We start from the raw sequence: 277,627 nt of genomic DNA, 5'->3' as shown, positions 1-277,627 counted from the left end.
GCAAAAATTACAATGTCAAGATCTGCTGTCAGTTTGCTTACAAAGAGACATCAATGTTTGCCGTCTAACTTGAGATATCTATCGTTACCGTCCAGTTTGCTGTCAATCGGCATGCAGTTTGCTGGCAAATGTTGCATTGCAATTTTTGCAGCCAATCTGACACCAATCTGCGCCCCAAATTGGTATCAAATTGCGTTAATGGGTTCTGACCTCACGTGGTTATTGGCGACGATAAATACTCTCGTCACGAAGAGAGATAACAGTGGAATATACTGACACAATTAAGAAGCAATGAGCCATTTTCCCACACGTCTAGTCAATTAAAGTCCCGGTCTTGTTTTTTTCTAATTCAGATGTGTTATTTTGTACTTTAATCAAGAAGACTTTAATATTAAAAATTTTTTAATCTGATAAGTTATTCCTTCTTGACCGATTGTAATTTCAAAGCTTTGGTGTTTACCAAATTTTGTTCCGTAAAATAAATAGATCGAAATTTATGGCCTGATTATTTGTTGATTAAGAAGACTTTTGTGACTCATGGTTATTATAATTTATATATTTTATAAACATTATATACGGTAATTTGTGAGTATTTTACTCATTTGTACCTACGACGCATGTATAACGGATGAACAAGGTGAGAATGCAACTACCTTGAAAAAGTATCTGCCTCCGTTTTGCTGTGCCGAGTGCCTGAACGAAAGAGTAAATAAACCAGACACTGCAGACATGCGCAGATCGCGCGCTAGCTCTATCTCTCTTACTCCACTACAGAGGATCTGTAAAAGAATTTATCAATCCTGGCGGTCATAATAAGGATAATGGGAATCTGTCCACAAATAATTGCATTGTCATCGGTCCTTGATACGTATGCAAAGTTTAAAATTAATCAGACTTCTAGAAACCGGTGAAAATTAAGCTCAAAGATTCCGTTACATACATACATGGATACATAGATACAGGCCAAGCTAATAAAAGCGTGTTAATAAAATTATAATAAAATTTAAGTTGTTAACAGAATAATTTAATTCAGAGTAAAAAGCGTGGGGTGCTTTATGTTGAACGTTACAATCATTCTATTGGCAACTATCTGAGAGGAAAGATATGAAATGTAGTCAAATGCACCCCATGTTTTTACTCTTAATTATATTATTCTGTTAATAACTTAAATTTTATTACAATTTTATTTTGAGGTGCTTAACTATAAATGATTGTTTGACCTTCTACTACTGTTATATAAACTCCTTTTAATTGAAATTTATTTTCTATTTTTTAGTTCGGTTAGCTATAAAAGCGTGTTTTTTTTAGTTTTTTTAAACTATTATTTATTATTATGAGATGAAGATATGGTTTCTGGGTATTCGTATCCAGTTTGATTTTATTCAAGGATCACCCAGCTCAGTTTTCCAATTGCCTGCCAAAACTTCGAGAAATTGAAAAATGTCTTTTAGGGTCAGTTAGGCATAATATCGATTTCACTTTAGGACTATATCTGGACAAATTTGAGACCATTTCGCGAATATTTTAGATTTCACACCGATCTCTTCCATTTCAGTATGAAGATGTATTGTACTCCTCCTCATCTCTCCCTTCTGAAGAACTTTACAACACCCGCCTCATCTGTTCTTTGAATCCAAGACGAACAACCGCTTAGTGACTGCGAAGACGGAAGCCTAACGATTTTCCATTTTCTTCGTTCAGGGAAATGTCCTTTTTTTTGGTAAATTTTCGTGTTAAGAGAAATTTTTCTATGAATTGTCCCTTGGGTGTGTTACTGTTGCTACTATATTAACTAATTCCATCCAATTGGGGAGCTTTTATCTAGGAATGGTCATCAAAATCCTCTAATGGGAGTGCAAGAAAGCTGTCTATGTCAACAGGCTTTGACCATCGGAGTGGATCATTGTTCACTCAGCGGATGTTAGGTGGTCGTTACCTCAGTGGAAGAACCTCGCTTACCCAGCATGAAGGTTGTTTTGCAACCACATAATGTGACTCAATTTTTCCACCTCATCATACTCCACGCGTCGGGAGACGTACTGCACAGACCAAGAACAAATATGTCTTGAAGATATATCGATTTTTGCTCAAGTTATCGTATTAACGGACGAGCGGAAAGACAGACGGTCGACTGTGTATAAAAACTGGGCGTGGCTTCAACCGATTTCGCCCTTTTTCACAGAAATAAGTTATCGTCCCAGAATCTAAGCCCCTACCAAATTTCACAAGGATTGGTAAATTTTTGTTCGACTTATGGCATTAAAAGTATTCTAGAGAAATTAAGTTAAAAATGGCTGAGCCACGCCCATTTTGAAATTTTCATTTATTTTTGTATTTTGTTGCACCACATCATTACTGGAGTTGAATGTTGACATAATTTACTTATATACTGTAAAGATATTAAATTTTTTGTTAAAATTTTACATACAATTTTTTTTTTTTAAGTGGGCGTGTTCGTCTTCCTCTCTTGCTAGTTTTTATAGGAGTAACGTTCCTGTCAAATTTCATCATGATATCTTCAACGACTGCCAAATTACAGCTTGCAAAACTTTTATATTACCTTCTTTTAGAAGTGGGCGTTGTCACGTCTATTGCCCAAAAGTTTACTAATTTTCTATTCTGCGTCATAAAGTCAACCCACCTACCGAGTTTCATCGCTTTATCCGCCTTTGGTAATGAATTATCGCACTTTTTCGGTTTTTCGAAATTTTCGATATCGAAAAAGTGGGCGTGGTTATAGTCCGACTTCGTTCATTTTAAATAGCGATCTGAGATGAGTGCCCAGGAAGTTACGTACCTAATTTCATTAAGATACCTCAAAATTTGCTCAGGTTATCGTGTTTACGGACGGACGGACGGACATGGCTAAATGAATTTCTTTTTTCGCCTAATCATTTTGATATATAGAAGTCTATATCTGTCTCGATTACTTTATGCCATTACAAGGTACCGTCATGCGAACAAAGCTCAGCTGAGTATAAACATAATTTTTTATTCATCAATCAGAAAATTTAAAATGATCAATAATTTTTTATTTTTTATTTTGATTTGTTTCATTTCAAAATGACTCAACCCTGATCCGAAAATTTTAAATAAAACCAATTTTCAATCTCGTTGACGCTGTAATCATTTAAATTTGATGTTGTGTGTATTTCATATGGTCATAACGACCCCGATTAGAAAAACCTTTTTCTAACTGAAAAAACTAGTTTCTAAATTTTTGATGATACTTTGTGGTGTTGAACTCAGGACCTTCGGTGTGGCAGGCGGAGCACCCTTCCACCACACCACGATGTTCAGATACCTTTAACTTTTTATCTCCAAACATGGCGCCGGCAAACAGCTTTAATGCATTACTTGTGGCTTCGTTTTGCATATATTATTCCCATATCGGGCCGTTCATGTCGCCAAGAACGTCTAATATAGCAGCATCTGTAGAGCTTGTTCATTCACATCCGGTGGTGACGTATCTGACCCGATTTCCTTTGCTCCGTCTATCGCATACACCTATTGAATGACGATGCTATCAGCGTATTCTTGCTGAACACATTTACCAGCTGGGCAGAAAATTTCATGTTCATGACCTCAAATCGCAAGGGTTTAAAGTTTTGCCATTGTCAGCTCCAAAAGTGGCAGTAGCGCAGACTTTCCTGGTTGTTTGGTTGGTGGCTATGCTGCCCGGTGGGAGAGACCTCCCCCGCTCTATCGCCATTTTGGTGCACATTGTATTCCCTTGGAACCAATTACGTACTATACGCTGTGCTTGTATTACTCAAACCATTTGGCTAAATCAAAATGTCTCCTAATGTCTTTAATAGAGAATTTTGATACAGCCATTAAATCGGGTAGTACAAAACAGACTTTAGTTCGACCTAATGTCTGATCGATCGGTTGTGGGGACATATGCCATATATACGACCGATCTAATCCATTTTTTCAGACCACATTATGTGCAATATACGAAAGCATATGGTGAAGTTTGAAGTTTCAATCTGATCAATTGAGTAAGATATGACAAAAGCCCTCTGTTTTGAAAAATCGGTTGTATGCGGGATATATGCTAAAGTCGTCCGATCCCGCCGGTTCCGACAAATGTCTAATCGGACACCCAATACCCGCTCACCAAATTTCGTCAAGATATCTCAAAGATTTAGGGACAGACGGAAATGACTAAATCAAATCAGCTCTTCGTCCTGATCATTTGGGTATACTTATTGGTGGGTCTATCCATTTTCCTTTAAGGACTTAGAATTTCGAGATTCCTAACAAAGTTAATATACCATTTCATTTTCATGATAGTTATTAATATCTCACAAGCCTACCAGTACCCTTAAAAACATATTTAACAGAACCAAGTCAAAAATACCGGAAATGGACAAAAGTAATGTCATTTATAAAATCCCATATAATTGAAACCAGAAAGAGCTCTGCAACAAGATATACGTTGGTACAACCAAATCAAATAATGCCCAAATTCATTTACACATAAAACACCGCTTACGGCACACTGTGCATTGAGCGGACACTCCCCAAATTTCTTTAAAGCATCCATCTTACAGCAAGAAACAATTACTCCAAGCATTTCTCGCTGAAAATATTATAATGCAACGAATTTACTGCAACTCCACCCATTTGCAATCCTCTGCCAACGTTCGCATCGCCAAACTGTTGAATAAATAAATCTAATACTGAATAATGGAAAAATGGCCTTTATTAAAGTACTTCACAATAACACTTATACTTTGCAACGAATAGCTTGCTTAATAACCAAACTGATTGATAGCTCAAAAGAAACCGACTTCCAGCGCTTCAACATTTGCTGCTTTTTATACTCTCTGATTTCCTCGTTCGCATCTTCTAGGCGCTTCCATTTCCAGAATCTACTAGTTGGCCATCAGCTCTCAAATTTCTCAGCTGTAACTACAATTGCACGATTTTATATCTTCTCTCATTGTATACTTTCAGGAGTATCTCAGATATATGCATGTGGTTGTGCCTTGCTTCTCAGCTGCGTGTACCTACATATGTGTAGACATAATGATTGATTCGTTTATGTAGATACAAGTGACTGTCTGCTTTATTGTTGTTGTGACTTCATTTACTTAGCATCAGACTAGGGATGTGAGTATCACTCAAATTCGTCACAATATATTATAAACATTCCGCCAAATATACGATTAAACTATAACGCTGACACGGACAACATCGCGCACCTTTACTGACATTTAATTATAAATAAATGAGGACAAAACTCCACAACTAAGTAAGAGGACGTGTTAATTGATGTACGTCATTTATTATTACTTGTTTTTATCAATATTTTGTTTATAGAACGTTATTTGTTTATATAAATTTTTAAGTTTATATCCCTCAGGAATGTTACCGCTGAGTAACCGTAATATATCAGAATTTTTTCCAAAAAAAATGGTGGCTTTATTTTATTTTAATTGAACTCGAGCCGGCAAAACAAATATAAATATATTGATTCCTCATATTTAAAACGTTGATTTTGTTTCTCAGATTCTTCAAATAACTTATTCTCAACAAGAGTCATTCTGAGATCTTTTTCATCTCGCGGTTCTAGCGCCGTGATGAATGTATCATATGCTCGGTAAACTGCAAGACAGACCAATCATCCTTTGCATACTTACAGCTGCTTATCCGCACCATCTGCGTATCTTCAACCGCCGGTTCAATAATAATTGAAGCATCCGTACCTCTCTGCTTCCATGAGGCATCTCGACATGCAGGAACAGGACATTCAATGACATCCCAAACCTTTTGCTTCTTCATAATAAGCTGCATTCTATATTTCCACAGCTCGTAGTTATCGCGATAAAATTTCGTAATCGCCAACCTTAGATCAGTAATATCGTAAAGTATGAATAGAATTACCGATACACATTTAAAAAATTCCACAAAAAGTATTAACTTGTAACAAAAAAATTCTATATTTTGTGTTCAGATCCAATTACAAGAATGAGAAGAAATTTCAGTATTATAATAAAATTACTTACAATTACAAATGCTAACTAGATGTTTTTAATATACAACAAGTATGTATATGCAAATGTAAATTAGATATTAATCAAAAATATTTAACACTTAACACCTTCCGCCTTTTTCGCCTGTTTCTCCCGTTCTTTAAGCAGCTTCTTCAGCTGCTTTGTGACTGACTCTCCATAACCTCCGCAATCCTTATGAAGGGCCGGTACGAGTTCCTTCGTGGAAATACCTTTGTCTTTTAAAGCATTCAAGTAAACTTTTTTAACTTTATTGGACGGTTTAAGGTCTCGTGTATATATCGAAATGTATTCTAAATTTTGGAAACGAAACTAATGTTATAAATATGTTTATATGTGATTTTTGAACGACATGTAAAATTGTGATTACGTTCTTCCATTTGTCCTTCATTTTTCGAAATTTATTAAAGGTATAAATGGATTGTTGAACTCCATGAATGAATCCATTACGTAGACTTTTGGTTCAGGGAATATGTTAAAGATATGTGTGGGAATATTCGAATTTGGTATGTTAGCGAAATTATTACGATGTTGGGCCATCTTCAGTATCATTGTTTTTTCTGCTTTCCATCATATTGTTGAAAAAATAGCAAAAACCTATTGCAAATACAACTACACCAAGCCCAACAAAACAGCTGTATTTTGCTTAATGTTTGACGTATCTCAATTTGAGAGTTGGTGAAAATCCCATATTCAAAATATGCGATTCTTTCTAGAGCTAACGTTGTGAACAAGGCTAACGTTAATTTGGGATTTTCAATTAGAGTTCTCAAACTCATCACAAACATGGAATAGTCTGGAATCAAAGCAATTTTCTTACATGTTTCTTAAGTTGTAGTGAAGTTTGAAAATTTTTTAAAAGCGTCTTTGCTTTCAAAAGTTGAACAATGCAGAAAATCAAATTGGGAGCTAAATTTTTCTACAAGTTTTGAGAATTTTTGTTCTGTTGCTTGCTCGGAAAAATCCGCAAAATAAATTTATTCTTTATTACCTATCAATTTGATCATTGATTGCATTGAAAAATAGTTAGTAGTTTGAAAAATGTTTAAAAATGTATTAGATAAAAATAAGTAGACATATTGTTTGAAAAAAAAAAAAAAAAAAAATAACAAAAATATTTTATAAAAAAAATAGTTAAACAAATGAATTTAATTAAATTATTAAAATAAATAACAGGAAAAGTTTTGTATAAAAATTAGTAATTCAAAAAATTGTATTAAAAAAATAATACAAAATAAATTATTTAAATAAAATTCAAAAATTTGTAAAAATTTTAGCAAATAAATTAACAAATTATTTTTTATATGTTTGTATCTTTAATGGTGTATTCAATTTTACTTAAGATTCTTTATGAATTAATGAGCTTAAAGTCGATAAATGACAATTGTTATTCAATTATTATTTTTGGTTTTATTAGGAAAAACTGAAAAGAAGTTTTCGAAATGGTACCATCGCAATATACCAGTAAATGTTTCCTTCTTTTCAGTTTTTCCCAATAAAACCAAAAATAATAATTGAATAATAATTGACATTTATCGACTTTAAGCTCATTAATACTTAAAAAACTTAAGTAAATTATTTTTCTATAAAAGTTTTTAATGTAAAAAAGAATTTATGAGACAATTGGTAAAGAAGTAAAAAAAAAAAATAATAAAATTTGTTCATACCAAGTAAAGGTGTCTAAGTTCGGGTGTAACCGAAATTTATATACTCAACGTGAGCTTCAATTGTACATTTCATTTCACATAAATTACTTTTCTACATAACATGTGGCACCGCCAGTTTAAAAGAAAAATGTTTCCCCATTTACTCTTACAGTAAAACTTGATAAGTGAAATATCATTGATTCAAAACTATCTTTTGCTAAATTATAACCTATTGCTCTAGTCTACGACCCTTTTAAACTTGTTTTATATCTGAGTTGTCGTGGTCTATAACCGATCCCGTCCATTTTTACTAGAAATATTTTCTGCTATAAGGAAAATATGTGTACACAATTTCATTACGATATGTAAATTTTTCTTTGAGTTATGGCTCCCGAAATATAAAAAATTGCTTAGTCATAAAAGGGGCGGTGCACCGCCCATTTTTTTAAATTTTAAGTTTTCCCTATTTATTGTTCTAAATCCACATGGCAAATGAAATACCATAGATATAAAGCTCTTTTTTGCAAAGACATAGCATATTTTATTCGTCCACGACCATTTTAAAAATCTTTTATATAAAAGTGGGCGTGGTTTTTAACCGATGTCGTTAATTTTTCTTCAAAGCATTCCTTATAATAAGGCAATTTTGTTACGGTAGGTTTAACGATTTTTGATTTATGATTAATAATATTTGTAAAATTGATTTTATCATAAGTGGGCGTTGCCACGCCCATTTAAAAAAATTTTTCCAAATTTTTGTCAAGAGTCTCAATGTCAAATTTCAACATTCTAGGCGTATTATTTACTAAATAATCAGATTTTTTGTGTTTTACAAAATGTTATATATATAAAAAGCGGGCGTGGTTATCATCCGATTTCGCTCATTTTCAATACCAATCTATTCTGGGTCCAGATAAGCTCGTGTACCAAATTTGGTGAAGGTATCTCAATATTTACTCAAGTTATCGTGTTTACGGACAGACGGACGGACGGACATGGCTCAATCAATTTTTTTCGATACTGATGATTTTGATATATGGGAGTCTATATCTATCTCGATTCCTTTATACCTGTACAACCAACCGTTATCCAATCAAAGTTAATATACTCTGTGTGCAAAGCACGCTGAGTATAAATACGAAGAACGTTTCTTAAATAAAACTAAAACAAAAATAAGTAAACAAGTTTTTTTACTCCTTACATTGCACGAAACTATGGACTCATTCATCCTATGTGAGGTCATAACGGACCGGCCAGATCAACTATACATTGCAATACATTTTAAAATATATGTCCTGTATGTGAGAGAATCGTGCTAGCGTGTACTCCTATATATTCTTTACTGCCTTTATCGCGTAGAGAATGAGAATAAGTCGGCTGAAATAACTTTAAGTAAAATAAGACATTGTCCAAAAAACTTTAGATTTGAAAAGGTTTTCACTAGCACTGATTTTCCACCAATCAGAAAACCGCTTCTATTTATACTTATATCGCTCAAAAGATCTAGCAGACCATTCGCTTTCGGTGACGAACATGCTTAATAGGGACCTGGTTTGGCGGCGTTCGGACATAGACACAAATCGAAATGCTTATTCAAAACAAAAAGTACTAACCGGAGTATCTACGCGAAAATTCATGGCAGTAATAGAAGATGACATATTTTTCGTAATCAACATTTAGAATTTTGTGATTAACAGGCCAAGCTGCAAAATATAAATAAAATTTATAGTTTAGATTTCTTAGAAATACATGATTATAATAACATACCGTCTCCATCATATTCAAATTGAACTTGTCCCTCCGAAACTAATATAAGTGTCCTGGTTCTATGATCTACGGTCCCGCTAATAGATGTGAAAAATGCATGTTAAACTGTTGTGTATATTTTCAAAGTAAACAACAAGAAGAATATGTGAACGCTACTGCGATTTTAAAGAGAAAGCGAGACGCCTTTGCAGGAGGATAAAAGCATAGGCAGAAAGGCGTGAGTGCGAGGAGCATGAGGTTTTTATCCCATGTTCAGAGAGTATTATATTGGGAATATTTCTCTGACCATCCAAATGGAGACAGCGATGTACCTATCGCCCAAGGAAGATGATTTTCTTGAGCCCGCAATCGATGAATTTATGGATGTATGTTCCTCCACCCGACTATAACGAAATCAGAATACCAATAACCAGATTAAAAAACAACCAGACCGCGGGTGCTGATGGATTTCTTGCAGAGCTATTCGAATACGGCGACGAGGAGTTGATATAAGGTGCATGTATAAGCCTTTGTGCGAAATACCATCGGATGCGTGAAATATGATCGGACGAGTGCATGTCTGACGCTTGAAATTCAAGTGTTCTTTGCCCAGTCTACACAAATCTGGTAAATCCCCAATCGACCAGATTTTCACTATACGCCAAATCTTGGAAAAAAGTCGCGAAAAAAGAATTGACACACATTACCCTTCGTCAAGTTTAAAACCGTCTTGGACAGAACGAAAACGAGCAGCCCATATGCATTATGCCTGCATTTGGTTTATACGGCTGTGCAAAATGACGTTGAGCAACACCTTCAGCCTAGCTGGAATCGGGAAGGACAGCGGCTCAAAACTAAACGAAATTTCAGACAGGGCGGCCCTCTCCGCTGGAAAGACCAGATAAAGAACTATCTGAATTCCTTTTGTAATACCAATTGGCACCCGTCAGTCAAATGAAAAATCGACTGGAGCAACTTTTTGGATGGCCAAAGCAGTTAAATCGGTTGAACAGGAATTATGTAAGTAACACCTCGAGTAAATGAATTCAACATGGAGAACTCATTCGTAGCGACGATGTGTTTTCAAATACCACTAAATTAGACCATGTACCAAGGGGTTGTGTAGCGCAATATATAGCTTCTCCAACCCAATTGTCAACCTCACCTTCGAGCGGCGAATCCCGTTTCACTAACAGACGAGGCTCTGGGGGTGGGGAGGGAGGGAGTGGTTCAATGTGGCCATGTAAATCGTTCCCGAGATGGTCGGGCTAGCACCTTAATGGTGCTGTGTTACCGGAGCGTATCGGATCCGACAAAGGACCATCACATTGATAACACTCCCCAGGGAGTAACCTAATCGCTACAACAACAACAACCATGTACCACCACCAATAACCTAGTGCCGAAAAAAGTTCTGAACACTTAAAGCATGTAGGGACAACATGATTTAATCTCATCGTCCTCAATACGGCTTCAACACGAAGCGGTTTTGAGTATTCGTAAGATCCCTAATCAATATTTTCGGAACCCTAATCACCAGGACTGCATGAGCCTTGTTGAGAGCAATCAATTCGGCAGATCAGCTCTCCAGTCAAGTGTTTGCTTGGCTGATTTGAGGCTTAATTTTTTACTTTACAAGAAATGTATCTCTAACCAGCATGTCTAAGTCATCTATGCAGGCAAACACTTGGCAGCAATTGTTTTCGAGGTCCCAGCGTAGAGCATACTGTACACTGCTTTGGCGTGACTCTGCTCTCACCTCTTTCCGCTGCGATAATTGTCTGCATCGAAAATTATTGGTTCGAATTCGGGCCGTATCTATAATATAAAGACAAGTGTAGTCGTGTGGGTTGAAAGAAATTTTTTTTTAAATCAAATTGTGGATTTAAAATCTTTTTCTTCCTTCGTTCTCAATAAATTGCACTAAAGATAGCACACGGCTGAGGCTTATTGACCTTGCCGGTTGTGATAAGCGGACGGCATGCCTCCAGTGTATTAGATGCGCGCACGATCCGAGGACCTAGCATCGACTCGCACCATAATCTCGTCGCAACCAAAATACGCACCCGCCTCTGCGCGGCTAAAACCAAGGAACAAAAAACACAAAGAATGTTAGACGTCGAAAGGCTGCAATCGCAACAGACTGCCAATGATTTCTCAACTCGACTCTCACGCCTGCTCGCTCAGAGCACAACTCAGCCTGACGGAATGCAGAAGCAGTGGGAGCATATCTCCAAAGCAATTCGTACTGCCGCCGAGAAAAAAATTGGTTACCGGCGGCCACGGAAAACAACTGGTACGATGAAAAATGCCGCGTTGCAACCACAACAAAAGACGCTGCCTATAGGGCTACGTAAAAGCGAGTGCAACAAGAGGAGTGGGTGAACGGTATCGCGACTTAAAAAGGGCGATACGCCTTTTCAGGAAGAAAAAAGCAGGGGCAGAAAGCCGTGAGTGCGAGGAGCTTGAGCTGCTAGCCACCAGGAATAACGCCCGAAAAATTTACCAAAAATTCCGCGACAGACGGAAGGTTTTAAGACCGGGGCAAACTCCAGTAAGAACGAAAACGGCAAGTTTGTAACTGATATCCAGAGAATACTTGGATTATGGAGGAAACACTTCTCTGCTCTCCTAAATGAAGCTAATATCTTTGTTAAATATCACTATTATTTTATAAGATTAATATGATATGTGTGTTTAATCGTGCCCTTTTTATTTAGTTGATTTATGGAAAAACGGTGTAACTCGACTTATACCATTATTCCACACATCCCCTCAATTGTACCAGCTGCAGAACTTAACCGCTCTGGAACAATATTGTTACGAATATTAGCAACACTAAGGGGTACTGCCATCTCTAGGCCGATGCTAAGCAGTGACGTGAATTCACATCAATAATTCAATCATTATGTATCTACATAAACGAATCAATAATTGCGTCTGCACATATGTACGCATACGAGCAGCGGAGAAGCAATGCACAAACACATGCATATATCTTATCTGAGTTGTCACAAGAGAGGGCTATAACTTGTGCAAGTATTACTCAAATGAGAAATTATACATCTGTAGTTGTAGCTGAGAAATTTATAACTAAGTAAAATTCTGGAAGTGCCTAGAAGATGCCACGAAGAAATCACAGTGTATAAAAGGATCAGAGGTAGAGGCGCTATGGGCAGTTTCGAATAAGACGCTATCTAGCGAGCAATAGCAGTATTATTTTGAAAGTCAGTTTCATTTGGGCTATCAATCAGTTTGGTATTAAGCAAGCTATTCGTTGCAAAGTATAAGTGTTATTGTGAGGTACTTTAATAAAGCCCATTTTTCCATTATTCAATATTGGAGTTATTTATTCAACAGTTTAGCGATACGAACGTTGGCAGATGATTGCAAATAAGGGGAATTGCAGTAAATTAGTTACAATTGGTGTCAGAAGAGGAATTGTTGAATAAATTCCAGAGTTGCAGAGCACAACAAGGACATGGCGAATTTAAGTGAATTAAGGATCCAGCAACTGAAAAAGGAGTTGGAAGCCCGTGGATTGTATACAACCGGCAATAAACTCGAACTTCAGGCAAGACTACGAGAGGCAATGGAATCAGAAGGAATTAACGTGGAAGAGTATGTCTTTCATCTTAATGGCGACGAGACAACAACAAAAATTGGGGAGAAGAACGATACACCGCAGACAATGGCGAACACAGACTTGAACACAATATTAGATGCAATATCTGCACAAATGTCGACAGTAACATCCAAGATGGAAACTCAACTGGAAGAACAGAAGACATATATGGCATCCAAGATGGAATCACAGGAGACACGTATTGCAGAAATGTCATCTGAAATAACAGCCAAGATTGAAGCACAAGAAGCACGAATATCCGAAATGTCGGCGCAAATTTCAGCACAGATATCATCGCAGGTCTCTGCTCAACTGGAAGAGCAAGAAGGACGTATTTCCTCGAAGTTGGAGGCACAAGATACAAAAATTTTAAAGTTTGAAGAAAAAATCGAGGCCGAGGTGAATGCTTTGAGAGGACGTATCGAGCAGTTGCAACTAAATCGCCTAGCAGTTTCAACGAGTAATCCAAAGGTAAAAACATCATCCTTTGACGGTTCTGTTCCTTTCCAGGTCTTTAAGCTACAGTTTGAGAAGACCGCAGCAGTGAACAACTGGAATGCTGAAGATAAAGTTGCTGCACTGTTCATGGCGTTGAAAGGGCCTGCAGCTGAGATTTTACAAACCATTCCAGAGGGCGAACGGAACTGTTATGAAGCATTGATGGGCGCTCTAGATAGACGATACGAGACAGATATACACTTCAGCGCAAGTTGAGACAAATGCCAACAGTAAAAACTGATCGGTTGCACACCCTAATCGATCTCGCTCTGGCCGTTCAAAATTATAGGGCAACGATGCAGGCGTTGGGTCTTAGCGACTAGTCGCATCGTTGCCCTATAATTTTGAACGGCCAGAGCGAGATCGATTAGGGTGTGCAACCGATCAGTTTTTACTGTTGGCATTTGTCTCAACTTGCGCTGAAGTGTATCGTGGATTACATCGGGTCGCCCGAAAAGCATGCGCAATGTAGCAATGGCAAGGTGAACGGTGGAGGGCATCATTAGTTTCCCTCTCACAGCTTCTAGAGCCGCCCCGCGTAGTGACTTTTGAAGTCGAATTAGATTTTCCTGTTCAGTGAACCCACAACGTTCAGTTGATTGCTCGTAGTTCGTGATGAAGAGCGGCCACTCCTCTGCTTTTCCAGAGAAGAGTGGCAGATCTTTACTAAGCACGTGTCGTGCTGCCGCTTGCGATGGTGTCAGGCTTACGTCCAGATTGTACCGAGGCTGCGTGTATAGACCACCCCACGTGCTGTCGCTGACGGGCGCTAAACCTCCATGTGGTTGCCCGGAACAGCCGTGCACTGGTGAGACGGGTTGGTATGGTGCGGCAGCGCCATATGTTCCTATATATGCAGTGCCCACGTTAGCCTGTGATGTATCGAATGGCAATTGCGATGCATGCTGGTCGTTACCCCTTTGAATGGATGTGAAAATGGTACTATTCGGTCCGTGACGGCTCTGACCGTACACGCATCCAGATGGGTGAGCAAACGTTGAGTTTAGCTGAGGTTTACCAATATAAGAGGGTACACCATTATAAAGATATTGGTTATGCAACATATGTGTGCTAGTATAACATGGCTGTTGACTTATGGGTACACCCAGGCCTCCGAGCCCGGCATGTAGCGATGTGTATGGTGACATTTGGTAAGCACTATTCGTGGAAAATATTGCGGACACACTCCCTGGCATTGTGGTAGCAGGTGTTCCAATTGATAAATTACCCGCCGAAACATGTGATTGTGGATTACTGCTGCATGCACCAATAAGCGGAGGTGCATCACTAACAAGGGAAACTTCGGAATTTTGCAAGTCATTCATGGCGTGTTAGCAAATGGCGGATGCGTAGAAACAATATATTTTCCACAACGTGCTTTCGTTTGTCGTTTTCCACAAGTATTTTAGACAGATATACCAAATGGAGTTGCTGAACCGCTTCCAGAGGCCTGGTGAAACATTGCAAGAGTTTGTGTCGGATATTGGAAGGCTAGCACATTTAGCGAATGCGGACGCACCCGTGGAATACACTGAAAATGTAAAGATTCAGAGCTTTATAAATGGCGTACGGAACGTTGAAACAAAGCGAGCTACAAGTTAAGGTAACCGCTTACCAAGCTGACCCTTACCAACGGCCTGCACGCGCAACTTCATTAAATGCTTCATCATCGGTTTAATTGTAACAAACAACAGTCAGCAATAACCACAGTAAACAACAGTCAGCAACGATCGCAGTAAACAACAATCAGCAATAGTTCGATTTTGGGCAATAACAAGAAATAGGGCACACATGCAAATGCAACGTGACGTATGGCCAATGATAGGTGTAATTTTAAGTTAAGACATTCATTGTAATTATTCTTAAGTTGAATCACAACCAATAAATATGAAAGCGGACGCAAGTCCGCTTCCTTTTTTAAAAATATAAAACGTACCATAACACGTTAATTTACTTAAGCAAACCCAAAGCCAACATTCGCAGAAACGGTGTCATGTCATCTGATTGAGGAAACAGCGTCGCTTCTGTTAAGCGAGTTTTCAAAGCACGCCGTGTGGAAGTAGAAAGGCCAGAGTGGGTAGACGCAATATTGAAGCCGCTGAAAGGATCGCAAAAGCGGAGTGATAAAGTTATCAATTGCTTCCAATGCGGGAAGTCCGGTCACATTGCACGTCATTGCGATCTTGGTCCTAATAGTTCCAACAATGTGGGTGGGCGTAAACGCAAAGCTGGAGGAGATGAGCAAGAGCGAGTAAGAGGTAGAGATCGAGAGCTAGATCCAGCTATTAAATATCCTGTGATAACTGTGTTGCAAACTGGTAGAAAATCGAGCAGTCTTACCGTCAGAGGGAATGTGGATGGTAAAGAACATATACTGACTGTAGATACGGGCGCATCTCATTCCTTGATTCGATCTGATTTGGTCTACAGGAGAGTAAAGTTATTACCTGGAGCGAGGTTGCGTACGGTCACATGCGAGTAGAACCAAGTCCTGGGAGAAGTGATCTGTGAAGTCTTAATTGGGAAGGTCATGGTTTTACACAAATTCGTTGTGGCGGAGGTTGTTGATGAATTTATATTGGGAGTTGATTTCTTGGTTGACCATGACATCAAGATCTATATTCAGAGAAGGGTGATGCGTTATGAGAACCAAAATGTGCCACTTAACTTCAGTTTGGAAAAAGGGTTCAGCAATAAGCGAGTGCTGGTGGAGGAGATTCGACAGAGACCACGAAAGTCAAGGAAAGTAGATCGAGCAAAGGTTGATGGATCGAATGGGCCAAATAAAGCGAAATCAAAAGTACCTGCGAGAAAAACACTGGCATTGACCGACCCTAATGGACGCACTAAAACGACTGAAAGAATTTTCCAGAAAGAATGCAAGGGTGGTTTCAAGGCAGCGCGCACTACTGTTGTGAAACGACAAGACGATACTGAAGATGCAAAGTCAATCCGTCAAGATCAAGCTTTGCGAAGTAGTTCTTCATTGGCCAGCAACAGAGTGCGAGGGAACGATCCAGGATAATGAGTAGTAAGATGAAACACAGGTACGACAAGGAAAATAATTAGGAAGGTTTCCGGGAGGGAGATTTGGAACTAGTATACAACCCTCACTGGCGGAAAGGTGTTCCATCCAATTATCGGTGCAGTTGGGAAGGCCCGTACAGAGTTGTGAAGACGATCAGTAATGTCATCTACCGCATACAAGCAATTGGGAAATCGCGAAATAGAAGAATGGTACATTTGGCGATGCTAGCAGCGTTTAGATCGAGAGATTTGTCTGATCGGGACGATCAGACTTAAGTGGAGGGCAGTGTTACGAATATTAGCAACACTAAGGGGTACTGCCATCTCTAGGCCTATGCTAAGCAGTGACTTGAATTCACATCAATAATTCAATCATTATGTATCTACATAAACGAATCAATAATAAGTATACGAGCAGCGGAGAAGCAATGTACAAACATATGCATATATCTTACCTGAGTTGTCAAAAGAGAGGGCAATAATTTGTGCAAGTATTACTCAAATGAGAAATTATACAAATTAAAGTTTAAGTAGGGTAAATTGGCTTTTTAAAAAACTCTTGCACTTTATTTCAATGCCGCTCAAAAAACTGACTAACTACATTTTACTATTATTTGTAACTTCCAAATACTTTACAATAGGCATATTGAATAAGATGTTTATCTTAATACGATACCTTAGTAATTTTACTCCTGGCATTGCATCAGCTGGCTAACGCAATGTCAGTATGTGGGAATGCAATGTTACAACGGATTTCGTAAATAAATCAAATAGCAACGTTTAAAGATTTTTGTTTATATTTGCTTCCTCATTTGAGTGGAGTCATGTTCCTTAACTCCCCCTTTCATCAGATGAAGCGTCCCGTCAATTTGAGAACTTAAATTTTTAAATCTCTTTTCATTAATTTCAGTTTGTTTTCTTTGCTTAAATATTTTGTATTGATTAGCAGCTTTGACTAGAACTATTATCATAAATATAACTGTTACTATTATTAAACCTATCCAAAATATGTGTTTTGATTTTATTTCACCTTTTATGACATCAATAAAGTTTATATTTTCAAATTTTAAATTTAAGTCTTCAGATTCTATATATTTGACAATTTCAAAGCTACTGAATTTATTATTTTTTACATATTTCCATATTTTTGCATCTGTGTTCTCATAATTTACGTTGTCAATCTTTGACTGATTTTTAAAAGTTACGAGATAAACTCCATATACAATATGATTGTCAGCAGTATGATTTCCTGAAACTAAAATAACTCCATCTTTTATTACATCAATTTCTTTATTCCTTTCTTTAATTTTTATACATCTAGTCATTTTTCCTAACAAAATATCCACTGAACAAGAATTTGAAGATTTTATTTCACAATATACATTCACTATTTCTTTCTTACAATTTTTAACATTAACATATTGATTCTCACATTTTTCAATCTCTTTTTCCATAAATAACTTACTATCTTACTTAGCAAATGCTCTTACTTCGTAAAATTTACAATCTAAAAAAATTGTTGGATACCTAATATAAATAACTATTAAATATTTATTCTGTAATATTTTAAAACTAGAAATATCTATTAAATCTGTCACACTCAATCGTCCATGCTCGTTTGCAATAATGTCTATAATTTCATCTAAATGTAAAATTGCTGAATTCAAAATTTATAATATATATATATATATAATAATATTCTGTAATTCATTTATTTCTTTATTTCTTTATTTATGAGTCTTTGGAATACAATCCTTACAGACTATGTACTTAACTAATTTATAGGTTACATACTAATTTTGTCTATAAATCGAACCACTTATAGGGCTGAGTTAAGCATCACGAGAAAAGCATTAATTGGCATCGAAAAATCCAAAGTGATAGCATCACTTAGTGAATTAAACTCCCTTAAAGCACGATTTACGGGAGCATTACGAGCATATAGCGTTCTCGTATTAACCCCATAGAAAGGAGACATATTACGAAGAAACCGTTGAGGGACATTAAACCGAATCCTTTCTAATAAGTATGGACCGTTAATTAGGCCCTTGGCAATTTTGAAAGTAAAGGACAAGGAGAGTATAGATCTTCGACTCTCCAAGGATTTGAGACGTAATGTAAGACGAGCAGTATAAGATGGTATTGGCTCCTCAAAATTTAACGTCCAAAGAGCATACTTAAGAAAGCGTTTTTGTATTCTCTCTAGTCTATTTATAGCTGTCATAGTACTAGGTCTCCAAATAAAGACAGCATATTCTAAATGAGACCTTACAAAAGAAGTATAGAGAGCTTTAAAAGTATAAGGGTCACAGAACTTCGCGGAATTGCGCCTAACAAAACCCAGCATTGAGTAAGATTTAGAGGCAACGTGGCTAATATGATTATTGAAGGAAAACTTGCTATCAAATATAACCCCAAGGTCCTTAATCTCACTAAGACATTGAAGTTCACAATTAGAAATACTATATTTTGAGCTAAGTATATTGGATGACTTAGAATAGGTCACATGAAAGCATTTAGATGCATTTAAGGACAGATGAGACCTGAGACACCACAGATGTAGCTTGGTAATGTCATAAAGCTATTGCTAATGTCATTAATAAAAAGATTAAATAATAATGGACCTAGTATACTCCCCTGTGGTACCCGAGAAGAGGCAATAAAGGGAATAGAAGACTCCCCATCAACAGTAACAACACTCCGCCTGCTGGATAAATATGAACTTAACCATAGTAGTAAAAGTTTATTCCTACGTTTCCTTAGTTGTGTAGCATAATAATTTTTATTTGCGTTTTTTATTGTCTCTGATAATTGAGAAATAACTTTAAATACTTCTGAATTTGTCATAAATTGTTTGTTGTTATTTAAAATTAACTCGTTTAATTTATTATTTACCAAAACTAAATCGTCGTGATCCGGGGTACCGGCTATCCACTTCCATAAAGTCCCTAATTCATTAATTCCCTTTTTAAACGTCTCTCCGTTTTTTTAATTGCCCTAACAACGTCTGTATTAGCTCTATTTCTGGGTCCATATTGATATGAAACTCGTCACGTATGTCAATTTCCCTAACATTATCATAACCTAAATTTTTGTTGTAATCCTCCTCATCTAGTAGTAATATTTCGGAAAAATAAGCTAAATTTGTAACATGGAAAAGGTCACCAAAGTCGTTGTATAATGCTACGTCTCCATCTTCTATTAATACATAATCTTCTCTTGTATAATCGATTATATCCGTCCCTACTATAGTAAGTAATGCCAGAAATATGATAAACTCCATTCCCTGCAATTAAAGTTAAGATTTAATGTTATCTTTATGTACTATTCTATTCCTATAATTGATTCTAACTTTATTTCCTAAATCTTCCTTTACCACTTGCTTTTTAAATCTAGGTTTTAGCTTATTTCTCTCCCCTATAATTTTTTCATATATAACATCGCCACGTTGGTATGTTTTACTAGCCCTGTTTCTATTTTCCCTATCTAACATTTTATTTTGCGCAGTCAAAAGCTTTGACCGAACTGCATCAAGTGGCACTTTATTAAAAAATATTTGAAATTGTTTTTCTTCTATTACTGAGTGAATCGTTTTATTGTATTGATGCACAGCACGATATATCGACTCAGCAAAACTTATTAAATTATATTCGTGTTTAATGCAACGCGCGATTTCTATTACTGTCGAATGCACTCTTTCAACTTGTCCATTAGTTGTGCTATGACCTGGAATACAAAAAATAATTCTTATTCCTAATCTTTGCATTAAAGATTTAAATTGCATTGTAATACACCCAGGTTCATCATCAACCGTTATTTCCTTTAACTCAGGAAAACTTTGGATAACTTCCATTACTTTTTCCTCCAAATTAATTTTATCTTCAATTTGCTTTACTACCAAATATTTAGAATATGCATCAATGCAAGTAATAAATTTCAAATGTTGAGCATAAAAAATATCAATATGTACTTGTTCTCCCTCTCTTTCCGGTATTGGAACTTCCCCAATTGGAATCTTTTTCGGATGCCTGTCGTATTTATTCTTGTTACATACTTCGCAATTTCTTGAATATTGTTTAAATTGCTTGTACATTTCGGGCCAATAGTACTGATCTTTGATTTGTTTTAAGTTTTCTCTATAATTGCGGTGTGCGCGATTATGAGTTTGTTCTATAATAGCCGCTTGGTCCTCCCAATTAGTAATATCATTAGGGAAAGATCTAGAATGCATAAATTTTGTCGATGTGTAAGTTTCTCTTAAGACATGTTTAATTCCATAAAGCAACTCTGGTGTGCAGTAAATTGCGGTAACCAATTTTGGATTCAAATATTCTGTCAAAACCGAAGGAATATTTTCAGGTTGATCATATTCGATCAAAAAGCGTTTGTTATTAAATGGAAAGATGGCTTCCAAGGCTGTAATTCTAGCACCCTTATCAATAAGGATTTGCTGTTTGAAATAATTTAATGGTTTTTTTGTTGCAGCAATTTGATATTCATCACTACTTTCTGCAGAATGTTGTATATTAGTTAAAGAGTCGCTTGAGTTACTTTCATCATTTTCCGACTCTGTTACATTATTTAAAATTTGCCGGGATAAAGCATCTGTAACCACATTTATTGCACCTGGTTTATAAATAATTTTTGGGGAAAACTCCTCAATAAATGCCCTCCATCTTTTCATTTTGATATTTGGATTTCTTTCAGAAATTGTAAATGATAATGGTTGATGGTCGGTGTGAATCTCCAAATCTCTCACCGAATAAAGGTAATTTCGTAAATTCTTCAATGCCCACACAATGGCAAATAATTCCTTTTCATTTGTCGCATAGTTTTTTTCAGTCGTGGTTAATGTTTTTGAAATAAAAGTCACTGGTCTCCCCTATTGAGATAACACAGTTCCTACGGCTACATTTGATGCATCCGTTGTTACAACAAATTTTTTTGTAAAATCTGGTTTTATCAATTCTATCTGCTGACACAACAATCACTTTAGTTTTTCGCAAGCAGCTATTGCCTCTTGGTCTAGATTTACAATAGTTTTTTTTTATTTATATTGGGAGATTTTACCATTTTCCCCTTGTAAATATTTTGTAATTGGTTTTGCTATTTTAGCATAACCTTCTATAAATTTCCTATAATATCCCGTTAAACCTAAAAATCCTCTAACCTGACGTAGAGTTCTTGGTATTGGATAATTTTTTATTGCTTCTATTTTCTTCGGATCGGTTTTAATGACCTTATGAGATACAATGTATCCCAGAAACTCAACTTCTTGCTCGATAAACCTAGACTTTTCTAGAGATATTTTCATATGGGCCGTTTTCAGTACTCCTATTACCAATTCTAGATGTTTCAAGTGATCCTCCAAATTACGTGAATATACTATAATGTCATCAATGTAGACATGACATAACTTCCCCATATATTCATGCAAAATATTATTCATAGTCCGTTGGAATATGCTGGGAGCGTTGCGAAGGCCAAAGGGCATCCGCACGTACTCATACTTCCCGTTATTAACGGAGAACGCCGTTTTTTCAATATCCTCTTTTCTCATTAATATTTGATGAAATCCAGATTCGAGATCTATCGTTGAAAAATATTTTGATTCCCCCAAATTTGAAAGTATGATCTCTGGATTCGGCATCGGATATCTATCCGGAATAGTTTTTTCGCTTATTTTTTTAAAATCAATCACTAAGCGTAACTTAGGACTTCCATCCTTATTAATTCCCTTTTTTGGAACTACACAACATGGAGAGTTATATGGACTCTTACTTTCCCTTATAATCCTCTTCTGCAATAGACTTTGGACTTCTTCATTAACAAAACCATTAACAGACATTGGATATGGATATTGCTTGGACCAAAGGGTCTTTCCACATCCATGCGAATTTCTGCTCTGACATCTGTGTTGAGTGGTAAATCCAAATCCAAAACAGTTGAATTTCGTGGTAAAATCTTATTATTGTATAACCATTAATGGTTTTTATCCTCTTATAAATATCCAATTCTTTTGGATTCCTATAAATTCCCTTCCTAATGTAACAGGATCTTGCACCTGTATCTACTAAAATTTCAAAATCTTTTTTTATAGCTTGGTCATACAGATATATATATGGCAAGCTTACTTTTGGCCGAAAAAATGGCCTTCATTAATATTATTTACTCGTTGTACTTTTTCCTGTGGTTGCGCACTGACTTGCGCACCTCCAACTCTTTTATTAAAATTGTTGTTTTGCGAATTGTTTCCAACTCCCTGTGGCATATATCTATTACTAGGCCTATTCTCAATTTGCAGGGATGGATCTACATCCATTGGCTCTGGACGGGTTTTTTTATCGTCGCCGAATATTGGACTATTTTTCTGCGGGTACCTCAAATTATTCTGAACCCCTGATTTCTCCGATTATTATAAGGTAGTCTGTGGGGAGATGAATTAAAAGTTTTCTGCGGGTGGCTTGGCGAATATTGCAAAGCAAATTGTGACCTCATTTGATTGGCATTTAACTCTTGAGCCTTGGCAAGGGCATTTGGCAAATCCTTCGGTGCCAAGGTAAACAATATTTGATCTAATGGGTGATAAAGCCCAGTTATAAAGGTCCGCAGAGCGGTGGCTCTGTTTTTAGAGTTTAGCTCTTTAGTTATGGGTGAGCTTGTCCCATGAGTCATTATGGTCTTATTTATGAGAAGCGTCAACTTCTCGTTAACCTTATTATAGAAACCTATCAGGGATTTCGATCCCTGTCTCAGGACACTCATCTCCTGTTCGATTATATGACTTGGCCTTTTGTCAGCAAAGGCAAAGTCCAGACGACTTAAAATTGCGTAGAAATTCAAAACTGTTCCGTGATTGGTCAGTATATCATTGGCCTCACGGGTAATTTTATTCCTTAAAATTGTTAACGCCGCGAAATATTTCCTACTTCCCCTTGTGTACAAGGACATGGATTTATTGGCTGCTTCGCGCTAACTTACATAATTATTTATCTTACCCCCAAACTCAGGCAAAGATTTGATAACGTCTAAAGGTTCGTCACAATTTATATTTGAATCTATTTGTTCGGGTACAAACTCGGTCACAGCATCACTGGTGTTGATGGCCTGTATCTGTCACCTCATTTGCTCTACATCCGTTCGTAATGATGCCGTACTGGCGGCAATCAATCTAGATATTACATCCATATTAGTGGCACTATTATTACTATTTAACGACATTTTTGTCAAATCTTCTATTAAAGAATCCAGATCTATATACCCTTTTCAAATCTTCTTTCACAATCTTTCAGCACTTCATATAAATTTTATTTTTTAATTTTGCTTTATCTCTTCTTGTTTTGCTTTCACTTTTATAATCTTCTAATTTATATATACATACATATAATTATTTATACATACTATATATTAACATATACCTTAACTATTTTATTCATTAGCTTACGCTTCTTCGTCTTCGGATTCTCGTCCTTCTATTGGATCCTTGTTCGCTTTGTGGATGAATGCTGCTGTTCATATGTTGGTGGTCCTTTCACTTTCTGGAGTTACGTACTTCGGGTTTTTAGGGTTCTTGTAAGCTGACAAATATTTTTGTTTGCTTTAATTTTAGAGTGTTTTTTTTTTCCTCTTCTCTCCTTTTTTGAGATACTTGTTTTATTTTAATTTTTACAGTGTTTTTTCTTTTTGTTTTCTTTTCTCTCCTTTTAAGAGATACTCGTTTTATTTTAATTTTTACAGTGTTTTTTTTTTCACTCCGGAGGACACGCAACCTTTTTACAGGCTATCACTGCGTGTCTCCTGGCAGGATCACCAATTAAAGTTTAATTTGGGTAAATTGAGTTTTTAAAAAACTCTTGCACTTTATTTCAATGCCGCTCAAAAAACTGACTAACTACATTTTACTCTTATTTATAACTTACAAATAGTTTACAATAGGCATATTGAATAAGATGTTTATCTTAATACGATACCTTAGTAATTTTAATCCTGGCATTGCATCAGCTGGCTAACGCAATGTCAGTATGTGAGAATGGAATGTTACAACGGATTTCGTAAATAAATCAAATAGCAACGTTTAAAGATTTTTGTGTATATTTGCCACCTGATTTGAGTGGAGTCATGTTCCTTAACTTACATCTGTAGTTGTAGCTGAGAAATTTATAGCTAACTAAGTAAAATTCTGGAAGCGCCTAGAAGATGCCACGAGGAAATCACAGAGTATAAAAGCATCAGCGGTAGAGGCGCTATGGGCAGTTTCGATTAAGATGCTATCTAGCGAGCAATAGCAGTATTATTTTGAAAGTCAGTTTCATTTGAGCTATCAATCAGTTTGGTTATTAAGCAAGCTATTCGTTGCAAAGTATAAGTGTTATTGTGAAGTACTTTAATAAAGGCCATTTTTCCATTATTCAATATTGGAGTTATTTATTCAACAGTTTAGCGATTCGAACGTTGGCAGAAGATTGCAAATAAGGGGAATTGCAGTAAATTCGTTACAATATTATATAAAAGCGTGCAACTACTCGCATGCGCTGATGACATTTATACCATCGGCCTAAACAGCCGCGCCGCGCCGTTAGTTCTGCTTACTCCAAACTGGAAAAAGAAGCGATAAAGATGGTTTTGATGGTGAATGAAGACAAAACGAAGTACCTGCTTTCATCGAGCATAGAGTCAGCGCATATGCGCCTTGGCAACCACGCTGCTGTTGGCAGCCATAATTTAGAAATAGTAAAATACTTCGTTTATTTGGGAACCAGCATCAACACTAGCAAAAACATCAGCTCTGAAATCCAGGGAAGAATCACTCTTGCCAATAAAGCTACTTTGGGCTAGGTAGGCAATTGAAAAGTAAGGTCCTCTCTAGGCAAACGATAACCATACTCTACAAGTCAGTTATCGTACCTGTCCTGCTATATGGTGCAGAAGCATGGACAATGCCAACTTAAGATGAAGCGGCTCTGGGGTTGGTTGAGAGGAAAGATCTTCCACAGATTTATGGATCTCTACGCGTTGGTGATGGCGAGTACCGAAGAAGATTTAACGATGAGCTGTACGAGCTCCACGCAGACATCAACATAATCCAGCGAATTAAAACGCAGCAGCTGCGCTGGCTAGGCCATGTTATGCGAATGAAAGATGACGCTCCGGCCAAGAAAGTGTTTATATCGGAACCCGCCTATGGAAGCAGAGGTAGAAGGCGGCCCCCATTCCGCTGAAAGGACTAGGTGGAAAACGAGTTAAAATCCTTTGGTGTGACCAATTGGCGCCGGTTGGCAAAGAGAAGGAGCGGCTGGCGCGTCTTGTTGGACGGCCATAACCGTTTAAACGCTTAAGCGCCAATTAAGTAAGTAAGTAAAGATAGCACAACGCCGAAACCGGTTTGTTTCCAAACCAAACTTGCGAGGAATGGCGGAAATGGTTCCAATTCAAGTAATTGATGTATATTGGAGCAATTTTCCAACATTCCTTGTCAAATTTGATTTTAGTACAAACCGGCTTCGGTAATGTGCCATCTTCAGTGTTAGTTTTTGAGAACGAAAAGGGAAACAAATATTTTACCTATGCACTTGGAATTTGAAAAAAATGTCTTTTGACACAAAAGTCTTCACTTCACAGGGTGTAAACCTGTCGTAAAATCAACACCATAAAAGCAACGTAACTTTCAACTAAAACCAAAAGCTTTGCCTGCAATTAAAAATACTTACTCTTCATTACTTATTTGGAAGTCTTTTACTTCAGGGTTATCGCTATTTCCAAGAATGTAATCACTTTTTTGGCAGCGGTAAAGTACAAGCTTCTCGGGAGGAAATACACTTTGCAAATACCAGGTACCTTTGAACTGTAAATAATTGAAACATAAGCTTTTAAAATTGTGTTAAAGTCTATGCATAGAACTATAAAATTGGCCTAGCTTTATAGAGCTGGCACTTAATTTATTTAAGTATATAGAACTTAATACTCACCCCTTTTAAGTTCACGCTTCTTTCATATGCTATATCTGGACACGAACCTCGTTTTGAAATTCCGGCCACCAAACATGATGATGTCAAAAAAATTAAAATTGAAAAAGGGACACTGAAAAACAAGGGAAATTAATTTAAAAAAAGTGATATTGTTAAAAGAAACTTGGTGGGCTGAGTATATTTTTTTATTACAGTTTATTATATTTTGCTTTTGATTTTATAATTTTTGTTAATTTAGTTTGATACTTTTTATTTAATTTTATATATTTTTATATCCTTTTATTTTGAATTTTGAATGAACACACAGCACATACACATAACTAAATATACACAAGCATCAATTTTGACAATACCCTCTCATGTACGTACGAACTATAAATACAGGACAAACGACAACAACAGATCAGAACGAAAATCGACACTGATGATGGCACATAGCCGAAACCGGTTTGTCTCAAAACCAAATTTGACAAGGGATGACGGAAAATCGTTCCAATATACATCATTTATCCATCCTGTCGGAAAATCGACAAAACAATATAAGTCAGTTATTGCTTGTCAGGCTTTTAACTTGAACGCGAACGGACTACTAAAAATTTACAAGCGACGCCTACTGAAAATATATAAAGCAAAGGCGATCAATGCCTGGAATTTAATGTTACTCCAAAATTCGCTAAAATAACAATAAAGTCAAATACCAAATCTAGCAGAAAAACATTTAGAAAAGCGGAAAGGATTTTTTAAAATATGAGTTGGAAAGCTTATACTCGAAAAAGGATGAGATAAATGCCGAGTTATTATCTATCCATTTAAGATTGGCAGAACAACTACCTAAGACTGAATTAATGGAATGTTTCGACCGCATTAAGACAGAGATCGATCAGGAACTACAACAAAAATACAGGTCGCTGAACCGAAAATTGGAGAAGCTGGCAGGACGACGAGAGGGTAACCAAAACCAAAAGACTCACCAGTTTCATGACAAGTTCGTTAACCTCACAACAGTGGTACAACTTCTCGAAAAGGGCCTGAGGCACAATATTATGGACCGGAATACAGTAAGAAAAACGGAGCAAGCGACTGTAGATGCGGAGATGGCAATATCATTGATACCACAGGAAGAACAGGAGCACGCAAGACACATGCGCAGGGAAATCATAAAAAAGGGAGTGAAAGCACAGGATGGACAAAAATCGAATACAGAGGAGAAAACAATAAAGAATCTACGGCATAAACTAAGGAAAAACAATATTGTCACAACGAAAGCGGACAAAGGAAACACCACTGTGCTAATCGAAAAAGAGCAATATATATCCAAAACCGAAAATCTCATAGAGGAAACGAAATGTCCTAGAATGAGAGAGGATCCCACAGATGAATACCAAAAACACATCAAAGTTGCTATAAAAAATGCAACAAATATAGTAGATTCTAACATGGCACATAGATTGGTCCAAATGAACCCTTCGCCTCCTCCACTGATTGCGCTACCAAAAATCCACAAGCCGGACACGCCAATGAGGCCCATCATTAATTTTAAATCGGCACCATGTTACAAACTGTCCAAATATTTAAAAACGATATTGAAAGCTACTCTGGAGCTAAGGAACAAATATGCATTAGCTAACACAACAGAACTAATAGAGAGACTTGAGACCGTAGAGCTAACATGGAACAGCAAATTGGTATCTTTCGACATAAAATATTTATACCCATCAATACCACTATCGGATACTTTGGACATAGTTAGCTCAACAATAGTTCATAATACAAAAAACAAAGTGAAAAGTATGCAAATCACAAATACGCTAAAAACCACTTTACGTCAAAACTATTTCCAATTCAACAATAAAATATATAGACAAACAAACGGTCTTGAAATGGGAAGCCCCAAATCAGCAATTCTTATGGAAGTGTTCATGCAAGATCTGGAAGAAACGTCCATACAGGAGCTGAAGTCCAAATTAGGCGTGTCATTTTATGCTAGATACGTGGATGACATAATATGCGTTTTAACTACTAATAACGAAGAGCTTGTACTGGAGTACCTCAACAAGCAGCACGGAAATATAAACTATATATATGTCGGATCTGTCAATTAGTTTACAGTATTGGGACATACTTTAATGAAGTGACGCGTACTGTTTCATAAAACACTTGCTGTAAGTTTACATACTAAAAATTAGTAGGCGAGAAAAACAATAATGAAAATATTGGAGTAGTAAAAAAATGTGAGGCAGAGTAAAATTATTATTGGTTGAAAGTGCGTGCGCGTCAATTCCTCTTAGACTTTTGATTTAACAAAGATATTAGCTTCATTTATGGAAAAACGGTATTACTCTCTAATAAAACTTTACAGTAGTGAAGCATCGAAATGGTGTGAAAATATATTCAATGTCGTAGACCAGAAAGAACTGAAAAATAAAAGAATTGAAGTGGTTTCAAAAACGACTAAGCAGACAGAGAACTCCATTGTTAAAAATAGAAAATTTTTAAAAATGATAAAAGTAGTAAAAACAAGTAAGGAAGGCTATGTTCGGGTGTAACGGAACATTACATACTCAGTTGAGAGCTGTGGAGACAAAATAAGGGAAAATCACCATGTAGTAAAAAGAACCTATGGTAACCCTGGAATATGTTTGTATGACATGTGTATCAAATGGAAGGTATTAAAGAGTATCCTAAGAGGGAGTGGGCCATAGTTCTATAGATGGACGCCATTTAGGGATATCGCGATAAAGGTGGACCAGGGTGACTCTAGAATTTGTTTGTACGATATGGGTATCAAATTAAAGGTATTAATGAGTATTTTAAAAGGGAGTGGGCCTTACTTGTATGGGTGGACGCCTTTTCGAGATATCGCCATAAAGGTGGACCAGGGCTGACTCTAGAATTTGTTTGTACGATATGGGTATCAAACGAAATGTGATAATGAGTATTTTAAAAGGGAGTGGGCCTTAGTTCTATAGGTGGACGCCTTTTCGAGATATCGTCATAAAGGTGGACCAGGGGTGACTCTAGGATGCGTTTGTACAATATGGGTATTAAATGAAAGGTGTTAGTGAGTATTTTAAAAGGGAGTGGGCCTTACTTCTATAGGTGGACGCCTTTTCGAGATATCGCCATAGAGGTGGACCAGGGGTGACTCTAGAATGCGTTTGTACAATATGGGTATCAAACGAAAGGTGTTAATGAGTATTTTAAAAGGGAGTGTGCCTTACTTCTATGGGTGGACGCCTTTTCGAGATATCTCCATAAAGGTGGACCAAGGATGACTCTAGAATTTGTTTGTACGATATGGGTATCAAATGAAAGGTGTTAATGAGTGTTTTAGAAGGGAGTGGGCCTTACTTCTATGGGTGGACGCCTTTTCGAGATAGCGCCATAAAGGTGGACCAGGGCTGACTTTAGAATTTGTTTGTACGATATGGGCATCAAACGAAAGGTGTTAATGAGTATTTTAAAAGGTAGTGGGCCTTAGTTCAATGGGTGGACGCCTTTTCGAGATATCGCCATAAAGGTGGACCAGGGCTGATTCTAGAATTTGTTTGTACGATATGGGTATCAAACGAAATGTGATAATGAGTATTTTAAAAGGGAGTGGGCCTTAGTTCTATAGGTGGACGCCTTTTCGAGATATCACCATAAAGGTGGACCAGGGGTGACTCTATAATGTGTTTGTACGATATGGGTATCAAATTAAAGGTATTAATGATTTCGAGATATCGACCAAAATGTGGACCAGGGTGACCGAGAACATCATCTGTCGGGTACCGCTAATTTATTTATATATGTAATACCACGAACCGTATTCCTGCCATGATTCCAAGGGCTTTTGATTTCGCCCTGCAAAACTTTTTCATTTTCTTCTACTTATTATGGTAGGTGTCACACCTATTTTACAAAGTTTTTTTCTAAAGTTATATTTTGCGTCAACAAACCAATCCAATTACCATGTTTCATCCCTTTTTTCGTATTTGGTGTATTTTTATGGCATTTTTTTCATTTTTAGTAATTTTCGATATCGAAAAAGTGTGCGTGGTCATATTCGGATTTCGGTCATTTTTTACACCAATATAAAGTGAGTTCAGATAAGTACGTGAACTGAGTTTAGTAAAGATATATCGATTTTTGCTCAAGTTATCGTGTTAACGGCCGAGCGGAAGGACAGACGGTTGACTGTGTATAAAAACTGGGCGTGGATTCAACCGATTTAGCCCTTTTTCACAGAAAACAGTTATCGTCCTAGAATCTAAGCCTCTGCCAAATTTCACAAGGATTGGTAATGTTTTGTTCGACATATGGCATTAAAAGTATCCTAGACAAACTAAATGAAAAAGGTTGGAGCCACGCCCATTTTGAAAATTTCTTTTATTTTTGTATTTTGTTGCACCATATCATTACTGGAGTTGAATGTTGACATAATTTACTTATATACTGTAAAGATATTAACTTTTCTTTTAAAATTTGACTTTAAAAACATTTTTTTTTAAAAAGTGGGCGTTGTCGTTCTCCGATTTTGCTAATTTTTATTAAGCATACATACAGTAATAAGGTAACGTTCCTGCCAAATTTCATCATGATATCTTTAACGACTGCCAAATTAGAGCTTGAAAACTTCTAAATTACCTTCTTTTAAAAGTGGGCGGTGCCACGCCCATTGTCCAAAATTTTACTGTTGTTGTTGTTGTTGTTGTAGCAGTGCTTCGCCCCACCTAACAGACGCGACCGATCACAAACTGTCATCAATATCCTCTAACGGGAGTCCAAGGAAACTTGCTGTTTCAACAGGGGTGGACCATAGGGAAAGGGGTGTTAGAGGCGTTGGATCCACATTACAATTAAAGAGATGGTTGGTGTCATGTGGGGACACATTGCAAGCGGGGAATACATTTTGTATGTCGGGGTTGATTCTGGATAGGTAAGAGTTTAACCTGTTACAGTATCCAGAACGAAGTTGAGCCAGAGTGACACGCGTTTCCCTGGGGAGTATGCGTTCCTCTTCCGCAAGTTTTGGATACTTTACTTTGAGTACTGGGTTCACCGGGCAATTCCCGGCATAAAGGTCCGACGCCTGTTTGTGGAGTTCACCAAGGACCTGCTTATGTTTTATCGCTTCATACGGCTGTGTTCTCAGATGCCGTATTTCCTCAAAATGCTTACGGAGATGACTCCTTAAGCCCCTAGGCGGTGCTGGCTCGTCAATCAGATGTCTGTTGGGATGCCCAGGTTTCTGGGTATTCAACAGGAACTGTTTGGTCAGCATCTCGTTTCTTTCCCTGATGGGGAGTATTCTCGCCTCATTATGTAGATGGTGTTCTGCGGACATAAGAAGACAGTCCGTGGCAATTCTGAGAGCAGTATTTTGGCAGGCCTGTAGCTTTTTCCAGTGGGTAATTTTTAGGCTTGGCGACCATATGGGTGACGCGTAGCACGTAATCGGCTGGCTAATTGCTTTGTATGTAGTCATGAGCGTTTCTTTATCTTTTCCCCAGGTACTGCCAGCAAGGGATTTGAGGATTTTGTTATGGCTCTGAATTCTCGGAACAATTGCGGCTGCGTGCTCACCAAAATGTAGATCCTGATCAAACGTCACACCCAAGATTTTGGGGTGTAGGACAGTCGGTAGCGTAGAGCCATCGACGTGGATGTTCAAAATGGTCGACATTTGGGACGTCCATGTTGTAAATAAGGTCGCGGAAGATTTAGTCGGTGATAATGCCAGGTTTCGCTGGCGAAAAAACTGGAGAGATCAGGGAGGTAGCCGTTTATTTTATTGCATAGCTCATCGATCTGTGGGCCTGGGCCTGTGGCCATTACTGTGCAGTCATCGGCGTAGGAAACGATTGTGACTCCTTCCGGTGGTGAAGGTAGCTTAGATATGTAGAAATTAAACAAAAGTGGGGATAGGACACCACCCTGTGGCACCCCTTGTTTAATTCTCCTTGGCTTTGATGTTTCGTTTCTAAATAGCACCGATGCCTGCCGACCACCCAGATAATTTGCGGTCCACCTTTTAAGACATGGGGGAAGGGTAGACCCTTCCAGGTCTTGCAGTAACGAGCCATGGTTGACCGTATCAAAAGCTTTTGATAGGTCTAGCGCTACGAGTACTGTTCTATGGTGGGGGTTTTGATTTAAACCGCAATTTATCTGGGTGCTGATGGCATTTAGCGCGGAGGTAGTGCTATGGAGTTTTCTGAAGCCATGCTGATGGGAGGCTAGTTGCAAATTTGCTTGGAAATAAGGGAGCAAAATGGCTTCGAGCGTCTTTGCTACTGGCGATAGGAGAGATAACGGACGATACGACTCTCCTATGTTAGCTGGTTTACCAGGCTTTAGTAGCGGGACCACCTTGGCCATTCTCCATTTCTCGGGTATGACAAAGGTGGAAAGAGACAGGTTGAAGACCTGCGCTAAATATTTGAAACCCTCTTTCCCTAGGCTTTTAAGCATCGGCATGGCTATGCCGTCTGGGCCCACTGCTTTGGATGGTTTAGCGCGACCAATGGCGTCCTCAACCTCTTTAGCGGTGATGGTGATTGGTGACGCGCTGAATTTGTGTTTATGTGCGTGTCTGTTGGCCCTCCGTCTAACTTTGTCGACCGTAGAATGCATTATATATTGTCGGCAGAAAGCGCTCGCGCATTTTTTCGCATCCGACAGCACTTTGTCGCCAAAGGCGATGGAAACTTTGTCTTTGTGCTTAGTCGGATTCGATAGGGACTTTACGGTGGACCAAAGTTTACCCACACCGGTAGAGAGGTTACAACCTCTTAGGTGCTCCTCCCATTTCGCCCGCTTGTGTTCATCCACAAGCAATCTGATGCGTTGGTTTATATCCCTTATTTGGGGGTCGCCTGGATCAAGCTGCCTTATAAGGTCACGTTCTCTCGCTAAGTTTGCGGCCTCCGCCGGGAAGTGGGCTGGATTTCGGGAATTCTCTCGGCGGGAATGAAACGTGCCGAGGCGGATTCAATGACCTTGCGGAAGGCACGCTCCCCTTGGCGGGCATCAGTCGGGATAGGGAGGGCAGCAAAGAGGTTGTCTGTAAAGGATTTATATTCTTCCCACTTTCCTTTTTTAAAGTTTATGAAAGTGCGTTTTTCGGTGACGATGAAGTCGGCGGTACGCTCAAGCGAAACAAGTATAGGCAGGTGGTCGGATGCCAATGATACCATCGGCTGCCAGTTGACGCAGTTTACGAGTTCTGCGCTCACGATTGAGATATCTGGCGAACTGTGACAGCTTCCTACCATACGTGTGGGGGCGTCTCCGTTTATTGTGCAGAACGTCGTTTCTTCTATTTGATCCGCCAACATCTCGCCCCTACTGTCCGCCCGCAAATTTGAATGCCATAGATCATGATGGGCATTGAAGTCGCCTAAAATAATGCGATTGTTTCCAGTGAGTAAGGCTCTGATATTAGGGCGGTATCCACCGGGGCAACAGGTGGCAGGGGGGATGTAGATGTTGATGATTTCTAGGTTTGCATCGCCTGACCGGACAGATAGGCCTTGACGTTCTAAGACGTTGTCCCTGCGGTCGATGCCAGGATCAAATATGTGATACTGCACAGAGTGGTGTATTATAAACGCGAGGCCGCCTCCATTTCCGCTCTCGCGATCTTTTCTGTGGACATTATACCCAGAGCAGGTCTGCAATGCAGATCGTGCTGTGAGTTTAGTCTCTTGAATCGCAGCAATGCGGATGTTGTGCCGCTTCATGAAATTGACTATCTCCGTAATCTTCCCAGTTAGTCCATTACAGTTTAACTGCAGAATTCTGAAGTGCATGAGGGGAGACGTCGCCACTCTGGGGGTAAATGACGGGTGACTACGCCTGGGTTGAGGAAGGCCAGGACGCAATTGCTGTTGTGGCCCTGGGACTGGGCGTCCTTGGGCAAGCATTGGGGTACCCGGATGATTTGGGTTTGCGACCTGGCAACATGGCGCGATGAAACCCGTCGAGGGGTTGCCGTCGCGGAGACCAGAACATCTAGGAAAGTGGCACCACCCAAGGCAGGAGCTGCATTGGGCGGATGTCGCAAACATATATATTCTGTGCTGGCAAACGGTGCAAACGGAGGTAGAGACTAAGAGTCTGGTTCCCTGACCTACACGATTGCTGCCGGAAAAGAGGGGGGGAGAAGACGGGGGCAGGGGCTGTTGCTCAGCATTGCTTCCGACTCTACTACGAAGATTGTAGTTATGAGTGGTAGCAGCTGTTTGAGTTGTTGGCGCCGTAAGGCGCGAGCAGCAGCGGGTACTTGTTGTGGCTTGCTGAGCAGCGGGGCTGCTGGAAGGTAATGGGGGGGGGGGGCTTAGACGTAGACTACGAGGCGCCCTTGGGCGTGAACAGCAAGGAGCCACAAAAGATTTATAAAAGTTACGTGGACGTCGGGTTTTGGGATCAAGCCCAGAACAACCTGTCCGATGCAACCATCCCTTACACGAGACACACTGAACAGAGTATGACCGTCCTAAAAAGATTCTTTTCCGGCAGATGCAGCAAAACCATTTCTCAGGACCGGGGTCAGGAGACGGACCCGGATTGGATTTGATACCTTCCCGGAGCAAGAGAATATGGAGCAGTCCTGCTGCAAGGAGCTGCTGGGAGGATGACAATTTGTGGGAGGGACGAAACAAATTAAATGGGGTTACACTGAAATGACAGTCCTTGGTCGGGAAAAATCCCGAGTCGCTCCGGTACATAGAACCGACTGCCTTGGGAAGCGCCAAAATTTTACTCGTTTTCTATTCTGCGTCATAAGTTCAACTCACCTACCAAGTTTCATTGCTTAATCCGTATTTGGTAATGAATTATCGCACTTTTTCGATTTTTCGAAATTTTCGATATCGAAAAAGTGGGCGTGGTTATAGTCCGATATCGTTCATTTTAAATATTTATTTATTTATATAAAGAGGAGTTTTCTTGAAGAATAAAAGGTAAAGTAGATAATAACATTTAAAAAAGAAAATCTATTAATTTTTATAAGCACATTGTGTGAAAGGAGCATCCTTGGCCCAATAGTTGAATAATCAATGATAGAATTATATAATTTAAAGTAAGTTGATAGCATTATATAATTAAGATAAGTTATGGATTAAGGAAGGATATTACTGCTAGTTTGAAACATCTGGCTTTTCTGATTGCTTTCGTCTTGGAGGGTAGTGAGTTCCAAAGACGGATTGTACTGACAAAGAACATTCTGGAGGATGTCACGTACTTAAAGTTAGGGATCAATAGATTCAGAGTCCGAGTAGACTGACACAAAGTTAGTTTATTAAATAAGTAAGGCGGATATTGAAAATGTAGTAGTTTGTGTAAGAAACATAAATTTCTAATATTTAGGAAAGTACAAACGTCGCTTCCGAGAATTTGGGCAGCGTACGAAGATATATGGTCAAATTTCCTCTTAGAAAATACGAACCGAGCAGTATTGTTTATGGCTAGCTGCAATTTATTAAGCGACAGCGAATCAAGGCTACCATAAATAAGTTCTCCATAAGAAATGTGAGGTATTATAAGAGCTTTGACTAGTTTCATTTTAGCGTCTCGCGGTAATAAATAGGCAGTTCTGTATAAGTTACGAAGGATATTATAGAATTTAGCAACCACAAAGTTGATATGGTCAGTGCAGATCAGATTTGAATTGATTTTGAATCCAAAATTGGTGACAGCATCGTGAAAAAATATTTTATCGCCATTAAGCATAACTTCAGGAAGGCTGCTTAAATCATATGTTATGTTCGATATTGCCATCGCCTTAGATTTTGTAGCATTCAGAGACAAGTTATTTAAAAGAGCCCAGCCAATATCGATCTGAGATGTGTGCCCAGGAACCTACATACCAAATTTCATCAAGATACCTCAAAATATACTCAAGTTATCGTGTTAACGGACAGACGGACGGACGGAAGGACATGGCTCAATCGAATTTTTTTCGATACTGATGATTTTGATATATGGAAGTCTATATCTATCTCGATTCCTTTATACCTGTACAACCAACCGTTATCCAATCAAAGTTAATATACTCTGTGAGCTCTCCTCAACTGAGTATAAAAAAAATTGCTAAAAATAACAAACGGAAATAACAAATTGTTATAAGCACATCTAAGTAATAGAATATAATGTATTTAACAATGGTTATTAATGTATCTACTAAATAAATAAATTAAAAAAAATTTATGTTTACCTGCATTGTTAAGTTTTTTCACTTTTCTCAAAAGGTTGATTCTTGAGTTATACCGTTATTCCACACATCCCCTCATATATAAAAATGAATGTTTGTATGTATCTCATCGATTAACTCAAAAACTACTGGACCGATTATTATGAAAATTGGTGTATATATATGTATTTTTCCACGGGGAAGGTTTGTATAATGAGTACTTTGATACCGGGTGACTAGGGTCTCGAGATTTAGGCCAACACATGGACCCGAGTAACTCCAGGAAGTGTTTGTACAATATGGGTATCAAATGGAAGCTGTTGATTAATGCTTTAGTACAGAGTGAGCTAATGTGAGAAAGCGACAACCTGGCTAGGCCACTCTGACGTAATCGGTTTAAGGGCTAGCCGGGGGAGATCTCATCGGCAGCATTTGTACACCTCTATGTGCGGCTGCAAGCGGGCGTCTGTCTTGGAGCAAGCGGCTCGCTATATAAACGTGCCAAGTAATATTTTCACCCCCGCTGAGCGGGTTCTGCGCTGGGCTTGGGACCCGCCACGTAAAACCATACTCCAATGAAATATAACAACAAGCCTCGGATAAATACACTCTCTATTGATGACGACCATGGCAAACGTTTGAAGGACAATGAATTGAGGGCATGCACCTGTAACGTCCGCTCCCTGAATGGGATTGGTGTAGATGCCCGGCTGGTTGATGTCCTCGTCAAAGCCAAATCTGACATCGCCGCCATCCAAGAAATGCGTTGGACGAAGCAAGGAAGAAAGAAGATCAAAAATTGTGACATATATTGGAGTGCCCATACGAATAAGCGCAGTTTCGGCGTCGGATTCGTGGTGGGAGAGAGACTTTGTCGCCATGTGCTGGCGTTCACGCCTGCATCTGCGCCCATGCGCCGACAGAGGAGAAAGACGATGAGGTGAAAGCCACTTTTTATGAGCAATTAGAACGCACATACGAGCGCTGTCCCCGTCATGATATAAAAGTCGTGATTGGCGACTTTAACGCCAGGGTGGGCAAAAAAGGTGTTTTTGGCCCTACAGTCGGAAAGTTCAGCCTACACAATGAAACTTCTCCTAACGGACTGAGGCTGATTGACTTTGCCGGTGCTCGAAACATGGTCATATCCAGCACGAGGTTCATGCATAAAAAGATACATCAAGCTACTTGGCTGTCTCCTGATTGAAATACTCGTAATCAGATCGATCACGTTGTGATAGACGGACGGCATGCCTCCAGTGTTTTAGATGTGCGCACGATCCGAGGACCTAACATCGATTCGTTGCAGCCAAAATACGCACCCGCCTCAACGCGGCTAAAACCAAGGAACAAAAAACACAAGGAAAGCTAGACGTCGAAAAGCTTCAATCACAACAGACTGCCAATGATATCGCAACTCGACTCTCACACCTGCTCTCTGAGAGCCAACTCATCCTGAAGGAATACTGGAGCAGTGGAAGCATATCTCCAAAGCACTTCGTACTGCCGCCGAGGAAAAAATTGGTTACCGGCGGCCACGAAAAAACAACTGGTACGATGAAGAAACCCGCGTTGCAACCGAAAGAAAAGACGCTGCCTACAGGGCTACGTTAAAAGCGAGCGCGACAAGAGGAGTGTGTGAACGCTATCGTGAGTTGAAAAGGGAAGCGAGACGCCTTTTCAAGAAGAAAAAAGCAGAAGCAGAAAGGCGTGAGTGCGAGGAGCTTGAGCTGCTAGCCACCAGGAATAACGCCCGAAAATTCTACCAAAAAATACGGCGACAGACGGAAGGTTTTAAGACCGGGGCAAACTCCTGTAGGAATGAAAACGACGAACTTGTAACTGATGTCCAGAGAGTGCTTAGATTATGGAGGGAATATTTCTCTGCTCTCCTAAATGGAGGCAGCAATTCACCGCGCAGAGATGAAGTACCCGATCCCGCAATCGATGATGATGGAATATATGTCCCCCCGCCCGATTATGACGAAGTTAGAATATCAATAACCAAATTGAAAAACAACAAGGCCGTGGGCGCTGATGGATTGCCTGCGGAGCTATTCAAGTTCGGCGGCGAGGAGTTGGTAAGGCGCATGCAGCAGCTTCTTAGCAAAATATGGGCGGACGAAAGCATGACCGACGGTTGGAATCTAAGTGTTCTTTGCCCAGTCCACAAGAAGGGGGATACTGCAAAATGCACCATCTATCGTGGAATCAGTCTTCTTAATATCGCATATAAGGTCCTTTCAAGTGTATTGTGCGAAAGATTGATTGGATCTTATCAGCGCGGCTTCAGACCTGGTAAATCTACCATCGACCAGATTTTCACAATGCGCCAAATCTTGAAAAAAACCCGTGAAAAGAGAATCGACACACATCACCTCTTCGTCGACTTTAAAGCCGCCTTCGACAGCACGAAAAGGAGCTGCCTATATGCCGCTATGTCTGAATTTGGTTTCCCCGGAAAACTTATACTGCTGTGCAAAATGACGTTGAGCAACACTATTAGCTCAGTCAGAATTGGAAAGGACCTCTCCGAGCCGTTCGAAACTAAATGAGGTTTCAGACAGGGTGACCCCCTATCGTGCGATTTCTTTAATTTGATGCTGGAGAAAATTATACTAGCTGCAGAACTTAACCGCACTGGAACAATATACTATAATGGCATATGCTGATGACATTGATATCATCGTCCTAAACACCCGCGCTGTTAGTTCTGCTTACTCCAAACTGGAAAAAGAAGCGGAAGACGCATATGCGCCTTGGCAACCACGCTATTGTTGGTAGCCATAATTTCGAAATAGTAAAAGACTTCGTTTATTTGGGAACCAGCATCAACACTAGCAACAACATCAGCACTGAAATCCAGGGAAGAATCAATCTTGCCAATAAATGCTACTTTGGAATAGGTGGCAATTGAAAAGTAAAGTCCTCTCTCGGCCAACGAAAATCATACTCTACAAGTCACTTATCGTACCCGTCCTGCTATATGGGGCAGAAGCATGGACCGTGACAACAGCAGATGAAGCGGCTTTGGGAGTGTTCGAGAGAAAAGTTCTTCGAAAGATTTATGGACCTCTATGCGTTGACGATGGCATCAACATAGTTCAGCGAATTAAAACGCAGCGGCAGCGCTGGCTAGGCCATGTTACGCGAATGAAGGATGATGCTCCGGCCAAGAAAGTGTTTCTATCGGAACCCGCCTATGGAAGCAGAGGTAGAGGGCGGCCCCCACTTCGTTGGAAGGACCAGGTAGAAAACGATTTAAACTCCCTTGGTGTGACCAATTGGCGCCGGTTGGCGGAGCGAAGGACCGACTGGCGCACCTTGTTGGACGGCCATAACCGTTTAGATGGTTAAGCGCCAATTAAGTAAGTAAATAAGTGTGGCTAGGGTCTCGAGATATAGACCAAAACATGGACTCGAGTAACTCCAGGATGTGTTTGTACAATATGGATATCAAATGGAAGCTGTTGATGAGTACTTTAGAACAGGCTAATTTTTATAACTATTTGTGATTTCTGATTGTTATCTGTGACTATGGTATTAAGATATAGTACAAAACGTGGATCCGGGTACCTCTAGAATGTGTTTATACAATACAGATATGAAATAAAAGCTGCTGATGAGTACTTTAGTACAGGACAATTTTCATACCTATTGGCGACTAGGGTCTCGAAAATATGTGTTTATACAAGGGGAGTGTATTTCGAATTATTTTGTGCATTTCATCGTACACTGAAAATAAATTTTCGTAAAAGTGGTATGAAAGACTTTCGTGGTCTTATCTTTCGTACAATGTACGAAAATTTCGTGCATATCACGAAAGAGTTTGAACAATGAAAAAAGATTTTACGAACCTTTCGTAAATATTACGAAAAGGCTTTCGTAAGACATTTCTTTCGTACATGTTACGAAATATTTCGTGTACTTTACTAAATACATTCGTAGATTTCTCCCTACGAAAAATTTCGTACATTGTAGTGTCACACGATCTGGCAACTACTCATACCTCATAATACAACGCTGCAGTTAACACAAGAGTGAGAGTTTCAAATCGCATCCTGACAAAGTCGTACGTGTCGTGAATATAAGAAATAAAAAAGCTTATTTAAATTAATTGAATAAATCTACCGTGTTATTAAAACTAAATCGTTTATCGTTCATTTATTTATAATGGTTTAGTTTCCGTCGTTAATTGTCAAATCGTAAGTAAATGACAATTTCAGGAGGGTTTGGTGAATTTACGCTTGAGACTCCGCTGAAAAGTGCCGTTATAAGTGGTAGCAGCCGCTGTAGTTGCCACAAACACATACGTAAGACGTTCTTCTTGGATAGCCGAACACATAGTACAGGCAGAGAATTTAAACACAATGAGAAGGCGTTATTTTGGCATCCACTGCTTACGATCCATTTGCATGTGTCACCACTATTCCCCAAATTCATGTTAACTTAACAGGGTGCAAGACGTAACAGAAAATTCTCTTAACGATTTCCTCTGTTCGTCTGTTACCAAAAAATCTCTGATCAGAGCAAATATATTGGAAATTTGAATTCTCTGATTTTTTGTAAATAAATTATGATGGTTGGAAGGTTGAAGTCTTCGGCACAGCCGAAGACAGTCCTGTCCTTACTTGTTTTTTTTTTTATATTCAAAGTGTGAATTTGAATCTGTGCCTATGATTCAGGGCAAAACAAAAACAAAAGTGCTACAAGTCTATAGGGGTTGCGCAGCTCCGATGTAAAGAAATATTTTGACAAGTATAAAATGCATTATTCAGTCAACAAATATAGTCAAAAAAGATTCAGAAAGCTGAATTAAAAATTATTATAAATTTTTGATATCCTAAAGTAAACACATTTGATTCAAATCTGATTCCAAAATGTGGTTGAAAAAATATATTCAGTGTTTGATCATCTAAAGTATTCATATTTGATTATTTCTTTTGTTCAATTGTATGGTAACTCATTATTTTGTCAGAAAGAATAATCAAATTATATTGATATGTAGGGAAATTGAAAATTTAATCACCTAAATGGTGAGTGGGTATAAACAAACCTAGATTGGTATATATGTACACACATATATTCCTAAACTAAAGATCAGCCTACACCCCCATTTCCCACACACTTCATTGATATCAATATATCCATGCATAAGCTAACAAATGTTTGTACATACACATGTTCAAATAAAAGACAAACTGTTCAATCAACCACTTCCTACAAAAACTATTCTTACGCACAAGCATATGTACAAATCTATGTTCATATGTAAGCTAAGAAATATTTTTATATTCGCATGTTGACAAACAAAACAAAATTCACTTCAACCATCCAACCATACGCACAAGCACACATACATATGTACATATGTATGCTCATGTTTTGTATGTAAATCGCAAAATCCTGAAAACTAGCTTCCTCTTGATTTTTCATTCATAAATGCTTCTTCTTAAGTTGTCCGAATTGGTGATAGAATTCGGCAACATAGCATTTTGCAATTCGGCAACATGGCATTTGATAAAATCGTCAGAAGACAAATTTTTGCGATTTTATAAATTCCAACTTCGATGCATATTGGGGGTATTCATTATGACGAGCATAACTACTTTCATAACCCCGCACTTTTCCTTTGAAATAATACCAAACTATTTATAAGCCTGTATGAAAGTACTAATATGGTAGTAAAAAATGCAAATAAAGATGCACAGATATTGCCTAGTAAATGTCCACTAACATATTAGCAATATAATCTAAAAATTTCCATCCATTGTTCATATAAATTATTGCAAATAATTTTCTCATATCCTGAATTGCCGAGTTGTCACAGCTTATGGACATTTTTATTTGCTATTTGAAGCCCCCTATCATATTCTGCCGAAAAATTGTTCGCGCAGTCACGCAGCCAAATTTGCAGCAACTGTGATGCAGTTGCTACATGAGAGTGGTGTTTTACCCGTTTCTGGCCCGGATTCGCACTGTGACGTCATACTGTATATGCTGACTTGTTTATCACATGTCAGTACAAAGTAAGAATTTTATATTATTTTCATAGATAAAAATTAATATATGGGAGCGGCGAAATAAATTAAAGTAATTTTGCGAAGAAATATAACATTATTTCGCAAAAGAGCAATAAATTCGTTTATTTTAATTTTATAATAAATTCCCCTTTTAGCTGTGAGTTATTAAAGGTATAAACGGCAACACTTTTAACCACCGACGACACATAATTTGGCTCGTGCCTATTGTATTTCGTCGGCTAATTGCTACGAGCATTGATATTTACATATCCATGGCCGTATACGCGGATTGCCATAATTGATTTGGTCGCTTCATAACGCGGAAAGAGACAAGTTGTTTTATAAATAACTTAAGACACTGCCACAGCATCAAAGCGACCAAGCTTTTTATACATGTCTGCCTTTAATTGGAGTATTATTGAATATGTATATATGTATGGACATTTGTACTTTTTTGCTTTGGTTTGTATTTTCATACATATATATTCAATGATACAATGCTCAACATCTGATCAACAGGCACATGTCTTTTGTGTATTGTTGGTCTTATTTACATATTTAAGGGTTGATTTGACGCAGGTCAAATGTATTTAAGTTTGACTTGGCTTATCAAACCGTCTTTGAAAATATTCAAGTACATAGGTACTTACATCATTGTACTGAATAACACATATAAAATGCTTTAGGAAATTTCTTTATAGATACCTCCCCTCCCACCCATAGTCCAAATAATAACTAAATATTTTTTTTATTGCCATTCAACGAATGCCAGCCGATGACTATAGAGTTGTGATTCGAGCAGACAAAAGACCCGTTGGCCAACAGGAGAGACAATTCAATGCGCCAACAATCGATGAAGTGGCGATCGTAATATATAGTTTGTGAACATTTTGAATCGCGGGACATAATTCTCCATCGAAGAAGTGGTGACATTCAGCGAGTCTCCGAAACTCATCGCTCATACGACGGATTGCAGTATCCGATTCTGTTTTGGCGAGGAGATGATGGATACCATTTTAACATCAAAATGAGAAATCCACGAAGAGATGAGGAAACGAATAAGAAAATCAGCGCCATGAATTATTATTCGTATCGATTGATGATTCATCAAAACGCTGAAAACCACATTCTGAAATGTACACAATTGTTCCATCAATATATCGTCGACATGTACGCGAAGATTGAAACTGAACGGCTCCTATATATTCGATTGAATCAAACTGAGTTGCGTTCTGAAGAGTACATCCATTTACGTGACGCAATCGTTAATGATGGCAACGTCAATGCAAACAATTGGGAAGAATGGTAATATTACCGTCTACATTCACGGGGAGTCCACGGCACATGAATGAATACGCACAAGATGCGATGACATACGTTCGCGCATATGGTCGTCCAGATTTGTTCGTCACCTTTACATGCAATCCATGAAATTAAAGAACTTCTATTAGTTGGGCAATCATCTTCGGACCGCCATGACATTACCGCATGCGTATTTAAACAAAAATTTAAATGTTTGATGGTTTTATTATCAAGCATAATGTTTTTGGAGAGACACGCTGATCGATGTATTCCATTGAATGGCAGAAAAGAGGTTTGCCACATGCACATATTTTGGTTTGGTTGATCAACAAAATTATGCCAGATCAAATTGATCAAATCATCTCAGCAGAAATACCAGATAAACACATTGATCCAGACTTATTCGACGTCGTCACCAAAACTATGATCCATAGTCCATGTGGCGCATTTAACAACAATTCACCATGCATGTCTGATGGGAAATAATCGAAACGATACCCAAGAAAATTGGTTTCTGATACCATCATTGGCAATGACCGATATCACCTGTATCTTCGACGATCAGTTGAGGAAGGTGGCAGATCTGCCGTTGTGAAAGTACGAAACATTGATACTGAAGTAGATAATCGTTGTATTGTGCCATATTCACCATTGTTTTCATAGACCTTCAAAGCACACATTAAAGTTGAGTATTGCAATTCAGTGAAGTCGATCAAATACATTTGCAGCATATGTCAGCAAAGGAAGCGACATGGCAGTCTTCGGAGTAGGGAATGTAGCTGAACCACTCGATGAAATCAACCAATACCAACTTGGACGCTATGAAGCAGTATGACGCATCTTATCATTTCCAATCCATGAACGATATCCAACAGTAGTACACTTGGCGGTGCAGCAGCAGATAATATACGTCCAAGAGCATTGGTTCCACCGGCAACAACTTTAACTGCGTTTTACTCATTGTGCCAGGATGATCTTTTTGCTAAGACTTTGCTTTATTCTGAGGTGCCGAAATTCTACACGTGGAATGCATTGGCTAAAAAATTTCAATGTAGCAAACAAGGTAAAGCAGTTGTAGGACATCCCAATTTATATTCCAGTGATGCCTTGGGTCGCCTGTACATTGTTAATTCGAATATTAAATAATGTTTCTATAAATAAAAGTGCGAAAGTATGTTCGTGCGAATAAATAGATTAGAGAAAAATTTTTGGTTTTGCTCAACTTTCTAAATGTTTCCAAAAAATCTCTATTTGGACCATTCGCCGCAATAAATTATTAAAACACGGGAAAATTCTAAACGTTACAGTTGATGATAGCCTGAATATATGCTTGAGGGAAAAATTTCTGGTAAAGTAGTTATTGTTTGTTTATGAAATGAATATTTATATTGCCTTAGTAACTGCAAAACGTATTGGATTATTTACTTCTTAGTGTTAGGCGATAAAATTGTCTAATAATTGCTGGCAGGGGAACGTTGATATGTATTTCAACCGACGGCAGAAATAAACTACGGAATTTTTATACTCAGTTGAGCAGAGCTCACAGAGTATATTAACTTTGATTGGATAACGGTTGGTTGTACAGGTATAAAGGAATCGAGATAGATATAGACTTCCATATAACAAAATCATCAAGATCGAAAAAATATTTGATTGAGCCATGTCAGTCCGTCTGTCCGTTAACATGATAACTTGAGTAAATTTTGAGGTATCTTGATGAAATTTGGTATGTGGGTTCCTGAGCACTCATCTCATATCGCTAATTAAAATTAACGATATCGGACTATAACCACGCCCACTTTTTCGATATCGAAAATTTCGAAAAACCGAAAAAGTGCGATAATTCATTACCAAAGGCGGATAAAGCGATGAAACTTGGTAAGTGAGTTGAATTTATGACGCAGAATAGAAAATAAGTAAAATTTTGGACAATGGGCGTGGCACCGCCCACTTTTAAAAGAACGTAATTTAAAAGTTTTGCAAGCTGTAATTTCGCAGTCGTTTGAGATATCATGATGAAATTTGGCAGGAACGTTAGTCCTATTACTATATGTGTGCTTAAAAAAATTTGCAAAATCAGAGAACGACCACGCCCACTTTAAAAAAAAATTTTTTTATGTCAAATTTTAACAAAAAATTTAATATCTTTACAGTATATAAGTAAATTATGTCAAGATTTAGCTCCAGTAATGATATGGTGCAACAAAATACAAAAATAAAAGAAAATTTCAAAATGGGCGTGGCTCCGCCCTTTTTCTTTTAATTGTTCAGGATAATTTTAATGACATAATTCGAAGAAAAATTTACCAGTTCTTGTGAAATTTGGTAACGGCTTAGCTTCTAGGACGATAAATTATTTCTGTGAAAAAGAGCGAAATCGGTTGAAGCCACACCCAGTTTTTATACACAGTCGACCGTCTGTCCTTCCGCTAGGCCATTAACACGAAAAGAAAATGAAAAAGTTATGCAGGGCGAAATAAAAAACCTTTGAAATCTTGTCAGGAATACTGTTCGTGGTATTACATATTTAATAAATAAATTAGCGGTATCCGACAGATGATATTCTGGGTCAACCTGGTTCACATATTGGTCGATATTTGGAAAACGCCTTCACATATACAACTATCACCACTCCCTTTTAAAACCCTCATTAATATCTTTAATTTGATACCCATATCGTACAAACACATTCTAGAGTCACCCCTGCTCCACCTTTATGGCGATATCTCGAAAAGGCGACCACCTATACAACTACCACCACTCCCTTTTGAAACCCTCATTAATATCTTTAATATGATACCCATATCGTACAAACACATTCTAGAGTCACCCCTGCTCCACCTAAATGGCTTCCACTTATAGAACTATGGCCCACTCCATCATAAAATACTCTTTAATACCTTTCATTTGAAACCCATGTCATACAAACACATTCCAGGGTTACCCTCGGTTCATTTTCCTACATGGTTATTTTCCCTTATGTTGTCACCATAGCTCTCAACTGAGTATGTAATGTTCGGTTACACCCGAACGTAGCCTTCCTTACTTGTTAAAGTTTGTTTGAGAGTGAACGCATTGAATGTAGCTAATAGCCTGTCAGATTCATCGAGCTCAATAAGGTTATGTTAGGTTGAACTGGCTGGTCCGAGAGGACCCCACATGGACTATATGCGTCCATTGCGTTTGTTTAACGACCAAACTGAGAAATAATATTTAAAACCAGGACCTATCTTATAAAATTACTCCGTCCTCTTGATAAAGCTTTCTAGGACCTATACCAATAGCTGTTTCACGATCTAATTTAAACACAGGAAAAATTCAAAAACAGGATGTATATATTTCTCTAAATTTAAAAGAAAAGGACATATAGCAGTATATCCTTTACTAATATATCGAATTGATTCTTAAAATATCTTTTAATTTACAACACAATTTTTCCGAAAGGATAATATAATTTAGTTACTTACATATCAAACTGATGTTTTAGCATTTTGTTCAGTATTATCTTGTAGAGATCAGAACCAAATATATACCACTTACGTCTTCGACACTGAAACTGACAATGTGATATTAAAATTTTTCACACCTTTTATACTTGTACTCTACGCCGATTTTGTTCAGTGAAAATTCCACACACATGCAAAACAGATTATACCATTCCAAATAAAAAAACAAAAACAGTAAGTAGCCTAAGTTCGGGTAACATTGTATATACCCTACAGAAAAAATGAGAGACAGTCACGCAAAGCGACAGTCTCGCAATAGGTTTAGGCCCGTCAATTTTTTCTCAGATACATATACAAATTTCCATTTTCTACATACTCGCGTCTCTATTATGTGCATTTCGTAACACAGTGTAAATAAAATAAACTGTTTGGCAAATTTTCGTGTATTTACAAAAGATGTATTGTTTTCTGCTTATTGATTTAACACTTGGTTGGTCACCCTGTGTTGGTGAAAACATAAATGTCAAATGGATCCATCTGCTAGGTAGCTATCCTGCACATATAATCTAGCTTAACTGGAGATAGTAAAACGGCCCTTAATTACTACCTCCGAAATGGTGATAATCGGATGCATATCGGGACAGTGGGTAGTCACACTTGTATCAACAGCGCTGAAGTCTGAACAATATGGATTTAAATTAATTAATAAAAGTTTGCGACTATTTCTGAACCACCTAAGAATGAACCAAATAGAAATGCTTTAAAAAGGTCTAATTCAATCGATGGTGGTTTGAAATAGTCGCAGCCTTTGATTAATTGATTTAAATATAGCTCGAATCTAAGCGCTACAAATGTGAGTACTAAATGTCCTGCTTTTCATCCGATTTGTGGCCGTTCAGCACAGTTCGTTTTTTGTTCTGGGTATTCATTTTTGTTCTAAAACTTATTGATTTTTATGATTCAATAACACACAATACTAGTTTGGTTTCCTTAAAGTGCTATGAAAATGCAACTATAAGCTTCAAAAATAAATTATTTACCTTTAAGAGACACGTATTGTTTAATATATCTCATTCGTTCACTTTTTTGCGTATATTGAAAATGCGCCAAGCAAGCATAACATAAAAAGTTCTAAAAGTGAAAAAATCAATTTTTATCGCTTTCATCTAGCATAAGCAGACGTGGCAGACGTTGTTCTGCCCTAACTTTTATCTATCTATATAAGTTTTAAGAAGTTTTTATCTCTTACTCTCCCACCCCCTTTCTCTTGTTCTTTTATTCACTCCTCCTTCTGCCTTTCTCTTTCTATGTATCTCTTTCTCCCTCTCCGTCTTTTCCGATCTAGCTTCATTTAACTCCATCTCTTTCTCAGTCATTCTTTTCTTTTTCTAGTTCTTATCCTTATCCATCCCTTATACCCAGTCCCAGTCAAAGTCCACGTTGCAGTCCCAGCCCTCCCAGCCTAATCCAGGCAAAAGTATGCCTCAATGATGAACTATTAACCATTTATGCTGCGTGCTGTAGTGCCAAGAAGTATGATTGTGTGATTCGTAAATCAACACCCCTTCGTTCTGTTGAAGTACGTACAAGCTAACTAATAAAATGAAAAAGAAAATACGGATTTGGGCTATCCCATATGTATAGTGAATTGTTTAAAAATTAAGCCATCATGAAATCAATGAAGTGAAGTCAGTGGCAACTTCAAGTTCACTCTTCCGCTATGCAACTGAATTTGGCAAACACTGTAAGCTTGACCATGTCAACATAAACGGTTTTTTATACAACGTCAAATGGTTTGCCGTCCATTTTGAAAGCAGAGTTGACCGATAAAAAAAAACTACAATTACCCATTTACCATTAAAATTTCATTTGCTAACATGTTGGCATTTTGTTTTCGTTTGCCGACTGGCGTCCCATCATCATAATAAAATAGATTGCGAAATAAATGAACACAAAGTTTTAGCGTGGATTTTGACCATGAACTTCTTTATCGACTTTGAGCTAGTAATCTGACAGAATGAAATGCCTTTGACCCCAACTGGATATGTTTGTTTTGATTTGTTTTTCAAATGCTTTTTCTATTGTTTTTGTTTTGTTTTCATTTCAATTTTCAGCAAATTTTTAGTGCAATTAACACGGAAAACATTTTTATTTGGCGTTTGTTTGTCTTAATGGTGTGTTCAATTTATATTTATTATTAAGAATTCATGAACTTAACACCGGCTTATAATAATTGAATATTCAATTATTATGTTTTTCTAAGAGAAACTGAAAAGAAAAAAAGAAGATAAACTGCATTAAGCAAGGAGACAAATACAAGCAGGATACCCTAGTGGTTAATTAAGGCAATTGTGGTTTCACCGTGTGATTCGCGGTTCGAATTTCGTTGAAACCTTTGATAACATTACGAAATTGCCTGACCATGAGTTCGTGGCGAATTTCGAAATGGAACTATCACAATATGCCAGTAAATGTTCCTTTCTTTCTTTTCAGTTTCACTTAGAAGAATATAATAATTGAATATTCAATTATTATAAGCCGGTGTTAAGCTCATGAATTCTTAATAATTTTTTTTTGGTGAAAAATAAAACTTTTCTTAATTTATTTACTTAATTAATTTCATAAATATATGCATATGCACTATCGCAATGACAAAACGCAAATCCCATTTCAGGGTCTGCAAGATTGCGGCTAATACATACGAATGTACGTTGTCAGTGAATGATCCATAAAAACAACGATAATGCAGTTTCTTATGGGTGCTATCTATTATTGAGTTATGTAAAATCTAAAGAAAGCTGTGAAGGGATGGGCTTACATTTGTTTAGTTAATATAACTAATTCATTCGTACAGTAAAGGATTCAGTTATAAACATGAAAGGGATCAGTCGAAGGATACAAAAAAATAAAAGAATGTTCCGAAACCCTTTCAACTTTAGTCACTGACTTTAATACTTTTTTTTTTTGCTGTGGGTTCATTGGGAAATATTTTGTTATTTTTAAGTTATTATTTTTCTAGTTTTTGCCTTTTGTTTATACAAAGCAAACAAAGCACATTAATTAAGCTTTCAATTATGAGGTTTTAAAATTGGGCACCATTTATTTGAACAAAAAAATGAAACTGTTTTTAAGATATTTTTCACCTGTTCAAAAGTAAAGAAAGAAGTATTTCTTGGAAAATAAATAATAAAGTGGCATTTAAACTGCAGAAATTGTCACCTATTCCCAACATCCAATACTTTGCAAATGACTAAATTAACTTTATAACAATCTATGATTGGTTTTCACTTGGCCGAATTTGATCACTAATTTGGTCAAATAAAAAAAACGGCTTGTCATACAACGTCAAATGGTTTTGCCATCCGTTTTGACTACAAAGCTACAATTAAATTGGTCAATAAGTCGGCGTTTCCACACAAAATGTTTGTTTGCTGATTATGGGCAACTTCCCTTTTGGAGTTGCTTATTATATTTACTCCTTTTAACCAAAAGTTTGACATTTCATTTCATTTCATTTCATTAAAAAAATTGTTTTTTTTATTAAAGGATTGTGAATTATTGGAAATATGAATAAAAATTATAAAAATGTGTGTTTCAAATCAAAAAAAAAAAAAAATCTTCAATAAAAACAGTTTAAACAAGTAAGGAAGTCTAAGTTCGGGTGAAAACGAACACTACATACCCAGCTGTACACTTGGAATGCTGTTGTTGTTTGTTTTATGTGCTTAATAGTGTTACAAGGCTGCGCAATAATACATATACAAATGGTGAACAAACTTGGGTCTTTCTTCGCTACACTTAACACTTCCAATTAAAAGGGTTTATCGTTTTACTTTAAAAACGTTATAAATTCTTTGTTTTTATTTATAATTTAATAATTAAGCACTTAACGCGTTAACAACTTCAGCTTCGGATTTAAATATTCAAAAATTCAAAGGATTAGAAAAAAATGTATATAGAGGGAGCGCGTCCGCGATTGCCGGCTAATAATGCTTGACTGACGAATGCCATATATAATTGTTGACGATGGTAGTGTATGCGCGTTGGCGCCTTTCCATTCGCCGCGCACGGCTGCGCATAAGGATTTCGCCGCCGTATAAATTATTAAGGAGGCGGCTTAAACATCCTGCCCGCCCTGCAGGGAGGTGCCAGTAAGCACCTTCTGCAGTTCCTGCAGGGCGCGGATGGTAGTATCTAAGGCGCGATTCGTATTGCGCCGTTGGCATTGCGCCGTTTGCAGGCCTTGAGGGGTGCGCGCGATCGTGCGCTTGGCCGTCTTTGCGAGTTTGGGGGTTGCCGCTGTTTTACATGCAGGATGCGCCTTTTGGGCGCTACAGGCGCAGGTCGGTGTCCTCTCTTTTTTCTTTTTCGGCCTGGGTTTCGGCTTCCGGGATGCTTGCTGTGTTGGGACCTTTCCTTGACCACGTTGACTTTTCGGTCCATTGTGCCGGAGGGTGTGATGCGCCAGACCGCACATTTTGCACGACCCTCGGGAGTCGCATTCACCCGTTGTATGCGTGAGGGCTAAGCAATTATAGCAATAGCCCTGTGCCCTGGCCACGGTAGCACGCTGCGGTGGCCGCATCGCCTTAAAAGCCGGGCAGGTCCGCAGAGCGTGGTAGCGGTGGCAGAGCCGACACTGGAGGCAGTTATCGGTCTCTGCTGTGGGCGCCAGTGGACATGCTGGTCGAGATGCCATGATGGTGTCGTCCTGAAAGCATAAGAGCAGAGAGAGAAACGAGAAGTAGTTGGATACAGCGGATGATACGGAAATTTAATTATACAGGGGAAACGTATATAAGTTAGAGCGCTGTGCTCGAAGAGTGCTCCATTGGAAGAAAGCACAGTTTAACTAAGGGGCGCATGACAAGCCCATTTTGGGTGCGAACCTCTACAACCCGAACATGGTTGTCAGGTCCGTGGCGAACGTTCTCGATTCGTCCCAGACGCCACTCGGTGGGTGGGAGTGAATCTTCTTTAATTACGACGAGGTCGCCTGGTTGAGGATTTCGCTGTGGCGTTTGCCATTTATAGCGTTTCTGAAGGTCCTTCAAATAATCCTCTTTCCAGCGTCGACTGAATTGGTGATGAAGCGATTTGAGCTTTTCCCATCGATTTATCCAGGAGAGGTCTTCCGCGATTGGCTCAGGAATGGCTAATAGCGGTGCACCTCGAAGGAAGTGACCCGGAGTGAGCGCTGTGAAGTCAGCTGGGTCCTGGGATAGTGAGGTGAGAGGCCTCGAATTGAGAACTGCTTCAATGCGCACCAACAGCGTCGTGAATTCTTCGAAAGTAAACTTGTGGGATGCAGCGGTTTTTTTGAGGTGGGTTTTAAAACTTTTTACTGCGGATTCCCACAAGCCGCCCATATGAGGGGCGCTGGGTGGAATATACTGCCAGTTTATTCCCTGAGGGGCATATTTCTGTACAATGTCCGCAGAGCATTCGTTAAGAAATTTAACGAAGTCGCGTTCGAATGCGCGCTGAGCGCCAATGAACGTTTTACCATTGTCGCTCATCATTCTTGAGGGATAACCTCGTCTGCCAACGAATCGGGCGAATGCTGCTCGAAAGGCTTCAGTAGTAAGGTCCGAGCATAGCTCGAGGTGTACTGCCTTTGTGGAAAAACAGACGAATACAGCCACGTACCCTTTTATGATAGTGGTCGACCTCAGAACCGATGCTTTTATTTGGAATGGACCTGCAAAGTCTACTCCTGTTGTGGAAAAGGGGAGTGAGAAATTGCAGCGCTCAGGTGGTAGAGCTGCCATTATTTGCGTGCGCGTTTTCTGTTTGAAAAGCGTGCAAGACTTGCACTGAAAAATGCATTTCTTTATAAGAGGCTTTAGTTTTGGTACGTAGTACTCTTGCCTCACCATTTGGAGCATTAACCGCATTTCTGCATGAAGAAGCAGGCGGTGTAAAAACTCCAGATACAACTGGCAGAGCCTTGAATCCGGAGGAAGGATTACTGGATGCTTCTCGTTGTACTGCATTGTAGAATGTTCCAATCTTCCACCGATACGTAGGAGCCCGTATCCATCCAGAAATGGGTCAAGGGCCAGAAGGGAACTCTTTTTGCTTATTGGCATATTGTTTTGTAAGGCGCTCTTTTCCGCCCCGAAATGGCGAGATTGTGCCATTGCCACAAGCCGCTTTTTCACATGTTGCAACTCTTTGTACGTCAGATGGGGATTATGTGTTGTTGCCACCGATTTAGATTGGTTGCAGGCATTGTTCGCAAAGCGGAACACGTATGCAATCACACGGAGAGCTCGAGGGTATGAGGAGAAACGTTGAAGAATGTCGTCCTCTTCCTCGAGTGCGTGATATGCTTCCACCTTGCGTTTCTCGGGTGGAGAAGCGCTACCTGCTTTCGGCTTTGGCCATGCCGAAAGGTGGCAAGAAAGCCATTGTGGTCCGTGCCACCAAAGTGATGAACCTATCAAATCATGCGGCTTGCAACCACGTGTGCCAAGATCAGCAGGGTTGTCTTGGCTAGATACATGGCGCCAGGTGCCGCTGGGAAGATATTCTCGAATTTGAGAGGTACGGTTGGCCACATAAGTCTTCCAGGTCGATGGAGATTTTTCTAGCCAGGCTAATACAATCTCAGAATCTGACCATAAGAATATGTTGCATGCTTGTAAGTCGAGCTGTTTTCGAACAGTTGAAGCCAGTTTTGCGAGTAGGACTGCACCACATAGCTCTAAGCGGGGTAAGCTTACAGTTTTTATGGGGGCAACTTTGCCTTTCGCAACCAAAAGAGAAGATTTTATTTGGTTGCCCACATGTGTGCGGATGTAAATCGCTGCGCAATATGCTTTTTCCGAGGCATCACAGAACCCGTGGATTTGGGTGTCTTGCCCTGGAACGACATTAACCCATCGAGGGATTTCGATGTGGCAAATGGCTGGCAGATTTTCTGCGAAATGTTGCCATTTTGATAATGTTGCGGGTTTGGCGCTTTCATCCCAATCGCTGCCATCCAGCCAGATTTCTTGGAGAAGCATCTTGGCCTGGATCATAACTGGCGACAGCCATCCTGCCGGGTCAAAAAGTTTTGCAACAGAAGATAAAATTTGTCGCTTTGTGACCGCATTTTGGGTGTGTTCCGGCAGAATGGTGTATGAAAATTTGTCCGTGAGCGCGTTCCATCGAATGCCAAGAGTTTTGGTATTGGAAGTGCTCTCAAATTTTAAGAAGTTGGAGTCTAGAAGATCCTCCTTCGGAAACTGTTCTAATATGGCCGGGTGATTAGCCGTTAGTTTCTTTAGTATGAAACCAGCTGATTTTAGGGCGTTTATCACTTGAACGAGTGATTCAGTGGCGTTATCGATGGTATGATTTCCGGATAGGATGTCGTCGACATAAGTTTGCGTCTTGAGAATTGTTGCAGCCAACGGGAATGTCGCTTTCGTGTCATCGGATAGTTGATGCAAGGTACGAATAGCGAGATATGGTGCACAATTGACGCCGAATGTAACCGTTTTTAGATTGAAATCGCTAACATTGGAGTTGGCCGATTTGCGAAATAGGATTCGCTGAAAATCTTTGTCGTCCTCGTGTATAAGGATCTGACGGTACATTTTTTCAATATCTCCATTGAACACATACTTATGCATGCGCCACTGTAGAATTAGTAGCATGAGATCTGGTTGCAGAGTTGGACCAGTGTATAGCACGTCATTCAGGGATTTTCCTGACCCAGATTTTTTAGAGGCGTTGAAAACCACACGAACTTTGGTGGTGACCTTATCTGGTTTGACTACCGCATGATGTGGCAAGTAAAATGAGAAGACCTTGCCATTCGAAGTTATTTCGCATGGGTCGGCAGATTCCATGTGATCAAGGTCGAGATATTCTTGCAACACATTGTTGTACATTGTACCTAACTCCCCCTTTTTCTGAAGCGATCGCTCCATGCTGAAAAACTGCTGCAGAGCAGCCGGGCGGGATTTGCCGAGGGAGAGTTTTTCAGGAAACTCTTCCTTGAATGGAAGTCGCACAATGTATCGACCGTTTGGTGCACGTGTCGTGGTTGTTGCATATATCTGCTCACACGCTTGATCCTCGGGGGATATCTGTGGAGGTTGTGGAATTTCCTCCTCTTCCCAAAATTTTCTCAGTTGAGAACTGAGTGTCTCGTTTGACGCTTGGACTTGCGTCGAGAATGACACAACATTTTCAGTTATTGGACCACTGAGAATCCAACCAAAAATGGTTTGTTGCGCAAGTATGCTACCGCACACCTTTTTTATACCTTCCAGCAGAATTTGTGGAAGTATGTCGCTGCCAATGACCATGTCAGTCTGACCTGGTATGTGGCAACTGGGATCAGCGAGCTCAAGGAGTTTGAACTGCTGCCAGATTTTGCGACTAATGGTGGATGTTGGTAGATTTGTTGTTAGCTGCGGCAACACAATGGCATGAGCCTTTATCCTTTTCATGGCCTTGGATGCAACCAGTGTCAAAGGACAAAGCTTGGAGGACTTTTGTACGACTTGTCCACCCATGCCAGAGATTTCGAACTTTGAATGTTCGAATGGAAGTTTCAACCGTTTTTGCACTTTCGAGGAAATGAAAGTTCTTTCCGAGCCTTGATCAATAAGGGCTCTCAGTTGAAATAATTCCCCTTCGTGTTCGACTGCGACCATAGCAGTAGGAAGGAGAATTTGGTTATCATTGGCTGCATGCAATGATTGAACCGGTGCGTGTTTTGAACAACACGGTAGCTCGCCAGAATCGGAGCTATTCTGCGTTTGTCGAACGGGAGATGTTGACTCAGCAGTTGTGTGCTGCACGTTTGGTGCATTCGTTCGCGGGGTGGAACGTTGAGCTTGTGGGCTCGCATGCAACAGCGTGTGATGCCGTTGATGACATGTCGAACATGACCACTTGCTCGTGCACTCATTGATGATATGAGTGCTGCTAAGGCAGTTTGTACACAGCTTAGCTTGTTTTATGAATTGTGTCCGGTTTTGCACAGACATTCGTTTGAATCGTGGACAGAATCTAATAAGGTGTGGGGAGTTGCAACATTGGCAAGTTTCCTTTTTAGATTCTGCCACAAGGGTTTGCGTCCTGTTGAAGGACCTGTTTTGCGTAGGATTTTGATGAGCGACTGGTTTTTGTTTGCTTGGTTGAAGCCTATTGACCCTTTCAACGACTTCATATCTCGAGGTGAGAAAGTCGTTCATTTGTGACCATGAGGGTAGATCTCTTCGAGAAGAGAGAGACTGTTCCCAAAGTGACAGGGTTGTTTCTGGGAGCTTTGATGAACAAATGTACACCAGAATCGGATCCCAACTGTCTGTCGTAACTCCTTGGGAGTGAAGGACGGATAGGCAGTTGTTTATTGTATTTTGCAATTTCTGAAGTTGCTCACTATTTTCGGATGGAATAGTGGCAAGAGTCAGTAAGGATTTTATCTGGTTGTCAACCAAGATACGCTTGTTTTCGTATCGTGACCGTAAAGCTTCCCAGGCAAGGTCAAAGTTATCATCGCTCAACGCATATTGTTTGACGATGGAGCCGGCTTTGCCTTGCGTTTTGTACCGGAGATGGTACAATTTCTGAGCACGGGAGAGCCTTGGGTGGTTAATGTACACCGCTGTGAACATGTCACGAAAAGCGGGCCATTCTTCATAGCCACCATAAAAGGTCTCCGTGTCGCATGCTGGGACTTTGAGGTAAATATTTGCCTCAGCCGGGGGTTGTTCCACGCGGGGTGGTGGACTCGGCGTTGCCATCATTTTGATCAATGAAAGTTGATCGGCAATTTTTGCTTTAGTCACTTCATACGTATCAAGGCAGGCGCATTGTTTGCCTTGCACTGAACTCTTGAAGTCTTCAGGGAAACTTTCGTCTGGTTTCGAAAAAACCAGATCGTAAACCGATTGAAGTCGTGCCCAATAATCATCTAGTGATTTGTCCTTTATCATGAGATACGATTCAGTGTGATCCTGAATCGGTGCTTCGTTGAATTTTGCACAATATCTCATCAGATTGTCACTTTCCGCGATGAACTTTTGCGCGGATGGGTCAACTGATTTGGATTTCTGGGGGGATGTTGACCTCTCCTTGGCCGTTTCTTCCTTTGGGCCACCTTTTGGTTTTGTCCCGGTTTCGGACGTTTTTGGGGGACTGCGAGGCATTTTATGCAAGCTTTTGGGTTTTCACCAAAAAAACCGAATAAAGTATGTGTCCGCTCAGAGAACGTTCGCAAAATTTGAAGATGGAAAACTCTTCGTGCCACAGGAATTTAAAAAGGGGAATTTTTAATTGGTGGCGGTGTTTGTGTTTTTTTTTTTTTTTTGAACAATAGAGTCAAGCACGGACAACGGGACGTTCCTTAAATGATTTAAATCCGCGAAATTCGGAATTTAATAGGATTTATATTGTTTTGTAAAAACAAAAGGTATAAAATTTAAAAAAAAATCACAAACACTTTTCACTTATATATACGTGTAAATATACGTGTGGAAATAAACGTGTATTTGTAAATTACTGGTATATATAGGTATGTATATATTAGAAAATAATAATATGTACTTGAAGTTTGTATGGATATTTTTTGAAAGTTCCTATAGGGACGAAAATATCTCAAACTTAAGGCTCCATTACTGATACTTAGCATAGACTTGACTTGGCTTGCGAACTGTCACTTACAGTTCTGTTAAATGAACATTGCATGTTACTGATTACTCAAAACTTAACTTGACTTAGAAGTCTGTTGAATTTTGATTTTCTATGTAAGTTCTAAGTGACGTTTACATTTTGAGATGCCATTTGTTTGCTTCCATTTCATTTTGACATTTTGTCATACAAATTGACATTTATTTAAAAATAAATTTCAACGCTGATTATGAAGCCAGATTTTATGCGCCAAGTGGAGTATAATCGTATCTAAGTTGCCAAGTTTACGACAAGTCAAGTCAAGTCTATGCTAAGTATCAGTAATGGGCGCTTTAGTTTTGTACGCCAGAATAAGTACAAATGTACACGCGCAATATACAAACGTATGTATATATATTTGTTTGTGCGAACGTATGCACGTGAATCAGATGAGCTTCTCTGTTTATGTTTACAAACAGAAGAGTTTGTTTTGATTCGCTTCTTCGTCGCTTTAATGTCGCGTTTCTTTGTGAAGCTGAGTGCGCTTGATTGCACTGTTGGGAGAGTGCAGCAAAGAAAGATGAAAAAATTGCAAATATGAGAGAGGTTGAGAAATTTGATCAGCAGTACACAGCTCTCGTTGCTAATGTAGCTCTATGTGCTGGGAAAATGTCGCTGGAAGAGCGACTTGAACGTGTGAGTAAACACGTATGATGTTCTCTGAGTGGAGAAGTATGATTGCTGGAAAAGCAACTTGAAATTATTTGTACATGTATGTAAGTATGTACGTATGAATATTACGATTTTTGTATATGCTGGCAAGCAAGAAAAAATCACTTGGAAGAAGTTGAACTGTATCGACAAGTTCAACGCTCTGTGTGAACAACGGGGTAAACTCAGCTGTAGAAGAAGATTTTGCCGATGTTGTTCTTGCACAGTGGATTTGAGTAGGCAAGTAAACTGCAATTTTTTGTTGGTTAAATACCACTAGAAATATGTATACATATATATATATATATAATTGGCGGATTTTGCCTATCGGTATAGCGGAATATTTTCTACCAATTTTTGGTTGCAAAAAAGTTGCAGTAAAACCAACGGTAAGAAAATTTCCGCAATATTCAAGTATATATGTGGATATATATATATGTTTTTGCAGTTTACACAAAATAATATAACTTTTGTGGAAAAAAGGTTTTATTATTTTTAATATATTTTTTATGAAAAATAAAAAACTGCCTACTCACCGATTCCTGTATTCTTATGCTGCTTATATTGTTGTTGTTGGTCTGCTTCTTGATGATGCTGCTGCTCAGCTCCTGGGTAAAGATGATTTAAAATTTTTTTTTTTTTTTTTTTTTATGTTTTCAGTTTCAAAAATTTCTTTTCTCTTTTAAAAACCAATTTTTCTGTGTATTTAAGTGTTTGATTAATATATGTTTGTCTGATGATTGCACCCACAATTATCAAAAACTTTTTTTGTGTTTTAAAGATCTTAAAATTTTTTTTTTTTCGCAATTTTTTTTGAATATGTTCAATTCTCTATTTGTATATATGTATATAAGCAGCTTTTAAACTTTGTGTTGTTTTTTTTTTTTTGATTTTCACACTTCCCTCACTCAGTTTTTATTCACTGTGTCTCCACTTTTGTATGTTTTGTTTTAAAAAATTTTTATTTATTTTTCAAACGAACGAAAATTCGATTTTAATTTAATTCTTGTTTTAATTATAATTTTTGGGGTTGGGCCAAAGATGGCTGCGAAGGACCATGAACAAACTTGGGTCTTTCTTCGCTACACTTAACACTTCCAATTAAAAGGGTTTATCGTTTTACTTTAAAAACGTTATAAATTCTTTGTTTTTATTTATAATTTAATAATTAAGCACTTAACGCGTTAACAACTTCAGCTTCGGATTTAAATATTCAAAAATTCAAAGGATTAGAAAAAAATGTATATAGAGGGAGCGCGTCCGCGATTGCCGGCTAATAATGCTTGACTGACGAATGCCATATATAATTGTTGACGATGGTAGTGTATGCGCGTTGGCGCCTTTCCATTCGCCGCGCACGGCTGCGCATAAGGATTTCGCCGCCGTATAAATTATTAAGGAGGCGGCTTAAACAAATGGTTCTACTCTGAACTAATTTTCGTTTAAAGGAAGCAAAAAGGATACAGAGGCTAACACCAATGAACTTGAGCGGGTAATAATGCAGTTTTCCTTCAGATAAGGGGATTTCCCTACTGTTTATTTTAAAATAAAGATATAAGAGAACAATAAACATAAATATACAAGTGCCATTGTACTAAAAAGCGTTACTACAAAAAAAGGGCAGGGTTATTAACGAAAATTTCCAAAATTTATTAGAAATAGCTTATTACCTGCATCTACGCACTTTTACAAAATCTTTTATATAAAAGAAGGCGACTTAACCGATTTAGTCCATTTTTACTGAAAATATCTCCTGTGAAAAGTCATACATGTGCACCAAATTTTTCGCCGAGTTGTGGCTCCAGAAACGTTGGGAAATGTATTTTAAGAAATGGGCAGTGCCACGCCCATTTTTAAAGATTTGAATTTTTTCCCATTTCTTGTTATAATGGCACACAATACGATTGGTATAAAACTATTTTTCGCTAAGATTAAACTTATTATTTTTGCCTACGACCCTTTTTAAAGTCATTTATATAAAAGTGGTCCTTAACCAATCTTATCCATTTTTACTAGACAATTGTTTTTGTTTTTATCGGCCTACAGATAAATGTTTCAAGGTTCGATTCGAGCTCAAGGCCAGAACAACATTTTTTTTTTCTAATGATAATTTTTGTTATTTTTAAATTTTTCTATAATTGAAAAATTGTATTTTGTTTTTGGAATAGTAAGTAGAAATTTTTTCAGACAGCCTACCGTAGCTACGCAGATAGATCCGTTTCGAAGGGTGCTAAGCCTTCATCACCAATACGCTTTAGGCACGCTGAGCTGAGCTCACAGAGTATATTAATTTTGTTCATATAACGGTACCCCGTAACGGCATAATCTAATCGAGATAGATATAGACTTCTATATATCAAATTGATCTGGGCGAAAAAAGAAATTCATTTAGCCATGTCCGTCCGTCCGTCTGTCCGTTAACATGATAACTTGAGTAAATTTTGAGGTATCTTAATGAAAATTGGTATGTAAGTTCCTGAGCACTCATTTCATATCGCTGTTTAAAATGAACGAAATCAGACTATAACCACGCCCACTTTTTCGATATCGAAAATTTCAAAAAAGTGCGATAATTCATTACCGAACAAGGATAAAGCGATGAAACTTGGTAGGTGGGTTGACCTTATGACACAGGATAGAGAATTAGTAATATTTTGGACAATGGGTGTGGCACCGCCCACTTTTAAAAGAAGTTAATTTGAAAGTTTTGCAAGCTATCAACTAAAACATTAAAAATTTGTGTTTCAAATCAAAAAAAAAAGTTCAATAAAAACAGTTTAACAAAAAAACAGAATTTGAGCCGTAACCTGGGTAGCGCAGGACACGAATGCAGAACGTGCTTAACTGTTTCTTCCTGCAGCTCACATTTCCTACACCTTCTGTTACTACCAAGGCCTAAGAAATAGGTGTGTGACGCCAGAATGTAGTGTCCAGTTAGAATGCCCATCATGAGCCTTAAGTCTTCTCTTCAGAGATATGCGACACTTTGTGAGTCTAATATCGTTGGCTTTGCACATGATGTTATAAATTTTGCAGCCGCACGCTTTTGTCTAGTTGTCTTTCCAGCTTGATGGATCATATGCAGCACCTGTCTCCTTTTGATTTCTCCGAAACGGATTGGGACGTCCATCGTCGTTTCAGCGAAGGTTGTGCCCTCCTTCTATCCCTTTATGACAGAGAAACTAGTAAAGATATATGGTCCAGCCTGAGCGAAGTTTTTCCAATGCTTTTTTGCATTCCAGAACACTTCTTAATGAAGTACTGTGTGAGATTATTGGCTTAATCGCCGCATGATTATCAATATGAAATGTATACCAACTGAGATTAATCTTTGCGATGTTTTCAAACGGGCTCGAGATGGGTTCTACGAAGATCTAACAACCAAAAAAAAGACTGTAGGGCCATGACAGATATTCCATTTGGACACTGCTTTCTGGCGTCGCATGCTTTTTAATAAGACCTAATTAGTGACAGCAAATGTAGAAAGTGCCAACTGGAGGAGGAAACGATCGAGCACGTTTTGTGCTCGTAGCCCTGCGCTTGGCAAGCTGAGACTCCAGTTTTTAGATGTGATACAGCTATCAGATCTACAAGCAGCAAGTGGCATAGGCCATAGAAAGCCTCTAGTATCTGCCAAGATGACGGAGACATTTTAAATCATTGGTTCTGGCTTTTGAAAGGGGTTTTCAGTTTGGTTGTAACGATATTCTGAACAATTCTCTCAATATTGAATTAAGTACATGCGTTTTTTTGCAGATGATATTATTACTTGCATATCCCCTCTATCTAGCTTCCTTAACATCAAATATCCCAGTAAAATCACAAAAGCAAATGTTAACGTGTCACACAAGCTGCAGTTTTTCACATTAGCGTTTATGCAAAGTTCTTGCAGCTTTTGCAGGCAGGTTTGGTGTTCTCTTCCCATTGAACACGGAAAACATTTTTATTTGGTGAAAAATAATACTTCTCTTAATTTATTTATTTAATTAATTTCATAAATATATGCATAGGCACTATCGCAATGACAAGATGTAAATCCCATTCCTGTGTCAGCCACGAAACCATGCAAGATTGTGGGTAATGCATACGAATGTGCGTTGTCAGCGAAGGTTCAACAAAATAAATAATAATTTAAAAAACTAAAAAAACACACTTTTATAGCAAACCGAACTAAAAAATAGAAAATAGATTTCAATTAAAAAGAGTTTATATAACAGTAGTAGAAGGTTACCCAATCGTTTATAGTTAATCACCTCAAAACAAAATTATAATAAAATCTAAGTTATTAACAGAATAATTTAATTCACAGTAAAAAGCGTGGGTTGCTTGATATTGAATGTTACAATCATTCTATTGGCAACTATCTCAGGGGAAAGATATGAAATGTAGTCAAATGCACCCCACGCTTTTTACTCTGAATTAAATTATTCTGTTAATAACCAAAATTTTTTTATAATTTTACTTTGAGGTGATTAACTATAAACAATTGTTTAACCTTCTACTACTGTTATATAAGGCCTTTTTAATTGAAATTTATTTCCTATTTTTTAGTTCGGTTTGCTATAAAAGCGTGTTTTCTTAGTTTTTTTAAACTATTATTTATTTTTAATTTTTTAGTTCAAATAATTTTAAAAGTTTTAGTCGAGAGCGATGAAACCTCGGAACGCCACGGTCCATGGATGAATCCAACCTCACGGCACCGAAAAGGGCCAAGACGCAGGGAGGCTGGACGCGGTCTTTCGCCGAAATTGCCAATGGTCGGCAGATCAAACCTATGGCCATTCAAAGTGGTAATAAGGCCAATTGACCTTATGTCCGTTAACCTTATGTCAACCCACCATCACATTATTGCATTGTCATCGAGCCTTGATATGTGTGCAAAGTTTCGATCACACCTATGGCCATTCAAAGTGGTAATAAGGCCAATTGACCTTATGTTACCACACCATCACATTAATGCATTTTCATCGACCCTTGATACGTGTGCAAAGTTTCAATCAAACTTATGGCCATTCAAAGTGGTAATAAGGCCAATTGACCTTATGGCCGTTGACCTTATGTCAACACACCATCATATTAATGCATTGTCATCGAGCCTTGATATGTGTGCAAAGTTTCAACCAAACTTATGGCCATTCAAAGTGGTAATAAGGCCAATTGACTTATGGCCGTTTACTTTATGTCACCACACCATCACATTAATGCATTGTCATCGGTCCTTGATACGTATGCAATGTTTCAAATTAATCAGACTTCTAGAAACCGGTGAAAATTAAGCTCAAGGATTCTGCTACATACAGGCCAAGCTAATAAAAGCGTGTTAATTAAAAAAGGACTCCAGTATGCTCTTTCGTAGATGTGCCATGCATCCACTTCTATCATTAATAAAGGAATGCGTTTTTCGCATTATGTGCAAGGTTTCAAATCTATGGCCATTTGGGGTGGTCATAAGTCCAATTGACCTTATGTCCGTTAACGTTATGTAAACCCACCATCACATTATTGCATTGTCATCGAGCCTTGATACGTGTGCAAAGTTTCAATCAAACTTATGGCCATTCAAAGTGGTAATAAGGCCAAATGACCTTATGTTACCACACCATCACATTAATGCATTGTCATCGACCCTTGATACGTGTGCAAGGTTTCAATCAAACTTATGGCCATTCAAAGTGGTAATAAGGCCAATTGACTTATGTCCGTTGACCTTATATCACCGCACCATCACATTAATGCATTGTCATCGGTCCTTGATACGTGTGCAAAGTTTCAAATTAATCAGACTTCTAGAAACCTGTGAAAATTTAGCTCAAAGATTCCGCTACATACAGGCCAAGCTAATAAAAGCGTGTTAAAAACGATGATGCCGTTTCTTATGGGTGATATTTAAAGATCTATTTAGGTATCTATTATTGAGTTGTGTAACGTATAAAGCAATGGCGTAAAAATATAGTGGCAGGGCTGGCAAAATGTCGCGGACCCCCGACCAAAGAGGGTCTCGAGCCAAGAGGCCTCGAGCTTAAAAATATTTTTTTTAATTGTACCTGAGTATTTTATTTTATTTGAAAAGTATATTTTTATAAGTTGTGCTTAAGAAAAGTAAAGACCATAATACAATTTCAAATTAATCGCTAAGACCTTCAACCAAACTAAACAAAATATGTATGTTGATTAATTTTTAAAGATATACACTTTACACGTGAGATGTTATGCAAATTTTTTTTTCAAAAATGTTATAATTTTTTGAGAGAAAGTCAGTCTTCAAATTCAATGATCTATAATATAAAAATAAGTCGGGTTTTCCTTCCTGACGCTATAACTCCAGAACGCAAAAACCGATTTGCACGGTTTTGCATTCGTTGGAAAAGTATCGGGCTCCGTAAAGTTTATAGCAAAGAAAATTCAGGATCGACGCACAGAGTCTCGAGATATAGGCAAAAACGTGGACCCGGGTACCCCTAGAATGTGTTTATAGAATATGGATATCAAATGAAAGCTGTTGATGAGTGCTTTAGTAGAAGGTCATTTTCAAACCCCTGGGTAACTAGGGTCTTGAGATATAGGCCAAAACGTGGACCCGTGGACGCATACATTATGGGTATCAAATTGAAGCTGTTGATGAGTGCTTTAGTACAGGGTAGTTTTCATACCTATTGGTGACTAGGGTCTCGAGATATAGGCCAAAAGGTGGATCAGAGTAAAACTAGGATGTGTTTTTATATTATGGATATCAAATTGAAACTGTTGATGTGTGCTTTAGTACAGAGTAAGTTTTATGCCGCTGGGTGACTAGGTTCTCGAGATATAGGCCAAAACATGGACTCGGATACCCCTAGAATGTGTGTGTATTATGGATATCAAGTGAAAGCTGTTGCTGAGAGTTTTAAAGTAATTTTCATTGTGATATTCGATTTAGTCGCATCAACCTGGCAAAACTGATAAATATGCATGCGAAGCCGAAATAAAGTCATAAATTAATAACACCCACATACCTATTTATATTTATTTATTTATATTTATTTATTTATATTTATTTATTTAATCAACAAACAAGGTGTTTGTAGACTGTTAATATACAAAACTTCAAGTTTACATAGCTTATATAAAAATTATAGTCAACTTTAGACAAGTATCTGATTATCAGGTTCTTTAATGTAAATTTACTACAACTGAAATCAAACGCCAAGGAATAGGAATAAGCATTAAATTGAGAAAGTGTCCTCCTAAGGGAACCATTCATTACACAAACCGTTCTAGCAACACCCATATAAAACAAATCGTTGCAACGAAGGATACGACAGGGTACATTAAAACGAATTTTCATGAGGAGGTAAGAACAGTCAAATGAGCCCGAAACGATATCAAAACAACGCACATTGACAACAGAGTTAGCCTGGAGTCTAGTGACATAACATTTATCAATAAACAGCGAAGTGATATGATGGTTTACGGTTTACAAAGTTCATCGACCGCAATGCAAAGCGCATAAAAGCTCTCTGAACAGACTCCAACCTCTTGATATAAACTGCATGAAAAGGTCTCCAAACAAATACCGCATACTACAACCTCGATCTAACTAAAGATGTGTACAATAGTTTGAGAGTATACGGATCTGAAAATGATGAGCCGTTACGGCGGATAAAAGCCAACATCGCGTACGCTTTGGAAACTATATAGCTTATGTGAGTGGTAAAAGTCAGCTTGGTATCAAAATAAACACCCAAATCTTTAACTTCAGTTGACTTTTTTAATTGAACGTCTGATGTAGGATGTAGGAACTAAACCAGAACCTTTAAGTGGTAAAATGACACTTGCCAATATTTAGGAATAGAAGATTACGGACACACCAATGGTATAAGTTTCTAAGCTCATTTTTTAAGATTAAAGAATGATCCAAGCACTTGATTTCATGGTAAACTTTTAAGTTATCAGCATAAAGAAGAAACTTACACCTTGAAAAGAAAGAGGATATGTCGTTAATAAACATGACAAATAATAGCGGTCCCAAAACGCTGCCCTGGGGGACACCGGAAGTTGGGGCGAATGGAAAAGATGACACATTATCTAGACGAACACCACAACTTCTGTTCTCTAAGTAAGAAGTGATCCACTTCAGAAACTTAGAGTGAAAGCTCAAGCATTCAAGTTTTGCCAGTATTATTCGATGCGATACCCTATCGAAAGCCTTAGAGAAATCAGTAAAGACCGGCTCGATTTGGTAGCCCTTTTGAAAGGAATCCAAACAGTCTTCCGTAAAAACAGCCAGATTGGTTATGGTAGACCTACCCTCAACGATACCGTGCCGCTGAGGACATAGTAGATGTTTCACGGGGAAGTAAATTTTATTCTTAACTATGCACTCAAATAGCTTTGGAACAGTGGTAAGTTTGGATATCGGCCTATAATTTTCGATATCATTTTTGTTACCACTTTTAAGGATAGGCGTAATAAAAGTCAATTTCTATGCATCAATGAAAACTACGGCAGATAGTGATATATTAAATATGTGCCTTAAAGCAACAATCAAAGATGAACAACTTTTCAACAGGACAGCCGAGAGGCCATCTGCGTCAGTTGTGGTTGAAATCTTTAGCTGTTCAATACCATTAGCTATGTCCAAGTCAGTCAAGCATTGCTTCCCGAAATTGATAGAAGTATCTACAAATGGCAGATATTCAGACGACACCCCACTACTATTATCCGTAACGAAATTCGAGGAAAATAATTCAGCAAATAAGTCAGCCGCTTCCGAAATTGAGTTGGCCGAAACACCTCTAAGGTGGACCGATGTCGGAATATCCGAACAATTCTTTTTCGACTTAATGTAGCTCCAAAAAAATTGTGGGTTACATTTAATACTGTTTTCAACATTATGAATGTACCGGCGATACAAAAATCTATTGAGCTTATTAAACTCAGCTCTGTCAAATATGTAGCGCTCACGAATATTTGCATTGGTAGAGCGTTTATGCTTTTTATAGAACTTATTCTTTAAATTCCTTAACCGTTTGAGTTCTTTGGAGAACCATGGACGTTTATTTTTTGTTGCTCTATGAACAGGGATGCTATTCACACAGATGTCATAAATTGTTGACTTAAAAATATCATAACAACCAGTTACATCTGCTTTTCCAAAAAGACGGTCCCAGTTAAAATCAAACGAGATGTTTAACTCATCAAAATTACATCGCGAGTAGTTAAAGGCCGCTCTATTATCACATGTTGGTAGTTCGAAATATTGATAAAACTGAAGCTCCAGCATCAGTGGGCTATGATGCTGATTTGGAGGGGAGATGTAACTAGCTGCTATCGAGAGTTTATGGTTAACATTGTAGCTTACAAATATTAGATCTAAGACCCTGTTTAGTAAGTTTAAAAAGCTATTAATTTGTACTAGGTCTATACATTGAAAGTTATCAATAAGGTATGACTCCGAAACAGCAGTAACATTCGATGCAGTTAGAACGGCATTACCATCCAAGGAGCTCCATGAAATATTACCCATATTAAAATCCCCCAGGATACAAAGTTGATTGTCTCCAATTGTATCATGCACAGTCAATATATTATCCACATGTGCCTTATATAGGGCATCAGAACTACCCGGCGGAATATAAGACACACAAATGTACTGGAAACCACAAGTGCCTTGCAATTTAATGCATACGTCCTATTCGATTTGCCTGAAATGGTACATAAATTTGCCTATATTAGAATTTACGATGCTTTTTTCCGGGAAGTAGACCAGAGACGGACTGGGATTAGGACTAGCACTGGGACTAAGAATCAGACTGGACTCGAGTAGGACTGGGACTGAGACTCGGAATGGAACTGGAACAAAATACATACCACCCTCTGGGACTGGCAATAAGATATGAAGAAGAATGAGAAAAACTTGAGAGAAAGGAAAAGAAAGAAAGAGAAGGAGACTGAGAAAGAGATGGAATGAGACGAAGATGGAGATAGATGAAGCGAAAAATACGGAGGGAGGAGTGAATACAAAGATTAAGAAAAAGTGTAGAGGGGCGAGGGCAGAGTTAGACGGAAAAAGCTTATTAAAATGTATGCAGATAGATCAAATTTGGGTCAGAACAACGTCTGCCGGCTCTGATTGTACTAAATAAATTACTAGATGGGCAGAACATTATGATGTCGTTCTTGCTTTAAAAGGCGGGGTTTGTTGAAGTCCAAAAAGCGCTAAGAAAAACATTCTGTTAAATTGCAAATCAAGTGAAAAAAATTAAGGTGTTTCATTTAAAAAGAAGAACGAAAACTAAAATTTGGTTATGTTATTGGTTTTCCATTGCAATATCCTACTTACTAACGACGCAGCCTCTAAAGCGCTTCAGTCTAAAGCCACAGATCTTTCAAATGCCTTAAAACGTTTGAAAATTTGTCTAGAAGAATTCGAAAGGTATCGACATGAATTTTGATGTAGTGTAGCAGAAAAATGGTCCATCACCTCTTGATTTTCTAAAACTCGCCAGAGAATGGTACAACGCCATTTTGATGAGCTTTGCGAAGATGAGCAATTTTAAACCAAGCATTATAAACCAACTGAAATCGCGTTTCATTCTAAGGAACGAAATTGTTTCACATTCCAGCAGCCTTCCCCTATAAGTTTTAAATGACACTGATCTATTAAAAAAAGCTCTATATTTTGTCGATAAAATCAAGACAGAGAAAGACAAGGAAGTAGAAAAATCGTCGTGTATTTGAGACCTTGCTGATTTATTAATAATAAAAAATCATTTTATGTCTTGCAGCTTTTCCGAGGTTTGCACTGCATTACTGTTATTTTTTAAAATTCCTGTGATTACAGCTAGTGCTGAACGAACATTTTCAAAACTAAAATTGATAAAAACCTTCTTCAGAAACTCTATGAGTCAATACAGGTTATATTACTTGGCTATTCTGCCTATTGAAAGAGCTATAGCCCGATTTTTAAATTCTGATGATGTTATAGACATTTTGCGGAACAGAAATTTTGGAAAAAATATTTGTTTTAATAAATATCTTATTGAAATTAAATTGTTATTTTTATTTCATTGTAAATGCATTCAGGTTTCCGGATTGGGCTAGTATGGACTACAGACCATTCTCTCTTGCATAAGAGAGGAGACCTATGGCAATTAGTGGGACATATACAACGTGTAATTGAATACGCTGAAAATTTCGAAGTTTATTAAAATTAAACTTAATACAATGCGACGATTTTTTGTGATAGGGTTCCATCAAAGGAATTTGCCACGTGCCCCAGATGGTGTAGTTACGCAACTGGTCTAAAGAAGGCTTTCCCGGGGCTCGATGCCTTAGTATCTAGGGCTTACATTTGTTTAGTTCATATACCTAATTCATTGGTGCAGTAAAGAGTTTAGTTATAAACATGAAAGGGATCAGTCGAGGTATACATAAAAACAAGTAAGGAAGGCTAAGTTCGGGTGTAACCGAACATTACATACTCAGTTGAGAGCTATGGAGACAAAATAAGGGAAATCACCATGTAGGAAAATGGACCTAGGGTAACCCTGGAATGTGGTTGTATGACATGTGTATCAAATGGAAGGTATTAAAGAGTATTTTAAGAGAGAGTAGGTCATAGTTCTATTGATGGACGCCATTTAGGGATATCGCCATAAAGGTGGACCAGGGCTGACTCTAGAATTTGTTTGTACGATATGGGTATCAAATGAAAGGTGTTACTGAGCATTTTAAGAGGGAGTGGGCCTTAGGTCTATCGGTGGACGCCTTTTCGAGATATCGCCATTAAGGTGGACTAGGGGTGACTCTAGAATGTGTTTGTACGATATGGGTATCGAATGAAAGCTGTTAATGAGTATTTTGAAAAGGAGTGATCCTTAGTTCCATAGGTCGACGCCGTTTCGAGATATCGCCATAAAGGTGGACCAGGGGTGTCTCTAGAATGTGTTTGTACGATATGGGAATCAAATGAAAGGTGTTACTGATCATTTTAAGAGGGAGTGGGCATTAGGTCTATAGGTGGACGCCTTTTCGAGATATCGTCATTAGGGTGGGCAGGGGTGACTCTAGAATGTGTTTGTACGATATGGGTATCAAACGAAAGGTGTTACTGAGCATTTTAAGAGGGAGTGGGCATGAGGTCTATAGGTGGACGCCTTTTCGAGATATCGTCATTAGGGTGGGCAGGGGTGACTCTAGAATGTGTTTGTACGATATGGGTATCAAACAAAAGGTGTTACTGAGCATTTTAAGAGGGAGTGGGCATTAGGTCTATAGGTGGACGCCTTTTCGAGAAATCGCCATTAGGGTGGGCCAGGGGTGACTCTAGAATGTTTGTACGATATGGGTATCAAACGAAAGGTGTTACTGAGCATTTTAAGAGGGAGTGGGCATTAGGTCTATAGGTGGACGCCTTTTCGAGATATCGCCATTAGGGTGGGCCAGAAGTGACTCTAGAATGTGTTTGTACGATATGGGTATCAAATGAAAGGTGGTAATGAGTATTTTAAAAGGGAGTAATCCTTAGTTCAATAGGTGGACGCCTTTTCGAGATATCGCCATAAAGGTGGACCAAGGGTGACTCTAGAATGTTTGTACGATATGGGTATCAAACGAAAGGTGTTACTGAGCATTTCAAGAGAGAGTGGGCATTAGATCTATAGGTCGACGTCTTTTCGAGATATCGCCATTAGGGTGGGCCAGGGGTGACTCTAGAATGTTTGTACGATATGGGTATGAAACGAAAGGTGTTACTGAGCATTTTAAGAGGGAGCGGACATTAGGTCTATAGGTGGACGCCTTTTCGAGATATCGCCATTAGGGTGGGCCAGGGGTGACTCTAGAATGTTTGTACGATATGGGTATCAAACGAAAGGTGTTACTGAGCATTTTAAGAGGGAGTGGACATTAGGTCTATAGGTGGACGCCTTTTCGAGATACCGCCATTAGGGTGGGCCAGGGGTGACTCTAGAATGTTTGTACGATATGGGTATCAAACGAAAGGTGTTACTGAGCATTTTAATAGGGAGTGGGCATTAGGTCTAAAGGTTAACGCCTTTTCGAGATATCGCTATTAGGGTGGGCCAGGGGTGACTCTAGAATGTTTGTACGATATGGGTATCAAACGAAAGGTGTTACTGAGCATTTTAATAGGGAGTGGGCATTAGGTCTATAGGTAGACGCCTTTTCGAGATATCGACATTAGGGTGGGCCAGGGGTGACTCTAGAATGTGTTTGTACGATATGGATATCAAATTAAAGGTATTAATGAGGGCTTTAAAAGCGAGTGGCCCTTAGATGTATATGTGAAGGCGTTCTCAGGATATCGACCAAAATGTGGACCAGGTGATCCAGAAAATCATCTGTCGGGTACTGCTAATTTATTTATATATGGAATACCACTAACAGTATTCCTGCCAAGATTCCAAGGGCTGTTGATTTCGCCTTGTAGAACTTTTTCATTTTCTTCTACTTAATATGGTAGGTGTCACACCCATTTTACAAAGTTTTTTCCAAAGTTATATTTTGCGTCAATAAACCAATCCAGTTACAATGTTTCATCCCTTTTTTCGTATTTGGTATAGAATTATGGCATTTTTTTATTTTTCGTAATTTTCGATATCGATAAAGTGGGCGTTGTTATGGTCGGATTTCGGCCATTTTTTATACCAAGATAAAGTGAGTTCAGATAAGTACGTGTGCTAAGTTTAGTAAAGATATATCGATTTTTGCTCAAGTTATTGTGTTAACGGCCGAGCGGAAGGACAGACGGTGGACTGTGTATAAAAACTGGGCGTGGCTTCAACCGATTTCGCCCTTTTTCACAGAAAACAGTTATCGTCCTAGGAGCCAAGCCTTTACCAAATTTCACAAGGATTAGTTAATTTTTGTTCGACTTATGGAATTAAAAGCATCCTAGACAAATTAAATGAAAAAGGGCGGAGCCACGCCCATTTTGAAATTTTCTTTTATTTTTGTAATTTGTTGCAGCACATCATTACTGGAGTTGAATGTTGGCATAATTTACTTATATGCTGTAAAGATATTAACTCTTCTTTTAAAATTTGAATTTAAAAAAAATTTTTTTTAAAAAGTGGGCGTGGTCGTTCTCCGATTTTGCAAATTTTTATTAAGCAGACATAAAGTAATAAGGGTAATGTTCCTGCCAAATTTCATCATGATATCTTTAACGACTGCCAAATTACAGCTTGCAAAACTTCTAAATTACCTGCATTTAGAAGTGGGCGGTGCCACGCCCAATAGCCAAAATTTTACTAGTTTTCTATTCTGCGTCATAAGCTCAACTCACCTACAAAGTTTCATCGCTTAATACTCATTTGGAAATGAATTATCGCACTTTTTTGATTTTTCGAAATTTTCGATATCGAAAAATTGGGCGTGGTTATTGTCCGATTTCGTTCATTTTAAATAGTGATCTGAGATGAGTGCCCAGGAACATATATACCAAATTTCATGAAGATACCTCAAAGTTATCGTGTTAACGGACGGACGGACGGACGACTGTGTATAAAAACTGGGCGTGGCATCAACCGATTTCGCCCATTTTCACAGAAAACAGTTAACGTCGTAAAATCTACTCCTCTACCACATTTCAAAAGGATTGGTTAATTTTTGTTCGACTTATGGAATTAAAAGTATCCTAGACAAATTAAATGAAAAAGGGCGGAGCCACGCCCATTTTGAAATTTTCTTTTATTTTTGTATTTTGTTGCACCATATCATTACTGGAATGTTGACATAATTTACTTATATACTGTAAAGATATTAAATTTTTTGTAAAAATTTTGCTTTAAAAAAAAATTTTTTTTTAAAGTGGGCGTGGTCCTTCCCCGATTTTGCTAATTTTTATTAAGCGTACATATAGTAATAGTAGTAACGTTCCTGACAAATTTCATCATGATATCTTCAACGACTGCCAAATTACATCTTGCAAAAGTTTTAAATTACCTTCTTTTAAAAGTGGGCGGTGCCACGCCCATTGTCCAAAATTTTACTAATTTTCTATTCTGCTTCATAAGTTCAACTCATTTACCAAGTTTCGTCGCTTTATCGGTCTTTTGTAATGAATTATCGCACTTTTTCGGTTTTTCGAAATTTTCGATATCGAAAAAGTGGGCGTGGTTATAGTCCGATATCGTTCATTTTAAATAGCGATCTGAGATGAGTGCTCAGGAACCTACATACCAAATTTCATCAAGATACCTCAAAATTTACTCAAGTTATCGTGTTAACGGTCGGACGGACGGACGGACGGACGGACGGACGGACATGGCTCAATCAAATTTTTTTTCGATCCTGATTATTTTGATATATGGAAGTCTATATCTATCTCGATTCCTTTATATATGTACAACCAACCGTTATCCAATCAAACTTAATATACTTTTTGAGCTCTGCTCAACTGAGTATAAAATAAAAGAGTGTTCCAAAACCCTTTCAACTTTAAAACTTTTTTTGCTATGGGTTCTGTTACGTCGCTGGTATGGAGCATAAATCCACGCCGTTAAATTGTTAGAGCGGCGCCATAACCTGTGCTTATGAAACAAACCCCCCTCGTCAGCTGTCAATGCATTGTCACCTATTGCTCTCCCCTAACATCAACATCTTTCTTTTTCGACGAGCCTTTGGATCCGAACGGAAGTATTTAACCTTAAATAACTAAATTTGCAGTTTACATCTCATATTTATCACTAAATATCTTTGTAATCAATTATCTTATATTTGCGTAGTTAAACACAAGTACTTTAGCGCTTCACCATAAACGTGTTGCTGAAGATATTGTTTAATTAGCATTGGCACTAACATTTCTAAAATACTTTGGTATTAATACTTCGCTCGAGAGCTCTCCATAAGCTGGCAGAACACAAGGATTTACAACTATAAACATCAGCCTTATAGACTGCATTTTTGACACTATTCACGCGGTGCGACCTAACCTCAAGTTACAAGTACTAGGTGAAATGGCATTTAGTTTATCGAAGGTCAACTGCATACCCTCTGATGGTATAGTCAAAGACGCAACTGTCTCCATTACCAATTCCGTTACAACAGCAATTACTGGCATTGCATCTCTACCGGCGATACGGTTAGTACTACCGGGAGAGCGTCAGTTGAGATGTTCGCGCCGCCACCTGCGCTAACAACTGCGGTTGGATTTGGAACTGTAACTACAGCAAGTACAATTCTCGGGCCAACCCCTCGCCAAGCTGGAGTTGTTTTTGCTGAAACCAAAGCGTCACCACTTCGTACCCGGTCAGGGATTTTGCGAACGGAGAAACCACGTAAGCGCCACGCGTACCATGCACAAGTGCATTTATAATTGCTCCCATAGGCGTAGAAGGAACGCAGGTAACTTGGTGACCTATGCATTATACCGCTGCATCGCACGGAACTGAAATATCAGGTTCATTACTGAATAGTCTCAACATAAATAATAGAAACACTTCCCAACAAAAATCGTACTATCGTAATATCGTACGGGGCCATTCTGGGACCCTTCCGGGGTCATTTAAGGACCCTTCGAAGCCGGTACTTCAGCACACATGCCTTTTTAAATTATGAGTTTTTATGGAGCATGGACTTGCTGCAAATTATTCGTAATTAAAACTCGGTATGTTTTATATTTCATATCTAACAAAGCTTTTTCGTTCTATTTTTGAGTTTTTTTTTACCCTAGAAAGATAAGGTACGTCTGAGAGACGTGTCCAAGTTTAAAGACCCTAAAGACATTAAAAAACCTATATTTTTTTTTTGTGATTATTTTAATCATTTATTTGATATATATTCACTTGTGCCAAATGTTGTTTAATGAAAAATATTGCTTATATATTAAAAATTAATGATTTTTTATTAAAAATTAAGTTAAGTTAAGTTTGACTTATCGAAGGACCTCAGTTTATAGCAAAAAATTAATATAAAATACATTTCTTTGTACGCCAATTGAATGAATTAACTGTTTTTTCAACTATACTTAAAAAATATAAGCTAAAATTACCATTTTCAAAAATTACATATAAAATTTGTAGTCACGTAAAAGATAAAGATACGTCTCTTAGACGTATTTTTAAAAAGCAATCGTATATATTTCAGCAAACAAAAAAGTTACTACTGAAAAACACCCCCACTGACAAACTGGTAATGGTAGCTGAGAATGTTCTCTCTTTACGATTGTGGGACTGAGAGCAACGTACGCCTCACAGACGTACGTTATCTCACTAGGGTTAAATGAATCCTGTAACGACCTGATATAACTATGAATACACTTTTTGTAATATTTTAACCAACAAATAACCGAAAATGAAACACAATTTTCATCTAAAAAATTCTCTTTGGTTTTAACTGATTGCAGTTTCACCCCTTTGTTTATGAATAGTACTTCCTTCACCCCTATCATATCAATTAATTTAACCTAAAAACAAAATGTATTTTTTTAATTCCAAAAAATTGTATTGTACCATTCACGTAAGCGTGCCTTTCAGGTTATCAGCTCATTTAGTAATTTTTTTTTTTTACCCTATTACAAAAATAAAATACATTAGACAAAAACAATTTTTAAGTAGGCTAACGTGAACAGCCCATATATTTTATTTTCTCCTTGCGGACGGGGCCGTGGGTAAAGGCTGTAATCATATTTATGACTTATAGCGCTTCAAGTGTTTTTGACTAATTAAGGGTTTTTGACTAATCAAATAGAACTTAGCGAATTAACATTTTTGAATAACAACAAATATTCTACGTAAGTCAATAGGAAATATATTTTGTTTAATGTTATGAATTTTTTTTGTATGTTAATGAAGAAAGTGTTTACGCACTGACATATGGCTGTATAACAATAGTTTAATTAGTTAAAAATAAGTGTTTACGCACTGACATATGGCTGTATAACAATACTTTAATTAGTTAAAAATAAGAGTTGTTTGCTGTGTACAATCACTAAATGCCGTCAGATCTGACTAGCAGTCCAATTATAAATATTTCCTAAGAGTTCAACTATAAGTTGCCCTTGGATTTGGGCGATAATGATATAGTTTTTTCGTTATCTGGAAAACATAAAAAAGTTAAGAGAAAACATTAGACGGCACCTCGCGACTATTTTGGTATCATTTTGGGACCCTTCCAGGATCATTTAATCTACAAAATTGTCTTTGGTTTTAGCTAATTGTAGTTTCCCTCCTTTGTTCTATGAATAGTAATTCCCTCACCCCTGTCATATGAATTAATTTAACTTAAAAATAAAGTGTATTTTACTTCCTTTATATTAGGTCGGTTGAATGTTTGTACGCTTTTCATACAAATATTGCAATCGATTTCTAAGTAACTTTTAATTGAGCTACAAACTTGAAACTTTACACTAAGGTTAGAACACTGTGACAATGCAACAAAAGAAAACAAAAAATCCATTAGGTGGCGCACGGATCGAAATAATTTGTTTCTCCGCTTTTCATACAAATCTTGCAATCGATTTTTAGATAACTTTTCGGTGAGCTACAAACGTGAAACTTTAAACATAGGTTAGAACACCGTGACAATGAAACAAAAAGAAAAAAATCCGTTAGTTGGCGCACGGATCGAAATAATTAGATAAGAATTTGAAAATTTTCAACCCAGCTTTTAAATAACTTCTCGATGAGCTAGAGACTTGAAAAATTCAAATTTAATTCAGAGGTAGATGACAGCCGAAACGGAGGGAATTTTGTTATTGGTTTTGATGTACGTTCTCATTGGGCTACAACTGTAAAACTTCAGAGATAGGATAAGACGCGGAGAAAATTTAAGAAAAGGAGAAAAAATTCGGTTAAGTGACGCACGGATCGAAATATTTAGATAAGAATTTGGAAATTTGGTGATTTTGGATGGATTTTAAAGTAACTTATCATTGAGCTACAAACGTGAAACCTCAGAGACAGGTTAAGACACCGTGACAAAGGAAAAAAAAGGAGAACAAAATTCCGTTAGGTGACGCACGGATCGAAAAATTACATAATAATTTGGAAATTTAAAACCGGGTTTAAAGTAACTTCTCGATGAGCTAGAAGCTAAAAATTTAGAGCTTAATTCAGAGGTCGATGACAGCCGATGACACAATACAAAAAGTTTCGCTAGGGGACGCACGGACTGAGATATTTAGAAAAATCAAACGGAACGGAGGGAATTTTGGGATTGATTTTTATGTAAGTTCTCATTGAGCTACAAGCGTAAAACTTAACAGATAGGTTAAGACACCGAGAAAATGTAAGAAAAGGAGAAAATAAAAATAAAATAAAAAAATTTTAAGCACTTCCTTTATAAATCAGGCGTATGCATATGAAACCGGTATTTTTATTAAAAAAAATTCATTTATTTCAAGAGAATGGTATCGAATATTTTATTCAAAGTAAGCGCCCTTGCAAGCTACACATTTTGACCACCTCTCAGGTAATTTATGGATACCTCGCCGAAAAAAGTCTTCGCTTTTTGAAGCAAGCCAGTCATCGAGCCATTTTCCAACATTTTCGTAAGAAGTGAAGCGCTGTTCGCTTAGTGCGTGCCCCATCGATGCAAATAAGTGAAAGTGGGATGGAGCCAAGTCTGGTGAGTAAGCGGGGTGGGGTAGCGGTTGCCAGCTGTACGACTCAACCAATTCCCGACTCTGTTTTTTTCGGTGTGATGGTGCATTATCATCGAGAAAAATCACTTTGTCATGCCTAATTTCATATTCTGGGCGTTTCTGGGGCAGAGCATGGTTCAAATTGGCCAATTGCTGTTGGTAACGTTGACCATTAACAGCTTTACCTGGTTTTAGAAGCTCATACCAGATTACACCACGCTGATCCCAGAAAACACAGAGCATTGTCATTTTTCCGAAGCGATTTGGTCTGGGGATGTTTGTGCTGGTTGGCCAAGGCCCACATACGATCTCTTGCGTTTGGGATTCACGAAATAAATCCACTTTTCATCGCGTGTAACGATCCGATGCAAAAACGACTTTCTTTTTTGTCTGGCGAGCAGCATTTCACATGTTGTTTTCCGATTTTCTTGCTGTCTGTGGTTCAGCTCATGTGGCACCCACCTTCCGCTTTCGTGATCTTTCCCATGGATTTGAAACGTGTGGAAATGGTTGTCTGGAACACATTTAGTTGTTCTGAGAGCTGTATTTGCGTCTGACTATCGTCTTCATCCAGCAAAGCCTGCAATTCGACGTCCTCGAGCAATTTCGGTGGTTTGCCGCGGTCAGCGTTTCTCACATCAAAATTACCACTTTTGAACTTGTTGAACCACTCGTTATACTGCGTAAGACCAAGAGCGTGCTCTCCGTAAGCTACGACAAGCACTCGAAGAGATTCTCTCGCCGATTTACTCAAATGGAAGCAGAAAATTAATGCTCCCCGCAAATCGTTGTTTGAAGGCACGTATTTCGAAATTTTCAAGAGCGAAAAAACTCGATGTTGTATGAAACTTGAAATGTTTGGTATTGGATATTGTTGACAGATCATAAGACGGCAACTAGCGCCAATGGTAAGTTTTGACTGCTCCTACAATTGTGCCTACTGATCGCTAGATGCCAATACCGGTTTCATATGCATACACCGATAAATGGACAAAAATCAGCGAAAAATGTTTCCTTATATAAAGGCATATTCTTGCTAAACTGTGATTTTTAAATTTTGACATAGAAATTACAAAAATATTTATGAGAAGTAAAAATATAAAGGAGGAGCGCAATTGATTGGCTAATAATATCTCTTTCCCTACCAACTTTCCAATCCGAGTAATGTGTGCTCCATTATATTTTTACTTCTCATAAATATTTTTTTAATTTCTATGTCAAAATTTAAAAATCACAGTTTAGCAAGAATATGTCTTTATATAAGGAGACATTTTTCGCTGATACTTGTACATTTATATAAAGGAAGTGCTTAAAATTTTTTAATTTTATTTTTTTAAACTATATTTTAATTCGAAAACATTGTATTTACTATTCACGTAAGCGTGCCTTTCAGGTTATCAGCTCATTTAGTTATTTTTTTTACTCTAATACAAACATAAAATATATTAACAAAAATAATTTTTAAACAGATAACTTGATAAGCGGGCTGCCGTGAATAGCACATATATTTTATTTTCTCCTTGCGGAAGAGGACGCGGGTAAAGGATAGTATTTTATAAATGGGAAAGTTTGGATGTTTGTGTGTCCAGACGCTTGTCTTTGTGACTCAATCACGCAAGAACGGTTGGACGGGGTTGGATGAAATTTTGCACACATATAGCCAATAGTCTAGGAGGGTTTACTAGTTATATGCTTTTGAATAGGGGGGAGGATCCGGCCCCCTAGGAACAGTTATAATTTAATTATTATATTTTTTCGTGTTTTTGACTGGATAACGCCAGAACGGCTACACGGATTTTGATCAAATTTGGGACAGAGAAAACAGTCTACTGGCGACAGTTTTTTGGAACATGGAAAGGGCGAAGGGGGTCCCATAACCCCTTCGTATAATTACTTTTTAACAATTTTTACACATTATAACTTTACGTATACTGACCTTCACCAATATTACAAACTCAATGGGTCAAATAAGTCGAGGGCTTACAAAGTGAGCACTGACACCCTCCACCGCCCCCCTTCTCTCCCCTCTGGTGCAAAATCTATAAATTGTTATTACTCGAAATAAATTTTCTCCTAAATCTATAATTTTTGGTATCTGGCTCATACAGATCGAGATCTAAACAATTTTGGAAAAACGATCAGTGGTGCTCTCCTTCTCCTCCCCCCATCCACCCTCCTTCAATTGTTTTTATTAACACGCTTTGATTAGTTTTATCTGTATGTTAGTTTGTAACTCTTCATTCGCTTCATGGATTCATTTATGGATTGATTCCGGGATTCCGTCAGAATCATTTATGAACTTTTTCGGGATCATTTCTGTATCTGTCTGAGATCCAGTCGGGGTCATTTCGTGCTTTTTCTGGATTATTTCGGGATCATTAGAGGACCCTTCCTGGATCATTTCTGGATGCTTTTCGGGATCCGTCGGGGAACCCACCGGGATCATTACGGGACTATTTTGGTATTATTTTGGGACCCTTCCGGGATCATTTAAGGACCCTTCGAAACCGGTACTTCAGCACACATGCCTTTTTAAATGATGAGTTTTTATTTTGGAGTTTTTTTAAATGAATCCTGTAACGACCTGATATAACTATAATTACACTTTTTGCAACATTTTAACCAACTAAATACCCAAAAATGCAACACTATTTTCATCTAAAAAATTCTCCTTTGTTTTAGCTGATTGTAGTTTCGCTCCTTTGTTCTATGAATAGTAATTCCTTCACCCCTGTCATATCAATTAATTTAACTTAAAAACAAAATGTATTTTTGTAATTCCAAAAAATTGTATTGTACTATTCAAGTAAGCGTGCCTTTCAGGTTATGAGCTCATTTAGTTATTTTTTTATCCTTTAAAAAAATAATATACATTGACAAAAATAATTTTTAAACAGATAACTTGACAAGCAGGCTAACATGAATAGCCCATATATTTTATTTTCTCCTTGCGGATGGAACCGCGGGTAAAGGTTAATATATCTATATCTTAATATATAAAAATCACGTGTCACTATGTTTGGGGCCAATGGACTCCTAAACCGATTTTGAATTTGTTTTGCACCCCGTGTGTAGTTTGATCTAACTTGAAATATAGGATAGGCTGTATCTCAGTTTATAGTCGCAAAATTATTTTATTGCAAGTTTTTTTATTTGTTTATACGTAATAATAAAATGTTACGTTTACGCACCGGCACTCACATTTTCAGGGGTGCGGATATACTTCCGTGTAATTGGTTGGTGTTTAATTAAACAACGTGCTTATCAATAAAAAATATTATAGCGAATGATATCAAGTATAACACATCACCAGGCCCGCCGAGAAGGTGGGGGAGGGTGGATTAGCCCCGGGCCAGGGGTTCTGATGTTGCCCGCGATTTAGAGGTAATATGACATTTTTTTAATTCAAGAGAGTCTTTATTTGTGTAGAGGACGCCCAAGGTCACGAGATATAGGCCGAAACGTGGACCCGGGTACCCCTAGAATGTGTTTTTACATTATGAATATCAAATTGAAGCTGTTGATGTATGCTTTAGTACAGAGTAAGTTTTACACCGCTGGGTGAATAGGATCTCGAGATATAGGACAAACATGGACCCGGATACCCCTAGAATGTGTCTATATTATGGATATCAAATGAAAGTTGTTGCTGAGAACTTTAAAGTAATTTCCATTGTAATATTCGATTTAGTCGCATCAACCTGGAAAAAGGGATAAATATGCATGCGAAGCCGAAATAAAGACATGAATTAATAATAAACACATACATATTTACATACGTCCTATTTGATTTGCCTGAAATTTGGTATATAAATTTGCCTATATTAGTATTTACGATGCTTTTTTCCGCGAAGTAGACCAGAGGCGGACTAGGACTGAGACTGAGACTGAAACTCGGAGTGGTACTGGGACTGAGACTCGGATGGGACTGGAACAAAATACATACCACCCTCTGGGACTGGCAATAAGATATGAAGAAGAATGAGAAAAACTGGCGAGAAGAGAAAAGAGAGAAGGAGACTGAGAAAAAGATAGAATGAGACGAAGATGGAGAGAGATGAAGCGAAAAAGACGGAGGGAGGAGTGAATGCAGAGATTTGGAAAAAAGTGTAGAGGGCGAGGGCAGAATTCGACGGAAAAAGCTTATTAAAATGTAGGCAGATGGACCAAATTTAGGGCAGAACAACATCTGCCGGGTCTGCTAGTATGTATATGAAAAGAAAGGCTAAAATGTGTGTTGGTTGGTCGCTGGTGTTTGAAGAGATGCGTCGGTCGACTTTGTTCAAACTTTCACATAAGTTGCGTATATCTCTCGAGATATAGACCGAAACGTGGACCCGAGTACCCCTAGAACGTGTTTATAGAATATGGATAACAAATGAAAGCTGTTGATGAGTGCTTTAGTAGAGGGTAATTTTCATACCACTGGGTGACTAGGGTCTCGAGATATAGGCCAAAACGTCGATCAGAGTAACACTAGGATGTGTTTTTACATTATGGGTATCAAATTGAAGCTGTTGATGTGTGCTTTAGTACAGAGTAAGTTTTATACTGCTGAGTGACTAGGGTCTCGAGATATAGGCCAAAATGTGGACCCGGATACCACTAAAATGTGTGTAATATGGATATCAAATGAAAGCTGTTGCTGAGAGCTTTAAAGTAATTTTCATTGTGATATTCCATTTAGTCGCATCAACCTGGAAAAAACGATAGATATGCATATGAAGCCGAAATAAAGACATGAATTAATAATACCCACATACCTATTTACATACGTCCTATTCGATTTGTATATGAATTTGCCTATATTAGTATTTACGATCCTTTTCTGGGAAGTAGACCAGAGACGGACTGGGACTGGTATTCGGAAAAGGACTGGAACAAAATACATACCACCCTCTGGCACTGGCAGAAAGGGATGAAGAAAAAGGAGAAGAACTTGAGAGAAGAGAAAAGAGAGAAGGAGACTGAGAAAGAGGTAGAATGAGACGAAGATAGAAATAGATGAAGCGAAAAAGACGGAGGGAGGAGTGAATAAAATGATTAGGAAAAAGTGGAGAGGGGGAGGACAGAGTTAGACCGAAAAAGCTTATTAAAATATATGCATATAGACCAAATTTAGGGCAGAACAACGTCTGCGAGTTCTCCTAGTATAGTATATGTATATCTCATACAATCGATTGATCAGGTAAGTTACTTTTCGTAATTTCTGCCCCATTTTAACAGCTAGAAACTTCAAATTTCACCAAATGCTTACGTAAATAGCATATATTGTTGTCTAAATAAATGATAGAGATCGGGTTTATATAGTATATACTAGAGATATACGCCGCCGATTTTGGTCGTTTTTCGATCGCCGCTGGACTCTACGTTTTATTTATTTATGTTCATACATAAATATTTTGCGGGGGGGCCAGAAAGATTTATATTTGTGTATGACAAAGAACACTAGAATACATATTGCAAGTTAAACGATTAATATTAGGGACAATTGTCCGCTATGATTTCTGAAATTCAAGTTCTATTTTTCTAGTTTTTGCCATTTGTTTATACAAAGCAAACAAAACACATTAATTAAGTTTTCAATTATGAGGTTTTAAGATTAATCACCTATTTATTTGAACAAAAAGAAGAAAACTGTTTTTAAGATATTTTTCACCTGTTCAAAAATCAACAAAGAAGTATTTTTTTGGAAAATAAATAAAGTGACATTAAACCTTCAGAAGTTCTCTCCTATTCCCAACATCAAATACTTTGGAAATGACTATATCAACGTTATAACAATCTATAGCTTGGTTTTCGCTTGGACAATTTTGGTCAAATCAATAAAAAACGGCTTGTCACACAAAGTCAAAAGCGATAATTAAGTTCACTGCTGATTACCGGCAATTTCTCTTTGGATTTGCTTATCATATTTACACACGGCGACTCTTTTTAAGCAACATGACATCTCACTTCATGTCATTCTATAAAGTTGTTTTTTTACTGAAAATTCGAAAAATTGTTGTGAAATATTGGAAGTACCTATCAATTAAAACCATGGCAAATGTAGTACCAGGTGTTGTTATCCCAACAGCTGATTGCTTCTTCTTGATTATTTTCCATACAACGTCTTGTACAATAATACCTGTGTTTTTTTACATTTATATACGTTTACGCTAAGCGTTAAACTTTAAATACACATCTGAAATTGCTGCGCATAAAGTTAGTACTACTAAATTTCAATACGCATTATACTCAGATGTAACTGAAAGATGTGTCTATGCTTCACCCTCTCTACATTAATTCTATGTATCCTATGCGTGTTCACTATTCATCGCAACTGATTCAGCTATTTGTTATACACAGACATACAACAGAGGGTTGTGTCTCCGCTTTTCGGTACACCCTGTACTGTAGCTAGTTGTTTAACCACTGCCGCTAGATGGGTCTCCTAAGTATTATCTAAGATAAGCATTATCTAAGCGAGGATAGGCGTTTTTTTCACGTGCAAACGAAACGTATACGCGTGTAAAAAAAAACACGCCTAATATGTCAGTTATGTATATATGAGCCGTGTTTTTTTTCACACGCGTATACGTTTACGTTTGCACGTGAAAAAAACGCCTATCCTCGCGTAGATAATGCTTAGGAGACCCATCTAGCGGTGGTGGTTAAAGAACTACAGCTACAGCACAGGGTGTACCGAAAAGCGGAGACACAACACTCTGATGGCTATAGGGTATAACATATAGCTGAATCAGTTGCGATGAATTGTGGACACACATAGAATACATAGACTTGGTGTAGAGGGTGAAACAAAGACACATATTTCACTTACATCTGAGTATAATGCGTATTGGAATTTAGTAGGACAAATTTTATACATTTCAGAGGTGAATTTAAAGTTTGTCGCTTAGCGGTCCATATAAAGTTTAAGCGTAAACGTATATAGAAGTAAAAAAAAAAACACAGCTATGGTAGCGGTCTATTGTATTCAATATTAGCCGTGTTTTTTTTACACGCGTATACGTTTATGTTTGCGCGTAAAAAAAAACGCTTATCCTCGCTTAGATAACGCTAAGGAGACCCATCTAGCGGCAATGGTTAAACAACTAGCTACAGCACAGGCTGTACCACAAAGAGGAGACACAACCCTCTGATGGCCATAGTGTATAACATATAGCTGAATCGGATGCGATGGATTATGGACACGCACCATTTTAAAAGATGATACATAGAATTAGTGCAGAGGTGAAACATAGACACTTATTTCTGTTACATCTGAGTATAATGCGTATTAAAATTTAGTAATACTAATTTTATGCGCAGCAATTTCAGAGGTGTATTTAAAGTTTACCGCTTAGCAGTCCATGTAAAGTTTAGCGCAAACGTATATACCTAGGTGAAAAAAAGCACAGCTAACAACAATGAAAACATGAAAATAAAATGTAAAGTTACAAAGATGGAAATTGTTTGGATAGTATTATTAACAATTATATATTTAAACTTGTGTAGACAAGCTACTCCAAGGCGTTAAAAGAATACGATTTTTTGTTACAAATTGTATACATTGTGCAGCGTATCGCAAAAAAGTTAAATTAAATATATAAATAAGTATGGTACTTGATGTTTGTAGTACACTTGTCAAAGACAACTTAGATACGTATACATACGTTTGTTAGTACGTATGCATATACATTAGACTGGGTCGATTTATTAACGGATATCGCGCCATCGATTTTTCGATAGGATTTGGGCTCAGGAAAAAAAGTTCCCAAAAAAATAATTTTCGGGCCTGCAAAAAAATGGCGAAAGGGTCAATTTCGCGACCAAAAACCAAAAAATAATTTTTTTTTTCAAAAAAATGTTATCGCCAACGTTTCGACAACAGTTTTTAAAAAAATAATAATTTTTGGGTTAAGGGGAGTGTTTTGGTTGAAAAATTTACCCTTTCGTCATTTTTTTCGCAGGCTCGAAAATAATTGTTTGGGTATGCGTAGTGGAACTTTTATTCCTGAGCCCAAATCCTATCGAAAAATCGATGGCGCGGTATCGGTTAACTTTCGTCCATACAAATGGACCCAGGTTAATATACATACATATATACAAAAAAGAGAAATAATAAAAAAATGATTATAAGCATAATAGGTATGCAGCGGAGATGTCAGCTGTATCTTCTTTTCTGTTGACAGTCCTGTTTCTGATTTCTGTTGTGAATCTTTTACTTCACTTTATCCCTCGTTTCTTTATCCAATATTTTCGCATTGGACAGATCAGCTGAGTGCCCGCTTTCGGTGTGTGCTGAGAGAGAGCTGTATTGTTTTCTATTTTGTTAATGCCCACCCATGCTATTTGAGCCGAACACTTAGTGTACGTTTTGTTGTACCTATATATATTTGGTTACATTATTCTCTGCTCCCTTTACATGCTATTTGGTATACGATATTGTTTTGTTGTAAATGTGGGATCGGGATTTTTGTTTTTGTGAACACGCTTTGTAGATTGCGGTTCGATTTGTAAGCCAAGTGTGTGTTGATGTTGTGTGTTATTTCAGAGCCGAAGGTCTCTTTTAGTTTCGGAAGGCCTACCGATATCATACTTTTGATAATTTTTATTAAAAACATATCAACAACACCAAACCAACAATGAAAAATTATTACGAACACATGAAATACAAATATGTACAGAATACCTGCATAAAACTGAAACGTTATAGCAAACAAAATCAAAAATTGACCAGGTTAACGAGACAACTTAAGTTTTTGTTGGAATACAAGAAGTATGGTCTAATCCCAACTCATCAAAACGTAATTTTCTTAACAAAATACTTAATATAGAGATTACACAAATGAACATCAACATCAAAGTAACTAGAAATAATACATACCACGCGTCACAGAGTTTAAAACGAGACATACGCGAAACAGAATTTCAGACGTTTACGGACAATCAACACTATCTATTTCATAGAGTCACTAAGGAAGTAGAAACTAAACATACATAAAACAAAATTAAACAAACTAAAACAGCAACAAATTTACAACTTAGGTATGTGTTTTAACAACGATTGGTTCGTAAATAAAACTGACATAGTTTTTCCGTACGAGGTAAAATAGTTGCTTTCACTTGGAAGGAAGTTCGCGATACCAACGACAACAAAAAATCTCAAACCTACAACAATAATTGCGGAAATGGAGCAAATAATATAAAGTTTAGACAACGACAAGAACAGATACATAGCAAGAAACAAAGTTAGTAATAGTATTTTACATTTGAAACGGGGAGAAGGTTCAATTCCACAGAAAGATTCATATTAGAAACTGTTAATAGAACCAAACAGTTCTTAAATATGCACAAAAACATCATAGTCATTGACGCGGACAATGGAAATAAAACAGTGGTACTGTACAAGGACGTATACTCAGGCAAGATGAACGGGATACTGGAAGATAAAAATACTTACAAAACACTAAGAAAGGACCGAACAAACGATCTACAACGTAAAAACAACAAACTGGTCGACGACTTATGCAAGAACATACTAATTAACATAAGCGAAAAACAACGTCTGGTGTGCTCAAACGTTTGAAATCGAATGGTAAGTCCGTCGAAATCAGTGGAATTCTGGGTATCAAAACGTCTTCTGCTTTGTACTTCCCATTCAAAATTGGTGCTTCGATAACGTTACCCATTAGCTTCTTCACAGCGAGTCTGGTGCCGTTGCAAAGTCATGGCACGTTAATGTTGCGCAGCATAATAATCGATGCTCCAATTTTTAATCGTAAATTATGAGGTGGTAGGCCTGGCAAGTTGGGTGAGTTTAAGAATTCAGTTGGATAATTTACGACACCATCTTGATCAGTAATATTGTCAATTGACTTATATTCAACTTTGCCACCTGGTAGTTGATCCAGAATAGCTGCATTTATACCATTGACGTCTTTATTTTTCCCAGCTAAAATTGCTCTTTCGCTGAGCCAATCATAGTTTTTGTAATGTTGAACAATGTTTGGAAATACACTGTGTATCAATGCCTCTTTAGACTGTGCAAAAGTGCAGAAATTGTTAAGCAATGTAATCATTCCTGTTGGATCGAACGACATTTGGCTATTTCCGATTTTCAGTAATTGCTGTGAAAATTCAGCTGCTGACGTATCGTTTTGTAGTTGAACGTGTACGTTTGTAGTAAGTGTAAGCGTGTTTACATGTCTCCATAAATACGATGATTTTAAACATGTATTGATTTCATCTGCAGCAGTGGGTTTTGGGATCACAGGTAATGTTTGTCTGAAATCTCCAGCCAATAAAATCATTTCACCTCAAAAGACTGTTTGGCTTCCTCGTAGATCTTTCAAAGTTCTATCAAGTGCTTCCAATGATTTCTTGTGTGCCATAGTACATTCGTCCCATACGATGAGCTTACATACTTTAAGAACTTTTGCAATTACAGATGATTTCTAAATATTACATGTTAGTGTTTCATTTACCTGCATATTCAAACGCAACTTCAATGCAGAATGTGCTGTGCGACCGCCTTCCAGTAATGTAGCCGCAATTCCGGAAGAAGCGAGTGCCAATGCAACATTATTATCTGATCGAGTTGTTGCTAAAATCAATGAAATCAAAAAGGTCTTGCTTGTTCCCCCAGAAGCATCCAATGAAAACAATCTACCAGTTCCAGGCTAACATTATTCATGATTGTATCATAAACATGTTGCTGTTGGCAGAGGCGGCGTAAGGCGTGGGCGGTGTGGGCCACCGCCCACGGCCTCGCGGTGATAAGGGCCTCGCGGCCCACAACGAACATATAACTGAAAAAGTATGAAAAATACCTAAGAACACGGCACAAGGCTGTTCTTATAATAAGCTAGCTGACCCCTCAGGCGTTTTTCTGCGTAATTGTACCTTTAAAACTTTTAACTAAAAAAAGGACCTCTGGTAATTTTTTAAAGAGACCGATCTTAATTTTGCTTAGTCCGAAGATGATTTTATGGCAATTATCGAAAAGAAACTTGAGATGTGTGGACTTTTTCTGCTTTTCACTTTATAGAATGTCAAATCTCCCACCATCTTTGTATAAAACTTTAGAATTTAAATTAATGTCATTAGTTGAGAATTGTTAATATTGTGTCCGTTGTTGCACTGAACGCCTCACTTAAAATAAATTTTTAACTTAAAGATATTCCAATCTTCGGCGCCACAAATTTATGTTTATGTAATAATCAATATTTCTGTTAAAATCAATTATTTCGAAATCTCATCTCTTCCGTTTCCGACAATTTGTTTATATTTAGTCTTGCAACATTAGTTGGCGTTAAGCTGCTGTAGCGGGGAGTCCCCTTTAAGAGAAAGAGCATTGCTCGGGACTTTCCCTTATTAAAAAGCATTGTGTATCAAAACAAATGCATATGATATGTTACCTGTCAAATTTGACGCATAGCCATTTCCAATGAAAGTACAAATCTCGTTCAGACGGAGTCTTGTTCGTTCCTTTAAATAAATAATAGCGTCACATATTTTTAAAACTATAACAAGTGTTTAAAAAGTTGAGATAGGTAAGAAATCGTTATGTGATTGAAAATTGAGGTTATTATTTGTTTTATATCTTTTATTTGTTGCGCTAGAATCCGCCTAATTTTACGGGTACAATATTGGCACTTTCTTCATAATTTATCAATCATGTCACTCTTAAGTACTAAGAGAGATAGAGATAAAGGGAGAAAATGGGAATCTGGTTCAGCAAAAAGAAAAAAAATCTGAAAGAGCTGTATCAAACCATGTTTTAAGTTCAGGTATGATGAAGTTTCTCAGTCGAGCTGAATCTAGTAGTACTGAATCAATTGAATCGCTTGCTTCCACTTCTCAACAACATGTGTCTGTATCCGACAATTCGGAAATTACTCCAGATGCACCAAATATTGATACGGAACGACGAGATTCGGAAAAAGAAATCAAGAGAGCATGATTGAAATAAGTTCGCCATCTGCTAGTAGAGCCAGTGATGTAGTGGAGCAAACATTTGCCAGTTTTGACGTGGGATTGTGGACGTTTCCCATGGCGGCTGCTAAGCGTCATGAAGTTAAGTCATCTTGATGAACATTATCCTCAAGATGATGATCATAGACACTTTTCCAATTTTCATTTCTCAAGAAATTAAGATTAATTGATATCATAAACTTCTTAGCCTCTCATAATTTGCATTTAGAGGTCACATAGAATCTCTCAAAACTGACGAAAACACTAAGAATTCTGGTAACTTTGTAGACTTATTTAAATTGATAGCTATTTATGATCCTACGTTACAAGAACACTTAAACCGCATTAATAATAAACAACTTACACACCACTATCTAAGCCATGATACTCAAAATGAATTGATTACATTAATGTCAAATACACCTGTACACCAATAATACCTGTGAAGTGATTGGTAGGATAAAAGAGGCAAAATATTATTCTATTTTACTCGACTGCACTAGAGACTCTAGTAGAGTTGAACAAATGCCGGTTATTTTAAGATATTGTAATACATTAACTGGAACCATAGAAGAAAACTTTATCGGATTTCTTGCTGTCACCGAAACGACTGGAGAATATTTGGCTATTGCAATACTGAAAAAAATGGCTTAGATATTCAAAACTGTCATGGCGAAGGATACGACAATGCTGCTAATATGGTAGGCATATATAATGGAGTTAAAACTCGAATTCTAAATATAAATCCCAGGGTACTTTTCACACCTTGAGGTTGTCATAGCTGGAATCTCTTGTTGTTCGACGCAGCCAATTCTTCGGTGGCAGCAAAAACATTTTTTGGTTTTCTTCAGAAGATTCCTGTGCTTTTTTCAAGTTCCAGCAAACGCTGGAAAATAATCAAAGATAAATTAAAGCTGGCGGCCACCGTGGTGTGATGGTAGCGTGCTCCGCCTATCACACCGTATGCCCTGGGTTCAACTCCCGGGCAAAGCAACATAAAAAAAAAAAAATTTTAGAAATAAGAATTTTCAATTAGAAGAAAATTTTTCTAAGCGGGGTCGCGCCTCGGCAGTGTCTGGCAAGCGCTCCGATTGTATTTCTGCCATGAAAAGCTCTCAGTGAAAACTCATCTGCCTTGCAGATGCCGTTCGGAGTCGGCATAAAACATGTAGGTCCCGTCCGGCCAATTTGTAGGCAAAAATCAAGAGGAGCACGACGCAAATTGGAAGAGAAGCTCGGCCTTAGATCTCTTCGGAGGTTATCGCGCCTTACATTTATTTATTTTTTAAATTAAAGCTTACGATGAAGCCTTTATCAGACACAAGGTGGGAAAGCAGAATCCAGGTGGTGAAGGCTGTATTATTGCAATTTGATGATGTTGTTGAATGTATAGAATACTTAAAATGCCAAAAGGAAAAATCGGACACACTCACTGATTGCGATTCCATTTTGAACGAAATGTTCAGTTTGGAATTTATCGTATCATTACATATCTGGTATGAGCTATTAACTCGTGTCAATACCATTAGCAAATTGTGGCAATCTGTACAAGTCCATTTAAGCGTTACTCTTAAACATTTGCGTACATCTTGTGAATGGATAAAAGAATATCGACAAACTGGATTCGAAAAATGCTTGTCTGACGCTCGTCAGTTTATTGAGAAAAGCAGTTACGATTTGCCCAAAGATTTTAAAAATAAAAGAGTAGCCAAAAAGAAAAGGTTGTTTGATTATGAAGGCAGCGATCAACCTATAAAGTCTGCAGAAAGCCGGTATGAAACCAATTTTTTTAATACCATGATTGATTCTGTGATCAGTAACATGGAATCGAGATTTATGTCTTTAAGACAACATTTTGAAGATTTTGGTTTTATATATGACTTAAACCAGTTAAAACGAATCCCAAAGGAGCAACTACTGAAAAACTGTCAGGATTTACACAGTGTTCTGCAAGTAGGTGGGAGCAGTGACTTCCAGCCTTATGAGTTGTATGAGGAGTTACTAAATATGATTCCAAATTTCCCCAACTCTATTAAAGACGTGAAACATTTGCTACAATATATTATAGAGAATAATTTACCAAATGTTTACATTGTCATTAGGATATTGTTAACAATACCTGTATGTACTGCTTCCGCTGAAAGGAGCTTTCCAAAATTGAAACTAATTAAAATTATTTAAGAAATACTATGGATCAAGAAAGACTCTCGGCTTTGGCAGTTTTATCTATTGAAGTAGATATAGCATCTAAGTTACAAACCAATCATTGAGGAGTTCAGTAAGACCAAAAGTAGAAAATGTTTGTTTCTTTAATTTTTTCACCATACTAATTTAAAAAAAAAAAATTTTTTTAATTTTTTTATTGTTTCAAAAAGTTATATGTGTGTAAAAATGTATGTTTGTTTCTGAACGAATAAAAACCGTCTCATTTCAAGTGATTTTTTATTTTGAATTCCCTTTTTGTTGCACCATGATAGGGCCTCGCAAAATGTACCTCGCCCACATAAATTTTTTGTCTTGCGCCGCCACTGGCTGTTGGTCATTCAATTTCGTTAAATTTGATGGTACAAATGTGTTTATTTCATTACAATCATAATCAGCGGTGGGCACCACTACATTTACACAGTTACCAAATTGAGAATGTGTTAGTAAACACGAACGCGTAGCGAGCACGAAAGCAAAATCAATTATTTATTTAGTTCACGCTCCAGTTCTCGATTGAACATATCATGCATTGAACGATTTGCTGCTGGCATGCCCAATTGTACTAACGATTTCAATCAAACGATCAATGCTTCATTGTAAATTTTCAGTGTGAATTCCAACTCATAATTTGCAGTATTTCGACGCATTTGGTTTAAAATATCATCTACCATGTAATCTTTGAAATTATTCCATAATTCCAATGGATTAGATGGGGGGGAGCACATTGCAATTATTATCGAAAATAATGTTCATATTTGATGTGGACTGGCTATTACAGCTGAAACGGCAATGCTTATCATCCTCCAACAAGTTTAATTGTTGCCATGCTTCGCGATATGTAGCGTACAATTCACCATTAATTTTTCTTAAAACTTGAAATGATGTTGGGCCACGAACATTAATTAACAACAATCGCAGGTAAAAACACTCATCATTATTTGGATGAACTGCATAAATGCGTCCTTATGCATCTGTTGAGAACACATTAGGACGACCTTGAACTGCTTTTCCTTGTCTTCGCCTTCGTTTTCCTGGATTTATCCCATGTGAAATATTGTGGCACTTCTGCATATAGCAATGTTATTGCAAAATCGTCCGATTGACATAAATGAAAAAAGGCAGTCAAAGTTGTAGATGGTGCGCTTGTTGCTCTAAGCGCTGCATTTTCAGGAGTAAAATAACGCGTTGGCCATTTTCAAGGTGAACCGCTAAATGAACGACTGTTGGATGTCTTTCGTGTATTGGGAATGAAAAAATTCGCCATATCGCTTCGTTACAGCTTCTATAACGTTTCATTTGATATTTTTAATCTCGTCATTGTCATTTTGGACTGCACCGAATACAGCCATATCGCTTCTTTTATTTACATATTTGCAAATGTATTTAATTGATTTAACGGAACTACAGTATTCCACGTTAAAATGCGCTTTGAATGTTTTGGACAACAATGGACAATATGGAACAATCCAACGATTGTCAACTTCAACATTTTGATTTCCCATCTTAATTATCGTTGACTTACCATTGTCATCAGTGGATCGACGACGATATGCCGAATATCCATCGTCACATGTGACCGTATCCGAAATTAATGCTCGTGGGCATCGCTTCGAACATTTTCCATCAATCATGCACGGAGAGTTCACATTCAATGCACCGCAAGGTCCATGTATCATATCTTTTGTGACGACTTCGAACAAATCTGGATCAATCGTTTGATCTGGTATTTCAGCGGATATCACACTATCAATTTGATCCGGTGTAATTTTATCAACCAACCAAATCAAAATGTGTGCGTGCAGTAATCCCCGCTTTTGCCATTCAACGGAATACATTTAACAACGCACCTCTCCAAACACTCTATGTTTGATAATAAAGTCCATAAGTGATTTTAGTTTTAGTTTGAAAATACGTGCAGTTATGTCGTGTCGATCTATTGAGGATTGGCCAGGAAACAAATGGTCTTTGATTTCTCTCCATTGCGGATTACATGTAAAAGTACAAAACAGATCCGGCCGTCCATAAGCGAGAACACACGCCGTGGCATCCTGTGCATATTCATGCGTGTGTCGCGGGCTAGCAGTATATATTGCTGGTAATATGATCATTCTACCGATGTTATTCTACCGTAAGCGAATGTATTCCTCGGACCATAACTTAGTCTGGTTGAATTTGATATAGTTTAAGCGCATGGGTTCAATTTTTGCATACATATCCACGACAAATTGGTGGAACAATCTTCTGCATTTCATAATGTGAGATTCTTCATTTTTACGAATCATTAATCGATATGAATATAATTCATAGCGCAAACTTTTTTTTCTTTTCTGCGCCTGAATTAAAAAAAAATCACATTTGTGAGATTATTATTATCATATGTGAATATTTTTGATGTGCAAGCATCTTTGCTCGCGGTACGGGGGAATTTGAATGTAAGATGTAAGATGTAAGTGTAAGATGTAAGGTATGCGTGGGTATGGGTATGTATATGTAGGATGGTATGTATATGGGATTCTTCATTTTCACGAATCAATCATTGATATGAATAAATGTAGGGTGTAAGATGTAGGATGTAACATGTAAGATGTACGATGTAGGATGTGTGATGTAAGATGTGAGGTGTGAAATGTAAGATGTAAGATGTACGATGTAAGATGTAAAATGTAGGGTATGGGTGATAATAATAATATAAAGTATTTACCTGAAATATCAGAACCAATCACAATTACTCAATTCAATTGACTTAAAACTTAAAATATTCATGTTAAAACATGCGATTTCACATAGGTTAAAATAAAAACTATAACACGCTTTTCAGAAATAGCTAAATTCCGATTACTTGACAGCTAACCCCAGGTATGCGATGGATGGGAAGGGGTAGAATTATTGTTCCCCTGTATATTCTTAAGGTGTGGGAGTGCTTTTTTTTGTTATTGTTGCAACTTTCAGAAATTCAATTATGGCCGCCTAAATGTCTAAAATCTACCTATGTGCGGCGTACGTTGTAACGCCCGAGAATGAATGTTGCGTTATTTTTTCTGTTTTGTTTGTTGATAATTTAATTTATTGTTCTGTAAATTGAATTGAATTTTGTACGCACATTTTGTGAAACTTTCTGTTAAAACATTTTATTCTTGTATCTTATTGTAATGCATGTGAGTGCACAATAGTTTTGGTTTTTTCGTTCGGTGCAAAAATAAAAAAATTTTTTGGTGTTCCAACTCTAGAGCAAGCAACATATAGCTGGCCATGGGAAAAGCAGGGACTCTCTAAATTTAAGCCTGCAACAATAAGCGATTGTCCTTGTGCTTTGTTGATTCTAATTGCAAAAGCAAGGCGTACAGGAAACTGTAAGCGCTTAACATTTAATGGCAAATCTGTAGGAATCATTGGGATTCGTGGTATGAGCACATCTTCACTTTTGTTTTTACCGCTGATGATTGTTGATTCGATTACATTCTTCATTAATTTCTAAACGCAAAGTCTGGTTCCATTGCACAATTTTGGTGGGTTTAAATTCCGAAGAAGCATAACTGGTGAGCCGATTTTCAAAGCTGATATATGCGCAGGCATTCCTTTTGGTTCTAAGGAGTTTAGAAATTCATTTGGATAATTCACAATTTTATCTTTATCTGTAACTGTGTCGATCGATTTATATTTCGTCACTTCACCAGGAAATTGGTTTTGAATGCGATCATTGATTTTGTTAACATGATCATTTCGTTCGAATAGACAAAAAACAAAAACATTCAAATTTAAAATTCTTAATTCTGAAATATGAAATATGAAAAACTTTCGGCTTGATCGAAGGAACCTACGGCCAAAATTTGGTGATGATTGAAGTATGGCAAACACGTTTTCATAGGGATTACACACACAGAATTTGATTTTTATAGAGGACTAGAAGACCCGGCAGACGTTGCCATGCCCTAAATTTTTCCTATCTGTATACATTTTAATAAGCTTTTTCCGTCTGACTCTGCCCTCCCCCCTCTTCACTTTTTCCTAATCCTTTTATTCACTCCTCCCTCCGTCTTTTTCGCTTCATCTATCTCCATCTTCGTCTCATTCTATCTCTTTCTCAATCTCCTTCTCTCTTTTCTCTTCTCTCAACTCCTTCTATTTCTTCTGCATCCCTTATTGCCTGTCACAGAGGGTTGTATGTATTTTATTCCAATTCCAGTCCCAGCCCCACTACGAGTCAGTTTAATATATGTATATAGATTTTTATTTTTCACACTTCACTATAATATTAAAACGAAATGCAGACATTCGCACGTGCACAAACATATCCATACCAACTGAAAAGAGGTGCACCACTGCGTATACGTAACATTTTATTATTACCTATAAACAAATAAAAAAAAATTTCCAATAAAATAATATTGCGACTACAAGCTGAGATATAACCTATCCTATATCTCAAGTTAGATCAAATTACACACTGGGTGCAAAACAAATTCAAAACCGGTTCAGTAGTTTAGGAGTCCATCGCGCCCAAAAATGTTGTGACACGTGTTTTTCATATACTAAGATGTAGATAGACTGAAGCTAAACAATTTTTTTAACGGCGGCAGATTACTAAACGTCCGAAAGGCATAACAGCCAAACTCAACAATGCAGTCAAACTTTAGGTGTTAAAATAACTTAAGTTTGTACGGCAGCCATAGTTTTTCCTTATAAGTATAACATATTCCATTTGTATGGGAGGTGCCACGCCCCCTTTTTCCCAATTCCATATTTTCTTGGTGGTGTTAGGGATTGACCTCATATAACTCCGTACTGAATTTCAATGTTCTGGGATGTATACCTTCAAAGTTATGCAGTACCAAAGATTCCATTTGTATGGCAGGTGCCACGCGCCCTTTTTCCCAATTCTGCATTTTCTTGATGGTGTTAGGGATTGACCTCATATAACTCCTTACTGAATTTCAATGTTCTGGCATGTATACCTTCAAAGTTATGCAGTACCAAAGATTCCATTTGTATGGGAGGTGCCACGCCCCTTTTATATATCGAAATTATTTTTAGCCTAAAAATTTCCGGTTCATCGAAGGAACCTATAACAAAATTTGGTGATGATTGAAGCGTGGGAAATACATTTCCATAGCGAAGACACACACACACACAGAAGTTGATTTTTATATATATAGATGTAGATAGATTGAAGACAACAAATTTTTCTAACGGCGGCAGATTACTAAATGTCCAAAAGGCATAACAGCCAAACTCAACAATGTAGTCAAACTTTAGATGTTAAAATAACTTAAGTATGTACGGCAGCTATAGTTCTGAAAAATCCCATTTGTAGGGAAGATGCCACGCCCCCCTTTTCCCACTTCCAAATTTCCTTGAGGTGTTAGGAATTAACGTCATATAGCTCCTTACCAATTTTCGTTTTCCTACCATTAATACATACAGAGATATACAGTATTATATATTCCATTTGTATGGGAGGTGCAACGCCCCCTTTTCTTAATTCCACGTTTTCTTGGTGGTGTTAGGGATTGACCTCATAAAACTGAATTTCAATGTTCTGGCATGTATACCTTCAAAGTTATGCAGAAGCAAAGATTCCATTTGTATGGGAGGTGCCACGCCCCTTTTATATATCGAAATTATTTTTATCCTAAAACCTTCCCGTTGATCGAAGGAACCTATAACCAAAATTTGGGAGGGGGGTGTTGAAAACATGATCCAATTTTCGGACTAAGTCCGCCCCCTCCGTCTGGCAACACCCGGCCAGTGCGGCCAAGCGCAAGTGCAGCTCAGCTGTGTTCGCTGATTACCACAGTGCACAATCAAATCAGTTTATCTAAAACTGCCCACCAACACGCATCGTTCGTGCCCGCGTCATTCTTTCAGTTTTTCGCCCGCCCGCCGTCGCGCAGTGTTTGAATATTTAAACAAATTCATTTTTTATAAAATTGTTTATATTTGAAAAGTTTTAATTTTAATCAAATATATATATATATTTCATGAAACCCGTGTGCACCCTATTTTCCTAAATACAGTGCATATTTTTATTGAAAGACTTATACAATACCTTTAATTTAATACCCATATCGTATAAAAGCATCCTAGGGTCACCCCTAGTCCACATTTTGGGTACTAATGGGTTCTCGTATGAACCCGGTTTAACCTCCTTGTTAAAACTCTCATCAATACCTATCATTTGATACCCATATCGTACAAAGATATTCTATGACCTATATCTTCAAAAGCTGGGGTCGGGACTCCAGCGGTACCCCGGTAGTCAATTTATGGTAGGAACGTTTTCCTTTAAAGCGCTGACGCATGTTCCAAACACAAACCAAATCGGTTCAGCGGTTTGATAGTTTAGTGGCATACAATGTACTGAAAACGCAAGAAAAATGCAAAATCGTGAGATCTCAGCTTTCCGCATTTTTGGGCTGCAAAATCAAACATTTTTGAGTTTTTTTTTTATCTATAAACTTTCCACAAAAAGGTCCAAGGAACTACTTTTTACGGAGTTGAGATCTCTTATTTTAAATCAAAAGCTTCAATATTTTTTCTAAATTATACTAATTTGTTTTTTTTTTTTTTTCAAAAAGTTTTCTAATTTATTAAATAAACTCATGTTTACTAAATTTTTTTTGCAACATTTTTTATCGGTCCGAATTAATGATTTGGAATTTTCAAATTCCTTCCTTATCGACTGTAAAACCAAAGCTATGCAGAAATCGTCCTTAAAACAGAAGTAATCGGGAGTAAGAACGGGGAGGGAGCCTGAAAAGCGATACCACATCCACGAATGCAGCGGGCGCGCAAATTACCCACTCCCGGAACGAAGAGGTAACTACAGAATATACCGAAACGATTAAGACTCAATCGGGCTTTTTTCCATATGAATAGTTAGTTAAACTACCGGCTTGTTTTTCTGAATTAAAATTTGTTATTGTTTCTTTATTCGGTAAGCATTTGTGGTTAGATATGTTGAAATTATAATTAATTCCTTCTATATCGACTGTAGGAACAAAGCTATGCCGGAATGATCTTTGAAACAAAAAGTAATCAGTCCCAATAACCACGCCTGCAATGCAAAATCTGCTATGCAGAGATTGGTGACAAACAGCAGTCAAATTGACTGCAAAATATGAATTTTCAGACTTTGTTCTCAGATTGACATCAATCTACTGACGCAGTTGGTTGTCAATCTGAGCCGTAGATTGATATCAGATTGGCTGCAAAAATTACAATGTCAAGATCTGCTGTCAGTTTGCTTACAAAGAGACATCAATGTTTGCCGTCTAACTTGAGATATCTATCGTTACCGTCCAGTTTGCTGTCAATCGGCATGCAGTTTGCTGGCAAATGTTGCATTGCAATTTTTGCAGCCAATCTGACACCAATCTGCGCCCCAAATTGGTATCAAATTGCGTTAGTGGGTTCTGACCTGACGTGGTTATTGGCGACGATAAATACTCTCGTCACGAAGAGAGATGACAGTGGAATATACTGACACAATTAAGAAGCAATGAGCCATTTTCCCACACGTCTAGTCAATTAAAGTCCCGGTCTTGTTTTTTTCTAATTCAGATGTGTTATTTTGTACTTTAATCAAGAAGACTTTAATATTAAACATTTTTTTATCTGATAAGTTATTCCTTGTTTACCGACTGTAATTTCAAAGCTTTGGTGTTTACCAAATTTTGTTCCGTAAAATAAATAGATCGAAATTTATGGTCTGATTATTTGTTGATTAAGAAGACTTTTGTGACTCATGGTTATTATAATTTATATATTTTATAAATATTATATACGGTAATTTGTGAGTATTTTACTCATTTGTACCTACGACGCATGTATAACGGATGAACAAGGTGAGAATGCACCTACCTTGAAAAAGTATCTGCCTCCGTTTTGCTGTGCCGAGTGCCCGAGCGAAAGAGTAAATAAACCAGACACTACAGACATGGGCAGATCGCGCGCTAGCTCTATCTCTCTTACTCCACTACAGAGGATCTGTAAAAGAATTTATCAATCCTGGCGGTCATAATAAGGATAATGGGAATCTGTCCACAAATAATTGCATTGTCATCGGTCCTTGATACGTATGCAAAGTTTAAAATTAATCAGACTTCTAGAAACCGGTGAAAATTAAGCTCAAAGATTCCGTTACATACATACATGGATACATAGATAGATACAGGCCAGGATAATTTAATTCAGAGTAAAAAGCGTGGGGTGCTTGATGTTGAACGTTACAATCATTCTATTGGCAACTATCTGAGAGGAAAGATATGAAATGTAGTCAACTGCACCCCATGCTTTTTACTCTGAATTATGTTATTCTGTTAATAACTTAAATTTTATTACAATTTTATTTTGAGGCGATTAACTATAAATGATTGTTTGACCTTCTACTACTGTTATATAAACTCCTTTTAAATGAAATTTATTTTCTAATTTTTAGTTCGGTTAGCTATAAAAGCGTGTTTTTTTTAGTTTTTTTAAACTATTATTTATTATTATGAGATGAAGATATGGTTTCTGGGTATTCGTATCCAGTTTGATTTTATTCAAGGATCACCCAGCTCAGTTTTCCAATTGCCTGCCAAAACTTCGAGAAATTGAAAAATGTCTTTTAGGGTCAGTTAGGCATAATATCGATCTCACTTTAGGGCTATATCTGGACAAATTTGAGACCATTTCGCGAATATTTTAGATTTCACACCGATCTCTTCCATTTCAGTATTAAGATGTATGGTACTCCTCCTCATATCTCCCTTCTGAAGAACGTTACAACATCCGCCTCATCTGTTCTTTGAATCCAAGACGAACAACCGCTTAGTGACTGCGAAGACGGAAGCCTATCGATTTTCCATTTTCGTCGTTCAGGGAAATGTCCATTTTTTGGTAAATTTTCGTGTTAAGAAACATTTTTCTATGAATTGTCCCTTTGGTGTGTTAGTGTTGCTACTATATTAACTAATTCCATCCAATGGGGGAGCTATTATCTAGGAATGGTCATCACAATCCTCTAATGGGAGTGCAAGAAAGCTGTCTATGTCAACAGGCTTTGACCATCGGATCATTCTTCATTCAGCGGATGTTAGGTGGTCGTTACCTCAGTGGAAGAACCTCACTTACCCAGCATGAAGGTTGTTTTGAAACCACATAAAGTGACTCAATTTTTCCACCCCAGCATACTCCACGCGTCGGGAGACGTACTGCTCAGACCAAGAGCAAATATGTCTTAAACATATATCGATTTTTGCTCAAGTTATCGTGTTAACGGCCGAGCGGAAGGACAGACGGTCGAATGTGTATAAAAACTGGAAGTGTCTTCAACCGATTTCGTCCATTTTCACAGCAAACAGTTATTATCATAGAACCTATGCCCTTATTAAATTTCTCATGGATTGGTAAATTTTTGTTCGACTTATTGCATTAAAAGTATTCCAGATAAATTAAATTAAAAAGGGCTGGGCCACGCCCATTTTAAAATTTTCTTTTATTTTTGTATTTTGTTGCACCATATCATTACTGGAGTTGAATGTTGACATAATTTACTTATATACTGTTATTCATTTATTGTTACTTGTTTTTATCAATATTTTGTTTATAGAATGTTATTTTTTTATATAAATTTTGCAGTTTATATATCTGAGGAGTCACCGCTGATTCGGATTAAAAAAAAAAAAAAACTGGTGGCTTTCTTTTATTTTAATTGACCTCGTGCCGGCAAAACAAATATAAATATATTGATTACGCATATTTAAAACGTTGATTTTGTTTCTCAGATTCTTCAAATCTAGCGCCGTGATCAATGTAACATGTGCTCGGTAAACTGCAAGACAGACCAATCATATTTTGCATACTTACAGCTGCTTATCCGCACCATTTGCGTAACTTCAACCGCCGGTTCAATAATAATTGAAGCATCCGTGTCTCCCTGCTTCGATGAGGCATCTGGAGTTTCAGGAACAGGACATTCAATGACATCCCAAACCTGTTTCTTTTCCATAATAAGCTGCATTCTATATTTCCACAGCTCGTAGTTATAAAATAAATAAATTTAAGGCGCGATAACCTCCGAAGAGATCTAAGGCGGAGCTTCTCTTCCAATTTGCGTCGTGCCTCTCTTGCTTTTCCCGGCAAATTGGCCGGGCGGGACCTACATGTTTTATCGCGACTCCGAACGGCATCTGTAAGGCAGATGAGTTTTCACTGAGAGCTTTTCATGGCAGAAATACACTAGGAGCGCTTGTCAAATACTGCCGAGGGACGACCCCGCTTAGGAAAATTTTCTTCTAATTGAAAAACTTAATTTCTAAAATTTTGATGTTGCTTTGCCCAGGGTATAGCAGACCTGTAAAGAAAAAGTACCAGTACAAGTACAAGTATCAGTACCTCAGTACTTCGAAAAATGAGTACAAGTATAAGTATCGATGTACTTTTACTTGAATTGTTGAAGTACAAGTAAAGTACTTGTAAGTACTTTCGAAGTACTTTGATAAGTATTGAACGGTTTTGAAGTGGATCAACCAGCACCCTTACGATCACCTAACTTTGACAAAATGGTTGAAGAAGAGTTTTACAGATATATTAATGATGACCTATCACTCAAAATGAATACGCCGTCAGCTTCGTCCGACCCAGTAGAGCGTTTATTATCCTTAGCAGGCATTGTTTATAGTTATTGACGGACTTTTCATTTGAAAAGCTAGTACTAATGAAGGCAAACACAAAATTACTTTAATATTGCTAGCTGCTGTACAATTTATACTTCTTTAATATGTTGTTTCATTTCTTGTTGCTTTCTAATATGAATTTTACTCGTATTTTGATTTTCCATTTATGAATCAAACTGACATATTTTATCAGAAAAAGTACTTTCGTGTACTTGCAAGTATTTCGTAAGTATATCGACTTTTACTTTCGGATTCGAAGTACAAGTACTGCAGTACTTATACTTGGTACTTAGATTTGAAGTACTTGAGTACTTGTACTTATTTGGTACTAGTACAAATATGTACTCAGTACTTTACAGGTCTGGGGTATAAGCGGAGCACGCTACCATCACACAACGGTGGCCGCCGAACAGGTCGTAGTTATCGCGATAAAATTTCGTAATCGCCAACTTTAGATCAGCCATATCGTAAAGTATCAATAGAATTATCGAACAAACATATTACACATTTAAAAAATTTCACAAAAAATATTAACTTGTAATAAGAAAATTCTATATTTTGTGTTCAGATCCAATTACAAGAATGAGAAGAAATTTCAGTATTATAATAAAATTACTGACAATTACAAGTGTTAACTAGATATTTTTAATATAAAAGTATGTACATATATGCAAATGTAAATTAGATATAAATCAAAAATATTTAGTAATTAAGAGCTTGCCCCTTTTTCGCAGTTTTCTTATGCAGCTCCTGCTGCACCTTCTTCAGCTGCTTTGTGACTGACTCTCCATAACCTCCGCAATCCTTATGAAGGGCCGGTACGAGTTCCACTTGGGAAATCTTTTTGGCTTTTAAAGCACTCAGGTAAGCTTCTTTAACTTTATCGGGTGGTTCAAGGTCTCGTGTATGTATAAAAACGTATTCTAAATTTTGGAAGAGAAACTAATGTTATAAATATGTTTATATGTGATTTTTGAATGACATGTAAAATTGTGATTACGTTCGTGCATTTGTCTTCCATTTTTCGAATTTTACTAAAGTATAAATGGATTGTTGAACTCTAATCCATTACGTACACTTTTGGTTCAGGGACTATGTTAAAGATATGTGTGGGAATTTTCGAATTTGGTTTGTTATCGAAATTATTACGATGTTGGGCCATCTTCAGTGTCATTGTTTTTTCTGCTTTCCATCGTTTTGTAGAAAAAATAGCTAAAACCTATTGCAAATACAACTACACGAAGCCCAACATAACAGCTGTATTTAGCTTAATTTTTGACGTATCTTAATTTGAGAGTTAGCGAAAATCCCATATTCAAAATTTGCGATTTTTCTAGAGCTGACGTTGAGAACAAGGTTAGGTTAGGTTGAACTGGCCGGTCCATGAGGACCTCACATAGACTGAATAAGTCCGTAGTGTTACCAGAAGTTTGTTTTAACGACCAAACTGAAAAACCCTATCAAAAGGCAGGACCTATGTTATAAAATAACTCCATCATCTTGGCAGATACTAGAAGCTTCCTAGGACTTAAGCAACTTGCTGCTTCTAGATATGACAGCTGTGTCACTCCTAAAAGCTGGAGTCTTAGCCTGGCAAGTGCATGGCATGAGCACAGAACGTGCTCGATCGTTTCCTCCAACCGGCACTTCCTACATCTGCTATCACTGACCAAGCCTAATTTAAAGGCATATGACGCCAGAAGGCAGTACCCAGTCAGGATACCTGTCATGAGTCTACAGTCCTCTCTTTTTAATGATAGAAGCAACTTTGTTAGTCTAAGATTGTAAGACCTACACATAATATTAGACACTTCACAGCCCCGCGCTTGAACCCACGCCTTTCCCGCTTGGTCGATCATGTGCACCTCTCGCTTTCGTTTAATCTCGCCCAGTCTAATTGGGACGTCTACGGAGCAAGCTTCAAGGGATGCGCCCGTTTTAGCTAGTTCATCCATTTTTTCATTCCCATCTATTCACATATGCCCTGGGACCCAATATAGATGTATGCTTCTCGCTGTCCCGATTCTCTCCAGAGATCGCTTACACTCTAACACGCATCTAGATGCTGTGCTATGCGAGATTATTGCCTTAATTGCCGCATGAATGTCAATATAAATGTTAACGCGGTTGCAGCTTAAGCTATTCTCTTCCAGGGTTTCTACTGCTTTGGTTACGGCTAATATTTCTGCTTGGAAAACGCTACAGTAACCCGGCAGCCTGTAGGATCTGTTTATTTCCGGATCAGCACAGTATACCGCAGACCCTACTCCTTCGCCTTGCGCCAACCGTTCACCTCTATTGGGGCTTAAGATCTTTCTCGAAGCGCAGATAGGGAATCAGGTAGCCTGTTCGTCTTATGATTGATGACGCTATACTACTATGGCCATATGGTCGGCGCTCAAGCTGCCCCGAGGCACCGAGCCTGGTTGCGGTTGTTAATACTTTGTTCTTTGCTACCAGGTCTACAGGTGGAGTGTGCAGAATGGCATACAGTGCAGCCGTGGGGGTTGTTTTCAGGGCTCCCGTAATGCTAAACATCGATAGTCTGCATACCCCCTCTAATTGGTTGAGTTATGTTGTTTTTTGTGTGGCTTTCCACCAAACAAGAACTCCATAGTATAGAATAGGGCTTACAATCGCTGTAAAAACCCAATGAGAAAGTGAGGGCGATAAGCCCCACGTACACCCCAGCATTCGTTTACATGCATGGAGTGCCGTTGAGGCCTTCTTCACCCTCTCCTCCAAATTAAGCTTCCATGACAGCTTACTGTCTAGGATGATTCCTAGATATTTTGTGCAAGGTTTCTCCTGTAAGGTCACTCCTCCTAACTTAGGCCTGGTCCACTTTGGGACCTTGTACCTCTTTGTAAACAAGACCATATACGTCTTCTCCGCATTGACTTTCAATCCGACATTAGATGCCCAGGTATGAATATCCCGAAGCGCCCGATCCATCAAAGAACTAATCGTTGGAAGGCAATTTCCACTTATGACAATTGGAACGTCATCGGCGTAAGCCGTAAGTTTTACGGGTCCCTCATCGATTCGCCTGAGCAGTTGGTTGATGACCAGCGTCCACAGCAGAGGTGATAGCACCCTGCGGTGTGCCCCTGTCTACTGATTTCGTGGCCTCGAAATATCCCCATTGTGATGTAATTCTCCTGCAATATAACAAGCAGCCGATCCATCTGATTAAGGCGGGATGTACTTTAATGTAATTAAGACCATCCATAATCGCCCATTTAGAAACATTATTGAAAGCCCCGGCAATGTTCAAGAAGACTCCTATAGCATACTCGTTACATTCCAGGGATTTCTCTATGCTTATTACCACCCTATGCAATGCGGTGTCTACCGACTTGCCTTTGGTGTACGCATGCTGTGTTGTGGACAGCAGCTTTTCATCCACGTTGGACTTTATGTACACATCTATCAGCCTCTCAAAGGTTTTGAGCAGAAATGATGTTAAGCTAATGGGTCTATAGTCTTTGGGATACACGTGACCGATCTTCACCGCCTTTGGTAGGAAAGCTACACGAGCAGTTCCCGAAGAGTGCGGTACATGATTCAGCCTTATGCACCCATCGAATATTGTTTTAAGCCATTCCACGACCGCCATACTTGAAACTTGTAGCATAGCCGGGAATATACAGTCTTGGCCCGGCGATTTAAACTTAGAAAACGTGTTCACTGCCCATTCGATCTTGGTATCGGTCACCAAGCCCGGCATTACCCGCTCCGTGATCGAAGTGTGAGTGATGTCTGCTGCCTCTAAACCGTCCCCGATGGAAAATGTGTGTCAAGTAGCACCTTAAGGGATTCCTCACTACTACGTGACCATTCCCCGTCCTCTTTCTTTATTAGTGCCTGGACTATATTTCCCCTTGCTAGGACTTTTTTCGAACGTGCTGTTTCGCTGGAGCACTCGATGTCCGTACAGAAACTTTTCCAGAAGATTCTCTTCGCCCTGGAAATTTCACGCTTCCAGATCCTATGTAGACCCCTGTATTCGTCCCGACAAGCTTCGCTTTCCGCGGTCTTTGCGAGCCTCATCATTTCTCTTACCTGTCTTCTTAGAAGACTCAGCTCATTGCTTCACCATGGCGGCTTTGCTTTTCCTCTGAATGTTGTTAGAGGGCAAGCTTTGTTATACGCAGTCATAAGCGTCCTTGTTAGGAATTCATTCGACTCGTCCAGTTCCTCCACATTGGCAACTTCTTTGGGTTGTCCCAGTTTTGTTTCTACCTGTTCCTGGAATTTAGTCCAGTTCATTGACCTAGGGTTTCTAAAGGTTCCTCCCTTCTCTACCCTCTTTAGGGGGATGCTGAAGCTGATATACGCATGGTCGGAGAAGGATGGTCTATCAAGAACCATCCAATCATACCTTGATATATCACGCTCGGAGCTCAATGTAATATCCAGAACAATACTGAATGTTGGACCAATTTTTGTAGGGACATTTTCCCTGTTGGCTATATGCAAATTGGTTTGCAGGATGTAACAAAATAGAGATTCGCCTCTCTCGTTCGTATCTGCTCCTCCCCACGCATTGTGGTGCGCATTTGCATCGGCGCCTTTGACCAACCGCCCTTTGCGCCCTTCCTCCTGTACTAGCCTTTTGCACTTCATCGGTGAACCTCCGCAGCAAGGGCCATGTAGCAGGACGCCAGGATAAATGCCTGCTTATTCTTTTCCTCAACGGCCACCACTACGAAGTCTTCAGTAGTGTAATTAGGCAGCATATATGAATGCAGCTGTTTCCTTACCATTACACAGCTCGCACTCGTCCTTCCGTTTGCGCGTAGTAAACGCCAAACCCGCGCGCGCTAAGTCCAGAAACCTTTCCTCCCGATGAGAGCCACGGCTCCTGGATCAGCGCCACGTCAAACGAACCCCCCTGCAGGGTTAGGAGGAGTTCACTCGACGCCACTTTACTGTGCTGGTGGTTTATCTGTAGGACTTGCAGCACCATTGGGCTGTCTGTCCCCCTCCAGCACCTACGTCGTGACGTCGTCGTCCTCCCCTTGCGCTTTTGGTTTAGAGTATTCGAGGCCCCCTTCAGCCTCTCGTAACTATTGTGCCGGGTGTTCCTCTGTGCGAGTCACAGCACCATTTTAGAATACGGCTAACGTTAATTTGAGATTTTCAATTAGAGTTCTCAAACCCTTCACAAACATGGCCGGAATATTGTGGAACAAAAACGATTTTCTTATATGTTTGTTAAGTTATAGTGAAGTTTGAAAAATTTCTAAAATCGTGTTTGCTTTCAAAAGTTGAACAATGCAGAAAATCAAATTGGTAGCTGAATTTTTCTACAAGTTTTGAGAATTTTTGTTCTGTTGCTTGCTCGGAAAAATCCGCAAAATAAATTTATTCTTTATTACCTATAAATTTGATCGTTGATTGCAATGGAAAATAGTTAGTAGTTTAAAAATGTATTAGATAAAAATAAGTAGACATATTTTTTGAAAAAAAAAAAAATAACAAAAATATTTTATAAAAAAAATAGTCAAACAAATAAATTTAATTAAATTATTAAAAGAAATAGCAGGAAAAGTTTGTATAAAAATTATTAATTTAAAAAATTTTATTAAAAAAATAATACAACATAAATTATTTAAATCAAATTCAAAAAATTCTAAAAATTTTTGCAAATAAATTAATAAATTATTTTTCATATGTTTGTATCTTTAATGGTGTATTCAATTTTACTTAAGATTTTTTAAGAATTAATGAGCTTAAAGTCGATAAATGACAATTGTTATTCAATTATTATTTTTAGTTTTATTAGAAAAAACTGCAAAGAAGTTTTCGAAATGGTACCATCGCAATATGCCAGTAAATGTTTCCTTCTTTTCAGTTTTTTCCAATAAAACTAAAAATAATAATTGAATAACAATTGTCATTTATCGACTTTAAGCTCATTAATTCTTAAAAAATCTTAAGTAAATTATTTTTCTTTAAAAGTTTTTAATGTAAAAAAGAATTTATGAGACAATTGGTAAAGAAGTAAAATAAAAATAATAAAATTTGTTCATACCAAGTAAAAGTGTCTAAGTTCGGGTTAAACCGAACATTATATACTCTGCGTGAGCTTCAATTGTAAATTTCATTTCACATAAATTACTTTTCTACATAACACGTGGCACCGCCCGTTTAAAAGAAAAATATCTCCCCATTTCCTCTTACAGTAAAACTTGATAAGTGAAATATCATTGATTCAAAACTACTATTTGCTAAATTATAGCTTATTATTCTAGTCTACGACCCTTTTAAACTTGTTTTATATAAAAGTGGGCGTGGTCCTTAACCGATTTCTTTAAGTTTTCTTCAAAGCATTCCTTATAATAAAGGCAACCATTCTGCCGAATTTTGTTACGGTAAGTTTAACGATTTTCGATTTATGATTAATAATATTTGTAAAATTGATTTTATCATAAGTGGGCGCTGCCACTCCCATCTAAAAAATTTTTTCCAAATTTTTATCAAGATTCTCAATATCAGTCCACATGTCAAATTTCAACATTCTAGGTGTATTATTTAGTAAATAATCAGGGTTTTTGGGTTTTCCAAAATGTTTTATATATAAAAAGTGGGCGTGGTTATCATCCGATTTCGCTCGTTTTCAATACATATCTATCCTGGGTCCAGATAAGCTAGTGTAGAAAATTTGGCGAAGATATCTCAATATTTACTCAAGTTATCGTGCTAACAGACGAACGGACGGACGGACATGGCTGAATTCAATTTTATTTCGACACGGATAATTTTGATATATGGAAGTCTATATCTATCTCGATTCCTTTATACCTGTACAACCAACCGTTATCCAATCTAAGTTAATATACTCTGTGTACAAAGCACGCTGGGTATAATAAGTAAAAAAGTTTTTTTACTCCAATTATTGCACCGCACTATGGACTCATTGATCCATGAGGTCATAACGGACCGGCCAGGTCAACTATACATTGCAATACATTATAAATATATGTCCTGTATGTGAGAGAGTCGTACTAGCGTGTGCTCCTATATCTTCTTTACTGCCTTTATCGCATAGAGAATGAGAATAAGTCGGCTGAAATAACTTTTAGTAAAATAAGACATTGTCCAAAAAACTTAAGATTCGAAAAGGTTTTCACTGGCACTGGTTTTCCACCAATTAGAAAACCGTTTCTACATGCATAATAGGGACCTGTTCTGGCGGCGTTCGGACACAGACACAAATCGAAATGTTTGTTCAAAACAAAAAATACTAACCGGTGTGTTTATCCGATTCTATATTCTTGCAGAAATAGAAGATAATATATTTTTCGTAATCAACACTTAGAATTTTGTAATGAAAAGGCAAAGCTGCAAAATATAAATAAAAGTTATAGTTTAAATTTCTTAGAAAGATATGATTATAATAACATACCTATTTTAGTATACATAAGTTGAAATTGTCCATCCAAATGGAATATAAGTTTTCCAGTTTTACAATCTGCGGACCCGCTAATAAATGTGAAAAAAAGTGTTAAACTGTTGTGTATATTTTCAAATTAAACAACAAGAAGAGTATGTGAACGCTACTGCGAGTTTAAAGAGGAGGCGAGACGCCTTTGGAGGAGGAAAAAAGCATAAGCAGAAAGGCCTGAGTGCGAGGAGCATGAGGTCCTTAGTCCGATGTTTAGAGAGTATTTAGATTATATTGGGAATACTCCTCTGACCTTCCAACTGAAGACAGCGATGTACCTATCGCCCAAGGAAGATGAATTCTTGAGCCCGCAATCGATGAATTTATGGAATTAATGTTCCTCCATCCGACTATGACGCAATCAGAATAGCAATAACCAGATTGAAAAACAAAAAAGCCGCGGACGCTGATGAATTGCGGAGCTATTAAAATACGGCGGCGAGGAGTTGGTAAGGCGCATGCATCAGCTTCTTCGCAAAATGTGGGCGGACGAGTGTATGCCCGACGATTGGAATCTAAGTGTTCTTTGTCCAAAGTATTTTTTGTACACAAGAAAGGGGATATTGCACACTGCACCAACTATCGCGGAATTGGCCTTCTTAATATCGCATATAAGGTCCGGTCAAGCGTATTTTGCGAAAGATTGAAGCCCACCGTGAATCGTCTGACTGGACCTGATCAGTGCTGCTTCAGACCTGTTAAATCTACCAATGACCAGATATTCACAATGCGCCAAATCTTGGAAAAAACCGCGAAAAAAGAATCGACACACATCACCTCTTCGTCGATTTTAAAGCCGCCTTCGACAGCACGAAATGGAGCTCCTATATGCCGCTATGTCTCAATTTGGTTTCTCCGCAAAATTTATACGGCTGTGCAAATTGACGTTGTGCAACACCATCAGCTCAGTCAGAATTGGGAAGGACTTCTCCGAGCCGTTCGTAACTAAACGAGGTTTCAGACAGGTTGAGCCCCTATCGAGCGATTTCTTTAATTTGATGCTGGAGAAAATTATACTAGCTGCAGAACTTAAACGCTCTGGAACAATATTCTATAAAAGCGTGCAACTACTGGCATATACTGATGACATTTATATCATCGGCCTAAATATCCGCGCCGTTAATTCTGCTTCGCCAAACTGGAAGAAGAAGCGGTAAAGATGGGTTTGATGGTGAATGAGAACAAAACAAAGTACCTGCTGTCATCGAGCGAAGAGTTAGCGCATATGCGCCTCGGCAGCCACGCTGCTGTTGGCAGCCATAATTTAGAAATAGTAAAAGATTTCGTTTATTTGGGAACCAGCATCAACACTAGCAACAACATCAGCTCTGAAATCCAGCGAATAATCACCCTTGCCAATAAATGCTACTTTGGACTAGGTAGGTAACTGAAAAGTAAAGTCCTCTCTCGGCAAACGAAAATCATACTCTACAAGTCAGTTATCGTACGCGTCCTGCTTTATGCGGCAGAAGCATGGATCATGACAACATAAGATGAAGCGGCTCTGGGGGTGTTTGAAAGGAAAGATCTACGAAAGATTTATGTACCTCTACGCGTTGGCGATGGCGAGTAACGAAGAAGATTTAGCGATGAGCTGTACGAGCTATACGCAGATATCAACATAATCCAGCGAATTAAAACACAACAGCTGCGCTGGCTAGGCCATGTTATGCGAATGAAAGATGACGATCCAGCCACGAAAGTTTTTCTATCGGAACCCGCCTATGGAAGTAGAAGTAGAGGGCGGCCCCTATTCCGCTGGAAGGACCAGGTGGAAAACGAATTAAACTCCCTTGGTGTGACCAATTGGCGCCGGTTGGCAGAGAGAAGGAGCGACTGGCGCGCTTTGTTGGACGTTCATAATCGTGTAAACGCTTAAGCGCCAATTAGGTAAGTAAGTAAAGATAGCATAACGCCGAAACCGGTTTGCCTCCAAACCAAACTTGACAAAGAATGGCGGAAAATGGTTCCAATTCAAGTAATTGATGTATATTGAAGCAATTTTCCATCAGTCCTTGTCAAATTTGATTTGAATACAAACCGGCTTCGGTAATGTGCCATCTTCAGTGTTAGTTTTTGAGAACGAAAAGTGAAACAAATATTTTATCTATGCACTTGGAATTTGAAAAAAGTTTCTTTTGACACAAAAGTCTTCACTTTTACACCCTGTCGTAAAATCAACAACATAAAAGGCAACATAACTTTCAACTAAATCCAAAAGCTTTACCTGCAATTACAAATACTTACTCTAATCTATTTATTTGGAAGTTTTGTACTAGAGGCTCATCGTTATCTCCAAGACTGTAATCAGATTTTTGGCATCGATTAAGGTCAATCTTCTCGAAACTACTTTGCATATACCAGGTGCCTGTTAACTGTAAATAATTAAAACATAAGCTTTGAAAATGGTGTTAAGGTCTATGCATAGAACTATAAAATTGGCTTAGCTTTATAGAGCTGGGACTTAATTTATTTAAGTATATAGAACTTAATACTCACCCCTTTTAAGTCCAATTTTTTGTTATATGCTATTTTCGGACACCGACCTGGTTTTGTAAGTCCTCCGGCCACCAAACATGATGATGTCAAAAAAATAAAAACTGACAAAGGGACACTGAAAAACAAGGAAATTAATTTAAAAAAAAGTGATATTGTTAAAAGAAACTTGGTGGGCTGAGTATATTATTTTATTATATTTTGCTTTTGACTTTAAATTTTTTTTAACTTAGTTTGAAACTTTTTATTTAATTTTATATATTTTTATATTCTTTTATTTAGAGTGAAAAACTTTATCTTTTTTTTATTTTATTTTATTTGTTTCTTCCTTGAGCACCACTTTGGGCTATACATTATACATCGGTTGTATACAACAAGACATATAAAACCATTTATACTAAATATACATATGTAAATTCATAATAATCTGTAAATTACATGTCAGTATCTAAAAACGAACGAACAATGGATGTTGTTGATGGAATTTCTGCCTTTCGAATAGGTAGAAGCTTATCTTCTAATTTTAGTATCTCCAGGTGCGTCATAAGAGTTTTGTGTACCACGCCTGTTGATGAGATGATTACTGGCCCTATGCTTACTTTGTCAAGGTGCCATAACAGCTTCATTTCCTGAGCAAGTCCTATGTACTTTCTTTTCTTTTCTGTGTGCATGTCTTTCAAGTTGTTCGTATTGGGAACCCCAATATCAATTAAATACGCGCTATTTTCTTTCTTTTCTAATAGGACTATATCTGGTCTGTTATGGGGTATACTTCTATCTGTAAATATAGTGCGGTCCCAGTATAGTTTATATTCGCTACTTTCTAGTACTGCCGAGAGAGTATATTTATAATACGGAAACAGATTCGTACGGATTGCCAAGCGCTGGTGAACGATTTTCGCTGTCTTGCTAAATAGTCTGTTGCTGCGAGCATAACGCAAGCTCCTGTTATGTGCTGTATTGTTTCCGACTGCTGTTGGCACTTCCTGCATTTGTCACTGCCAATTTCAGCGCGTACAATGTATTTTAAGTAATTTTTTGTGGCAATGACTTGGTCCTGTATTGCTATCATGAGGCCCTCATTTTCCATAAAGAATCCGGAATTCTTCAGCCATAGGTTTAAAGCAACGGTATCGATCCCTGGTTGGCTTAATGAATGGGGGTGTCTGCCATGGAGTGTTTTCTTTTTCCACTCATCAATGAGTAGTGCTGTATGAATAGAATCGCTTTCTTTATTCTGTATGTCGAGATTAAACAGGTTTAAAAGCGTATAGTTTTTATCCGCTCCGCATGCAGCTTGGTGTAGTGCTGTGTTCTGCCCTAAGAAATACTGGCGTAGGTTTGCGATCTGTTTTTTTATAAAGATGTTGGATACCTATCAGGCCACGCCCTCCTAGACTTCTAGATAAGTTTATTCTCTCCACTGCAGATTTCGGGTGATGTGCTCCGTATTGTGAGCTGTGTTCGACTCGCTCTTTTAACACCTTCCAACTGCGTGTAAGACCATTTTAATACTCCGAAACTATACTTTAGCACTGGTATCGCAAACGTGTTTATTGCTTTAAATAAATTCCTGTCATTAAGACCGGATTTAAGGATTGATCTTGTTCTATATAGGAAGAAGTTAGTGATGTTCTGTATCATGACATTATGATGTATTCTTCTGGCCTGCATATAACCTAGGTATTTATAGGACTCATCTGCTTCTAATGCATCTATTTTTTCATTATTCGCTAAGGGAAAATTATGCGTTACTACATTTCCGTGCTGAACACTCAGTCTTTTACATTTATCTAGTCCAAATGTCATACAAATATCTCGTGAGAAATCTTCGGTTATTTGAAGGAACTCATTCATGTGCCGCTCGGGCCCTGCATATAACTTACTATCGTCCATATAGAGGAGGTGTGAGACCTTCTCCGATGCACCTTCTCTTCCTTTTATGTTAAATCCATTTTTGGTATCATTAATCAAGGTCGATAGTGGATTAAGCGCGAGGCAGAACCAAAGAGGACTTAAGCTATCTCCTTGTAGTATGCCTCTTCTAATGGGTATCGTGGAAATACTTTGTAGTCCATTTTTTGTTTTTAGATTAAGTGTTATCTCCATATATTAGAAAGATATTCAAGAGTAGTTATTATGTTTGGAGCTAGTTTATACACTTTTAGCACCTCAGTTAACCATGAGTTGGGTACACTGTCATAGGCTTTCTTGTAGTCGATATATGTCGTATATATATTTCTTTATTTGTGGTATGCTTGTTCCATTACAATGGAGTCTATAAGAAGCTGCTCTTTGCATCCTTGGGAATTTTTTACACAACCTTTCTGTTCAATAGCAAGGATATTTTGCGTCTTTAGATGGTGGTAGATCTTATTAGCAATGCATGCTGTTAAAAATTTGTAAATTTTATCTTATTTTATTTCATCTTATTTTATTTTATTATTTAGTTTATTTCATACCATTTTTTTATTTCACGTCAGTATAAATAGGCTTTTTGACCATTGTTTGCTTAAAAAATAAATGTAAGGCGCGATAACCTCCGAAGAGATCTAAGGCCGAGCTTCTCTTCCAATTTGCGTCGTGCTCCTCTTGATTCTTCCCTACAAATTGGCCGGACGGGACCTACATGTTTTATGCCGACTCCGAACGGCATCTGCAAGGCAGATGAGTTTTCACTGAGAGCTTTTCATGGCAGAAATACAATAGGAGCGCTTGCCAGACACTGCCGAGGGGCGACCCCGCTTAGAAAAATTTTCTTCTAATTGAAAAATCTTATTTCTAAAATTTTGATGTTTGTTTGCCCGGGAGTTGAACCCAGGGCATACGGTGTGATAGGCGGAGCACGCTACCATCACACCACGGTGGCCGCCTGCTTTGTTTGCTTAGTGCAAAGTTAAATTAAACTCCACTATTTCGGCTCAACGTTTCGCTAAGCATCTTAGCTTCTTCAGGGGCGAAACTGAATTTATTTAGTAATTTTTATCACAACCAAGTAATTTTATCACAACAATAATGTACGTAAAAGAAAGTTATTAAAAGAAATTTCGGTTTTTTTTTACATATGTACGTATGTATGAAGGGGTGTGTTCAGTGAATACCTAAGAATGTGAAAATGTAAACAAAAACTTTATAATAAACATAAAAGGAATGCGGCGAGGATGTCATTCTTTCTATGCACAGTTCTATCTCTATTTTGCATAATTCTTAAGCTTTCTGTTGTGTATCTCACTTTTTCCCGCCTTTCCTTGTCCAATATTCTCGCTTTACGTAGATCAACAGAATGTCCGCTTTCCGTTGTGTGTTGCGGTAGTGCTGTATTATTATACCTTTCATGAAAATGAAATGGTATATTAATTTCGTCACGAAACCCAAAATTGTAAGTCCTTAAAGGAAAATAGATAGACCCACCATTAAGTATACCGAAATAATCAGGTTGAAGAGGATCGGACCACTATAGCATATATCCTCCATAGAACCGATTTTTCAGAAAAAGAGGATTTTTGTAATATCTTACTCAATTTAACAGATTGAAGCCTCAAACTTCACCATATACTTTCGTATATTGCACATATTGTTGCCTGAAAAAATTGATGAGATCGGTCGTATATATAGTATATATCCCCCACAACCGATTGTTCAGATAAGAAACTTTTCGTAATTACTGCCCTATTTTAAGAGCTAGAGGCTTCAAATTTCAACGAGTGCTTACGTATATAGCATATGTTGTTATCTGAAAAAATCATACAGATCGGTGGTATATATAGTATATATATGGTGGTATATATAGTATGTATATATAGTATATATATATATTTTCGCAATTTGGGCCCCATTTTAACAGCTAGAAGCTTCAAATTTCACCGAACGCTTACGTATATGGCATATATTGTTGTCTGAAAAAATCATAGAGATCGGTTGTATATATAGTATATATATCATACAACCGATTGTTCAGATAAGAAACTTTTCTCAAATTCTACCCCATTTTAACAGCTATAAGCTTCAAATTTCACCGATTGCTTACGAATATGGTATATATTGTTGTGTCAAAAAATCATAGAGATCGGTGATATATATAATATATATATGATGGTATATATAGTATATATATATAGTATATATATATTTTTTTTTGCGATTTCGGCCCCATTTTAACACCTAGAAGCTTGAAATTTCACCAAATGCTTACGTATATAGCATATATTGTTGTCTGAAAAAATCATAGAGATCGGTGGTATATATATTATATACTTCATATAAACTGTCATTTTTGCCCCTTTTTTACGCATAGAAGCTGCAAAATTAATCAAATTTCATCAATTAGTTACGTTTACTTCATATATTTTTGAAATACGTGATTCGTAGTCACAGTTTTTACATGCAGACCACAAAAAACGTGAAGCTTTGCATCCTCACACAAAGACCTACCTATTTGTTATTTTATATTTATCTTAAAAATCGTTTAGGTATGTAGATCTGTTCACTAGATATTTCTTATCTTATACATCCGATTATTCGCAGATTACAAACGAGATAAGATTATTGTTTAGACCCATTCATGAAAGGTATGAAGTCTTCGGCATAGCCGAAGACAGTCCCGTCCTTACTTGTTTTTCTTTTTATTAATATCCGACTAATGTTCTTTGAGTCGAATACCCAAGGTGCGCTTTGTTGTACCTATATATATTTTATTACATTTTTCGTTCTCGGTTCCTTCACCAGGTATTTCGTATACTATATTAGCCGTGTTTTTTAACACGCGTATATCCGTTTACGCTTAAACTTTATAGCCGTGTTTTTTAACACGCGCGTATACGTTTCGTTTGCGCGTGTTAAAAAACGCCTATCTTCGCTTAGATAATGCTTAGGAGACCCATCTAGCGGCTGTGGTAAAACAACTAACTACAGCAACAGGGTGTACCGAAAAGCGGAGACGCAACGCTCTGATGGCCATAGGGTATAACATATAGCTGAATCAGTTGCGATGAATTGTGGACACACATATAATACATAGAATTAGTGTACAGGGTGAAACAAAGACACATATTTCAGTTACATCTGAGTATAATGCGTATTGAAATTTAGTAGGACAAAATTTATGCGCAGCAATTTCAGAGGTGTATTTATAGTTTGTCTCTTAGCAGTCAATATAAAGTTTAAGCGTAAACGGATATACGCGTGTTAAAAAACACGGCTTATATTAACTGCTAAGAGACAAACTATAAATACACCTCTGAAATTGCTGCGCATAAATTTTGTCCTACTAAATTTCAATACGCATTATACTAAGATGTAACTGAAATATGTGTCTTTGTTTCACCCTGTACACTAATTCTATGTATTCTATGTGTGTCCACAATTCATCGCAACTGATTCAGCTATATGTTATACCCTATGGCCATCAGAGCGTTGCGTCTCCGCTTTTCGGTACACCCTGTTGCTGTAGCTAGTTGTTTAACCACAGCCGCTAGATGGGTCTCCTAAGCATTATCTAAGCGAAGATAGGCGTTTTTTTACACGCGCAAACGAAACGTATACGCGCGTGTTAAAAACACGGCTATTGTTGTGTTGTGAAAGGGTGATAGGGCTTTTTGACAAGAAAAGGCGGGAAAAAGGGAGATACACAACAGAAAGCTTAAGAATTATGCAAAATAGAGATAGAACTGTTAATAGAAAGGAAGACACAGCTGACATCTTCGCCGTATATCTTTTATGTTTATAAAGTTTTTGTTTACATTTTCACATTCTTAGGTATTCACTGAACACATCCTTTCATACATACGTACATATGTAAACAAAACATACCAATTATGTTTGATGATCAAAGACCAGCATAATGACAAGTGTACTACATATTACTAGTACCAATTTCATACTTTTAATTTTCATGCATAAGTTAGTTTATACTAAAATTGTGCAATTTATGACGCCTTCGATGTAATCTAGGGATACATACATTTATATATGTAAGTTTTTTACTAAAAAATCTGTTTGCTTGATTCTAACCGAAATTTCTTTTAATAGCTCTCATTTATGTACATTGTATTTGTGATAAAATTACTTGGTTGTGATAAAAGTTACTAAATAAATTCAGCTTCGCTCCTGAAGAAGCTATGATGCTTAGCGAAACGTTGAGCCGAAATAGTGGAGTTTAATTTAACTTTGCACTAAGGAAATAATGGTCAGAAGCCTATTTATACTGACGTAAAACACATAATTCACCAGCTATGTTTTAACTTTTTTATTTTATTTTATTTTGTGTCTTTCATTTTATTTCATTTTTTTTTACTAAATTGTCTTTTGTTAAATTTTTTTAGATTTTATATTATCTAAGTTTGGTTTATTAAATAAAATTTTATTTTAACTATTATTTTTATTTTAATTTTATATTATTATATTTTATTATATTTTATTTTATTTTATTGTTTTTATTCCACATTTTTTTATTAATGTTTAACTTATTTAAATTAATTTCTTTATTTATTTAATTTAATTATTTTAATTTTATTTTATCATAGTTTATGCTATTTTTTTATATATTTTTGCCTCTGTTTTGAATTATTTTTATTTATTTTATTTTCCTATTTTGTTTCGGCGGTTGTCTTGAACTTTGCGTCAGTTTCCGATAAACTTCTAACAAAAATTAAGGAATGGTCGAGTTTTCTGAATAAGCACCCAATGTAATGGCGGACGCCGTGGTGTGATGGTAACGTGCTAACCTACTACATCGAAGATCCTGTGGTTAAGGACAGTAAAATGCAGCTTCAAAATCTTTAAAAAATGTGATTGTTCTAGAAAAATCTGCGCTACCCATTTGCATTAATTTGGTATTTCTGCCATGAAAAGCTTCTGAGCGAAAATTCATCTCCTTGCAAATACCTTTCGAAGTCAGCATAAGGCATGTAGGGACGGGGCCGCTAGATTGTATCACAAATTTTAAAAGTAGCACGACGCAAACATGAAGTAGAGCTCGGCCTAAATATTCTCGGTGTTATGTCGCGTAACCACAAATACATAAAAGCATGTTGATTTACATATATAATCCCTAAACTATTTCTAAAAGTAGTAAATCTGTTTTGCGAATTTCGGTAAAGTATTAACTTGTTTGAATGTTTGTCTGGTAATATTGAAGTTTGTTTATTTAATAAACAAAAATTGCTTAACATATTTGGATAACACACTATCGTTAAATCCCTTGTCTTGTCAACAGATATGGGATGCGTTTGAAGCGGGCCATTTATTCGAGCATTTCATGGAAAATCGTTAATTTTTGCCGATTTTAGAACTGGTCTCGTTATCAATTTTAAATGTCTAAATACTTTTAATATAACAAATCCCAACGTCCCAAAGGAAGAAAAAATTTAAATTAATATCAACTAAAGAAAAAAAGTTATTTTGAAAAAAAAAAACCAAGTAAGGAAGGCTAAGTTCGGATGTAACCGAACATTACATACTCAGCTGAGAGCTATGAAGACAAAATAAGAGGTCGAAAAATGAACCTAGGGTAACCATGGAATGTGTTTTTATGACATGTGTATCAAATGGAAGGTATTAAAGAGTATTTTAAGAGGGAGTGGGCCATAGTTCTATAGATGGACGCCATTTAGCGATATCGCCATAACGTTGGACCAGGGCTGACTCTAAAATTTGTTTGTACGATATGGGAATCAAACGAAAGGTGTTAATGAGTATTTTAAAGGGGAGTGGGCCTTAGTTTTATAGGTGGACGCCTTTTGAAGATATCGCCATAAAGGTGGACCAGGGATGACTCTAGAATGCGTTTGTACAATACGAAAATCGAATGAAAAGTGTTAATGAGTATTTTAAAAGGGAGTGGGCCTTAGTTCTATGGGTGGACGCCTTTTCGAGATATCGCCATAAAGGTGGACCAGGGGTGACTCTAGAATTTGTTTGTATGATATGGGTATCAAATGAAAAGTGTTAATGAGTATTTTAAAAGGGAGTTGGCCTTAGTTCTATAGGTGGACGCCTTTTCGTGATAGGGAGTGGGTCTTTGTTCAATGGGTGGACGCCTTCTCGAGATATCGCCATAAAGGTGGACCAGGGGTGACTCTAGAATTTGTTTGTATGATATGGGTATCAAATGAAAAGTGTTAATGAGTATTTTAAAAGGGAGTTGGCCTTAGTTCTATAGGTGGACGCCTTTTCGTGATATTGCCATAAAGGTGGACCAGGGTTGAATCTAGAATGCTTTTGTACAATACGGGGTATCAAATGAAAGGTGTTAATGAGTATTTTAAAAGGGAGTGGGTCTTAGTTCAATGGGTGGATGCCTTTTCGAGATATAGCCATAAAGGTGGACCAGGGGTGACTCTAGAATCTGTTTGTATGATATGGGTATCAAATGAAAAGTGTTAATGAGTATTTTAAAAGGGAGTTGGCCTTAGTTCTATAGGTGGACGCCTTTTCGTGATATTGCCATAAAGGTGGACCAGGGTTGACTCTAGAATGCTTTTGTACAATACGGGGTATCAAATGAAAAGTGTTAATGAGTATTTTAAAAGGGAGTTGGCCTTAGTTCTATAGGTGGACGCCTTTTCGTGATATTGCCATAAAGGTGGACCAGGGGTGACTCTAGAATGCGTTTGTACAATACGGATATCGAATGAAAAGTGTTAATGAGTATTTTAAAAGGGAGTGGGCCTTAGTTCTATGGGCGGATACCTTTTCGGGATATCGCCATAAACGTGGACCAGGGGTGACTCTAGAATGCGTTTGTACAATATGGGTATCAAATGAAAGGTGTTAATGAGTATTTTAAAAGGGCGCGTGCCTTAGTTCTATAAGTGGACGCCTTTTCGAGATATCGCCATAAAGGTGGACCAGGGGTGACTCTAGAATTTGTTTGTATGATATGGGTATCAAATGAAAAGTGTTAATGAGTATTTTAAAAGGGAGTTGGCCTTAGTTCTATAGGTGGACGCCTTTTCGTGATATTGCCATAAAGGTGGACCAGGGTTGACTCTAGAATGCTTTTGTACAATACGGGGTATCAAATGAAAAGTGTTAATGAGTATTTTAAAAGGGAGTTGGCCTTAGTTCTACAGGTGGACGCCTTTTCGTGATATTGCCATAAAGGTGGACCAGGGGTGACTCTAGAATGCGTTTGTACAATACGGATATCGAATGAAAAGTGTTAATGAGTATTTTAAAAGGGAGTGGGCCTTAGTTCTATGGGCGGATACCTTTTCGGGATATCGCCATAAACGTGGACCAGGGGTGACTCTAGAATGCGTTTGTACAATATGGGTATCAAATGAAAGGTGTTAATGAGTATTTTAAAAGGGCGTGTGCCTTAGTTCTGTAGGTGGACGCCTTTTCGTGATATTGCCATAAAGGTGGACCAGGGGTGACTCTAGAATGCGTTTGTACAAAATGGATATCGAATGAAAAGTTTTAATGAGTATTTTAAAAGGGAGTGGGCCTTAGTTCTATAGGTGGACGCCTTTTCGGAATATCGTTATAAAGGTGGACCAGGGTTGACTCTAGAATGCTTTTGTACAATACGGGGTATCAAATGAAAGGTGTTAATGAGTATTTTAAAAGGGCGCGTGCCTTAGTTCTATAAGTGGACGCCTTTTCGAGATATCGCCATAAAGGTGGACCAGGGGTGACTCTAGAATTTGTTTGTATGATATGGGTATGAAATGAAAAGTGTTAATGAGTATTTCAAAAGGGAGTTGGCCTTAGTTCTATAGGTGGACGCCTTTTCGTGATATTGCCATAAAGGTGGACCAGGGGTGACTCTAGAATGCGTTTGTACAATACGGATATCGAATGAAAAGTGTTAATGAGTATTTTAAAAGGGAGTGGGCCTTAGTTCTATGGGTGGACACCTTTCCGGGATATCGCCATAAACGTGGACCAGGGGTGACTCTAGAATGCGTTTGTACAAAATGGATATCGAATGAAAAGTGCTAATGAGTATTTTAAAAGGGAGTTGGCCTTAGTTCTATAGGTGGACGCCTTTTCGTGATATTGCCATAAAGGTGGACCAGGGGTGACTCTAGAAGCGTTTGTACAAAATGGATATCGAATGAAAAGTTTTAATGAGTATTTTAAAAGGGAGTTGGCCTTAGTTCTGTAGGTGGACGCCTTTTCGTGATATTGCCATAAAGGTGGACCAGGGGTGACTCTAGAATTTGTTTGTATGATATGGGTATCAAATGAAAAGTGTTAATGAGTATTTTAAAAGGGAGTTGGCCTTAGTTCTATAGGTGGACGCCTTTTCGTGATATTGCCATAAAGGTGGACCAGGGGTGACTCTAGAAGCGTTTGTACAAAATGGATATCGAATGAAAAGTGTTAATGAGTATTTTAAAAGGGAGTGGGCCTTAGTTCTATGGGTGGACACCTTTCCGGGATATCGCCATAAACGTGGACCAGGGGTGACTCTAGAATGCGTTTGTACAATATGGGTATCAAATGAAAGGTGTTAATGAGTATTTTAAAAGGGCGTGTGCCTTAGTTCTGTAGGTGGACGCCTTTTCGTGATATTGCCATAAAGGTGGACCAGGGGTGACTCTAGAATGCGTTTGTACAAAATGGATATCGAATGAAAAGTTTTAATGAGTATTTTAAAAGGGAGTGGGCCTTAGTTCTATAGGTGGACGCCTTTTCGGAATATCGTTATAAAGGTAGACCAGGGTTGACTCTAGAATGCTTTTGTACAATACGGAGTATCAAATGAAAGGTGTTAATGAGTATTTTAAAAGGGCGCGTGCCTTAGTTCTATAAGTGGACGCCTTTTCGAGATATCGCCATAAAGGTGGACCAGGGGTGACTCTAGAATTTGTTTGTATGATATGGGTATCAAATGAAAAGTGTTAATGAGTATTTTAAAAGGGAGTTGGCCTTAGTTCTATAGGTGGACGCCTTTTCGTGATATTGCCATAAAGGTGGACCAGGGGTGACTCTAGAAGCGTTTGTACAAAATGGATATCGAATGAAAAGTGTTAATGAGTATTTTAAAAGGGAGTGGGCCTTAGTTCTATGGGTGGACACCTTTCCGGGATATCGCCATAAACGTGGACCAGGGGTGACTCTAGAATGCGTTTGTACAATATGGGTATCAAATGAAAGGTGTTAATGAGTATTTTAAAAGGGAGTGGGCCTTAGTTCTATGGGCGGATACCTTTTCGGGATATCGCCATAAACGTGGACCAGGGGTGACTCTAGAATGCGTTTGTACAATATTGGTATCAAATGAAAGGTGTTAATGAGTATTTTAAAAGGGCGTGTGCCTTAGTTCTGTAGGTGGACGCCTTTTCGTGATATTGCCATAAAGGTGGACCAGGGGTGACTCTAGAAGCGTTTGTACAAAATGGATATCGAATGAAAAGTTTTAATGAGTATTTTAAAAGGTAGTGGGCCTTAGTTCTATAGGTGGACGCCTTTTCGTGATATTGCCATAAAGGTGAACCAGGGTTGACTCTAGAATGCTTTTGTACAATACGGGGTATCAAATGAAAGGTGTTAATGAGTATTTTAAAAGGGCGTGTGCCTTAGTTCTGTAGGTGGACGCCTTTTCGTGATATTGCCATAAAGGTGGAGCAGGGGTGACTCTAGAATGCGTTTGTACAAAATGGATATCGAATGAAAAGTTTTAATGAGTATTTTAAAAGGGAGTGGGCCTTAGTTCTATAGGTGGACGCCTTTTCGGAATATCGTTATAAAGGTGGACCAGGGTTGACTCTAGAATGCTTTTGTACAATACGGGGTATCAAATGAAAGGTGTTAATGAGTATTTTAAAAGGGCGCGTGCCTTAGTTCTATAAGTGGACGCCTTTTCGAGATATCGCCATAAAGGTGGACCAGGGGTGACTCTAGAATTTGTTTGTATGATATGGGTATCAAATGAAAAGTGTTAATGAGTATTTCAAAAGGGAGTAGGCCTTAGTTCTATAGGTGGACGCCTTTTCGTGATATTGCCATAAAGGTGGACCAGGGGTGACTCTAGAAGCGTTTGTACAATACGGATATCGAATGAAAAGTGTTAATGAGTATTTTAAAAGGGAGTGGGCCTTAGTTCTATGGGTGGACACCTTTCCGGGATATCGCCATAAACGTGGACCAGGGGTGACTCTAGAATGCGTTTGTACAAAATGGATATCGAATGAAAAGTGTTAATGAGTATTTTAAAAGGGAGTGGGCCTTAGTTCTATGGGTGGACACCTTTCCGGGATATCGCCATAAACGTGGACCAGGGGTGACTCTAGAATGCGTTTGTACAAAATGGATATCGAATGAAAGGTGTTAATGAGTATTTTAAAAGGGCGTGTGCCTTAGTTCTATAGGTGGACGCCTTTTCGTGATATTGCCATAAAGGTGGACCAGGGGTGACTCTAGAAGCGTTTGTACAAAATGGATATCGAATGAAAAGTTTTAATGAGTATTTTAAAAGGGAGTTGGCCTTAGTTCTGTAGGTGGACGCCTTTTCGTGATATTGCCATAAAGGTGGACCAGGGGTGACTCTAGAATTTGTTTGTATGATATGGGTATCAAATGAAAAGTGTTAATGAGTATTTTAAAAGGGAGTTGGCCTTAGTTCTATAGGTGGACGCCTTTTCGTGATATTGCCATAAAGGTGGACCAGGGGTGACTCTAGAATGCGTTTGTACAATACGGATATCGAATGAAAAGTGTTAATGAGTATTTTAAAAGGGAGTGGGCCTTAGTTCTATGGGTGGACAACTTTCCGGGATATCGCCATAAACGTGGACCAGGGGTGACTCTAGAATGCGTTTGTACAAAATGGATATCGAATGAAAAGTGTTAATGAGTATTTTAAAAGGGAGTTGGCCTTAGTTCTATAGGTGGACGCCTTTTCGTGATATTGCCATAAAGGTGGACCAGGGGTGACTCTAGAATGCGTTTGTACAATACGGATATCGAATGAAAAGTGTTAATGAGTATTTTAAAAGGGAGTGGGCCTTAGTTCTATGGGTGGACACCTTTCCGGGATATCGCCATAAACGTGGACCAGGGGTGACTCTAGAATGCGTTTGTACAAAATGGATATCGAATGAAAAGTGTTAATCAGTATTTTAAAAGGGAGTTGGCCTTAGTTCTATAGGTGGACGCCTTTTCGTGATATTGCCATAAAGGTGGAGCAGGGGTGACTCTAGAATGCGTTTGTACAAAATGGATATCGAATGAAAAGTTTTAATGAGTATTTTAAAAGGGAGTGGGCCTTAGTTCTATAGGTGGACGCCTTTTCGGAATATCGTTATAAAGGTGGACCAGGGTTGACTCTAGAATGCTTTTGTACAATACGGGGTATCAAATGAAAGGTGTTAATGAGTATTTTAAAAGGGCGCGTGCCTTAGTTCTATAAGTGGACGCCTTTTCGAGATATCGCCATAAAGGTGGACCAGGGGTGACTCTAGAATTTGTTTGTATGATATGGGTATCAAATGAAAAGTGTTAATGAGTATTTCAAAAGGGAGTAGGCCTTAGTTCTATAGGTGGACGCCTTTTCGTGATATTGCCATAAAGGTGGACCAGGGGTGACTCTAGAAGCGTTTGTACAATACGGATATCGAATGAAAAGTGTTAATGAGTATTTTAAAAGGGAGTGGGCCTTAGTTCTATGGGTGGACACCTTTCCGGGATATCGCCATAAACGTGGACCAGGGGTGACTCTAGAATGCGTTTGTACAAAATGGATATCGAATGAAAAGTGTTAATGAGTATTTTAAAAGGGAGTTGGCCTTAGTTCTATAGGTGGACGCCTTTTCGTGATATTGCCATAAAGGTGGACCAGGGGTGACTCTAGAATGCGTTTGTACAATACGGATATCGAATGAAAAGTGTTAATGAGTATTTTAAAAGGGAGTGGGCCTTAGTTCTATGGGTGGACACCTTTCCGGGATATCGCCATAAACGTGGACCAGGGGTGACTCTAGAATGCGTTTGTACAAAATGGATATCGAATGAAAAGTGTTAATGAGTATTTTAAAAGGGAGTTGGCCTTAGTTCTATAGGTGGACGCCTTTTCGTGATATTGCCATAAAGGTGGAGCAGGGGTGACTCTAGAATGCGTTTGTACAAAATGGATATCGAATGAAAAGTTTTAATGAGTATTTTAAAAGGGAGTGGGCCTTAGTTCTATAGGTGGACGCCTTTTCGGAATATCGTTATAAAGGTGGACCAGGGTTGACTCTAGAATGCTTTTGTACAATACGGGGTATCAAATGAAAGGTGTTAATGAGTATTTTAAAAGGGCGCGTGCCTTAGTTCTATAAGTGGACGCCTTTTCGAGATATCGCCATAAAGGTGGACCAGGGGTGACTCTAGAATTTGTTTGTATGATATGGGTATCAAATGAAAAGTGTTAATGAGTATTTCAAAAGGGAGTAGGCCTTAGTTCTATAGGTGGACGCCTTTTCGTGATATTGCCATAAAGGTGGACCAGGGGTGACTCTAGAAGCGTTTGTACAATACGGATATCCAATGAAAAGTGTTAATGAGTATTTTAAAAGGGAGTGGGCCTTAGTTCTATGGGTGGACACCTTTCCGGGATATCGCCATAAACGTGGACCAGGGGTGACTCTAGAATGCGTTTGTACAAAATGGATATCGAATGAAAGGTGTTAATGAGTATTTTAAAAGGGCGTGTGCCTTAGTTCTATAGGTGGACGCCTTTTCGTGATATTGCCATAAAGGTGGACCAGGGGTGACTCTAGAAGCGTTTGTACAAAATGGATATCGAATGAAAAGTTTTAATGAGTATTTTAAAAGGGAGTTGGCCTTAGTTCTGTAGGTGGACGCCTTTTCGTGATATTGCCATAAAGGTGGACCAGGGGTGACTCTAGAATTTGTTTGTATGATATGGGTATCAAATGAAAAGTGTTAATGAGTATTTTAAAAGGGAGTTGGCCTTAGTTCTATAGGTGGACGCCTTTTCGTGATATTGCCATAAAGGTGGACCAGGGGTGACTCTAGAATGCGTTTGTACAATACGGATATCGAATGAAAAGTGTTAATGAGTATTTTAAAAGGGAGTGGGCCTTAGTTCTATGGGTGGACAACTTTCCGGGATATCGCCATAAACGTGGACCAGGGGTGACTCTAGAATGCGTTTGTACAAAATGGATATCGAATGAAAAGTGTTAATGAGTATTTTAAAAGGGAGTTGGCCTTAGTTCTATAGGTGGACGCCTTTTCGTGATATTGCCATAAAGGTGGACCAGGGGTGACTCTAGAATGCGTTTGTACAATACGGATATCGAATGAAAAGTGTTAATGAGTATTTTAAAAGGGAGTGGGCCTTAGTTCTATGGGTGGACACCTTTCCGGGATATCGCCATAAACGTGGACCAGGGGTGACTCTAGAATGCGTTTGTACAAAATGGATATCGAATGAAAAGTGTTAATCAGTATTTTAAAAGGGAGTTGGCCTTAGTTCTATAGGTGGACGCCTTTTCGTGATATTGCCATAAAGGTGGACCAGGGGTGACTCTAGAATGCGTTTGTACAATACGGATATCGAATGAAAAGTGTTAATGAGTATTTTAAAAGGGAGTGGGCCTTAGTTCTATGGGTGGACACCTTTCCGGGATATCGCCATAAACGTGGACCAGGGGTGACTCTAGAATGCGTTTGTACAAAATGGATATCGAATGAAAAGTGTTAATGAGTATTTTAAAAGGGAGTGGGCCTTAGTTCTATGGGTGGACACCTTTCCGGGATATCGCCATAAACGTGGACCAGGGTTGACTCTAGAATGCGTTTGTACAATATGGATATCAAATGAAAGGTGTTAATGAGTATTTTAAAAGGGCGTGTGCCTTAGTTCTGTAGGTGGACGCCTTTTCGTGATATTGCCATAAAGGTGGACCAGGGGTGACTCTAGAATGCTTTTGTACAATACGGAGTATCAAATGAAAGGTGTTAATGAGTATTTTAAAAGGGCGCGTGCCTTAGTTCTATAAGTGGACGCCTTTTCGAGATATCGCCATAAAGGTGGACCAGGGGTGACTCTAGAATTTGTTTGTATGATATGGGTATCAAATGAAAAGTGTTAATGAGTATTTTAAAAGGGAGTGGCCTTAGTTCTATGGGTGGACACCTTTCCGGGATATCGCCATAAACGTGGACCAGGGGTGACTCTAGAATGCGTTTGTACAATATGGGTATCAAATGAAAGGTGTTAATGAGTATTTTAAAAGGGAGTGGGCCTTAGTTCTATGGGCGGATACCTTTTCGGGATATCGCCATAAACGTGGACCAGGGGTGACTCTAGAATGCGTTTGTACAATATTGGTATCAAATGAAAGGTGTTAATGAGTATTTTAAAAGGGCGTGTGCCTTAGTTCTGTAGGTGGACGCCTTTTCGTGATATTGCCGTAAAGGTGGACCAGGGGTGACTCTAGAAGCGTTTGTACAAAATGGATATCGAATGAAAATTTTTAATGAGTATTTTAAAAGGGAGTGGGCCTTAGTTCTATAGGTGGACGCCTTTTCGGAATATCGTTATAAAGGTGGACCAGGGTTGACTCTAGAATGCTTTTGTACAATACGGGGTATCAAATGAAAGGTGTCAATGAGTATTTTAAAAGGGCGCGTGCCTTAGTTCTATAAGTGGACGCCTTTTCGAGATATCGCCATAAAGGTGGACCAGGGGTGACTCTAGAATTTGTTTGTATGATATGGGTATCAAATGAAAAGTGTTAATGAGTATTTCAAAAGGGAGTAGGCCTTAGTTCTATAGGTGGACGCCTTTTCGTGATATTGCCATAAAGGTGGACCAGGGGTGACTCTAGAAGCGTTTGTACAATACGGATATCGAATGAAAAGTGTTAATGAGTATTTTAAAAGGGAGTGGGCCTTAGTTCTATGGGTGGACACCTTTCCGGGATATCGCCATAAACGTGGACCAGGGGTGACTCTAGAATGCGTTTGTACAAAATGGATATCGAATGAAAAGTGTTAATGAGTATTTTAAAAGGGAGTGGGCCTTAGTTCTATGGGTGGACACCTTTCCGGGATATCGCCATAAACGTGGACCAGGGGTGACTCTAGAATGCGTTTGTACAAAATGGATATCGAATGAAAGGTGTTAATGAGTATTTTAAAAGGGCGTGTGCCTTAGTTCTATAGGTGGACGCCTTTTCGTGATATTGCCATAAAGGTGGACCAGGGGTGACTCTAGAAGCGTTTGTACAAAATGGATATCGAATGAAAAGTTTTAATGAGTATTTTAAAAGGGAGTTGGCCTTAGTTCTGTAGGTGGACGCCTTTTCGTGATATTGCCATAAAGGTGGACCAGGGGTGACTCTAGAATTTGTTTGTATGATATGGGTATCAAATGAAAAGTGTTAATGAGTATTTTAAAAGGGAGTTGGCCTTAGTTCTATAGGTGGACGCCTTTTCGTGATATTGCCATAAAGGTGGACCAGGGGTGACTCTAGAATGCGTTTGTACAATACGGATATCGAATGAAAAGTGTTAATGAGTATTTTAAAAGGGAGTGGGCCTTAGTTCTATGGGTGGACAACTTTCCGGGATATCGCCATAAACGTGGACCAGGGGTGACTCTAGAATGCGTTTGTACAAAATGGATATCGAATGAAAAGTGTTAATGAGTATTTTAAAAGGGAGTTGGCCTTAGTTCTATAGGTGGACGCCTTTTCGTGATATTGCCATAAAGGTGGACCAGGGGTGACTCTAGAATGCGTTTGTACAATACGGATATCGAATGAAAAGTGTTAATGAGTATTTTAAAAGGGAGTGGGCCTTAGTTCTATGGGTGGACACCTTTCCGGGATATCGCCATAAACGTGGACCAGGGGTGACTCTAGAATGCGTTTGTACAAAATGGATATCGAATGAAAAGTGTTAATCAGTATTTTAAAAGGGAGTTGGCCTTAGTTCTATAGGTGGACGCCTTTTCGTGATATTGCCATAAAGGTGGAGCAGGGGTGACTCTAGAATGCGTTTGTACAAAATGGATATCGAATGAAAAGTTTTAATGAGTATTTTAAAAGGGAGTGGGCCTTAGTTCTATAGGTGGACGCCTTTTCGGAATATCGTTATAAAGGTGGACCAGGGTTGACTCTAGAATGCTTTTGTACAATACGGGGTATCAAATGAAAGGTGTTAATGAGTATTTTAAAAGGGCGCGTGCCTTAGTTCTATAAGTGGACGCCTTTTCGAGATATCGCCATAAAGGTGGACCAGGGGTGACTCTAGAATTTGTTTGTATGATATGGGTATCAAATGAAAAGTGTTAATGAGTATTTCAAAAGGGAGTAGGCCTTAGTTCTATAGGTGGACGCCTTTTCGTGATATTGCCATAAAGGTGGACCAGGGGTGACTCTAGAAGCGTTTGTACAATACGGATATCGAATGAAAAGTGTTAATGAGTATTTTAAAAGGGAGTGGGCCTTAGTTCTATGGGTGGACACCTTTCCGGGATATCGCCATAAACGTGGACCAGGGGTGACTCTAGAATGCGTTTGTACAAAATGGATATCGAATGAAAAGTGTTAATGAGTATTTTAAAAGGGAGTTGGCCTTAGTTCTATAGGTGGACGCCTTTTCGTGATATTGCCATAAAGGTGGACCAGGGGTGACTCTAGAATGCGTTTGTACAATACGGATATCGAATGAAAAGTGTTAATGAGTATTTTAAAAGGGAGTGGGCCTTAGTTCTATGGGTGGACACCTTTCCGGGATATCGCCATAAACGTGGACCAGGGGTGACTCTAGAATGCGTTTGTACAAAATGGATATCGAATGAAAAGTGTTAATGAGTATTTTAAAAGGGAGTTGGCCTTAGTTCTATAGGTGGACGCCTTTTCGTGATATTGCCATAAAGGTGGAGCAGGGGTGACTCTAGAATGCGTTTGTACAAAATGGATATCGAATGAAAAGTTTTAATGAGTATTTTAAAAGGGAGTGGGCCTTAGTTCTATAGGTGGACGCCTTTTCGGAATATCGTTATAAAGGTGGACCAGGGTTGACTCTAGAATGCTTTTGTACAATACGGGGTATCAAATGAAAGGTGTTAATGAGTATTTTAAAAGGGCGCGTGCCTTAGTTCTATAAGTGGACGCCTTTTCGAGATATCGCCATAAAGGTGGACCAGGGGTGACTCTAGAATTTGTTTGTATGATATGGGTATCAAATGAAAAGTGTTAATGAGTATTTCAAAAGGGAGTAGGCCTTAGTTCTATAGGTGGACGCCTTTTCGTGATATTGCCATAAAGGTGGACCAGGGGTGACTCTAGAAGCGTTTGTACAATACGGATATCCAATGAAAAGTGTTAATGAGTATTTTAAAAGGGAGTGGGCCTTAGTTCTATGGGTGGACACCTTTCCGGGATATCGCCATAAACGTGGACCAGGGGTGACTCTAGAATGCGTTTGTACAAAATGGATATCGAATGAAAGGTGTTAATGAGTATTTTAAAAGGGCGTGTGCCTTAGTTCTATAGGTGGACGCCTTTTCGTGATATTGCCATAAAGGTGGACCAGGGGTGACTCTAGAAGCGTTTGTACAAAATGGATATCGAATGAAAAGTTTTAATGAGTATTTTAAAAGGGAGTTGGCCTTAGTTCTGTAGGTGGACGCCTTTTCGTGATATTGCCATAAAGGTGGACCAGGGGTGACTCTAGAATTTGTTTGTATGATATGGGTATCAAATGAAAAGTGTTAATGAGTATTTTAAAAGGGAGTTGGCCTTAGTTCTATAGGTGGACGCCTTTTCGTGATATTGCCATAAAGGTGGACCAGGGGTGACTCTAGAATGCGTTTGTACAATACGGATATCGAATGAAAAGTGTTAATGAGTATTTTAAAAGGGAGTGGGCCTTAGTTCTATGGGTGGACAACTTTCCGGGATATCGCCATAAACGTGGACCAGGGGTGACTCTAGAATGCGTTTGTACAAAATGGATATCGAATGAAAAGTGTTAATGAGTATTTTAAAAGGGAGTTGGCCTTAGTTCTATAGGTGGACGCCTTTTCGTGATATTGCCATAAAGGTGGACCAGGGGTGACTCTAGAATGCGTTTGTACAATACGGATATCGAATGAAAAGTGTTAATGAGTATTTTAAAAGGGAGTGGGCCTTAGTTCTATGGGTGGACACCTTTCCGGGATATCGCCATAAACGTGGACCAGGGGTGACTCTAGAATGCGTTTGTACAAAATGGATATCGAATGAAAAGTGTTAATCAGTATTTTAAAAGGGAGTTGGCCTTAGTTCTATAGGTGGACGCCTTTTCGTGATATTGCCATAAAGGTGGAGCAGGGGTGACTCTAGAATGCGTTTGTACAAAATGGATATCGAATGAAAAGTTTTAATGAGTATTTTAAAAGGGAGTGGGCCTTAGTTCTATAGGTGGACGCCTTTTCGTGATATTGCCATAAAGGTGGACCAGGGGTGACTCTAGAATGCGTTTGTACAATACGGATATCGAATGAAAAGTGTTAATGAGTATTTTAAAAGGGAGTGGGCCTTAGTTCTATGGGTGGACACCTTTCCGGGATATCGCCATAAACGTGGACCAGGGGTGACTCTAGAATGCGTTTGTACAAAATGGATATCGAATGAAAAGTGTTAATGAGTATTTTAAAAGGGAGTGGGCCTTAGTTCTATGGGTGGACACCTTTCCGGGATATCGCCATAAACGTGGACCAGGGTTGACTCTAGAATGCGTTTGTACAATATGGATATCAAATGAAAGGTGTTAATGAGTATTTTAAAAGGGCGTGTGCCTTAGTTCTGTAGGTGGACGCCTTTTCGTGATATTGCCATAAAGGTGGACCAGGGGTGACTCTAGAATGCTTTTGTACAATACGGAGTATCAAATGAAAGGTGTTAATGAGTATTTTAAAAGGGCGCGTGCCTTAGTTCTATAAGTGGACGCCTTTTCGAGATATCGCCATAAAGGTGGACCAGGGGTGACTCTAGAATTTGTTTGTATGATATGGGTATCAAATGAAAAGTGTTAATGAGTATTTTAAAAGGGAGTGGCCTTAGTTCTATGGGTGGACACCTTTCCGGGATATCGCCATAAACGTGGACCAGGGGTGACTCTAGAATGCGTTTGTACAATATGGGTATCAAATGAAAGGTGTTAATGAGTATTTTAAAAGGGAGTGGGCCTTAGTTCTATGGGCGGATACCTTTTCGGGATATCGCCATAAACGTGGACCAGGGGTGACTCTAGAATGCGTTTGTACAATATTGGTATCAAATGAAAGGTGTTAATGAGTATTTTAAAAGGGCGTGTGCCTTAGTTCTGTAGGTGGACGCCTTTTCGTGATATTGCCGTAAAGGTGGACCAGGGGTGACTCTAGAAGCGTTTGTACAAAATGGATATCGAATGAAAATTTTTAATGAGTATTTTAAAAGGGAGTGGGCCTTAGTTCTATAGGTGGACGCCTTTTCGGAATATCGTTATAAAGGTGGACCAGGGGTGACTCTAGAATTTGTTTGTATGATATGGGTATCAAATGAAAAGTGTTAATGAGTATTTTAAAAGGGAGTTGGCCTTAGTTCTGTAGGTGGACGCCTTTTCGGGATATTGGCATAAAGGTGGACCAGGGGTGACTCTAGAATTTGTTTGTATGATATGGGTATCAAATGAAAAGTGTTAATGAGTATTTTAAAAGGGAGTTGGCCTCAGTTCTATAGGTGGACGCCTTTTCGTGATATTGCCATAAAGGTGGACCAGGGGTGACTCTAGAATGCGTTTGTACAAAATGGATATCGAATGAAAAGTGTTAATGAGTATTTTAAAAGGGAGTGGGCCTTAGTTCTATGGGTGGACACCTTTCCGGGATATCGCCATAAACGTGGACCAGGGGTGACTCTAGAATGCGTTTGTACAATATGGGTATCAAATGAAAGGTGTTAATGAGTATTTTAAAAGGGCGTGGGCCTTAGTTCTGTAGGTGGACGCCTTTTCGTGATAGTGCCATAAAGGTGGACCAGGGGTGACTCTAGAATTTGTTTGTATGATATGGGTATCAAATGAAAAGTGTTAATGAGTATTTTAAAAGGGAGTTGGCCTTAGTTCTATAGGTGGACGCCTTTTCGTGATATTGCCATAAAGGTGGACCAGGGGTGACTCTAGAAGCGTTTGTACAAAATGGATATCGAATGAAAAGTGTTAATGAGTATTTTAAAAGGGAGTGGGCCTTAGTTCTATGGGTGGACACCTTTCCGGGATATCGCCATAAACGTGGACCAAGGGTGACTCTAGAATGCGTTTGTACAAAATGGATATCGAATGAAAAGTTTTAATGAGTATTTTAAAAGGGAGTGGGCCTTAGTTCTATAGGTGGACGCCTTTTCGGAATATCGTTATAAAGGTGGACCAGGGTTGACTCTAGAATGCTTTTGTACAATACGGGGTATCAAATGAAAGGTGTCAATGAGTACTTTAAAAGGGCGTGTGCCTTAGTTCTATAAGTGGACGCCTTTTCGAGATATCGCCATAAAGGTGGACCAGGGGTGACTCTAGAATTTGTTTGTATGATATGGGTATCAAATGAAAAGTGTTAATGAGTATTTTAAAAGGGAGTTGGCCTTAGTTCTATGGGTGGACACCTTTTCGGGATATCGCCATAAACGTGGACCAAGGGTGACTCTAGAATGCGTTTGTACAATACGGATATCGAATGAAAAGTGTTAATGAGTATTTTAAAAGGGAGTGGGCCTTAGTTCTATGGGTGGACACCTTTCCGGGATATCGCCATAAACGTGGACCAGGGGTGACTCTAGAATGCGTTTGTACAATATGGGTATCAAATGAAAGGTGCTAATGAGTATTTTAAAAGGGAGTGGGTCTTAGTTCAATGGGTGGAAGCCTTTTCGAGATATCGCCATAAAGGTGGACCAGGGGTGACTCTAGAATTTGTTTGTATGATATGGGTATCAAATGAAAAGTGTTAATGAGTATTTTAAAAGGGAGTTGGCCTTAGTTCTATAGGTGGACGCCTTTTCGTGATAGGGAGTGGGTCTTAGTTCAATGGGTGGACGCCTTTTCGGGATATCGCCATAAAGGTGGACCAGGGGTGACTCTAGAATTTGTTTGTATGATATGGGTATCAAATGAAAAGTGTTAATGAGTATTTTAAAAGGGAGTCGGCCTTAGTTCTATAGGTGGACGCCTTTTCGTGATATTGCCATAAAGGTGGACCAGGGCTTAGTTCTATGGGCGGACAACTTTTCGGGATATCGCCATAAACGTGGACCAGGGGTGACTCTATAAGCGTTTGTACAAAATGGATATCGAATGAATAGTTTTAATGAGTATTTTAAAAGGGAGTGGGCCTTAGTTCTATAGGTGGACACCTTTTCGGAATATCGTTATAAAGGTGGACCAGGGTTGACTCTAGAATGCTTTTGTACAATACGGGGTATCAAATGAAAGGTGTTAATGAGTATTTTAAAAGGGAGTGGGTCTTAGTTCACGCCTTTTCGTGATATTGCCATAAAGGTGGACCAGGGCTTAGTTCTATGGGCGGACACCTTTTCGGGATATCGCCATAAACGTGGACCAGGGGTGACTCTATAAGCGTTTGTACAAAATGGATATCGAATGAATAGTTTTAATGAGTATTTTAAAAGGGAGTGGGCCTTAGTTCTATAGGTGGACACCTTTTCGGAATATCGTTATAAAGGTGGACCAGGGTTGACTCTAGAATGCTTTTGTACAATACGGGGTATCAAATGAAAGGTGTTAATGAGTATTTTAAAAGGGAGTGGGTCTTAGTTCACGCCTTTTCGTGATATTGCCATAAAGGTGGACCAGGGCTTAGTTCTATGGGCGGACACCTTTTCGGGATATCGCCATAAACGTGGACCAGGGGTGACTCTATAAGCGTTTGTACAAAATGGATATCGAATGAATTGTTTTAATGAGTATTTTAAAAGGGCGTGTATCTTAGATCTATAGGTGGACGCCTTTTCGAGATATCGCCATAAAGGTGGACCAGGGGTGACTCTAGAATTTTTTTATACGATATGGGTTTCAAATGAAAGGTGTTAATGAGTACTTTAAAAAGGAGTGGGCCTTAGTTCTATAAGTGGACGCCTTTTCGAGATATCGCCATAAACGTGGACCAGGGGTGACTCTAGAATGCGTTTGTACGATACGGATATCGAATGAAAAGTGTTAATGAGTATTTTAAAAGGGAGTGGGCCTTAGTTCTATAGGTGGACACCTTTTCGGGATATCGCCATAAACGTGGACAAGGGGTGACTCTAGAATGCGTTTGTACAATATGGGTATCAAATGAAAGGTGTTAATGAGTATTTTAAAAGGGCGTGGGCCTTAGTTCTGTAGCTGGACGCCTTTTCGTGATATTGCCATAAAGGTGGACCAGGGGTGACTCTAGAATGCGTTTGTACAATATGGGTATCAAACGAAAGGTGTTGATGAGTATTTTAAAACGGAGTGGGCCTTAGTTCTATGGGTGGACGCCTTTTCGTGATATTTCCATAAAGGTGGACCAGGGGTGACTCTAGAATTTGTTTGTACGATATGGTTATCAAATTAAAGGTATTAATGAGGGTTTTAAAAGGGAGTGGTGGTAGTTGTATATGTGAAGGCGTTTTCTAGATATCGACCAAAATGTGGACTAGGGTGAGCCAGAACATCATCTGTCGGGTACCGCTAATTTATTTATATATGTTATATCACGAACAGTTATCCTTCCAAGATTCCAAGGGCTTTTGATTTCGCCCTGCAAAACTTTTTCATTTTCTTGTACTTAATATGGTAAGTGTCACACCCATTTTAAAAAGTTTTTTTCTAAAGTTATATTTTGCAACAATAGGCCAATCCAATTACCACGTTTTATCCCTTTTTTCGTATTTGGTATATTATTATGGCATTTTTGTCATTTTAGTAATTTTCAATATCGAAAAAGTGGGCGTGGTCATAGTCGGATTTCGGCCAATTTTTACACCAATACAAAGTGAGTTCAGATAAGTACGTGAACTGAGAGTAGTAAAGATATATCGATTTTTGCTCAAGTTATCGTGTCAACGGCCGAGCGGCAGGACAGACGGTCGACTGTGTATAAAACTGGGCGTGGCTTCAACCGATTTCGCCCTTTTTCACAGAAAACAGTTATCGTCCTAGAATCTAAGCCTCTACCAAATTTCACAAGGATTGGTAAATTTTTGTTCGGCTTATGGCATTAAAAGTATCCTAGACAAATTAAATGAAAAAGGGCGGAGCCACGCCCATTTTGAAAATTTTTTTTATTTTTGTATTTTGTTGCACCATATCATTACTGGAGTTGAATGTCGACATAATTTACTTATATATTGTAAAGATATTAAATTTTTTGTTAAAATTTTACTTAAAAATTTTTTTTTTTAAATTGGGCGTGGTCCTTCTCCGATTTTGCTAATTTTTATAATTCATACATAAAGTAATAAAAGTAACGTTGCTGCCAAATTTCATCATGATATCTTCAACGACTGCCAAATTACAGCTTGCAAAACTTCTAAATTACCTTCTTTTAAAAGTGGGCGGTGCCACGCCCATTGTCCAAAATGTTACTAGTTTTCTATTCTTCGTCAAAAGTTCAACTCATCCACCAAGTTTCGTCGCTTTAGCTGTCTTTTGTAATGAATTATCGCACTTTTTCGGTTTTTCGAAATTTTCGATATCGAAAAAGTGGGCGTGGTTATAGTCCGATATCGTTCATTTTAAATAGCGATCTGAGATGAGTGCCCAGGAGCCTACATACCGAATTTCATCAAGATACCTCAAAATTTACTCAAGAATCGTGTTGACGGACGGACGGACGGACGGACATGGCTCAATCGAATTTTTTTCGATACTGATGATTTTGATATATGGAAGTCTATATCTATCGCGATTCCTTTATACCTATACAACCAACCGTTATCTAATCAAAGTTAATATACTCTGTTAGCTCTGCTCAACTGAGTATAAAAAAGGTATAGAAACAGAAGGGAGAACTAAAATTTAAAAGTCAAACAATAAAATAGAATAAACGCACTTAATTTTTGTTTGTTTGTTTGTTATTTTAATAAACCTTGATCCAAATAGTACAAGAGGTGAGTTTAGGATTTTTATTGTAATGAAATTAGACCTGGAATTGATAAAAGTTTGCGTATTTTTTTACTAGAATGTTAAACATTTTTATTACTAATATTTCTCAAAAAATATTATTTAAAATAGAAAAAAAGTCTCAAAATTTACAGCTCTTTAGTAAAAAAGTATTCATGTCACCGAATACAAAATTTAGAAGAAAACGAATGAAAATTATAAATTTGGATGCTGTTCCAAACTGTTGTCACTTTTCGCGAAGAACTGTTCCCCCAAAGTGAAACGAAGTTAATATACGAAGAGAGACAGCATGTGGAAATTTCTATAGGAATAAAAGTTACTAGATTGATAAGACGAAATGTTTCGAGAAAGATAGTATTTCTGTATCACAACAAATTCGATAAGATTTTTTGGATAGTTGAAATTGGCTAAGAAGATTCATAATGTGAGAAAATCTTACGGCAGAACTGGATAAAAACCTTTGAAAACATTTGAGAGGTAAAAGGGGGATACCCTCGCCAATGTCTTGCAGCAGCTGGGTTAACAGCAAGCGCTTCTAAGAAGTCAAATAATGAAAAATGCAAATGCATTTGTGTCGCATAAATAAAAGTACGAAAGTATGTCCCTGCGAATAAATAGATTAGAGACAAATTTTTGGTTTCGCTCAACTCTCAAATGTTTCCAAAAAATCTCTGTTTGGACCATTCACCGCAATAAAATATTAAAACAAAGGAAAATTCTAAACGTTAGAGTTGATGATAGCCTGAATATCTGCTTGAAGGAAAAATTTCTGGTAAAGTATTTATTGTTTGTTTATGAAATGAATATTTATATCGCCCTAGTAACTGCAAAACGTATTGGATTATTTACTTCTTAGTGTTAGGCGATAAAATTGTGTAATAATTGCTGGCAGGGGAACGTTAATATGTATTTCAACCGACGGCAGAAATAAACTACGGAATTTATAACGTGGCCGAATCGATCCTCTTGGTATTTTTAAATTTTGTTTGAGTGTGAACGCATTGAATGTAGCCAATAGCCTATCAGAAATCAGATTCATCGAGCTCAATAAGGTTATGTTAGGTTGAACTGGCTGGTCCGTGAGGACCTCACATAAACTATATGCGTCCATTGCGTTTAACGACCAAACTGAGAAATAATATTTAAAACCAGGACCTATCTTATAAAATTACACCGTCCTCTTGATAAAGCTTTCTAGGACCTATACCAATAGCTGTTTCACGATCTGATTTAAACACAGGAAAAATTCAAAAACAGGATGTATATATTTCTCTAAATTTAAACCAAAAGGACATATAGCAGTATGTCCTTTGCTAATATATCTAATTGATTATTAAAATATCTTTTAATTTACAACACTATTTTTTTCTGAATGGATAATATAATTTAGTTACTTACATAGCAAACTGATGTTTTAGCATTTTGTATAGTATTATCTTGTAAAGGTCAGAACCAAATATATACCACTTACGTCTTCGACACTTAAACTGGCAATGTGATATTAAAATGTTTCACACCTTTTATACTTGTACTCTATGCCGATTTTTTTTAGCGAAAATTCCACACAAACACAAAACAGATTATACCATTCCAAATAAAAAAAACAAAAACGGTAAGTAGCCTAAGTTCGAGTAACATTGTAAATACCCTACATAAAAAATCAGAGACACACAAAGCGACAGTTTCGCAATAGGTTTATGTCCGTCAATTTTTCTCAGATACATATACAAATTTCCATTTTCTACATACTCGCGTCTCTGTGATGTGCATTTCGTAACAGAGTGTAAAAAATAAACTGTTTGGCAAATTTTCGTGTATTTACAAAGGATGTATTGTTGTTGTTGTTGTTGTAGCAATGCTCGCCCCACCTAATAGCCGCGATCGATCACAAATTGTCATCAATATCCTCTAACGGGAGTCCAAGGAAACTTGCCGTTTCACCAGGGGTGGACCATAAGGAAAGGGGTGTTAGAGGCGTTGGTTCCACATTACAATTAAAGAGATGGTTGGTGTCATGTGGGGACACATTGCAAGCGGGGCATACATTTTGTATGTCGGGGTTGATTCTGGATAGGTAAGAGTTTAACCTGTTACAGTATCCAGAACGAAGTTGAGCAAGAGTGATACGCGTTTCCCTGGGGAGTATGCGTTCCTCTTCTGCGAGTTCTGGATATTTTTCTTCAAGTACTGGATTCACCGGGCAATTCCCGACATAAAGGTCCGACGCCTGTCTATGGAGTTCACCAAGGACCTGCTTGTGTTTTTTCGCTTCATACGGCTGGGTTCTCAGGTGCCGTATTTCCTCAAAATGCTCACGGAGATGACTCCTTAGGCCCCTAGGCGGTGTTGGTTCGTCAATCAGATGTCTGTTGGGATGCCCAGGTTTCTGGGTATTCAACAGAAACTGTTTGGTCAGCATCTCATTTCTCTCCCTGATGGGGAGTATTCTCGCCTCATTATGTATTCTCGCCTTATTATGGTGTTCTGGGGACATAAGAAGACAGCCCGTGGCGATTCTGAGAGCAGTATTTTGGCAGGCCTGTAGTTTCTTCCAGTGGTTGGTTTTTAGGCTTGGCGACCATATGGGTGACGCGTAGCACGTAATCGGCTGGCTAATTGCTTTGTATGTGGTCAAGAGCGTTTCTTTATCTTTTCCCCAGGTACGGCCAGCAAGGGATTTGAGGATTTTATTACGGCTCTGAATTCTTGGAACAATTGCGGTTGCGTGCGCACCAAAATGTAGATCCTGATCAAACGTCACACCCAAGATTTTGGGGTGTAGGACAGTCGGTAGCGTAGTGCCATCGACGTGGGATGTATTGTTTTCTGCTTATTGATTTAACCCTTGGTTGGTCATCCTGTGTTGATGAAAACATAAATGTCAAATGGATCCATCTGCTAGGTAGCTATCCTGCACATATAATCTAGCTTAACTGGAGATAGTAAGACGGCCCTTAATTACTACCTCCGAAATGATGATAATCGGATGCATATCGGGACAGTGGTAGCCACACTTGTATCAACAGCGCTGAAGTCTGAACAATATGGATTTAAATTAATTAATAAAAGTTTGCGACTATTTCAGAACCACCTAAGAATGAACCAAATAGAAACGCTTTAAAAAGGTCTAATTCAATCGCAGGTGGTTTGAAATTGTCGCAGCCTTTAATTAATTGATTTAAATATAGCTCGAACCTAAGCGCTACAAATGTGAGTACTAAATGTCGCGCTTTTCATCCGATTGTTGGCCGTTCAGCACAGTTCGTTTTTTGTTCTGGGTATTAATTTTTGTTCTAAAACTTATTGGTTTTTATGATTCAATAACACACAATACTAGTTTGGTTTCCTTAAAGTGCCATGAAAAGGCAATTATAAGCTTCAAAAATAAATTATTTACCTTTAAGAGACACGTATTGTTTAATTTATCTCATTCGTACACTTTTTTGCGTATATTGAAAATGCGCCAAGCAAGCAGAACATAAAAAGTTTTAAAAGTGAAAAAATCAATTTTCATCTCTTTTATCTATAAATATAAGCAGACGTGGCAGACGTTGTTCTGCCCTAACTTTGATCTATCTATATAAGTTTTAAGAAGTTTTTATCTCTTACTCTCCCACCCCCTTTTTCTTATCCTTTTATTCACTCCTCCTTCTGCCTTTCTCTTTCTATGCATCTCTTTCTCCCTCTCCGTCTTTTCCGATCTATCTTCATTTAACTCCATCTCTTTCTCAGTCACTCTTTTCTTTTTCTAGTTCTTATCCTTATCCATCCCTTATTCCCAGTCCCAGTCAAAGTCCACGTTGCAGTCCCAGCCCTTCCAGCCTAATCCAGGCAAAAGTATGCCTCAATGATGAACTATTAACCATTTATGCTGCGTGCTGTAGTGCCAAGAAGTATGACTGTGTGATTCGTAAATCAACACCCCTTCGTTCTGTTGAAGTAGGTGCAAGCTAACTAATAAAATGAAAAGGAAAATATGGATTTGGGCTATCCCATATTAATAGTGAATTTTTTTTAAATTAAGCCAACATGAAAGCAGTATCAAGTTTAAGTGAGTTCGCCTTTCCGCTATGCAACTGAATTTGGCAAACATTGTAACGCTTGATTATGTCAGCAAAAACGGTTTTTTATACTACGTCAAATGGTTTGCCGTCCATTTTGACTACAAAGTGACAACTAAGTTGACCAATAAATGAAAACTTTAATAACCCATTTACCATGAAAATTTCATTTGCTAACATGTTGGCATTTTATTTTCGTTTGCCGACTGGCGTCCCATCATAATAATGAAATTGGTTGTGAAATAAATGAACACAAAATTTTAGCGTGGATTTTGACCATGAACTTCTTTATCGACTTTGAGCTAGTACCCTGCAAAAAACGTTGGATCATGTGGTCCACTGGGGTACTTACCTTTATACTCCACTGTAATGCAGCAATGGACCAACTCATGTTTCTACACGAACATATTGTAATCCGATCATTGCGCGTTTTTAACGATTGTAATCACTACACGATGTTTATTGGATTGTGGGTACTCCAGGATTACTCTGATGTAAAGCTGAGCTGGAGTATATGGTTCAGTCCTAGGACATCGCAATGTTAATTGGACCATATTTTTTGTATGAATTGTGGTTAATTTTGGAGCACTCGCACTCATACATTCAAGCATGGAGTACTCGCTATTTTTGCAGGGGACGATGAATTCGTGGCGGTTTTCGAAATGGTACCACCGCAATATGCCAGTAATTGATTTGTTCTTTCTTTTCAGTTTCTCTTAGAAAAATATAATAATTGAATATTCAATTATTATAAGCCGGTGTTAAGCTCATGAATTCTTAATAATTTTTATTTGGTGAAAAATAATACTTTTCTTAATTTATTTACTTAATTAATTTCATAAATATATGCATAGGCACTATCGCAATGACAAGACGCAAATCCCATTTCTGGGCCTGCAAGATTGCGGCTAATACATACGAATGTACGTTGTCAGCGAATGTTCCATAAAAACAACGATAATGCAGTTTCTTATGGGTGCTATCTATTATTGAGTTATGTAAAATCTAAAGAAAGCTGTGAAGGGATGGGAATTCCCGGAGCTCGATGCCTAAGTATCTAGGGCTTACATTTGTTTCGTTAATATACCTAATTCATTCGTACAGTAAAGGATTTAGTTATAAACATGAAAGGGATCGGTCGAAGGATACAAAAAAATAAAATAATGTTCCGAAACCTTTTCAACTTTAGTCACTGACTTTAATACTTTTTTTTTTTGCTGTGGGTTCGTTGGGAAATATTTTGTTATTTTTAAGTTATTATTTTTCTAGTTTTTGCCGTTTGTTTATACAAAGCAAACAAAAGCACATTAATTAAGCTTTCAATTATGAGGTTTTAAAATTGGGCACCTGTTTATTTGAACAAAAAAATGAAACTATTTTTAAGATATTTTTCACCTGTTCAAAAGTAAACAAAAAAGTATTTCTTGGAAAATAAATAATAAAGTGGCATTTAAACTGCAGAAATTGTCACCTATTCCCAACATCAAATACTTTGCAAATGACTAAATTAACTTTATAACAATCTATGATTGGTTTTCACTTGGTCGAATTTGATCACTAATTTGGTCAGATAAAAAAAAAACGGCTTGTCATACAACGTCAAATGGTTTTGCCATCCGCTTTGACTACAAAGCTACAATTCAATTGGTCAATAAGTCGCCGTTTCCACACAAAATGTTTGGTTGCTGATTATGGCAACTTCTCTTTTGGAATTGCTTATTATATTTACACATAGCGACTCCTTTTAAGCAACAGTTTGACATTTCATTTCATTTCATTAAAAAAATTGTTTTTTTTATTAAAGGATTGTGAATTATTGGAAATATATAAAAATTATAAAAATGTGTGTTTCAAATCAAAAAAAAAAAAAATCTTCAATAAAAACAGTTTAAACAAGTAAGGAAGTCTAACTTCGGGTGAAAATGCAAATTACATAGCCAGCTGTACACTTGGAATACTGTTGTTGTTTGTTTTGTGTGCTTAATAGTGTTACAAGACTGCGCAATAATACATATACAAATGGTTCTACTCTGAACTAATTTTCGTTTAAAGGAAGCAAAAAGGATACTGAGGCTAACACCAATGAACTTGAGCGGGTAATAATGCAGTTTTCTTTCAGATATGGGGATTTCCCTACTGTTTATTTTAAAATAAAGATATAACAGGGTTACTAAAGAAGTTTTCCAACTTTTACTAGAAATAGCTTATTAGCTGCATCTACGCAATTTTACAAAATCTTTTATATAAAAGAAGGCGACTTAACTGATTTAGTCCATTTTTACTAAAAATATTTCCTGTTAAAAGTCATACATGTGCACCAAATTTTTCGCCGAGTTATGGCTCCAGAAACGTTGGGAAATGCATTGTAAGAAATGGGCAGTGCCACGCCCATTTTTAAAGATTTGAATTTTTTCCCATTTCTTGTTATAATGGCACAAAGTGCGATTGGTATAAAACTATTTTTCGCTAAGATTTAACTTATTATTTTTGCCTACGACCCTTTTTAAAGTCATTTATATAAAAGTGGTCCTTAACCAATCTTATCCATTTTTACTAGACAATTGTTTTTGTTTTTATCGGCCTACAGATAAATGCTTCAAGGTTCGATTCGAGCTCAAGGCCAGAACAACATTTTTTTTTTCTAATGATAATTATTGTTATTTTTAAATTTTTCTATAATTGAAAAATTGTATTTTGTTTTTGGAATAGTAAGTAGAAATTTTTTCAGACAACCTGCCGTAGCTACGCATATAGATCCGTTTCGAAGGGTGCTAAGCCTTCATCACCAATACGCTTTAGGCACGCTGAGCTGAGCTCACAGAGTATATTAATTTTGTTCATATAACGGTACCCCGTAACGGCATAATCTAATCGAGATAGATATAGACTTCTATATATCAAATTGATCTGGGCGAAAAAAGAAATTCATTTAGCCATGTCCGTCCGTCCGTCTGTCCGTTAACATGATAACTTGAGTAAATTTTGAGATATCTTAATGAAAATTGGTATGTAAGTTCCTGAGCACTCATTTCAGATCGCTGTTTAAAATGAATGAAATCAGACTATAACCACGCCCACTTTTTCGATATCGAAAATTTCAAAAAAGTGCGATAATTCATTACCGAACAAGGATAAAGCGGTGAAACTTGGTAGGTGGGTTGACCTTATGACACAGGATAGAGAATTAGTAATATTTTGGACAATGGGTGTGGCACCGCCCACTTTTAAAAGAAGTTAATTTGAAAGTTTTGCAAGCTATCAACTAAAACATTAAAAATTTGTGTTTCAAATCAAAAAAAAAAAGTTCAATAAAAACAGTTTAACAAAAAAACAGAATTGGGGCCGTAACCTGGGTAGCGCAGGACACGAATGCAGAACGTGCTTAACTGTTTCTTCCTGCAGCTCACATTTCCTACACCTTCTGTTACTACCAAGGCCTAAGAAATAGGTGTGTGACGCCAGAAGGCAGTGTCCAGTTAGAATGCCCATCATGAGACTTAAGTCTTCTCTTTAGAGATATTAGACACTTTGTGAGTGTAACATCGTTGGCTTTGCATATGATGTTATAAATTTTGCAGCCGCACGCTTTTGTCTAGTTGCATTTCCAGCTTGATGGATCATATACAGCACCTGTCCCCTTTTGATTTCTCGAAGGTTCAATAAAAAAATGATGATGCAGTTTCTTATGGGTACTATTTAAAGATCTATTCAGGTATCTATTATTGAGTTGTGTAACGTGTAAAGCAGTGGCATAAAAATAGGGTGGCAGGGCTGGAAAAATGTCACGGACCCCCGACCAAAGAGGGTTCCGAGCCAAGGGGCCTCGAGCCCAAAAATATATTTTAAATTGTACCTGACTATTTTATTTTATTTGAAAAGTATATTTTTATAAGTTCTGTTTAAGGAAAGTAAAGACCATAATACATTTTCAAGTTAATCGTTAAGCCCTTCAAACAAACTAAGCAAAAATATGTTGATTAATTTTTAAAGATATACACTTTACACGTGAGAGAAATTATTGATAGTTGTGCAATTTTTTTTTGAAACATTTCAAAAATGTTATAATTTTTTTTAAGCATAGTATCAAAAGATGGAATATTTTATCAAGTTTTATATATAATAAAGAAAGTGAGTCTTCAAATTCAATAATACTAAATAAATTACTAGATGGGCAGACGTTATGATGTCGTTCTTGTTTTAAAAGTCCGGTTTGTTGAAGTCCAAAAAGCGCCAAGAAAAATATTCTGTTAAATTGCAAATCAAGTGAAAAAAATTAAGGTGTTTCATTTAAAAAGAAGATCGAAAACTAAAAATTTGTTATATTATTGGTTTTCCATTTCAATATCCTACTTACTATCGACGCAGCCTCTAAAGCGCTTCAGTCTAAAGCCACGGATCTTTCAAATGCCTTAAAACGTTTGAAAATTTTTCGAGAAGAATTGGAAAGGTATCAACATGAATTTTAATGAATTGTAGCAGAAAAATGGTCCATCACCCCTTAATTTTCTAAAACTCGCCAAAGACTGGTACAACGCTATTTTGATGAGCTTTGCGAAGATGAGCAAATTGAACATACATATTTTATCGATTATAATAATTATTGGACATTATTATAAATCAACTGAAATCGCGTTTCATTCCAAGGAACGAAATTGTTTCAAATTCCAGCAGCCTTCCACTGTTGATGAGTGCTTTAGTACAGAGTAATATATTATCCAGAGACGGACTGGAACTGGGATTAGGACTAGGACTGGGACTGAGACTCGGAGTGGGACTGGGACTGGAATAAAATACATACCACCCTCTGGCACAGGCAATAAAGGATGCCGAAGAATGAGAAGAAATTGAGAGAAGAGAAAAGAGAGAAGGAGATTGAGAAAGAGATAGAATGAGACGAAGATAGAGATAGATGAAGAGTGAATAAAAGGATTAGGAAAAAGTGAAGAGGGGGAGGAATGAGTTAGACGGAAAAAGCTTATTAAAATGTATGCATATAGACCAAAATTAGGGCAGAACAACGTCTGCCGGGTCTGCTAGTATAGTATATGTATATCTCATACAATCAATTGTTCAGATAAGTAACTTTTCGTAATTTCTGCCCCATTTTAACAGCTAGAAACTTCAAATTTCACCAAATGTTTACGTAAATAGCATATATTGTTGTCTAAATAAATGATAGAGATTGGGTTTATATAATATATACTAGAGATATACGCCGCCGATTTTAGGCGTTTTTCGATCGCCGCTGGACTGTATGTTTTATTTATTCATGTTCATACATAAACATTTTGCGGGCGGCCAGAAAGATTTATATTTGTGTATGACATAGAACACTAGAATGCATATTGCAAGTTAAATGATTAATATTAGGGACAATTGTCCGCTATGATTTCTGAAATTCAAATTTTGTCTGCCTAGTTTTTGCCATTTGTTTATACAAAGCAAACAAAGCACATTAATTGAGGTTTCAATTATGAGGTTTTAAGATTAGTCACCTATTTATTTGAACAAAAAACAAAAACAAACAAGTAAGGAAGGTTCAGTTCGGGTGTAACCGAACATTGCATACTCAGTTGAGAGATATGGTGACAACATAAGGGAAAATAACCATGTAGGAAAATGAACCGAGGGTAACCCTAGAATGTGTTAGTATGACATGTGTATCAAATGAAAGGCATTAAAGAGTATTTTAAAAGGGAGTGATCCTTATTTCCATAGGTGGACGCCGTTTCGTGATATCGCCATAAAGGGGACCAGGGGTGACTCTAGAATGCGTTTGTACACTATGGGTGTCAAACGAAAGGTACTAATGATTATTTTAAGAGGGCGTGGGCCTCAAGAAGAGCACGACGCAACTTGGAAGAGAAGCTCGGCCTTAGATCTCTTCGGAGGTTATCGCGCCTTACATTTATTTTTTTTTTTATATTTTGCGTCAATAGACCAATACAATTACCATGATTCCTCCCTTTTTTCGTATTTGGTGTATAATTATGGCATTTTTTTCAATTTTCGTAATTTTCGATATCGAAAAAGTAGGCGTGGTCATAGTTGGATTTCAGCCATTTTTTACACCAATACAAAGTGAGTTCAGGTAAGTACGTGAACTGAGTTTAGTAAAGATATATCGATTTTTGCTCAAGTTATCGTGTTAAAGGCAGAGCGGAAGGACAGACGGTTGACTGTGTATAAAAACTGGGCGCGGCTTCAACCGACTTCGCCCTTTTTCACACAAAACAGTTATCGTCCTAGAATCTAAGCCTCTACCAAATTTCACAAGGATTGGTAAATTTTTGTTCGACTTATGGCATTAAAAGTATCCTAGACAAATTAAATGAAAAAGGGCGGAGCCACGCCCATTTTGAAATTTTCTTTTATTTTTGTATTTTGTTGCACCATATCATTACTGGAGTTGAATGTTGGCAAAATTTACTTATATACTCTAAAGATATTAACTTTTATTTTAAAATTCGAATTAAAAAAAATTTTTTTTAAAAAGTGGGCGTGGTCGTTCTCCGATTTTGCTAATTTTTAGTAAGCTGACATATAGTAATAAGAGTAACGTTCCTGCCAAATTTCATCATGATATCTTCAACGATTGCCAAATAACAGCTTGCAAAACTTCTAAATTACCTTCTTTTGAAAGTGGGCGGTGCCACGCCCATTGTCCAAAATTTTACCATTTTTCTATTCTGCGTCATAAGTTCAACTAACTTACCAAGTTTCATCGCTTAATCCGTATTTGAAAATGAATTATCGCACTTTTTCGATTTTTCGAAATTTTCGATATCGAAAAAGTGGGCGTGCTTATTGTCCGATATCTTTCATTTTAAATAGCGATCTGAGATGAGTGCCCAGGAACCTACATACCAAATTTCATCAAGATACCTCAAAATTTACTCAAGTTATCGTGTTAACGGACAGACGAACGGACGGACGGACATGGCTCAATCGAATTTTTTTTCGATACTGATGATTTTGATATATATCTATCTCGATTCCTTTATACCTGTACAACCAACCGTTATCCAATCAAAGTTAATATACTCTGTGACCTCTGCTCAACTGAGTATAAAAACTGTTTTTAAGATATTTTTCACCTGTTCAAAAATCAACAAAGAAGTATTTTTTTGGAAAATAAATGAAGTGACATTAAACCTTCAAAAGTTCTCACCTATTCCCGACATCAAATACTTTGCAAATGACTATATCAACGTTATAACAATCTAAAGCTTGGTTTTCGCTTGGACAATTTTGGTCAAATCAATAAAAAACGGCTTGTCACACAACGTCAAAAGCGATAATTAAGTTCACTGCTGATTACCGGCAATTTCTCTTTGGATTAAACTTTAAATACACCTCTGAAATTGCTGCGCATATAGTTAGTACTACTAAATTTCAATACGCATTATACTCAGATGTAACTGAAAGATGTGTCTATGTTTCACCCTCTACATTAATTCTATGTATCCTATGCGTGTCCACTATTCATCGCAACTGATTCAGCTATATGTTATACACAGATATACAACAGAGGGTTGTGTCTCTGCTTTTCGGTACACCCTGTGCTGTAGCTAGTTGTTTAACCACTGCCGCTAGATGGGTCTCCTAAGTATTATCTAAGCGAGGATAAGCGTTTCTTTTACGCGCAAACGAAACGTATACGCGTGTAAAAAAAAAACACGCCCAATATATCAGTTATGTATATATGAGCCGTGTTTTTTTCACACGCGTATACGTTTACGTTTGCACGTGAAAAAAAACGCCTATTCTCGCTTAGATAATGCTTAGGAGACCCATCTAGCGGCAGTGGTTAAATAACTACAGCTACAGCACAGGGTGTACCGAAAAGCGGAGACACAACCCTCTGATGGCTATAGGGTATAACATATAGCTGAATCGGATGCGATGGATTATGGACACACAAAGCATTAGTGTAGAGGTGAAACATAGACACATATTTCAGTTACATCTGAGTATAATGCGTATTAAAATTTATTAATACTAATTTTATGCGCAGCAATTTCAGAGGTGTATTTAAAGTTTACCGCTTAGCAGTCTATGTAAAGTGTAGCGTAAACGTATATAGGTGAAAAAAAAGCACAGCTAACAACAATGAAAACATGAAAATAAAATGTAAAGTTACAAAGATGGAAATTTTTTGGATAGAATTATTAAGAATTATATATTTAAACATGTGTATCACCAGCTACATCAAGGCGTCAAAAGAATACAATTTCTTGTTACAAATTTTATACATTGTGCAGCGTATCGTAAAAAAGTTAAATTAAATATATAAATAAGTATGGTACTTGATGTTTGTAGTTACACTTGTCAAAAACAACTTGGATACGTATATATACGTTTGTTAGTACGTATGCATATACATTAGACTGGGTCGATTTATTAACGAATATCGCGCCATCGATTTTTCAATAGGATTTGGGCTCAGGAAAAAAAGTTCCCAAAAAAATAAGTTTCGAGCCTGCGAAAAAAAATGGCGAAAGGGTCAATTTCGCGACCAAAAACCAAAAAATATTTTTTTTTTTTCAAAAAAATGTTATCGTCAACGTTTCGACAACAGTTTTTAAAAAAATAATAATTTTTGGGTTAAGGGGAGTGTTTTGGTCGAAAAATTTACCCTGTCGTCATTTTTTTCGCAGGCTCGAAAATAAAATTTTTGGGTATGCGTAGTGGAACTTTTATTCCTGAGCCCAAATCCTATCGAAAAATCGATGGCGCGGTATCGGTTAACTTTCGTCCATACAAATCGACCCAGGTTAATATACATACATATATACAAAAAGAGAAATAGTAAAAAAATGATTATAAGCATAATAGGTATGCAGCGGAGATGTCAGCTGTATCTTCTTTTCTGTTGACAGTCCTGTTTCTCATTTCTGTTGTGAATCCTTTACTTCACTTTATCCCTCGTTTCTTTATCCAATATTTTCGCATTGGACAGATCAGCTGAATGCCCGCTTTCGGTGTGTGCTGAGAGAGAACTGTATTGTTTTCTATTTTGTTAATGTCCCACCCATGCTCTTTGAGCCGAACACCTAGTGTACGTTTTGGTTTTACCTATATATATTTGGTTACATTATTCTCTGCTCCCTTTACATGCTATTTGGTATACAATATTGTTTTGTTGTAAATGTGGGATCAGGATTTTTGTTTTTGTGAACACGCTTTGTAAAGTGTGGTCCGATTTGTAAGCCAAGCATGTGTTGTTGTTGTGTGTTATTTCAGAGCCGAAGGTCTCTTTTAGTTTCGGAAGGCCTACCGATATCATACTTTTGATAATTTTTATTAAAAACATATCAACAACACCAAACCAACAATGAAAAATTATTACGAACACATGAGATACAAATATGTACAGAATACCTGCATAAAACTGAAACGTTATAGCAAACAAAATCAAAAATTTACCAGGTTAACGAGACAACTTAAGTTTTTGTTGGAATACTAGAAGTATAGTCTAATCCCAACTCATCTAAACAATGCCACCAAAAATATAGCGATCACTACAATCTCTCACAAGGTTAGGCAACAATTGGAGACCTCAAAACGTAATTTTCTTAACAAAATACTTAATGTAGAGATTACACAAATGAACATCAATATCAAAGTAACTAGAAATAATACATACCACGCGTCACAGAGTTTAAAACGAGACATACGCGAAACAGAATTTCAGACGTTTACGGACAATCAACACTATCTATATCAGAGAGTCACTAAGGAAGTAGAAACTAAACATACTACAAAATTAAACATACCTAAGTTGTAAATTTGTTGCTGTTTTAGTTTATGTTTTAACAACGATTGGTTCGTAAATAAAACTGACATAGTTTTTCCGTACGAGGTAAAATAGTTGCTTTCCCTTGGAAGGAAGTTCGCGATACCAACAATAACAAAAAATCTCAAACCTACAACAATAATTGCGGAAATGGAGCAAATAATATAAAGTTTAGACGACGACAAGAACAGAGACATAGCAAGAAACAAACTTAGTAATCGTATTTTACATTTGAAACGGGGAAGAAGGTTCAATCCCACAGAGAGATTCATATTGGAAACTTTTAATAGAACCAAACAGTTCTTAAATATGCACAAAAACACCATAGTCACTGACGCGGACAAGAGAAATAAAACAGTGGTACTTTACAAGGACGTATACTCAGGCAAGATGGACAGGATACTGGAAGATAAAAATACATACAAAACACTAAGAAAGGAACCTACAAACGAGCTCCAACGTAAAAACAACAAACTGGTCGACGACTTATGCAAGAACATAGTAATTAACATAAGCGAAAAACAACGTCTGGCGTGCTCAAACATTTTAAATCGAATGGTAAGTCCGTCGAAATCAGTGGAATTCTGGGTATCAAAACGTCTTCTGCTTTGTACTTCCCTTTCAAAATTGGTGCTTCGATAACGTTACCCATTAGCTTCTTCACAGCGAGTCTGGTACCCTTGCAAAGTCGTGGCACGTTAATGTTGCGCAGCATAATAATCGATGCTCCAATTTTTTATCGTAAATTATGAGGTGGTAGGCCTGGCAAATTGGGTGAGTTTAAGAATTCAGTTGGATAATTTACGACACCATCTTGATCAGTAATATTGTCCATTGACTTATATTCAACTTTGCCACCAGGTAGTTGATCCAGAATAGCTGCATTTATACCATTGACGTCTTTATTTTTCCCAGCTAAAATTGCTCTTTCGCTGAGCCAATCAAAGTTTTTGTAATGTTGAACAATGTCTGGAAATACACTGTGTCTCAATGCCTCTTTAGACTGTGCAAAAGTGCAGAAATTGTTAAGCAATGTAATCATTCCTGTTGGATCGAACGACATTTGGCTATTTCCGATTTTCAGTAATTGCTGTGAAAATTCAGCTGCTGACTTATCGTTTTGTAGTTGAACACGTACGTTTGTAGTAAGTGTAAGCGTGTTTACATGTCTCCATAAATACGATGATTTTAAACATGTATTGATTTCATCTGCAGCAGTGGGTTTTGGGATCACAGGTAATGTTTGTCTGAAATCTCCAGCCAATAAAATCATTTCACCTCAAAAGACTGTTTGGCTTCCTCGTAGATCTTTCAAAGTTATATCAAGTGCTTCCAATGATTTCTTGTGTGACATAGTACACTCGTCCCATACGATGAGCTTACATACTTTAAGAACTTTTGCAATTACAGATGATTTCGAAATATTACTTGTTAGTGTTTCATTTACCTGCATATTCAAACGCAACTTCAATGCAGAATGTGCTGTGCGACCGCCTTCCAGTAATGTAGCCGCAGTTCCGGAAGAAGCGAGTGCCAATGCAACGTTATTATCTGATCGAATTGTTGCTGGATTTGATGTGGATTGGCTACTACAGCTGAAACGGCAATGCTTATCATCCTCCAACAAGTTTAATTGTAGACATGCTTCGCGATATGTAGCGCACAATTCACCATTAATTGTTCTTGAAGCTTGGAATGATGTTGGGCCACGAACATTAATTAACAACAATCGCAAGTAAAAACACTCAGCATTATTTGGATGAACTGCATAAATGCGTCCTTATGCATCTGTTGAGAACACATTAGGACGACCTTGAACTGGTTTTCCTTGTCTTCGCCTTCGTTTTCCTGGATTTATCCCATGTGAAATATTGTGGCACTTCTGCATATAGCAATGTTCTTGCAAAATCGTCCGATTGACATAAATGAAAAAAGGCAGTCAAAGTTGTAGACGGTGCGCTTGTTGCTCTAAGCGCTGCATTTTCAGGAGTAAAATAAACGCGTTGGCCATTTTCAAGGTGAACCGCTAAATGAACGACTGTTGGATGTCTTTCGTGTCTTGGGAATGAAAAAATTCGCCATATCGCTTCGTTACAGCTTCTATAACGTTTAATTTGATATTTTTAATCTCGTCATTGTCATTTTGGACTGCACCGAATACAGCCATATCGCTTCTTTTATTTACATATTTGCAAATGTATTTAATTGATTTAACGGAACTACAGTATTCCACGTTAAAATGCGCTTTGAATGTTTTGGACAACAATGGGCAATATGGAACAATCCAACGATTGTCAACTTCAACATTTTTATTTCCCATCTTAATTATCGTTGACTTACCATTGTCATCAGTGGATCGACGACGATATGCCGAATATCCATTGTCACATGTGACCGTATCCGAAATTAATGCTCGTGGGCATCGCTTCGAACATTTTCCATTAATCATGCACGGAGAGTTCACATTCAATGCACCGCAAGGTCCATGTAGCATATCTTTTGTGACGACTTCGAACAAATCTGGATCAATCGTTTGATCCGGTATTTCAGCTGATATCACACTATCAATTTGATCCGGTGTAATTTTATCAATTAACCAAATCAAAATGTGTGCGTGCGGTAATCCCCGCTTTTGCCATTCAACGGAATACATATAACAACGCACCTCTCCAAACACTCTATGTTTGATAATAAAGTCCATAAGTGATTTTAGTTTTAGTTTGAAAATACGTGCAGTTATGTCGTGTCGATCAATTGAGGTTTGGCCAGGAAACAAATGGTCTTTGATTTCACTGCATTGCGGATTACATGTAAAAGTATAAACCAGATCCGGCCGTCCATAAGCGGGGACACACGCCATGGCATCCTGTACATATTCATGCATATGTCGCGGGCTAGCAGTATATGTTGCTGGTAATATGATCAGTCTACCGATGTCATTCACATTTCCATCGTTATTCACTGCATCCCGTAAGCGAATGTATTCCTCGGACCATAACTTAGTCTAGTTGAATTTGATATAGTTTAAGCGCATGGTCTCAATTTTTGCATACATATCCACGACAAATTGGTGGAACAATCTTCTGCATTTCATAATGTGAGATTCTTCATTTTCACGAATCATTAATCGATATGAATATAATTCATAGCGCAAACTTTTTTTTCTTTTCTGCGCCTGAATTAAAAAAAAAATCACATTTGTGAGATTATTATTATCATATGTGAATATTTTTGATGTGCAAGCATCTTTGCTCGCGGTACGGGGGAATTTGAATGTAAGATGTAAGATGTAAGTGTAAGATGTAAGGTATGCGTGGGTATGGGTATGTATATGTAGGATGGTATGGATATGGGATTCTTCATTTTCACGAATCAATCATTGATATGAATAAATGTAGGGTGTAAGATGTAGGATGTAAGATGTAAGATGCACGATGTAGGATGTGTGATGTAAGATGTGAGGTGTGAAATGTAAGATGTAAGATGTACGATGTAAGATGTAAAATGTAGGGTATGGGTGATAATAATAATATAAAGTATTTACCTGAAATATCAGAACCCATCACAATTACTCAATTCAATTGACTTAAAACTTAAAATATTCATGTTAAAACATGCGATTTCACATAGGTTAAAATAAAAACTATAACACGCTTTTCAGAAATAGCTAAATTCCGATTACTTAACAGCTAACGCCAGGATGCGATGGATGGGAAGGGGTAGAATTATTGTTCCCTTGTATATTCTTAAGCTGTGGGAGTGCTTTTTTTTTGTTATTGTTGCAACTTTCAGAAATTCAATTATGGCCGCCTAAATGTCTAAAATCTACCTATGTGCGGCGTACGTTGTAACGCCCGAGATCGAATGAATGTTGCGTTATTTTTTCTGTTTTGTTTGTCGATAATTTAATTTATTGTTCTGTAAATTCAATTGAATTTTGTACGCACATTTTGTGAAACTTTCTGTTAAAACATTTTATTCTTGTATCTTATTGTAATACATGTGGGTGCACAATAGTTTTGGTTTATTCGTTCGGTGCAAAGATAAAAAAATTTTTTGGTGTTCCAACTCTAGAGCAAGCAACATATAGCTGGCCATGGGAAAAGCAGGGACTCTCTAAATTTAAGCCTGCAACAATAAGCGATTGTCCTTGTGCTTTGTTGATTGTAATTGCAAAAGCAAGGCGTACAGGAAACTGTAAGCGCTTAACATTTAATGGCAAATCTGTAGGAATCATTGGGATTCGTGGTATGAGCACATCTTCACTTTTGTTTTTACCGCTGATGATTGTTGATTCGATTACATTTTTCATTAATTTCTAAACGCAAAGTCTGGTTCCATTGCACAATTTTGGTGGGTTTAAATTCCGAAGAAGCATAACTGGTGAGCCGATTTTCAAAGCTGATATATGCGCAGGCATTCCTTTTGGTTCTAAGGAGTTTAGAAATTCATTTGGATAATTCACAATTTTATCTTTATCTGTAACTGTGTCGATCGATTTATATTTCGTCACTTCACCAGGAAATTGGTTTTGAATGCGATGATTGATTTTTTAACATGATCATTTTTGGGAGCTAAGATAGTTCGTTCGCCTAGACAAAAAAACAAAAACATTTAAATTTAAAATTCTTAATTTTGAAATATGAAAAACTTTCGGCTTGATCGAAGGAACCTAGAGCCAAAATTTGGTGATGATTGAAGTATGGCAAACACGTTTTCATAGGGATTACACACACAGAATTTGATTTTTATAGAGGACTAGAAGACCCGGCAGACGTTGCCATGCCCTAAATTTTTCCTATCTGTATACATTTTAATAAGCTTTTTCCGTCTGACTCTGCCCTCCCCCCTCTTCACTTTTTCCTAATCCTTTTATTCACTCCTCCCTCCGTCTTTTTCGCTTCATCTATCTCCATCTTCGTCTCATTCTATCTCTTTCTCAATCTCCTTCTCTCTTTTCTCTTCTCTCAACTCCTTCTATTTCTTCTGCATCCCTTATTGCCTGTCACAGAGGGTTGTATGTATTTTATTCCAATTCCAGTCCCAGCCCCACTACGAGTCAGTTTAATATATGTATATAGATTTTTATTTTTCACACTTCACTATAATATTAAAACGAAATGCAGACATTCGCACGTGCACAAACATATCCATACCAACTGTAAAGAGGTGCACCACTGCGTATACGTAACATTTTATTATTACCTATAAACAAATAAAAAAAAATTTCCAATAAAATAATATTGCGACTACAAGCTGAGATATAACCTATCCTATATCTCAAGTTAGATCAAATTACACACTGGGTGCAAAACAAATTCAAAACCGGTTCAGTAGTTTAGGAGTCCATCGCGCCCAAAAATGTTGTGACACGTGTTTTTCATATACTAAGATGTAGATAGACTGAAGCTAAACAATTTTTTTAACGGCGGCAGATTACTAAACGTCCGAAAGGCATAACAGCCAAACTCAACAATGCAGTCAAACTTTAGGTGTTAAAATAACTTAAGTTTGTACGGCAGCCATAGTTTTTCCTTATAAGTATAACATATTCCATTTGTATGGGAGGTGCCACGCCCCCTTTTCCCAATTCCATATTTTCTTGGTGGTGTTAGGGATTGACCTCATATAACTCCGTACTGAATTTCAATGTTCTGGGATGTATACCTTCAAAGTTATGCAGTACCAAAGATTCCATTTGTATGGCAGGTGCCACGCGCCCTTTTTCCCAATTCTGCATTTTCTTGATGGTGTTAGGGATTGACCTCATATAACTCCTTACTGAATTTCAATGTTCTGGCATGTATACCTTCAAAGTTATGCAGTACCAAAGATTCCATTTGTATGGAAGGTGCCACGCCCCTTTTATATATCGAAATTATTTTTAGCCTAAAAATTTCCGGTTCATCGAAGGAACCTATAACAAAATTTGGTGATGATTGAAGTGTGGGAAATACATTTCCATAGCGAAGACACACACACACACAGAAGTTGATTTTTATATATATAGATGTAGATAGATTGAAGACAACAAATTTTTCTAACGGCGGCAGATTACTAAATGTCCAAAAGGCATAACAGCCAAACTCAACAATGCAGTCAAACTTTAGGTGTTAAAATAACTTAAGTATGTACGGCAGCTATAGTTCTGAAAAATCCCATTTGTAGGGAAGATGCCACGCCCCTCTTTTCCCACTTCCAAATTTCCTTGAGGTGTTAGGAATTAACGTCATATAGCTCCTTACCAATTTTCATTTTCCTACCATTAATACATACAGAGATATACAGTATTATATATTCCATTTGCATGGGAGGTGCCACGCCCCCTTTTCTTAATTCCACGTTTTCTTGGTGGTGTTAGGGATTGACCTCATAAAACTGAATTTCAATGTTCTGGCATGTATACCTTCAAAGTTATGCAGAAGCAAAGATTCCATTTGTATGGGAGGTGCCACGCCCCTTTTATATATCGAAATTATTTTTATCCTAAAACCTTCCCGTTGATCGAAGGAACCTATAACCAAAATTTGGGAGGGGGGGGGGGTGTTGAAAACATGATCCAATTTTCGGACTAAGTCCGCCCCCTCCGTCTGGCAACACCCGGCCAGTGCGGCCAAGCGCAAGTGCAGCTCAGCTGTGTTCGCTGATTACCACAGTGCACAATCAAATCAGTTTATCTAAAACTGCCCACCAACACGCATCGTTCGTGCCCGCGTCATTCTTTCAGTTTTTCGCCCGCCCGCCGTCGCGCAGTGTTTGAATATTTAAACAAATTCATTTTTTATAAAATTGTTTATATTTGAAAAGTTTTAATTTTAATCAAATATATATATATATTTCATGAAACCCGTGTGCACCCTATTTTCCTAAATACAGTGCATATTTTTATTGAAAGACTTATACAATACCTTTAATTTAATACCCATATCGTATAAAAGCATCCTAGGGTCACCCCTAGTCCACATTTTGGGTACTAATGGGTTCTCGTATGAACCCGGTTTAACCTCCTTGTTAAAACTCTCATCAATACCTATCATTTGATACCCATATCGTACAAAGATATTCTATGACCTATATCTCCAAAAGCTGGGGTCGGGACTCCAGCGGTACCCCGGTAGTCAATTTATGGTAGGAACGTTTTCCTTTAAAGCGCTGACGCATGTTCCAAACACAAACCAAATCGGTTCAGCGGTTTGATAGTTTAGTGGCATACATGCTAAATCTTGAGATCTCAGCTTTCCGCATTTTTCGGCTGCAAAATCAAACATTTTTGAATTTTTTTTTTATCTATAAACTTTCCACAAAAAGGTCCAAGAAACTACTTTTTACGGAGTTGAGATCTCTTATTTTAAATCAAAAGCTTCAATATTTTTTCTAAATTATACTAATTTGTTTTTTTTTTTTTTCAAAAAGTTTTCTAATTTATTAAATAAACTCATGTTTACTAAATTTTTTTTGCAACATTTTTTATCGGTCCGAATTAATGATTTGGAATTTTCAAATTCCTTCCTTATCGACTGTAAAACCAAAGCTATGCAGAAATCGTCCTTAAAACAGAAGTAATCGGGAGTAAGAACGGGGAGGGAGCCTGAAAAGCGATACCACATCCACGAATGCAGCGGGCGCGCAAATTACCCACTCCCGGAACGAAGAGGTAACTACAGAATATACCGAAACGATTAAGATTCAATCGGGCTTTTTTCCATATGAATAGCTAGTTAAACTACCGGCTTGTTTTTCTGAATTAAAATTTGTTATTGTTTCTTTATTCGGTAAGAATTTGTGGTTAGATATGTTGAAATTATAATTAATTCCTTCTATATCGACTGTAGGAACAAAGCTATGCCGGAATGATCTTTGAAACAAAAAGTAATCAGTCCCAATAACCACGCCTGCAATGCAAAATCTGCTATGCAGAGATTGGTGACAAACAGCAGTCAAATTGACTGCAAAATATGAATTTTCAGACTTTGTTCTCAGATTGACATCAATCTACTGACGCAGTTGGTTGTCAATCTGAGCCGCAGATTGATATCAGATTGGCTGCAAAAATTACAATGTCAAGATCTGCTGTCAGTTTGCTTACAAAGAGACATCAATGTTTGCCGTCTAACTTGAGATATCTATCGTTACCGTCCAGTTTGCTGTCAATCGGCATGCAGTTTGCTGGCAAATGTTGCATTGCAATTTTTGCAGCCAATCTGACACCAATTTGCGCCCCAAATTGGTATCAAATTGCGTTAGTGGGTTCTGACCTCACGTGGTTATTGGCGACGATAAATACTCTCGTCACGAAGAGAGATGACAGTGGAATATACTGACACAATTAAGAAGCAATGAGCCATTTTCCCACACGTCTAGTCAATTAAAGTCCCGGTCTTGTTTTTTTCTAATTCAGATGTGTTATTTTGTACTTTAATCAAGAAGACTTTAATATTAAAATTTTTTTAATCTGATAAGTTATTCCTTCTTTACCGATTGTAATTTCAAAGCTTTGGTGTTTACCAAATTTTGTTCCGTAAAATAAATAGATCGAAATTTATGGCCTGATTATTTGTTGATTAAGAAGACTTTTGTGACTCATGGTTATTATAATTTATATATTTTATAAACATTATATACGGTAATTTGTGAGTTTTTTACTCATTTGTACCTACGACGCATGTATAACGGATGAACAAGGTGAGAATGCAACTACCTTGAAAAAGTATCTGCCTCCGTTTTGCTGTGCCGAGTGCCTGAACGAAAGAGTAAATAAACCAGACACTGCAGACATGCGCAGATCGCGCGCTAGCTCTATCTCTCTTACTCCACTACAGAGGATCTGTAAAAGAATTTATCAATCCTGGCGGTCATAATAAGGATAATGGGAATCTGTCCACAAATAATTGCATTGTCATCGGTCCTTGATACGTATGCAAAGTTTAAAATTAATCAGACTTCTAGAAACCGGTGAAAATTAAGCTCAAAGATTCCGTTACATACATACATGGATACATAGATACAGGCCAAGCTAATAAAAGCGTGTTAATAAAATTATAATAAAATTTAAGTTGTTAACAGAATAATTTAATTCAGAGTAAAAAGCGTGGGGTGCTTGATATTGAATGTTACAATCATTCTATTGGCAACTATCTGAGAGGAAAGATATGAATTGTAGTCAAATGCACCCCATGCTTTTTACTCTGAATTATATTATTCTGTTAATAACTTAAATTTTATTACAATTTTATTTTGAGGTGCTTAACTATAAATGATTGTTTGACCTTCTACTACTGTTATATAAACTCCTTTTAATTGAAATTTATTTTCTATTTTTTAGTTCGGTTAGCTATAAAAGCGTGTTTTTTTTAGTTTTTTTAAACTATTATTTATTATTATGAGATGAAGATATGGTTTCTGGGTATTCGTATCCAGTTTGATTTTATTCAAGGATCACTCAGCTCAGTTTTCCAATTGCCTGCCAAAACTTCGAAAAATTGAAAAATGTCTTTTAGGGTTAGTTAGGCATAATATCGATTTCACTTTAGGGCTATATCTGCACCAATTTGGGACCATTTCGCGAATATTTCAAATTTCACACCGATCTCTTCCATTTCAGTATGAAGATGTATTGTACTCCTCCTCATCTCTCCCTTCTGAAGAACTTTACAACACCCGCCTCATCTGTTCTTTGAATCCAAGACGAACAACCGCTTAGTGACTGCGAAGACGGAAGCCTAACGATTTTCCATTTTCTTCGTTCAGGGAAATGTCCCTTTTTTTGGTAAATTTTCGTGTTAAGAGAAATTTTTCTATGAATTGTCCCTTGGGTGTGTTACTGTTGCTACTATATTAACTAATTCCATCCAATTGGGGAGCTTTTATCTAGGAATGGTCATCAAAATCCTCTAATGGGAGTGCAAGAAAGCTGTCTATGTCAACAGGCTTTGACCATCGGAGTGGATCATTGTTCATTCAGCGGATGTTAGGTGGTCGTTACCTCAGTGGAAGAACCTCGCTTACCCAGCATGAAGGTTGTTTTGCAACCACATAATGTGACTCAATTTTTCCACCTCATCATACTCCACGCGTCGGGAGACGTACTGCACAGACCAAGAACAAATATGTCTTGAAGATATATCGATTTTTGCTCAAGTTATCGTATTAACGGACGAGCGGAAAGACAGACGGTCGACTGTGTATAAAAACTGGGCGTGGCTTCAACCGATTTCGCCCTTTTTCACAGAAATAAGTTATCGTCCCAGAATCTAAGCCCCTACCAAATTTCACAAGGATTGGTAAATTTTTGTTCGACTTATGGCATTAAAAGTATTCTAGAGAAATTAAGTTAAAAATGGCTGAGCCACGCCCATTTTGAAATTTTCATTTATTTTTGTATTTTGTTGCACCACATCATTACTGGAGTTGAATGTTGACATAATTTACTTATATACTGTAAAGATATTAAATTTTTTGTTAAAATTTTACATACAATTTTTTTTTTTTAAGTGGGCGTGTTCGTCTTCCTCTCTTGCTAGTTTTTATAGGAGTAACGTTCCTGTCAAATTTCATCATGATATCTTCAACGACTGCCAAATTACAGCTTGCAAAACTTTTATATTACCTTCTTTTAGAAGTGGGCGTTGTCACGTCTATTGCCCAAAAGTTTACTAATTTTCTATTCTGCGTCATAAAGTCAACCCACCTACCGAGTTTCATCGCTTTATCCGCCTTTGGTAATGAATTATCGCACTTTTTCGGTTTTTCGAAATTTTCGATATCGAAAAAGTGGGCGTGGTTATAGTCCGACTTCGTTCATTTTAAATAGCGATCTGAGATGAGTGCCCAGGAAGTTACGTACCTAATTTCATTAAGATACCTCAAAATTTGCTCAGGTTATCGTGTTTACGGACGGACGGACGGACATGGCTAAATGAATTTCTTTTTTCGCCTAATCATTTTGATATATAGAAGTCTATATCTGTCTCGATTACTTTATGCCATTACGGGGTACCGTCATGCGAACAAAGCTCAGCTGAGTATAAACATAATTTTTTGTTCATCAATCAGAAAATTTAAAATGATCAATAATTTTTTATTTTTTATTTTGATTTGTTTCATTTCAAAATGACTCAACCCTGATCCGAAAATTTTAAATAAAAGCAATTTTCAATCTCGTTGACGCTGTAATCATTTAAATTTGGCGTTGTGTGTATTTCATATGGTCATAACGACCCCGATTAGAAAAACCTTTTTCTAACTGAAAAAACTAGTTTCTAAATTTTTGATGATACTTTGTGGTGTTGAACTCAGGACCTTCGGTGTGGTAGGCGGAGCACCCTTCCACCACACCACGATGTTCAGATACCTTTAACTTTTTATCTCCAAACATGGCGCCGGCAAACAGCTTTAATGCATTACTTGTGGCTTCGTTTTGCATATATTATTCCCATATCGGGCCGTTCATGTCGCCAAGAACGTCTAATATAGCAGCATCTGTAGAGCTTGTTCATTCACATCCGGTGGTGACGTATCTGACCCGATTTCCTTTGCTCCGTCTATCGCATACACCTATTGAATGACGATGCTATCAGCGTATTCTTGCTGAACACATTTACCAGCTGGGCAGAAAATTTCATGTTCATGACCTCAAATCGCAAGGGTTTAAAGTTTTGCCATTGTCAGCTCCAAAAGTGGCAGTAGCGCAGACTTTCCTGGTTGTTTGGTTGGTGGCTATGCTGCCCGGTGGGAGAGACCTCCCCCGCTCTATCGCCATTTTGGTGCACATTGTATTCCCTTGGAACCAATTACGTACTATACGCTGTGCTTGTATTACTTAAACCATTTGGCTAAATCAAAATGTCTCCTAATGTCTTTAATAGAGCATTTTGATACAGCCATTAAATCGGGTAGTACAAAACAGACTTTAGTTCGACCTAATGTCTGATCGATCGGTTGTGGGGACATATGCCATATATACGACCGATCTAATCCATTTTTTCAGACCACATTATGTGCAATATACGAAAGCATATGGTGAAGTTTGAAGTTTCAATCTGATCAATTGAGTAAGATATGACAAAAGCCCTCTGTTTTGAAAAATCGGTTGTATGCGGGATATATGCTAAAGTCGTCCGATCCGGCCGGTTCCGACAAATGTCTAATCGGACACCCAATACCCGCTCACCAAATTTCGTCAAGATATCTCAAAGATTTAGGGACAGACGGAAATGACTAAATCAAATCAGCTCTTCGTCCTGATCATTTGGGTATACTTATTGGTGGGTCTATCCATTTTCCTTTAAGGACTTAGAATTTCGAGATTCCTAACAAAGTTAATATACCATTTCATTTTCATGATAGTTATAAATATCTCACAAGCCTACCAGTACCCTTAAAAACATATTTAACAGAACCAAGTCAAAAATACCGGAAATGGACAAAAGTAATGTCATTTATAAAATCCCATATAATTGAAACCAGAAAGAGCTCTGCAACAAGATATACGTTGGTACAACCAAATCAAATAATGCCCAAATTCATTTACACATAAAACACCGCTTACGGCACACTGTGCATTGAGCGGACACTCCCCAAATTTCTTTAAAGCATCCATCTTACAGCAAGAAACAAATTACTCCAAGCATTTCTCGCTGAAAATATTATAATGCAACGAATTTACTGCAACTCCACCCATTTGAAATCCTCTGCCAACGTTCGCATCGCCAAACTGTTGAATAAATAAATCTAATACTGAATAATGGAAAAATGGCCTTTATTAAAGTACTTCACAATAACACTTATACTTTGCAACGAATAGCTTGCTTAATAACCAAACTGATTGATAGCTCAAAAGAAACCGACTTCCAGCGCTTCAACATTTGCTGCTTTTTATACTCTCTGATTTCCTCGTTCGCATCTTCTAGGCGCTTCCATTTCCAGAATCTACCAGTTGGCCATCAGCTCTCAAATTTCTCAGCTGTAACTACAATTGCACGATTTTATATCTTCTCTCATTGTATACTTTCAGGAGTATCTCAGATATATGCATGTGGTTGTGCCTTGCTTCTCAGCTGCGTGTACCTACATATGTGTAGACATAATGATTGATTCGTTTATGCAGATACAAGTGACTGTCTGCTTTATTGTTGTTGTGACTTCATTTACTTAGCATCAGACTAGGGATGTGAGTATCACTCAAATTCGTCACAATATATTATAAACATTCCGCCAAATATACGATTAAACTATAACGCTGACACGGACAACATCGCGCACCTTTACTGACATTTAATTATAAATAAATGAGGACAAAACTCCACAACTATGTAAGAGGACGTGTTAATTGATGTACGTCATTTATTATTACTTGTTTTTATCAATATTTTGTTTATAGAACGTTATTTGTTTATATAAATTTTTAAGTTTATATCCCTCAGGAAGGTTACCGCTGAGTAACCGTAATATATCAGAATTTTTTCCAAAAAAAATGGTGGCTTTATTTTATTTTAATTGAACTCGAGCCGGCAAAACAAATATAAATATATTGATTCCTCATATTTAAAACGTTGATTTTGTTTCTCAGATTCTTCAAATAACTTATTCTCAACAAGAGTCATTCTGAGATCTTTTTCATCTCGCGGTTCTAGCGCCGTGATGAATGTATCATATGCTCGGTAAACTGCAAGACAGACCAATCATCCTTTGCATACTTACAGCTGCTTATCCGCACCATCTGCGTATCTTCAACCGCCGGTTCAATAATAATTGAAGCATCCGTACCTCTCTGCTTCCATGAGGCATCTCGACATGCAGGAACAGGACATTCAATGACATCCCAAACCTTTTGCTTCTTCATAATAAGCTGCATTCTATATTTCCACAGCTCGTAGTTATCGCGATAAAATTTCGTAATCGCCAACCTTAGATCAGTCATATCGTAAAGTATCAATAGAATTATCGAACAAACATATTACACATTTAAAAAATTCCAAAAAAATATTAACTTGTAATAAAAGAATTCTATATTTTGTGTTCAGATCCAATTACAAGAATGAGAAGAAATTTCAGTATTATAATAAAATTACTAACAATTACAAATTCTAACTAGATGTTTTTAATATAAAACATGTATGTATATGCAAATGTAAATTAGATATTAATCAAAAATATTTAACACTTAACACCTTCCGCCTTTTTCGCCTGTTTCTCCCGTTCCTTAAGCAACTTCTTCAGCTGCTTTGTGACTGACTTTCCATAACCTCCGCAATCCTTATGAAGGGCCGGTACGAGTTCCTTTGTGGAAATGCCTTTGTCTTCTAAAGCATTCAAGTAAACTTTTTTAACTTTATTGGACGGTTTAAGGTCTCGTGTATATATCGAAATGTATTCTAAATTTTGGAAAAGAAACTAATGTTATAAATATGTTTATATGTGATTTTTGAACGACATGTAAAATTGTGATTACGTTCTTCCATTTGTCCTTCATTTTTCGAAATTTATTAAAGGTATAAATGGATTGTTGAACTCCATGAATGAATCCATTACGTAGACTTTTGGTTCAGGGAATATGTTAAAGATATGTGTGGGAATATTCGAATTTGGTATGTTAGCGAAATTATTACGATGTTGGGCCATCTTCAGTGTCATTGTTTTTTCTGCTTTCCATCATATTGTTGAAAAAATAGCAAAAACCTATTGCAAATACAACTACACCAAGCCCAACAAAACAGCTGTATTTTGCTTAATGTTTGACGTATCTCAATTTGAGAGTTGGTGAAAATCCCATATTCAAAATATGCGATTCTTTCTAGAGCTAACGTTGTGAACAAGGCTAACGTTAATTTGGGATTTTCAATTAGAATTCTCAAACTCATCACAAACATGGAATAGTCTGGAATCAAAGCAATTTTCTTACATGTTTCTTAAGTTGTAGTGAAGTTTGAAAATTTTTTAAAAGCGTCTTTGCTTTCAAAAGTTGAACAATGCAGAAAATCAAATTGGGAGCTAAATTTTTCTACAAGTTTTGAGAATTTTTGTTCTGTTGCTTGCTCGGAAAAATCCGCAAAATAAATTTATTCTTTATTACCTATCAATTTGATCATTGATTGCATTGAAAAATAGTTAGTAGTTTGAAAAATGTTTAAAAATGTATTAGATAAAAATAAGTAGACATATTGTTTGAAAAAAAAAAAAAAAAAAAATAACAAAAATATTTTATAAAAAAAATAGTTAAACAAATGAATTTAATTAAATTATTAAAATAAATAACAGGAAAAGTTTTGTATAAAAATTAGTAATTCAAAAAATTGTATTAAAAAAATAATACAAAATAAATTATTTAAATAAAATTCAAAAATTTGTAAAAATTTTAGCAAATAAATTAACAAATTATTTTTTATATGTTTGTATCTTTAATGGTGTATTCAATTTTACTTAAGATTCTTTATGAATTAATGAGCTTAAAGTCGATAAATGACAATTGTTATTCAATTATTATTTTTGGTTTTATTAGGAAAAACTGAAAAGAAGTTTTCGAAATGGTACCATCGCAATATGCCAGTAAATGTTTCCTTCTTTTCAGTTTTTCCCAATAAAACCAAAAATAATAATTGAATAATAATTGACATTTATCGACTTTAAGCTCATTAATACTTAAAAAACTTAAGTAAATTATTTTTCTATAAAAGTTTTTAATGTAAAAAAGAATTTATGAGACAATTGGTAAAGAAGTAAAAAAAAAAATAATAAAATTTGTTCATACCAAGTAAAGGTGTCTAAGTTCGGGTGTAACCGAAATTTATATACTCAACGTGAGCTTCAATTGTACATTTCATTTCACATAAATTACTTTTCTACATAACATGTGGCACCGCCCGTTTAAAAGAAAAATGTTTCCCCATTTCCTCTTACAGTAAAACTTGATAAGTGAAATATCATTGATTCAAAACTATCTTTTGCTAAATTATAACCTATTGCTCTAGTCTACGACCCTTTTAAACTTGTTTTATATCTGAGTTGTCGTGGTCTATAACCGATCCCGTCCATTTTTACTAGAAATATTTTCTGCTATAAGGAAAATATGTGTACACAATTTCATTACGATATGTAAATTTTTCTTTGAGTTATGGCTCCCGAAATATAAAAAATTGCTTAGTCATAAAAGGGGCGGTGCACCGCCCATTTTTTTAAATTTTAAGTTTTCCCTATTTATTGTTCTAAATCCACATGGCAAATGAAATACCATAGATATAAAGCTCTTTTTTGCAAAGACATAGCATATTTTATTTGTCCACGACCATTTTAAAAATCTTTTATATAAAAGTGGGCGTGGTTCTTAACCGATGTCGTTAATTTTTCTTCAAAGCATTCCTTATAATAAGGCAATTTTGTTACGGTAGGTTTAACGATTTTTGATTTATGATTAATAATATTTGTAAAATTGATTTTATCATAAGTGGGCGTTGCCACGCCCATTTAAAAAAATGTTTCCAAATTTTTGTCAAGAGTCCCAATGTCAAATTTCAACATTCTAGGTGTATTATTTACTAAATAATCAGATTTTTTGTGTTTTACAAAATGTTATATATATAAAAAGCGGGCGTGGTTATCATCCGATTTCGCTCATTTTCAATACCAATCTATTCTGGGTCCAGATAAGCTCGTGTACCAAATTTGGTGAAGGTATCTCAATATTTACTCAAGTTATCGTGTTTACGGACAGACGGACGGACGGACATGGCTCAATCAATTTTTTTCGATACTGATGATTTTGATATATGGGAGTCTATATCTATCTCGATTCCTTTATACCTGTACAACCAACCGTTATCCAATCAAAGTTAATATACTCTGTGTGCAAAGCACGCTGAGTATAAATACGAAGAACGTTTCTTAAATAAAACTAAAACAAAAATAAGTAAACAAGTTTTTTTACTTCTTACATTGCACGAAACTATGGACTCATTCATCCTATGTGAGGTCATAACGGACCGGCCAGATCAACTATACATTGCAATACATTTTAAAATATATGTCCTGTATGTGAGAGAATCGTGCTAGCGTGTACTCCTATATCTTCTTTACTGCCTTTATCGCGTAGAGAATGAGAATAAGTCGGCTGAAATAACTTTAAGTAAAATAAGACATTGTCCAAAAAACTTTAGATTCGAAAAGGTTTTCACTAGCACTGATTTTCCACCAATTAGAAAACCGCTTCTATTTATACTTATATCGCTCAAAAGATCTAGCAGACCATTCGCTTTCGGTGACGAACATGCATAATGGGGACCTGTTCTGGCGGCGTTCGGACATAGACACAAATCGAAATGCTTATTCAAAACAAAAAGTACTAACCGGAGTATCTACGCGAAAATTCATGGCAGTAATAGAAGATGACATATTTTTCGTAATCAACATTTAGAATTTTGTGATTAACAGGCCAAGCTGCAAAATATAAATAAAATTTATAGTTTAGATTTCTTAGAAATACATGATTATAATAACATACCGTCTCCATCATATTCAAATTGAACTTCTCCCTCCGAAACTAATATAAGTGTCCAGGTTCTTTGATCTACGGTCCCGCTAATAGATGTGAAAAATGCATGTTAAACTGTTGTGTATATTTTCAAAGTAAACAACAAGAAGAATATGTGAACGCTACTGCGATTTTAAAGAGAAAGCGAGACGCCTTTGCAGGAGGATAAAAGCATAGGCAGAAAGGCGTGAGTGCGAGGAGCATGAGGTTTTTATCCCATGTTCAGAGAGTATTATATTGGGAATATTTCTCTGACCATCCAAATGGAGACAGCGATATACCTATCGCCCAAGGAAGATGATTTTCTTGAGCCCGCAATCGATGAATTTATGGATGTATGTTCCTCCACCCGACTATAACGAAATCAGAATACCAATAACCAGATTAAAAAACAACCAGACCGCGGGTGCTGATGGATTTCTTGCAGAGCTATTCGAATACGGCGACGAGGAGTTGATATAAGGTGCATGTATAAGCCTTTGTGCGAAATACCATAGGATGCGTGAAATATGATCGGACGAGTGCATGTCTGACGCTTGAAATTCAAGTGTTCTTTGCCCAGTCTACACAAATCTGGTAAATCCCCAATCGACCAGATTTTCACTATACGCCAAATCTTGGAAAAAAGTCGCGAAAAAAGAATTGACACACATTACCCTTCGTCAAGTTTAAAACGGTCTTGGACAGCACGAAAACGAGCAGCCCATATGCATTATGCCTGCATTTGGTTTATACGGCTGTGCAAAATGACGTTGAGCAACACCTTCAGCCTAGCTAGAATCGGGAAGGACAGCGGCTCAAAACTAAACGAAATTTCAGACAGGGCGGCCCTCTCCGCTGGAAAGACCAGATAAAGAACTATCTGAATTCCTTTTGTAATACCAATTGGCACCCGTCAGTCAAATGAAAAATCGACTGGAGCAACTTTTTGGATGGCCAAAGCAGTTAAATCGGTTGAACAGGAATTATGTAAGTAACACCTCGAGTAAATGAATTCAACATGGAGAACTCATTCGTAGCGACGATGTGTTTTCAAATACCACTAAATTAGACCATGTACCAAGGGGTTGTGTAGCGCAATATATAGCTTCTCCAACCCAATTGTCAACCTCACCTTCGAGCGGCGAATCCCGTTTCACTAACAGACGAGGCTCTGGCGACCCCAAGCTCCTCATGGAACTTGGGGGTGGGGAGGGAGGGAGTGGTTCAATGTGGCCATGTAAATCGTTCCCGAGATGGTCGGGCTAGCACCTTAATGGTGCTGTGTTACCGGAGCGTATCGGATCCGACAAAGGACCATCACATCGATAACACTCCCCAGGGAGTAACCTAATCGCTACAACAACAACAACCATGTACCACCACCAATAACCTAGTGCCGAAAAAAGTTCTGAACACTTAAAGCATGTAGGGACAACATGATTTAATCTCATCGTCCTCAATACGGCTTCAACACGAAGCGGTTTTGAGTATTCGTAAGATCCCTAATCAATATTTTCGGAACCCTAATCACCAGGACTGCATGAGCCTTGTTGAGAGCAATCAATTCGGCAGATCAGCTCTCCAGTCAAGTGTTTGCTTGGCTGATTTGAGGCTTAATTTTTTACTTTACAAGAAATGTATCTCTAACCAGCATGTCTAAGTCATCTATGCAGGCAAACACTTGGCAGCAATTGTTTTCGAGGTCCCAGCGTAGAGCATACTGTACACTGCTTTGGCGTGACTCTGCTCTCACCTCTTTCCGCTGCGATAATTGTCTGCATCGAAAATTATTGGTTCGAATTCGGGCCGTATCTATAATATAAAGACAAGTGTAGTCGTGTGGGTTGAAAGAAATTTTTTTTAAAATCAAATTGTGGATTTAAAATCTTTTTCTTCCTTCGTTCTCAATAAATTGCACTAAAGATAGCACACGGCTGAGGCTTATTGACCTTGCCGGTTGTGATAAGCGGACGGCATGCCTCCAGTGTATTAGATGCGCGCACGATCCGAGGACCTAGCATCGACTCGCACCATAATCTCGTCGCAACCAAAATACGCACCCGCCTCTGCGCGGCTAAAACCAAGGAACAAAAAACACAAAGAATGTTAGACGTCGAAAGGCTGCAATCGCAACAGACTGCCAATGATTTCTCAACTCGACTCTCACGCCTGCTCGCTCAGAGCACAACTCAGCCTGACGGAATGCAGAAGCAGTGGGAGCATATCTCCAAAGCAATTCGTACTGCCGCCGAGAAAAAAATTGGTTACCGGCGGCCACGGAAAACAACTGGTACGATGAAAAATGCCGCGTTGCAACCACAACAAAAGACGCTGCCTATAGGGCTACGTAAAAGCGAGTGCAACAAGAGGAGTGGGTGAACGGTATCGCGACTTAAAAAGGGCGATACGCCTTTTCAGGAAGAAAAAAGCAGGGGCAGAAAGCCGTGAGTGCGAGGAGCTTGAGCTGCTAGCCACCAGGAATAACGCCCGAAAAATTGACCAAAAAATTCCGCGACAGACGGAAGGTTTTAAGACCGGGGCAAACTCCAGTAAGAACGAAAACGGCAAGTTTGTAACTGATATCCAGAGAATACTTGGATTATGGAGGAAACACTTCTCTGCTCTCCTAAATGAAGCTAATATCTTTGTTAAATATCACTATTATTTTATAAGATTAATATGATATGTGTGTTTAATCGTGCCCTTTTTATTTAGTTGATTTATGGAAAAACGGTGTAACTCGACTTATACCATTATTCCACACATCCCCTCAATTGTACCAGCTGCAGAACTTAACCGCTCTGGAACAATATTGTTACGAATATTAGCAACACTAAGGGGTACTGCCATCTCTAGGCCGATGCTAAGCAGTGACGTGAATTCACATCAATAATTCAATCATTATGTATCTACATAAACGAATCAATAATTGCGTCTGCACATATGTACGTATACGAGCAGCGGAGAAGCAATGCACAAACACATGCATATATCTTATCTGAGTTGTCACAAGAGAGGGCTATAACTTGTGCAAGTATTACTCAAATGAGAAATTATACATCTGTAGTTGTAGCTGAGAAATTTATAACTAAGTAAAATTCTGGAAGTGCCTAGAAGATGCCACGAAGAAATCACAGTGTATAAAAGGATCAGAGGTAGAGGCGCTATGGGCAGTTTCGAATAAGACGCTATCTAGCGAGCAATAGCAGTATTATTTTGAAAGTCAGTTTCATTTGGGCTATCAATCAGTTTGGTATTAAGCAAGCTATTCGTTGCAAAGTATAAGTGTTATTGTGAGGTACTTTAATAAAGCCCATTTTTCCATTATTCAATATTGGAGTTATTTATTCAACAGTTTAGCGATACGAACGTTGGCAGATGATTGCAAATAAGGGGAATTGCAGTAGATTAGTTACAATTGGTGTCAGAAGAGGAATTGTTGAATAAATTCCAGAGTTGCAGAGCACAACAAGGACATGGCGAATTTAAGTGAATTAAGGATCCAGCAACTGAAAAAGGAGTTGGAAGCCCGTGGATTGTATACAACCGGCAATAAACTCGAACTTCAGGCAAGACTACGAGAGGCAATGGAATCAGAAGGAATTAACGTGGAAGAGTATGTCTTTCATCTTAATGGCGACGAGACAACAACAAAAATTGAGGAGAAGAACGATACACCGCAGACAATGGCGAACACAGACTTGAACACAATATTAGATGCAATATCTGCACAAACGTCGACAGTAACATCCAAGATGGAAACTCAACTGGAAGAACAGAAGACATATATGGCATCCAAGATGGAATCACAGGAGACACGTATTGCAGAAATGTCATCTGAAATAACAGCCAAGATTGAAGCACAAGAAGTACGAATATCCGAAATGTCGGCGCAAATTTCAGCACAGATATCATCGCAGGTCTCTGCTCAACTGGAAGAGCAAGAAGGACGTATTTCCTCGAAGTTGGAGGCACAAGATACAAAAATTTTAAAGTTTGAAGAAAAAATCGAGGCCGAGGTGAATGCTTTGAGAGGACGTATCGAGCAGTTGCAACTAAATCGCCTAGCAGTTTCAACGAGTAATCCAAAGGTAAAAACATCATCCTTTGACGGTTCTGTTCCTTTCCAGGTCTTTAAGCTACAGTTTGAGAAGACCGCAGCAGTGAACAACTGGAATGCTGAAGATAAAGTTGCTGCACTGTTCATGGCGTTGAAAGGGCCTGCAGCTGAGATTTTACAAACCATTCCAGAGGGCGAACGGAACTGTTATGAAGCATTGATGGGCGCTCTAGATAGACGATACGAAACTGAGCATAGGAGACAGATATACCAAATGGAGTTGCTGAACCGCTTCCAGAGGCCTGGTGAAACATTGCATGAGTTTGTGTCGGATATTGGAAGGCTAGCACATTTAGCGAATGCGGACGCACCCGTGGAATACACTGAAAATGTAAAGATTCAGAGCTTTATAAATGGCATACGGAACGTTGAAACAAAGCGAGCTACAAGTTAAGGTAACCGCTTACCAAGCTGACCCTTACCAACGGCCTGCACGCGCAACTTCATTAAATGCTTCATCATCGGTTTAATTGTAACAAACAACAGTCAGCAATAACCACAGTAAACAACAGTCAGCAACGATCGCAGTAAACAACAATCAGCAATAGTTCGATTTTGGGCAATAACAAGAAATAGGGCACACATGCAAATGCAACGTGACGTATGGCCAATGATAGGTGTAATTTTAAGTTAAGACATTCATTGTAATTATTCTTAAGTTGAATCACAACCAATAAATATGAAAGCGGACGCAAGTCCGCTTCCTTTTTTAAAAATATAAAACGTACCATAACACGTTAATTTACATAAGCAAACCCAAAGCCAACATTCGCAGAAACGGTGTCATGTCATCTGATTGAGGAAACAGCGTCGCTTCTGTTAAGCCAGTTTTCAAAGCACGCCGTGTGGAAGTAGAAAGGCCAGAGTGGGTAGACGCAATATTGAAGCCGCTGAAAGGATCGCAAAAGCGGAGTGATAAAGTTATCAATTGCTTCCAATGCGGGAAGTCCGGTCACATTGCACGTCATTGCGATCTTGGTCCTAATAGTTCCAACAATGTGGGTGGCCGTAAACGCAAAGCTGGAGGAGATGAGCAAGAGCGAGTAAGAGGTAGAGATCGAGAGCTAGATCCAGCTATTGAATATCCTGTGATAACTGTGTTGCAAACTGGTAGAAAATCGAGCAGTCTTACCGTCAGAGGGAATGTGGATGGTAAAGAACATGTACTGACTGTAGATACGGGCGCATCTCATTCCTTGATTCGATCTGATTTGGTCTACAGGAGAGTAAAGTTATTACCTGGAGCGAGGTTGCGTACGGTCACATGCGAGTAGAACCAAGTCCTGGGAGAAGTGATCTGTGAAGTCTTAATTGGGAAGGTCATGGTTTTACACAAATTCGTTGTGGCGGAGGTTGTTGATGAAGTTATATTGGGAGTTGATTTCTTGGTTGACCATGACATCAAGATCTATATTCAGAGAAGGGTGATGCGTTATGAGAACCAAAATGTGCCACTTAACTTCAGTTTGGAAAAAGGGTTCAGCAGTAAGCGAGTGCTGGTGGAGGAGATTCGACAGAGACCACGAAAGTTAAGGAAAGTAGATCGAGCAAAGGTTGATGGATCGAATGGGCCAAATAAAGCGAAATCAAAAGTACCTGCGAGAAAAACACTGGCATTGACAAACCCTAATGGACGCACTAAAACGACTGAAAGAATTTTCCAGAAAGAATGCAAGGGTGGTTTCAAGGCAGCGCGCACTACTGTTGTGAAACGTCAAGACGATACTGAAGATGCAAAGTCAATCCGTCAAGATCAAGCTTTGCGAAGTAGTTCTTCATTGGCCAGCAACAGAGTGCGAGGGAACGATCCAGGATAATGAGTAGTAAGATGAAACACAGGTACGACAAGGAAAATAATTAGGAAGGTTTCCGGGAGGGAGATTTGGAACTGGTATACAACCCTCACCGGCGGAAAGGTGTTCCATCCAATTATCGGTGCAGTTGGGAAGGCCCGTACAGAGTTGTGAAGACGATCAGTAATGTCATCTACCGCATACAAGCAATTGGGAAATCACGAAATAGAAGAATGGTACATTTGGCGATGCTAGCAGCGTTTAGATCGAGAGATTTGTCTGATCGGGACGATCAGACTTAAGTGGAGGGCAGTGTTACGAATATTAGCAACACTAAGGGGTACTGCCATCTCTAGGCCTATGCTAAGCAGTGACTTGAATTCACATCAATAATTCAATCATTATGTATCTACATAAACGAATCAATAATAAGTATACCAGCAGCGGAGAAGCAATGTACAAACATATGCATATATCTTACCTGAGTTGTCAAAAGAGAGGGCAATAATTTGTGCAAGTATTACTCAAATGAGAAATTATACAAATTAAAGTTTAAGTAGGGTAAATTGAGTTTTTAAAAAACTCTTGCACTTTATTTCAATGCCGCTCAAAAAACTGACTAACTACATTTTACTATTATTTGTAACTTCCAAATACTTTACAATAGGCATATTGAATAACATGTTTATCTTAATACGATACCTTAGTAATTTTACTCCTGGCATTGCATCAGCTGGCTAACGCAATGTCAGTATGTGGGAATGCAATGTTACAACGGATTTCGTAAATAAATCAAATAGCAACGTTTAAAGATTTTTGTTTATATTTGCTTCCTGATTTGAGTGGAGTCATGTTCCTTAACTTCCCCTTTCATCAGATGAAGCGTCCCGTCAATTTGAGAACTTAAATTTTTAAATCTCTTTTCATTAATTTCAGTTTGTTTTCTTTGCTTAAATATTTTGTATTGATTAGCAGCTTTGACTAGAACCATTATCATAAATATAACTGTTACTATTATTAAACCTATCCAAAATATGTGTTTTGATTTTATTTCACCTTTTATGACATCAATAAAGTTTATATTTTCAAATTTTAAATTTAAGTCTTCAGATTCTATATATTTGACAATTTCAAAGCTACTGAATTTATTATTTTTTACATATTTCCATATTTTTGCATCTGTGTTCTCATAATTTACGTTGTCAATCTTTGACTGATTTTTAAAAGTTACGAGATAAACTCCATATACATTATGATTGTCAGCAGTATGATTTCCTGAAACTATTTTTATTTATTCCTTTCTTTAATTTTTATACATCTAGTCATTTTTCCTAACAAAATATCCACTGAACAAGAATTTGAAGATTTTATTTCACAATATACATTCACTATTTCTTTCTTACAATTTTTAACATTAACATATTGATTCTCACATTTTTCAATCTCTTTTTCCATAAATAACTTACTATCTTACTTAGCAAATGCTCTTACTTCGTAAAATTTACAATCTAAAAAAATTGTTGGATACCTAATATAAATAACTATTAAATATTTATTCTGTAATATTTTAAAACTAGAAATATCTATTAAATCTGTCACACTCAATCGTCCATGCTCGTTTGCAATAATGTCTATAATTTCATCTAAATGTAAAATTGCTGAATTCAAAATTTATAATATATATATATATAATAATATTCTGTAATTCATTTATTTCTTTATTTCTTTATTTATGAGTCTTTGGAATACAATCCTTACAGACTATGTACTTAACTAATTTATAGGTTACATACTAATTTTGTCTATAAATCGAACCACTTATAGGGCTGAGTTAAGCATCACGAGAAAAGCATTAATTGGCATCGAAAAATCCAAAGTGATAGCATCACTTAGTGAATTAAACTCCCTTAAAGCACGATTTACGGGAGCATTACGAGCATATAGCGTTCTCGTATTAACCCCATAGAAAGGAGACATATTACGAAGAAACCGTTGAGGGACATTAAACCGAATCCTTTCTAATAAGTATGGACCGTTAATTAGGCCCTTGGCAATTTTGAAAGTAAAGGACAAGGAGAGTATAGATCTTCGACTCTCCAAGGATTTGAGACGTAATGTAAGACGAGCAGTATAAGATGGTATTGGCTCCTCAAAATTTAACGTCCAAAGAGCATACTTAAGAAAGCGTTTTTGTATTCTCTCTAGTATATTTATAGCTGTCATAGTACTAGGTCTCCAAATAAAGACAGCATATTCTAAATGAGACCTTACAAAAGAAGTATAGAGAGCTTTAAAAGTATAAGGGTCACAGAACTTCGCGGAATTGCGCCTAACAAAACCCAGCATTGAGTAAGATTTAGAGGTAACGTGGCTAATATGATTGTTGAAGGAAAACTTGCTATCAAATATAACCCCAAGGTCCTTAATCTCACTAAGACATTGAAGTTCACAATTAGAAATACTATATTTTGAGCTAAGTATATTGGATGACTTAGAATAGGTCACATGAAAGCATTTAGATGCATTTAAGGACAGATGAGACCTGAGACACCACAGATGTAGCTTGGTAATGTCATAAAGCTATTGCTAATGTCATTAATAAAAAGATTAAATAATAATGGACCTAGTATACTCCCCTGTGGTACCCGAGAAGAGGCAATAAAGGGAATAGAAGACTCCCCATCAACAGTAACAACACTCCGCCTGCTGGATAAATATGAACTTAACCATAGTAGTAAAAGTTTATTCCTACGTTTCCTTAGTTGTGTAGCATACTAATTTTTATTTGCGTTTTTTATTGTCTCTGATAATTGAGAAATAACATTAAATACTTCTGAATTTGTCATAAATTGTTTGTTGTTATTTAAAATTAACTCGTTTAATTTATTATTTACCAAAACTAAATCGTCGTGATCCGGGGTACCGGCTATCCACTTCCATAAAGTCCCTAATTCATTAATTCCTCTTTTTAAACGTCTCTCCGTTTTTTTTAATTGCCCTAACAACGTCTGTATTAGCTCTATTTCTGGGTCCATATTGATATGAAACTCGTCACGTATGTCAATTTCCCTAACATTATCATAACCTAAATTTTTGTTGTAATCCTCCTCATCTAGTAGTAATATTTCGGAAAAATAAGCTAAATTTGTAACATGGAAAATGTCACCAAAGTCGTTGTATAATGCTACGTCTCCATCTTCTATTAATACATAATCTTCTCTTGTATAATCGATTATATCCGTCCCTACTATAGTAAGTAATGCCAGAAATATGATAAACTCCATTCCCTGCAATTAAAGTTAAGATTTAATGTTATCTTTATGTACTATTCTATTCCTATAATTGATTCTAACTTTATTTCCTAAATTTTCCTTTACCACTTGCTTTTTAAATCTAGGTTTTAGCTTATTTCTCTCCCCTATAATCTTTTCATATATAACATCGCCACGTTGGTATGTTTTACTAGCCCTGTTTCTATTTTCCCTATCTAACATTTTATTTTGCGCAGTCAAAAGCTTTGACCGAACTGCATCAAGTGGCACTTTATTAAAAAATATTTGAAATTGTTTTTCTTCTATTACTGAGTGAATCGTTTTATTGTATTGATGCACAGCACGATATATCGACTCAGCAAAACTTATTAAATTATATTCGTGTTTAATGCAACGCGCGATTTCTATTACTGTCGAATGCACTCTTTCAACTTGTCCATTAGTTGTGCTATGACCTGGACTACAAAAAATAATTCTTGTTCCTAATCTTTGCATTAAAGATTTAAATTGCATTGTAATAAACCCAGGTTCATTATCAACCGTTATTTCCTTTAACTCAGGAAAACTTTGGATAACTTCCATTACTTTTTCCTCCAAATTAATTTTATCTTCAATTTGCTTTACTACCAAATATTTAGAATATGCATCAATGCAAGTAGTAAATTTCAAATGTTGAGCATAAAAAATATCAATATGTACTTGTTCTCCCTCTCTTTCCGGTATTGGAACTTCCCCAATTGGAATCTTTTTCGGATGCCTGTCGTATTTATTCTTGTTACATACTTCGCAATTTCTTGAATATTGTTTAAATTGCTTGTACATTTCGGGCCAATAGTACTGATCTTTGATTTGTTTTAAGTTTTCTCTATAATTGCGGTGTGCGCGATTATGAGTTTGTTCTATAATAGCCGCTTGGTCCTCCCAATTAGTAATATCATTAGGGAAAGATCTAGAATGCATAAATTTTGTCGATGTGTAAGTTTCTCTTAAGACATGTTTAATTCCATAAAGCAACTCTGGTGTGCAGTAAATTGCGGTAACCAATTTTGGATTCAAATATTCTGTCAAAACCGAAGGAATATTTTCAGGTTGATCATATTCGATCAAAAAGCGTTTGTTATTAAATTGAAAGATGGCTTCCAAGGCTGTAATTCTAGCACCCTTATCAATAAGGATTTGCTGTTTGAAATGATTTAATGGTTTTTTTGTTGCAGCAATTTGATATTCATCACTACTTTCTGCAGAATGTTGTATATTAGTTAAAGAGTCGCTTGAGTTACTTTCATCATTTTCCGACTCTGTTACATTATTTAAAATTTGCCGGGATAAAGCGTCTGTAACCACATTTATTGCACCTGGTTTATAAATAATTTTTGGGGAAAACTCCTCAATAAATGCCCTCCATCTTTTCATTTTGATATTTGGATTTCTTTCAGAAATTGTAAATGATAATGGTTGATGGTCGGTGTGAATCTCCAAATCTCTCACCGAATAAAGGTAATTTCGTAAATTCTTCAATGCCCACACAATGTCAAATAATTCCTTTTCATTTGTCGCATAGTTTTTTTCAGTCGTGGTTAATGTTTTTGAAATAAAAGTCACTGGTCTCCCCTATTGAGATAACACAGTTCCTACGGCTACATTTGATGCATCCGTTGTTACAACAAATTTTTTTGTAAAATCTGGTTTTATCAATTCTATCTGCTGACACAACAATCACTTTAGTTTTTCACAAGCAGCTATTGCCTCTTGGTCTAGATTGACAATAGTTTTTTTTTATTTATATTGGGAGATTTTACCATTTTCCCCTTGTAAATATTTTGTAATTGGTTTTGCTATTTTAGCATAACCTTCTATAAATTTCCTATAATATCCCGTTAAACCTAAAAATCCTCTAACCTGACGTAGAGTTCTTGGTATTGGATAATTTTTTATTGCTTCTCTTTTCTTTGGATCGGTTTTAATGACCTTATGAGATACAATGTATCCCAGAAACTCAACTTCTTGCTCGATAAACCTAGACTTTTCTAGAGATATTTTCATATGGGCCGTTTTCAGTACTCCTATTACCAATTCTAAATGTTTCAAGTGATCCTCCAAATTACGTGAATATACTATAACGTCATCAATGTAGACATGACATAACTTCCCCATATATTCATGCAAAATATTATTCATAGTCCGTTGGAATATGCTGGGAGCGTTGCGAAGGCCAAAGGGCATCCGCACGTACTCATACTTCCCGTTATTAACGGAGAACGCCGTTTTTTCAATATCCTCTTTTCTCATTAATATTTGATGAAATCCAGATTCGAGATCTATCGTTGAAAAATATTTTGATTCCCCCAAATTTGAAAGTATGATCTCTGGATTCGGCATCGGATATCTATCCGGAATAGTTTTTTCGCTTATTTTTTTAAAATCAATCACTAAGCGTAACTTAGGACTTCCATCCTTATTAATTCCCTTTTTTGGAACTACACAACATGGAGAGTTATATGGACTCTTACTTTCCCTTATAATCCTCTTCTGCAATAGACTTTGGACTTCTTCATTAACAAAACCATTAACAGACATTGGATATGGATATTGCTTGGACCAAAGGGTCTTTCCACATCCATGCGAATTTCTGCTCTGACATCTGTGTTGAGTGGTAAATCCAAATCCAAAACAGTTGAATTTCGTGGTAAAATCTTATTATTGTATAACCATTAATGGTTTTTATCCTCTTATAAGTATCCAATTCTTTTGGATTCCTATAAATTCCCTTCATAATGTAACAGGATCTTGCACCTGTATCTACTAAAATTTCAAAATCTTTTTTTATAGCTTGGTCATACAGATATATATATGGCAAGCTTACTTTTGGCCGAAAAAATGGCCTTCATTAATATTATTTACTCGTTGTACTTTTTCCTGTGGTTGCGCACTGACTTGCGCACCTCCAACTCTTTTATTAAAATTGTTGTTTTGCGAATTGTTTCTAACTCCCTGTGGCATATATCTATTACTAGGCCTATTCTCAATTTGCAGGGATGGATCTACATCCATTGGCTCTGGACGGGTTTTTTATCGTCGCCGAATATTGGACTATTTTTCTGCGGGTACCTCAAATTATTCTGAACCCCTGATTTCTCCGATTATTATAAGGTAGTTTGTGGGGAGATGAATTAAAAGTTTTCTGCGGGTGGCTTGGCGAATATTGCAAAGCAAATTGTGACCTCATTTGATTGGCATTTAACTCTTGAGCATTGGCAAGGGCATTTGGCAAATCCTTCGGTGCCAAGGTAAACAATATTTGATCTAATGGGTGATAAAGCCCAGTTATAAAGGTCCGCAGAGCGGTGGCTCTGTTTTTAGAGTTTAGCTCTTTAGTTATGGGTGAGCTTGTCCCATGAGTCATTATGGTCTTATTTATGAGAAGCGTCAACTTCTCGTTAACCTTATTATAGAAACCTATCAGGGATTTCGATCCCTGTCTCAGGACACTCATCTCCTGTTCGATTATATGACTTGGCCTTTTGTCAGCAAAGGCAAAGTCCAGACGACTTAAAATTGCGTCGAAATTCAAAACTGTTCCGTGATTGGTCAGTATATCATTGGCCTCACGGGTAATTTTATTCCTTAAAATTGTTAACGCCGCGAAATATTTCCTACTTCCCCTTGTGTACAAGGACATGGATTTATTGGCTGCTTCGCGCTAACTTACATAATTATTTATCTTGTCTAAAGGTTCGTCACAATTTATATTTGAATCTATTTGTTCGGGTACAAACTCGGTCACAGCATTACTGGTGTTGATGGCCTGTATCTGTCACCCCATTTGCTCTACATCCGTTCGTAATGATGCCGTACTGGCGGCAATCAATCTAGATATTACATCCATATTAGTGGCACTATTATTACTACTTAACGACATTTTTGTCAAATCTTCTATTAAAGAATCCAGATCTATATACCCTTTTCAAATCTTCTTTCACAATCTTTCAGCACTTCATATAAATTTTATTTTTTAATTTTGCTTTATCTCTTCTTGTTTTGCTTTCACTTTTATAATCTTCTAATTTATATGTACATACATATAATTATTTATACATACTATATATTAACATATACCTTAACTATTTTATTCATTAGCTTACGCTTCTTCGTCTTCGGATTCTCGTCCTTCTATTGGATCCTTGTTCGCTTTGTGGATGAATGCTGCTGTTCATATGTTGGTGGTCCTTTCACTTTCTGGAGTTACGTACTTCGGGTTTTTAGGGTTCTTGTAAGCTGACAAATATTTTTGTTTGCTTTAATTTTAGAGTGTTTTTTTTTCCTCTTCTCTCCTATTTTGAGACATTTGTTTTATTTTAATTTTTACAGTGTTTTTTTTTCACTCCGGAGGACACGCAACCTTTTTACAGGCTATCACTGCGTGTCTCCTGGCAGGATCACCAATTAAAGTTTAATTTGGGTAAATTGAGTTTTTAAAAAACTCTTGCACTTTATTTCAATGCCGCTCAAAAACCTGACTAAGCTTTACATTTTACTCTTATTTATAACTTACAAATAGTTTACAATAGGCATATTGAATAGGATGTTTATCTTAATACGATACCTTAGTAATTTTACTCCTGGCATTGCATCAGCTGGCTAACGCAATGTCAGTATGTGAGAATGGAATGTTACAACGGATTTCGTAAATAAATCAAATAGCAACGTTTAAAGATTTTTGTGTATATTTGCCACCTGATTTGAGTGGAGTCATGTTCCTTAACTTACATCTGTAGTTGTAGCTGAGAAATTTATAGCTAACTAAGTAAAGTTCTGGAAGCGCCTAGAAGATGCCACGAGGAAATCACAGAGTATAAAAGCATCAGCGGTAGAGGCGCTATGGGCAGTTTCGATTAAGATGCTATCTAGCGAGCAATAGCAGTATTATTTTGAAAGTCAGTTTCATTTGAGCTATCAATCAGTTTGGTTATTAAGCAAGCTATTCGTTGCAAAGTATAAGTGTTATTGTGAAGTACTTTAATAAAGGCCATTTTTCCATTATTCAATATTGGAGTTATTTATTCAACAGTTTAGCGATACGAACGTTGGCAGAAGATTGCAAATAAGGGGAATTGCAGTAAATTCGTTACAATATTATATAAAAGCGTGCAACTACTCGCATGCGCTGATGACATTTATACCATCGGCCTAAACAGCCGCGACGCGCCGTTAGTTCTGCTTACTCCAAACTGGAAAAAGAAGCGATAAAGATGGTTTTGATGGTGAATGAAGACAAAACGAAGTACCTGCTTTCATCGAGCATAGAGTCAGCGCATATGCGCCTTGGCAACCACGCTGCTGTTGGCAGCCATAATTTCGAAATAGTAAAAGACTTCGTTTATTTGGGAACCAGCATCAACACTAGCAAAAACATCAGCTCTGAAATCCAGGGAAGAATCACTCTTGCCAATAAAGCTACTTTGGGCTAGGTAGGCAATTGAAAAGTAAGGTCTTCTCTCGGCAAACGATAAACATACTCTACAAGTCAGTTATCGTACCTATCCTGCTATATGGTGCAGAAGCATGGACAATGACAACATAAGACGAAGCGCCTCTGGGGATGTTTGAGAGGAAAGATCTTCCACAGATTTATGGACCTCTACGCGTTGGTGATGGCGAGTACTGAAGAAGATTTAACGATGAGCTGTACGAGCTCCACGCAGAAATCAACATAATCCAGCGAATTAAAACGCAGCAGCTGCGCTGGCTAGGCCATGTTATGCGAATGAAAGATAACGCTCCGGCCAAGAAAGTGTTTATATCGGAACCCGCCTATGGAAGCAGAGGTAGAAGGCGGCCCCCATTCCGCTGAAAGGACTAGGTGGAAAACGAGTTAAAATCCTTTGGTGTGACCAATTGGCGCCGGTTGACAAAGAGAAGGAGCGACTGGCGCGTCTTGTTGGACGGCCATAACCGTTTAAACGCTTAAGCGCCAATTAAGTAAGTAAGTAAAGATAGCACAACGCCGAAACCGGTTTGTTTCCAAACCAAACTTGCGAGGAATGGCGGAAATGGTTCCAATTCAAGTTATTGATGTATATTGGAGCAATTTTCCAACATTCCTTGTCAAATTTGATTTTAGTACAAACCGGCTTCGGTAATGTGCCATCTTCAGTGTTAGTTTTTGAGAACGAAAAGTGAAACAAATATTTTACCTATACACTTGGAATTTGAAAAAAATGTCTTTTGACACAAAAGTCTTCACTTCACAGGGTGTAAACCTGTCGTAAAATCAACAACATAAAAGCAACATAACTTTCAACTAAAACCAAAAGCTTTGCCTGCAATTAAAAATACTTACTCTTCATTACTTATTTGGAAGTATTTTACTTCAGGGTTATCGCTATTTCCAAGAATGTAATCACTTTTTTGGCAGCGGTAAGGTTCAATCTTCTTCGGAGGATATACACTTTGCAAATACCAGGTACCTTTGAACTGTAAATAATTAAAACATAAGCTTTTAAAATGGTGTTATGATCTATGCATAGAACTATAAAATTGGCCTAGCTTTATAGAGCTGGCACTTAATTTATTTAAGTATATAGAACTTAATACTCACCCCTTTTAAGTTCACGCTTCTTTCATATGCTATATCTGGACACGAACCTCGTTTTGAAATTCCGGCCACCAAACATGATGATGTCAAAAAAATTAAAATTGAAAAAGGGACACTGAAAAACAAGGGAAATTAATTTAAAAAAAAGTGATATTGTTAAAAGAAACTTGGTGGGCTGAGTATATTTTTTTATTACAGTTTATTATATTTTGCTTTTGATTTTATAATTTTTGTTAATTTAGTTTGATACTTTTTATTTAATTTTATATATTTTTATATCCTTTTATTTTGAATTTTGAATGAACACACAGCACATACACATAACTAAATATACACAAGCATCAATTTTGACAATACCTGCTCATGTACGTACGAACTATAAATACAGGACAAACGACAACAACAGATCAGAACGAAAATCGACACTGATGATGGCACAACGCCGAAACCGGTTTTCCTCAAAACCAAATTTGACAAGGGGTGACGGAAAATCGTTCCAATATACATCATTTATCCATCCTGTCGGAAAATCAACAAAACAATATAAGTCAGTTATTGCTTGTCAGGCTTTTAACTTGAACGCGAACGAACTACTTAAAATTTACAAGCGACGCCTACTGAAAATATATAAAGCAAAGGCGAGCAATGCCTGGAATTTAATGTTATTCCAAAATTTGCTAAAATAACAATAAAGGCAAATACCAAATCTAGCAGAAAAACATTTAGAAAAGCGGAAAGCATTTTTTAAAATATGAGTTGGAAAGCTTATACTCGAAAAAGGATGAGAAAAATGCCGAGTTATTATCTATCCATTTAAGATTGGCAGAACAACTACCTAAGACTGAATTAATGGAATGTTTCGACCGCATTAAGACAGAGATCGATCAGGAACTACAACAAAAATACAGGTCGCTGAACCGAAAATTGGAGAAGCTGGCAGGACGACGAGAGGGTAACCAAAACCAAAAGACTCACCAGTTTCATGACAAGTTCGTTAACCTCACAACAGTGGTACAACTTCTCGAAAAGGGCCTGAGGCACAATATTATGGACCGGAATACAGTAAGAAAAACGGAGCAAGCGACTGTAGATGCGGAGATGGCAATATCATTGATACCACAGGAAGAACAGGAGCACGCAAGACACATGCGCAGGGAAATCATAAAAAAGGGAGTGAAAGCACAGGATGGACAAAAATCGAATACAGAGGAGAAAACAATAAAGAATCTACGGCATAAACTAAGGAAAAACAATATTGTCACAACGAAAGCGGACAAAGGAAACACCACTGTGCTAATCGAAAAAGAGCAATATATATCCAAAACCGAAAATCTCATAGAGGAAACGAAATGTCGTAGAATGAGAGAGGATCCCACAGATGAATACCAAAAACACATCAAAGTTGCTATAAAAAATGCAACAAATATAGTAGATTCTAACATGGCACATAGATTGGTCCAACTGAACCCTTCGGCTCCTCCACTGATTGCGCTACCAAAAATCCACAAGCCGGACACGCTAATGAGGCCCATCATTAATTTTAAATCGGCGCCATGTTACAAACTGTCCAAATATTTAAAAACGATATTGAAAGATACTCTGGAGCTAAGGAACAAATATGCAATAGCTAACACAACAGAACTAATAGAGAGACTTGAGACCGTAGAGCTAACATGGAACAGCAAATTGGTATCTTTCGACATAAAATATTTATACCCATCAATACCACTATCGGATACTTTGGACATAGTTAGCTCAACAATAGTTCATAATACAAAAAAGAAAGTGAAAAGTATGCAAATCACAAATACGCTAAGAACCACTCTACGTCAAAACTATTTCCAATTCAACAATAAAATATATAGACAAACAAACGGTCTTGAAATGGGAAGCCCCAAATCAGCAATTCTTATGGAAGTGTTCATGCAAGATCTGGAAGAAACGTCCATACAGGAGCTGAAGTCCAAATTAGGCGTGTCATTTTATGCTAGATACGTGGATGACATAATATGCGTTTTAACTACTAATAACGAAGAGCTTGTACTGGAGTACCTCAACAAGCAGCACGGAAATATAAACTATATATATGTCGGATCTGTCAATTAGTTTACAGTATTGGGACATACTTTGATGAAGTGACGCGCACTGTTTCATAAAACACTTGTTGTAAGTTTACATACTAAAAATTAGTTGGCGAGAAAAACAATAATGAAAATATTGGAGTAGTAAAAAAATGTGAGGCAGAGTAAAATTATTATTGGTTGAAGGTGCGTGCGCGTCAATTCCTCTTAGACTTTTGATAATGACTTCGCATCCTGCGTCATCAGAAGTGGGCAATGAGCCAGAAGAGTTAAATAGTGAAAATAGTGTATGGAAAAAATTATACGAACAACAAAATAAAGAGTTTGTTTCGCTGTTAAAAACATTTGGTTCGACGTTCAGTCCAAATAGTGATGTGCAGCTACCGGAATTTGATCCAGATGGATTTAGTGTAAGTGCACGAGCCTGGATAGCCACCGCAGATATGTGCATGGCAGAGAAGCCCTTAAAGGGTGCATCTTTAATGTTGGTTCTTAGTCGTGCTTTAAAAGGACAAGCTGCAAATTGGCTAACACACATTTCATACCACGATATGAATTGGAGTGAGTTCAGAGATATTTTCGTTTCAAGATTCGACTTTTCGGAGACAAATGCTGCTTTCCTTATAAATTTAAGCAATAAAAAACCAAAAGAAGATGAGTGCCTTGCATCTTATGCAGCAACAATAATGACGTCATTATCGACCAAATGGAAAAATTTGTCCACGGAAGAGATAGTCATTTCAACAGTGCTGGCACATGTGGCTCAGTTCGACCCTCGTATTCACCGATTGGCTTTCACATCAAACGTGGGAACAAGAAAGCTTTTACAGCAAGAACTAAATTCGATGTCGCTTATCAAGAGGAATATTTCAACAATGAGCAGTGGATGTGAACGAATTGATACCAAACGTCAGAAGCATTCCCCAGTTCCATTTGCTGTCAAATGTTTCATCTGTGGTAAAACAGGACACAAAGCGGTGATGTGCAAATATAAATTGGATAAAGCCACATAATTAACACCCAAGAAGGAATTACCAAATAGAAGTTCTTTTATTCCAAACAAGGCATCAGTCAAGTGTTATCGTTGTCAGGGTTTGGGGCATTACGCCCCCCGATGTCCAAATGCAACCGAAAATTTTAAAAACAAAACATCGAGCGGTATTGCTAATCGTAAAGTCGATATTTGTGCTGTTAAGTCGCCATTAGGTATTTTACGAGAGTCAGGTGAGCAATACACTTTTTATTACGAATCTGGAGCGGAGTGTTCACTTATGAAAGAATCTATAGGTTCAAAGTTTTGCGGTAAGCGTTTTAACAATGTTGTGAATATGTCAGGTATTGGTCACGCGAGTGTTACCAGTACATTGCAGATTTTAGCCACAATTGAAATAAATTCAATTGTGATGGAAATACTTTTTCACCTATTACCAGATGAACATTTGTCATACAATATCATGATAGGGCGTGAGATTTTAAACCGGGGCGTGTGCGTCAAAATGAGTTGTAAAGAATTAGTTTTTAGTAAAGTTGAAATTTCAGTAAATAATTGTAAGAAGCAAATACAAATCTTCAGTATTAAAGATCTTAATACTGATATTCCATTGCAATTTCAATCGAAATTGGTGAATATTTTGAACAGGTTCAAAGAAAGTTTTACGGAAGACACGCCTTGTACCTCTACTGCTGTTACTCCTACGCAAATACGCCTTAAAGATCCGAATAAGACCGTTTGTAGACGGCCTTATAGACTAAGTTTTGAAGAACAGGGCATTGTTCGCGCTAAAATTAATGAACTATTAAGGGTGGGAGTAATTCGGCCCAGCTGCTCTCCTTTTGCTAGCCCCATTTTACTGGTCAAAAAGAAAGATGGTTCAGATCGTATGTGCGTAGATTATCGCCAATTAAATTATAATACTATTCCTGATAGATTTCCTTTGCCTTTAATATCAGACCAAATTAATAGACTTCATGGAAGCTATTATTTTACTACTTTGGAAATGGTTAGCGGTTATCATCAAATACCGGTGCATTCAGATTCTGTATAAAAAACGGCTTTCATAACACCAGAAGGTCACTTTGAGTACCTGGCCATGCCGTTTGGATTACGAGACGCTCCAGCAGTCTTTCAACGGGCTGTTATTAAAGTTCTTGGGGAGCTAGTTCATTCTTATGTGATAGTTTACATGGATGACATTTTGGTATTAGGAACAGAAGATGTTGAGGAAAGTATAAAAAGGATTGGCATTGTTTTACAAATACTTACTGACGCTGGATTTTCGCTTAATGTTAAGAAGTGTACATTTTTGAAGCGAAAGGTAGAATACCTTGGGTATGAAGTGAGCGATGGTCAAATTAAACCCAATCCAAAAAAAATTGAAGCTTTGGTAAATCTTCCTCCACCAAAAGCGGTGACTCAACTACGTCAATTCATTGGTTTAGCTTCATATTTTCGCCAATTCGTTCCAAACTTTTCCCAAGTAATGTCGCCCTTATATGCCCTAACGAGTTTAAGTAAAGGAAATCTTATTTGGAGGACATCACATGAAAATATTAGACACAAAATTATAGCAGTGTTAACCGATTCTCCTGTTCTTACTATATTTGATCCAAATAGTCCTACTGAATTGCGCTTTAGGATATGGTGCAATCCTTATTTAGAGAAGTGACAAAAATCTTCGTATTGTGGCATATTTTAGTAAGAGCACCACACCTATTGAAGCAAAGTACCATTCTTATGAACTGGAGACTCTTGCAGTTGTAAATACAGACTGTAATTCCCTGAAATCGGCACGTAGCAAGCTCGACTTGACACCTAGGGTACACAGATGGTGGGCATTTCTGCAGTCATTTAATTTTGATATTATACATAGGAATGGGGATCATATGGCCCACGTTGATTTTTTTTCAAGAAACCCACAACGTACTTTAAACAATCACGTAGATAAAGTCGAAAGAAAAGAAGTTAACTTTGCGGATATTTCCGGAAACTGGCTAACTGCTGAACAGCATCGCGATGAGGAAATTCAGAAAATAGTTTCTGATTTAAAAAATGGAAAACTTAGCGATAATTTATCCAAAACTTATGAGCTGCGGTCAGGTGTGCTACATTGCACTATACAACGTAACGGCAGAACGAAGTGTTTGCCAATCCTTCCTCGTTATAAATTGCGTTCATGAATCTTTAATTCATCTCGGATGGGAAAGACTCTCGAAAAACTTTATGATATGTACTGGTTTGAGAACATGGCAAAGTATGTCAAAAAATTTATAGACAATTGTATTACATGTAAAGTTTCTAAATCTCATTCTGGTAAAGTTCAGGCAGATCTACATTCCATTCCAAAGATCTCGACTCCGTGGCACACAGTGCATATTGATGCAACCGGTAAGCTTAGCGGTAAGTGTGACCAAAAGGAATATGTTTTTGTGTTAATAGACGCATTCACAAAATTTGTAATTGTGCACCATACCTTACATATTAATTCAAAGAATAGTATTCAGGCAGTAAAATTCAGTTTATCACTTTTTGGTGCTCCTAAACGCATAATTGCTGATCAGGGTAGGTGTTTTTCTAGTTCTGAGTTTCGAGATTTTTGCAAATCTAATGGCATTGAATTGCATCTTATTGCTTCTGGCAGCTCGCGTGCGAATGGTCAGGTAGAACTAATAATGAGTACTCTTAAGAATACTTTTACTGCTGTAGAGACAAGCAAGGGTCGTTCGTGGCAAGATGCCCTTCCCGATGTACAGTTGGCTTTAAATTGTACGGTTAGCAAAGCGACTAAATAGGAAAGGTTGCAAGACCACTTGAACTGATTCGTTTTGATGAAACCGAATTGAACATTGACATCGACAATGTGAGACAAAACGCTTTAAAAAATATTGACAAAAATGCTAAATACAATAAAAGGTTTAATAAAAATAAAGCTCCGGTAAATAGGTTCTCGGTAGGAGATTTTGTTTTGCTGCAAAATGAAGAACGCAACCAGACAAAGCTTGATCCTAAATATAAAGGAGCTTTTAAAATTATTGAAGTTTTGGATGGAGATAGATACACTCTATCCACTCCAAAGTCTATCCGTACTTATAAGTATGCACATGATCGTTTGCGTAAAATGCCTGATGGTACTATATTTATAGTTGGAGAAGATGAAGAAACTGAAAGCAATGACATAGAAATGTAAGAACACAATTTGCGAAAATTGAACATACTCGAGTTATCTATTTAGTTTATTTTTAACGAAAAATTAAGTTTAACCACTGGTGTAAGTGGTGGATAATGAAATGTAACCACTGGTGTAAGTGGTGGAGAATGAAATTGTGACCACTGGTGTAAGTGGTAAGATTGGAGATATAACCACTGGTGTAAGTGGATGAAAATGATAACGTGGCTTAGCGGAGCGATATTTGTAATGAATTTAAATTTGTTTATTTATGTTGAAAGAAAAGTGTAGTTCTTATTATAAAATAAATAAAAGGAAAACTGAAGGTATGACTTTGAGTCAGTAATGGCCGAGTGGGAGACTCTTTGAAGTACATCACACGGGGACGTGTGACTTGTCAGTATCGCCGTGTCGGATCTGTCAATAAGTTTAAAGTATTGGGACATACTTTGATGAAGTGACGCGCACTGTTTCATAAAACACTTGTTGTAAGTTTACATACTAAAAATTAGTAGGCGAGAAAAACAATAATGAAAATATTGGAGTAGTAAAAAAATGTGAGGCAGAGTAAAATTATTATTGGTTGAAAGTGCGTGCGCGTCAATTCCTCTTAGACTTTTGATTTAACAAAGATATTAGCTTCATTTATGGAAAAATTGTATAACTCTCTAATAAAACTTTACAGTAGTGAAGCATCGAAATGGTATGAAAATATATTCAATGTCGTAGACCAGAAAGAACTGAAAAATAAAAGAATTGAAGTGGTTTCAAAAACGACTAAGCAGACAGAGAACTCCATTGTTAAAAATAGAAAATTTTTAAAAATAATAAAAGTAGTAAAAACAAGTAAGGAAGGCTAAGTTCGGGTGTAACCGAACATTACATACTCAGTTGAGAGCTGTGGAGACAAAATAAGGGAAAATCACCATGTAGTAAAAAGAACCTATGGTAACCCTGGAATATGTTTGTATGACATGTGCATCAAATGGAAGGTATTAAAGAGTATCCTAAGAGGGAGTGGGCCATAGTTCTATAGATGGACGCCATTTAGGGATATCGCGATAAAGGTGGACCAGGGGTGACTCTAGAATTTGTTTGTACGATATGGGTATCAAATTAAAGGTATTAATGAGTATTTTAAAAGGGAGTGGGACTTACTTGTATGGGTGGACGCCTTTTCGAGATATCGCCATAAAGGTGGACCAGGGCTGACTCTAGAATTTGTTTGTACGATATGGGTAATAAATAAAGGGTGTTAATGAATATTTTAAAAGGGAGTGGGCCTTACTTCTATAGGTGGACGCCTTTTCGAGATATCGTCATAAAGGTGGACCAGGGGTGACTCTAGGATGCGTTTGTACAATATGGGTATTAAATGAAAGGTGTTAGTGAGTATTTTAAAAGGGAGTGGGCCTTACTTCTATAGGTGGACGCCTTTTCGAGATATCGCCATAAAGGTGGACCAGGGGTGACTCTAGAATGCGTTTGTACAATATGGGTATCAAACGAAAGGTGTTAATGAGTGTTTTAGAAGGGAGTGGGCCTTACTTCTATGGGTGGACGCCTTTTCGAGATAGCACCATAAAGGTGGACCAGGGCTGACTTTAGAATTTGTTTGTACGATATGGGCATCAAATGAAAGGTGTTAATGAGTGTTTTAGAAGGGAGTGGGCCTTACTTCTATGGGTGGACGCCTTTTCGAGATAGCGCCATAAAGGTGGACCAGGGCTGACTTTAGAATTTGTTTGTACGATATGGGCATCAAACGAAAGGTGTTAATGAGTATTTTAAAAGGTAGTGGGCCTTAGTTCAATGGGTGGACGCCTTTTAGAGATATCGCCATAAAGGTGGACCAGGGCTGATTCTAGAATTTTTTTGTACGATATGGGTATCAAACGAAATGTGATAATGAGTATTTTAAAAGGGAGTGGGCCTTAGTTCTATAGGTGGACGCCTTTTCGAGATATCGCCATAAAGGTGGACCAGGGGTGACTCTATAATGTGTTTGTACGATATGGGTATCAAATTAAAGGTATTAATGATTTCGAGATATCGACCAAAATGTGGACCAGGGTGACCGAGAACATCATCTGTCGGGTACCGCTAATTTATTTATATATGTAATACCACGAACCGTATTCCTGCCATGATTCCAAGGGCTTTTGATTTCGCCCTGCAAAACTTTTTCATTTTCTTCTACTTATTATGGTAGGTGTCACACCTATTTTACAAAGTTTTTTTCTAAAGTTATATTTTGCGTCAATAAACCAATCCAATTACCATGTTTCATCCCTTTTTTCGTATTTGGTGTATTTTTATGGCATTTTTTTCATTTTTAGTAATTTTCGATATCGAAAAAGTGTGCGTGGTCATATTTGGATTTCGGTCATTTTTTACACCAATATAAAGTGAGTTCAGATAAGTACGTGAACTGAGTTTAGTAAAGATATATCGATTTTTGCTCAAGTTATCGTGTTAACGGCCGAGCGGAAGGACAGACGGTTGACTGTGTATAAAAACTGGGCGTGGATTCAACCGATTTAGCCCTTTTTCACAGAAAACAGTTATCGTCCTAGAATCTAAGCCTCTGCCAAATTTCACAAGGATTGGTAATGTTTTGTTCGACATATGGCATTAAAAGTATCCTAGACAAACTAAATGAAAAAGGTTGGAGCCACGCCCATTTTGAAAATTTCTTTTATTTTTGTATTTTGTTGCACCATATCATTACTGGAGTTGAATGTTGACATAATTTACTTATATACTGTAAAGATATTAACTTTTCTTTTAAAATTTGACTTTAAAAACATTTTTTTTTAAAAAGTGGGCGTTGTCGTTCTCCGATTTTGCTAATTTTTATTAAACATACATACAGTAATAAGGTAACGTTCCTGCCAAATTTCATCATGATATCTTTAACGACTGCCAAATTACAGCTTGAAAACTTCTAAATTACCTTCTTTTAAAAGTGGGCGGTGCCACGCCCATTGTCCAAAATTTTACTAGTTTTCTATTCTGCGTCATAAGTTCAACTCACCTACCAAGTTTCATCGCTTAGTCCGTATTTGGTAATGAATTATCGCACTTTTTCGATTTTTCGAAATTTTCGATATCGAAAAAGTGGGCGTGGTTATAGTCCGATATCGTTCATTTTAAATATTTATTTATTTATTTATTAATTTATTTGAACATATTTGTACAAGTAAGACTATGTCTTTTAGATAGTACATCAATCCGACCTTACAACTACAAATTACATATAAAGAGGAGTTTTCTTGAAGAATAAAAGGTAAAGTAGATAATAACAATTAAAAAAGAAAATCTATTAATTTTTATAAGTACATTGTGTGAAAGGAGCATCCTTGGCCCAATAGTTGAATAATCAATGATAGAATTATATAATTAAGATAAGTTGTGGATTAAGGAAGGATATTACTGCTAGTTTGAAACATCTGGCTTTTCTGATTGCTTTCGTCTTGGAGGGTAGTGAGTTCCAAAGACGGATTGTACTGACAAAGAACATTCTGGAGGATGTCACGTACTTAAAGTTAGGGATCAATAGATTCAGAGTCCGAGTAGACTGACACAAAGTTAGTTTATTAAATAAGTAAGGCGGATATTGAAAATGTAGTAGTTTGTGTAAGAAACATAAATTTCTAATATTTAGGAAAGTACAAACGTCGCTTCCGAGAATTTGGGCAGCGTACGAAGATATATGGTCAAATTTCCTCTTAGAAAATACGAACCGAGCAGTATTGTTTATGGCTAGCTGCAATTTATTAAGCGACAGCGAATCAAGGCTACCATAAATAAGTTCTCCATAAGAAATGTGAGGTATTATAAGAGCTTTGACTAGCTTCATTTTAGCGTCTCGCGGTAATAAATAGGCAGTTCTGTATGAGTTACGAACGATATTATAGATTTTACCAACCACAAAGTTGATATGGTCAGTGCAGATCAGATTTGAATTGATTTTGAATCCTAAATTGGTGACAGCATCGTGAAAAAATATTTTATCGCCATTAAGCATAATTTCAGGAAGGCTGCTTAAATCATATGTTATGTTCGATATTGCCATCGCCTTAGATTTTGTAGCATTCAGAGACAAGTTATTTAAAAGAGCCCAGCCGATATCGATCTGAGATGTGTGCCCAGGAACCTACATACCAAATTTCATCAAGATATCTCAAAATATACTCAATTTATCGTGTTAACGGACAGACGGACGGGCGGACGGACATGGCTCAATCGAATTTTTTTTCGATACTGATGATTTTGATATATGGAAGTCTATATCTATCTCGATTCCTTTATACCTGTACAACCAACCGTTATCCAATCAAAGTTAATATACTCTGTGAGCTCTGCTCAACTGAGTATAAAAAAAATTGCTAAAAATAACAAACGGAAATAACAAGTAGTTATAAGCACATCTAAATAATAGAATATAATGTATTTAAAAATGGTTATTAATGTATCTACTAAATAAATAAATAAAAAAAATTTATGTTTACCTACATTGTTAAGTTTTTTCACTTTTCTCAAAAGGTTGATTCTTGAGTTATACCGTTATTCCACACATCCCCTCATATATAAAAATGAATGTTTGTATGTATGTCATCGATTAACTCAAAAACTACTAGACCGATTATTATGAAAATTGGTATATATATATGTATTTTTCCACGGGGAAGGTTTGTATAATGAGTACTTTGATACCGGGTGACTAGGGTCTCGAGTAACCCGACTAGGGACCCGAGTAACTCCAGGAACTGTTTGTACAATATGGGTATCAAATGGAAGCTGTTGATTAATGCTTTAGTACAGAGTGAGCTAATGTGAGAAAGCGACAACCTGGCTAGGCCACTCTGACATAATCGGTTTAAGGGCTAGCCGGGGGAGATCTCATCGGCAGCATTTGTACACCTCTAGGTGCGGCTGCAAGCGGGCGTCTGTCTTGGAGCAAGCGGTTCGCTATATAAACGTGCCAAGTAATATTTTCACCCCCGCTGAGCGGGTTGTGCGCTGGGCTTGGGACCCGCCACGTAAAACCATACTCCAATGAAATATAACAACAAGCCTCGGATAAATACACTCTCTATTGATGACGACCATGGCAAACGTTTGAAGGACAATGAATTGAGGGCATGCACCTGTAACGTCCGCTCCCTGAATGGGATTGGTGCAGATGCCCGGCTGGTTGATGTCCTCGTCAAAGCAAAACCTGACATCACCGCCATCCAAGAAATGCGTTGGACGAAGCAAGGAAGAAAGAAGATCAAAAATTGTGACATATATTGGAGTGGCCATACGAATAAGCGCAGTTTCGGCGTCGGATTCGTGGTGGGAGAGAGACTTTGTCGCCAAGTGCTGGCGTTCACGCCTGCATCTGCGCCCATGCGCCGACAGAGGAGAAAGACGATGAGGTGAAAGCCACTTTTTATGAACAATTAGAACGCACATACGAGCGCTGTCCCCGTCATGATATAAAAGTCGTGCTTGGCGACTTTAACGCCAGGGTGGGCAAAGAAGGTGTTTTTGGCCCTACAGTCGGAAAGTTCAACCTACACAATAAAACTTCTCCTAACGGACTGAGGCTGATTGACTTTGCCGGTGCTCGAAACATGGTCATATCCAGCACGAGGTTCATGCATAAAAAGATACATCAAGCTACTTGGCTGTCTCCTGATTGAAATACTCGTAATCAGATCGATCACGTTGTGATAGACGGACGGCATGCCTCCAGTGTTTTAGATGTGCGCACGATCCGAGGACCTAACATCGATTCGTTGCAGCCAAAATACGCACCCGCCTCAACGCGGCTAAAACCAAGGAACAAAAAACACAAGGAAAGCTAGACGTCGAAAAGCTTCAATCACAACAGACTGCCAATGATATCGCAACTCGACTCTCACACCTGCTCTCTGAGAGCCAACTCATCCTGAAGGAATACTGGAGCAGTGGAAGCATATCTCCAAAGCACTTCGTACTGCCGCCGAGGAAAAAATTGGTTACCGGCGGCCACGAAAAAACAACTGGTACGATGAAGAAACCCGCGTTGCAACCGAAAGAAAAGACGCTGCCTACAGGGCTACGTTAAAAGCGAGCGCGACAAGAGGAGTGTGTGAACGCTATCGTGAGTTGAAAAGGGAAGCGAGACGCCTTTTCAAGAAGAAAAAAGCAGAAGCAGAAAGGCGTGAGTGCGAGGAGCTTGCGCTGCTAGCCACCAGGAATAACGCCCGAAAATTCTACCAAAAAATACGGCGACAGACGGAAGGTTTTAAGACCGGGGCAAACTCCTGTAGGAATGAAAACGAAGAACTTGTAACTGATGTCCAGAGAGTGCTTAGATTATGGAGGGAATGATTCTCTGCTCTCCTAAATGGAGGCAGCAATTCACCGCGCAGAGATGAAGTACCCGATCCCGCAATCGATGATGATGGAATATATGTCCCCCCGCCCGATTATGACGAAGTTAGAATATCAATAACCAAATTGAAAAACAACAAGGCCGTGGGCGCTGATGGATTGCCTGCGGAGCTATTCAAGTTCGGCGGCGAGGAGTTGGTAAGGCGCATGCAGCAGCTTCTTAGCAAAATATGGGCGGACGAAAGCATGACCGACGGTTGGAATCTAAGTGTTCTTTGCCCAGTCCACAAGAAGGGGGATACTGCAAAATGCACCATCTATCGTGGAATCAGTCTTCTTAATATCGCATATAAGGTGCTTTCAAGTGTATTGTGCGAAAGATTGATTGGATCTTATCAGCGCGGCTTCAGACCTGGTAAATCTACCATCGACCAGATTTTCACAATGCGCCAAATCTTGAAAAAAACCCGTGAAAAGAGAATCGACACACATCACCTCTTCGTCGACTTTAAAGCCGCCTTCGACAGCACGAAAAGGAGCTGCCTATATGCCGCTATGTCTGAATTTGGTTTCCCCGCAAAACTTATACGGCTGTGCAAAATGACGTTGAGCAACACTATTAGCTCAGTCAGAATTGGAAAGGACCTCTCCGAGCCGTTCGAAACTAAATGAGGTTTCAGACAGGGTGACCCCCTATCGTGCGATTTCTTTAATTTGATGCTGGAGAAAATTATACTAGCTGCAGAACTTAACCGCACTGGAACAATATACTATAATGGCATATGCTGATGACATTGATATCATCGTCCTAAACACCCGCGCTGTTAGTTCTGCTTACTCCAAACTGGAAAAAGAAGCGGTAAAGATGGGTTTGATGGTGAATGAGGACAAAACGAAGTACCTGCTGTCATCGAGCAAAGAGTCAGCGCATATGCGCCTTGGCAACCACGCTATTGTTGGTAGCCATAATTTCGAAATAGTAAAAGACTTCGTTTATTTGGGAACCAGCATCAACACTAGCAACAACATCAGCACTGAAATCCAGGGAAGAATCAATCTTGCCAATAAATGCTACTTTGGAATAGGTGGCAATTGAAAAGTAAAGTCCTCTCTCGGCCAACGAAAATCATACTCTACAAGTCACTTATCGTACCCGTCCTGCTATATGGGGCAGAAGCATGGACCGTGACAACAGCAGATGAAGCGGCTTTGGGAGTGTTCGAGAGAAAAGTTCTTCGAAAGATTTATGGACCTCTATGCGTTAGCGATGGCATCAACATAGTTCAGCGAATTAAAACGCAGCGGCAGCGCTGGCTAGGCCATGTTACGCGAATGAAAGATGATGCTCCGGCCAAGAAAGTGTTTCTATCGGAACCCGCCTATGGAAGCAGAGGTAGAGGGCGGCCCCCACTTCGTTGGAAGGACCAGGTAGAAAACGATTTAAACTCCCTTGGTGTGACCAATTGGCGCCGGTTGGCGGAGCGAAGGACCGACTGGCGCACCTTGTTGGACGGCCATAACCGTTTAGATGGTTAAGCGCCAATTAAGTAAGTAAATAAGTATGGCTAGGGTCTCGAGATATAGACCAAAACATGGACTCGAGTAACTCCAGGATGTGTTTGTACAATATGGATATCAAATGGAAGCTGTTGATGAGTACTTTAGAACAGGCTAATTTTTATAACTATTTGTGATTTCTGATTGTTATCTGTGACTATGGTATTAAGATATAGTACAAAACGTGGATCCGGGTACCTCTAGAATGTGTTTATACAATACAGATATGAAATAAAAGCTGCTGATGAGTACTTTAGTACAGGACAATTTTCATACCTATTGGCGACTAGGGTCTCGAAAATATGTGTTTATACAAGGGGAGTGTATTTCGAATAATTTTGTGCATTTCATCGTACACTGAAAATAAATTTTCGTAAAAGTGGTATGAAAGACTTTCGTGGTCTTATCTTTCGTACAATGTACGAAAATTTCGTGCATATCACGAAAGAGTTTGAACAATGAAAAAAGATTTTACGAACCTTTCGTAAATATTACGAAAAGGCTTTCGTAAGACATTTCTTTCGTACATGTTACGAAATATTTCGTGTACTTTACTAAATACATTCGTAGATTTCTCCCTACGAAAAATTTCGTACATTGTAGTGTCACACGATCTGGCAACTACTCATACCTCATAATACAACGCTGCAGTTAACACAAGGGTGAGAGTTTCGAATCGCATCCTGACAAAGTCGTATGTGTCGTGAATATAAGAAATAAAAAAGCTTATTTAAATTAATTGAATAAATCTACCGTGTTATTAAAACTAAATCGTTTATCGTTCATTTATTTATAATGGTTTAGTTTCCGTCGTTAATTGTCAAATCGTAAGTAAATGACAATTTCAGGAGGGTTTGGTGAATTTACGGTTGAGACTCCGCTGAAAAGTGCCGTTATAAGTGGTAGCAGCCGCTGTAGTTGCCACAAACACATACGTAAAACGTTCTTCTTGGATAGCCGAACACATAGTACAGGTTTACAAGTATCATATGTATGAGAAGGAAACAATTCCTTTCTCTTTCTAACACACTGCCGTTTAACATTTCGGTCAGTCATACTATTGTGGAACTCAGTGGAACCTGCGTGGAACATGCGTTTGACACTGAACGAAGTGTCAAAATTACCGTGGTTGCTGTCGTGGAAAGCGACGCAGGGAAAAAAAGGAGCGGAATATCAGATATGGGTTGTTGTGAAGGTATATTCTTCTGAACGAATTTTATATGAAAATGTAGTGCACCATTATGGGTCCTACAGAAAATTATACAAAAGTCATATGAGTTGGGGTATCTGAGGACGCGTAGTTATTCCAGTATTAAGAATACAAACACGGGTGCTAAGTTTTTCTACCCGTTCAAAAGTTCTCCGCGAAAAACAGTTTGAAACCGAGGTCGACTGCAATAACCCGTCCAAAAATGTGGAAAGAGAAATGAAAAGACGCGTTTTGTCCTGTTATCAATAGTCCAAAGGAGAAAAAGTATTCGAATTATTGGAAGCGAGGCAAAACGCGTCTATTAATACCTCCCCCGACGGTTTTGGTCGTAGTTTAGCAAACGTCCCCGGTAATAAAGTATCACAATTTGTTAGTTAGAATTGTCCAAAACATATAGATTTTAAATAGAGATGTAATAAAGTACTCGTTTGAAAGTAAATAAGGATATTTCTCTGTAATTTTACGATAAAAATGTTACGCAGTTTTCGTTAGCAGCTACTACACTTTTCTTGAACCTAAGAAGTACGACAGTGCCAAATAGCGTCCACAAATAAAACGAACAATAGTGTTTTTTTTTTGCAAGCGAGCTTGAAAAAAACGCTTCAACTAGCTAAACAGTTTCATTATGGCAAAACCATACAGATGGTTACTTTTTTTAGCTGCTTTGACATTTCTACTTCTAGCGCAGTATGTTTTTGACACTCAACCAGAGAATTACAAAAACAAAATACATGAAATGCGTGTGTTTGTTTGTATGTATGTCACCCTGCCGCCACGCTGTTTTTTTGTTATTTTTGTTTATCTGCACATTCGTATGTTCATTTCATTCGCTCGTTCACAATAGTGCCTTATTTTTGAATATGCAACACTAGCTGTATTTCGTTGCAAACTATTACAATTAAAACACTAGCTAGCTTACCGAATTGCATGGAAAGCAACAATAAAAAGTAATCGAGTTGAGTTGGCTAAGCGGTTTCAACTGAAACCGCTTAGGTAATTGTCGACCTGATTGATAGTGTTGTATAGTGTTATGTGCGAATTGAAAAAGAAGTGCCGTGAGGCAGGATTACCATCTACTGGTAATAAGAAACAATTAATAGAACGTTTAACTGAAAATAGTTTCTCGGATAGTGATAACGGCACTGTAGTGTTAAAACGTATCGCATCGCTAGAAAAAACAATTACAGAATTTGTGTCGGAAAATAGAAACACGCGACTTGCGCAAAATTTTAACCTGCCAATGTCATCGTCACCAATAAGTGTGGTGGAAACAACAACGCAAAATAACTTGTACATATACGTGCGCACATACGCAAATACCATCGACCATGTTCAATAGTCAGCATTCTTTGTGGAACACCGCGCAAAATCAAAGTAGTTTGGGTGATTTAGATTTTTCGTGATCGAGACATGTAACATTTGGGTAGCAACCAACCGTGAATCCGCATTCGCCACCGTCAACGTATGCTCCGTATATGCCAGGACATAGTGTTTTTCCATCGATGCCCAATTATTATAATCCGTATGATAATGTACGCGATATAGTACAACTTTTACCGTATTTTGACCCGTCGTGAAATAAATCGCTGAACGCGAAGCAATTTATTAAACGCGTCGAAAATCCTAAAAACGTATATAATTGGAAAGAAAACACACTTTTGTTTGCCGTTCAACAAAAGGTGCGAGGATCTGCCAAGTATTTGGTCGATTCTCTGCAAGAAGTGTTTGTTTCGTGGCCGCAATTTGTGAATAAATTTCTATTAGATTTTCCGTGTCTTGTAAACGAAGCCGATGTGCACATTAAGATGGCACACACAAAACGTAGTTATAACGAATCCGTTCAAGAATATTATTATCGTATGCTGGCGCTAGGAGCCAAAGGTGGCTTATCTGATGCAAGCATATGTCGTCACATCATAAATGGAATAAACGATTCCGATCTTCGCAAGAAAATCTCTAACGATTATATACGCTGTCAATATTTACTCCGTGATATTACGAACTATAGTGTTTATAACGAAGTGAATTCCGTTCCGCCTAAAATCGGGAATAAGGTGCCGCAAGACAAACCACAGAGTCGAAAATGTCCGTCAAATGCAACCGATGTGCAATCAAAGCCGGTATCACTCGAAAAAGTAAAGTGCTACAATTGTTTTAAATTAGGGCATTACTCAATTAATTATAAAGAGCCCCAACGTAAACCTCGGTGCGAAAAATATAAATGTACCACGCGCAAAACCGCCGAATGCTCAGTGAAAATAAGCAGTCCCGTGAATAAAATAGAAAACTCTACGCGCGATAATAAAACAAATAAAGTGATCAAGGTTAATGAAATTGAAACCGTTGCTTTTGTTGGCCCTGGACGTAGTCATACGTTGATCCAAGAAACCTTCGCGCGTGAACTTGGACAACCGATGAAGCACCTAGCGATTTTACAGGGCTTTTCTGGTGGACAATACGTGAGTTCCGAAAAGCTAACCGCTGTTATTGAAATTGATAACAAAATTCCGACAGATATACTTCTAACTGACGATGAACTGTTATGTGAACCGATACTCCTAGGTAGAGATGTTCTTTGCTCAACAGGCAAACGTTTAGTTATAGAACAGAATCAGTGTCGCATCGAACAAATTCGAAACATTAAAATCACTAATAATTTAAACGTGACCGATCGATAAAAATTTTAAGAGCTATTAAACAAATACTCCCGCGTGTTTGCAAATAATCTTGCCGAAATTGGAAAATGTGGTATTGCCAAAATGACAATTGAACTGAATACCGATAAGCCGGTATATCTTAAACCTTACCGTGTTCCTTTCGCTAAGCGCGAAATTATGTCGCAAATCGTAAATGAACTACTACAAAGCGAAATTATATGCCCTAGTTAATCTGCGTATGCATCTCCTGTAGTTCTCGTGGAGAAAAGTAATGGCGAACACCAATTGTGTGTAGACTACCGTTGTCTCAATAAGGTGAAATAAAAAAAACCGTATCCCATGCCGATCATGGAAGAACAATACGCGAAACTATCCGGAAATAAATTTTATACAACACTCGATTTACGTAGTGGTTATCATCAAATCGAAATTGATGAAAAATCTAAACAATTTACCGCTTTTGTAACCACCGACGGTCATTATGAGTATAATCGAATGCCGTTTGGATTGGTTAACGCTCCCGCATTTTGTCAGTTCACTATGGACAAAATCATTTCTCAAATGCCGCCAAATGAAACAACAAGCTTTCGAAACTTTAAAGGAAAAGCTTGTTAATGAACCCATACTTGTATTACACGATTTAAACGCACAACACGAATACATACCGACGCATCTAGTGTCGGTCTCGTAGGTATATTATTGCAATCAAATGATGGTAAGAACTGGAAACCCGTCGCTTATTATGGCCGTCATTGTACCGACGCCAAAAGCCGCTACCATAGCTACGAGCTAGAAGCGCTCAATCGTTTTAGAATGTATGTTCTCGGAAAATATTTCCGTTTAATCACCGAGTGTTCTGCGCTCGCGAAAATGAAATTTTAAAAAATTAAAACCCAAAATTGCGCGCTGGTGGCTTAAGTAACTAGAGTTTAATTTCGAATGTATCCACCGTCTAGGTAGCTTGCTATCTCACGTAGACACTCTTAGCCGAAATCCTGTCGGAAATGCAACCGAAATAGAGCCTGCCGGATTTGTAGTAAACGTAACCGCAAATCAGCAAGATTGGATTTAACTATGCAGTTACAAGACAAATCCTTATGTGAAAATATCCGTATTCTCAAAGGTGACTTAAAATCTCCACACTTAAACCAACTAAAAACCAAATTCGAACTTAAACATCTCAGATTATTCCGTAAAACACCTAGTGGATCAGTGTTTGTTGTACCAAAATCCGTACGCTAGCGTGTCGTAAAATCGTGACATGATGACTGTGGTTATCCGGCTCTCGAAAAGACAATTGATCGTATCTAAAAATCATATTGGTTCCCAAATCTCAGACGTTATGTGAAAAGTTATATATCAGCTTGTGTACAATGTTGTTACCAAAAACACCACGCTGGTAAAACCAAAGGCCGTATGCATTTTGGCCCAGTAGAACCTATACCTTTCAAATTAATACATATTGACCATATGGGTCCGTTCGTACGCAGTAAACGTGGTAATACTTACGTCTTAGCAATCTATGACGCTTTTTCGAAGTCTCTAATTGTAAAGGCCGTACGAAATACCAAAACCGCTTCCGTATTAAACGCATTAAATTAAATGTCGAGTTATTTCGGTTTGCCCATCCAAATCGTTAGCGATCGAGGAACCGCATTTACCGCGAAAGCATTCGAAAGTTATTGCAGCCTATACGAAATTCGTCATGTAAAAACCGCCGTCCGAACACCTCACGCAAACGGGCAGATTGAACGCACTAATCAATCAATTTTAAATTTCATCCGTACTACAACCGACAACGCAAAAGACTGGGAATTAAATTTAATAGAACTCCAGTGGACTATAAATTCTCAACGCAATTCAACTACGCGTTTTTTCCCCAAATTAATTAGTCTTTTACTTTAATCTACGGGATGTAATTCAAAATCAATTACTCGCAACTATTCAAGACGACTTAACCGACGATAAATCCACGATGCCAATATCTCATAAATGGAACAAGCCGTAATAAACATAAATAGTGAACGAGCCAAATGGAAGTTAGATTCGATCGACGTCACTCTGAAACCACAGTATATAATGAAAATGATCTATTAGTGCTTGAAAACGGTGTATCACGAAAATTAGAACCACGATATCGAGGTCCGTATATCCTATCCAAGGTTTTGGGTAATGATCGATATCTCATCGCCGACATACCTGGTATGCAAATTACAAATAAAAAGTTCTGTTCAGTTTATACTTCCGATAAAATGAAGCGTTGGTGCGCTAGTGCCCCTGAGCTAGACGATTCTGATTCGTTCTCGGAAATCGGAGACGATTTGTCGTCAGAATTGGCCGAGCTGTCACACGATCTGGCAACTACTCATACCTCATAATACAACGCTGCAGTTAACACGAGAGTGAGAGTTTGACATCTCATCCTGACAAAGTCGTACGTGTCGTGAATATAGGAAATAAAAAAGCTTATTTAAATTAATTGAATAAATCTACCGTGTTTTTAAAACTAAAGCGTTTATCGTTCATTTATTTATAATGGTTTAGTTTCCGTCGTTAATTGTCAAATCGTAAGTAAGTGACAGTAATATTTACAAATGGGTTTGAAGTCTAACGAAATTTGTAATTCCGCTTTCGTACAATGTACGAAAAATTTCGTACATGTATGTGAAAACTATGACTTAGCCGGCGGTTGAACAGGCAGTGATGGCGTAACGCTATGTAGCTGCGAATTATAATCCTGAAATCTCCGGTTCGATGCCCGGTCAAAGTGGAGAGGAATTTTCTAATTGCTAATTCGTAAATACTACCAAACTCTTTCGTAAATACTACGAAATTATTCGTAAATGGTACGAATGCAAATTTAATTTTCAGTATACGAAACTCTTTTGTAAATACTACGAAATTTTTCGTAAATATACTAAAGACCTGATGTCTCATTCTTTCGTAATATGTACGAAAGCACTTTCGTACATTCTACGAAATCTTTCGTTCCTCAAAATTACGAAAGATTTCGTACAATGTACGAAATATTTCGTTCTATTAACGAAATTTTATTTTCAGTGTAGGCAAAATTTATTTAGATAAATACTTTAATCGAGTTGAATATTTGTAGTTTCCGTGAGCTGATTATATTAATTTTCTACAGTGAATTTATGAAGATCATCGAATGTGTAAGTTAACACAGCGGTATGTATGCCTGTATCAATTTCAATTAATACACAAACATACGTATATGAACATTCATTCAAACAAGCGAGCGCAGCGATGGCTGACCGCATCGGAAATCAATCATTATACAATGCTGCTGTGATTCACAAACACTTTGCTTAAATACTTTTTCTTCGTGCCGACGCGTTGTAATAACCGAAGCCGAAGCGATTGCACGATGTAGCTGAACAAGTCGTCACTAAAAAAGTACTTAAACAGGGCAGTTTTTAATTAGATTTAAGACGTATTGAATTAAGTGAACAAGTGAGAAATAAAATTTTTACAGGTAGTTTCCAAATATACCAAAAGAGATCAAAAAATATCACATTTTTTGATAGCATCGTATACCATCGGCGACGTGGCGACATCTTATAAATTCATCATCACACGTTCCTGTTTAATTATCACGTCGTTCCTATTTAATTATGCCTCCAAAGCGACGAGCAATTGGCTGATCTAAACCTCACGCACGAAACAGAAGGGCATAACGAGCCTCAGAATCAGTCGAGCAATGAGCATCAAGGATGGAAAATTTTCGAGTACACGCCGCTGGAACCCGTTCGTCTGAATTGTCTGAACAACGAGCATCCAGGCTGCAAAATCTTCGTGTACAGGTCGCTAGGACCCGTTCATCTGAACAACGAGCATCAAGGCTGCAAAATGTTCGAATAAGTACTGTCGTAGTGCATTCCATTATGACAGTAATAATGATTACGGTCTTCATCCAAATGTCGTCATTGGAAAAATGGATAAAATTTGCATGTATTGTAGTGCACTCAAATTTAAAAATGAAATGCCTGGAATGTGCTGCGCCTGTGGAAAAGTTAAGCTACCAGAATTACATTCACCACCCAACCATTGTCAACGTTTCTATCTGGTGTTACACCTGTATCGAAGCATTTTTTGGAAAACATCTGCAAGTGCAATTCATGTTTCCAAATGACATCATTCGGTGCAAGGAACATCGTGCGCAAAAATTACATGCCAACATTCAAAGTCCAAGGGCAAATTTATCATCATGCCGGATCGCTTCTACCATTGCCGGACGCAGATCACAAGTTCCTTCAAATTTATTTTATGGCAAATAGGATGAATAAATTGAACAACGATGTCATTACAATGCGGGCAATAGACGAGAAATTGTGGCTGCGTTACAAAGTTTTTTCGATCAACACAATAAATTAAGTCGGTTGTTTAAAACCGCCATTCAACGAATGCCAGCCGATGACTATAGAGTTGTGATTCGAGCAGACAAAAGACCCGTTGGCCAACAGGAGAGACAATTCAATGCGCCAACAATCGATGAAGTGGCGATCGTAATATATAGTTGGCGAACATTTTGAATCGCGGGACATAATTCTCCATCGAAGAAGTGGTGACATTCAGCGAGTCTCCGAAACTCATCGCTCATACGACGGATTGCAGTATCCGATTCTGTTTTGGCGAGGAGATGATCATTTTAACATCAAAATGAGAAATCCACGAAGAGATGAGGAAACGAATAAGAAAATCAGCGCCATGAATTATTATTCGTATCGATTGATGATTCATCAAAACGCTGAAAACCACATTCTGAAATGTACACAATTGTTCCATCAATATATCGTCGACATGTACGCGAAGATTGAAACTGAACGGCTCCTATATATTCGATTGAATCAAACTGAGTTGCGTTCTGAAGAGTACATCCATTTACGTGACGCAATCGTTAATGATGGCAACGTCAATGCAAACAATTGGGAAGAATGGTAATATTACCGTCTACATTCACGGGGAGTCCACGGCACATGAATGAATACGCACAAGATGCGATGACATACGTTCGCGCATATGGTTGTCCCGATTTGTTCGTCACCTTTACATGCAATCCATGAAATTAAAGAACTTCTATTAGTTGGGCAATCATCTTCGGACCGCCATGACATTACCGCATGCGTATTTAAACAAAAATTGAAATGTTTGATGGTTTTATTATCAAGCATAATTTTTTTGGAGAGACACGCTGATCGATGTATTCCATTGAATGGCAGAAAAGAGGTTTGCCACATGCACATATTTTGGTTTGGTTGATCAACAAAATTATGCCAGATCAAATTGATCAAATCATCTCAGCAGAAATACCAGATAAACACATTGATCCAGACTTATTCGACGTCGTCACCAAAACTATGATCCATGGTCCATGTGGCGCATTTAGCAACAATTCACCATGCATGTCTCATGGGAAATAATCGAAACGATACCCAAGGAAATTGGTTTCTGATACCATCATTGGCAATAACCAATATCACCTGTATCGTGGACGATCAGTTGAGGAAGGTGGCAGATCTGCCGTTGTGAAAGTACGAAACATTGATACTGAAGTAGATAATCGTTGTATTGTGCCATATTCACCATTGCTTTCATAGATCTTCAAAGCACGCATTAATGTTGAGTATTGCAATTCAGTGAAGTCGATCAAATACATTTGCAGCATATGTCAGCAAAGGAAGCGACATGGCAGTCTTCGGAGTAGGGAATGTAGCTGCACCGCTCGATGGAATCAATCAATACCAACTTGGACGCTATGAAGCAGTATGGCGCATCTTATCATTTCCAATCCATGAACGATATCCAACAGTAGTACACTTGGCGGTGCAGCAGCAGATAATGTACGTTCAAGAGCATTGGTTCCACCGGCAACAACTTTAACTGCGTTTTACTCATTGTGCCAGTGCTAAGACTTTGCTTTATTCTGAGGTGCCGAAATTCTACACGTGGAATGCATTGGCTAAAAAATTTCAACGTAGCAAACAAGGTAAAGCAGTTGTAGGACATCGCAATTTATATTCCAGTGATGCCTTGGGTCGCCTGTACATTGTTAATTCGAATATTAAAGAATGTTTCTATCTAAGATTACTGTTGATCAATATACGTGGACCAATATCCTTCCAAGATTTAAGAAGAGTCAACGGTCAGCTTTGCACCACTTATAGCCAAGCTTGCCAGGAACTAAATATTCTTGAGGATGATGCACATTGGGATACTGCACTAGCTGATGCATCGCATACTGCTCGACCACAGCAAATACGCACGCTATTTGCCATAATATTGACAACCTGCTTCCCATCTAATCCAAAAGATCTTTGGGAAAAATACAAGGACAACACGAGTGATGATATTCTACATCGTCTGCCAGCAAACTTCTGTAAGATCACAGAAAGCATCGACGAATTGGGGCAAAAAGTTTTCCCAAAAATTGCACAAAACTACAAAAACCATCATAATATAGGAACACAAATTCGATAAGATATTTTGGATAGTTGAAATTGGCTAAGAAGATTCTTAATGTGAGAAAATCTTACGGCAGAAATGGATAAAAACCTTTGAAGACATTTGAGAGGTAAAAGGGGGATACCCTCGCCAATGTATTGCATCAGCTGGGTTAACAGCAAGCTCTTCTGGGAAGTTAAGTAATCAACAAGTAAGGAAGGCTAAGTTCGGGTGTAACCGAACATTACATACTCAGTTGAGAGCTATGGAGACAAAATAAGGAAAATCACCATGTAGGGTAACCCTGGAATGTGGTTGTATGACATGTGTATCAAATGGAAGGTATTAAAGAGTATTTTAAGAGAGAGTAGGCCATAGTTCTATGGATGCACACCGTTTAGGGATATCGCCATAAAGGTGGACCAGGGCTGACTCTAGAATGTGTTTGTACGATATGGGTATCAAATGAAAGGTGATAATGAGTATTTTAAAAGGGAATGGGCTTTAGTTCTATAGGTGAAAGCCTTTTCGAGAAATCGCCATAAAGGTGGACCAGGGGTGACTCTAGAATATGTTTGTATGATATGGGTATCAAATGAAAGCTGTTAATGAGTATTTTGGACGCCTTTTCGAGATATCGCCATTAGGGTGGGCCAGGGGTGACTCTAGAATGTTTGTACGATATGGGTATCAAACGAAAGGTGTTACTGAGCATTTTAAGAGGGAGTGGGCATTAGGTCTATAGGTGGACGCCTTTTCGAGATATCGCCATTAGGGTGGGCCAGGGGTGACTCTGGAATGTGTTTGTACGATATGGGTATCAAATGAAAGGTGGTAATGAGTATTTTAAAAGGGAGTAATCCTTAGTTCTATAGGTGGACGCCTTTTCGAGATATCGCCATAAAGGTGGACCAAGGGTGACTCTAGAATGTTTGTACGATATGGGTATCAAACGAAAGGTGTTACTGAGCATTTTAAGAGGGAGTGGGCATTAGGTCTATAGGTGGACGCCTTTTCGAGATATCGCCATTAGGGTGGGCCAGGGTGACTCTAGAATGTGTTTGTACGATATGGGTATCAAATGAAAGGTGGTAATGAGTATTTTAAAAGGGAGTAATCCTTAGTTCTATAGCTGGACGAGTTTTCGAGATATCGCCATAAAGGTCGACCAAGGGTGACTCTAGAATGTTTGTACGATATTGGTATCAAACGAAAGATGTTACTGAGCATTTTAAGAGGGAGTGGGCATTAAGTCTATAGGTGGACGCCTTTTCGAGATATCACCATTAGGGTGGGACAGGGGTGACTCTAGAATGTTTGTACGATATGGGTATCAAACGAAAGGTGTTACTGAGCATTTTAAGAGGGAGTGGGCATTAGTTCTATAGGTGGACGCCTTTTCGAGATATCGCCATTAGGGTGGGCCAGGGGTGACTCTTGAATGTTTGTACGATATGGGTATCAAACGAAAGGTGTTACTGAGCATTTTAAGAGGGAGTGGACATTAGGTCTATAGGTGGACGCCTTTTCGAGATATCGCCATTAGGGTGGGCCAGGGGTGACTCTAGAATGTTTGTACGATATGGGTATCAAATTAAAGATATTAATGAGGGTTTTAAAAGGGAGTGGTGATAGTTGTATATGTGAAGGCCTTTTCCAAATATCGACCAATATATGAACCAGGGTGACCCAGAATATCATCTGTCGGATACCGCTAATTTATTTATTAAATATGTAATACCACTAACAGTATTCCTGCCAAGATTCCAAGGGCTGTTGATTTCGCCTTGTAGAACTTTTTCATTTTCTTCTACTTAATATGGTAGGTGTCACACCCATTTTACAAAGTTTTTTCCAAAGTTATATTTTGCGTCAATAAACCAATCCAGTTACCATGTTTCATCCCTTTTTTCGTATTTGGTATAGAATTATGGAATTTTTTTCATTTTTCGTAATTTTCGATATCGATAAAGTGGGCGTGGTTATGGTCGGATTTCGGTCATTTTTTATACCAAGATAAAGTGAGTTCAGATAAGTACGTGGGCTAAGTTTAGTAAAGATATATCGGTTTTTGCTCAAGTTATTGTGTTAACGGCCGAGCGGAAGGACAGACGGTAAAAACTGGGCGTGGCTTCCACCGATTTCCCGCATTTTCACAGGGGACAGTTACCGTCATAGAGTCTATGCCCCTACCAAATTTGAGAAGGATTGGTAAATTTTTGTTCGACTTATGGCATTAAAAGTATTCTAGACAAACTAAATGAAAATGGGCGGAGCCACGCCCATTTTGAAATTTTCTTTTATTTTTGTATTTTGTTGCATCATATCATTACTGGAGTTGAATTTTGACTTAATTTACTTATATACAGTAAAGATATTAAATTTTTTGTTAAAATTTGAATTTAAAAAAATTTTTTTTTAAAAAATGGGCGTGTTCTTCATCCAATTTTGCTAATTTTTATTTAGCACATATATAGTAATAGTAGTAACGTTCCTGCCAAATTTCATCATGATATCTTCAACGACTGCCAAATTAGAGCTTGCAAAACTTTTAAATTACCTTCTTGTAAAAGTCGGCGGTGCCACGCCCATTGTCCAAAATCTTACTAATTTTCTATTCTGCGTCATAACGTCAACCCATCTACCAAGTTTCATCGCTTTAACCGCCTTTGGCAATGAATTATCGCATTTTTTCGGTTTTTCGAAATTTTCGATATCGAAAAAGTGGGCGTGGTTATAGTCCGATATCGTTCATTTTAAATAGCGATCTGAGATGAGTGCTCAGGAACCTACATACCAAATTTCATCAAGATACCTCAAAATTTACTCAAGTTGTCGTGTTATCGGACGGACGGACGGACATGGCTCAATCAAATTTTTTTTCGATCCTGATTATTTTGATATATGGAAGTCTATATCTATCTCGATTCCTTTATATATGTACAACCAACCGTTATCCAATCAAACTTAATATACTCTGTGAGCTCTGCTCAACTGAGTATAAAAATGCAAATGTATTTATGTCGCATAAATAAAAGTGCGAAAGTATGTTCGTGCGAATAAATAGATTAGAGAAAAATGTTTGGTTTTGCTCAACTTTCTAAATGTTTCCAAAAAATCTCTATTTGGACCATTCACCGCAATAAATTATTAAAACAAAGGAAAATTCTAAACGTTACAGTTGATGATAGCCTGAATATCTGCTTGAAGGAAAAATTTCTGGTAAAATAGTTATTGTTTGTTTATGAAATGAATATTTATATAGCCTTAGTAACTGCAAAACGTATTGGATTATTTACTTCTTAGTGTTAGGCGATAAAATTGTGTAATAATTGCTGGCAGGGGAACGTTGATATGTATTTCAACCGACGGCAGAAATAAACTACGGAGTTTATAACGTGGCCGAATCGATCCTCTTGGTATTTTTATACTCAGTTGAGCAGAGCTCACAGAGTATATTAACTTTGATTGGATAACGGGTGGTTGTACAGGTATAAAGGAATCGAGATAGATATAGACTTCCATATATTAAAATCATCAGGATCGAAAAAAATTTGATTGAGCCATGTCCGTCCGTCTGCCCGTTAACACGATAACTTGAGTAAATTATGAGGTATCTTGATGAAATTTGGTATGTAGGTTCCTGAGCACTCATCTCATATCGCTAATTAAAATTAACGATATCGGACTATAACCACGCCCACTTTTTCGATATCGAAAATTTCGAAAAACCGAAAATGGGCGATAATTCATTACCAAAGGCGGATAAAGCGATGAAACTTGGTAAGTGAGTTGAATTTATGACGCAGAATAGAAAATAAGTAAAATTTTGAACAATGGGCGTGGCACCGCCCACTTTTAAAAGAACGTAATTTAGAAGTTTTGCAAGCTGTAATTTCGCAGTCGTTGGAGATATCATGATGAAATTTGGCAGGAACGTTACTCCTATTACTATATGTGTGCATAAAAAATTTTCAAAATCAGAGAACGACCACGCCCACTTTAAAAAAAAATTTTTTTTAAGTCAAATTTTAACAAAAAATTGAATATCTTTACAGTATATAAGTAAATTATGTCAAGATTTAGCTCCAGTAATGATATGGTGCAACAAAATACAAAAATAAAAGAAAATTTCAAAATTGGCGTGGCTCCGCCCTTTTTCTTTTAATTTGTTCTGGATAATTTTAATGACATAATTCGAAGAAAAATTTACCAATCCTAGTGAAATTGGTAACGGCTTAGCTTCTAGGACGATAAATTATTTCTGTGAAAAAGAGCGAAATCGGTTGAAGCCACTCCCAGTTTTTATACACAGTCGACCGTCTGTACTTCCGATAGGCCATTAACACGAAAAGAAAATGAAAAAGTTCTGCAGGGCGAAATAAAAAACCCTTGAAATCTTGTCAGGAATACTGTTCGTGGTATTACATATTTAATAAATAAATTAGCGGTATCCGACAGATGATATTCTGGGTCACCCTGGTTCATATATTGGTCGATATTTGGAAAACGCCTTCACATATACAACTATCACCACTCCCTTTTAAAACCCTCATTAATATCTTTAATTTGATACCCATATCGCACAAACACATTCTAGAGTCACCCCTGCTCCACCTTTATGGCGATATCTCGAAACGGCGACCACCTATACAACTACCAACACTCCCTTTTGAAACCCTCATTAATATCTTTAATTTGATACCCATATCGTACAAACACATTCTAGAGTCACCCCTGCTCCACCTAAATGGCTTCCACTTATAGAACTATGGCCCACTCCATCATAAAATACTCTTTAATACCTTTCATTTTAAACCCATGTCATACAAACACATTCCAGGGTTACCCTCGGTTCATTTTCCTACATGGTTATTTTCCCTTATGTTGTCACCATAGCTCTCAACTGAGTATGTAATGTTCGGTTACACCCGAACGTAGCCTTCCTTACTTGTTAAAGTTTGTTTGAGTGTGAACGCATTGAATGTAGCCAATAGCCTATCAGAAATCAGATTCATCGAGCTCAATAAGGTTATGTTAGGTTGAACTGGCTGGTCCGAGAGGACCCCACATAGACTATATGCGTCCATTGCGTTTCTTTAACGACTAAACTGAGAAATAATATTTAAAACCAGGACCTATCTTATAAAATTCCTCCGTCCTCTTGATAAAGCTTTCTAGGACCTATACCAATAGCTGTTTCACGATCTAATTTAAACACAGGAAAAATTCAAAAACAGGATGTATATATTTCTCTAAATTTAAAACAAAAGGACATATAGCAGTATATCCTTTACTACAACACTATTTTTTTCCGAAAGGATAATATAATTTAGTTACTTACATATCAAACTGATGTTTTACCATTTTGTTCAGTATTATCTTGTAGAGATCAGAACCAAATATATATCACTTACGTCTTCGACACTGAAACTGACAATGTGATATTAAAATTTTTCACACCTTTTATACTTGTACTCTACGCCGATTTTGTTCAGCGAAAATTCCACACACATGCAAAACAGATTATACCATTCCAAACAAAAACAGTAAGTAGCCTAAGTTCGGGTAACATTGTATATACCCTACAGAAAAAATGAGAGACAGTCACGCAAAGCGACAGTCTCGCAATAGGTTTAGGCCCGTCAATTTTTCTCAGATACATATACAAATTTCCATTTTCTACATACTCGCGTCTCTGTTATGTGCATTTCGTAACACAGTGTAAAAAAAATAAACTGTTTGGCAAATTTTCGTGTATTTACAAAAGATGTATTGTTTTCTGCTTATTGATTTAACCCTTGGTTGGTCACCCTGTGTTGGTGAAAACATAAATGTCAAATGGATCCATCTGCTAGGTGGCTATCTTGCACATATAATCTAGCTTAACTGGAGATAGTAAAATGGCCCTTAATTACTACCTCCGAAATGATGATAATCGGATGCATATCGGGACAGTGGGTAGCCACACTTGTATCAACAGCGCTGAAGTCTGAACAATATGGATTTAAATTAATTAATAAAAGTTTGCGACTATTTCTGAACCACCTAAGAATGAACCAAATAGAAACGCTTTAAAAAGGTCTAATTCAATCGATGGTGGTTTGAAATAGTCGCAGCCTTTGATTAATTGATTTAAATATAGCTCGAACCTAAGCGCTACAAATGTGAGTACTAAATGTCCTGCTTTTCATCCGATTTGTGGCCGTTCAGCACAGTTCGTTTTTTGTTCTGGGTATTCATTTTTGTTCTAAAACTTATTGATTTTTATGATTCAATAACACACAATACTAGTTTGGTTTCCTTAAAGTGCTATGGAAATGCAACTATAAGCTTCAAAAATAAATTATTTACATTTAAGAGACACGTATTGTTTAATATATCTCATTCGTTCACTTTTTTGCGTATATTGAAAATGCGCCAAGCAAGCGTAACATAAAAAGTTCTAAAAGTGAAAAAATCAATTTTTATCGCTTTCATCTAGCATAAGCAGACGTGGCAGACGTTGTTCTGCCCTAACTTTGATCTATCTATATAAGTTTTAAGAAGTTTTTATCTCTTACTCTCCCACCCCCTTTCTCTTGTTCTTTTATTCACTCCTCCTTCTGCCTTTCTCTTTCTATGTATCTCTTTCTCCCTCTCCGTCTTTTCCGATCTAGCTTCATTTAACTCCATCTCTTTCTCAGTCATTCTTTTCTTTTTCTAGTTCTTATCCTTATCCATCCCTTATTCCAAGTCCCAGTCAAAGTCCACGTTGCAGTCCCAGCCCTCCCAGCCTAATCCAGGCAAAAGTATGCCTCAATGATGAACTATTAACCATTTATGCTGCGTGCTGTAGTGCCAAGAAATATGATTGTGTGATTCGTAAATCAACACCCCTTCGTTCTGTTGAAGTAGGTGCAAGCTAACTAATAAAATGAAAAAGAAAATACGGATTTGGGATATCCCATATGTATAGTGAATTGTTTAAAAATTAAGCCATCATGAAATCAATGAAGTGAAGGCTGTGGCAACTTCAAGTTTACTCTTCCGCTATGCAACTGAATTTGGCAAACACTGTAAGCTTGACCATGTCAATATAAACGGTTTTTTATACAACGTCAAATGGTTTGCCGTCCATTTTGAAAGCAGAGTTGACCGATAAAAAAAAACTACAATTACCCATTTACCATTAAAATTTCATTTGCTAACATGTTGGCATTTTGTTTTCGTTTGCCGACTGGCGTCCCATCATCATAATAAAATAGATTGCGAAATAAATGAACACAAAGTTTTAGCGTGTATTTTGACCATGAACTTCTTTATCGACTTTGAGCTAGTAATCTGACAGAATGAAATGCCTTTGACCCCAACTGGATATGTTTGTTTTGATTTGTTTTTCAAATGCTTTTTCTATTGTTTTTGTTTTGTTTTCATTTCAATTTTCAGCAAATTTTTAGTGCAATTAACACGGATAACATTTTTATTTGGCGTTTGTTTGTCTTAATGGTGTGTTCAATTTATATTTATTATTAAGAATTCATGAGCTTAACACCGGCTTATAATAATTGAATATTCAATTATTATGTTTTTCTAAGAGAAACTGAAAAGAAAAAAAGAAGATAAACTGCATTAAGCAAGGAGACAAATACAAGCAGGATACCCTAGTGGTTAATTAAGGCAATTGTGGTTTCACCGTGTGATTCGTGGTTCGAATCTCGTTGAAACCTTTGATAACATTACGAAATTGCCTGACCATGAGTTCGTGGCGAATTTCGAAATGGAACTATCGCAATATGCCAGTAAATGTTCCTTTCTTTCTTTTCAGTTTCACTTAGAAGAATATAATAATTGAATATTCAATTATTATAAGCCGGTGTTAAGCTCATGAATTCTTAATAATTTTTATTTGGTGAAAAATAAAAATTTTCTTAATTTATTTACTTAATTAATTTCATAAATATATGCATAGGCACTATCGCAATGACAAGACGCAAATCCCATTTCAGGGCCTGCAAGATTGCGGCTAATACATACGAATGTACGTTGTCAGCGAATGTTCCATAAAAACAACGATAATGCAGTTTCTTATGGGTGCTATCTATTATTGAGTTATGTAAAATCTAAAGAAAGCTGTGAAGGGATGGGAATTCCCGGAGCTCGATGCCTAAGTATCTAGGGCTTACATTTGTTTAGTTAATATAACTAATTCATTCGTACAATAAAGGATTTAGTTATAAACAGGAAAGGGATCAGTCGAAGGATACAAAAAAATAAAAGAAAGTTCCGAAACCCTTTCAACTTTAGTCACTGACTTTAATACTTTTTTTATACTCAGCTGAGCAGAGCTCACAGAGTATATTAAGTTTGATTGGATAACGGTTGGTTGTACATATATAAAGGAATCGAGATAGATATAGACTTCCATATATCAAAATAATCAGGATCGAAAAAAAATTTGATTGAGCCATGTCCGTCCGTCCGTCCGTCCGTCCTTTAACACGATAACTTGAGTAAATTTTGAGGTATCTTGATGAAATTTGGTATGTGGATTCCTGGGCACTCATCTCAGATCGCTATTTAAAATGAACGATATCGGACTATAACCACGCCCACATTTTCGATATCGAAAATTTCGAAAAACCGAAAAAATGCGATAATTCATTGCCAAAGGCGGTTAAAGCGATGAAACTTGGCAGATGGGTTGAAGTTATGACGCAGAATAGAAAATTAGTAAGATTTTGGACAATGGGCGTGGCACCGCCCACTTTTACAAGAAGGTAATTTAAAAGTTTTGCAAGCTGTAATTTGGCAGTCGTTGAAGATATCATGATGAAATTTGGCAGAAACGCTACTATTATTACTATATATGTGCTAAATAAAAATTATCAAAATTGGATGAAGAACACGCCCACTTTTTAAAAAAAAATTTTTTTAAATTCAAATTTTAACAAAAAATTTAATATCTTTACTGTATATAAGTAAATTAAGTCAAAATTCAACTCCTGTAATGATATGATGCAACAAAATACAAAAATAAAAGAAAATTTCAAAATGGGCGTGGCTCCGCCCATTTTCATTTAGTTTGTCTAGAATACTTTTAATGCCATAAGTCGAACAAAAATTTACCAATCCTTCTCAAATTTGGTACGGACATAGACTCTATGACGATAACTGGTCTCTGTGAAAATGGACGAAATCGGTGGAAACCACGCCCAGTTTTTATACACAGTCCACCGTCTGTCCTTCCGCTCGGCCGTTAACACAATAACTTGAGCAAAAACCGATATATCTTTACTAAACTTAGCCCACCTACTTATCTGAACTCACTTTATCATGGTATAAAAAATGGCCTAAATCCGACCATAACCACGCCCACTTTATCGATATCGAAAATTACGAAAAATGAAAAAAATGCCATAATTCTATACCAAATACGAAAAAAGGGATGAAACATGGTAACTGGATTGGTTTATTGACGCAAAATATAACTTTGGAAAAAACTTTGTAAAATGGGTGTGACACCTACCATATTAAGTAGAAGAAAATGAAAAAGTTCTACAAGGCGAAATCAACAGCCCTTGGAATCTTGGCAGGAATACTGTTAGTGGTATTGCATATATAAATAAATTAGCAGTACCCGAGAGATGATTTTATGGATCACCTGGTCCACATTTTGGTCGATATCGCGAGAACACCTTCACATATACATCTAAGGGCCACTCGCTTTTAAAAGCCTCATTAATACCTTTAATTTGATATCCATATCGTACAAACACATTCTAGAGTCACCCCTGGCCCACCCTAATGGCGATATCTCGAAAAGGCGTCCACCTATAGACCTAATGCCCACTCCCTCTTAAAATGCTCAGTAACACATGTCGTTTGATACCCATATCGTACAAACATTCTAGAGTCATCCCTGGCCGACCCTAATGACGATATCTCGAAAAGGCGTCCACCTATAGACCTAATGCCCACTCCCTCTTAAAATGCTCAGTAACACCTTTCGTTTGATACCCATATCATACAAACACATTCTAGCGTCACCCCTGGCCCAGCCTAATGGCGATATCTCGAAAAGGCGTCCACCTATAGACCTAATGCCCACTCCCTCTTAAAATGCTCAGTAACACCTTTCGTTTGATACCCATATCGTACAAACACATTCTAGCGTCACCCTGGCCCACCCTAATGGCGATATCTCGAAAAGGCCTATAGAACCAAGGATTACTCCCTTACTCACCCATATCGTAAAAACATTCTAGAGTCACCCTTGGTCCACCTTTATGGCGATATTTCGAAAAGGCGTCCACCTATAGAACTAAGGATTACTCCCTTTTAAAATACTCATTAGCACCTTTCTTTTGATACCCATATCGTACAAACACATTCTAGAGTCACCCCTGGCCCACCCTAATGGCGATATCTCGAAAAGGCGTCCACCTATAGACCTAATGCCCACTCCCTCTTAAAATGCTCAGTAACACCTTTCGTTTGATACCCATATCGTACAAACATTATAGAGTCACCCCTGGCCCACACTAATGGCGATATCTCGAAAAGACGTCCACCTATAGACCTAATGCCCACTCCCTCTTAAAATGCTCAGTAACACCTTTCGTTTGATACCCATATCGTACAAACACATTCTAGAGTCACCCCTGGCCAACCTAATGACGATATCTCGAAAAGGCGTCCACTTATAGACCTAATGCCCACTCCCTCTTAAAATGCTCAATAACACCTTTCGTTTGATACCCATATCGTACAAACATTCTAGAGTCACCCCTGGCCCACCCTAATGGCAATATCTCGAAAAGGCGTCCACCTATAGACCTAATGCCCACTCCCTCTTAAAATTCTCAGTAACACCTTTCATTTGATTCCCATATCGTACAAACACATTCTAGAGACACCCCTGGTCCACCTTTATGGCGATATCTCGAAACGGCGTCCACCTATGGAACTAAGGATCACTCCCTTTCAAAATACTCATTACCACCTTTCATTTGATACCCATATCGTACAAACACATTCTAGAGTCACCCCTGGTCCACCTTAATGGCGATATCTCGAAAAGGCGTCCACCGATAGACCTAAGGCCCACTCCCTCTTAAAATGCTCAGTAACACCTTTCATTTGATACCCATATCGTACAAACAAATTCTAGAGTCAGCCCTGGTCCACCTTTATGGCGATATCCCGAAATGGCGTCCATCCATAGAACTATGGCCTACTCTCTCTTAAAATACTCTTTAATACCTTCCATTTGATACACATGTCATATAACCACATTCCAGGGTTACCCTAGGTTCATTTTCCTACATGGTGATTTTCCTTATTTTGTCTCCATAGCTCTCAACTGAGTATGTAATGTTCGGTTACACCCGAACTTAGCCTTCCTTACTTGTTTTTTGCTGTGGGTTCATTGGGAAATATTTTGTTATTTTTAAGTTATTATTTTTGTAGTTTTTGCCATTTGTTTATACAAAGCAAACAAAGCACATTAATTAAGCTTTCAATTATGAGGTTTTAAAATTGGGCACCTATTTATTTGAACAAAAAAATTAAACTGTTTTTAAGATATTTTTCACCTGTTCAAAAGTAAACAAAGAAGTATTTCTTGGAAAATAAATAATAAAGTGGCATTTAAACTGCAGAAATTCTCACCTATTCCCAACATCAAATACTTTGCAAATGACTAAATTAACTTTATAACAATCTATGATTGGTTTTCACTTGGCCGAATTTGATCACTAATTTGGTCAAATCAAAAAAAACGGCTTGTCATACAACGTCAAATGCCTTTGCCATCCGTTTTGACTACAAAGCTACAATTCAATTGGTCAATAAGTCGGCGTTTCCACACAAAATGTTTGTTTGCTGATTATGGGCAACTTCCCTTTTGGAGTTGCTTATTATATTTACTCCTTTTAAGCAAAAGTTTGACATTTCATTTCATTAAAAAAATTGTTTTATTTATTGAAGGATTGTGAAATAATGGAAATATGAATAAAAATTAAAAAATGTGTGTTTCAAATCAAAAAAAAAATTCTTAAATAAAAACAGTTTAAGCAAGTAAGGAAGTTCAAGTTCGGTTGAAAACGAACACTACATACCCAGCTGTACACTTGAAATGCTGTTGTTGTTTGTTTTATGTGCTTAATAGTGTTACAAGGCTGCGCAATAATACATATACAAATGGTTCTACTCTGAACTAATTTTCGTTTAAAGGAAGCAAAAAGGATACTGAGGCTAACACCAATGAACTTGAGCGGGTAATAATGCAGTTTTCCTTCAGATAAGTGGATTTCCCTACTGTTTATTTTAAAATAAAGATATAAGAGAACAATAAACATAAATAACAAGTGCCATTGTACTAAAAAGCGTTACTACAAAAAAGGGCAGGGTTATTAACGAAATTTTCCAAAATTTATTAGAAATAGCTTATTACCTGCATCTACGCACTTTTACAAAATCTTTCATATAAAAGAAGGCGATTTAACCGATTTAGTCCATTTTTACTGAAAATATTTCCTGTGAAAAGGCATACATGAGCACCAAATATTTCGTCGAGTTATGGCTCCAGAAACGTTGGGAAAGGCATTGTAAGAAAGGGCCCATTTTTCAAAATTTGAATTTTTTCCCATTTCTTGTTATAATGGCCCACAATACGATTGGTATAAAACTATTTTTCGCTAAGATTTAACTTATTACTTTTGCCTACGACCCTTTTTAAAGTCATTTATATTTATATAAAAGTGGTCCTTAACCAACCTTATCCATTTTTACTAGACAATTGTTTTTGTTTTTATCGGCCTACAGATAAATTCTTCAAGGTTCGATTCGAGCTCAAGGCCAGTACAAAATTTTTTTTCTAATGATAATTATTGTTATTTTTGAATTTTTCTATAATTGAAAAATTTTATTTTGTTTTTGGAATAGTAAGTAGAAATTTTTTCAGACAACCTGCCGTAGCTACGCAGATAGATCCGTTTCGAAGGTAGATATAGACTTCTATATATCAAAATGATCTTGGCGAAGAAAGAAATTCATTTAGCCATTTTTAGTCCGTCCGTCCGTCTGTCCGTTAACAAGATAACTTGAGTAAATTTTGAGGTATCTTAATGAAATTTGGTATGTAAGTTTCTGGGCACTCATTTCAGATCGCTGTTTAAAATGAACGAAATCTGACTATAACCACGCCCACTTTTTCGAAGTTGAAAAAGTGCGATAATTTATTACCAAAAACGGATAAAGCGACGAAACTTGGTAGGTGGGTTGACCTTATGACACAGAATAGAAAATTAGTAATATTTTGAATAATGTGGTACCGTCCACTTTTAAAAGAAGGTAATTTGAAAGTTTTGAAAGCTATTAATTAAAACTTTAAAAATTTGTGTTTCAAATTAAAAAAGTTCTTCAATAAAAACAGTTAAAAAAAATAAAAATCAGAATCGGAGCCGTAAACTGGCGAGCGCAGGACACGAACGCAGAACGTGTTTTACTGTTTGTTCTGCAGCTCGCGCTTCCTACACCATCTGTTACTACCCAGGCTTAAGAAATAAACGTGTGACGCCAAAAGGCAGTGTCCAGTTAGAATGCCCATTAAGTCTTCTATCTTCAGAGATATGCGACACTTTGTGAGTCTAATATCGTTGGCTTTGTCCATGATGTTATAAATTTTGCAGCCGCACGCTTTTGTCTAGTTGTCTTTCCAGCTTGATGGATCATATGCAGCACCTGTCTCCTTTTGATTTCTCCGAAACGGATTGGGACGTCCATCGTCGTTTCAGCGAAGGTTGTGCCCTCCTTCTATCCCTTTATGACAGAGAAACTAGTAAAGATATATGGTCCAGCCTGAGCGAAGTTTTTCCAATGCTTTTTTTGCATTCCAGAACACTTCTTGATGAAGTACTGTGTGAGATTATTGGCTTAATCGCCGCATGATTATCAATATGAAATGTATACCAACTGAGATTAATCTTTGCGATGTTTTCAAACGGGCTCGAGATGGGTTCTACGAAGATCTAACAACCAAAAAAAAAGACTGTAGGGCCATGACAGATATTCCATTTGGACACTGCTTTCTGGCGTCGCATGCTTTTTAATAAGACCTAATTAGTGACAGCAAATGTAGAAAGTGCCAACTGGAGGAGGAAACGATCGAGCACGTTTTGTGCTCGTAGCCCTGCGCTTGGCAAGCTGAGACTCCAGTTTTTAGATGTGATACAGCTATCAGATCTACAAGCAGCAAGTGGCATAGGCCATAGAAAGCCTCTAGTATCTGCCAAGATGACGGAGACATTTTAAATCATTGGTTCTGGCTTTTGAAAGGGGTTTTCAGTTTGGTTGTAACGATATTCTGAACAATTCTCTCAATATTGAATTAAGTACATGCGTTTTTTTGCAGATGATATTATTACTTGCATATCCCCTCTATCTAGCTTCCTTAACATCAAATATCCCAGTAAAATCACAAAAGCTAATGTGGAACGTTAAGAAATGGTCACACAAGCTGCAGTTTTTCACATTAGCGTTTATGCAAAGTTCTTGCAGCTTTTGCAGGCAGGTTTGGTGTTCTCTTCCCATTGAACACGGAAAACATTTTTATTTGGTGAAAAATAATACTTCTCTTAATTTATTTATTTAATTAATTTCATAAATATATGCATAGGCACTATCGCAATGACAAGATGTAAATCCCATTCCTGTGTCAGCCACGAAACCATGCAAGATTGCGGGTAATACATACGAATGTGCGTTGTCAGCGAAGGTTCAACAAAATAAATAATAATTTAAAAAACTAAAAAAACACGCTTTTATAGCAAACCGAACTAAAAAATAGAAAATAGATTTCAATTAAAATAGTTTATATAACAGTAGTAGAAGGTTAAACAATCGTTTATAGTTAATCACCTCAAAACAAAATTATAATAAAATCTAAGTTATTAACAGAATAATTTAATTCACAGTAAAAAGCGTGGGTTGCTTGATATTGAATGTTACAATCATTCTATTGGCAACTATCTCAGGGGAAAATATGAAATGTAGTCAAATGCACCCCACGCTTTTTACTCTGAATTAAATTAATCTGTTAATAACCAAAATTTTTTTATAATTTTACTTTGAGGTGATTAACTATAAACAATTGTTTAACCTTCTACTACTGTTATATAAGCCCTTTTTAATTGAAATTTATTTCCTATTTTTTAGTTCGGTTTGCTATAAAAGCGTGTTTTCTTAGTTTTTTTAAACTATTATTTATTTTTAATTTTTTAGTTCAAATAATTTTAAAAGTTTTAGTCGAGAGCGATGAAACCTCGGAACGCCACGGTCCATGGATGAATCCAACCTCACGGCACCGAAAAGGGCCAAGACGCAGGGAGGCTGGACGCGGTCTTTCGCCGAAATTGCCAATGGTCGGCAGATCAAACCTATGGCCATTCAAAGTGGTAATAAGGCCAATTGACCTTATGTCCGTTAACCTTATGTCAACCCACCATCACATTATTGCATTGTCATCGAGCCTTCATATGTGTGCAAAGTTTCGATCACACCTATGGCCATTCAAAGTGGTAATAAGGCCAATTGACCTTATGGCCGTTGACCTTATGTCAACACACCATCATATTAATGCATTGTCATCGAGCCTTGATATGCGTGCAAAGTTTCAATCAAACTTATGGCCATTCAAAGTGGTAATAAGGCCAATTGACTTATGGCCGTTTACTTTATGTCACCACACCATCACATTAATGCATTGTCATCGGTCCTTGATACGTATGCAATGTTTCAAATTAATCAGACTTCCAGAAACCGGTGAAAATTAAGCTCAAGGATTCTGCTACATACAGGCCAATCTAATAAAAGCGTGTTAATTAAAAAAGGACTCCAGTATGCTCTTTCGTAGATGTGCCATGCATCCACTTCTATCATTAATAAAGGAATGCGTTTTTCGCATTATGTGCAAGGTTTCAAATCTATGGCCATTTGGGGTGGTCATAAGTCCTATTGACCTTATGTCCGTTAACGTTATGTAAACCCACCATCACATTATTGCATTGTCATCGAGCCTTGATACGTGTGCAAAGTTTCAATCAAACTTATGGCCATTCAAAGTGGTAATAAGGCCAAATGACCTTATGTTACCACACCATCACATTAATGCATTGTCATCGACCCTTGATACGTGTGCAAAGTTTCAATCAAACTTATGGCCATTCAAAGTGGTAATAAGGCCAAATGACCTTATGTTACCACACCATCACATTAATGCATTGTCATCGACCCTTGATACGTGTGCAAGGTTTCAATCAAACTTATGGCCATTCAAAGTGGTAATAAGGCCAATTGACTTATGTCCGTTGACCTTATGTCACCGCACCATCACATTAATGCATTGTCATCGGTCCTTGATACGTGTGCAAAGTTTCAAATTAATCAGACTTCTAGAAACCTGTGAAAATTTAGCTCAAAGATTCCGCTACATACAGGCCAAGCTAATAAAAGCGTGTTAAAAACGATGATGCCGTTTCCTATGGGTGATATTTAAAGATCTATTTAGGTATCTATTATTGAGTTGTGTAACGTATAAAGCAATGGCGTAAAAATATAGTGGCAGGGCTGGCAAAATGTCGCGGACCCCCGACCAAAGAGGGTCCCGAGCCAAGAGGCCTCGAGCTTAAAAATATTTTTTTAAATTGTACCTGAGTATTTTATTTTATTTGAAAAGTATATTTTTATAAGTTGTGCTTAAGAAAAGTAAAGACCATAATACAATTTCAAATTAATCGCTAAGACCTTCAACCAAACTAAACAAAATATGTATGTTGATTAATTTTTAAAGATACACACTTTACACGTGAGATGTTATGCAAATTTTTTTTTCAAAAATGTTATAATTTTTTGAGAGAAAGTCAGTCTTCAAATTCAATGATCTATAATATAAAAATAAGTCGGGTTTTCCTTCCTGACGCTATAACTCCAGAACGCAAAAACCGATTTGCACGGTTTTGCATTCGTTGGAAAAGTATCGGGCTCCGTAAAGTTTATAGCAAAGAAAATTCAGGATCGACGCACAGAGTCTCGAGATATAGGCAAAAACGTGGACCCCTAGAATGTGTTTATAGAGTATGGATATCAAATGAAAACTGTTGATGAGTGCTTTAGTAGAAGGTCATTTTCAAACCCCTGGGTAACTAGGGTCTTGAGATATAGGCCAAAACGTGGACCCGTGGACGCATACATTATGGGTATCAAATTGAAGCTGCTGATGAGTGCTTTAGTACAGGGTAGTTTTCATACCTATTGGTGACTAGGGTCTCGAGATATAGGCCAAAAGGTGGATCAGAGTAAAACTAGGATGTGTTTTTATATTATGGATATCAAATTGAAACTGTTGATGTGTGCTTTAGTACAGAGTAAGTTTTATGCCGCTGGGTGACTAGGTTCTCGAGATATAGGCCAAAACATGGACTTGGATACCCCTAGAATGTGTGTGTATTATTATCAAGTGAAAGCTGTTGCTGAGAGTTTTAAAGTAATTTTCATTGTGATATTCGATTTAGTCGCATCAACCTGGCAAAACTGATAAATATGCATGCGAAGCCGAAATAAAGTCATAAATTAATAACACCCACATACCTATTTATATTTATTTATTTATATTTATTTATTTATATTTATTTATTTATATTTATTTATTTAATCAACAAACAAGGTGTTTGTAGACTGTTAATATACAAAACTTCAAGTTTACATAGCTTATATAAAAATTATAGTTAACTTTATGACAACTATCTGATTATCAGGTTCTTTAATGTAAATTTACTACAACTAAAATCAAACGCCAAGGAATAGGAATAAGCATTAAATTGAGAAAGTGTCCTCCTAAGGGAACCATTCATTACACAAACCGTTCTAGCAACACCCATATAAAACAAATCGTTGCAACGAAGGATACGACAGGGTACATTAAAACGAATTTTCATGAGGAGGTAAGAACAGTCAAATGAGCCCGAAACGATATCAAAACAACGCACATTGACAACAGAGTTTGCCTGGAGTCTAGTGACATAACATTTATCAATAAACAGCGAAGTGATATGATGGTTTACGGTTTACAAAGTTCATCGACCGCAATGCAAAGCGCATAAAAGCTCTCTGAACAGACTCCAACCTCTTGATATAAACTGCATGAAAAGGTCTCCAAACCGCATACTACAACCTCGATCTAACTAAAGATGTGTACAATAGTTTGAGAGTATACGGATCTGAAAATGATGAGCCGTTACGGCGGATAAAAGCAAACATCGCGTACGCCTTGGAAACTATATAGCTTATGTGAGTGGTAAAAGTCAGCTTGGTATCAAAATAAACACCCAAATCTTTAACTTCAGTTGACTTTTTTAATTGAACGTCTGATGTAGGATGTAGGAACTAAACCAGAACCTTTAAGTGGTAAAATGACACTTGCCAATATTTAGGAATAGAAGATTACGGACACACCAATGGTATAAGTTTCTAAGCTCATTTTTTAAGATTAAAGAATCATCCAAGCACTTGATTTCATGGTAAACTTTTAAGTTATCAGCATAAAGAAGAAACTTACACCTTGAAAAGAAAGAGGATATGTCGTTAATAAACATGACAAATAATAGCGGCCCCAAAACGCTGCCCTGGGGGACACCGGAAGTTGGGGCGAATGGAAAAGATGACACATTATCTAGACGAACACCACAACTTCTGTTCTCTAAGTAAGAAGTGATCCACTTCAGAAACTTAGAGTGAAAGCTCAAGCATTCAAGTTTTGCCAGTATTATTCGATGCGATACCCTATCGAAAGCCTTAGAGAAATCAGTAAAGACCGGCTCGATTTGGTAGCCCTTTTGAAAGGAATCCAAACAGTCTTCCGTAAAAACAGCCAGATTGGTTATGGTAGACCTACCCTCAACGATACCGTGCCGCTGAGGACATAGTAGATGTTTCACGGGGAAGTAAATTTTATTCTTAACTATGCACTCAAATAGCTTTGGAACAGTGGTAAGTTTGGATATCGGCCTATAATTTTCGATATCATTTTTGTTACCATCTTTAAGGATAGGCGTAATAAAAGTCAATTTCTATGCATCAATGAAAACTACGGCAGATAGTGATATATTAAATATGTGCCTTAAAGCAACAATCAAAGATGAACAACTTTTCAACAGGACAGCCGAGAGGCCATCTGCGTCAGTTGTGGTTGAAATCTTTAGCTGTTCAATACCATTAGCTATGTCCAAGTCAGTCAAGCATAGCTTCCCGAAATTGATAGAAGTATCTACAAATGGCAGATATTCAGACGACACCCCACTACTATTATCCGTAACGAAATTCGAGGAAAATAATTCAGCAAATAAGTCAACCGCTTCCGAAATTGAGTTGGCCGAAACACCTCTAAGGTGGACCGATGTCGGAATATCCGAACAATTCTTTTTCGACTTAATGTAGCTCCAAAAAAATTGTGGGTTACATTTAATACTGTTTTCAACATTATGAATGTACCGGCGATACAAAAATCTATTGAGCTTATTAAACTCAGCTCTGTCAAATATGTAGCGCTCACGAATATTTGCATTGGTAGAGCGTTTATGCTTTTTATAGAACTTATTCTTTAAATTCCTTAACCGTTTGAGTTCTTTGGAGAACCATGGACGTTTATTTTTTGTTGCTCTATGAACAGGGATGCTATTCACACAGATGTCATAAATTGTTGACTTAAAAATATCATAACAACCAGTTACATCTGCTTTTCCAAAAAGACGGTCCCAATTAAAATCAAACGAGATGTTTAACTCATCAAAATTACATCGCGAATAGTAAAAGGCCGCTCTATTATCACATGTTGGTAGTTCGAAATATTGATAAAACTGAAGCTCCAGCATCAGTGGGCTATGATGCTGATTTGGAGGGGAGATGTAACTAGCTGCTATCGAGAGTTTATGGTTAACATTGTAGCTTACAAATATTAGATCTAAGACCCTGTCTAGTAAGTTTAAAAAGCTATTAATTTGTACTAGGTCTATACATTGAAAGTTATCAATAAGGTATGACTCCGAAACAGCAGTAACATTCGATGCAGTTAGAACGGCATTACCATCCAAGGAGCTCCATGAAATATTACCCATATTAAAATCCCCCAGGATACAAAGTTGATTGTCTCCAATTGTATCATGCACAGTCAATATATTATCCACATGTGCCTTATATAGGGCATCAGAACTACCCGGCGGAATATAAGACACACAAATGTACTGGAAACCACAAGTGCCTTGCAATTTAATGCATACGTCCTATTCGATTTGCCTGAAATGGTACATAAATTTGCCTATATTAGAATTTACGATGCTTTTTTCCGGGAAGTAGACCAGAGACAGACTGGGATTAGGACTAGGACTGGGACTAAGAATCAGACTGGACTCGAGTAGGACTGGGACTGAGACTCGGAATGGAACTGGAACAAAATACATACCACCCTCTGGGGCTGGCAATAAGATATGAAGAAGAATGAGAAAAACTTGAGAGAAAGGAAAAGAAAGAAAGAGAAGGAGACTGAGAAAGAGATGGAATGAGACGAAGATGGAGATAGATGAAGCGAAAAATACGGAGGGAGGAGTGAATACAAAGATTAAGAAAAAGTGTAGAGGGGCGAGGGCAGAGTTAGACGGAAAAAGCTTATTAAAATGTATGCATATAGACCAAATTTGGGTCAGAACAACGTCTGCCGGCTCTGATTGTACTAAATAAATTACTAGATGGGCAGAACATTATGATGTCGTTCTTGCTTTAAAAGGCGGGGTTTGTTGAAGTCCAAAAAGCGCTAAGAAAAACATTCTGTTAAATTGCAAATCAAGTGAAAAAAATTAAGGTGTTTCATTTAAAAAGAAGAACGAAAACTAAAATTTGGTTATGTTATTGGTTTTCCATTGCAATATCCTACTTACTAACGACGCAGCCTCTAAAGCGCTTCAGTCTAAAGCCACAGATCTTTCAAATGCCTTAAAACGTTTGAAAATTTGTCTAGAAGAATTCGAAAGGTATCGACATGAATTTTAATGTAGTGTAGCAGAAAAATGGACCATCACCTCTTGATTTTCTAAAACTCGCCAGAGAATGGTACAACGCCATTTTGATGAGCTTTGCGAAGATGAGCAATTTTAAACCAAGCATTATAAACCAACTGAAATCGCGTTTCATTCTAAGGAACGAAATTGTTTCACATTCCAGCAGCCTTCCCCTATAAGTTTTAAATGACGCTGATCTATTAAAAAAAGCTCTATATTTTGTCGATAAAATCAAGACAGAGAAAGACAAGGAAGTAGAAAAATCGTCGTGTATTTGAGACCTTGCTGATTTATTAATAATAAAAAATCATTTTATGTCTTGCAGCTTTTCCGAGGTTTGCACTGCATTACTGTTATTTTTTAAAATTCCTGTGATTACAGCTAGTGCTGAACGAATATTTTCAAAACTAAAATTGATAAAAACCTTCTTCAGAAACTCTATGAGTCAATACAGGTTATGTTACTTGGCTATTCTGCCTATTGAAAGAGCTATAGCCCGATTTTTAAATTCTGATGATGTTATAGACATTTTGCGGAACAGAAATTTTGGAAAAAATATTTGTTTTAATAAATATCTTATTGAAATTAAATTGTTATTTTTATTTCATTGTAAATGCATTCAGGTTTCCGGATTGGGCTAGTATGGACTACAGACCATTCTCTCTTGCATAAGAGAGGAGACCTATGGCAATTAGTGGGACATATACAACGTGTAATTGAATACGCTGAAAATTTCGAAGTTTATTAAAACTAAACTTAATACAATGCGACGATTTTTTGTGATAGGGTTCCATCAAAGGAATTTGCCACGTGCCCCAGATGGTGTAGTTACGCAACTGGTCTAAAGAAGGCTTTCCCGGGGCTCGATGCCTTAGTATCTAGGTCTTACATTTGTTTAGTTCATATACCTAATTCATTGGTGCAGTAAAGAGTTTAGTTATAAACATGAAAGGGATCAGTCGAGGTATACATAAAAACAAGTAAGGAAGGCTAAGTTCGGGTGTAACCGAACATTACATACTTAGTTGAGAGCTATGGAGACAAAATAACGGAAATCACCATGTAGGAAAATGGACCTAGGGTAACCCTGGAATGTGGTTGTATGACATGTGTATCAAATGGAAGGTATTAAAGAGTATTTTAAGAGAGAGTAGGTCATAGTTCTATTGATGGACGCCATTTAGGGATATCGCCATAAAGGTGGACCAGGGCTGACTAGAATTTGTTTGTACGATATGGGTATCAAATGAAAGGTGTTACTGAGCATTTTAAGAGGGAGTGGGCCTTAGGTCTATCGGTGGACGCCTTTTCGAGATATCGCCATTAAGGTGGACTAGGGGTGACTCTAGAATGTGTTTGTACGATATGGGTATCGAATGAAAGCTGTTAATGAGTATTTTGAAAAGGAGTGATCCTTAGTTCCATAGGTCGACGCCGTTTCGAGATATCGCCATAAAGGTGGACCAGGGGTGTCTCTAGAATGTGTTTGTACGATATGGGAATCAAATGAAATGTGTTACTGAGCATTTTAAGAGGGAGTGGGCATTAGGTCTATAGGTGGACGCCTTTTCGAGATATCGCCATTAGGGTGGGCCAGGGGTGACTCTAGAATGTTTGTACGATATGGGTATCAAACGAAAAGTGTTACTGAGCATTTTAAGAGGGAGTGGGCATTAGGTCTATAGGTGGACGCCTTTTCGAAATGTCGCCATTAGGGTGGGCCAGGGGTGACTCTAGAATGTGTTTGTATGATATGGGTATCAAATGAAAGATGGTAATGAGTATTTTAAAAGGGAGTAATCCTTAGCTCTATAGGTGGACGCCTTTTAGAGATATCGCCATAAAGGTGGACCAAGGGTGACACTAGAATGTGTGTACGATATGGGTATCAAACGAAAGGTGTTACTGAGCATTTTAAGAGGGAGTGGGCATGAGGTCTATAGGTGGACGCCTTTTCGAGATATCGTCATTAGGGTGGGCAGGGGTGACTCTAGAATGTGTTTGTACGATATGGGTATCAAACGAAAGGTGTTACTGAGCATTTTAAGAGGGAGTGGGCATTAGGTCTATAGGTGGACGCCTTTTCGAGAAATCGCCATTAGGGTGGGCTAGGGGTGACTCTAGAATGTTTGTACGATATGGGTATCAAACGAAAGGTGTTACTGAGCATTTTAAGAGGGAGTGGGCATTAAGTCTATAGGTGGACGCCTTTTCGAGATATCGCCATTAGGGTGGGCCAGAAGTGACTCTAGAATGTGTTTGTACGATATGGGTATCAAATGAAAGGTGGTAATGAGTATTTTAAAAGGGAGTAATCCTTAGTTCAATAGGTGGACGCCTTTTCGAGATATCGCCATTAGGGTGGGCCAGGGGTGACTCTAGAATGTTTGTACGATATGGGTATCAAACGAAAGGTGTTACTGAGCATTTTAATAGGGAGTGGGCATTAGGTCTATAGGTTGACGCCTTTTCGAGATATCGCTATTAGGGTGGGCCAGGGGTGACTCTAGAATGTTTGTACGATATGGGTATCAAACGAAAGGTGTTACTGAGCATTTTAATAGGGAGTGGGCATTAGGTCTATAGGTGGACGCCTTTTCGAGATATCGCCATTAGGGTGGGCCAGAAGTGACTCTAGAATGTGTTTGTACGATATGGGTATCAAATGAAAGGTGGTAATGAGTATTTTAAAAGGGAGTAATCCTTAGTTCAATAGGTGGACGCCTTTTCGAGATATCGCCATAAAGGTGGGCCAAGGGTGACTCTAGAATGTTTGTACGATATGGGTATCAAACGAAAGGTGTTACTGAGCATTTCAAGAGAGAGTGGGCATTAGGTCTATAGGTGGACGTCTTTTCGAGATATCGCCATTAGGGTGGGCCAGGGGTGACTCTAGAATGTTTGTACGATATGGGTATGAAACGAAAGGTGTTACTGAGCATTTTAAGAGGGAGTGGACATTAGGTCTATAGGTGGACGCCTTTTCGAGATATCGCCATTAGGGTGGGCCAGGGGTGACTCTAGAATGTTTGTACGATATGGGTATCAAACGAAAGGTGTTACTGAGCATTTTAAGAGGGAGTGGACATTAGGTCTATAGGTGGACGCCTTTTCGAGATACCGCCATTAGGGTGGGCCAGGGGTGACTCTAGAATGTTTGTACGATATGGGTATCAAACGAAAGGTGTTACTGAGCATTTTAATAGGGAGTGGGCATTAGGTCTATAGGTTGACGCCTTTTCGAGATATCGCTATTAGGGTGGGCCAGGGGTGACTCTAGAATGTTTGTACGATATGGGTATCAAACGAAAGGTGTTACTGAGCATTTTAATAGGGAGTGGGCATTAGGTCTATAGGTAGACGCCTTTTCGAGATATCGACATTAGGGTGGGCCAGGGGTGACTCTAGAATGTGTTTGTACGATATGGATATCAAATTAAAGGTATTAATGAGGGTTTTAAAAGCGAGTGGCCCTTAGATGTATATGTGAAGGCGTTCTCGGGATATCGACCAAAATGTGGACCAGGTGATCCAGAAAATCATCTGTCGGGTACTGCTAATTTATTTATATATGGAATACCACTAACAGTATTCCTGCCAAGATTCCATTTTCTTCTACTTAATATGGTAGGTGTCACACCTATTTTACAAAGTTTTTTCCAAAGTTATATTTTGCGTCAATAAACCAATCCAGTTACAATGTTTCATCCCTTTTTTCGTATTTGGTATAGAATTATGGCATTTTTTTATTTTTCGTAATTTTCGATATCGATAAAGTGGGCGTGGTTATGGTCGGATTTCGGCCATTTTTTATACCAAGATAAAGTTGGTTCAGGTAAGTACGTGTGCTAAGTTTAGTAAAGATATATCGATTTTTGCTCAAGTTATTGTGTTAACGGCCGAGCGGAAGGACAGACGGTGGACTGTGTATAAAAACTGGGCGTGGCTTCAACCGATTTCGCCCTTTTTCACAGAAAACAGTTATCGTCCTAGGAGCCAAGCCTTTACCAAATTTCACAAGGATTGGTTAATTTTTGTTCGACTTATGGAATTAAAAGCATCCTAGACAAATTAAATGAAAACGGGCGGAGCCACGCCCATTTTGAAATTTTCTTTTATTTTTGTAATTTGTTGCAGCACATCATTACTGGAATTGAATGTTGGCATAATTTACTTATATGCTGTAAAGATATTAACTCTTCTTTTAAAATTTGAATTTAAAAAAAATTTTTTTTAAAAAGTGGGCGTGGTCGTTCTCCGATTTTGCAAATTTTTATTAAGCAGACATAAAGTAATAAGGGTAATGTTCCTGCCAAATTTCATCATGATATCTTTAACGACTGCCAAATTACAGCTTGCAAAACTTCTAAATTACCTTCATTTAGAAGTGGGCGGTGCCACGCCCAATAGCCAAAATTTTACTAGCTTTCTATTCTGCGTCATAAGCTCAACTCACCTACCAAGTTTCATCGCTTAATGCGTATTTGGTAATGAATTATCGCGTGGTTATTGTCCGATTTCGTTCATTTTAAATAGCGATCTGAGATGAGTGCCCAGGAACATATATACCAAATTTCATGAAGATACCTCAAAATTTACTCAAGTTATCGTGTTAATGGACAGACGGACGGACGGACGGACGACTGTGTATAAAAACTGGGCGTGGCATCAACCGATTTCGCCCATTTTCACAGAAAACAGTTAACGTCATAAAATCTACTCCTCTACCACATTTCAAAAGGATTGGTTAATTTTTGTTCGACTTATGGAATTAAAAGTATCCTAGACAAATTAAATGAAAAAGGGCGGAGCCACGCCCATTTTGAAATTTTCTTTTATTTTTGTATTTTGTTGCACCATATCATTACTGGAATGTTGACATAATTTACTTATATACTGTAAAGATATTAAATTTTTTGTAAAAATTTTACTTTAAAAAAAAATTTTTTTAAAAGTGGGCGTGGTCCTTCCCCGATTTTACTAATTTTTATTAAGCGTACATATAGTAATAGTAGTAATGTTCCTGACAAATTTCATCATGATATCTTCAACGACTGCCAAATTACATCTTGCAAAAGTTTTAAATTACCTTCTTTTAAAAGTGGGCGGTGCCACGCCCATTGTCCAAAATTTTACTAATTTTCTATTCTGCGTCATAAGTTCAACTCATCTACCAAGTTTCGTCGCTTTATCGGTCTTTTGTAATGAATTATCGCACTTTCTCGGTTTTTCGAAATTTTCGATATCGAAAAAGTGGGCGTGGTTATAGTCCGATATCGTTCATTTTAAATAGCGATCTGAGATGAGTGCTCAGGAACCTACATACCAAATTTCATCAAGATACCTCAAAATTTACTCAAGTTATCGTGTTAACGGTCGGACGTACGGACGGACGGACGGACGGACGGACGGACGGACATGGCTCAATCAAATTTTTTTTCGATCCTGATTATTTTGATATATGGAAGTCTATATCTATCTCGATTCCTTTATATATGTACAACCAACCGTTATCCAATCAAACTTAATATACTCTGTGAGCTCTGCTCAACTGAGTATAAAATAAAAGAGTGTTCCAAAACCCTTTCAACTTTAAAACTTTTTTTGCTATGGGTTCTGTTACGTCGCTGGTATGGAGCATAAATCCACGCCGTTAAATTGTTAGAGCGGCGCCATAACCTGTGCTTATGAAACAAACCCCCCTCGTCAGCTGTCAATGCATTGTCACCTATTGCTCTCCCCTAACATCAACATCTTTCTTTTTCGACGAGCCTTTGGATCCGAACGGAAGTATTTAACCTTAAATAACTAAATTTGCAGTTTACATCTCATATTTATCACTAAATATCTTTGTAATCAATTATCTTATATTTGCGTAGTTAAACACAAGTACTTTAGCGCTTCACCATAAACGTGTTGCTGAAGATATTGTTTAATTAGCATTGGCACTAACATTTCTAAAATACTTTGGTATTAATACTTCGCTCGAGAGCTCTCCATAAGCTTGCAGAACACAAGGATTTACAACTATAAACATCAGCCTTATAGACTGCATTTTTGACACTATTCACGCGGTGCGACCTAACCTCAAGTTACAAGTACTAGGTGAAATGGCATTTAGTTTATCGAAGGTCAACTGCATACCCTCTGATGGTATAGTCAAAGACGCAACTGTCTCCATTACCAATTCCGTTACAACAGCAATTACTGGCATTGCATCTCTACCGGCGATACGGTTAGTACTACCGGGAGAGCGTCAGTTGAGATGTTCGCGCCGCCACCTGCGCTAACAACTGCGGTTGGATTTGGAACTGTAACTACAGCAAGTACAATTCTCGGGCCAACCCCTCGCCAAGCTGGAGTTGTTTTTGCTGAAACCAAAGCGTCACCACTTCGTACCCGGTCAGGGATTTTGCGAACGGAGAAACCACGTAAGCGCCACGCGTACCATGCACAAGTGCATTTATAATTGCTCCCATAGGCGTAGAAAGAACGCAGGTAACTTGGTGACCTATGCATTATACCGCTGCATCGCACGGAACTGAAATATCAGGTTCATTACTGAATAGTCTCAACATAAATAATAGAAACACTTCCCAACAAAAATCGTACTATCGTAATATCGTACGGGGCCATTCTGGGACCCTTCCGGGGTCATTTAAGGACCCTTCGAAACCGGTACTTCAGCACACATGCCTTTTTAAATTATGAGTTTTTATGGAGCATGGACTTGCTGCAAATTATTCGTAATTAAAACTCGGTATGTTTTATATTTCATATCTAACAAAGCTTTTTCGTTCTATTTTTGAGTTTTTTTTTACCCTAGAAAGATAAGGTACGTCTGAGAGACGTGTCCAAGTTTAAGGACCCTAAAGACATTAAAAAACCTATATTTTTTTTTTGTGATTATTTTAATCATTTATTTGATATATATTCACTTGTGCCAAATGTTGTTTAATGAAAAATATTGCTTATATATTAAACATTTATGATTTTTTATTAAAAATTAAGTTAAGTTAAGTTTGACTTATCGAAGGACCTCAGTTTATAGCAAAAAATTAATATAAAATACATTTCTTTGTACGTCAATTAAATGAATTAACTGTTTTTTCAACTATACTTAAAAAATATAAGCTAAAATTACCATTTTCAAAAATTACATATAAAATTTGTAGTCACGTAAAAGATAAAGATACGTCTCTTAGACGTATTTTTAAAAAGCAATCGTATATATTTCAGCAAACAAAAAAGTTACTACTGAAAACCACCCCCACTGACAAACTGGTAATGGTAGCTGAGAATGTTCTCTCTTTACGATTGTGGGACTGAGAGCAACGTACGCCTCACAGACGTACGTTATCTCACTAGGGTTAAATGAATCCTGTAACGACCTGATATAACTATGAATACACTTTCTGTAATATTTTAACCAACAAATAACCGAAAATGAAACACAATTTTCATCTAAAAAATTCTCTTTGGTTTTAACTGATTGCAGTTTCACCCCTTTGTTTATGAATAGTACTTCCTTCACCCCTATCATATCAATTAATTTAACCTAAAAACAAAATGTATTTTTTTAATTCCAAAAAATTGTATTGTACCATTCACGTAAGCGTGCCTTTCAGGTTATCAGCTCATTTAGTAATTTTTTTTTTTTACCCTATTACAAAAATAAAATACATTAGACAAAAACAATTTTTAAGTAGGCTAACGTGAACAGCCCATATATTTTATTTTCTCCTTGCGGACGGGGCCGTGGGTAAAGGCTGTAATCATATTTATGACTTATAGCGCTTCAAGTGTTTTTGACTAATTAAGAGTTGTTGACTAATCAAATAAAACTTAGCGAATTAACATTTTTGAATAACAACAAAGATTCTACGTAAGTCAATAGGAAATATATTTTGTTTAATATTATGAATTTTTTTTGTATGTTAATGAAGAAAGTGTTTACGCACTGACATATGGCTGTATAACAATAGTTTAATTAGTTAAAAATAAGAGTGTTTGCTGTGTACAATCACTAAATACCGTCAGATCTGAAAATGGAAATTTTTTACTGCGTAAAATCGTTAAATACCGTCAGATCAGTTCACGTACTTATCTGAACTCACTTTGTATTGGTGTAAAAAATGGCCGAAATCCGACTATGACCACGCCCACTTTTTCGATATCGAAAATTACGAAAAATTAAAAAAATGCCATAATTATATACCAAATACGAAAAAAGGAACGAAACATGGTAATTGTATTGGTCTATTGACGCAAAATATAACTTTAGAAAACAATTGGTAAAATGGGTGTGACACCTACCATATTAAGTAGAATAAAATGAAAAAGTTTTGCAGGGCGAAATCAAAAGCCCTTGGAATCTTGGAAGGAATACTGTACGTGGTATTACATATATAAATAAATTAGCGGTACCCGACAGGTGATGTTCTGGATCACACTGGTCCACATTTTGGTAGATATCTCGAAAACGCCTTCACATATACAACTAAGGGCCACTCCCTTTTAAAACCCTCATTAATACCTTTAATTTGATACCCATATCGGACAAACGGATTCTAGAATCATCCCTGGTCCACGTTTATGGCGATATCTCGAAAAGGCGTCCACATATAGAACTAAGGCCCACGCCCTTTTAAAATACTCATTAACACCTTTCATTTGATACCCATATTGTACAAACGCATTCTATAGTCACCCCTGGTCCACTTTTATAACGATATTCCGAAAAGGCGTCCACCTATAGAACTAAGGCCCACTCCCTTTTAAAACACTTATTAACACCTTTCGTTTGATACCCATATCGTACAAACAAATTCTAGAGTCACCCCTGGTCCACCTTTATGGCGATATTTCGAAAAGGCGTCCACCTATAGAACTAAGGTCCACGCCCTTTTAAGATACTCATTAACACCTTTCATTTGATACCCATATCGTACAAACAAATTCTAGAGTCACCCCTCGTCCACGTTTATGGCGATATATCGAAAAGGCGTCCACACATAGAACTAAGGCCCACTCCTTTTTAAAATACTCATTAACACCTTTCATTTGATACCCATATCGTACAAACAAATTCTAGAGTCGCCCCTGGTCCACCTTTATGGCGATATTTCGAAAAGGCGTCCACCTATAGAACTAAGGCCCACGCCCTTTTAAAATACTCATTAACACCTTTCATTTGATAACCATATTGTACAAACGCATTCTATAGTCACCCCTGGTCCACTTTTATAACGATATTCCGAAAAGGCGTCCACCTATAGAACTAAGGCCCACTCCCTTTTAAAACACTTATTAACACCTTTCGTTTGATACCCATATTGTACAAACGCATTCTACAGTCAACCCTGGTCCACTTTTAAAACGATATTCCGAAAAGGCCCACTCCCTTTTAAAATACTCATTAACACCTTTCATTTGATACCAATATAGTACAAACAAATTCTAGAGTCACCCCTGGTCCACCTTTATGACGATATTTCGAAAAGGCATCCACCTATAGAACTAAGGCCCACTCCTTTTTAAAATACTCATTAACACCTTTCATTTGATACCCATATCGTACAAACCAATTCTAGAGTCGCCCCTGGTCCACCTTTATGGCGATATTTCGAAAAGGCGTCCACCTATAGAACTAAGGCCCACGTCCTTTTAAGATACTCATTAACACCTTTCATTTGATACCCATATCGTGCAAACAAATTTTAGAGTCGCCCCTGGTCCACCTTTATGGCGATATTTCGAAAAGGCGTCCACCTATAGAACTAAGGCCCACGTCCTTTTAAGATACTCATTAACACCTTTCATTTGATACCCATATCGTACAAACAAATTCTAGAGTCACCCCTGGTCCATCTTTATGGCGATATCTCGAAACGGCGTCCATCTATAGAACTAAGGCCCATTCCCTTTTAAAATAGTCATTACCACCTTTCATTTGATACCCATATCGTACAAAATAAATTCTAGAGTCACCCTTGGTCCACCTTTATGGCGATATCTCGAAAAGGCGTCCACCTATAGAACTTAGGCCCACTCCCTTTTAAAATTATCATTAACACAAACGCATTCTAGAGTCACCCCTGGTCCACGTTTATGGCGATATCTCGAAAAGGCGTCCACATATAGAACTAAGACTCACGTCCTTTTAAAATACTCATTAACACCTTTCATTTGATACCCATATCGTACGAAAAAATTCTAGAGTCACCCCTGGCCCACCTTTATGGCGATATTTCGAAAAGGCGTCCACCGATAGAACTAAGGTCCACGCCCTTTTAAAATACTCATTAACACCTTTCATTTGATACCCATATCGTACAAACAAATTCTAGAGTCACCCCTGGTCCACCTTTATGGCGATATTTCGAAAAGGCGTCCACCTATAGAACTAAGGCCCACGTCCTTTTAAAATACTCATTAACACCTTTCATTTGATACCCATATTGTACAAACGCATTCTATAGTCACCCCTGGTCCACTTTTATAACGATATTCCGAAAAGGCGTCCACCTATAGAACTAAGGCCCACTCCCTTTTAAAACACTTATTAACACCTTTCGTTTGATACCCATATTGTACAAACGCATTCTACAGTCAACCCTGGTCCACTTTTATAACGATATTCCGAAAAGGCGTCCACCTATAGAACTAAGGCCCACTCCTTTTTAAAATACTCATTAACACCTTTCATTTGATACCCATATCGTACAAACAAATTCTAGAGTCGCCCCTGGTCCACCTTTATGGCGATATTTCGAAAAGGCGTCCACCTATAGAACTAAGGCCCACGTCCTTTTAGGATACTCATTAACACCTTTCATTAGATACCCATATCGTACAAACAAATTCTAGAGTCGCCCCTGGTCCACCTTTATGGCGATATTTCGAAAAGGCGTCCACCTATAGAACTAAGGCCCACGTCCTTTTAAGATACTCATTAACACCTTTCATTTGATACCCATATCGTACAAACAAATTCTAGAGTCACCCCTGGTCCACGTTTATGGCGATATCTCGAAAAGGCATCCACCTATAGAACTAAGACCCACGCCCTTTTAAAATACTCATTAACACCTTTCACTTGATCCCATATTGTACAAACGCATTCTAGAGTCACCCCTGGTCCACTTTTATAACGATATTCCGAAAAGGCGTCCACCTATAGAACTAAGGCCCACTCCCTTTTAAAACACTTATTAACACCTTTCGTTTGATACCCATATCGTACAAACAAATTCTAGAGTCACCCCTGGTCCATCTTTATGGCGATATCTCGAAACGGCGTCCATCTATAGAACTAAGGCCCATTCCCTTTTAAAATAGTCATTACCACCTTTCATTTGATACCCATATCGTACAAAATAAATTCTAGAGTCACCCTTGGTCCACCTTTATGGCGATATCTCGAAAAGGCGTCCACCTATAGAACTTAGGCCCACTCCCTTTTAAAATTATCATTAACACAAACGCATTCTAGAGTCACCCCTGGTCCACGTTTATGGCGATATCTCGAAAAGGCGTCCACATATAGAACTAAGGCCCACTCCTTTTTAAAATACTCATTAACACCTTTCATTTGATACCCATATCGTACGAAAAAATTCTAGAGTCACCCCTGGCCCACTTTTATAACGATATTCCGAAAAGGCGTCCACCTATAGAACTAAGGCCCACTCCCTTTTAAAACACTTATTAACACCAGAGAATTTAAACACCAGCTGAAACTGTTGACAGAGAATTTTCTGAGCTGCATCACGCTGGAACCCGCTTTGAAAAAATCCAAATTTTTTTTGTGATTTCTATAACTACAAACGATGCAATTGATTGTAGTGAAGTTCATTTTTTTGTAGTTCTTATAGTTACTCCGAAAATATAATACATTGTGCGGAAACCAAGCAATTTAAGCAGATTTGGTTTTTTTCTTTTTGAAATACGTTTTAAATCGTTTGTAGTTTTTCATACGAAAAATAAATTTTTTTTTGGTCCACAGGTTTCGGAGATATCGCTAACGCATCTCAAAAAAACCAAGAACGCAGCAATTTGGAAGCACTAAAAGTACTTTTCCTATAACTACAAACGATGAAATTGATTGTAGTGAAATTCATTTTTTTGTAGTTTTTATAGTTACTCCGAAAATATAATACATTGTGCGGAAACCAAGCAATTTAAGGAAATTTGGGTTTTTTCTTTTTGAAATACGTTTTAAATCGTTTGTAGTTTTTCATACGAAAAAAAATTTTTTTTTTGGTCGACAGGTTTCGGAGATATCGCTAACGCATCTCAAAAAAACCAAGAACGCAGCAATTTGGAAGCACTAAAAGTACTTTTCCTATAACTACAAACGATGAAATTGATTGTAGTGAAATTCATTTTTTTGTAGTTTTTATAGTTACTCCGAAAATATAATACATTGTGCGGAAACCAAGCAATTTAAGTAAATTTGGTTTTTTTGTTTTTGAAATACGTTTTAAATCATTTGTAGTTTTTCATACGAAAAAAAATTTTTTTTTTGGTCCACAGGTTTCGGAGATATCGCTAACGCATCTCAAAAAAACCAAGAACGCAGCAATTTGGAAGCACTAAAAGTACTTTTCCTATAACTACAAACGATGAAATTGATTGTAGTGAAATTCATTTTTTTGTAGTTCTTATAGTTACTCCGAAAATATAATACATTGTGCGGAAACCAAACAATTTAAGTAAATTTGGTTTTTTTGTTCTTGAAATACGTTTTAAATCGTTTGTAGTTTTTCATAGGAAAAAAAAATTTTTTTTTGGTCCACAGGTTTCGGAGATATCGCTAACGCATCTCAAAAAAACCAAGAACGCAGCAATTTGGAAGCACTAAAAGTACTTTTCCTATAACTACAAACGATGAAATTGATTGTAGTAAAATTCATTTTTTTGTAGTTCTTATAGTTACTCCGAAAATATAATACATTGTGCGGAAACCAAGCAATTTAAGTAAATTTGGGTTTTTTCTTTTTGAAATACGTTTTAAATCGTTTTTAGTTTTTCATACGAAAAAAAATTTTTTTTTTTGGTCCACAGGTTTCGGAGATATCGCTAACGCATCTCAAAAAAACCAAGAACGCAGCAATTTGGAAGCACTAAAAGTACTTTTCCTATAACTACAAACGATGAAATTGATTGTAGTGAAATTCATTTTTTTGTAGTTTTTATAGTTACTCCGAAAATATAATACATTGTGCGGAAACCAAGCAATTTAAGGAAATTTGGGTTTTTTCTTTTTGAAATACGTTTTAAATCGTTTGTAGTTTTTCATACGAAAAAAAATTTTTTTTTTGGTCGACAGGTTTCGGAGATATCGCTAACGCATCTCAAAAAACCAAGAACGCAGCAATTTGGAAGCACTAAAAGTACTTTTCCTATAACTACAAACGATGAAATTGATTGTAGTGAAATTCATTTTTTTGTAGTTCTTATAGTTACTCCGAAAATATAATACATTGTGCGGAAACCAAGCAATTTAGGCAAATTTGGGTTTTTTCTTTCTGAAATACGTTTTAAATCGTTTGTAGTTTTTCATACGAAAAATAAATTTTTTTTTGGTCCACAGGTTTCGGAGATATCGCTAACGCATCTCAAAAAAACCAAGAACGCAGCAATTTGGGAGCACTAAAAGTACTTTTCCTATAACTACAAACGATGAAATTGATTGTAGTGAAATTCATTTTTTTGTAGTTCTTATAGTTACTCCGAAAATATAATACATTGTGCGAAAACCAAGCAATTTAAGTAAATTTGGGTTTTTTGTTTTTGAAATACGTTTTAAATCGTTTGTAGTTTTTCATACGAAAAAAAATTTTTTTTTGGTCCACAGGTTTCGGAGATATCGCTAACGCATCTCAAAAAAACCAAGAACGCAGCAATTTGGAAGCACTAAAAGTACTTTTCCTATAACTACAAACGATGAAATTGATTGTAGTGAAATTCATTTTTTTGTAGTTCTTATAGTTACTACGAAAATATAATACATTGCAAAATTGGGAAATTCGAATACACCCGGTTGGGTATTCCAAACAATGATTTTTGCACAGCAAATGGGTTCTTTGTATAATTCTCTCGATTTAAATTACAAGCATATTAAAGTTTTTGAATGTGCAAGTAAATATTGTTGCTTACAATTCATATGTTCAAAAATAAAACAAACTTCATTTCAGCATACCCCTTCTAACAAAAATTATTCTTACGCTCAAGCAAATGTACGTACATACATATGTATCTATGCTCATATGTAAGCTAAGAAATGTATGAACATGGTAATGTATCTGCTATGACGATCGTAGCGTATAAACAAACTTAGATATATATGCAAACACATGCATATGTATATTCTTAAACTAAAGATCAACCAACACCCCACTTCACTCCACTTCACACCCACCTCATTGATACCAATATATCCAAGCATAAGCTAACATATGTATGTTTGTACATTCACATGTTCAAAAAAAAAAAAAAACTTCTATTCAACCAACCACTTCCAACAATAATTATTCTTACGCACAAGCATGTGTACATACATACATATGTATGTTCAAATGTAAATCACAAAATCCTGAAAACTAGCTTCCTCTTTTTCATTCATAATGCTTCTTCTTAAGTTGTCCAAATTGGTGATGCAATTTGGCAATATGGCATTTGATAAAATCGTCAAAAGAAAAATGTTTGTGATTTTATAAATACCAACTTCGATGCATATTGAGGGCTTTCATTATAACGCGCATAACTACTTCCATAACTAGGCACTTTTCCTATGAAATAATACCAAACTATTTATATGCCCTAATCGAAGTAATAGGGGGACTCATGTAACCGTATAAATGCCTTATAAAGTGTGTAAACGTATAAATTTATCTAATTTACGCACGAGCTGTCAAATTTTGTATGAAAAATCATTTACACAATTTGTATAAATTTACGCGCACATTTCATTGTATAAACGCGGTAAACTCAAAGGAATGCAACCTTGCAGACACTACAGCAGGCATTTTCATCAGAAATCTCCAACATCAGCAAGTAAAGGCGTTTTAGTTTTGATTTTTCACTTAATCTTGGCATTTTTTAATTTGTATAACAATCAAAAAAATTTTGTTTGGCAATAATACAGCTGATAAACAAACAAGTTTATCAAGAGCATTACTAGGTGCCTTCATATAACAGAGTGTGTAAATGGATATAATTTTACACCTTATAAGTTTATATGCTTACATGAGTCCCCCTAATAATATGGTAGTAAAAAATGCAAATAAATATGCGAGTATATTGCCCAATAAATGCCCAGTAACGTATTAGCAATATAATCTAAATATTTTCATGCATTGTTCATATACATTTTTGCAAATAATTTTCCAATATGCCGAATTGCCGAGTTGGCAGAGCTTATGGAAATTTTAATTTGCTATTTGAAAAACCTGATCTTATTCTGTCGAAAAATTGTTCGCGCAGTCGAACAACCAAGTTTTCAGCAGCTGTGTTGCAGTTAATACATAAAAGTCGAGTTTTACCCGTTTCTGGCCCGAATTCGCACTGTGACGTCATATTGTATATGCTGACTTGTTTATCACATGTCAGTACAAAGTAAGAATTTTACACTGTTTTCATAGATAAATATAGTAATAAATGGGAGGGGCGAAATGAATTAAAGTAATTTTGCCAAGAAAAATAACATTATGTCGCAAAAGAGCAATAAATTCCTTTATTTTAGTATTAATAATAAATTCCCCTTTTAGCTGTCAGTTGATTAAAGCTGCAAACGGCAACACTTTTAACCACCGACGACACATAATTTGGCTCGTGCCTATTGTATTTCGTTGGCTAATTACTACGAGCATTCATATGTATATATATATATCTGTATACGCGGATTTACATAAAGTCTTTGGTCGCTTTAGAACGTAGCAAGCGGCAAGTTTTTTTTATATCTGCCTTTACTTTGGAGTATTATTGAATATGTATGTATGTACATTTCTAATTTGGTTCATATTTTCATACATATATATTCAATGATACAATGCTCAAAAGCTGATCGACAGGCACAGGCTTCTGTGTACATATGCACATACGTATTTAAGGGTGGAATTGATGCTAGTCAAGTGCTCTTTGACTTGGCTTATCAAACTACAAATGATGAAATTAATTGTAGTGAAATTCATTTTTTTGTAGTTTTTATAGTTACTCCGAAAATATAATACATTCTGCCGAAACCAAGCAATTTAAGTAAATTTGTTTTTTTTTTTCTTTTTGAAATACGTTTTAAATCGTTTGTAGTTTTTGATACGAAAAAAAAATTTTTTTTTGGTCCACAGGTTTCGGAGATATCGCTAACGCATCTCAAAAAAACCAAGGACGCAGCAATTTGGAAGCACTAAAAGTACTTTTCCTATAACTACAAACGATGAAATTGATTGTAGTGAAATTAATTTTTTTGTAGTTCTTATAGTTACTCCGAAAATATAATACATTGTGCGGAAACCAAGCAATTTAAGCAAATTTGGGTTTTTTCTTTCTGAAATACGTTTTGAATCGTTTGTAGTTTTTCATAGGAAAAAAAATTTTTTTTTGGTCCACAGGTTTCGGAGATATCGCTAACGCATCTCAAAAAAACCAAGAACGCAGCAATTTGGAAGCACTAAAAGTACTTTTCCTATAACTACAAACGATGGAATTGATTGTAGTGAAATTCATTTTTTTGTAGTTCTTATAGTTACTCCGAAAATATAATACATTGTGCGGAAACCAAGCAATTTAAGCAAATTTGGGTTTTTTCTTTTTGAAATACGTTTTAAATCGTTTGTAGTTTTTCATACGAAAAAAAATTTTTTTTTTGGTCCACAGGTTTCGGAGATATCGCTAACGCATCTCAAAAAAACCAAGAACGCAGCAATTTGGAAGCACTAAAAGTACTTTTCCTATAACTACAAACGATGAAATTGATTGTAGTGAAATTCATTTTTTTGTAGTTTTTATAGTTACTCCGAAAATATAATACATTGTGCGGAAACCAAGCAATTTAAGCAAATTTGGGTTTTTTCTTTCTGAAATACGTTTTAAATCGTTTGTAGTTTTTCATACGAAAAAAAAATTTTTTTTGGTCCACAGGTTTCGGAGATATCGCTAACGCATCTCAAAAAAACCAAGAACGCAGCAATTAGGAAGCACTAAAAGTACTTTTCCTATAACTACAAACGATGAAATTGATTGTAGTAAAATTCATTTTTTTGTAGTTCTTATAGTTACTCCGAAAATATAATACATTGTGCGGAAACCAAGCAATTTAAGTAAATTTGGGTTTTTTGTTTTTGAAATACGTTTTAAATCGTTTGTAGTTTTTCATACGAAAAAAAATTTTTTTTTTGGTCCACAGGTTTCGGAGATATCGCTAACGCATCTCAAAAATACCAAGAACGCAGCAATTTGGAAGCACTAAAAGTACTTTTCCTATAACTACAAACGATGAAATTGATTGTAGTGAAATTCATTTTTTTGTAGTTTTTATAGTTACTCCGAAAATATAATACATTGTGCGGAAACCAAGCAATTTAAGGAAATTTGGGTTTTTTCTTTTTGAAATACGTTTTAAATCGTTTGTAATTTTTCATACGAAAAAAAAATTTTTTTTTGGTCCACAGGTTTCGGAGATATCGCTAACGCATCAAAAAACCAAGAACGCAGCAATTTGGAAGCACTAAGAGTACTTTTCCTATAACTACAAACGATGAAATTGATTGTAGTGAAATTCATTTTTTTGTAGTTCTTATAGTTACTCCGAAAATATAATACATTGTGCGGAAACCAAGCAATTTAAGCAAATTTGGGTTTTTTCTTTCTGAAATACGTTTTAAATTGTTTGTAGTTTTTCATACGAAAAATAAATTTTTTTTTGGTCCACAGGTTTCGGAGATATCGCTAACGCATCTCAAAAAAACCAAGAACGCAGCAATTTGGAAGCACTAAAAGTACTTTTCCTATAACTACAAACGATGAAATTGATTGTAGTGAAATTCATTTTTTTGTAGTTCTTATAGTTACTCCGAAAATATAATACATTGTGCGGAAACCAAGCAATTTAAGCAAATTTGGGTTTTTTCTTTCTGAAATACGTTTTAAATCGTTTGTAGTTTTTCATACGAAAAATAAATTTTTTTTTGGTCCACAGGTTTCGGAGATATCGCTAACGCATCTCAAAAAAACCAAGAACGCAGCAATTTGGAAGCACTAAAAGTACTTTTCCTATAACTACAAACGATGAAATTGATTGTAGTGAAATTCATTTTTTTGTAGTTCTTATAGTTACTCCGAAAATATAATACATTGTGCGGAAACCAAGCAATTTAAGGAAATTTGGGTTTTTTCTTTTTGAAATACGTTTTAAATCGTTTGTAGTTTTTCATAGGAAAAACAATTTTTTTTTTGGTCCACAGGTTTCGGAGATATCGTTAACGCATCTCAAAACAACCAAGAACGCAGCAATTTGGAAGCACTAAAAGTACTTTTCCTATAACTACAAACGATGAAATTGATTGTAGTGAAATTCATTTTTTTGTAGTTTTTATAGTTACTCCGAAAATATAATACATTGTGCGGAAACCAAGCAATTTAAGGAAATTTGGGTTTTTTTCTTTTTGAAATACGTTTTAAATCGTTTGTAGTTTTTCATGCGAAAAAAAAATTTTTTTTTTGGTCGACAGGTTTCGGAGATATCGCTAACGCATCTCAAAAAAACCAAGAACGCAGCAATTTGGAAGCACTAAAAGTACTTTTCCTATAACTACAAACGATGAAATTGATTGTAGTGAAATTCATTTTTTTGTAGTTTTTATAGTTACTCCGAAAATATAATACATTGTGCGGAAACCAAGCAATTTAAGGAAATTTGGGTTTTTTCTTTTTGAAATACGTTTTAAGTCGTTTGTAGTTTTTCATACGAAAAAAAAATTTTTTTTTTTGGTCTACAGGTTTCGGAGATATCGCTAACGCATCTCAAAAAAACCAAGAACGCAGCAATTTGGAAGCACTAAAAGTACTTTTCCTATAACTACAAACGATGAAATTGATTGTAGTGAAATTAATTTTTTTGTAGTTCTTATAGTTACTCCGAAAATATAATACATTGTGCGGAAACCAAGCAATTTAAGCAAATTTGGGTTTTTTCTTTCTGAAATACGTTTTAAATCGTTTGTAGTTTTTCATACGAAAAATAAATTTTTTTTTGGTCCACAGGTTTCGGAGATATCGCTAACGCATCTCAAAAAAACCAAGAACGCAGCAATTTGGAAGCACTAAAAGTACTTTTCCTATAACTACAAACGATAAAATTGATTGTAGTGAAATTCATTTTTTTGTAGTTCTTATAGTTACTCCGAAAATATAATACATTGTGCGGAAACCAAGCAATTTAAGTAAATTTGGGTTTTTTGTTTTTGAAATACGTTTTAAATCGTTTGTAGTTTTTCATACGAAAAAAAGTTTTTTTTTTGGACCACAGGTTTCGGAGATATCGCTAACGCATCTCAAAAAAACCAAGAACGCAGCAATTTGGAAGCACTAAAAGTACTTTTCCTATAACTACAAACGATGAAATTGATTGTAGTGAAATTCATTTTTTTGTAGTTTTTATAGTTACTCCGAAAATATAATACATTGTGCGGAAACCAAGCAATTTAAGGAAATTTGGGTTTTTTCTTTTTGAAATACGTTTTAAATCGTTTGTAGTTTTTCATACGAAAAAAAAATTTTTTTTTTTGGTCGACAGGTTTGGGAGATATCGCTAACGCATCTCAAAAAAACCAAGAACGCAGCAATTTGGAAGCACTAAAAGTACTTTTCCTATAACTACAAACGATGAAATTGATTGTAGTGAAATTCATTTTTTTGTAGTTTTTATAGTTACTCCGACAATATAATACATTGTGCGGAAACCCAGCAATTTAAGCAAATTTGGGTTTTTTCTTTCTGAAATACGTTTTAAATCGTTTGTAGTTTTCCATACGAAAAATAAATTTTTTTTGGTCCACAGGTTTCGGAGATATCGCTAACGCATCTCAAAAAAACCAAGAACGCAGCAATTTGGAAGCACTAAAAGTACTTTTCCTATAACTACAAACGATGAAATTGATTGTAGTGAAATTCATTTTTTTGTAGTTTTTATAGTTACTCCGAAAATAAAATACATTGTGCGGAAACCAAGCAATTTAAGGAAATTTGGGTTTTTTCTTTTTGAAATACGTTTTAAATCGTTTGTAGTTTTTCATACGAAAAAAAATTTTTTTTTTGGTCGACAGGTTTCGGAGATATCGCTAACGCATCTGAAAAAAACCAAGAACGCAGCAATTTGGAAGCACTAAAAGTACTTTTCCTATAACTACAAACGATGAAATTGATTGTAGTGAAATTCATTTTTTTGTAGTTTTTATAGTTACTCCGAAAATATAATACATTGTGCGGAAACCAAGCAATTTAAGTAAATTTGGTTTTTTGTTTTTGAAATAATTTTTTAAATCGTTTGTAGTTTTTCGTACGAAAAAAATTTTTTTTTTTGGTCCACAGGTTTCGGAGATATCGCTAACGCATCTCAAAAAAACCAAGAACGCATCAATTTGGAAGCACTAAAAGTACTTTTCCTATAACTACAAACGATGAAATTGATTGTAGTGAAATTCATTTTTTTGTAGTTCTTATAGTTACTCCGAAAATATATTACATTGTGTGGAAACCAAGCAATTTAGGTAAATTTGGTTTTTTTGTTTTTGAAATACGTTTTAAATCGTTTGTAGTTTTTCATAGGAAAAAAAAATTTTTTTTTGGTCCACAGGTTTCGGAGATATCGCTAACGCATCTCAAAAAAACCAAGAACGCAGCAATTTGGAAGCACTAAAAGTACTTTTCCTATAACTACAAACGATGAAATTGATTGTAGTAAAATTCATTTTTTGTAGTTCTTATAGTTACTCCGAAAATATAATACATTGTGCGGAAACCAAGCAATTTAAGTAAATTTGGGTTTTTCTATTTGAAATACGTTTTAAATCGTTTGTAGTTTTTCATACGAAAAAAATTTTTTTTTGGTCCACAGGTTTCGGAGATATCGCTAACGCATCTCAAAAAAACCAAGAACGCAGCAATTTGGAAGCACTAAAAGTACTTTTCCTATAACTACAAACGATGAAATTGATTGTAGTGAAATTCATTTTTTTGTAGTTTTTATAGTTACTCCGAAAATATAATACATTGTGCGGAAACCAAGCAATTTAAGGAAATTTGGGTTTTTTCTTTTTGAAATACGTTTTAAATCGTTTGTAGTTTTTCATACGAAAAAAAATTTTTTTTTTGGTCGACAGGTTTCGGAGATATCGCTAACGCATCTCAAAAAAACCAAGAACGCAGCAATTTGGAAGCACTAAAAGTACTTTTCCTATAACTACAAACGATGAAATTGATTGTAGTGAAATTCATTTTTTTGTAGTTCTTATAGTTACTCCGAAAATATAATACATTGTGCGGAAACCAAGCAATTTAAGCAAATTTGGGTTTTTTCTTTCTGAAATACGTTTTAAATCGTTTGTAGTTTTTCATACGAAAAATAAATTTTTTTTTGGTCCACAGGTTTCGGAGATATCGCTAACGCATCTCAAAAAAACCAAGAACGCAGCAATTTGGAAGCACTAAAAGTACTTTTCCTATAACTACAAACGATGAAATTGATTGTAGTGAAATTCATTTTTTTGTAGTTTTTATAGTTACTCCGAAAATATAATACATTGTGCCTAAACCAAGCAATTTAAGGAAAATTGGGGTTTTTCTTTTTGAAATACGTTTTAAATCGTTTGTAGTTTTTCATACGAAAAATAAATTTTTTTTTGGTCCACAGGTTTCGGAGATATCGCTAACGCATCTCAAAAAAACCAAGAACGCAGCAATTTGGAAGCACTAAAAGTACTTTTCCTATAACTACAAACGATGAAATTGATTGTAGTGAAATTCATTTTTTTGTAGTTTTTATAGTTACTCCGAAAATATAATACATTGTGCGGAAACCAAGCAATTTAAGGAAATTTGGGTTTTTTCTTTTTGAAATACGTTTTAAATCGTTTGTAGTTTTTCATACGAAAAAAAATTTTTTTTTTGGTCGACAGGTTTCGGAGATATCGCTAACGCATCTCAAAAAAACCAAGAACGCAGCAATTTGGAAGCACTAAAAGTACTTTTCCTATAACTACAAACGATGAAATTGATTGTAGTAAAATTCATTTTTTTGTAGTTCTTATAGTTACTCCGAAAATATAATACATTGTGCGGAAACCAAGCAATTTAAGTAAATTTGGTTTTTTTTGTTTTTGAAATACGTTTTAAATCGTTTGTAGTTTTTCATAGGAAAAAAAATTTTTTTTTTGGTCCATAGGTTTCGGAGATTTCGCTAACGCATCTCAAAAAACCAAGAACGCAGCAATTTGGAAGCACTAAAAGTACTTTTCCTATAACTACAAACGATGAAATTGATTGTAGTGAAATTCATTTTTTTGTAGTTCTTATATTGTTTGGAATACCCAACCGGGTGTATTCGAATTTCCCAATTTTGCAATGTATTATATTTTCGTAGTAACTATAAGAACTACAAAAAATGAATTTCACTACAATCAATTTCATCGTTTGTAGTTATAGGAAAAGTACTTTTAGTGCTTCCAAATAGCTGCGTTCTTGGTTTTTTGAGATGCGTTAGCGATATCTCCGAAACCTGTGGACCAAAAAAAAAATTTTTTTTCGTATGAAAAACTACAAACGATTTAAAACGTATTTAAAAAACAAAAAAACCAAATTTACTTAAATTGCTTGGTTTCCGCACAATGTATTATATTTTCGGAGTAACTATAAAAACTACAAAAAAATGAATTTCACTACAATCAATTTCATCGTTTGTAGTTATAGGAAAAGTACTTTTAGTGCTTCCAGATTGCTGCGTTCTTTGTTTTTTTGAGATGCGTTAGCGATATCTCCGAAACCTGTGGACCAAAAAAAAAATTTTTTTTCGTATGAAAAACTACAAACGATTTAAAACGTATTTCAAAAACAAAAAAACCAAATTTACTTAAATTGCTTGGTTTCCGCACAATGTATTATATTTTCGGAGTAACTATAAGAACTACAAAAAAATGAATTTCACTACAATCAATTTCATCGTTTGTAGTTATAGGAAAAGTGCTTTTAGTGCTTCGAAATTGCTGCGTTCTTTGTTTTTTTGAGATGCGTTAGCGATATCTCCGAAACCTGTCGACCAAAAAAAAATTTTTTTTCGTATGAAAAACTACAAACGATTTAAAACGTACTTCAAAAAGAAAAAACCCAAATTTCCTTAAATTGCTTGGTTTCCGCACAATGTATTATATTTTCGGAGTAACTATAAAAACTACAAAAAAATGAATTTCACTACAATCAATTTCATCATTTGTAATTATAGGAAAAGTACTTTTAGTGCTTCCAAATTGCTGCGTTCTTGGTTTTTTTGAGATGCGTTAGCGATATCTCCGAAACCTGTGGACCAAAAAAAAATTTATTTTTCGTATGAAAAACTACAAACGATTTAAAACGTATTTCAAAAAGAAAAAAACGAAATTTGCTTAAATTGCTTGGTTTCCGCACAATGTATTATATTTTCGGAGTAACTATAAGAACTACAAAAAAATGAATTTCACTACAATCAATTGCATCGTTTGTAGTTATAGAAATCACAAAAAAAATTTGGATTTTTTCAAAGCGGGTTCCAGCGTGATGCAGCTAATTTTCTGCTGTTAACTGGTTAACATTGAAATTGGATTGTGTGTGGTGAAGTGCAAGACGTGTTCACATGCAAAAAAGTTGGAATCTAGCAAAAACGCCTTCTCATTGTGTTTAAATTCTCTGATATTATCTTCTATTTCTGCAAGGATTTACCCTCGGGTAAACACTCCGGTTAGTACTTTTTGTTTTGAATAAGCATTTCGATTTGTTTCTATGTCCGAACGCCGCTAGACCAGGTCCCTATTATGCATGTTCGTCACCGAAAGAGAATGGTCTGCAAGATCATTTGAGCGATATAAGTATAAATAGAAGCGGTTTTCTTATTGGTGGAAAATCAGTACCAGTGAAAACCTTTTCAAATCTTAAGTTTTTTGGACAATGCCTTATTTTACTAAAAGTTATTTCACCCGACTTATTCTCATTCTCTATGCCATAAAGGCAGTAAAGTTGATATAGGAGCACACGCTAGTACGACCCTCTCACATACAGGGCATGTATTTTCAAATGTATTGCAATGTATAATTGATCTGGCCGGTCCGTTATGACCTCACATAGGATGAATGAGTCCATAGTGCCGTGCAATATATGGAGTAAAAAAACTTGTTTACTTATTTTTGTTTTAGTTTTATTTAAGAAACGTTTTTCGTATTTATGCTCAGCGTGCTTTGCACACAGAGTATATTAACTTTGATTGGGTAACGGTTGGTTGTACAGGTATAAAGGAATCGAGATAGATATAGACTTCCATATATCGAAATCATCAGTATCGAAAAAAAAATTGATTGAGCCATGTCCGTCCGTCTGTCCGTTAACACGATAACTTGAGTAAATATTGAGATATCTTCACCAAATTTGGTACGCCAGCTTATCTAGACCCAGTATAGATTGGTATTGGAAGTGGACGAAATCGGATGATAACGACGTCCACTTTTTATATATAACATTTTGGAAACCACAAAAAACCTAATTATTTAGTAAATAATAGACCTAGAAGGTTGAAATTTGACGTGTGGACTGATATTGAGACTCTTGATAAAAATTTGAAAATTTTTTTAAAATGGGCGTGGCACCGCCCACTTGTGATAAAATCAATTTTACAAATATTATTAATCATAAATCAAAAATCGTTAAGCCCACCTAACAAAATTCGGCAGAGAGGTTGCCTAATTTTAAGGAATGCTTTGAAGAAAAATTAACGAAATCGGTTAAGGACCACGCCCACTTTTATATAAGAGATTTTCAAAAGGGTCGTGGACGAACAAAACAAGCTATATCTTTGCAAAAAGAGCTTTATATCAATGGTATTTCGTTTCTCAAGTGTATTTATAACAATAAGTGGCAAAAACTTCAAATTCTAAAAAATGGGCGGTGCACCGCCCCTTTTATAACTAAGCAATTTTCTATGTATCGAGAGCTATAACTCGAAGAAAATTTTACATATCGTAACAAAATTGGGTACACATATTTTTGGTATAGCAGAAAATATGTCCAGTAAAAATGAGCGGGATCGGTTAAAGACCCCGGCAACTTAGATAAAAAACAAGTCGTTCTAGCCTACGATAATAAGCTATAAATTAGCAAAAGATAGTTATGAATCAATGATATTTCACTTATCAAGTTTTACTGTAAGAGGAAATGGGGAGACATTTTTCTTTTAAACGGGCGGTGCCACGTGTTATGTACAAAAGTAATTTATGTGAAATGAAATGTGTAATTGAAGCTCACGCTGAGTATATAATATTGGGTTACACCCGAACTTAGACACCTTTACTTGGTATGAACAAGTTTTATTATTTTTTTTACTTCTTTACCAATTGTCTCATAAATTCTTTTTTACATTAAAATTTTTTATAGAAAAATAATTTACTTGAGATTTTTTAAGAATTAATAAGCTTAACGCCGATAAAAGACAATTGTTATTCAATTACCATTTTTGGTTTTATTGGGAAAAACTGAAAAGAAGGAAACATTTACTGGCATATTGCGATGGTACCATTTCGAAAATTTCTTTTCAGTTTTTCCCAATAAAACCAAAAATAATAATTGAATAACAATTATCATTTATCGGTGTTAAGCTCATTAGGTCTTAAAAAATCTTAAGTAAAATTGAACACACCATTAAACATACAAACATATGAAAAATAATTTATTAATTAATTTGCTAATTTTTTTACAAATGTTTGAATTTGATTTAAATAATTTTTTTGTATTATTTTTTAATACAATTTTTTGAATTACTAATTTTTTATACAAACTTTTTCTGCTATTTCTTTCAATAATTTAATTAAATTAATTTGTTTAACAATTTTGTTTATAAAATATTTTGTTTTTTTTTCAAAAATATGTCTACTTATTTTTATCTATTACATTTTTAACATTTTTCAAACTACTAACTATTTATCATTGCAATCAATGATCAAATTTATAGGTAAAAAAGATTAAATTTCTCAAATTAAGATACGTCAAACATTAAGCAAAATATAGCTATTTTGTTGAGCTTCGTGTAGTTGTATTTGCAATAGGTTTTAGCTATTTTTTCTACAAAACAGTGGAAAGCAGAAAAAACAATGACACTGAAAATGGCCCAACATCGTAAATATTTCGCTAACAAACCAAATTCGAAAATTCCCACACATATCTTTAACATATTCCCTGAACCAAAAGTCTACGTAATGGATTAGAATTCAACAATCCATTTATACCTTTAATAAATTTCGAAAAATGAAGGACAAATGGACGAACGTAATCACAATTTTACATGTCATTCAAAAATCACTTATCAACATATTTATAACATTAGTTTCTCTTCCAAAAGAATACGTTTGGATACATACACGAGACCTTGAACCATCCGATAAAGTTAAAAAAGCTTACATGGGTGCTTTAAAAGCCAAAAAGATTTCCAAAGAGAAACTCGTACCGGCCCTTCATGACGATTGCGGAGATTATGGAAATTCAGTCACAGAGCAGATGAAGATGGTGCAGCAGGAGCTGAGTAAGAAGAATGCGCAAAGGGAGCAACGAAAAACTGTTAAATATTTTTGATTAATATCTAATTTACATTTGCATATACATACTTGTTTTATATTAAAAACATCTAGTTAGCATTTGTAATTGTCAGTAATTTTATTATAATACTGAAATTTCTTCTCATTCTTGTAATTGGATCTGAACACAAAATATAGAATTTTTATACCAAGTTGTACATATATAAAGGAATCGAGATAGATATAGACTTCCATATATCAAAATAATCAGGTTCGAAAAAAAATTTGATTGAGCCATGTCCGTCCGTTAACACGATAACTTGAGTAAATTTTGAGGTATCTTGATGAAATTTGGTATGTGGGTTCCTGAGAACTCATCTCAGATCGCTATTTAAAATGAACGATATCGGACTGACAACCACACCCACTTTTTCGATATCGAATATTTCGAAAAACTTAAAAAGTGCGATAATTCATTACAAAAGACAGATAAAGCGACGAAACTTGGTAGATGAGTTGAACTTATGACGCAAAATAGAAAGTTAGTAAAATTTTGGACAATGGGCGTGGCACCGCCCACTTTTAAAAGAGGTAATTTAAAATTTTGCAAGCTGTAATTTGGCAGTTGTTGAAGATATCATGATGAAATTTGGCAGGAACGTTTCTCCTATTACTATATGTACGCCTAATAAAAATTAGCAAAATCGGAGAAGGACCACGCCCACTTAAAAAAAAATTTGTTTAAAGTAAAATTTTAACAAAAAATTTTATATCTTTACAGTATATAAGTAAATTATGTCAACATTCAACTCCAGTAATGATATTGTGCAACAAAATACAAAAATAAAAGAAAATTTCAAATGGGCGTGGCTCCGCCCTTTTTCATTTAATTTGTCTAGGATACTTTTAATGCCATAAGTCGAACAAAAATTAACCAATCCTTTTGAAATTTGGTAGGGGCATAGATTTTATGACGTTAACTGTTTTCTGTGAAAATGGGCGGAATCGGTTGATGCCATACCCAGTTTTTATACACAGTCGTCCATCTGTCCTTCCGCATGGCCCTTAACGCGATAACTTGAGCAAAAATCGACATATCTTTAATGAACTTAGTTCACGTGCTTACTTGAACTCACTTTATCTTGGTATGAAAAATGAACGAAACCCGACAATGACCACGCCCACTTTTTCGATATCGAAAATTACGAAAAATGAAAAAAATTCCATAATTCTATACCAAATACGAAAAAAGGGATGAAACGTGGTAATTGGATTGGTCTATTGATGCAAAATATAACTTTAGAAAAAACTTTATAAAATGGTTGTGACACCTACCATATTAAGTAGAAAAAAATGAAAAAGGTCTGCAGGGCGAAATAAAAAACCCTTAAAATCTTGGCAGGTATTGCTTATATAAATAAATTAGCGGTATCCAACAGGTGATGTTCTGGGTCACCCTGGTCTACATTTTGGTCGATATCTGGAAACGCCTACACATATACAACTACCACCACTCCCTTTTAAAACTCGTCATTAATACCTTTAATTTGATACCCAAATCGTACAAATTCATTCTAGAGTCACCCCTGGTCCACCTTTATGGCGATATATTGAAAAGTCGTCCACCTATAGAACTAAGCCCCACGCCCTTTTAAAATAATCATTAACACCTTTCATTTGATACCCATATCGTACAAACATATTCTAAAGTCACCCCTGGTCCACCTTTATGGCGATAACTCGAAAAGGCGAACACTTATAGAACGAAGGCCCACTCCCTTTTAAAAATACTCATTAACACCTTTCATTTGATACCCATATCGTACAAAGAAAGTATAGAGTCACCCCTGGTCCACCTTTATTCCGATACCTCGAAAAGGCGTCCACCTATAGAACTAAAGCCCACTCCCTTTTAAAATACTCATTAACTCCTTTCGTTTGATACCCATATTGCACAAACGAATTCTAGAGTCACCCTGGCCCACCTTTATGGCGATATCTCGAAAAGGCGACCACCTATACAACAACCACCACTCCCTTTTAAAACCCTCATTAATACTTTTAATTTGATACCCATATCGTACAAACACATTCTAGAGCCACCCCTGGTCCACCTTTATGGCGATATTTCGAAACGGCATCCACCTATAGAACTAAGGCCCACTCCCTTTTAAAATACTCATTAACACCATTGGTTTGATGCCCATATTGTACAAACAAATTCTAGGGTCACCCCTGGTCCACCTTTGTGGTGATATCTCGAAACGGCGTCCACCTATGGAACTAAGGATTACTCCCGTTTAAAATACTCATTAACACCTTTTATTTGATACCCATATCGTACAAACGCATTCTAGAGTCAACCCTGATCCACCTTTATGGCTATATCCCTAAATGGCGTCCACCTATAGAACTATGGCCCACTCCTTCATAAAATACTCTTTAATGCCTTTCATTTGATACACATGTCATACAAACACATTCCAGGATTTCCCTCGGTTCATTTTCCTACATGGTTATTTTCTCTTATGTTGTCACCATAGTTCTCAACTGAGTATGTAATGTTCGGTTACACCCGAACTTAACCTTCCTTACTTGTTTTATTACAAGTTAATATTTTTTGTGGAATTTTTTAAATGTGTAATATGTTTGTTCGGTAATTTTGTTGATACTTTACGATATGGCTGAACTAAAGTTGGCGTTTACGAAATTTTATCACGATAACTACGAGCTGTGGAAATATAGAATGCAGCTTATTATGAAGAAGGAAAAGATTTGGGATGTCATTGAAGGTGCTGTTCCTGAACCTGCAGATGCCTCATGGAAACAAAGAGACACGAATGCTTCAATTATTATTGAGCCGGCGGTTGAAGATACGGAAATGGTGTGGATAAGCAGCTGTAAGTATGCAAGGGATGCTTGGTCTGTCTTGCAGTTTACCGAGCACATGATACATTGATCACGGCGCTAGAACCGCGAGATGAAAAGGATCTCATAATGACTCTTGTAGAGAATTAGTTATTGGAAGAATCTGAGAAACAAAATCAACGTTTTAAATATGAGGAATCAATATATTTATATTTGTTTTGCAGGCTCGAGGTAAATTAAAATAAAAGAAAGCCACCAGTTTTTTTTTTTTTTTTTTTTGAAAAAAATCCCATATGTTTCGATTACTCACGATAACCTTCCTCAGGGATATAATAATTATAATTATAATAATAAATGACATACATCAATTTACACGTCCTCTTACTTAGTTGTGGAGTTTTGTCCTCATTTATTTATAATTAAATTTCAGTAAAGTTGCGCGATGTCCGTGTCAGCCTTATAGTTTAATCGTATATTTGGCGGAGTGTTTATCTATCTATATATATAACAAGTAAGAACGGGACTGTCTTCGGCTGTGCCGAAGACTTCATACCTTTCATGAATGGGGCTGAACAATAATCTTATCCCGTTCGTAATCTCCGAATAATCGGATGTATAAGATAAGAAATATATAGTGAACAGATCTACATACCTTAACGATTTTTAAGATAAATATAAAATAAAAAACAGGTAGGTACTTTGTGTGAGGATGCAAAGTTTCAGGTTTTTTGTGGTCTGCGTGTAAAAACTATGACTACGAATCACGTATTTCAAAAATATATGACGAAAACGTAACTATTTGATGAAATTTGATGAATTTTGAAGATTCTAGCCGTAACAAGTAAGGAAGGCTAAGTTCGGGTGTAACCGAACATAACATACTCAGTTGAGAGCTATGGAGACAAAATAAGGAAAATCAATCTGGGATTACCCTGGAATGTGGTTGTATAACATGTGTATCAAATGAAAGGTATTAAAGAGTATTTTAAGAGAGAGTAGGCCATAGTTCTATGGATGAATGCCATTTAGGGATATCGCCATAAAGGTAGACCAGGGCTGACTCTAGAATTTGTTTGTACGATATGGGTATCAAATGAAAGGTGTTACTGAGCATTTTAAGAGGGAGTGGGCCTTAGGTCTATCGGTGGACGCCTTTTCGAGATGTCCCCATTAAGGTGGACCAGGGGTGATTCTATAATGTGTTTGTACGATATGGGTATCAAATGAAAGCTGTTAATGAGTATTTTGAAAAGGAGTGATCCTTAGTTCCATAGGTGGACGCCGTTTTGAGATATCGCCATAAAGGTGGACCAGGGGTGTCTCTAGAATGTGTTTGTACGATATGGGAATCAAATGAAAGGTGTTACTGAGCATTTTAAGAGGGAGTGGGCATTAGGTCTATAGGTGGACGCCTTTTCGAGATATCGCCATTAGGGTGGGCCAGGGGTGACTCTAGAATGTTTGTACGGTATGGGTATCAAACGAAAGGTGTTACTGAGCATTTTAAGAGGAAGTGGGCATGAGGTCTATAGGTGGACGCCTTTTCGAGATATCGTCATTAGGGTGGGCCTGGGGTGACTCTAGAATGTGTTTGTACGATATGTGCATCAAACGAAAGGTGTTACTGAGCATTTTAAGAGGGAGTGGGCATTAGGTCTATAGGTGGACGCCCTTTCGAGATATCGCCATTAGGGTGGGCCAGGGGTGACTCTAGAATGTTTGTACGATATGGGTATCAAACGAAAGGTGTTACTGAGCATTTTAAGAGGGAGTGGGCATTAGGTCTATAGGTGGACGCCTTTTCGAGATATCGCCATTAGGGTGGGCCAGGGGTGACTCTAGAATGTGTTTGTACGATATGGGTATCAAATGAAAGGTGGTAAGGAGTATTTTAAAAGGGAGTAATCCTTAGTTCTATAGGTGGAAGCCTTTTCGAGATATCGCCATAAAGGTGGACCAAGGGTGACTCTAGAATTTTTGTACGATATGGGTATCAAACGAAAGGTGTTACTGAGCATTTTAAGAGGGAGTGGGCATTAGGTCTATAGGTGGACGCCTTTTCGAGATATCGCCATTAGGGTGGGCCAGGATGACTCTAGAGTGTGTTTGTACGATATGGGTATCAAATGAAAGGTGGTAATGAGTATTTTAAAAGGGAGTAATCCTAAGTTCTATAGGTGGACGCCTTTTCGAGATATCGCCATAAAGCTGGACCAAGGGTGACTCTAGAATGTTTGTACGGTATGGGTATCAAACGAAAGGTGTTACTGAGCATTTTAAGAGGGAGTGGGCATTAGGTCTATAGGTGGACGCCTTTTCGAGATATCGCCATTAGGGTGGGCCAGGGTGACTCTAGAATGTGTTTGTACGATATGGGTATCAAATGAAAGGTGGTAATGAGTATTTTAAAAGGGAGTAATCCTTAGTTCTATAGGTGGACGCCTTTTCGAGATATCGCCATTAGGGTGGGCCAGGTGTGACTCTAGAATGTTTGTACGATATGGGTATCAAACGAAAGGTGTTACTGAGCATTTTAAGAGGGAGTGGGCTTTAGGTCTATAGGTGGACGCCTTTTCGAGATATCGCCATTAGGGTGGGACAGGGGTGACTCTAGAATGTTTGTACGATATGGGTATCAAACGAAAGGTGTTACTGAGCATTTTAAGAGGGAGTAGACATTAGGTCTATAGGTGGACGCCTTTTCGAGATATCGCCATTAGGGTGGGCCAGGGGTGACTCTAGAATGTTAGTACGATATGGGTATCAAACGAAAGGTGTTACTGAGCATTTTAAGAGGGAGTGGACATTGAGTCTATAGGTGGACGCCTTTTCGAGATATCGCCATTAGGGTGGGCCAGGGTGACTCTAGAATGTGTTTGTACGATATGGGTATGAAATGAAAGGTGGTAATGAGTATTTTAAAAGGGAGTAATCCTTAGTTCTATAGGTGGACGCCTTTTCGAAATATTGCCATTAGGGTGGGCCAGGTGTGACTCTAGAATGTTTGTACGATATGGGTATCAAACGAAAGCTGTTACTGAGCATTTTAAGAGGCAGTGGGCATTAGGTCTATAGGTGGACGCCTTTTCGAGATATCGCCATTAGGGTGGGCCAGGGGTGACTCTAGAATGTTTGTACGATATGGGTATCAAACGAAAGGTGTTACTGAGCATTTTAAGAGGGAGTGGACACTAGGTCTATAGGTGGACGCCTTTTCGAGATATCGCCATTAGGGTGGGCCAGGGGTGACTCTAGAATGTTTGTACGATATGGGTATCAAACGAAAGGTGTTACTGAGCATTTTAAGAGGGAGGGGGCATTAGGTCTATAGGTGGACGCCTTTTCGAGATATCGCCATTAGGGTGGGACAGGGGTGACTCTGGTATGTTTTTGTACGATATGGATATCAAATTAAAGGTATTAATGAGGGTTTTAAAAGCGAGTGGCCCTTAGATGTATATGTGAAGGCGTTCTCGCGATATCGACCAAAATGTGGACCAGGTGATCCAGAAAATCATCTGTTGGGTACTGCTAATTTATTTATATATGCAATACCACTAACAGTATTCCTGCCAAGATTCCAAGGGCTGTTGATTTCGCCTTGTAGAACTTTTTCATTTTCTTCTACTTAATATGGTAGGTGTCACACCCACTTTACAAAGTTTTTTCCAAAGTTATATTTTGCGTCAATAAACCAATCCAGTTACCATGTTTCATCCCTTTTTTCGTATTTGGTATAGAATTATGGCATTTTTTTCATTTTTCGTAATTTTCGATATCGATAAAGTGGGCGTGGTTATGGTCAGATTTCGCCCATTTTTTATACCAAGAAAAAGTGAGCTCAGGTAAGTACGTGGGCTAAGTTTAGTAAAGATATATCGGATTTTGCTCAAGTTATTGTGTTAATGGCCGAGCGGAAGGACCGACGGTGGACTGTGTATTAAAACTGGGCGTGGCTTCCACCGATTTCGCCCATTTTCACAGAGAACAGTTACCGTCATAGCATCTATGCTCCTACCAAATTTGAGAAGGATTGGTAAATTTTTGTTCGACTTATGGCAATAAAAGTATTCTAGACAAACTAAATGAAAATGGGCGGAGCCACGCCCATTTTGAAATTTTCTTTTATTTTTGTATTTTGTTGCATCATATCATTATTGGAGTTGAATTTTGACTTAATTTACTTATATACAGTAAAGATATTAAATTTTTTGTTAAAATTTGAATTTAAAAATTTTTTTTTTTAAAAAGTGGGCGTGTTCTTCATCCAATTTTGCTAGTTTTTATTTAGCACATATAGAGTAATAGTAGTAACGTTTGCCAAATTTCATCATGATATCTTCAACGACTGCCAAATTACAGCTTGCAAAACTTTTAAATTACCTTCTTGTAAAAGTGGGCGGTGCCACGCCCATTGTCCAAAATCTTACTAATTTCCTATTCTGCGTCATAACGTCAACCCATCTACCAAGTTTCGTCGCTTTATCTGTCTTTTGTAATGAGTTATCGCACTTTTTCGGTTTTTCGAAATTTTCGATATCGAAAAAGTGGGCGTGGTTATAGTCCGATATCGTTCATTTTAAATAGCGATCTCAGATGAGTGCTCAGGAACCTACATACCAAATTTCATCAAGATACCTCAAAATTTACTCAAGTTATCGTGTTAACGGACGGACGGACGGACGGACGGACGGACGGACGGACGGACATGGCTCAATCAAATTTTTTTTCGATCCTGATTATTTTGATATATGGAAGTCTATATCTATCTCGATTCCTTTATATATGTACAACCAACCGTTATCCAATCAAACTTAATATACTCTGTGAGCTCTGCTCAACTGAGTATAAAAAAGGGGTCAAAATGACAGTTTATATGAAGTATATAATATATATACGACCGATCTGTATGATTTTTTCAGACAACAATATATGCTATATACGTAAGCATTTTGTGAAAGTTGAAGCTTCTAACTGTTAAAACGGGGCAGAAATTGCGCAAAGTTTCTTATCTGAACAATCGGTTGTATGAGATATATACTATGTGTACCACCGATCTCAATGATTTTTTCAGACATCAATATATGCTATACACGTAAGCAGTTGGTGAAATTTGAAGCTTCTAGCTGTTAAAATGGGGTAGAAATTGCGAAAAGTTTCTTATCTGAACAATCGGTTGTATGAGATATATACTATATATAGAACCGATCTCTATGATTTTTTCAGACAACAATATATGCTATATACGTAAGCAATCAGTGAAATTTGAAGCTTATAGCTGTTAAAATGGGGTAGAAATTGCGAAAAGTTTCTTATCTGAACAATCGGTTGTATGAGATATATACTATATATACAACCGATCTCTATGATTTTTTCAGACAACAATATATGCTATATGCGTAAGCAATCGGTGAAATTTGAAGCTTATAGCTGTTAAAATGGGGTAGAAATTGCGAAAACTTTCTTATCTGAACAATCGGTTGTATGAGATATATACTATATATACAACCGATCTCTATGATTTTTTCAGACAACAATATATGCTATATACGTAAGCAATCAGTGAAATTTGAAGCTTATAGCTGTTAAAATGGGGTAGAAATTGCGAAAAGTTTCTTATCTGAACAATCGGTTGTATGAGATATATACTATATATACAACCGATCTCTATGATTTTTCCAGACAACAATATATGCTATATACGTAAGCAATCGGTGAAATTTGAAGCTTATAGCTGTTAAAATGGGGTAGAAATTGCGAAAAGTTTCTTATCTGAACAATCGGTTGTATGAGATATATACTATATATAGAACCGATCTCTATGATTTTTTCAGACAACAATATATGCTATATACGTAAGCAATCAGTGAAATTTGAAGCTTATAGCTGTTAAAATGGGGTAGAAATTGCGAAAAGTTTCTTATCTGAACAATCGGTTGTATGAGATATATACTATATATACAACCGATCTCTATGATTTTTTCAGACAACAATATATGCTATATAGGTAAGCAATCGGTGAAATTTGAAGCTGATAGCTGTTAAAATGGGGTAGAAATTGCGAAAAGTTTCTTATCTGAACAATCGGTTGTATGAGATATATACTATATATAGAACCGATCTCTATGATTTTTTCAGACAACAATATATGCTATATACGTAAGCAATCAGTGAAATTTGAAGCTTATAGCTGTTAAAATGGGGTAGAAATTGCGAAAAGTTTCTTATCTGAACAATCGGTTGTATGAGATATATACTATATATACAACCGATCTCTATGATTTTTTCAGACAACAATATATGCTATATACGTAAGCAATCGGTGAAATTTGAAGCTTATAGCTGTTAAAATGGGGTAGAAATTGCGAAAAGTTTCTTATCTGAACAATCGGTTGTATGAGATATATACTATATATACAACCGATCTCTATGATTTTTTCAGACAACAATATATGCTATATACGTAAGCAATCGGTGAAATTTGAAGCTTCTAGCTGTAAAAATGGGGTAGAAATTGCGAAAAGTTTCTTATCTGAACAATCGCTTGTATGAGATATATACTATATATAGAACCGATCTCTATGATTTTTTCAGACAACAATATATGCTATATACGTAAGCAATCAGTGAAATTTGAAGCTTATAGCTGTTAAAATGGGGTAGAAATTGCGAAAAGTTTCTTATCTGAACAATCGGTTGTATGAGATATATACTATATATACAACCGATCTCTATGATTTTTTCAGACAACAATATATGCTATATACGTAAGCAATCGATTAAATTTGAAGCTTATAGCTGTTAAAATGGGGTAGAAATTGCGAAAAGTTTCTTATCTGAACAATCGGTTGTATGAGATATATACTATATATACAACCGATCTCTATGATTTTTTCAGAAAACAATATATGCTATATAAGTAAATATTCGGTGAAATTTGAAGCTTCTAGCTGTTAAAATGGGGCTAAAATTTGCGAAAATATATATATATATACTATATATATATACTATATATACCACCATATATATACTATATATACCACCGATCTTTATGATATTTTCAGACAACAATATATGCTATATACGTAAGCATTCGCTGAAATTTGAAGCCTCTAGCTCTTAAAATAGGGCAGTAATTACGAAAAGTTCCTTATCTGAACAATCGGTTGTGGGGGATATATACTATATATACGACCGATCTCATAAATTTTTTCAGGCAACAATATGTTCAATATGCGAAAGTATATGGTGAAGTTTGAAGCTTCAATCTGTTAAATTGGGTAAGATATTACAAAAATCCTCTTTTTCTGAAAAAGCGGTTGTATGGAGGATATATGCTATAGTGGTCCGATCCGGTCGGTTCCGACAAATGTCTAATCGGACACCCAAATACACCTGCTCACCAAATTTTATCAAGATATCTCAAAAATTGAGGGACTAGTTTGCATACAAACAGACAGACGGACAGACGGACATGGCTAAAACAACTCAGCTCTTCAACCTGATTATTTCGGTATACTTAATGGTGGGTCTATCTATTTTCCTTTAAGGACTTACAATTTTCGGTTTGGTGACAAAATTAATATACCATTTCATTTTCATGAAAGGTATAAAAACAAGTGTACATTTTGATTGTCACTCCAAAACTCGAGAACGGATAGAAAGATTGCCATGAAATTTTTAGGAAAGATACAGGAAGGAGAGATGATGGTTAGTTGATTTTGAAATCCCAAATCGGTTTAGCCATTCTTGAGTTATGATTTTTTTTTAGAAAAAATTCAAAATTTGAAAAAAAGTTTACATTTCGGTCCGACCTAACGAAAAAAATCGATCCAACCTATTACAAGTTAATTTCATTGACAGCATACAAATGTTAAACAGATGAACCTGTCCAAATGCAAATGTTTATCAATCACTTTCTTCTGATGGTAACTATTGTTCACGCCTGCCTTTCCAACATATCTTCGTTAAGTTAATAATTTGCATACATACAAACACACACTCCTACTCATCGCACGCATTCATGCTTTTGTTGTACAATGTAACGTCACCGTCTTCGCTTTTGTTTTTCGCTTATTTTTTATCATTTTGCTATTATCGCATATTCCTCAATGCACTGCACTCCCACTCACTCCCACTCCCACTCCCACTCCCACTGCAGCAACATAATGCACACTCACCTGCACTAATATTACTTTTCCTACATACTCTTCGCACTCATCGCTTATTTTGTCAACATTAAATAGCAGGAATTTTCCATGGAAAATTCCTAAACATAAATTCTGCTGCCTAAATTGAATTTTTTCTTAGCATGTAAGATCATTGAATTTGTAATCGTCAAAGAGTTACGACAAAATAAAATCATATAAAAACCAAATTTCGTTTGCCTATTGATTTGGCATATACATAGATGTATAAAACGCTCCACATTTCTCCAACTATTATTAATTTAAAAAGTGTTTTTAAGTGTGTTCAGTGCAAGAAAACATAGTTAAAAAAGATTTTTTCCATAATATCATCATATGCATCAAAATGCCACCAACAAGACGATCAACTATAGGTCGACGTACGCGTAATTCTACCTATAGATTTAATCAAAGGAGAGCGCAAAGTGTAGAGGAACGCTCACAACAAAACCAAGAACAATAATTACGAAACGCCCGTCGTCATAGATCGACAGATCCAAATCCATTAAATCCAGCATCGAGACGAACGACCTGACTGTCACGTCGTGCTGTGCAAGAGATGGAATACGCTGCTTTCGCTTACAATAGCGAAAATGATTATAGTGAACATGCCAATATTGGTGGAATGACGGTGAGATGTCCACATTGTGATGCAGCCAAATTTCAGGGTGAAACGCCTGGCATTTGTTGTGCTAATGGAAAAGTGAGACTACCAGCATTTCAATCTCCCCCCGATCCACTTCATTCATTCATTTTTGGAACGTCGCAAACGTCTAAGCATTTTTTGTCTCACATTCAAGAATACAATGCGGCATTTCAAATGACTTCTTTTGGTGCGACCAAAATTGTAAGAGACAATTTCATGCCGACATTTAAGGTAATTACTTCATGCGGAATATCATATGAAAATTGCGATCTGAGCAGCAATTTTTTTTATGTGTTCAAGAATTCGTATCCAGTATCTAATTAGATTTCAAAAAAATATTACAGATTCAAGGTTAGATTTATTATCGAGGTGGATCCTTATTGCCGTTCCTGATGCTGATCATCAATTTTTGCAAGCGTATTTTATCGGAGATGCAAATTGTGAATTGGATCGGCGTTGTACAATTGCTGCGCATGCAAGGCGACAAATTGTTTCTGAACTTCAAACCTTCTTACGTCAGTACAATGAATTAATTCGATTGTTTAAAACCGCTCTCGATCGTATGCCATCTGATGATCACAGAATCGTTATAAGGGCTGACAAAACGCCCTTTGGAGAGCATGCGAGACGATTTAATGCACCAACAATTGATTAAGTGGCAATTGTGATTGTTGGAGACCAGTTTCAATCTCGCGATATTGTGCTACATCGAAGAAATGAAGAATTACGGCATGTTTCAGAACTTCACCGCAGCTATGATGCATTACAATATCCATTATTGCACTGGAAAGGTGACGATGGCTATCATATCAATATACGAATGATAGATCCACGAACCGGTAAAATTAAATGAATTCAATTTAATATGTATTGTATTTATTTCATAACAAGAAGACATGACCTTAATTTTCTGATAATGTATTCATCATAGGTCGTGACGTACAAAAAACAGTTAGTGCGATGAATTATTATTCGTATAGATTCATGATTCGCCCACAAGAAGACAACTTTATTATGCGATGTGGCAAACTTTTCCACCAATACGTTGTTTACATGTATGCGAAAATTGAAGCAGAACGCCTTAATTATCTTCGATTCAATCAAGCCAAATTACGATCGGAAGAATACATGCACGTGCGAGATGCAATAATGAATGATGGCAATGTTGATGATATCGGACGTTTAACAATTTTACCATCGACATATGTTGGCAGTCCGCGCCACATGCACGAATATACGCAAGGTGCAATGTCATACGTTCGCAAATAAGGTCGCCCGACCTATTCATAACATTCACATGCAATCCACAGTGGTCTAACATAAAAAACAATTTATTTGATGGTCAGAATGCAACAGATCGAGAGGATATAACAGCACGTGTATTTCGACAAAAAGTAAGAGCACTGATGGATTTGATTATCAAATTTCGAACTTTTGGGGAGGTGCGTTGCTGGATGTATTCGATTGAATGGCAAAAGAGAGGGCTGCCGCACGCGCATATCTTGATATGGCTGGTTCGTAAAATAACACGCGATCAAATTGATATCATTATATCAGCTGAAATTCCAGATAAAATCAGTGATCCAGAATTATTTGAAGTTGTCACGAAAAATATGATCCATGGCCCTTGCGGTCAGATAAATATGAATTCGCCATGCATGATCGATGGAAAATGTTCAAAACGGTATCCAAGAGCATTAACTTCGGATATTATTACAGGTGTCGACGGATATCCGTTGTACCAACGTCGGTCACTGGAGGATAATGGCCATACAACAACAATTAAAATACGCAATCAAGACGTTGAAGTTGATAATCGTTGGATTGTGCCTTATTCTCCACTATTGTCAAAAGTATTTCAGACTCACATAAATGTTGAGTACTGTAATTCTGTGAAATCGATTAAATACATTTGCAAATATGTGAATATGGCTGTTTTTCCAGTAGCTGGTGACAATAGCATTGATGAAATCGCACAATATCAAATGGGGCGCTACATTAGCACTAATGAAGCTCTTTGGAGAACTTATTCATTTCCAATTCATGAGCGATATCCTGCTGTGGTTCATTTGGCTGTTCATCTTGAAAATGCCCAGCGTGTGTCTTTTACCGATGCAAATGTATAGCAGAGAGCAGCACAACCACCAGCAACAACATTAACTGCATTCTTTCAATTGTGCGAAAGCGATAACTTTGCCAGAACGTTGCTGTATTCAGGTGTAACGCATTATTTCACTTGGACTGCAAAGAAATGGCAACGACATAAACAAGGAACACCTCTTGATGGCCATCCGGGTGTTTCTTTGCAGATACCATGGGAAGATTGTACACAGTTCATCCAAACAATGCAGAATGTTATTACTTGCGATTGTTGTTAGTAAATGTTGCTGGGCCAATTACAGGAATCACAATTGGTTGAGAGAACGCGCAATACTGGCACCAAAAAATTTACACGTCAATGCAATCAATTATCAGATTCAAGAAAAATTGCCAGGTGCAGTGACATCATATAAATCTGTTGATTGCGCAATGAATGCAGATGATGCAGTGCATTATCCAATTGAATTTTTGAATTCATTGGAACCACCTGGTATGCCGCCGCATTATTTGAATTTAAAGGTTGGCTCATCAATTATTTTACTGCAGAATTTAAATGCACCAAAACAGTGCAATGGCACAAGATTAGTAGTAAAAAAATTGATGCCGAATTTAATTGAAGCGACAATACCGGAACAGCGAAAAATGAAATTGTACTCATACCACATATTCCACTGATTCCAACAGACATGCCATTTGAATTTAAGCGTTTGCAATTCCCAGTGCGTCTATCATTTGTCATTTCCATTAATAAGGCACAAGGACAAACGCTTCAAATATGAGGATTAAATTTGGAGGAGCCGTGCTTTTCACATGGACAGTTATACGTGGCCTGCTCAAGAGTTGGAACTCCAAATTGCTTGTTTGTGCTCGCTTCCAATGGGCAAACTAAAAATATTGTATATCCAAATGTTTTGGATTGACATTAATAATTTTGAAATACAATGTATTCATTTCATAAAAAATATTTATAATCTTTCATTTCTTTTTTTGGTTGGTTGCTACGAAGTGCAACGGGGCGCGCTAGTTTTTTATAAAATTGTTTATATTTGAAAAGTTTTAATTTTAATCAAATATATATATTTCATGAAACCCGTGTGCACCCTCTTTTCCTAAATACAGTGCATATTGTTAGTGAAAGACAATACCTTTAATTTAATACCCATATCGCATAAAAGCATCATAGGGTCACCCCTAGTCCACATTTTGGTCGATATTGCGGGAATGGGTTCTCGTATGAACTCGGTTTAACCTCCTTGTTAAAACTATCATCAATACCTATCATTTGATACCCATATCGTACAAAGATATTCTATGACCTATATCTCCAAAAGCTGGGGTCGGGACTCCAGCACCACCCCGGTAGTCAATTTATGGTAGGAACGTTTTCCTTTAAAGCGCTGACGCATGTTCCAACCAAATCGGTTCAGCGGTTTGGTAGTTTAGTGGCATACAATGTACTGAAAAAGCAAGAAAAATGCAAAATCGTGAGATCTCAGCTTTCCGCATTTTTCGGCCGCAAAATCAAACATTTTTAAATTTTTTTTACCTATAAACTTTCCACAAAGAAGGTCCAAGAAACTACTTTTTACAGAGTTGAGATCGGCTTATCCGTTTGGGCAGGTATTGCGGTCGTACGAAAGAAATTTCATTTTTATATATATAAATTATTTTCTTATTTTAAATCAAAAGCTTCAATATTTTTTCTAAATTATACTAATTTGTTTTTTTTTCAAAAAGTTTTCTAATTTATTATAAACTCGTGTTTCATTTTTTTCCGAATTAATGATTTGGAATTTTCAAATTCCTTCCTTATCGACTGTAAAACCAAAGCTATGCAGAAATCGTTCTTAAAACAGAAGTAATCGGGAGTAAGAACTTAGGAGAGAATGGGGAGGGAGCCTGAAAAGCGATACCACATCCACGAATGCAGCGGGTGCGCAAATTACCCACTCCCGGAACGAAGAGGTAACTACAGAATATACCGAAACGATTAAGACTCAATCGGGGTTTTTTCCATATGAATAGCTAGTTAAACTACCGGCTTGTTTTTCTGAATTAAAATTTGTTATTGTTTCTTTATTCGGTAAGAATTTGTGGTTAGATATGTTGAAATTACAATTAATTCCTTCTATATCGACTGTAGGAACAAAGTTATGCCGGAATGATCTTTGAAACAAAAAGTAATCAGTCCCAATAACCACGCCTGCAATACAAAATCTGCTATGCAGAGATTGGTGACAAACAGCAGTCAAATTGACTGCAAAATATGAATTTTCAGACTTTGTTCTCAGATTGACATCAATCTACTGACGCAGTTGGTTGTCAATCTGAGCCGCAGATTGATATCAGATTGGCTGCAAAAATTACAATGTCAAGATCTGCTGTCAGTTTGCTTACAAAGAGGCATCAATGTTTGCCGTCTAACTTGAGACATCTATCGTTACCGTCCAGTTTGCTGTCAATCGGCATGCAGTTTGCTGGCAAATGTTGCATTGCAATTTTTGCAGCCAATCTGACACCAATCTGCGCCCCAAATTGGTATCAAATTGCGTTAGTGGGTTCTGACCTCACGTGGTTATTGGCGACGATAAATACTCTCGTCACGAAGAGAGATGACAGTGGAATATACTGACACAATTAAGAAGCAATGAGCCATTTTCCCACACGTCTAGTCAATTAAAGTCCCGGTCTTGTTTTTTTCTAATTCAGATGTGTTATTTTGTACTTTAATCAAGAAGACTTTAATATTAAACATTTTTTTATCTGATAAGTTATTCCTTGTTTACCGACTGTAATTTCAAAGCTTTGGTGTTTACCAAATTTTGTTCCGTAAAATAAATAGATCGAAATTTATGGCCTGATTATTTGTTGATTAAGAAGACTTTTGTGACTCATGGTTATTATAATTTATATATTTTATAAACATTATATACGGTAATTTGTGAGTATTTTACTCATTTTTACATACGTCGCATGTATAACGGATGAACAAGGTGAGAATGCACCTACCTTGAAAAAGTATCTGCCTCCGTTTTGCTGTGCCGAGTGCCCGAGCGAAAGAGTAAATAAACCAGACACTACAGACATGGGCAGATCGCGCGCTAGCTCTATCTCTCTTACTCCACTAGGATCTGTAAAAGAATTTATCAATCCTGGCGGTCATAATAAGGATAATGGGAATCTGTCCACAAATAATTGCATTGTCATCGGTCCTTGATACGTATGCAAAGTTTAAAATTAATCAGACTTCTAGAAACCGGTGAAAATTAAGCTCAAAGATTCCGTTACATACATACATGGATACATAGATACATATATAGATATAGGCCAAGCTAATAAAAGCGTGTTAATAAAATTACAATAAAATTTAAGTTATTAACAAAATAATTTAATTCAGAGTAAAAAGCGTAAGGTGCTTGATATTGAACGTTACAATCATTCTATTGGCAACTATCTGAGAGGAAAGATATGAAATGTAGTCAACTGCACCCCATGCTTTTTACTCTGAATTATGTTATTCTGTGAGTAACTTAAATTTTATTACAATTTTATTTTGAGGTGATTAACTATAAATGATTGTTTGACCTTCTACTACTGTTATGTAAACTCCTTTTAAATGAAATTTATTTTCTATTTTTTAGTTCGGTTAGCTATAAAAGCGTGTTTTTTATCTTTTAGGGTCAGTTAGGCATAATATCGATTTCACTTTAGGGCTATATCTGGACAAATTTGAGACCATTTCGCGAATATTTTAGATTTCACACCGATCTCTTCCATTTCAGTATGAAGATGTATGGTACTCCTCCTCATCTCTCCCTTCTGAAGAACTTTACAACATCCGCCTCATATGTTCTTTGAATCCAAGACGAACAACCGCTTAGTGACTGCGAAGACGGAAGCCTATCGATTTTCCATTTTCGTCGTTCAGGGAAATGTCCATTTTTTTGGTAAATTTTCGTGTTAAGAGAAATTTTTCTATGAATTGTCCCTTGGGTGTGTTACTGTTGCTACTATATTAACTAATTCCATCCAATGGGGGAGCTTTTATCTAGGAATGGTCATCAAAATCCTCTAATGGGAGTGCAAGAAAGATGTCTATGTCAACAGGCTTTGACCATCGAAGTGGATCATTGTTCATTCAGCGGATGTTAGGTGGTCGTTACCTCAGTGGAAGAACCTCATTTATCCAGCATGAAGGTTGTTTTGAAACCACATAAAATGATTCAATTTTTCCACCTCATCATACTCCACGCGTTGGGAGACGTACTGCACAGACCAAGAACAAATATGTCTTGAAGATATATCGATTTATGCTCAAGTTATCGTGTTAACGGACGAGCGGAAGGACAGACGGTCGACTGTGTATAAAAACTGGGCTTGTCTTCAACCGATTTCGTCCATTTTCACAGAAAACAGTTATCATCATAGAAGCTATGCCCTTGCCAAATTTCTCATGGATTGGTAAATTTTTGTTCGACTTATGGCATTAAAAGTATTCTAGACAATTTAAGTTAAAAAGGGCTCAGCCAATTTTCTATTCTGCGTCATAAAGCCAACCCACCTACCGAGTTTCATCACTTTATCCATCTTTGGTAATGAATTATCGCACTTTTTCGGTTTTTCGAAATTGTCGATATCGAAAAAGTGGGCGTGGTTATAGTCCGACTTCGTTCATTTTAAACAGCGATCTGAGATGAGTGCCCAGGAAGTTACATACCTAATTTCATTAAGATACCGCAAAATTTACTCTATTTATCGTGTTTTTTTTTTTTTTTTTTTTTTTTTTAATGGACGTTGTGGCAGCGCGCTGCCCTCAAGTGGCCCAATAAAACCAGGCTAATCCTGTTCACGCGATCGATTTATATATATATATAATAACTTTTTTTTTTTTTTTTTTTTTATTTTGCCGAGTCTTTGATGGGCAGCGGTTTGTCAAGCGTCACGATCTGAGACTGCTCAGCTACAGAAGAAATTTCATCAGCCAAGCGTAATACTTAAAGAGAACAGAAGCAAACGTATTATACATTAATTTAGAGAGGT

General features: G+C 37.1%; 2 protein-coding genes across 2 annotated transcripts; both read right to left on the bottom strand.

Moving 5' to 3' along the window:
- Nucleotides 1-5,927: 5,927 nt before the first annotated feature.
- LOC137242864 (uncharacterized) lies at nt 5,928-47,573 on the bottom strand. The gene is made up of 6 exons (XM_067770117.1): nt 47,500-47,573; nt 26,531-26,642; nt 26,273-26,406; nt 9,437-9,513; nt 9,283-9,372; nt 5,928-6,316 (listed from the first exon to the last, which is right to left on the bottom strand). Exons 1-6 carry the CDS (start codon nt 47,520-47,522, stop codon nt 6,099-6,101), a joined length of 654 nt encoding a protein of 217 aa, XP_067626218.1. The 5' UTR covers nt 47,523-47,573; the 3' UTR covers nt 5,928-6,098.
- Nucleotides 47,574-103,745: 56,172 nt separating this feature from the next.
- On the bottom strand, nt 103,746-216,324 carry LOC137241230 (apolipoprotein D-like). The gene is made up of 8 exons (XM_067768597.1): nt 216,245-216,324; nt 186,408-186,519; nt 186,150-186,283; nt 113,168-113,282; nt 112,916-113,043; nt 110,630-110,706; nt 110,473-110,565; nt 103,746-104,138 (listed from the first exon to the last, which is right to left on the bottom strand). Exons 1-8 carry the CDS (start codon nt 216,265-216,267, stop codon nt 103,918-103,920), a joined length of 903 nt encoding a protein of 300 aa, XP_067624698.1. The 5' UTR covers nt 216,268-216,324; the 3' UTR covers nt 103,746-103,917.
- Between the last annotated feature and the right edge of the window lie 61,303 nt (nt 216,325-277,627).

This window comes from Eurosta solidaginis, chromosome 2 (genome assembly GCF_040869045.1).
Source record: "Eurosta solidaginis isolate ZX-2024a chromosome 2, ASM4086904v1, whole genome shotgun sequence".
Classification (NCBI taxonomy): domain Eukaryota; kingdom Metazoa; phylum Arthropoda; class Insecta; order Diptera; family Tephritidae; genus Eurosta; species Eurosta solidaginis.
The sequence above is the reverse complement of the archived record's forward strand: the minus strand, read 5'-3'. Positions and strand labels throughout refer to the sequence as shown.

Bases quoted from the DNA above. Each gene is read 5' to 3' on its own strand.
- LOC137242864 (XM_067770117.1), bottom strand. From the start codon at position 47,522: ATGCTAAAACATCAGTTTGATAT. The intron at 26,407-26,530 runs GTGAGTATTAAG...AATTATTTACAG, and splicing joins GAAGCGTGAACTTAAAAGGG to TTCAAAGGTACCTGGTATTT. The intron at 9,373-9,436 runs GTATGTTATTAT...TATATTTTGCAG, and splicing joins ATTTGAATATGATGGAGACG to CTTGGCCTGTTAATCACAAA.
- LOC137241230 (XM_067768597.1), bottom strand. From the start codon at position 216,267: ATGGTAAAACATCAGTTTGATAT. The intron at 113,044-113,167 runs GTGAGTATTAAG...AATTATTTACAG, and splicing joins AAAAATTGGACTTAAAAGGG to TTAACAGGCACCTGGTATAT. The intron at 110,566-110,629 runs GTATGTTATTAT...TATATTTTGCAG, and splicing joins ACTTATGTATACTAAAATAG to CTTTGCCTTTTCATTACAAA.